Raw genomic sequence first — 288,358 nt, 5'->3', positions numbered from 1 at the left:
GTGGTGTATAAGTGGGCTGGAATAGGAGGTTGGATATGGATTAGGTAGGTGGAAGGAATGAGTGAGATTGGTAGTGGAATGGAATAGAATTGAGAATTATGCTCTTATAAGAGCAGTTTGTTGTGAAAAATACTTTGTCTAGCAGTGGTCGTCAGCGGTGATCGGCGCTGTAGTTGCAGCCGAGCGGCTTCCTGCTTTAGCATTTGTAATGCAAGTTTGCATTCCAAATACTAAACTTCCTATCAGTGGAACGCACATGCGTTCCACTGCTTCCGATGACGGGAATAGTTTGTTTCTCTTGGGGGAAGCTCAAGCTAGCAGGCAGATGGATGTATGAGCGCTGTGTGTAAGGATTGATCCAGGGCGCAGGTAGCGAGCGGCTAATGCGCCCACTTGGGCTTACGCCCTGGGCGACAGCACCACCCGCACCTGCCTAGTTATGTCTCTGTGCCCCATAATGTGTCAATGCAAAATCACACACTACTAAAATGTGAATGAATAACACATTTACCATTCTCTTCTAATGTTGGTTTTAACTCTGGTGACATGACCAGTTAAAATCATTTTTTTTAAAATATAAATAAAAGCTATTATTTTAAACAAATTGTACTTTGTCTCATAGGGATCTGTCTGCAGTGGTAGCTAGGTGCATATTATATTACTAATATTATTATTATTGTATTTTATTCATAAAGCGCCACAAAGGGTCTTCAGCGTCATACAGAGAGCATACAGTAAAATATAGTCAAAACAGTACTATAGACAGCAACAAGAAGTTAAACATGAGACATAATGTAGGGAGGACTCTGCCTCTGAGAGCTTAAATTGGAGATAATTCTAAATATTGGTATGAACAATATGGTTTTTTAAATCAGTAAACAGAAAACCCACTTTGAACATAAACTATCCACAGACAGCGCAGGTCACATCTTACTACCATTTTTACAATAAGTATAAAAGAACCTTAAATGGTTATTATTCAATGATGAATATCAAGAGGGATGGGGCTCAGGTTCTCACAGCAGTCCGCTGGCTTTTGCATTTAATATCAGTAGTGTAAAAACGTAAATAATTTTGTGTGCAAAAAAATAATTTATGCTGTGTGCGGCTGCTGACATTGCACATTACCTAGTTTAAAGTTTACAATGACCATGTACTTTATAGTACATGGTCACTGTATAGGTTATCACATTTACAGTATACACAGTTATACTAGATATGACTGAGTTTTGGGATGAACCATTTTGTGGTACTAACTTCTCTAGCAGTGTTGTTCAGCGGTGATCGGCGCTGTAGCTGCGGCCGAGCGGCTTCCTGCTTTGGCATTTGGAACACAACTTCCTGTCAATGGAACGCATGTGCGTTCCACTGACAGGTAGTGAGGCATTTGGAATGCAAACTTGCGTTCCAAATGCCAAAGCAGGAAGCTGCTCGGCCGCAGCTACAGCGTCCGATGCCAGGAATAGGTTGTTTCTCGGCAGGCAGATGGATGTAAGAGCGTTGTGTGCGGTGATTGAGCCTGGGCACAGAGGCAGGTAGCGGGCGGCTAATGCGCCCCCTTGGGCTTGCGCCCTGGGCGACGGCACCGCCCGCACCTGCCTCGTTACGGCTCTGCGTGAGAGCACGGCCAGCACTTTGTTTGGTCTAAAACCTTACCCTCCCAAGAATGATAATCATTCTCAAGGATGCCTGCTCAAGTCTGAATATTACTGGACTGGCATCGCTGGGTGTACCTCTTTTTAACTATGGGGTCACCGTACTTACGGACGTAATGCTACTCAGACAATAGCCCCTCGCACTTTCTCCAAGCTCCAAGGTTTCCAAATTTTCCTTTACCCCTGAATTGTATAGAAAAATTGGCTGGACTGCTTATACTACTAACTTCTCCTTTATCCCCAATTCCTCAACATCATTACCTGAACCAGCCTCTGTCACCTGCTAATAATTAAAATAATTGACAGTCCTGAGAAGAGAATGAAATGAGTGAACACAAAACAGGAAAAACTAAAACTTCATGCTGGACAACTGTTTTAGCCTTTGGCTCAGGTGCTACTAACTGCATTCGAGGCCTTCCAGACCAGACTCATGAGTGCCCTTGGACCCTTCTCTGAGTGTTGGCCCCTCTGCAGTGGGTGGAATGGGCACCAGTGTGTCTCTGCTACCCGTGATGCTGGTATCCTACACCTGGTACCTGTCTGTCAAATAACCTGAGCCTAAGAAATTTCTGTTCCACAACTTACTCTCCGGATCCAACATCCTGACACAGTTAGTGTGACTTTTCAGGAAACAGTGTTTTGGACATTCTCGGTTGCTGTCTCACTATTTACCTTCCCTCTCAAGGTCTAAACTAGTCTTTCAGTTACAATCTTATCTCAAGAGGGGTCAAGAACATCTCAAAAATCGTCAGGTTAAGAGGCTGCCCAGGAGTGATCTTTTGGTAGCGGGGAAGGACTAGTGGCCGAAGCTATCAGTCACTTCAATCAAGTTCCAACTCTTATTCTATTCAATTCGTTCTACCTAGTACCACTACTTTATGTTCACACTGGTTTATGGCTAATTGAAAGTATGTGATTTGTTACCACTACTCATACATTATACATCTATTATCAATAACATAAATACCCCTATCACCTATTATAACTCTAGGACTATCACATTGAATAACAAAAGCTTTGAGTAAGACACAGTAATACATTAGACACATTTCAATACACCTTTACCCAGACATATTTCATTGGTACACCAGTGTATACTTGAGGATCCTGCATGGTGGTAATTGGATGACGTGGATTTGTTTTACCTGGAGGAGAACCCATCTGCAGGAGGGATATGGGATAGCTCTATTGGTATCATTTTCCTGACATTCTCTTAATCAAGATAGGATGTTGCCGTCCTACTAGCTTGAGACAAAATGTCTGGTGCACCCCAATATACTCTTACCAGCTTGCACATACCTTCTGTACCCAGCTGAGCCAGGCCATGTGCTGCCTCCTCTGGGTCTGGAAGATACACTCTGGGAGCTATTGGTCTACCTTGTCCATCTCTCCAGAGTCCACCAGACTCCTCACCACATCTCTTCACCTTCCAGACAGTTTATTCCTCAGGTAACACAAATCTTCATATATTAACCAATATGTGTATGTGTGCATGTGTGTGTGTTCACATTTTAAAACTAAAACAATACAACGAAAAACAAAACAAAACATAGATTTGTTAGCTGTCACATAAATCCCTGCTGTCTATTTGACAGCTATGTTCGCCCTGGTGTGACAGCCATGTATGGTCGTGTGTGTAAGTGTGGACTTTACTAGCAGTTACTTCAGTTGCTAACTGTGTCACTGTATAAAGTCCTCTATGTAGTGTCCTAATCATGTGCTGGTATTGCTATAAAAAGATTTTTTTCAGTCAACTCAACATCGCCTCCTAGACTAGAAAAATGCTGAAGACCACTGTATATCAATCGATTTTCCCTCTACCAACTCACATGCCATTCTCAGTACCTCACATTCAGCTACTTGACTATGTGAGAAAGACAAAGGGGTCTATTTCTATAACACTTTCTTCAAATATAACAGTATCCAGTACATGTCTGTCTAACAGTAAAAAATATAAAACACGAAAATTCTACATTTTCTAGGGTTTCACATTATGTCGTATCTTGTGGTAAAAATCCTACTCCAATGTTCTACACAGAGATGCTTATCTGTATGCCTATCCTCTAGCAATCTCTTGTCTCCACCCTTTGTGCATCTATATAAAGGCACATTTTTTGTACAGGAGGCACGAACCACAAAAACAAAAAAACAAAACAGATATGCAATCTATAAAACATGAATCGTATTTCCACAACAGAACCTTTCTGCTTAAAATCAGCAGTTTCTATACACATGAAAACAAAACCCCTGACTGTTTCTGTAACTCATGTCAATCTAGTGTGTGTATCTCTGAATTTGTCTTATGTAAAAAATAAAAACATGTCTTAGCCCCATTGATGAGACTGTGTCTGTTTTTTTTTATCTCTACCAGAGCAGAGAGAGAGAGAGAGAGAGAGAGAGAAAGATAGATAGAGAGGTTCTAGCATAGATGTAAAGAATGAGACATAAGAAAGCAATGAATAATAGGAATTCAAAGATTTGAAGACAAACATACATGCAGAAAGGGCTATCTTTACAGCAAAAAATGACAGCTGGATTGGACTCTTTGGGAAAATGGCTGTATTCCTTTAGCTATGATCCCTCCCCCTACTTGACTACGGGGTCTTAACCGTGCAATCCAGTGTCGTCCGTCATTTGTTCATTAAGAACTCGGTATAACATTAACTACATACCTTTTCAACGGACTTTCCTAACTTATGATAGAGAAGTGAAAAATTTACTCTTAGTGACTCATATTTTCTCTGAAATACATAAAACGATATTTTGGAGCAAAGTATATACATACTTCATTTTTGGATAATGGTTCTCAGCCAAACAAATTATCATGAGTCACTGCAGCCTGAAACAAAGAGTGTTTCAATGTTCCATTGTTAATTAGTCTTTCAAGAGTAATAGTTCTATTTCTCTACCTCACCCCTTTAAACATTAAGTCTATATTTCTTCTGTGTACCCTTTTTATCTGTAAGAGGAAAACAAGATAGTTATCTTAAAACAGCAAACAAAACAAACATTTCCATTCTTTACCGTCGGCCAGCGATCAGAAAAGCAAGCATTTGACAACATAAACAAACAAGCAACATCAACAAAGTATACCTTTTAAATCAGTTTTTTTCTCTAACCTTGCACATTAATACTTACCACAGATTATTATTTGCCTTGCCTGGTCCTAATTTCCTAGCTTTTGCTCTAATATTTTCTTTACAATCTTTCCTCAAATGTCCCTTCTTAAAACAGTTAAAACACTTCAAAGATTTCTGTTTCTTTCGTCCCTTATAGTGGTTTTTATAATTCTAAGGTTGTGAATGTAATTTTTCTAACTCCTGGATACTCAACATCCTTAACCTATCACTCTGTGCTTTTTCCTTCTTACATATATTTTTATCATGTTCTACAGCATGCTCTCTAATATCATTTACCGTGAGACCTCTCCAATTAGGAAAAGAGATTTGTATCCAGGTCCTTAGATCCTCCCAGAGGCCGTCCATTAGTACTGCAACAGCTACCTCCCTATGATGTGGATCTACCCTTATATCTGATATCCCTGTGTACTTAGTCATGGCCGCTAGAGCCCTAGAAAAATAATCAGTTGTAATCTCATTACTTTTTTGTTTGATGGTTAATATTTTGCCCCATTCCATTGTCACTGGAAAATATATGGCCAACTTTGTGATTATACGTCCAATATTATCCTGATTATCATCCTAGGTTAAGGGTTTATCCTTCTCCAACCTACAATCCTTAATGAACTTTTGTATATCAGTATCGAGAGGAAGACAAGCTCTAAACAACACTCGCCAATCTTTATTAGTAGGCTCATGTGCATTACCTAAATGTCTAATAAATTTCTGACACTTGGCCAAATCTTTTCTAGGATCAGGGAAATCAGACATAATTGCAAATAGTTCCGTCTTAGTCCATGGAAAATACATTGCTACCTGTTTCATGGGAACTACACCATCTCTGTCCGCTTTCCCATTGGGAACTGCTGTTGTGCGGACAGGATTTAAGCCTACCAAATCACTATGTTCTAAACTAGTTGCTGGAATCGCTGTTGCAGTACAATGAATGTCTCCCCCTTTGATAACCTTTACATTATTCTCACCAATTTCAGCCACTGCCCCTGCCGGTGGAACCATTCCCTTTCCTTGTCCGTGTATGTTACTGGCATGGGCAATGGCTGAAATGACTGTGGGTACATCTTCTTCTGAAACATTACTTAAGACATCATACAACTTACTCATTACATTTTTCACATTTTTGGTATTGGCTGTACTTTCCACCCTGACCACATTTGTCGGGGGCGCGCTAGCGCTCAGCTCTCCACGCTTTGCAACGCACGCTTCTGGAACGCTTATTTCTGGTACGCTTACTTCCGCTGAGCACGCGCTTCCTTGCCATGTGTACCCTTCTTGTTGCCACAATTTTAAACAGTCATCATGTTCAATTCTTATTTTTGTTGATTTAATCAACCACACTTTATCTCTAACATTATTTAACACCTCTGAGCCAAGACTACCTATGTTTGGGAAAGGTTTCACACACTCCCGGGTCATCTTGACCCATTTGTCGCAGTATGCCGTTGCATACGCACCGTATTTATTATACATGCTTTGCCGATCCAACCGGCCATTCATTAGGCAGTACAACATCAACTGTCTCTAGCGTTTGCTTCGCATCCATTGTGAAAACAACCTGTTTCTCAATGCTACACAAACAGGGCCTTTTTACCTGTTCTCATTTCAAACAGAACCAACTAGAGATTTTACCGGCTTCTTTAACTGTTCTCCTTTCAAACAGAGCCTATTTGTGGACGGTTTTAACAGGTACGTCCCCTTAAAAATATCAATGCCTTTTCTAGTCTGAGTACTTTACCACTGTTAGCAACCAATATCAATCAAGAATATCAGTGGTTGCAGCGTATTTCCTCCCACATCTCCCAAGTTGCAATCACGGCTGCACTAAATCAACCATGCGGTCCGATCGCACCGCTTACGGATACTATCAGTAAACTTTGGGATTACTGTTGGGAATGCCGCGAAAACCTGTTATTCTCGCTTTGAGTATGCCATGCATACTCTGTGGTGTCTCTTTATCACCTGCTCTTTGTTAGAACAGAACATCACTCACAAAAAAGGTTTCTTTATATCCTGCTCAGCCCTACAACAGAACCTTTGTTGTCAGGTCACCTTTTTTACCATGCCCCGTCAGACACACCTGAACTAAAGCGCTATCAATTTTCAACAATTCCCCGCTGCCCTCTTAATACTCAATCACGGCCTTACCATGCGGTCAAATCGTACCGCTCAAAGAGAATTTATACCATCTCTGTCCGCCTTCCCATTGAGAACTGCTGTTGTGCGGACAGGATGCAGACTTATTATTTATCAGTAAGCGTCGTGATTAGTATTGAGCGCACGAACAACCCCGCTGCCCTCTCAATACTCAATCACGGCCTTACCATGTGGTCGATTCGCACCGCTCAAATTTATCAGTAAGCGTTGTGATTAGTATTGAGCGCGCAAACAAAAACCTATATTCCGTTACCAGTATACTTTTGCCTTTATGTATCAATAACATTCACATACACACATATAACCTTTGTTTTCTGTACAGAAAATAAATTTCCCAAACAATGGCACTATCTTTTCAGATATTTAACCAAGTGATTACACTATGCATATATAACAGACTATGATCATGGTTGTTTACACACGTGGCAACAATGCCGGAAGTACACATACTCTATGCAATGCAATACCCTTTAAAATGTAAAACGACAATAAAAAGAAACATTTTTTCTTTCTTGTCCCTAGATTCAAATTAGCGTTCCTTCAGTCTATGCAACAATGGACATTCGGTCTCTCAACACAAAGTGAACCACAGGTCTTAAATACATTGTGTTCTTTCCCGTATGTGACGCATCCGTCAATCCACCCTTTGTTGAGGAACCGAATACCGTAAGAGTTGCATACCTGCCGATAACGTAACTCACCTTCGAGCCCCCAAATTATTAAAGTAATTCTATCTTTTCAAATAAGCATTGCATAGGCGATTGTATTGTGTTTCTAACGCACAAAGTGATTTATTTTAGCAGATGTAAATAGTCAACAATTCAATACATTATTATATTATGATACAGTACAGCCAATACCAAAAGATAAATACATACCGCTTGCACTACGCTGCGCTAACCACGGGCCCAGTGGCCAGAATTCACTCTTGAATACTGTGATCAGTGAAGACTGAGAACTGGGTGCGCAGCTATGATCATATATACACATTCAGTGTTACAGAGAACAATGCAAATGACGTGGCTTGCTTCTATAGGTCCAGACATCAGATGGGTCCAGGCTAAACAGGTCATAGGCTGATTCAAGGAATTCAAAGGTGGGGGTCGTCTCTCCAGGGGATGAGCTCCTTTCTTCCCGCCAATGATCCAGTTACATCTTAGTCAATTAGCATTTCATAGCCAGCATCATACAAAGGTTTATTCCCTAACATCAATAACTAGAATATGCAATATGCAATCTCTTCGGCGATGGAACCGGACAGCTGCTGATGAATAGGGTTTTAATATGATACTATACATGCCACCTTTCCTATTATCTGAACCTTGAATATCACTGAAGTGTACATATAATCATACTATTTATAGACTAATAATAAACAAATACTATCTGCTCATAAATTACAGTGTAACGGAACCAATATGAATATGAATTATATAAATAACTAAATGTTGTAATGCAAGTGTGTATGTGCGTATTTTACCATGCGATTCCACCATGCCAAGCTTTACGTGACGTACGGATCTGTGTTACGTGGCGTACGGATCGCAATAGCACAGGAAAACAATATTAACCAATATAATTTCGTTCATCCAATTATACGACTTCGACAGATTGTTATTTTCTGTTGAATTCATGTATGACAATGTATATTGCATGTAACCTTGTAATGTAATCTCAATGTGTGCTTTGCTAGATGACATGGGTTTGAACCTATGCAAGTCTTTTGAAACTAGACAGAACAAGGATATATAAGGATCTTGGAGGAGTTTGAAGCCCAAAGTTGTAAACCATCTTGCCACTTAAGCAGAACAAGCAGAGATGAGAATTCAAGGCCCTGTGAACATTCCCGATCTCAGGACATCTCTAGCTCAAAGCCCTGTGACATTTGGGAGATCAATCTGTCCTTATTGACAGCTAAACTAAAAAGGTGGGGGTGAGAGCTATGTGGAAAAAAGGTTTACGATCTTCTGCCTTAGACAATAGTGTGTGCATTTTCATGAGAGAGTTTATCAAGACTGAAATGTTCTAAATTTCTCAATTGTGTTCCCTCACACACCAGGGGGTAAATGTATCAAGCTGCGAGTTTGCAACTCCAGCGATTTTCTCAGGAGAGTTGAAACTAGCCGATGTATGAAGCTGAGATTTCATGCAAAATCGCCAGAGTTGTGCTTCTGTCAAAATCGCTGTTTGCAAAATCGCCAGAGATCAAACTCCCGACTGTTTGCCACTGCAGCTATACAGCTCTCAAATGTATGAAGCTGCGAGTAAGCAAACTCAGGAGAGTTTGCTTCAAAACACGCCAGATACAACACGCTGCTTGATAGCAGCGTGTTGTACAAACACATCACTGTTATACTGCCCTGGCAGTGTTAAAATGTTAAAGAACAGATAAAAGTTAAAAAAAAAAAAAGCGTGAGGTCCCCCCACTATTAATGCTTAACCCTAGTGCTGCCTGACTAGTGCTGGTCCTGTGAAAATCGGGGAAAAATTTTGCGTGGGGTTCCCCCGATTTTCACTTTACCAGCACTAGGCAAACCAGCCAGGGTTGGCGGCACTATAGCAGTGGGACGCGCAGCAGGGGTCCCCCTGCCATAATGACTAACCAACCCTAGACTGTTCAGCGCTGGGCTGGATTCCCTAGGGAGTGGGGTCTGCTGAAAAAAATGAGCGGGCCCCCCCCCTAGAAAGAACCAGCCCAGTGCTGATAGCACTAGGGCTCTTCCTACCACCCCTGGGCTGTGGGTAGTAGGGTAATACGGCGTAAAGTAGTAAAAAAAAAAAACTGACACCAATTTTGTTTGTGGAACTACAAGTCCCAGCCAGCCAGGTTGCCAAAAATAGTGTGGCCATGCTGGTGCTTGTATAACTACAAGCACCAGCATACCCACGGCAGCCAGGGCATGTTGGCACTTGGAGAACCACAAGTGCCAACATGCCCTGACATCCCTGGCTTGCTGGGCCCTGTAGTTCCACAAAGAAAAAAGTTTACAAAGCCACAACACCCTCTTATAAACCACATACATTTATTAAAAATAATAAAACCCACAATAAAGACACTAACCACCCTCTTTTAAACCACAAGTATTTATTAAAAATAAAAAAAAACAAATACTTACCAATGATGCCTTCTTTCTTGCTCCAATGTCACTTATTATTTGTAAATCCATCTTGCCGGCTTGCCCCAGTCCCAGCCATTTGTACCTCCATAAGGGAATCTTTGCCAACAGGAACTCTTCGCCCAGAAGGGGCACATATTTGTACATCCCGACTCTTTAGTGTTGCTTGAAGATAAAAAATAAAAAAAAACAGGAGCCGCCGCAAACACCTCCTACCTAGTAGGAGGTCCGTTTCGCAATGCTCTTACGCTGTTTGCGTAAGAGCTAACTACTGTATTATGGTATTTTCCCACGCCAGTGGGGAAATCACATAATACTGTATCTAGCGCTTACGCAATTAACGTAGCGCATTGCGCATGCGCTACGCTACTTGCGTAACCTGTAATACAGTAAATACAGGTTACGCAAGTAGTCCCGGTCATCATGGGGACGGCCGGGACTCAGAGACAAGACAGGAAGCGAGTCACGACGGTGCCCGGAGCCGCCGCGGCTCGTAACAGTACCCCTCCCTTGAGGAGGGGTCAAGGAACTCCGACACCCAGGTTTGTCGGGAAACCTTTTGAAGAAATCAGCGAGTAGTTTATCTGAGTGCAGAATCCTTTGTGGTACCCAGAACCGTTCCTCAGGGTCGTACCCTTTCCAATGAATGAGGTAATGAACCTGACCCTGGACTTTTTTTGAATTGAGGATCTTCTCGACAACATATTCTTGATGTCCATCCACCGAGACTGGGTGAGGCCTAGAGGACTGTCGAGGTCTGAATTTCTGAGAAGACCGGGCAGGTTTCGCAAGGAACAGTGGAACGTACTGGGATTTTTAGAGATTCAGGGAGCTTCCGAGAAGAAGTGTGGCATGCGTTGTTGTACGCAAATTCGGCCCATGGGAGAAGGTCAGACCAATTGTCGTGATTTTTGGATATATATAGCCGTAGATATAGCTCCAGGGATTGGTTCACCCTCTCGGTTTGCCCGTTAGACTGTGGATGGTAGGCCGATGATAGACTGAGCCTAATACCTAAGAGGGAGCAAAAAGCCTTCCAGAAGGCTGCAATGAACTGTGACCCTTGATCTGATACTATATCCTCCGGCAACCCATGATATCGAAAAACATGTTTAATAAACAGAGCGGCCAGAGAGCGTGCTGAGGGTAATTTGGTCAACAGGATAAAATGGGCCATTTTACTGAATCGATCTACAGTTACCCTGATGGTGTTGCACCCGGAAGACGGAGGTAAATCAACAATGAAATCCATGGACAAATGGGTCCAAGGTCTGACTGGGGCTGGTAACGGCATTAGTAACCCAGAAGTAGAATTTCGAGAACTCTTATTCTTGAAACACAGATCACAAGATGATACATATTCTCTAACATCCGCAGATAATGATGGCCACCAGACAACACGAGAAATGATTTTGATGGTCTTTGCAACACTGGGATGCCCAGAAGTCCTGTTGTCATGACACTCTAAGAGGACCGATTTTCTGAGATGTACCGGCACAAAGAGTTTGTCCGCTGGAGTTTCAGGAGGTGCCTGTGGTTGAAATTGTTGAAGTGTTTTACCAAGTTCCTGCGTGAAGGCAATCAAAATAGAAGAAGCGGGAACAATGGAACAGGGTTCAGAGACCAGAGCTTGAAAAGAGACAAAAATGCGAGACAGGGCATCAACTCTGGGGTTCTTTGAGCCCGGCCCATAGGTGATGATAAAGCGAAAACGGGAGAAGAAGAGGGACCACCGCGCTTGCCTAGAATTCAATCTTTTAGCCAATTCTATGTAGGACAAGTTCTTGTGGTCAGTATATACTGTGATTACATGTTTTGCACCTTCAAGCCAGTGGTGCCATTCCTCTAATGCCCACTTGACGGCCAGCAGCTCCCGATTGCCAACATCGTAATGTCCTTCGGCAGAAGACAATCTTCAAGATAAGTAGGCACAGGGGTGAAGGCGATGGTCCTCCAAGTCTTTTTGGGATAACACTGCTCCCACACCTACATCAGAGGCATCCACCTCAATGATAAATGGAAGGTCCGGATTTGGATGTCTAAGCACCGGTGCTGATACAAAGGCCTGTTTCAAGGCTTCGAAGGCAGAAATAGCGATTGGAGACCAGTTTTTTGTGTCAGCTCCCTTGCGGGTTAAGGCTGTGATAACAGCAACGAAAGTGGAAAAGGATCTGATAAATTTTCTGTAATAGTTAGCGAACCCTAGGTACCTCTGTATTGCTTTAAGATTTGAGGGTCACAACCAGTCGAGAATGGCCTGCACCTTTACGGGATCCATGGCGAATCCTTCCAGGGAAATGACATAGCCCAAAAATGTGACTGTGGAAACTTCGAACTCGCATTTTTCTAATTTCGCGTAGAGGTGATGATGGCGGAGTTTCCGAAGAACCAGTTGTACATGTTCACGATGTTGTTCAAGGGACCGAGAATATATCAGGATGTCATCCAAGTAGACGACTACAAAGAAGCCCAGGACTTCACGAAGGATGTTATTAATTAGGTCTTGAAAGACGGCTGGAGTGTTACTGAAACCGAAAAGCATGACAAGGTATTCGTAGTGGCCTGTTTGGTTATTGAAGGCTGTTTTCCACTCGTCGCCTTCACGGATACGAATCAAGTTGTATGCTCCTCGAAGGTTAATCTTTGAGTAGATCCAGGCTCCCTTAAGCTGGTCAAAGATGACCGAAATAAGTAGCAAAGGGTATGTGTTCTTTATAGTTATCTTATTCAACCCTCAGAAATCAATACAGGGCCTCAGGCTGCCTTCCTTCTTGGCCACAAAGAAAAAGTCTGCCCCTGCAGGTGACTTGGAAGTCCTAATAAAGCCTTTTCGCAGATTCTCCTTAACGTATGATTCCATGGCTAATGTCTCTGGAATGGACATGGCATACAATCTTCCCTTAGGTAATTTGGAACCTGGGATAAGATCAATCGCACAGTCGTACTCCCGGTGAGGAAGAAGAATATCTGCTTCCTTCTTGGAAAAAACATAGAGAAATTCTCGATACAGAAAGGGTAGCTGCTCTGGGCAAGTTTGAGTCACCCTGAGTGGCAAGGATAGACAAGAGGAGGCGCACAGGGAGCTCCACTTGGTTATCTCACCTGTAGTCCAATCGATACTGGGATTATGGAGGGCCAACCACGGATAACCCAGGATAAGAGGTACCGAAGGACAATGAATTAAGTACGAGATGGTCTCGGAGTGAAGGGCACCCATATTTAGTAGAAGAGGAGGTGAGCGATGATGGATCTCACCTTTGTTCAAGCGATTCCCATGTAGCCCGTGCACAGCGATAGTGGTTTCCAGAGGAAATGCTGAGAAACCCAGGGACCGGGTAAGTGTCAAGTCTAAAAAGTTTCCAGCGGCTCCACTATCCACAAATGCAGGAATAGAAATTTCCTGTCCACCGTACAAGAGTTGAGCAGGTATTAGTAGGGAATTCTTCGGAGAGATTACCTGTAGACCTAAGTGAACTCTCTCCATGTTCACTTGGCCTGGTCTTTTCCCGGTCTGACGGGGCAGGAACGGAGCAAATGGCTCTTCTCTCCGCAGTATAAGCAGAGCCCCAGATTGCGTCTCCGGGTGCGTTCTTCTGAAGACAACCGATATGCTCCCAGTTGCATTGGTTCCACTTGATCAATGGGAGAAGTTGGAGAAGGCATAGGAGAAAAGGCCGAAGGATTTTCCCTCTCATCTTTCCTTTCTCTGTATCGTCTGTCGATCCGAATGGCTAATTGCATGAGTTACTCTAGTGATCCAGCAGTAGGATACTGAACAAGCGCATCTTTAATTTGTTCGCACAAACCCAATCGGAACTGACTACGAATAGCTGGGTCATTCCATTCACAGTCCGAGGACCAACGCCTGAAGTTGCAGCAGTAATCTTCAGCAGAACACCGTCCTTGCGTTAATGACCGCAGTTGTGCTTCTGCAGAAGCCACTTGATCCGGGTCATCGTAGATCAAACCTAGAGCTTGAAAGAATGCGTCCACAGATTGCAGCTGCGGACTGTTAGGATCCAAGCTGAATGCCCAAGATTGAGTATCCCCTTGTAGAAGGGAGATTATAATTCCCACTCTTTGCTGAGGTGATCCGGACAAAAGTGGCCTTAGTTTGAAATAGAGCTTGCAGCTTTCACGTAAATTGCGGAAGAGTCTGCGGTCTCCTGAAAAGCGAGCTGGTAGGTTCATTTTTGGTTCTACCACGGAAGGCTGAGTGGCTTGTGAGGCTCTTGACGCTTGTTCTTGGGCGGCTTGCTGCTGAGACAACTCTTGGACCATTTGGGACAAGGGGGTAAATGTATGAATCTCCGGATTCTTCATCTCCAGCGTGTTCAGCCTCTTCAGCGCTTAAATTTAAAGCGGCGCTGCATTGTAAAGGGAAACTTCCCTTTACAATGCAGCGCCGCTTTAAATTTAAGCGCTGAAGAGGCTGAACACGCCGGAGATGAAGAATCCGGAGATTCATACATTTACCCCAAGGTCTGGATTTGTCCTGCCAGTACTTGAACCGGACTAGGTTCCATAGGGCCGAGTAGATTGTTCACTCACTTCGAGGGTAAATTTTTTTGGGCCGGTTATAATGTTAGGAACCCCAACAGCCAGCAACACAAAACCCGGAGTGTGCTCTGAAGTCTGGTGTTCACTGGAGCCCATAGTAGTGGGGACAGACTGGGCCGCAGACAACAAAGGGTCGTGAGTTGTGTACTGACTGGGGAGAACCCAGCGATAGAGTATAGGAGCACACATCGGAGTGAAGTCCAGGCAAAGGTCAGGGGCCGGCAGCAGACAGAGTATCCAGTAGACAAGTGGAGGTCAGAGGTCACAGGCAAAACAGCAGCGTAAAAGTCCAAGCAATAGGTCAGGGGGCACAGGCGATCAATCGTAGTCAGTAAACAAGGCAAGGGTTGGCAACAATAGTCAGAATAATCAGAGAGCAAAGGAACACAGCAGGCTTAGTATGAGCAAGCAGGAACTATAACCGGCAGGGGCCATTATTATTATAATTATTATTATCCTTTATTTGTTAGGCGCCACAAGAGTTCCGCAGCGCCGTACAATGCACAGACGATAGACAGTACAGGGTAAAACATTACTGAGCAGTAAACAAAAATACCAACAATTCAGGAGCTCCAAGCCGGGCGCGTGCGCATGTGCAAAATAATCATAGCCCAGCTGGCTATGATTATTTTTTGTTTACTGCTCAGTAATGTTTTACCCTGGCCATTGAACAGTGCCCTGCACAGCAGGGAATACTTAGCCCAGCTGGGCTATGATTATTTTGCACATGCGCACGCGCCCGGCTGTCCTAGATGCCGGGACGCTGCGCTGATTACTGCTGGCGTCCGGACCGTTGCCTAGGCAGGAAATGACGTCCCGGTCGTCATGATGACGGCTGGGACTCAGAGACAACACAGGAAGCGAGTCGCAGCGGTGCCCGGAGCCGCCGCGGCTCGTAAGCCTGGTCGTTGGCGACATGGGAGATAGCGAATACTCCTTCTAATCCCCACATGAAATTCACCACCCAACTGCACCACTAGATTCTTAGGAAGGCCCATGACATTGAGGCATTGAGCATTGAACAGGTACTAGACTTATACTCTGAGGGCAAGTTTTTCTCTGAAGTCAGAGAATGGGTTGTGAACAGAAAGCCAGCAAACATATGGCAGGCTGCCCAATAGACAGCTGATTTTGTGATTACAAGGCACCAGGTTGAAAATACAGGACAAGCAACATAGTATACGGGTCCAGATCATTCTACTGTAGCAGTCCAGAGGCTGCCTCCTGACAGGGGCTTCCCGATCTCCAGTAACCACCTTAAACATAGGCTAAAGACTCCTATTGGGGTCCCAATTTCATGAACCGCAGTGCAGACATCTGGGACATTAATTTATGACCTGTGCTTTACCTTAAGCAACTCAGGACATTACACAGTGGTAAATCATAGTTCCTGTGACCTGATTTAGTGCCCTAGGTAGGAAAGACATTAGGTCCAGTTATAGGACAGAATCCACCTTAGGCAGCATTCATTGGGGAGCCGAACTTTCTGACAGGGTAAAAGCACTGGTAGGCCAGGATACCGTACGGCCACACCCCCTTTTAGTAGTAGGCGGAGCTTACCTGGAGGCCCGTTGTCGTCATCTAGGGTGCCCGCAGCCCTCTCCGCTGTCTCCGCTGCTGCAGATGACTGGCTGTCAGTTATATTGTTTGTGCTATCTATCTCTATATATATATATATATATATATATATATATACACACATATATACATATATATACACATACACACACATACAGACACATCATATATGTATATATACGTGTGTGTATATCTATATATACACATGTATATATACGTGTGTGTGTATATATATATATATATATATATATATATATATATATAAACACACACGTATATATACATATATGATGTGTCTGTATGTGTGTATGTGTATGTGTATATGTATATATATATATATATATATATATATATAATGTGTGTGTGAATTGAGAGCACTATTGCATGGCATACGTGAATTGGGAGCACTATTGCATATGGAATATGTGATTTGGGGGGCACTACTGTGGGCATAATATCAATTGGGGACACTATAGCATGGCATATGTGAATTTTGGTTATTACTGTGTGGCATAACATTGGGGCATAAGGTTGTTTGGGGGCACTACTGTGTGGCATAACGTTGTTTGGGGGCACTACTGTGTGGCATAATGTTGTAAGGGGGCACTACTATGTGACATAGGGGGGCTGCCTATCTATACTAAACTATTGGGGGGCTAACTATGCTAAACTATAGTGAGGGGGGCTGCCTATGCTAAACTCTAGTGGGGGGGCTGCACAGAGAACATTAATGTTGGGGTTGGTTGGAGGGAAATAGATCTATTTATCAAATGTGAGCACTATTACTTTAATGTTGAGGCTGGAGAGAGGCCTAATTATTAAATATGGGTGCTTTTGATTTAATGGCGGGGATGGTTCGCGTTTCTAAATGTACCCATTATTTTTTCCAAATAGGGCGCTCAACACTCCAGGATCCAGACAAGCTGCAACTAACGAAACCAGCAGCCACAGGTGGTAAAAGTGACAACAACAGGTAGGGCAGTCTGTCAAATGTTCTGAGTCTAGTGCAGGCTTGACTAACCTGTGGCACTCCAGATGTTGTGAAACTACAAGTCCCAGCATACCCTTCCAGCAATAAGCTGCTATATATTGGCAAATCATGCTGGAGCTTGTAGTTTCACAACACCGGGAGTGCCACAGGTTAGCCAAGCCTGGTCTAGTGAGACAATCCTGATTTTTGGTGACTGTTCTGTCCAATCTAAGGGACAGGTCAACACTGTGTACTCTTTATACACACACTGCATTCTTTACATACTACACTATGGTGCTAGCTGTCCTTCATGGGCTGACCACTCCCCCCTCTAGTGTTTGGTCATGCCTCTATGATGGCTGGCCACACCCCTCTGGTGGGCCCCTAGTGTTGCAGTCCCCCGGTGGGCCCTTCATGCCCCAGTCCGACACTGACCGTATCTGACAGTTGCTGGCATGCGCAGAGTGATTGTGTATTTAATATGCTCAAAATCAGCAGATTCGTGCCTTGACGACTTAGGTCCATCGTCTGCAGAGTAATGGGTTGTAGAATCTGGAGAATGGAACAAACAGGAAAGCGAAATAAACATGCAATAGGCAAAATCCAGTTCACAGACTGTGAATCGGTCCAGACAGCAGACAGGATAATCGAGGTCACAGGCAATAATTCCGTTCAGGCAGAAAACAGGATAGTTAGATATCAGGAAGCAGACAAAATTCAGAACAACATTGAACAGGAACATTAAAATGCTAGCGTGTGAACACTATAATCAACAACTACTCTGACACAGGTAGCTATTTAAGGTGGCAAGAACCAATGAGGGACAGCCACTAGTTAGCCTTCAGATGATATAACAGATCATGTAATAATACGGGTGTGACAGGATAGACCTTCTATGCCACCCTGTCGTGGTGCTGGGGACCGGCATTGCCTGCATTGCCGTGCCTGCCTTGCCACCGTCCCCTTTTTTATCCCAAATATGCCTTCTCTAAATGATATAGAAGGGGCTCTGCTGCAACCACTAGCCTTCTTCAATGGCACCTATAACCTTCTGGGTAACTCTTGCTGCTAGTGCTCCCTCTTGCTGGACACATGGGCTAGTACCCCTGACTTCTTCCTTCAGATCAGGGTTACTGTGGATGGTTCTGCCTGGCCTCTCACAATGACCTCTCACAATGACCAGAGGTGCATGGTAGTGGGCAGAGCTGCAGGGGTTAACACCATTCTACATTGTCGCTAGGGGCATGGGGGGGGGAGTGTACTTTCCCGCTTTCCATGAGCTGCCAGAGAGAGGGGAGCTCAGCCTCCTCTCCTCCTCTGTTGCCAGAGAGTCTACGGTTGGAGATTTATCTTTTAAATCTCCTGCCTAAAACTACTTCCAGGAACCACATCAGGGTCTGGTTCCCCCCCACCCCCGGCCAACAATAGAACCAGGGGGAGGGCAGCTAGATCCCAGTGCAGCAGTCCCAAGCTGCTGCTAACAGAGCTCCCAGAGCTGCTGTATCGGACTCAGCCTGCTGTGTCCCCAGGAAGCACTGCATCTCCTAGATTAATCTGAATCCCGGAGGTTGTTGCAAGCTGGCTGCCAGGGAGAAATCAACTCTGTGGTGGCCCAATTGGCCATCACTGGATCTGGGCTGCTCCTGCAGCCCCCACTGGACCACCAGGGACCTGGACCACTACCAGCACCCCATAGCATCTGTCCCCACAAACGGGAGCCAGAGAGGGGTCTCAACACCGCCGTGGAGCCAAGATCCCCACTGGATCACCATGTAAGCACTCTTTTTATTAAATATACAATTAGTTTAAAACATTTTAACTGCAAAATAGGTGCGAAATGGGTGACCAGGCAGATACAATTATAGCCCAAAAACTCAAATCTAAAGGACACAAAATAGGATCTTGTCAATTAAGAATGCAGCAGATCATTTTCAATATGACCCACTAAAGATTATGATCCGTTTCTGTGAGTACTACTCTAAGCTTTATGACTTACAATCGGGGGTCCCTCTGTTGTAAATAGAGATGTTCGGGCTCGGTTTTCCGAAAAACCGAGCCCACCCGAACTTAGCGGATCCGAGTACTGAGCTGGCTCGTCTCAGTACTTTCGCACACCCTTGGAACTGAAAATGAGGCAAAACATCATTGTTGCGTTGTCGGATCTTGTGAGTTTTGGATTCTATAAGTTTCGCCCTTCATGGAGATCCAGTGTCGTTTCACAGACAGACACAGAAGGGGTAGCAGTGTTCTTGGCAGTCTCCAGTGTAGTTGGCCAGTGTCATAGCTAAAACAGAAAGAGGAGGGGTGACAGTGTTCTTGGCAGTCTCCAGTGACATTGTACTGTGCCATAGCTCACACTGAAACAAGAGGAAAGGCAGTGTTCTTCTTTTAAATCTCCTTAGTGACATTGCTCTGTGTCATTGCTCATACAGAAACAGGAGGGGTGGTAGTGTTCTTATAAGTCTCCAGTGACATTGGGTCTGATTCATTAAGGATCTTAACTTGAGAAACTTCTTATTTAAGTCTCCTGGACAAAACCATGTTACAATGCAAGGGGTGCAAATTAGCATTGTTTTGCACATAAGTTAAATACTGACTGTTTTGTCATGTAGCACACAAATATCAACTTTAAATTTCAGTGTACAAATAAGCTATCAAGTATTTGTGTGCTACATGACAAAACAGTCAGTATTTAACTTATGTGCAAAACAGAATGCCAATTGCTCTGTGCTATCGATATTGATTCATATCAGTCCACAGAAGACCAGGAGCACCAAGCAGCTGCTGGCACCAGTCATCAGAGCCGGATTTAGACCTCATAGGGCCCTAGGCAGGATACTGTTTTTGGGCCCCCTCCCTGAAACAATCCATAACACTATATTTTTGCAGCCTACCATATACCCCTATAGTTACGTAGAAGTGAAAGCATGTGCCGCCGCATGCCTACCATATACCCCTATAGTTACGTAGAAGTGAAAGCATGTGCCGCCGCATGCCTACCATATACCCCTATAGTTAAGTAGATATGAAAGCATGTGCCGCCGCGCCAAAGGAGGTTAGGGCGTGGCTTGCATCTTTGGGGGCGTACCTAACATGTGAAAAGAGCAAGGCCACCCTGCTGCAGAAAAAGGCACCCCTAAATAATTACCAAGCAGTGCCATTTTTTTAAGTAGCTGGGTCAAAACAACTTAATAAATATTGAAGTCAGGGCAGAAATACTTACTTAAGTTGTTTGCAAAAATAATACGCATAAATCCAAGTATGTGCTCTTGTCACTTTTGTCCCTCTATCATCACACTGTGCCCCTTCATTGTCACTTTTGCCCCTTCACAATATCACATGTGCCCTTTCACCATCACACCTGTGCCCATCACCATCACCACCTCTGTGCCAATCACCATCACCACCTCTGTGCCCATCACCACCTCTGTGCCCTTCACATCACCACCTCTGTGCCCTTCACCATCACCACTTCTGTGCCAATCACCATCACCACCTCTGTGCCTCTTCACCATCACCACTTCTGTGCCAATCACCATCACCACCTCTGTGCCTCTTCACCATCACCACCTCTGTGCCCTTCACCATCACCACCTCTGTGCCCATCACCACCTCTGTCCCTCCGTTGTTTTCTTACCTTTCTATTGCCTTTCTTCTCCGGCGCGCTGCTCCTCCTCGGTCAGTCCAAACAGATTTAAAAAAAAAAAAAAAAAGTCACGTGATCGCTCGTCGGGTCCCGGCAGGCTCTTTTCCTCTCTCTATAACTGAGACACTGAGAGGAGAAGAGGCTGCCGGGACCCAATTCGCGGCACCCGACCCCCCTCCCCCGATTTGCGGCACCCGACCCCCCCTCCCCCGACTTGCGGCACCCCCCCTGCACGAGTCGGGGGAGGGGCCGAATTTTTTTTAAATTGCTCCTGTCCCCCCCAGCTGTGCCCCCCGAGAGCCGCTAGGCCCTAGGCAGGTGCCTAGGTTGCCTAGCGGTAAATCCGGCCCTACCAGTCATGATACTAATCCCTCTATGTCATCTCCTATGTTCAAGTGTATAGTGGTTTTATGTCAGGGAAACAAAATATCTAAAAAAAGCTTTTACCTTTTTTTAAAAAAAACAAATACCTCTCTAATAAAGGTAAAAGTTTACTATAGAAAAACATAAAATTGCCAATATGCCATTCTACCCAAAATATTAACAAGCATACCAGTATCAGCTAGCTGCCTTCCCTCATCTAGATACCAGCACCTGCAATCTACACTGTTATCATCTTAACCCTCATCCTCATCATCATCAATGTGTACATCAGCCTCACACAATACTAATTCATCCCCACTGGAATCCAACATTGCAGAAGTCTCTGTACTTTGATGTAATTGCCGGTAATGGTCTTCCTCGTGGAATTTGTAGTTCATTTTACAACAGAGCTATCACGATTTTTGGGCAATTCTTTTAGACCAGACCAAATTGTGTCTGAGATCTATTGTGAGTAGATATCAATATTCAGCAAGTCCTGCTGACTAGAGGAGCATTTGGGTAAGTTGACTTTTTGTAAGAGATCATTCAAAAGTGAATTGTTAGGTGGTGGCTGTATATAGTGCCTGGTAATATTTAAGGAAATCATCAGCTATGTCTCTAGATTTGGTTAGGGGTACATGGGAATCCATTGTTTTGATTGCTACTATATAGTTTCTACATCTAAAATGTTTAGACATATTTGCCAAAAGTCTGCCAGCTCTATTGCTCTATTATATTTGTATTTTGTGTAGAGATGGGCGGGTCTGGTTCTCCGAGAACCGAACCCACCTGAACTTTGGGTATCCGAGTACCGAGCTGAGCAGCTCGGTACTCTCCCGCCCGTTCCGAATCCAAATTGAGGCCGAACGTAATCGTGACGTCGTCGGATCTCGGGGCTCGGTTCTCGCGATACTTCAACTTTATAAATACACGCCTCCACAGCAATCCATCGCCATTTGACAGAGGGAGAGAGCAGGGTGTAGTCATAGGCTAATTAGAGCAGGGACAGGGAATACAATATTGTTCTTGCAATTGCTCTAACCAAAATCGCTAGTGCAGAGAGGAGGATAGAGGTTTATTATTTTTTCTTAATATTTGGCACTCCCCAGCGCTTTTGGGGTGTCCCCCATAATTGTGCATAAATATTTCTGGCTGTCAAAAGTCATATCTGTCAGCAGTATCTACCAAATAATTTTTAGCACTCCTCAGTGCTTTTGTGGTGTCCTCCCTAATTGTGCATTAATATTTCTGGCTGTCAAAAGTCATATCTGTCAGCAGTATCTACTAAATAATTTTTAGCACTCCTCAGTGCTTTTGGGGTGTCCTCCCTAATTGTGCATTAATATTTCTGGCTGTCAAAAGTCATATCTGTCAGCAGTATATACTAAATAATTTTTAGCACTCCTCAGTGCTTTTGGGGTGTCCTCCCTAATTGTGCATTAATATTTCTGGCTGTCAAAAGTCATATCTGTCAGCAGTATCTACTAAATAATTTTTAGCACTCCTCAGTGCTTTTGGGGTGTCCTCCCTAATTGTGCATTAATATTTCTGGCTGTCAAAAGTCATATCTGTCAGCAGTATATACTAAATAATTTTTAGCACTCCTCAGTGCTTTTGGGGTGTCCTCCCTAATTGTGCATTAATATTTCTGGCTGTCAAAAGTCATATCTGTCAGCAGTATCTACTAAATAATTTTTAGCACTCCTCAGTGCTTTTGGGGTGTCCTCCCTAATTGTGCATTGATATTTCTGGCTGTCAAAAGTCATATCTGTCAGCAGTATATACTAAATAATTTTTAGCACTCCTCATTGCTTTTGGGGTGTCCTCCCTAATTGTGCATTAATATTTCTGGCTGTCAAAAGTCATATCTGTCAGCAGTATATACTAAATAATTTTTAGCACTCCTCAGTGCTTTTGGGGTGTCCTCTCTAATTGTGCATTAATATTTCTGGCTGTCAAAAGTCATATCTGTCAGCAGTATATACTAAATAATTTTTAGCACTCCTCAGTGCTTTTGGGGTGTCCTCACTAATTGTGCATTAATATTTCTGGCTGTCAAAAGTCATATCTGTCAGCAGTATATACTAAATAATTTTTAGCACTCCTCAGTGCTTTTGGGGTGTCCTCCCTAATTGTGCATTAATATTTCTGGCTGTCAAAAGTCATATCTGTCATGCAAAGGATGGTGGAGGGCCTATCAGGGATTAAACTGTATTTTTCATAATTTTCACTAATAATGTTTGGGTGTAATATACACCCAAAGACGAGTGCTCAATTGCTAAGAGTCAGGAAGACAAGCGGGCTTGTCTGTAGAATTTGCAGGCAAATTGTGCTGTGTTATATAGGTAACACCGAAAGAGAAGAGCTCCATTGCTCCATTGCTAATTGTAATTGCTGAAATAGAAATAATAGGGCTGACAGTCTTGGTCTAAATCTGCAGTTACATTTTATTGTACCATAGCTCACTACGAAACTGGAGAGGTGGCAGGGTTTAGTGATAATCTTCCTCCAACAATACTAATTCATCCCAATATCATAGAAGTCTGTGTAGTATGATGTAATTGCTGATAATGGCCTTCCAAAGGGAATGACTAGTTGATTTTAGGGCAGAGCTGTCACGATTTTTGGGCAATTCTTGTACAGCACAGTAAATATCAAAATGTTGAGCGGACTCATCTGCATCACCAATGGGTGTCTTGGGAAAGCAATTTCTTTTACAACAAGCAGTTGCCAGAGAAACTGAAGGAGAAGACGTCCCAACAATATGTTGATAAGTCTGGGATCCTTGCAAAGAAAATAAAGTATTTAATCTACAATTAAAATATAGTTAGCACATTTACTTTGTTTTATTGCACAATATAATTTTATGTAGCACCTCTTCAAAATCTATTATTAAGGCAATCACTTGACTCAAGCTAACCGTGTCTGCACTTTCTTCACAGGTAACTACTTCGCTGGACTAAAGTATATTCCCCTCAAATGCTAGTCTTCTTGCAGCTGCTGCATTCTCCTACATGCTGTTGCAGAAACCACAAATTGACCCTCAATGTTTATGGACACAAACAGCATCTCCTGCATGTCATTTTTCAAAAGTTCTGTAACACCAAGTTGATAGTGTGTGCAAAACAGGAAATGTGATGGAATTCAACCCCGCTGTAATGCTGGACCAATATTGGGGTCGTAATCAGAAATGACATATCCTCAGGAGACTCCAAGCAAGATTAGGCATCTTTCAATGACATCCCTTAGTTTTTGGAACAGTTTGTCAGCTGTATGCCTCTTAGTGATGCTGCTGATACACAGAGTAGCCTACTTCTCAAAAATGTGATGTACCTGGGTACATGCTACTGCTGTCCATGCTGGGGAAGGCGAAAGACCAACCCAGTGGGCTTTCACAGTCATATAATCTTTTGTTTTGTAACGCCCCCTGCGGGGAAAAGACAGGGACAGACGCAACAGAAAATAACTCACCTTGTAAACGATGGTCACCTCCAGTCCGCTTCTGATTTCCCAGCTGCGATCCGATCCCAGCAGATCCGCAGCCGCAGTCACCTCCAATCACGTCCCTCTAAGATAGAGGCAGAGATTACGGCCGTGCCTACCAGGTAAGGGCTGTCCGAGACTACGGCAAAGGACAAGGACACGGTCAGTCCAAGCTCCTTGCCGCCTCCTCACTTTGTTCTTGCCAAGACGCGGGGGACTACAGGCACTGAAGGCCAAGACTAATCCGAGGACTAATCCCGCCTCAAGTGCCTCACACACCTGCCGGTGAGGGCCTAACCGAAAGGGGGAATCGAGCGTGATACTCACCGGGACACTCCCACTTCCGATCCGGTTCTCCTGCACCTTCCCGACTCCTGCGGATGACAAGAACACACAGCCTCCCTCTACGCTCTCCGTGAACTAAGATGGCACCCACAAAACTGGACTAACTACAACGGCGACCCGACCCTAACAACGTTCTAATGGTCGGCAACGCAACTAAGTCAAACACTAGGACTAACTAAATGTGGTGCACTAACGGAACTACTAGTTACACGCTACGGGGAACACCAGCCGGTGTTCACAGCCTAAACCGGAGGGCGGTTCCTAACCCCCTCACCCAGGTCGTACCAAGAAGCTGCCTTCTTGCTATGGAGTCACACACAGGCCCTAAGTACGGGTTCTTTAAGCCCGGCTGAGGCTCAGTAAAACAGCACACTAACCCGCGGGCCGACTGCCGCACGGAACAGCCGATCGAACTGAACCGCCCGACTGCCTGTACTCGGGTATCTCACACGTGTCCCTACGTCCGGAACCACAGGTCCACCTGCACGGAACCGGCCTTGAGGACCCTTGATCAGAACCACGGCCGCCCCTGGAACTGCCTCAAGGTGTGCTGTACTGCCACCAACTCACTCAGCCACCCCCTCTGGGTACCAGTGTGACCCCGGGGACCTAAGGGACAGGGAAACTACATGTGTTCTCCCCTGACTATGTGTATGCTGGTACTTACACTTGTCCCCCACAGCACGGGTTAGCACAGGAAAACCACAGGAAACAAGAGCCTACCTTTAATGGGGGCCTGACGTCTTGCCCCTGGACACAGTTAGAAAGCACACCAAAATACTGTAATGTAAACTACACTCGCCACACAGACAGAATAAATAGATACAGTATACAGTACCTTGCCCGCTACTTACCCGAACACAGGACCGCGCCTACTCTCACGAGGCTCCCACGCCTCTACCACACACCACCCGGGGCCTTATGCCCTACATACCATGGGTCTCTGCCCAGCTACACACAGAGCCTTCTGCTCTGACTAATGAGCCTCAGCCCCCTCTCTAACTCAGGGCTCTGAGCCCACTACTAGGGCCTTGTGCCCTACTACCTAGGGGTCCTAGCCCCTGCCTGAGGCCTGTGGCCTTCCTAACTAACCGAGGGCCTTGTGCCCTTAATAGCAGATGGGCTACCAGCCCCTAACCAGGCCCTCTGGCCTTCCTATGGCCTCTAGGCCACTCACTACCTAAGGGCCTTGTGCCCTTGTACCTCTGGGGCTCAGAGTCCCCCTCTCTATCTAACAGGGGCTTGTCCCCTTTTATATCGATATACTAATGGCCTACTGGCCCACTACTTCGTTGGGGCCTAGTGCCCAGGTCCCTGGGCCTTGTGCCCCTACTTTACAGTGCCACGGGCCTTGTGCCCGAATGTGCCCACGGGCCTAGTGCCCGAACTTAACGTTGAGTATACTTACCTGCTCTGCGCAGGATACTCAACTTGACACGCCGTCTTCTTCCTTTCTTCTCCGGGTCTTCCAGACCCTCCAGCCGGCGGCGCCTCTTCTCCGCTTCGGCGCTGGGTCTCCAGTTGCAGCTGGGGCGGGGGCGCTCTCAGCCCTGACAAGGGCTCCCCGCCGGCGATCTCCGCTCCGGCGGCTTGCTTGGAGTCTTCTGGCGGCAGGGTAGCTCACGGCCCTTACAAGGGCCCCCTGCCGCCGCTGCCGCTGGTCTTCTTGCTGGACGTCTTGCAGAGACGTCCTCTCTCTTCTCCGCCGACGGACTTCTGGCAAAATGGCGCCACCCGGCGACTTATATAGTCGCCGGCGTGACGTCATCCGCCGGCGCGAGCGCTGATTGGCTCGCGTCGGCGCCAATCTTTTGAATGGCCGGGCGCGAGCCGCGATTGGCTCGCGCATCCGGCCGCTGATTGGCCAGCGGGGAAAGATGAGCCCTGATTGGCTCATCCTTCCCCCGCGCACAGGACCTGCAAGAAAGAAGTTATACTCACCGCCGCTGGATCGATGGACGGGTAAGTTCTTCTTCTCTTCTTTCCTGTAGCTGGGCACCATCGGGGACCTCTTCAGCCCCTCCAGGGGCACAGCGCTGCCGGATATCTTCGCCCTCTTCACGGGCACCGGCTCTGACATCTTCTGTCCCTCCACATTTCCGCCGCCTTTTTCCATTGTGGTCCCCACAATCAACGTCTTCTCCTCTACGTCCACCTCCAAGGGTCGCTTACCGGCATCCCTGACTTGCGTCCACCGGGTCCTTCGCGGTAAAGCCCTCTCGCGCAGGATCCACACCATCCTGGCAACTTCCTCGCCCGAAGTCGGTATCCAGGGAGTCTCTTCCTCGGCACCTGCCGGAACCTCCCATCCGTCCGATACCTCCTCGGTTGTGCGGGAAGCTTCTTCAGAAGGTGACAACATCCACCACTCTCCAGCTGCGCTCTCTAAAGTACAGTCTTCTTCAGGCAGTACTTCTTCAGCAGCTCTCTCTTCCGGGGTACTGATGGCTTCCATCCTCTCAGGTACCACCGGGCAGACATCTTCACATGTCTCCGGACACAGCGTTGCCCCGTGGAGGGTCTGCTCAGTTCTCCCTTCGTCTTCAGGGACCAACTCTTCCACAGCCACGGACAAGTCGTCTGACGTATCCGACGTCTCCAATACCCCGGCTCCAGCATCCGGCTGACGCGGGTATTCCTGTCGCGAATCTTGCTTGGACGAGACGATCTCCTGCGATCCAACAGTCAGCAGGCTCTGCCGATCCTTCCCTCCAGATTCCGACTTCTCTTGAGACCATGGATGAAAGGCTTCCTCGTCCTTCCACTCGAAGACTTCTACGTCTTCCCATTCATCGGAGACTTCTTCGTCCTCCCATTCATCAAAGAGCTCCTCGGCAACTGGGCACTGGTATGCGAAGTGTCCAGGCAACCCACACTTCCAGCACAGCATTTCTTCCACCGGTTGCCGTTTAGTACCTTTGTTCTTCTTCTTCCTTGTCTCACAACGTTCCAGGATTTGCTTCGTGAACGCTGCCACTTCGTCACGAGAGATGACACAGCTGTATCCCTCGTACAGCGGAATGATCCCCCGATGAGCCATCGTTGATCCTGCCGACTACGCCAAAATGTAACGCCCCCTGCGGGGAAAAGACAGGGACAGACGCAACAGAAAATAACTCACCTTGTAAACGATGGTCACCTCCAGTCCGCTTCTGATTTCCCAGCTGCGATCCGATCCCAGCAGATCCGCAGCCGCAGTCACCTCCAATCACGTCCCTCTAAGATAGAGGCAGAGATTACGGCCGTGCCTACCAGGTAAGGGCTGTCCGAGACTACGGCAAAGGACAAGGACACGGTCAGTCCAAGCTCCTTGCCGCCTCCTCACTTTGTTCTTGCCAAGACGCGGGGGACTACAGGCACTGAAGGCCAAGACTAATCCGAGGACTAATCCCGCCTCAAGTGCCTCACACACCTGCCGGTGAGGGCCTAACCGAAAGGGGGAATCGAGCGTGATACTCACCGGGACACTCCCACTTCCGATCCGGTTCTCCTGCACCTTCCCGACTCCTGCGGATGACAAGAACACACAGCCTCCCTCTACGCTCTCCGTGAACTAAGATGGCACCCACAAAACTGGACTAACTACAACGGCGACCCGACCCTAACAACGTTCTAATGGTCGGCAACGCAACTAAGTCAAACACTAGGACTAACTAAATGTGGTGCACTAACGGAACTACTAGTTACACGCTACGGGGAACACCAGCCGGTGTTCACAGCCTAAACCGGAGGGCGGTTCCTAACCCCCTCACCCAGGTCGTACCAAGAAGCTGCCTTCTTGCTATGGAGTCACACACAGGCCCTAAGTACGGGTTCTTTAAGCCCGGCTGAGGCTCAGTAAAACAGCACACTAACCCGCGGGCCGACTGCCGCACGGAACAGCCGATCGAACTGAACCGCCCGACTGCCTGTACTCGGGTATCTCACACGTGTCCCTACGTCCGGAACCACAGGTCCACCTGCACGGAACCGGCCTTGAGGACCCTTGATCAGAACCACGGCCGCCCCTGGAACTGCCTCAAGGTGTGCTGTACTGCCACCAACTCACTCAGCCACCCCCTCTGGGTACCAGTGTGACCCCGGGGACCTAAGGGACAGGGAAACTACATGTGTTCTCCCCTGACTATGTGTATGCTGGTACTTACACTTGTCCCCCACAGCACGGGTTAGCACAGGAAAACCACAGGAAACAAGAGTCTACCTTTAATGGGGGCCTGACGTCTTGCCCCTGGACACAGTTAGAAAGCACACCAAAATACTGTAATGTAAACTACACTCGCCACACAGACAGAATAAATAGATACAGTATACAGTACCTTGCCCGCTACTTACCCGAACACAGGACCGCGCCTACTCTCACGAGGCTCCCACGCCTCTACCACACACCACCCGGGGCCTTATGCCCTACATACCATGGGTCTCTGCCCAGCTACACACAGAGCCTTCTGCTCTGACTAATGAGCCTCAGCCCCCTCTCTAACTCAGGGCTCTGAGCCCACTACTAGGGCCTTGTGCCCTACTACCTAGGGGTCCTAGCCCCTGCCTGAGGCCTGTGGCCTTCCTAACTAACCGAGGGCCTTGTGCCCTTAATAGCAGATGGGCTACCAGCCCCTAACCAGGCTCTCTGGCCTTCCTATGGCCTCTAGGCCACTCACTACCTAAGGGCCTTGTGCCCTTGTACCTCTGGGGCTCAGAGTCCCCCTCTCTATCTAACAGGGGCTTGTCCCCTTTTATATCGATATACTAATGGCCTACTGGCCCACTACTTCGTTGGGGCCTAGTGCCCAGGTCCCTGGGCCTTGTGCCCCTACTTTACAGTGCCACGGGCCTTGTGCCCGAATGTGCCCACGGGCCTAGTGCCCGAACTTAACGTTGAGTATACTTACCTGCTCTGCGCAGGATACTCAACTTGACACGCCGTCTTCTTCCTTTCTTCTCCGGGTCTTCCAGACCCTCCAGCCGGCGGCGCCTCTTCTCCGCTTCGGTGCTGGGTCTCCAGTTGCAGCTGGGGCGGGGGCGCTCTCAGCCCTGACAAGGGCTCCCCGCCGGCGATCTCCGCTCCGGCGGCTTGCTTGGAGTCTTCTGGCGGCAGGGTAGCTCACGGCCCTTACAAGGGCCCCCTGCCGCCACTGCCGCTGGTCTTCTTGCTGGACGTCTTGCAGAGACGTCCTCTCTCTTCTCCGCCGACGGACTTCTGGCAAAATGGCGCCACCCGGCGACTTATATAGTCGCCGGCGTGACGTCATCCGCCGGTGCGAGCGCTGATTGGCTCGCGTCGGCGCCAATCTTTTGAATGGCCGGGCGCGAGCCGCGATTGGCTCGCGCATCCGGCCGCTGATTGGCCAGCGGGGAAAGATGAGCCCTGATTGGCTCATCCTTCCCCCGCGCACAGGACCTGCAAGAAAGAAGTTATACTCACCGCCGCTGGATCGATGGACGGGTAAGTTCTTCTTCTCTTCTTTCCTGTAGCTGGGCACCATCGGGGACCTCTTCAGCCCCTCCAGGGGCACAGCGCTGCCGGATATCTTCGCCCTCTTCACGGGCACCGGCTCTGACATCTTCTGTCCCTCCACAGTTTGCCCAGTTACGCTTGTACACATATCTGTGGTTAAGTGTACAGTGGGTAGAATACCATTTTGTCACCCAATAATGACATTTTTAGGAACTTTCTGGTACAGGAGAGAATAAGCTTTTCTAGTAAAATGGTATAGTGATGACATTTGCTAACAGGGACATAACACCTCAATTAAATGTCTTAAACCAACTGTATTAATAGTGGACATTGGACACAGATCTAACACTAGCATAGTACCCAGGGCGTCTGTGATCCGCTTTGCGACTGGGTGACAGGTTTAATTCTTGCTTCCTCTTGCAGAGGATTGTTTAACTGCCAATTGTTGGGGGGGAAGATTGCAGGTGCTGGGATGTAGATGAGAGAAGGGAGGTAGATTATGCTGGAATGCTTGTTGTTATTTTTTTTTAACCGAAGTTTCTGATTTTCCCAACAGTTTTCCAATAACTCGCTGAAAAATGACGAAACATGGATGAGGATCCCAGATGGTTAAGGTCCCTACCTCTACTGAGTGTGGCTTTCAAAATGCTACAAATGGATAGACAACTCTTGCCAGGATTCGTGTAAAAATAATTCCACACTTAAGAGGTGGATTTTTGGTCTTATGCCCAGGCATGACAATGGCCTTTTTGTTATCACTGGCAAGAACTGCAGCAATTTTTCTTTTCAAGTATATGAAAATCATATTGTGACATAGGAGGTGTTCAAAATTGAATAAAAAATGACTGGAAATTAGTGTTACTGAGGTTAATAATAATGTAGCTACAAAATAATACCTAAATTATGTTATTTTAGCACCAATAAATGTAATTTTTATAACAAATTGCAAAACAAAACCAAACAAAACCAAAACCAAAACCAAAACACGCAATGGCGGTTTTGCAAAACCAAAACCAAAACACAACGGTAATCCAGATCCAAAACCGAATCCAAAACCAAAACACGGGGGTCAGTGACCATCTCTAATTTTGTGTAATCTATTGTAGATTGGGCCTGAGCTAGCAGAAAGTTTTCTAATGTGAGCTTTGCCTGTTTGTAGATGGCTACTGTTGTGTCATTAGGATTGGAGAGGTCAGCATTGTATTGGGTTTGCTTAGTTTGTGTTAGAGATTGGTAAGTTTTGTTAATTTCTTTTTTATGATTGTCCATGTTTGTTATTATGTTCCCTCGTGTAACCGCCTTGGAGGTCTCCCAAAATAGCACTGGATTGTAAAACTGATCAATGTTACTATCTAAATAATCCATCCAATGGTGTTTAAGATGTTGTTTAAAGTTGTCTGATGTGTATAGATAGGATATAAATTGCCAGGTGAAATTTTGTTGACCCTCCAAGGGGAGGCGGAGTGATACAAAAACCGGGTTATGATCCAATGAGTATAGATCCAATTTCAGTCTTAATGATTTCGGTTATCAGAGAGTCTACTAGTAATATGTAATCAAGCCTAGAGAATGAATTGTGGACCCCTGAGTGGAAAGCAAAAGATTTATCAGCATAGTGCAATAGTCTCCATGGATCTGAGTGCCATGTGTTACTTTTAGGGTGGTAATTTGGGTCCACATTTCGAACCGAGTATTCTGAGGTATAGGGCTTTTATCCATAAACGAATCGTTGACCACGTTAAAATCCCCCCTACTATTAGGTTTCGTGTTTCCCTAGATGCGAGTAATTTGTATATAAAATTTAAAAATTCTTTTTGATTAGCGTTGGTAGGTTAGATGTTTAAAATCGTATATTTATGGTTGCCGATCTGAGCGTCTAGTAATATATATTTACCATTTAGACCTATGACCCTATCGGAAATGGTGTAGGGTACATTCCTCCCGGACAACAAGACCACTCCCCTGGATTTATTTTTATATGGAGCTGATATGGATTTCCTGCAAGAAGATGATATCAGGGCTGTGATGTTTAACATATGATGTGACTTTTTTTCTCTTTATGGGGGCATTTAAGCCACCAACATTTCAAGTTTCACGGCCGGAGAGGGTCGGGGAGAAGTGGTATTGTCAGATTGTGTGTGTGTGTGGGGCGTGGTCAGCCCCCCCCCCCACCCCATCCCGCCCAGGGATTGGTTACTCACATACTGCAGCTTCTCATGATGTGGTCCCATGGTCAGAGAGCACAGATACAACTCGAGCCGGCCTAGTAAATGTTGGTACAGGTTGTTGTCATCTAAGTCACTGGTGCGTTGTTCCAGCTCAGCAAGGCAGGTTGTATTGGCCAAAATATTTGATAAGGCATTTTCAACTGTGTTGTGCAAGGCCTGAAACTGCTTGTCAGTTTTGGGCATAATAATAACAGTGAATTCTATTGCTGAGATAGATGGAGATATATTTTGGGGGGATGCCCGAGAGGGGTTAGTGTTGACAGATTGAGCAGAGTCATGCAATGGAGTCGATTGGGTTTATTAGTTTGTAATTTTGGCTTACCCATTGTAGATAGGGGAGATTTGGGTACACTTGTCTCTTTTCTTTGTGTAAAAATTTGTCCATTAAGTGGACAAGACAATAGAGTAGTGTGCCTAAGTTGTCAAAGTTGATATAAAAAAAGGTTACATTACCTTCTCACTAAAGAAAAAAAACACTTATGTTAGATCTAAAATTCTGATCCAAGTTTGCCTGTGGTGTCAAGTATATCTGGAAGCGCTTCAATCAGCTGGAGAGAATTGACACAGACCAAGTTCTGTATACAAGGAATATTCTCTGATTTATTGATACAAAGATACAAGTTTTTATAGCCTACTGAATAAATGAATTCTACATCATAATCATGCAAAGTCTATGAGAAGCGCTGCTAATTAACTTTCTCACGTATTCTTGAGGTGTTTACTTTCTCCCCCTTCTAAGGACAGATGAGTCTATTATTCTTATCTCAAGGGGAGCTGGAGGTTTTTATCATGTGCCATGTCCAACATCAAGGGCACAGCTACCCACACTACGAACTGAACATGAAGCTACTTATTGTTCTCATATCTTGATACATTCTTCAGGAGTTCTCTATGTCAGCTTAACCTCAAGGCCATGGGCTTACATTTTGTAAAACTGCATATCAGCAGAAAAATGAATAATCTCTTTTAGCAAATAATATTTCTATGCAAGTTACAATAAATGGCTAAAAAAGGCTTTATGAGGCCTTAACAAAAAATCATATTTAACATTTCCCATCTTTTATTCAATTTTCCTTGCATGTTCTTCGTTCAGTCTTTAGTAGTTTCTTGTTGCAAACTGTGCAGTTCTTTGGCTTTGCTAGTCCAAATAATTCATGACGCTCATCATCAAGTCTGGTTTCAGCTGTAATTTCTGTGATCATCAGAGATTTGGGATTTTCAGTGGTTCCCTTTTTGGAGAGACAACAGTCAAGTGTCAGTAACTTCTTAATCAGCCATATATTTAGTTTCATTATCACATATACAAGCAACAGGATTGACAAACCCTTTGCTACTAATGCCAATATTCCCAATATCCATCATGAATCATTACTGACAACTTTACCAATGAGGTTATGCATCTGCACAAAGGCATTTTCATAGTTTACTCTCATATGAGTGCAAATTATTGAGCACTCCTTCCCATATGTTTTTCACAGTGACATAGGCAATTTGTCACTTATCTGTCTGTTTTATACTGGGTTAGGGAGGTCTTGATCCCACTTCAGCCACAACTATTCTGGCAAGACATATCAATACCATAAGACAGTCATTTCTATTTATCAGAACAAGACTCCCCAGATTTGAAGACTTTGCAGTGTGATGCGTGAATCCAGGTGTCTTTTTCCTGTACTTTCACTGCCATGGGAGTCGTCAACAGGACTTGATAAGGACGCTTGTATCTGGGTTCAAGACTTCTTCTGACAAACTTTTTCACAACCAACCAGTCCCCAGGTTGCAGTTTATGGGTACCTGTATCAAAACTAGGGTCTGCAATGGAAGAGAACATTTGACCATGTATTTCAGTCAGTTGTTTCTATAATAAAGCAACATAGTTTAACAAATCACTATCTACATGCTGTAGTTGCTATGGAAAATAACAGCCTGTTCTGTTTGCTATGCCAAACAGTATCTCATTTGGTGTTAAGCTGTGCAGGTAAACATGAGATCCATGGCAGACCTGTTTCAGCCATTATTTTCAATTTCAGAGTACCATTAAGGCTCTCCACACATCCCGAACTTTGGAGTCTGTGAGGGGTGTGAAGGGCAGATATGATTTCCATGTCTTTTAATAGTTTTTGGAATCCTTGCTCCGTAAAGTGTGTCCCTCTGTCCCTTTCAATGACCTCTGGTACCCCACTCGTAATTTTTCTTGGCTACTGCTTTAGCATTTGCTTTCCTATACAGCCATGCCTACAGCCAGTGACTAAAGAAGTCGACACAGACTAGCACATTCTCAAAGCCTGAGCATTTGGGAAGTTGTATAAAGTCTATCTGTATCCTCTTATAGGCAGGGCCGCCATCAGAAATCGTGGGGCCCAGTACAATGAAGCAGGCAGGGCCCCCCTCCATAAACCAGGGCCATCTTTCCGACTGGGCACGATGGGCAGGTGCCTGGGGGCCCAGGGGGAAAGGGGGCCCAAGGCAATGAAAAAATAAATCCTGTAGAAAAAAAAACGAAAAAAAACCTTACCTTTTGTGGTCACGACCCGGCTCCCTCCCTGGTCCTCTCTTCCATGAAGGGGGTCAGACGAAAAAAAGATAAGTTAAGGGGAGCCCTAATATATAGTGTATATAGTGTGTGTGTGTGTGTAAACAGTGAATATATATATATATATATATATATATATATATGTATATATATATATATATATATATATATATATATATGTTAGTATTAGGGGAGAAGGAGGGAAAGAAACACTTCAGACCTTAAGTTCCGCAGTGGAACGCATATGCGTTCCACCAACAGGAAGTGCCAAATGCCGAACTTCCTGTTGGTGGATGCGTTCCACTGCGGAATTTAAGGCTGGCGTCTTCGCTGCTGTCTTCAGTCTGGCTGTCACAGTGACAGCCAGGCTGAAGATAGCAGGCCCCCTGGTGAGCCCGGGCCCGGTACAAGGGTACCCCCTGTACCCCCCTGATGGCGGCCCTGCTTATAGGGATACTGTGTCTGGGGTGTGCTTTTCCATGGAGTTGGGCCAGACTTACCCAGGTTATTTGGTGCATAGATTAGGCATTCTGCCACTGTGCTACTTGGGCGAACCCTGGTGCTATCCATAACCTGTTGAGTACAACCAAAGCATCTTTCCCCAGATGCACTTTCCCGTGTGCTATATTGGCCATAATGGGATAAAGTGCTTTTGGCAGACAAAAACGCTGACCTTTACACCACTCTCCTTGCACTTATAGTGCTCATGTTTTGCCCAAGTCTTTTTCTCATTCTCTATTGCTTGTCTCTGCATAAGTTGGAATGTGGTTCGGTCAAACTTGGAGTCAGGGGGTCACCATGTAAATAGACTCCCCTTGGGGTACTGGGACTATGGCAGCTTTTCGTGCGGCCTGGTCTACCAGTCTATTTCCCTTAGCTTCGGGGATAGTGTCTCTGTGTGTGCCATCACCTTCAATCAGTTTGGAGGACAGCTGGAATGCGGTGAACAGTACCCTGGTATGTTCAGCATGTTGACTGGTTGCTTACTGAACCCATAAGGTCCCTACTTTTCTATATAGGACCATAATCATGCGCAATTACAAACACATAACTTGAATCAGTGTAAATATGTACTCTTTCTGACTGTCCTTCTGCACATATGCATGCAAGAGTCAGGGCCTTTAGTTCAGCTTCTTGTGCTTCTAGTGAATCACTATTTCTGTGTGTGTGGTTACAGCACACCCTGTATAAGGAACAGGATCTATGTAATAGCGTGAACCATCTACAAAAAGAGTGATGTCTGCATCTGGTAATGGTTTATCTTTAATGCCAGATAAAATCAGAGATTCTTGTTTCGTTAGTTCTATACAATCATGTTCAGAAAAAAATTAGTGTTTGCATTTTTTTTTCTTCCTGTTCAAGCTGGGATGGGATTCCTCCAAATCCCTAGGGGAACCCCGATATATACAGGTACTTCTCCCATCTTTTGAAACTTGCTGCAATAAGGCAGCAGGATTCAACATTGTCCACTGCTTAAGTGTAACATTACAGGGAGTTAGCAGTGCTACTTCATAAGGATAGGCTTCACTAAGTAGCATGTGGAATCCAAGGAAAAGGTTCTTGGGTTCGGAGTTCCACAAGGTTCACACTCATTAGATGAGGTGTACAGTACAGCGATTAACACAGGTGAGGTAACTTGAATTTTTCTGGAAGAGAAACACTTAGCTTTAATACACTTGTTAATAAGCCACATCATCAGTTCTATTAGTATATATAATAATAAACTCAAAAAAAGTACAATTAGGGCGCTAGGATAGACCTACAAAGTGGATAACAGCTGCCCCCAAAGACTAGGATACAAGCCTAGGCAAAGACGAAACATCATAAAAATACACAAGGGGGCGCTAGTCTTCTCACTTCCCATCAAATTTATTAAAATACATTAATTTTTTATATATGTAACCCCCTGTCACTGTGTGTAGTGTGGGGTGCAAAGGGTACACAGTGCACCTCCTTCTCAAGCCCTGGCTAGCTGATGGGCATGGGTGTAAATGATCAGGGGGTCCCTGCACATGCAGGTGTTTCTTTGTAGTTAGTGGGACACAGGTAATGTCACTTTGGTGCAGTGTAATAGAAGTCACAATAATTTGGGCGCCAGACCATCTCTATAACAAACTCAACTCTTTATTTACACTCTTCCTCCAGCACGATAATCATAATGGTTGCAGCAATAAAGAAATATATGTACAGCTCCTTACTCTCTCCAGCACAGTTCTTAATGAGCAATACGAATATGGTTGCAAATATATCTCATTACTCCTCCTGCACAGTTCTTAATGTTATCCAGATGTTATGTAACATAAATCATTGGTCTCTCTTACACTCCATACTCACTGCAGATACCCTTTCTGCAGGGGCACATGCATGGATGCTAATAGGCAGGCAGCCTCTCCTCCATGCAGCTCTGACACACTCTGTGTACCTCTCAACTGCAGCTCACCCCTCCTCTGCGGGGATGATGTCTCCTGTGCTCTGACACGTCACTCTGTGTACTCTCAGCCTCAGGATCTGACACTACAGCTACCAGGCCTCTTGTAGCAGCCCTCACTCCAGGGCCTCTTCCATGCAAAGTGTCCCCCTCTCTCTTGGGTTCTCTATAGTGGCATGGAGTTCTCCCCCTCATCCAGTGCACACATTCCTTGCCCTGGCTCAGTCACCACGCTCAGACTTCCAGGCAATGCTGGGGGAGCCTGGGAGCTTCCACCCCAGGTCCCCAGCTACAACTCTCCTCTTGTGTCTCCCTTCTCAGTTCCTATCCCCCCTTAATGACAGCCCCTCCTTCCTCTCACTTAGTCTCACAGGCTGGGCTGGGTTATCACCATGGTAACCAGTTTATGTAACTTTTCAGAAACTTCTATCTTACCCTCTAGGTGACCCCTCCTCTATTCACTGAGGTAAAGGTTTAACTGAAACACCACTAGGGGGGTGTTACATTCTCCCCCGATTAGCTGGGCACCCTAAACTACACCTAATGGGGCTGCCTAGCTAATCTCACTCACACCTAACTCACATATGACCACACACATGTAAACTTTTCTACATCACTATTGCATGAAAAATCACAGTGTAAAGTGAATACATACATAGCAATACAATGGCAGTATCAATATAAAACACATTTCACATTGCATACCCCACAACACCCCCAATGGATGTAAACATGTGAGTCACAGGTGTCCTGTTTTCTTTCAATGTACATTTAAATATGGCTTTATGCCAAAGCAATGTAGCACCTGCCCATGCCTGCCCATGTCTCCCCCCTCCTGGGTCAAAAAGAGACAGGTGGCTCTCGTGGGCCCCTCCCAACAAATACATCTCAGCAATATATGCAGGGGTGGCATTTGACCAGCGGGGTTGTCTTCCCCCCCTTTCTCTCCAACGTGGACGATCTGCCTTTCTTTGCTCCCCCTAATCCTCCGGAAGGGCAATATACAGACGTCACTTGCACAGCCTGCCTCTCTTTGCTTCCCCAAATCCTCAGGAAAGGCAATATACAGACTGCATTGTAATTGCACCTCACATGTTGAACCTTTTCTTCTTTTGCTTCCCACTCAGCTGGGATAAGTGGCACTACAAGTCTCAGCAACAAGCACACTGCTGCTCCATATACTGTCCTGGACAGAACTACTCAGCAAACAACTTGCTTTACCTCCTCATTACCCTTGGTCTCTGTTGGGCACCTAGAGACGGTCAGACATGGTGTCCCAAGGGTGTTTCTCCGGCTGGGCACACTGCTCTCAGTTCCTGTGTCCTGCAAGCACTTTCTCCATCTGTTGTGCTCGAGCCCCACGTTGGGCGCCATTATGTAACCCCCTGTCACTGTGTGTAGTGTGGGGTGCAAAGGGTACACAGTGCACCTCCTTCTCAAGCCCTGGCTAGCTGATGGGCATGGGTGTAAATGATCAGGGGGTCCCTGCACATGCAGGTGTTTCTTTGTAGTTAGTGGGACACAGGTAATGTCACTTTGGTGCAGTGTAATAGAAGTCACAATAATTTGGGCGCCAGACCATCTCTATAACAAACTCAACTCTTTATTTACACTCTTCCTCCAGCACGATAATCATAATGGTTGCAGCAATAAAGAAATATATGTACAGCTCCTTACTCTCTCCAGCACAGTTCTTAATGAGCAATACGAATATGGTTGCAAATATATCTCATTACTCCTCCTGCACAGTTCTTAATGTTATCCAGATGTTATGTAACATAAATCATTGGTCTCTCTTACACTCCATACTCACTGCAGATACCCTTTCTGCAGGGGCACATGCATGGATGCTAATAGGCAGGCAGCCTCTCCTCCATGCAGCTCTGACACACTCTGTGTACCTCTCAACTGCAGCTCACCCCTCCTCTGCGGGGATGATGTCTCCTGTGCTCTGACACGTCACTTTGTGTACTCTCAGCCTCAGGATCTGACACTACAGCTACCAGGCCTCTTGTAGCAGCCCTCACTCCAGGGCCTCTTCCATGCAAAGTGTCCCCCTCTCTCTTGGGTTCTCTATAGTGGCATGGAGTTCTCCCCCTCATCCAGTGCACACATTCCTTGCCCTGGCTCAGTCACCATGCTCAGACTTCCAGGCAATGCTGGGGGAGCCTGGGAGCTTCCACCCCAGGTCCCCAGCTACAACTCTCCTCTTGTGTCTCCCTTCTCAGTTCCTATCCCCCCTTAATGACAGCCCCTCCTTCCTCTCACTTAGTCTCACAGGCTGGGCTGGGTTATCACCATGGTAACCAGTTTATGTAACTTTTCAGAAACTTCTATCTTACCCTCTAGGTGACCCCTCCTCTATTCACTGAGGTAAAGGTTTAACTGAAACACCACTAGGGGGGTGTTACATATAAATGCAGATATCTTGTAAATATATTCATAGACAGTATAAAAAAAGCTCTGCATATGACATAGAAATTCGACAGTACATTCTATAGTCCCAGAATTTATATTGGACTTATAGTATTATAGTCATGTGATATTAACAGTCCACTCCCGGTGAGGCAAAAACAATAAGCATATAAATATATGCAATGTACGGAGATATCAGAAAAAGTTAGTATGACTTCTTGTGTTTGTTTAGTGATTGCTCTTTGCAGTGTGGAATTACATCAACGAGAAGTAGTCAGTCACAATATCCAGCCTCTGGAATAGAGGATGAGTGTCACGTATGTTCCCTCGTTGTAGTATGTTGAACTATTCCATTGTTGCTATCGGGGTGGCAAATAATCACTTCAAGTCAAACCACACTGTTGGAATCGATATAATAAAACTCTCCGTTATATGTGTAGATCTGATTAGAAAGTCCCGTACAGTGCACTGTATTTCATATCTTAATGGCCAAAAGGACTTCGTATAAGTTTTGACAGACACATAAATGGACCTCAGTCTGTATAGGTCACCTTGGAGATCATGAAAGAGTCACCTGGTTTGCCGTGCGGCTGGACAGACCCTCCTGTGTGGAGCCGTCTCTTTCGTAGTGCCGTGTAAATGCAACACATCCAGAACTCCGTATAAGTTGTTCAGATCCCCAGGGATATCGTGGCATAAAATGGATATACAAAGCTTTCAGTAAAAACAGGCTTGACGCGTTTCTCGGCTATAGCCGTTTCATCAGAAGCTCAATGGATCTCAAGTGTCCCGACAGTGTATATATAAACACCCTCCTGCAGGTGTCTAATTAATCAATTGACTTCATTCAGTCCAGAATCACCTTATAACCTGATTAATTTATATCTCCAAGGTTAAAGGACTTCTGCATAATCTTTCATATTATGTAAACTGTAATTAAATCACATGTAGTCTCTGTCTCCTTACTCTCCAGAGAGAGTTACATATATCATAGTCCAATATTATATATATATATATATATATATATATATATATATATATATATATAATAATAGTAATAAGAATTAGCAACAGTCCTTGAAGTACAACATGTATAAGACCTGATACCAATCCTCCTATACCCTTGACCCAATCGGCCAGGTACAGCCATGAAAACTATCATTCTAGACAAGCATCTCCAGTGTGCTCCTGTAAAATTTATATTTCATGCATTATTTTTTTTGTAAGTGTTCATCAATTATTTTCTCCGGATCATCTGTGTCATTAATTAAAAAGGTGCAACCCTGGGCTTCAATTTGATTATTTAGGGTCAGACAGTACCCTCCAGACTAAGCTGTCAGGTAGTACAATATTAACCTATTGTCTTGTGTAAATGTAATAATGTGTTGGGCCACAATACTCAAAAATACATTTCTGTATTGGGTGTAAACCCCTACAGTCATGGGTTTCTCTTTTTTCTTTATTTGGTTGGGTTAAGCTTTCATATTAGAATTTTACAAATTATGTATAATTGTCTCTACATTACTATTGGCATGAGTCTGGTTCTTCCAGACCTGGCTTTCCTTTCTAGACTAGTACACATCTACAGCCTACAGCAAAGGAACATTACGTGCAATCTATATTCCTCCTGCTAATATCAATGAACTCCATTCTCTGGTGTCCCTTGGCCCTTTAAAAACTTTTAAAATACATTTTACTCAGACTCCCCTTGTCTTCACATATATTCGTGAACATGAGAGGCTGTGGGGCCTCTTGTGCTTCCTTTTTGTCTTCTAACTATGGATTTCTCAGGGATGGAAAAAAGGAAAGGGAGGAAGAAAAAACACTGTGCGCTCGGCAAGTGTTAAATGTCACGTATTTCACAATAGAATGAAATGTCCATTGTGCTGTATATCTTCATATTTAGTAAATCTGGCCGGTAACTGGGTGTCCTAGCACAATATCTATACTCTCTTCAAGCACTAAAGCAGCTGCAGCTTATTGCTTTTACGCAGGTGGGTGCTGCTGGTAGCACTGGGTCTAATTGTGCAGAGTAGTATGCAAGTGACCTTAGCTTGCGACCATGTATTTGTGTCAGTACCCCTTATACAGATGCACTGAATTCATGACAAAATAACATGATAGGCTTGTCATAATCTGGCAAAGCCAGTGCTGGCGCTGAAGTTAGTTCAGCTTAAAATTGGTTAAACATTTGGTTCTGTTCAGAGGAGAGTGTAAATGGCTTGCTATCATCCAGAAATGCTAATGCAGGAGTACAGATAATAGCTCTTAAATCTTAAATCTTTTTCATTCATGCATAAACATTGAATTCCTATCAATGCATTACCATACTCACGATACAAAGAATTATTACAGTATATGACGATTACAGCACAGCAAATAAGGGCAATGAATGTCTTTACAACACTGATTGACTCAAAACTGTAATGAGGATACAAATGAAAACCTTTTGCTATCTGCCATAATTTGACATTACATTGCATTACTTTCTTTCAAACCATCTATTATAAAATTTAGTTAAAAAACAAACAAACCAAAAACAAACCCAAACACTATTTCATATTCAACTATGTTAGTCCATTTCTCCTTTTCTCTTTAAAAACATACCATCTGACCTTCTATGGCATACAGAAAAACCACCTAGTTCATGCATTTGCTATGCAAATAGTACATAAACTCTAATATCTCTTTCCAAAACAAGGTAATCATTACTCAGCGTTATTTAAATCTACGTTATTCAAATCCTTCATTCAAACTTCCATTCATTGGAAGTTGGATAAATTCAATCTGGACATATTTTATCAACTTTACATACATTGTAAGATAACAAAATTGAGCGCTTCTTATCTCAACACACTGAAATCTTTGACACAGAATAAGGGAGGGGCACATTTCACTCTTTCAGCTGCGCAGCTTAAAACATACATTTATAATATACAACCTACTTGATTTATTATTTTAGTCATTATATCATTTAGATCAGTTTTTGAACAGATGATTCATCATTCAGCTTCTGATGCATTTAGCATATCCACATATATTGCGACTTTCCAGATCTCTTAACTTTTCTGTGCCACCTCAAACAATCTCTTGGGGTTTGATTTCAATACCCCTTTGTTCTTGCCACATTACCACTTGCAATACCTTTGTTTCTCCATCTACATATATCAATTCCTTCTTTGGCTATCCCCGCTTTCTTGAAAAATTCCCTGCAGACCTTCTACTCCCCCATTTCCTAAAATCTTTGTGCATCATATCTATAAGGGAGCTGCTGTCATCTATCTGTTTACTATCTATATTTCCCATATTGACAGTATTCTGTTGAGTCCAAATCGGGACTCTTATCTAGTTTCTATGGGCTGTCCTTGCAGTGGACGTCCCGTTCTGTGGACTTCTTGTACTGGATGTCCATGCTAAATAGTTTCTTTGACAGTATCTGGGACGAAGGTCGTTGGAAATCTTCTAAACTTTAGGCAGATTACAGAATCTCCGTTCTTTGATATATCTTTGGAGATGATGTCTAAAATGTTCACTCAATGTTCAAAACAGTAACTCTCTAATTCCCTCTATTCCATTACATGATTCTTTGATCAATGTCTTATGTAAATTTTATCCTTTATACATCATACAATAGGCACAAACACATGCACTCAAAATTCACTCATCTTTCAAAAATCTAATCAACAATACAATTACAGTAAACAAATTGGGTTAGTACTGTATTATATTAATCAGATGATACTTGAGACTTACAAATTCGTGTGTCAGGTACCTCAGACAGACATGAGGTGACCCAGACTAGGAAGACCAACGAGTAGAAATCTACTGACCGCGGATGTTGGGGTTCAATGTGCTGGGAAACCTCTGTTGTCTGTCTTGTAGCCTGCTGGACAGCGAATCTCTTTGGCGACTTCCAAGTTGTTAGATCTAAAATTCTGATCCAAGTTTGCCTGTGGTGTCAAGTATATCTGGAAGCGCTTCAATCAGCTGGAGAGAATTGACACAGACCAAGTTCTGTATACAAGGAATATTCTCTGATTTATTGATACAAAGATACAAGTTTTTATAGCCTACTGAATAAATGAATTCTACATCATAATCATGCAAAGTCTATGAGAAGCGCTGCTAATTAACTTTCTCACGTATTCTTGAGGTGTTTACTTTCTCCCCCTTCTAAGGAAAGATGAGTCTATTATTCTTATCTCAAGGGGAGCTGGAGGTTTATCTCCTGTGCCATGACCAACATCAAGGGCACAGCTCACACACTACGAACTGAACATGAAGCTACTTATTGTTCTCATATCTTGATACATTCTTCAGGAGTTCTCTATGTCAGCTTAACCTCAAGGCCATGGGCTTACATCTTGTAAAACTGCATATCAGCAGAAAAGTGAATAATCTCTTTTAGCTATTTCTATGCAAGTTACAATAAATGGCGAAAGAAAGGCTTTATGAGGCCTTAACAAAAAATCATATTTAACACTTACATTGCAGAATTAAACCATGAGCATACATATAATCATCATCATCAACATCATCATCCTCAACATTTATTTATATAGCGCCAGCAAATTCCGTAGCGCTTTACAATTGGGAACAAACACTGATAAGACAATACTGGGTAATACATACAGACAGAGACAATGGGAGTTAGAAACACAAGGGCATGTGCTACATCATATTGCACAATGGACCAGCTAGAACGCAAAGGTAAAAGTATTGAGTGGGCTGTGTGTGTTGCAATGTTGGTCAGAGGGTTGTTGTCTTGCGTTAGCAGTGTAGAGAATGGTAATAGGTTAATCTAGGGAAATTAAGATGGTGGTTGAGAATGTCATAACCTTGTCTAAAGAGGTGGGTTTTCAGTGAACGCTTGAAGGTTTGAAGACTAGAGGAAAGTCTTATTGTGCGTGGGAGGGAATTCCACAAATTGGGTGCAGCCTGGAAAAAAATCCTGTAACCGAGAATGGGAGGATGTGGAGAGTGGAGGAGAGACGTAGATCTAGTGCAGAACGGAGGTGTCGAGTAGGGAGATATTTTGAGATAAGTGAGGAGATGTATGTCGGTGCAATTTTGTTGATGGCCTTTTATGTTAGTAGAAGAATTTTATATTGTATTCGTATATACGGGCAGCCAATGTAGAGACTGACAGAGTGGCTCAGCAGAGGAATAACGGTTAGTAAGGAAAATCAATCTAGCCGCTGCGTGCAAAATAGATTGTAGGGGTTCAAGTGTGACTTTGGGAAGACCAGTAAGGAGGGAATTGCAATAGTCGATGCGGGAGATGATGAGTGCATGAATTAATGTTTTTGCGGTGTCTTGTGTCCGATATGTGCATATTCTGGAAATGTTCTTTAGGTGTATGTAACATGATTTAGATATAGAGTTGATGTGGGGAATAAACGACAGTTGTGAATCAAGGATTACACCTAGGCAACGAGCTTGCGGGGTGGGATTTATGGTCATGTTATCAACAGAAATAGAAATGTCAGGCAGGAAGCTTCTGTTTTTGGGTGGGAATATTATTAATTCAGTTTTTGAAAGATTGAGTTTGAGTTGGCGAGAAGACATCCAAGATGAAATGGCAGAAAGACCATCAGTAACGCGAGACAACACAGATGGTGAAAGATCAGGAGAGGATAGATAAATTTGTGTATCATCCGCATAGAGATGATACTGAAATCCAAAGGAGCTTATTAGTTTTCCAAGAGAAGTGGTGTAGATAGAGAATAGCAGAGGACCTAGGACTGAGCCTTGTGGTACTCCAACTGATAAAGGAAGCGGAGCAGAGGTGGATCCAGAGAAATTAACACTGAAAGAGTGATTAGATAGGTAGGATGAGAACCAAGATAGGACAGTGCCTTCAAGACCTAGGGATTGTAGCGTTTGTATGAGGAGAGAGTGGTCAACAGTGTCAAATGCAGCAGAGAGATACAGGAGAATTAGAAGAGAGTAATGGTTGTTGTTTTTTGCTGTGATCAAATCATTGACAACCTTGGTCAGCGCAGTCTCTGTGGAGTGTTGAGAGCGAAAGCCTGACTGAAGAGGATCCAATAGGTTGTTTGCTGTAAGAAAGTGTGTGAGGCGAGTGTAGGCAATTCTCTCGAGAAGCTTGGAGGGGCATGGGAGCTGGGAGATGGGGCGGTAATTTACGAGAGAGTTAGGGTCAGAATTCTGTTTTTTTTAAATGGGAGTAATCACTGCATGCTTGAATAGTGATGGAAAAATACCAGTAGAAAGAGATAGATTACAGATTTTAGTTAGAGGGGGAATGAGCACAGGAGACAGGGACATACCAATTTGTGAGGGAATGGGATCAAAGGACAGGAGGTAGAGTAGGAAGATGAGAAGAGAGTAGAAACTTCCTCTTCATTTGTGGGATCAAATGAAGAGAGAGTGTCAGAGGGTGCTACAAAGGAATTGAGCCGATTGCTTGTCAAGGGAGATGATACCATTTCAAGCCTGATCTTATCAATTTTGTCCTTGAAATAGGAAGCAAGATCCTGTGCACTGATGTTAGTTGGAGGATTTGGAGCAGGAGGATTCAGAAGAGAGTTAAATGTGTTAAAGAGACGTGTGGGGTTAGAAGCCTGAGCATAGATGAGAGATTGGAAGTATGTTTGTTTTGCAGTGTCCAGAGCATTTCTATAGGAGTGGTAGATATCAGTATATGTGGTGAAATCATTAGAGGCACAAGATTTACGCCAGTGACGTTCTGCTTTACCAGAACGTTTTTGTAGAGTTCGTGTTACTGTTGTGTGCCACGGTTGGCAACGAATTCTACGCGAAGTATGTAGTGTCGCTGGAGCCACTTGATCCAGGGCAGTTGCTAGGGTTTGATGAAAATGGGGTACTGCCCGATCAGGAAATTGGGGAGAGAAGGTGTTGGAGAGAGGTGGAAAACTGTTGAAAATCAATAGAGTTGAAATTCCTGCGGTTGTGAGGAGGCTTGGAAGAGTTTGACACTAGGAAGAGTAAAGAACTGGGGGTGAGTGAGTAGCTAATAAGGTGATGATCTGAGAGGGGGAAAGGAGTGTTAAGGAAATGAGAAACTGAGCATAGTCTAGAGAAAACAAGATCAAGACAGTGGCCATCCTGATGAGTAGCGGATTCAATCCACTGGGAGAGGTCAAGTGAGGAGGTTAGAGAGAGTAGTTTGGAAGCAGCATTTGAAATTGGATTAGAAATAGGGATGTTGAAATCACCCATGATGATGGTGGGGATATCAGTACATAAGAAGTGAGGGAGCCATGCAGAGAAGTGTTCAAGAAATTGTTGGTGTGGACCAGGGGGGCGATAGATGACAGCAACACGCATAGAGAATGGGTTAAAAATCCTAACAGCATGTACTTCAAAAGATGTGAACGTGAGTGATGGGACACTTGGTAGAACTGTGAATGTGCACTGTGGGGAGAGAAGTAGTCCAACCCCACCTCCTTGTCTGCCTCCCGGTCTGGGGGTGTGGGTGAAATGGAGATCACCATGTGAAAGGGCTGCAGGTGAGGCAGTGTCTGATTGCGTGAGCCATGTTTCTGTTATTGCAATAAGGTTGAGGTTGTTTGAGAGGAAGACATCATGAATGGAGGTAAGTTTGTTACACACAGAACGTGCATTCCAAAGGGCACATTTAAAGGACTTTGGAAGAGAAGGGAGACAGGTGATGCGTTTAAGGTTTGCTGGATTTCTGTAGTGTTCAGATATATGCGTGTGGGAGAATTGAGGGGGACCTGGATTAGGTCATATATCACCAGCTAATAGAAGCAGGGAGGAAGAAAGGTAGGAAAGATGATTGTAAGATGTGTGTTTTTTTAGTTTCTGGTGGCAGGGTAATATAATAACCCTGAATTCTCGTAGTTCAATTAAGAATATGGTGAACTAGGAATTTCTAGGTATACAAGGAATGGTGCAATGGAATTTCACATATAAAACAGCATATCAGCTAGGAAATTTTTCAGTGTCAGTTTTGATAGAAAAAACAATATTTCATTATCCTCTCACTAGAGAAAAATTACAGCTACATTGCAGAATTATACCATAGACAAACAAATAGTAATCCCAAGATTCAACAGACAATTAAGAATATAGAAAACTAAAGACACCTAGGTATATAGATAATAATGCAATGAAATATCACAGTGTTACCACAATGCAAATAGTAAATAGAGTAATATCAGCAACCAACACCAGGTGGCAGCAGAGTGCAGAATCGTTCGTCTGCCTAGATGCTGGGGGGAAACATTTTCCTGAAACAATGGAGCTGCAAACTGCAAAAAGAATATATTATAATTGCCTTAATATGTAAGCAGAACACAAAAGCAATAAGTTGCTAATTGCCATTTGCTAATTTGGTAATTTTAAAGTAATAACATTTCAAACCTAGCACCTAGACATGTTAATTGGTTAAATTGGCACAATGCACAGCGGCACATGCGCTTATTGCTCTCCGGGCATGATGCATCTATTCACACAGAGATTGTCACTTGTCCTTGAGGGTTGCCTGGGTGAGGGACTCGCAAATTCGCAAGGGAATAGTTTGTTCATAAGGTAACCAGATTGAACTCTTTGATGTTCAACATTTACTCGAGGAACTGCAGAATTGGTGTGTTATGTAAGTTAATTTCATACATTTTTTATTATTACAATGCTAATGCTTGTATTGACTCAAAAGGTTTTGATTTTATTAATAAAATTTAACATATCACTTTTTTATGTGAACAACTGAACGATTTTAAAGGTAAATAACATAAATTAGGTAATAGGGCCGTAACTAGGGTGGTGCGGACAGTGCCCTAGCGCAGAGCGCAGGCTGCCCTGGGGGCGTAAACAACTGTCGACACAATGTCCATTTGCCGAGCGAGGAGGAGCTGCAGCCAGGAAGACTCACTGTTTTCTGAAGTAAGTGTGATTACTGGAGTAGAATTAGGGTAAGTGTGTGTGAGGGGGGGGGGGCAATTGAGATGCTGGGATAAATTAGTATAGTGGGAGAAATGATTTGGAGTGCTGGAAAAGGTCAAGGGCAAGTGATCCAACAACAAGTGCTTCAAGATCAGGAACTTCAGGTTCAAACCCAGTTGAAAGTGAAACCAGCTAAACCACCACAACTGTAAAAAATTACAATTCTGTTCCAAATTCAATGCTTGATGCTGAAGTTCAACATGGGAATGTAGACATTTGTCAAGAAGGAAATGTGGCAACAGCAGTATCACCGAGTCCGCCAACACCAAAACAAGCAGCAGAGGATCCGATTTACAATCCAGAAATTCTACTGCAGGAACACAGAGAACCAGAAGAGCAAGAATTCATTTCTGCTGAAAGTTTTACCACAATCGACATTGGTATTATCAACAAAAGTGATGCTGCCCAAATGGAGTCATTTCTTAAGATACCTAGTTTTGAAATACCAAATAACATTCCATGAGACACTAGTAAGCATAATTTGCCTTACCATCTACTTAAGAATAACCTTACCAACGAGACTGGTTATGCTGGAGTATAGCAAAATAATCTCTCCACTGTGCGCCTTGCTTCAATTTTAATAAAAGTGCAGCAAACGCTTTGAATATATCTGCTCAATCTGGATGGACCTTGAGTAGTGGTTGGAACAAATTGTACAACTGAATACCATCTCACAAGAGTTCAATGCTGCTCATAGAAAATTATGTGGAGTGGAAGTCAGCCTTCAGAGCAATATTATCTGAAACTTCAATGGACAGTTTACTCTTTGCCGAAATCACTACGGAAATAACCCAGTACCCTGCATGTCGTTTTTTTATATTTCTGAGCGGGAATTAGCATTCTTTTCCAGTTCTCGCAATGGTGACCGTAATAACGGAAACTTCCTAGGTATAATCAAACTTATCAGCATTTATGACCGGAATTTATCGAGGCATGTTAAACTTGTACATGGATTGCAAGAGAGCCAAAAACGCCTGCAAATTCATTACATATCAACGTGCATACAAAACGAATTTATTGAGCTGTGTGGGTCATTCTTACAAGAAACAATTGTTGATGAAGTTAGATTTGCAAAATACTTTGCTATCTTAGTTGATCCCATTCCTGATAGTTCTCACAAAGAACAGACCACTCTGGTGTTTCGTTATGTAAAGATTGTAGAATGCTCAAAATTTTCAATTAAAGAACAGTTTGTGATGTTTGATAATTTCACAAAAAAAATGGAAAAGAAATTACTGATCGAGTATTAGAAAATTTGGTAGGACTAAAGTTGTATTTTTAAGCATGTATTGGCCAAGCCTACGACATTGGATCTAACATGGCTGTGAAATACAATGAGTACAAGCAGTTCTGCTTAAGCAAAACTCATACTGTATTTTCTCCAGCTGTAGAAACTACACACTAAACCTTGTAGATGTTGACTACACTGAATCCTGTAACAAGGTAATTACTTTCTTTAGAACTGTGCAACAAATGTACAATATCTTCAATTCCTCTCCACCAAGGTGGGAATTTTTGAAAGACCATCTCCCTGCTTCACTTCATAATATATCCACAACTAAATGGTCTGCACACATTGATTCTGTTCATCCAGTTGCACATTATTTCATTCTTTGGGAAAGGCTTTATCAAATATTGAAATTCTCAATCTCACTGCACAAACTCGATCAGAAATTCAGTCCATTTGTTCTAAAGTCATCATTGTGAAAGGAAAGGTGTATCCAGGGATACGACCGTTAATTTAAAATGAAGGATAGTAGTGGATATAGGGTAAAAATAGTACTGCAATATTGGTGTCTGGGGGGATTTTCACAATTGAAACAGATTGGCGGTTGCTTACTCTGGATTAATTTCAAATATAAGTGCATGATCGCAGGAGATCCAAAATAGGTTGAACTTGATGGACTGGTGTCTTTTTTCAACCTCATCAACTATGTTATTATGTATGTTACTATGTTATTGTGGATAAAGCTATATACAATGATCGACCAAAATACCCTCCTTATTGAAGCACACAATGTCACAATGGACTTTGAGCTGGACAATGTCAAATGTCTTATCAAAGACATTGAACAGATGCACAATAAATGGGATGAGACTGTCATAGAGTGCAAAATTATAGCAAAAAACATTGATATTCCAACAGAGTTCTCCACCAGTTGACACCTACCTACTCAATCTGATGTTGAAAAGCACTATAGGGTCAACGTTTTCTATATAGTTGCAGACTCCATTCTGTCTGGTCTTTATTGTCGATTTACTTCATTGGAAGTAATTTGTAAATTGTTTAAGTTTCTTTGGGAGTTCAACAAAATGAGTAAGACCTGTGCTCCGCAGCTGAATATTTTCAGGAACAATACAAAAAAAGATTTTGACCAAGATTTCAGTGACAAAATAATTTTCCTGAAGCCAATTTATAGAAAGCAAGCCAAAGGAACTTCTTACAGAAATCCTAGAACTAGGACTTTCCAGGGTGTTTCCCAACATTACAATTACTTTGCGCATTTTTCTCAGTTTGCCAGCATCTGTTGCTTCTGGTGAACGTTCAGTGTGCTGAAGAATGTAAAAACTATCATCGCTCAACTATGGGACAAGAGCGATTGAATGGGATGGACATGCTCAATATTAACTGTGAAAGTTGGATTTTTCCAAATTGATTGCTGCATTTGTGGAAAAAATATGGTAGAAAAGCACTTCTAATTTGAAATCTCCAATAATCCAGTACATCTGTACACGTATACAGTATTTTATTTATTTAATCAGACAAGCTGGGTCGGTACACAGAAAGTCAGCCAGTGCGTGTTGCCAGGGATTCAGCAGATGCAGGGTTAATCAGACAAGCCGGGTCGGTACACAGAAAGTCAGCCAGTGTGTGTTGCTAGGGATTCAGCAGATGCAGGGTTAATCAGATAAGTTGGGTCGGTACACAGAAAGTCAGCCAGTATTCACAGGGAGAAGTGCACAGGGAAAGCACAGGGATCAGGAGCAGCCAGACACTAAGTACACTTGTTGCTCTGACACAGGAGAGTGACTCAATAGTGGGAAAGTTTGAATTCCCCGCCTCTCAGGTCACGTGATCAGACAGACCTAACAATTGATCTCTGCCGCCCTGACCTTTGTCTGTGCTTTGCATTTTGGCCCTTGCAATTTATCTACCTTTCTGACTTCAGCCTGTTTTACTTTAGTCACCAACTGCCTCCTTCTATATCCTGTCCCCCTCACTTAGCGATATCTTGTTTTAATAAGCCCTATTGCCACAAGTAAAGACCTGTGGACAACCAGGTACATTGGAATATATTGTGTTCCTAGAAAATGGCGTAAACCTCATGAAGAAGTTATCAGGGTTTTATTAGCTCTTCTGATGTTGCCATAACAACCGACAAAGTAAATACATGAGCTCAGATGGGAGGAAGACATGAGGGAGACCTTTGAGCAAGAGAACTGGTCTTGAATAAAGGAAGGACGTAGCAAAGATTTAAATTTGTAAACAAATAAAGAAAGTTCCTATAAACTCTTTTCAGTGATTGGCCACATTGCATGCAATATGCATTGGAGGAGTTGATTTAAATAAAGTGTAGTTGAGCTAGGACCAAATATCAACAATAGTAGATCTTATATAAATGTTCTTTAATACAAACACTTATAGAGCTTTTGAATAAAGTATGTCTAATATTAGATCATTCTTCAGAGCTAAGGACCACCATCATCTCCTGATTCCAGTTAATTTGTGTGACTTCTTCAATTAATCTTGGTTGCCAAATAAGTGGTTATTTAATGTTTAGCTTTCTGGTATTGCAATGGACAAGCCATAAGAATTATAATAAGGAGTAAGAACTAAAGGAGAGTGAGGCCATGTAAGGATGAATTTGAAGATATTGAAAGAATTGCCAATGTCACAAGTGTAAATACAAATCTTCAAAGTTTAGGAATGAGTGGAATAGAGCTATGTCAGAATTTAATCAGGTTTTCTTATTACTCAAAGGCAGAATATCCAGTGAGAACAAACCAGGTGAAAAGTCTAGCTTGTTCCATAGAGAGAAGACCCTATGTGGAAAGGAGGAAAGCAAATTGTTCTGTATACTCGGCTCCATGACAAGGGCGACAGTGGACAACCCTGACAGGTTCCAGTTTGGATCGGGAAGGGAGATAATAGAGGGCTAAAATGTCAAAATCAATTATCTGTCTTGTATTATCTGTGGCCTGACAGTCTGGATACCAGATCGTTTGCAAAAACTTTTAAGCCTACATTCAACAATTAAATTAGCCCATGACACTGGTCAACATGATTTTTTTTCACAAGAAAACTGAATAGTGACTCTAGTGCAGTTTTTAATTCAAATTCAATTATGTAAATATAATTTTTCCACCAGTCATAGTGTGTTTGTGGCAGTTAATTTTTGTTTTTCATATTTTGGTGTTCTTTATGATCTATTATACATAGACAGACAGACAGTGGCATACAAACAATATATGGAGGATCTTGTCCATCAACACTGGCCAGATGAGTGGCGATTGTTCATAGACTCATCAAAAGTTAATTTGAAGGTTGTGCTTCTGCATAACGACAATAAATTCCCATCAATACAAATACCTGTAGTGCATTCTGCTGATATGAAAGAGTCGCATGAAAATATAAATTTGCTGTTAGAAAAAATCCAGTATGGAAAATATAACTGGAATATCTATGGTGATTTAAAGGTCACTGCTTTAGTGCTTGGTTTGCAACTTTGGTACACTAAATTCCGCTGTTTCTTGTGTGAATGGGACAGCGGGAATAGAAAGACTCACTACATTAGAAAACAATGGCCTAAATGTCAATCTCTTATTTCTGGGCAGAAAAATGTGTTAAATACCCTTTAAGTGGATCCTGAAATAGTGTATTTATTTGTAAAAGTAATTGATAAAAACTTTACTGAATTTATGCATTTGAAATCTAAATTTCCAAAAGTAAGTGATGCAAAATTGAAAGAAGGAATTTTTACAGGACCACAAATAAGATTAGTAATGGATGATGAAAATTTTCAGGAACTGTTAAATCCACTGGAAAAAACTATTGGGATATATTGAGTGATCTAGTGAATTCATACAAAGCTATGAGATGCAATATGACTTTAAAACTTCACTTCTTGGACTCCAACCTAGACTTCTTCCCAGAAAATCTTGAGGCTGTCAGTGATGAGCTTTTCTATCAGCAGATTTCTACGATGGAAAAGAGCTACCAAGGCTAATGGAGTTCCAGTATGCTGGCCCACTATTGCTGGACCATGAAGAGAGACATCCCAAAGGCAAAATAAAATCATCATCTGTAACCTTTTAGGTCAACCAGAATGAGGTGTATATTTATCATTTAAACTTACGTAAGTACTAATTTTATAAAACTTAAGACGTATGTCACAAAAAAAACCCTTCCTGATGGAAAACATCTGAATGCATACTCAAATTCAGTACGAAAAAATATGTTTAGATTCAGTTTACTTAGTTCTTGTGAGAGAATTTTTTTTATTTTTGTAGACTAGTGTAACTGACCAGGTAACTGGTGGATGAAATCGGATCTTTGCCCAGTTTCTGGATAACTATTATTTTGCTTGGAGAGAGTATCAAAAAGTGCCTGTCTTTTAAAGTGTTAAACATTTCCGTTAGTCTAGATGCCAAAATGTCAGCAACCTTGAAATATTTAGTAGTAAACCCATCCAGAAAAGGGGCTCAAGATGACTTGAGAGCTTTGATGGCCTAAGAAATTTCCTTAGAAGTCATGACAGAACTAAGGAAGACTACATGGGAGTTGTTTAAATCATGGAGCTTGCATGAGTGAGGATATTTCTCCGTTCTGAGCCAGGGCAATATTATTGTAGAGGGAAGCAAAAAAGGAGCAGAATACATCCATGATTTTACATGGGTCAGAAATGAGATTCCCCTTAGGATATTTGATAACATTTATCACAATTCTGGTATGTCTGGCTCTCAATTTATTAGCCTAGAAGGAGTCTGCCTTGACACTCTTGTCATTAGGGGTGTGCACCAGCCACTTTTCGGGTTTTGGGTTCTGATTAGCTTGAGGTTTTGGGTTCTGATTGGGTGGGAGGGCCCAAGGACAATTCCATCTTGCACCTCTTTTTTTGGCATTATGTGCTCTTTGGGGCCTAGTTTTTCAAACTGCCATCCTGTCTGCCACTGCAGTGCCACTCCTAGATGGGCCACGTGTTTGTGCCGCCCACTTGTGTCGCTTAGCTTAGACATCCAGCTACCTCGGTGCAACCTTTTGGACTAAAAACAATATTGTGAGGTGTGAGGTGTTCAGAATAGACTGGAAATTAGTGGAAATGGATGTTATTGAGGTTAATAATAGTGTAGGAGTGAAAAAAAACCAAAAATATTGATTTTAGCACTTTTCATGCTTTTTTAAAAAAAAATCAGAACCTAAAACCCAAAATCAGAACCAAAACCTTTAGTGGGGTGTTTTGGCAAAACCAATCAGAACCCAAAACCTCAAGCTAATCAGAACCCAAAACCCGAAAAGTGGCCGGTGCACACCCCTAATGACAAGAGTGTCAAGGCAGACTGAATAGCTTTTTTTGTGTGCGGGCCCAAACAAACCCATCATTTCAGCCACAGTTTTGTAGGCCCTGTCGCTAAAATGATTGGTTTGTTAAAGTGCGCATGTCCTATTTCAATAACATCAGGGAGAAAATAAAGGAGGTGCTGTTGGCATGTCACGGTCCTCTTCAGAGGACAATCTCCTGACCAGCAGGTCTTTGCACCACTGTAGACTTGTGTCCGCCGGAAACAGAGACACAACATACGCTTTAAACCGAGGATCGAGCACGGTGGCCAGAATGTATTCCTCTGACTTTAAAAGACTGACCACCCTCGGATCCTGCCAAAGCGTACGAAGGGCTTCATCCACAAGAGCTACATGCTTTGTGGAATTGCACTGCTTTAACAGCTCCTCCCTCACTTTCTCCAGCTGCTTCTGCAACAACCTGATCAGGGGAATCACCTGACTCAAGCTGGCAGTGTCGGAACTGACTTCTCGTGTGGCAAGTTCAAACTGCTGGAGAACCTTGCACAACACGGAAATCAGTCTCCAATGTGCTTGACTAAGGCACATCCCCACTCCTTTTCCTATGTCGTAGGTGGCTGTGTAGGCTTGAATGGCCTTTTGCTGCTCCCCCATCCTCTGCAGCATATAGAGGGTGGAGTTCCAGCGCGTCACAACCTCTTGTTTGAAGTGATGGCAGGGCAGGTTTAGGCTTTTTTGATGTTGCTTGAGTCTGCGGTAGGCAGTGGCAGAATGCCGAAAGTGTCCAGCAATTTTGTGGGCCACCGCAAGCATATCCTGCACACCCCTGTCACTCTTCAGGTAATGCTGCACCACCAAATTTATTGTGTGGGCAAAACATGGCATGTGCTGGAAATTGCCCATATGTAATGCCCACACAATGTTACTGGCGTTGTCCGACACCACAAATCCCCAGGAGAATGTAAGTGGGGTAAGCCACTGCGAGATTATTTCCCTCAGTTTCTCTAAGAGGCTGTCAGCGTTGTGCCTCTTATAAAAACCGGTGATACACAACGTTGCCTGCCTTGGAACGAGCAGGTGTTTTGGAGATGCTGCTACTGATGCTGCTGCTGCTGTTGCTGCGGAAGGCGATGCATCTACCCAGTGGGCTGTCACAGTCATATAGTCCTTAGTTTGCCCTGAACCACTTGTCCACATGTCCGTGGTTAAGTGGACAGTGGGTACAACCGCATTTTTCAGGGATTTGGTACCGGGGACACAATACCTCCATCAACCGTCTAAATCCCACTACACTGATGGCGGACACCGGACGCACGTCTAACACCAACATAGCTGTTACGGCCGCAGTTATCTGCTTTGCCGTAGGATGACTACTGTCGTACTTCGTGCTCATGGCAAACGACTGTTGTACGGTCAACTGTTTAGAGAAAGACATAGCGTTCTTACGACATCCCCTCTGGGAAGATGACCAATTACCGGCAGCAACAGCAGCAGCGGCAGTAGTAGGCGTAGCGCTGCAGGATCCCCTGGAAGAATCCCGGATTGAAGAGGACTCAGTCATGCCGGTGACATGGCCTGCAGGACTATCTACAATCGAGATCGAGGAGGAAATTGACGAGGAGGGTGTTGCTGGTGTGGATACAACATGACCAAGGGATTTAGGTGTCCCTGGACTGCTGACGGTCCTAGCCACAGTTCCTGAACTAAACACTGAATTATGAAGGTTCTTCAGGTGACGTATAAGGGAGGATGTCCCTAGGTGGCCAAGATCCTTACCCCTGCTTATTTGAGCTTTACATAAGGTACATATGGCCATACATTTGTTGTCCGGATTGGGATAGAAATAATTCCAGATCGAAGAGGTGGATTTTTTGGTCTTCTGCCCAGGCATGACGATGGGCTTTTTCATCCCATGGACAACAACTGTTTCCCTCCCTGGTGCCTCATTTAAGATAACCACATCAGCATCCTCCTCGTCTAGTTCCTCCTCAGCGCCAGCTACATCAATATCCTCCTCCCGGTGTACAACATTCACACCTTCATTAGCCAAATCTGTAACTGGACTGTGGGTGATCCTTCCAGCATATGCAGAGGGCAAGCTGCAAATGGTGGAAGGAGCCACCTCTTCCCGTACAGTGATGGGAAGGTCAGGATCGCAACCACCAACACCCTTGGACTCGCCTTGGGGATTTGTGTTGATATCTCTTTAGAAAGCAGAGTTGTTTGCTGTGTTGTTGATTACAGCTTAACTCTCTTAAATTTTTTAGAGGGGGGGAGGAGGAGTGCTTAGATCCTTGGATGAAGCTGAACCACTAGTCATGAACACGGGCCAAGGCCTAAGCCGTTCCTTGCCACTCCGTGTCGTAAATGGCATATTGGCAAATTTACATTTCTCCTCAGATGATTTTAATTTCCTTTTTTTGCTAATTTTAGTGAACTTTGGCTTTTTGGATTTTACATGCCCTCTACTAGGAGATTGGGCATCGCCTTGGCAGATGACGTTGATGGCATTTCATCGTCTATGTCATGACTAGTGACAGCAGCTTCAGCATTAGGAGGAAGTGGTTCTTGATCTTTCCCTACTTTATCCTCCAAATTTTTGTACTCCATTTTATGCAGCACAAGAGAGCGTACCACTGAACCACACACTTGGCAAAGGCTTTAAAAAATATATGCGGCACAGGACAGTACCACTGGACTGGAGTTATACAGCAGTACAAATTCCTTTATACTGCAGGAACAGTGAACGTAGTTTAATATTGCAGTAATAATATTTCTGAACTGCAGGAACAGTGAACATAGTTTAATATCGAAGTAATAATATTTCTGGACTGCAGGAACAGTGAACGCAGTTTAATATCGAAGTAATAATATTTCTGGACTGCAGGAACAGTGAACGTAGTTTAATTTTGCTGTAATAATATTTCTGGACTGCAGGAACAGTGAACGTAGTTTAATATTGCAGTAATAATATTTATGGACTGCAGGAACAGTGAACGTAGTTTAATATTGCAGTAATAATATTTATGGACTGCAGGAACAGTGAACGTAGTTTAATATGGCAGTACTAATATTTCTGGACTGCAGGAACAGTGAACGTAGTTAAATATTGCAGTACTATATTTCTGGACTGCAGGAACAGTGAACGTAGTTTAATATTGAAGCAATAATATTTCTGGACTGCAGGAACAGTGAACGTAGTTTAATATTGAAGTAATAATATTTCTGGACTGCAGGAACAGTGAACGTAGTTAAATATTGCAGTACTAATATTTCTGGACTGCAGAAACAGTGAACGTAGTTAGATATTGCAGTAGAAAAATTTTTATACTTTTTTTACTAATTTTTTATAACTTTTTTTTATTATTTTTGTATAATTTTTGTATAATTTTTTTATAATTTTTTTAGAACAATGGACTTAGCAGGACAGAGCACAGGACACAGCACCACTGGACTCAGCAGGACAGAGCACAGGACACAGCACCACTGGACTCAGCAGGACAGAGCACTGGACAAAGCACCACTGGACTCAGCAGGACAGAGCACAGGACAAAGCACCACTGGACTCAGCAGGACAGAGGAGAAGGACACAGCACCACTAAAATCCCAACCTCACGCTACCCTGATCAATGCCTGACTGAAGATGACGGCGGCAAGCGGGGAATTTATAGAATCCGAGTATCGCGAGATCCGACGGCGGGATTTGGAGTCAGAGCCTCGTTTTCACTGTTTCTCCCCGCCGGAAATACCCGAACAGTGCTCGGATCGCCCTCGGATCCACACTGTTCGGGTGGGCTCGGACTGCGATAATCCGAGCCCGCTCATCTCTACTTGTCATAGAATCTTTGTTAAAGCCATTTAAGATTTTTGACATCCTATTAAATTGCCATTTAAGAAAAACTAAGTTTAAATAAAGTTTGTTTGTGGAACACATTTCATATTTAGAGTACACTACCTGAATTTACACCTCTAACTCCATAATCCTTTCTATTTTTATGCTTACGTTCAGCTGCCTCAATACTAATGTATTTTTCACAAGTAGTACCTTTATGAACTTCCTAAATTGTGTTGAGGGGATGTCATCATCAAATTGAGCTCAAAGAAGTCTGAGATGGTTTGTCTGATTTCAGTAAAGTACACTTGATTGAGAAGGGATAGATGTCAAGTCTCCAGATGATTATAGCATATGGAATGGTCAATATAAATATAGGACTGAATATAAGATCTATGCGAGAGTGCTAATAAGCTTTTGGCAAGGTGTTCATGGATGTATTAAATTGACAGCAGTTACACAATGGTTCAATTTGCCCCCATCTCCAACTTGCTCCTGTTATGCCCAATACCAGACATTCCTAAACACAAGTCCATATCAATAGGGCACATTGTCAATGTGGCCAGATGCCTCATAGCAGTGAACTTGAAAAAAGCTGAGTCTCCTATAAAAAACATGCTAATTAATAAAGTTGACATATATACAAACTAAAACATACACCGATCGGCCACAACATTAAAACCAACTGCCTTATACTGTGTAGGTCCCCCTCTTGCTACCAAAACAGCACTGACCTGTCAAGGCATGGACTCCACAAGACCTCTGAAGGTATCCCGTGGTATCTGGCACCAAGATATAGTAGATATATGATATATATAGATATCTATAGATATAGATATCTATATATAGATATATATATAGATATATATATATATAGATATATATATATATAGATATAGATATATATATAGATATAGGCAGTAGATCCTTTATGTCCTGAAAGTTGCGAAGTGGGGCCTCCATGGCTCGGATTTATTTTTTCAGCACAGATGCTAGGTGGGATTGAGATCTGGGGAATTTGGAGGCCGAGTCAACACATTGAACTCTTTTTCATGTTCCTCAAACCATTCATGAACAATTTTTGCAGTGTGACAGGGTGCATTATCCTGCTGAAAAAGGCCACTGCCATCAGGAAATACCATTGCCATGAAGAGGTGTACTTGGTCTGCAACAATGTTTAGGTAGGTGATACGTGCCAAAGTACATTCACATGAATCCCAGGACCCAAGTTTTTCCAGTAGAACAATGGTCAGAGAATCACACTGCCTCAAATTGCCAGGTAAACAACACACACGCACTCGGCCGTCCACATGATGTAAAAGAAAATGTGATTCATCAGACCAGGCCACTTTCTTCCATTGCTCCATGGTCTAGTTCTGTATCTCATGTGCCCATTGTAGGCTCTTTCTGTAGTGAACAGGAGTCACCATGGGCACTCTGACCGGTCTACCCAACCCATATGGAACAAACTGTGATGCACTGTGTGTTCTGCCACCTTTCTATCAAAGCTAGCATAAACTTTTCAGCAATTTGTGCTACAGTAGCCCTTCTGGGGGACTGGACAGACAGGCTAGCCTTAGCTCCCCACGCACATCAATGGGCATGGTGCCCATGATCCTATCACTGATTCACCGATTGTCCTTCCTTATACCACTTTTGGTAGCTAGTAACCACTGCACTGGGGACACCCCACAAGAACTGCCATTTTGGAGATGTTCTGACTCGGTCATCTAACCAACACAATTTGGCCCCTTGTCAAAGTCGCTCAGATCTTTACACTTGCCCAGTTTTCCTGCTTCCGATACATTAACTTCAATAACTGACTGTTCACATGCTGCCTACTATATCTCACCCCTTGATAGGTGCCATCTTACTGTTGTGGCTGATCGGTGTATAACAAGTATAATCCACAACCGCCCTTAGTACTTGAAATGCGTGGACCTCATACTATGACTCACCTACCTGAATACTGACAATGCCTCCTACCTCTCCCCCATCCATATACCCTTATACCTTCCCATACTAACACACTCCTACTCACCCCCCTCACACCCAGACCCCATCTTTGAGCTGTTTGTTAGGACTACTGTTATACCTGAACAGCTTCTCCTTGCCTGCAAAGGGTTAAGCCATCATCTGATCTAGATTGTGATAATCTGTGTCTGGCCTATTTAAGACTGCCTTTTCCAACACACTACTGCCAGTTTGTTTGTTTCTGATCCTGGTCTTTCTGAGTATCACCTGTGATCTAGTCCTGATTATCTGACTCATGTTTATTCCACTGTTGCTTGTGACCCAGATACCGGCTTCTTTTGACTTTGCTCTGGTCTTGTTTTGTATTGTTGTGGATCTCTCAGCTTCTGACCCTGCCTTGCCTGACCTTCCTCCTCCCTGATCCTCTACCTGCATTTAACCTGTCATGATGCTATCCAGCATCTCCATCTTCCCTGTTAAATCTGGTAACCCACTTCATCTGCTAAACCTGGAAATCCTGGTATCCAGTTATCTCCTGTGATTGTGCAGAGCTGCACAATATATACTTCATTCAGCTATTATCTGTGTTATCAATCCCATTGAACTATGTTTAATTATGTTAGCTGTTTAACCATTGACTGCACCTAGTTATACCTGGGAATTTTTAACACTATTACAGCATCCTGTCTGTTTACAAAACTCCTTCCGGTTATAATCAAATACATACTTAGTATATTATGTTAATCCATGAGTATGTTATACAAAGCTTGTATGTATCACATAGATGCCTACTGTCCCGTAATATCTTGACTCACAGCGAGCTACGTCATCCTGACACCACTCCCAAACCCCCACACCCCATTGTGTTAGGCCACAAATTGTGGCTTTCAGCCAGCAGTGAGGCAGGGCTTAATTATGCAATACGCATGAATATGCCCTCGGGACTCAGAAGCAGGATCTCCCCTCCAGTATCATTATCCTCGCAACCTCCCTACCCTCTTTTTTATTTCTACCCACATCTAATTCCTTTTTTATGGGAAAACTAAATAAAAATAAATTTACAGAAAATTTACAAAAAAGAAACAGTACAGGGAAAGGTAGAATAGATGATTGAACTAGGAGTAGTGGTCCCATCCCATAGTCCATCGGTTGTAGATGCAGAACTAGTTTCCAACGTCTACCCCATGACCAAGACACACAGAATTTTAGTGTAAACTGTTTGGAGAGGGAATTGGCATTCATATTGTTGAACCCAGGAGGGTAGATGATATCATGCCAGGAAGAACACCCACAAGGCCTGCCATGAGTTGATTCACTTGGCCCTTGGATGTACTGGAAATTCTTGGGATCTGTGAAGATGGTGATGGGGAATCCTGCATCTTCCAGACTTACCTGGTGAAAGGTGCACTTTTATTTTTTGGGAGAATAGATATATTGTCCAGGAAATTTGGCAATTCTTGTCCCCCATGGCCTATGTGCTCCTTCAGGGGGCCACAAAAGATGAGTATGTCCTCAGGTATATGATGACCGTGGTCTCGAACAGATCCCTGAACATTAAGAAGGCTTGGAAGATGTCAACATGTTCATAATGTTGCCACATTTAAAATATTAACATTGTAATGTAGTGCCAGCGGGTTTTATTTATTTATTTTCAATGAAGTGACGGCCAGTGTTAGTGCTGGAGGCAGCATTGTCGCTTTAAATTTAATGCATTATGTTGACATTGTGATTGTTGACATTACAACCTGTCGACAATCATATTGACTACATTTTAATTGTGGCGACATTCTAATTGTCGACAGTATGGTTTCAACATTCTGAATGTCGTCATATTCATTGTCGTCACATCGTACCAAACCCTGGAATACAGGGCATTACATAAACCATAAAGCATTATTCAGTATTTGTAGTGTCCAATCCTTTGTGTTGAAGGCTGTCTTTCACTCCTCATTCTCTTAGATCGCTAATTATCTCATACTACCCACTTTGTAGAGAAGGCTTAAGATGAGGGGGAATATTGTTCAGACAACAATAGTTGATGGAAGCTCTCTGGGTTTCATCATTCTTTGTGACAAAGAAGAACTAGACTTGCTTCTCCGTCCAAATTATAATGAGATTGTGGATATAGAATAAACGTTACCCCAGGATTACGGGGCTCTTATACTGACTGTGACAGACCCGGGCCTTATATTGAGAATATCGTGCCAACACGTTCTGTCCTCAGTGGGCCAATTGAACAACCATGGCCCACTCTGTTATTAAATGCCGCCCGGTGGCCAGATCTGTTATTGCTGTGGTGTCCAGAGAGGGAGGGGGGAGGCAGCTCACAGGAAGTGTGAATCAGCTGTGGACCCTGTGACATCAAAAAGTAGTGGAAGGGCTGGGAGGAGCCACGTTTGACTTGGCCACTACCAGAGCTAATATCATTGTCATCCCAAAGCCAGGGAAGGATCCAACTCTCTGTTCTAGCTATAGACAAATTTCCCTCCTTAATGTGGACCTTAAAATTTATGCAAAAATTCTGGCTTCCAGACTGAATCCCCTCCTCCCTTCCCTCATCAATCCCGACCAGGTAGGATTTATCCCGGGGCGTCAAGCCCCGGACAACACTAGGAGAACATTTGATTTCATCCATACAATTCACAGGGGTAAGCTCCCCTCCCTCCTTATGTCACTAGACGCTGAGAAAGCGCTCAATCGCATCTTCTGGTCGTTTATGGTTGGGGTGTTGGGAGCGATGGGCTTCTCTGGTAAATTTATGACCGGCATCTTCGCCTTATACTGCTCCCCGTCGGCCACAGTCTCTACAAATGGTCTGACCTCGGCCCCCTTCACTATCGCCAATGGCACACGGCAGGGCTGCCCCCTCTCTCCGCTCATTTTTGCCCTTATCATAGAGACATTAGCAGCTAGAATCCGGGCTAATCAGCAGATATCGGGCATCCCGGTGGGCAATTCTTCCCATAAGATAGCCTTATATGCGAACGATGTCTTGTTAACTATTGTCAACCCAATTTTTTCCGTTCCTCCTCTCGTAGATGAGCTAGATCTCTATGGCCATTTCTCGGGATATAAAGTTAACACTGATAAGACAGAAGTCTTGGACTTCTACGTTTCCTCAGCAGATAAAGTGTCTCTAGAAAGTTCCTTCCCATTTAATTGGCATCTTCAAAAAATCAAGTACCTCAGGGTATATTTGACTAAGCATCTTCACCAGCTTTTTCAGGCCATCTTTCCCCGCATTCTTGCCCAAATTAAATTGGATCTTGTTTCATGGTCACAGCTATATATCTCGTGGATAGGATGAATCAATGCGGTTAAGATGAATATTCTCCCTAGACTCCTATACCTCTTTCAAACCTTCCCCATCCGGGTCCCCCCTTGTTTTCAAGTTTCTCCATTTTCATGTATTCAAATTTATCTGGGCTTGTAAGCGCCCGCGAGTCTGTTTCAAGCTTTTACAGAGAGCCCTGTGGGGAGGGGGACTGGGAATTCCCGACTTCCGACGCTACTACCTCTCCGCTCAGCTCGCTCAATGCGTTCTGTGGTGTAGTTCAACATCCTCCAGGGTTTGGGTTGAGATCGAGGCTGAAAGTCTGGGTATGCTATCTTTATCCACTCTCCTATGGCTCCCACGGGCTCGTCGACCAAAATGTGTCTCGCTTCATCCGATCATTACACATTCCCTGGCGGTCTGGGACTCTTCCTCTCAGAAATTTGGCCTTTCCCCCCATCCCTCTCCCCTAATTCCTTTATTTAGCTCCTCTGACTTCACCCCAGGCCTTACTCCTAAAGTATTCTCCTCCACGGTAGCGCTCCCCTCGTTTACTGACATCCAATCACGAATGGATATTTCCTCTAAACTTTTCTACCAATTTCTCCAGCTTCGTCATTTCCACCACACAACTAAAACTCGCCTCTCTTCTCGTCCCCTTACCACGTTCGAAAATCTCTGTCTTCGCCAGTCCTTTACGAAAGGCCTTATTTCAACACTATACCACGAACTCGCCCCACCTTCCTCAGACCTTAGAGACTCGCATGAATTGGCCTGGGAACGTGACTTTGGTGAAACCCTTTTGAGCGATGAATGGTCGGAGATTTATGAGAATGCTGCTTCCAGTTCAATCTGCATTAAAATAAAGGAGAACGTCTATAAGGTATTGTACCGATGGTACTACGTTCCCTCCCAGATTCATAAAATTCTCCCAGACTCTTCTGATCGCTGTTGGCGCGGGTGCTCCCATGAGGGAAATTTTATCCATATATGGTGGACTTGTCCCAAATTAACACATTTCTGGGCAGAGATTAAACACCTGATTCAATCGATTCTCCAGGTAGCGATACCATTAAAGCCTAAATTTTTTCTCTTGCCCTTGGGAGCTCCCACAGCGACTCGACACGAGAATAAGCTGGCTAGGCATATTCTATCGGCAGCTACCTGCCAAATTGCAGCAGACTGGAGGCAGCAGTCCCCACCACCACTTCAAGCAGTTATTAACAGAGTTTGGCAGGTCCAATGCCTGGAATACATGACCAGCATCATTAATAGGACATCAAGATCGTTCACTAACGTTTGGAGCCCATGGCTCTTGTTTTTTCAGGCCTATTCCCCTTTCACTTGATCTTATATTTACATATGTCCGTCCTCTTCCCCTTTTTTCTTTTTTTTTTTTTGTTTAATTTTATTGTATTTTATAAAAAGTAGTGGAAGGGGTTAAAAAGAGGAGATCTGTTATTGCTGTGATGTCCAGAGAGGGAGGGGGGAGGCAGCTCACAGGAAGTGTGAATCAGCTGTGGACCCTTTGACATCAAAAAGTAGTGGAAGGGGTTACAAAGAGGAGGGTCAGTACCTTATCTAAAATCAGGAGGGGGTCTCTCCCTGTTTGCTAACTATTGTTCTAGCAACTCTGCAACACAGTCCGAATGGCACCATCACCGCAGGGGGGAGACCACTGATGTCATGCACTATTTCCACTCTTGTTACCACCCAAACTCTTCACACCACCAATCACAAGAGGACAATGAGTGGCGTGTTGACCCAGGGAGGTGGCCAGCATCATATGTCTTGTGAGAAGGAACAAAAAGGAGCTGTCTGGGGGAGGGGGTTGTTGTTGGAGAATCGTGAGACAGCGAGGACTTGGACTGTTTGAGAGTAACCGTATTCTCGCAGGGCCTTAAAGGAATACTTGAGGCAGGAGCTTCTTGACAGAGATCGGACAGTGTACCTCTAGGACTGATTCTGTTACCACTCCATCGGGAGACACTCGCAGATTCTGGGGAATTGGTGAGCCTACATCTGTAGGGAGACTAATACACAGGGTCCCACCAAGCTGGTGGAGAGTTGGCCGAGCGGCTGGGATCAGCAAGATACACAGACCCACCTTAAGGATCAGAAACCCTGGCCCACTTGGATCTTAATTGGATTTTAATACCAGGAGTTTGGGCCTGCTAGGACTCTGTGCTTGGAAGTAACCTGCTGGGGACTTTGTTGGGGAGTTTTTACTTGCACTGGTAAATTTTCTGACACTTGATATATTTGGTGGGGGAACAAGTTTCTCCTTGGGGAGCACTGTTGTATTTTACTTAATGTGTGCACTTTATTTAATAAAAGGGGTTATTATTTCTTTCCTGTCTCCTTACCTGTGTGACCTGTGAACCTAGAGGACTGGGTATCTAGAGAGCTTTGGTTATAACCCCGGTGTCCTCACAATTTTGATGACAAGCAGTGGGGTCACACAGTCCCAACGTTTGGGTAGAGCGCAGGGACTCATATCCAGATACGGTCAGGCTCTGTAAGGACACAAGGCAACAGTCTGTCAGCACCAGTGTTAGTAAAAAAAAACCTAGCTGGGAAGTCAGCAGGAATGGCCACAGCAGCAGAGCAGATCAGTTTAAAAGCCTCAGAGAGATTCTATATGAAAGCAAGGAAACAACACTTGCAGGGGTTCTGCAGAACCAAAGGGGTGGACTTTGATGACACAGACGTGCGTGAAGTTCTGGTGGCCAAACTAATGGAATAGGAAAAGGCCCACCCTGAGGAGATGGAAGAGTCAGAGGTAGAGGAGGAGGAGGCCAAAGACCAGCCACTGAGACCCCCCAGTGGGACACAACCCAGACCACCGTCCGGCACTCCAGCAGTGCTGCAAGATTGGCTGACAGCACTGGGGGAAGGGCAACCCTGCATGAAAGGGCAGCCGTACTCCAAGCAATGTTGGGGGAAGCAATTGAGGTACCCCAGATTCAGAAAGAAGAAGGTCGGAGAGAGGCCCGGTTGAGACCTTAGCTGGAATATAGTGGAGTCCCAATTTTTAAAGAGGCAGACACAGACATTGATACCCATCTCCAGGTTTTTGAAAACTTGATGGGAGTCCATGGGATTGAGGAGGAAGAGTGGTCCAAATATCTGGGACCCAGCCTGACTGGGAGAGCACTGGAAGCTTACCAGGCTCTAAGCCCTCAAGAATGTGGGGATTATGGTACAGTGAAAAAGGCGCTGATGTTAAAATTCCAGTTAAATGCAGAGATCTACAGATACAAGTTCAGGATTTTGAATAAAGGAGGGTCACAATCGCACCAGGAATTTGCCAGCCAGTTACAGAGGGCCTGCGAGAAATGGTTGGAAGGTAAAGGGGCACGCTCCGCTAAGCAAATTAAAGAGCTCATTATGCTGGAGCAGCTGATTTTAAAAATGGCCCCAGAGATCCGGGAATGGCTGGCGGACAGAAAACCTGCGACCCTGGAGGAGGCAGCAGGGCTAGCTGATGAATATGTGGTGAGTCGACCCAGGTGGAGAGCCCCTAGTATGCCTAGTCAAGCAGCTGCAGAGAGGGGTAGCCAACCAATTCCAGGAAGTCTAGTGACACCTGGAGCCCCCTTTATTAGAGAGAACTCTGCCCGGAATCCAAGAGATGAACCAGCCCGATCCAGACCCTGGGTCCTGAATCCAAAGAGGTGCTATCGGTGCAACCAGGTGGGGCACTTCCAGAGAGATTGTCCCCGTACCAGAGGTCCGATCCCAGGAGCCAGAGCTGCACCAGTGGCCATTGTACAGTATGCCCCAGGAGATTTTGAAATCGGCATTGAGGCCGAGCCACCCTGTCCTGATGTGCCAGAGGCAAGGGACGGGGTGCATGTGGTGAACCTGATTTTGGGGGAGGGGAGGCAGAGCCCTAGGAATATGCAGGGTCATCTACAGGATGTGTGGGTGGGGGACTGCAAGGTCCAGGGGTTGAGAGACTCAGGAGCATCCCTGACCCTGGTGGAGCCTGATATAATTAAAAGATCCCAAGTTATGGAGGGACAGCAGGTCCGGATTTCCACGGTGGGGGGCCATCTTGCAGATATTCGGGTGGCCCAGGTACATTTGGATTGGGGGGCGGGATTTGGAATGGTGGAGGTGGGCATCCTGGACGGACTACCAGCAAAAGTGATTTTGGGGAATGATTTGGGACAGGGATTGGTCACTCACTTTGTGCAAGCTGTGACCCGCAGCCAGAGCCGAGCGCAATCCACAGCAGCACAAGAAGCCACAACGCCAAGGAGACAACCAAGACTAACCCCGGCAACCAGAACCAAGGAGCCAGAGGCAGCACCGTTGGTGAGTAACCCAAAAATATCTGATGTTGTACCAGAAATTGATTTGGGGGAGGAGGACAGAAGGGAATTTAGGAAGGCCCAACAGACTGACCCATCCCTAGCCAAACTGAGGAGTGCAGCAGACGCTGGGGGAGGGGAAGTGGCAGGCAGTAAAGTAGGGTGGGACAAAGGACTGTTATATAGGGTAGTCACCCCCACCCTAGATCAAGACCCAGGGACAGAAGTGAAGCAGTTGGTAGTACCATGGGCTTACCGGACCCATTTATTAGCGCTGGCCCATGACATTCCACCAGCGGGGCACTTTGGGACCAGAAAAACGTTGTCCCGGGTGTTGCGGACTTTTTTCTGGCCTCAAGTCACCCAGGATGTGAAACGGTACAAAGCCTCCTGTGACACCTGCCAGAGAATAGGGAGAGCCCCTAAGAAAGTCCCACTACAATCCCTGCCTATAATTGAGGAGCCCGAGTGGCTATAGATATCGTAGGTCCATTAGCCACCCCCAGTTACACCAGGAAAAGATTCATCCTCACCCTGGTGACTTTGCCACCAGATACCCAGAGGCAGTAGCCCTGTCGTCCATAGACACAGAGCATGTGGCCCAGGCTCTGGTGGACATTTTCAGCTGGGTAGGATATCCCAGGGAAGTGGTTACTGACGAGGGGACCCAATTCCAAGGGGATCTAGTCCAGACCCTATGGGAAAAGTGTGGCATTAAGCCCCTGCGAACCACCCCGTACCATCCCCAGACCAATAGATTATGTGAGCGTTTCAATGGAATGCTGAAACACCTCCTGAAGGCATATGTACAGTCTGAAGGGAGAGACTGGGACAGGGCCCTGCAGCAGCTCCTGTTTGCATACAGGGAAGTGCCCCAGGAATCCACCAGATACTCTGCTTTCAAACTTTTGTATGGCCGGAGCGTACAAGGCCCCCTAGACCTGGTTAGAGAGAGCTGGGAAGGAACATTCCAAGCCAATGAGCAGCCTATCCTTAAATATGTAGAGAAGATGAGGGAGATGATGAGGAGAGTAGCGCAGCTGGCGCAAGGCCATTTGAAAGGAGCCGAGGCAAGACAGAAAGAGTGGTACGATGCCCATGCTCAGGATAGGAAGCTGAACGCAGGACAGAAGGTGATGGTGCTAGTCCCAATGAGACGGAATAAACTTCAAGCCACCTGGGATGGCCCATACAAAGTGGTGAGGCAGGTAGGGCCGGTGACCTAGGTAGCAGCGCTGGATGATGAGGAAACCTGGCTGAAAACCTTCCACATCAATCGACTAAAATGTTATGTGGAACGGCAGATGGCAGGAATGGTGGTGTGTTGTCCCCTCATGGGTCCCACAGAGGTAGACCCCCGACTGGAGATGATAGGGGAGGTGAGAGAGGAAAAGGGGGTGGAGACAGTGACAGTGGGGACGCAGCTAGAAGAGGGACAGAGGCAGGAAATGAGGGAGGTGCTGGAGAAGGAGCACGCCCAATTTACCTGTAAGCCCGGGCGTACCCACCTAGCCGCCCACCATGTAGACACGGGGGAGGAGAAGCCCATAAGGCAGGTAGCATACCGCATGACCCCCGCAGTACTGGCCCAAGTACGGAAGGAGATAGAGGAAATGCTGGCCTTAGGAGTAATTAAAAAGTCAAATAGTCCATGGGCTGCAGGGGTGGTACTGGTCCCGAAGAAGGATGGGACCACCCACTTATGCGTGGACTACCGTAAGCTAAATGAGGTCACCACCACTGATGCTTATCCCATGGCCCGAATAGATGAGCTACTAGACAGGCTAGGGGCAGCCAAGTTTGTGTCCACTTTAGATCTGAGTAAGGGCTATTGGCAAATTCCCCTCACCCCCGAGGCTCAGGAGCGGTCAGCCTTTATAACCCCACTGGGATTGTTTAAATGTACGACAATGCCCTTTGGGATGAAAAATGCTCCAGCCACATTCCAACGGATAGTTGATGACCTGTTGGGGGAGTGTCAGGAATTTGCCCAGGCTTGCTTAGATGACATTGCCATCTTCAGCCAGACGTGGGAGGATCACTTAGTGCAAGTGTCAGAGGTCCTGAGGAGAATCAGGCAGGCAGGGTTGACCATTCGCCTAGACAAATGCTTCATGGGCATGGCAGAAGTGCAATACTTGGGGCACCGTGTTGGTGGGGGAATCATACGACCTGAACCGGCAAAAGTAGAAGCCATTTTTCAGTGGTCCCGACCCACCAACCAAAAGCAAGTACGAGCGTTCCTCGGGATCGCAGGGTACTATAGAAAATTCGTGCCTCAGTATAGCACTGTTGCCAGGCCCCTGACTGACTTGACAAAGAAAAAAATACTCCAGACATATAGAATGGACCCCAGAGTGCGAGGGAGCCTTTGACGCTCTGAAGGCAGCATTGACCCAGTCCCCAGTGTTACCAGTCCCAGACTTCAAGAAACGATTTCTGGTACAGACAGATGCTTCAGGGTGTGGACTCGATGCTGTGCTCAGCCAAGTGGGGGAGGATGGGCATGAACACCCAGTGGTTTAATTAGCCCGAAAGCTGGTGGATAGAGAGGTAGCCTTTGCCACCATTGAAAAAGAATGCCTGGCCATAGTGTGGGCCCTAAAGAAATTACAACCCTACATTTATGGGCAAGAGTTCACAGTAATTACAGACCACAACCCCATTTACTGGTTACAAAGATCTGCTGGGGAAAATGGGAGCTTATTACGGTGGAGTTTAGCATTACAAGGTTATAACTTTACTATCTCGCACAAAAAGGGGAAAGACCACTCAAATGCGGACGGACTCTCCAGGAGAGAGGAGGAGAACCCTTCATTAAGGAACCCACCGTGCCAAGGAGAACATCTGGAGCCCGACCACCAGACTCCAACTGTCCCCTTGATTTAATAAGGGGGAGGTATGTGACCGACCTGGGCCTTATATTGAGAATATCGTGCCAACGCAGTCTGTCCTCAGTGGGCCAATTGAACAACCATGGCCCACTCTGTTATTAAATGCCGCCCGGTGGCCAGATCTGTTATTGCTGTGGTGTCCAGAGAGGGAGAGGGGAGGCAGCTCACAGGAAGTGTGAATCAGCTGTGGACCCTGTGACATCAAAAAGTAGTGGAAGGGGTTACAAAGAGGAGGGTCAGTACCTTATCTAAAATCAGGAGAGGGTCTCTCCCTGTTTGCGAACTATTGTTCTAGCAACTCTGCAACACAGTCCGATTGGCACCATCACCACAGGGGGGAGACCACTGATGTCATGCACTATTTCCACCGCTGTTACCACCCAAACTCTTCACACCACCAATCACAAGAGGACAATGAGTGGGGGGTTGACCCAGGGAGGTGGCCAGCATCAGATGTCTTGTGAGAAGGAACAAAAAGGAGCTGTCTGGGGGAGGGGGTTGTTGTTGGAGAATCGTGAGACAGCGAGGACTTGGACTGTTTGAGAGTAACCGTATTCTCGCAGGGCCTTAAAGGAATACTTGAGGCAGGAGCTTCTTGACAAAGATTGGACAGTGTACCTCTAGGACTGATTCTATTACCACTCCATCGGGAGACACTCGCAGATTCTGGGGAATTGGTGAGCCTACATCGGTAGGGAGACTAATACCCAGGGTCCCACCAAGCTGGTGGAGAGTTGGCCGAGTGGCTGGGATCAGCAAGATACACAGACCCACCTTAAGGATCAGAAACCCTGGCCCACTTGGATCGTCAGCTGTGGATTTTATTACCAGGAGTTTGGGCCTGCTAGGACTCTGTGCTTGGAGGTAACCTGCTGGTGACTTTGTTGGGGAGTTTTTACTTGCACTGGTGATTTTCTGACACTTGAAATATTTGGTGGGGGAACAAGTTTCTCCTTGGGGAGCACTGTTGTATTTTACTAAGTGTGTGCACTAAGGACCAAGGGAAGGCAAATCTTGGCAGCAAACCACAAATTAATAACACTCTTAGCAGGTTCATTATCGAGAACAATCTTGTGGCTACTGTCAAGTGTTCATATTTAAGGGTAATGGGGAGAAAGAACTGCCTTTCCATATCAGGAGAAAAGATAGCCTCAATGCACACTGACTTGCCTCTTGTTCTAATGACATTTGAATTTCCAACTGGTTCCTGGTGGTGCATCTGGGGACACTGTAATTTTCCTTTTTTACTCCCCACCCTTCATCGGCACTGAGCTGCCCGCAGACTGCACTGGGACGTCAACCTCCCCAGCCCACCGCCATGATCATCTACATAGAAAAAACTCACCGGAGATGAAATGTTTTCTGATATCTACAAAATAAATCAATGCAGTAGATACACCTCCGAAATTATCTGAGATTCTTAAGTTGTTAGGCCTCAATTTTTTTAAAGTGATCCTTAATTAGATCTCAAATGTATCCATTACTTTTATTTTAAAGATGAATTAGGAAATAAATACATCATATCTATTTAGAATCTTAAATGCTGTTTTTCCTGGAGAGAAGTCGTTTCTTTGCTGGCCTTCTTGACACCAGGCCATCCTCCAAAAGTCTTCGTTTCACTGTGTGTACAGATGCACTCACACCTGGCTGCAGCCATTCCAGAGCAAGCTCTGCATTAGTGGTGCCCCGAACCCACAGCTAAATCAACTTTAGGATTTAGTCCTGGTGCTCGCTGGACGTTCTTGGGTACCCTGAAGCCTTGAAGCCATTGAACCTCTCTCCTTGATGTTCTTGATGATCCGATAAATGGTTGATTTAGGTGCAATTTTACGAGCAGCAATATCCTTGTCTGTGAAGCTCTTTTTGTGCAAAACAATGATGACTGTATGTGTTTACTTGCAGATAACCATGGTTAACAGAGGAAGAACAATGATTTCAAGCATCACTGTCCTTTTAAAGCTTCCAGTCTGTTATTCTAACTCAATCAGCATGACAGAGTGTTCTCCAGCCTTGACCTTGTCAACACTCTCACCTGTGTTAACGAGAGAATCACTGACCTGATGTCAGCTGGTCCTTTTGTGGCATGGCTGATATGCAGAGGAAATGTTGTTTTGGGATAAGGTTCATTGTCATGGCAAAGAGGGACTTTGAAATTAATTACAATTCATATGATCACTCTTCATGACATTCTGGAGTATATGCAAATTGCCATCATCAAAAATGAGGCAGCAGACTTTGTGAAAAATAATATTTGTGTCATTCTCAAAACTTTTGGCCATGACTGTATATAAACCCTTAACCTTTTTAGCAGCATACCCCCCTGATGGAGTCATACAATGAAAACCATAGGGGAAGAGTGCTGCTACAGTCTTCTGTGAATGCCATTGATAACAAGGGGCCCGATTCATCAAGGTACGCAAACTCAAACGTATGCGAATAATCTGCTAGTCGTCTCTGCGCATGCGTGAAAACGGGGCTTGAGCTGCGTAAAACACAACATACGCTGCTCAAACAGAACAGATATGGCACTCAAAGGCAATTCAATCGCAAACTCCAACGCAAATATATTTGAGATGACAGCTGACCACTTGAGAAGAAAGGGATGAGAATGGGAGGAGAGTGGGCGCAGACTGGGCGGAAATGAGAGATCACTTGAGTAAAGTAGGCGTTATGCTTTGTAACTTGAGAACAGTAGGCATTCCCTCTGTGTAGTTAAGGGAAACTGACGTCACTCATGCCTCAAATCCTTGACAGAAGTTAAGGAAGGCCAGGGTCATGTTTAAGTCCAAAACAGCTAGCGAAAACAACTAATAAACGTCTTTAGAAGCATACTTTGCATATAAAAACCACAACCAAGTATGCAAAACAAGTATACATATCAATACAGACATTTTAGATTTTATTTTTTTTTAAATTACATTTATTTGTATACATACATATATATATGTATGAAATGTTCCATTAGTGTGTTTGTGTAAAAGAAGCCTCTTTTCCTTACAGACACCTTTCGAATAAATGCTACTGCCAAGTGTAAGATGTTGACTGATATTTTGGCACTTTGGGTTAAAATCGGAACTGCCGGAATACCGGAACGGTGGCATTAATTAGCTTCATATAGCGCCGTCTGCTGCTAACTGGGTCTTCATTAAAGAGGGCTGGCTTTTATAGGACTCTACACTGCAGTTCAGTATGCTAGGCAGATATCTTCTCTACTATCACTCCCGAACCATTCCGGCTGCCGGAATGGAGTGCTGAGTCGCCTTCAGACCCGGAATGGAGTGCACACTACAATTCCCCATTCATTCCGGCAGCTAGAATGGAGTGCACACTCATTCAACATTGATTCCGGCAGCCGGAATGGAGTGCAGCGTGCATGGTACAAAAATTTTTACTTTTTATTCTAGCACTATCATTCAATGTTGCCATAAATATTGTTTTTAAATCTATTTAGAATTACAACAAGCACCATTATAATTACTGTCAATGTGAAATGGCTAATGTGACATTTGTTGATGGTGCTTTTGCATTAAAAAACCACTATTACACGCATGATTTATGCGACTTTAACCAGAGCATAATTTGACCCCAGGAACACTTTTAATATCAACACAAATATGGCAAGGATATTAATTAATCCCTCAGAGACAAGAGCATTGGTGAGGAGTTGAACTCAAGCTTGCAGGGTTGCAAGGTAGAATAGCTAACTGCTACGCCAATGTACAAGTGATGAAAACCACATGTCAAGGAAATGTAATTGAACTAAAAGCGGACCACCTACTTCTATCATAAGTTGTTTTTCTTAAAACTTTGTTAAAAAGGGCAATACTTAGAAATATTACACACATACAGATTTGGTACATGCAGAGTGAAAATGTAGCCATGTATATTAATAAAAAACAAAAGTATTATAATATTGCTAGCACTTCAAATTATTCCTTTTTCTCTAAGGTTATTTTGCCAGTAGAGATTTCCTATGTCTTTGCAATCAAGTCATTTGGACCAACTGCTTTTCTCTGTTGTAGCTGACCACACTGTTCAACATGCCATATTACACACCAAAACACTCTTAGATAAATGACAGAGTGTTATACATACACTGAAACATGGAAATAGACAAAGTTAAGCCACGTACAGGCATCATTCGGGGTTCAAACTCTTCACGTTGTCATTGACAGCTTGTTTCTTTAGCCACTAAGGTATACTTCAGATGGAGACACCGGCACCAAACTGCACAATTAATTGAACACTTGAACACACCTTCTTAGTAGCAGACAGAAAGGATCATGTTTGGTGATTTCCAAATCAATAAAGCAATGTGTAGTATAATGAATATCAGATAATTTTGCTATAAGAACTAAACACAAGCTTGGTTTAATCAGTATAACATGAAAGAGAGTTACTCATAACCACCGTTGCATAGATCCAGCATCAGATCTCGTCAGCTGATACCTGGCCTATACACCTGCATATACTTAGCTCATTACAATCACCTAGAAAATATACCCTCATGCACGTTAAAAGTTTGTTAGAAATCAATAGGTAGTACTTTGTTTTGCTGCTGGTGATTTCCTTAATTTTTTATTCCAGATGTAATGTGCATTTTAATGTGTGTTATTTGACTATTGAATTATAACTTTTTTTTTAGGGGTGTGGTGTTGTGAAGCTTTTCAATCTTATACCTATTATTTAAACTCTTATGTGGTATAGCAAAATTTCCATGGTGCATGTTTTTTCAACAGATCACCAGCCCTCAGGAAAATGTGGAGCCTGGACACCTCACCTTCAACATTGGTTTGCAAGATAAAAAAAAACAATTAAATATGGTTTGTCACACTTGGGATAATATCTGTCAGTCCACACAAACTATTGTATTGGGATGAATGTAAAGCCCTTTTTCTTTTTAAGAAACAAATACAAATGTTGGGACCAGATACTTGGGAGGGAATCAAAAGTGTACCTTTGATTTCTGCAAAATAGAAATGCTGCTGGAAGGCCTGTGTCTGGAGTTATGGAGCTTATCAGTTTGAACAAATGTTGATTGTTTGGTAGAGATTGCTGTGTTTATTGCAAAACTAAAGGCTTTCCTTTGTGTACGAACAGGCCTTAACTGGGACATGCCTGGCTCACCTGAAAAGAATCGTTAATCAAGGTGGATTGCAAATGTCCATTGCATCCAGAAGGAAACTGATATGGACTTGTAGCCTTTTTCACCTTGTAAGTATATAGTTATGGTCCTGTCATTTGTGGACTTGTGTTACAGTTAAGCTAACATATTGTAGATTTGAATGCTTGAAAGTACAGGTGTGTACAAAGAACACAGGCAAAGAATTTGTTACTTTAAATAGGCCCAAGTTTGTTGGCTTTCTATTTGATATTTGAAACATAGAAGACAGGCATTATGGGTTCCTGCATGAGCTGCCTTGCAATGCTTAGAAAGGAGTTGTTATATATATTTTTTTATGTTTCAGTTGCTTACTGTAAATGTGTTATCCCAAATTATGTAGAATGTTTTGGAGATGCTCATTCAATTGTAACTCTCTGCTGCTTTGGACACTGATTAACACCCTATAAATCCTTCACTACATTGTCCATCTAGACACGGGTCTCTTCTGGGTCACTTGCTACCTAGATAACGGCTTCTGTACTATAGGCACCTGTTGCAAAATCTCCCTTCCAATATCACTCTCTATTGAGGTCTGCCAAGAAATAATTAGTGTACAAATGATATGGATTAATATGGAACACCAGCTGTCCCCAACGTTTGGCAGGATGTGCCCATGGGGTATGCAGTGGTGGAATGAAGTCTTTAGTGTCTTGAATAATATGTAAGAGTCAAGTGTTTGTGCTGGTTGAGTGTCACAAAAACAGTACATTTGTGAGGTTCATTTGGTGCTCTGGCTTGTGGACAATAGGCATTTTGCACACTTTGTAACTATATTTTGTGGGGGGACATTCAAGGCACAAATGATGCAAAACACACAGCTCAATCAAGCTTCCCAGGTTACATTACAAAGGACACCTTCATGTGCACCAAGGCATATACTAAGTACCAGGGCCATCTTAATGACATTATGGGCCCCCGGGCATAGCAGTGCATAGGGGCCCATATATATATATATATATATATATATATATATATATATATATATATATATATATATATATATATATATATATATATATATATATATATATATACTTGCTCAGTGACCCTTGAAGGTTTTTTTTTGCAGGTTTTTTCTTTTGCAGGATTATTTATTCTAATTAAGAGCCCTGCATATGGGGCCCCTTGCCCGTGGGGCCCCCAGGCACCTGCCCATTGTGCCCAATGGAAAAGATGGCCCTGCTAAGTACATTCTTTAATGTTGTATGTGAGCTAATCTTGCTGAAGTAATGTTTTGTTTTTACATTCAACAGGCCAAGCTGGTGTGCCTTTTGGAGTTCAGCAGTTTGTGTGAAACTACATGTTGAAGTATTTCTCCAATGCTCCTAGGTTGCTTATGTTTCTTGACTTTGCCCAGATTGTCTACTCTTGATGCAAGTAACTTTGGCACACAGACCACTGTCTTATTAGCTATGTATTGTGCTATAGATTCATGTTTAACAATAAATGTGACCATGCATTTGTGTCATCAAACAGTCCCAATCAAGTATCTGCTGACTACTATACTGCTGTTCTTTGTATTGTCATACCCAAGAATCCATACATAGTCCTTTGGGGCATGTTTAGGGACATGTCTACTTGTCCAATATACTGAGGACATGTTTGGTTTTTGGCCCCTTAACCACATACTGGTCCTCCCCTGAATTCACACTATATGTAGTGGTTTTTTTTTCATTAATATTAGAGATATTTGTGTATTTAGTATAGTCTCTATGGTTGTGGTGCATTTTAGAATGTGATATTGTGCACCTTCAACATGGTCTGTGCACATATAGAGATTTGCACAACACCTTTGTCAAAGTGTTTCTTAAATGTTGATGGCATTGACTGGCACACTTCCTAGGCTAGGACCTGTTGAAGCCAATAGGGCCAAAAACACTTGCAACTCAAACGCAGCTTTGTTTGGAATCGTGGCCACAGACAAATGCTGCACGCAAAGTCCACATATTCAAGGCCAAGGTCTTTGAGTCAGATGCAAGTTAGGCATCCGTTGGAGTTGGTCTCAACATATTTTTGAATGTCCCTTTTGGACAGCACTGTTGGGTGCCCTCATATGCTATTTGTCATATGTTACACTTTGACTATATTGTGTATTGGTGCAGTCATGCAATGTTCCTTTGCAGCAGCACATATACGCATTTTGAAGCCTAGTAAAATGTGTGTGGAAATCTAAGGATTTTAGTTTGCACACACCTGTCATATTGTATATTTTGTGCCCTTCAAATTCAGGGGTACAAGTATTATGGATATGAACTCAAATGTTCATTTTGGATTGGGGTGTAAGAATTAGTTAATTAATTTGCACTAGCAGCCCCATTGCTAATGGGGCTTGCAAAAATCTAACCTTAGCCTTAAAGTGTGTGTGTGTGTGTCCTATTTTGTGTAGAGGAAGACCAATGCCTGCTTTAACATGTGTCTACATGTAAGGTAGCTTAAATACTTTCAAAGTGCAGGGGCGAACGCAGAGTTTAGAAGGGGGGAGTTTCTGCCCCCCCCGGAAAAAAAAAAAAATAGAGCGCAGCAGCTCCATTTCAGCGAGCCTGAATTCTACAGCAGCCGCGGCGCTGTCAAGAAGCATCCGCGGCAGTGCTGTATTATACTACAATACAGCACTGCCGTGGGCGCTTCTTTGACAGCGCCGCGGCTGCTGTACAGTATCGTTGGTTCCTGGAGGGGTTTCTGGAGAACCAGAAACCTGACCCCCCCCCCCCCCCCCCCCCCTGCGTGAGCCACTGAAGTGTGACACATAATAGCACTCTGAGGCCACAATTACATTCTCCTCATGCAGCAGGGTGACCATACTCCAGATTGGCAAGCAGTAAGTACTGAACACTGGCACACAAACATAGTGGTTTACACAAAGATGCGTTTAGAATTTTAGTCAATCAATAAGCAGAGTTTTGTGTAGCTAATAGGCTAGGTATATGCCATGTCTGCATGCCCATCCTGTGACCTACAGGCTCTGTGGTTTTTAAAGGAAAGCACTATCAAGAGGGCAAATGGTTACTGTGCAGAACCATGACACAACTTGATGTCGAGTCCAAAAATTGCATGCACCAAATCAGACAGATATTCCAATCCAAATGACAGGTAGGCAGAGCACTCCCCAAACATTTGTACAATTTTACTTTGAAAAGCCATTACCCTACTACAAATCTATACTCCATTTTAAACACCTTCTGATGACAGCATCAAATCCAAGTTACCGTAAGGGCAAAACTGACACTATATGGTTTAAGATTTACTTCCTATCCCCATGTCTGCCCTAGCCTAGCACACAGTAACACTAGTAATTCTGTGGGTACTCATTCCCATAGCATCTCTGAGCTCAGTTCCACACTGGGGTTGGATTTGTGGCTTACAATTGGTCAGATACACTGTATGTAATTTATTCACGTTAGTATGAGACTTCCTATTGTTCACTTATGCCTAATGCGTAATTTTTTTGTGTATTCTCAATAAAACACATCAATAATATGCATTTCCACTTAGGGCCAATTTTTAAACATGTTTGTCAAATCCCTGGCCCAAAAAACTGTCATGTCCACAGTATGCCAGAGCCTGCTCAGTCCAATTGCAGATTAGAAGAAAAAGGACGAGTGGGAATAAATAACTGATTTAATTGAAAAGCCATGTGTACATTAATGTTTCCTCACTGCAAAGCATAGAGTACTCGTCTCATGCGCGATGGACGCCATATTTTTGGGTGAAGAGGCAACCATTACACACAGGTGTCAGAAAGATCTGCGTGAGACGTAAGCGCGCACATACGTGCTCAGAGAACCAATCAGAGTGCGAAGTACTGAGGAGAGTACAAAATGAGGTTGGCGTTTTCTCCAGGAGAGAGCTCAGAGTCCTGACTGAGGGCATGGTATCCATGCCCTCGGGAAGGTATATAAGCAATGAGGTGAAGTTGAGGGCTTACCTGCGAGTCTGTCGCCATATATGGCTTTGATTTAATCGCAGACATACTGTTGTCCAGCTCCAGCGCCGCTGGAGCAATCTCCGCTGGCGTCAGCCCCAGGTGCTCCAGGAGCTACGGGAGGAGATTGTAAGAAGTGAGTTCTTTATTAGTCACATAAAATGTGTGAAAAAAATATATATTTTTGATATATGTATCCAAATATGTTCACCCAAATCACCTGACATGGCCTACCACTACACTACGTATCAATCTTTCTTCACACTGGAAAAGTCATTCCCCTTCCAATGCAGCCAACTTGCTTTGGCTCCTGTCTTCTAAATGTGGATGCTGAACATTTAATTTCCAGCATGCTTTATTGTGAAACTTCAGAACATTAATGTAGGTTTTGGATTCAAACACTCCAACTCTCGACCCCAGTGCTGTAACTTCCTGACCTAAGCTTAAAATCCATTTGCAAAGGTGAGTGGCAGATGTGGTTTTTATAATTGCCCAAACATTAGAAAGCCAGCTTTGAAAACCAAAAGACCTTAGCTCTTTTTCACAGATTTGTAAGGTCCCAAAAGGTGCAACTGGCTACTTGCACTGTGAGGGTGTCCCAACAAAGGACGATTTCAAAAGTATTCTAATCATCCACTGTGTTTGATATCCCTCCACTAATTCAGTGGCGCTGTACAGAGAGAACTCATTCACATCAGTACCAGCCCCATTGGAGCTTAAATACTTAAATTCCCTAACATATACACACACAGACTACTGGCAATTTCTAAAATATCCAAATTACCTGGCCAATATTATGTTTTGGGAGTGTTGGAGTCAACACATGCAACTATGGAGCAAACATGCCAACTCCACACAGATAAGCCTATGGTCAGGACTTGAACTCCTGATTCCAGTGCTGTCAGAGCAAAGTGCTAACCACTAGGCCAATGAGATTTTCAACATCCCTATACCAAACAAAATCTTTTGTTACAGGTCATGTGAATTGATTTGTATCTATCATGTTTTCAATCTTTGTTTTGTAGTAGTTAATATTTGTCTGTGCTGGCAATGAGATGTATATTTTAAAAGTCTGATCACATGATTATACTATCGTCTATTAAGCTGGTGACTCTGTTAACAATACCCTGTTTATTTGTGGCTTGTTTCCAACAGACCAAGCACGTTGGGAACGGCGGCAACGGCACCAGCCACTGGTGGAGGAGGAGGAAGATGAGGAGGATGACCTGCACCCCCTGCCAGAGTAGCCAGTGCCAACTGCGCAGCAGCCGGAGCAGTCACTGTTAACAGCGCAGCAGCAGCCAGTCCAAGCTGAGGGGACTGGCGACGCCAATGGCAACGGCGAGGCTGACCCAGAGATGGAGGTGGAGGGCCAGAGCGAGGGAGATGAGGAGTGGGCCGACATTTCTGAGGCTGAGCCCCAGTCCTCCACCTCGGGTGTTGCTGAGTCGGAGTTGGAGGCGACGCCTGAACCCGTGGGCCATCCGGGACAGGAGGACAACGGGCAGCTGGTGTTGCCTCAAGTGGAAGAGGCGTTAGGAGAGAGTACGTATTTACAGGAAAGGCTTTTCAGATTGGGCTACCATTGCAATGTAAATAATACCGACTTTCACACATGTTGATTAAAAGGTGACATCAATGTTACTGGTTTCAATCATAATGGGCCTCCAAATGTGAATTTGTGTAAACCAGAAAACCACAGCCAGAGCCATCGAAACACATGGCCACTCAAACACACAAGTCCGTATGGCTTGGCAACTTGTCAGTATATAATGCTATAGATTTTTCCAGGAATTATCAAACAATTCTCTTGCAATAAAGCGAGTTAACGTTTGGTTCAAACACGTGATTAATAAGAAATATTTCCTAGTAATTTAGTACTGTGCCCCCTCTGTCTGTCTGAGTCAATATTTGGATTTTACAATCTTTGCCAAAATCAAGGGTCATGTTAGATTTGCCAAATGTTTTCAGCAGACATTTTACTTTGCAAACACTGAATTTGTGTGAGGTAGCAATAAGTATGATCTTAATTTTTATGCAAATTTTAGAAAAAGTCATGTGAGCTATTGTGTAGGTAGGGCCCCAGTGTAGTGCATTGCCCTGGGGCCTATAATGCTCTTAAGACGACCCTGTCCACGTCTCTGGCCCCTGGGCACCACCGAATTTTGAAAATCTCAAAAAATGGTAAACAAAAGCCTTATCATTGGTCTAGTGTACGGCCAAATGCATTTGTAGCAAGAGGCCTAACAGTTTACAATTAGGTAACAGTACACATCTTTAGTAAGTCCTGTCTGCTTGTAAAATTATTGTGCCATAGACTTATTTGTTTATTTATTTGTTTTTCAGCATCCGTTGAGCAAGTTTGGGAGTTGCCAGCCCTCCCCCAATCGGCCACTGAACTCCAGGTTGACATAGAGAAATACCTGCAAAAAGTTAAAAAAATGCAAAGAAGAATTAAAAAAACAAACAAGAAAAATCTAAAGAAAAATTCGGGCATGGGCCTATTTAAATTTGTAAATATGTTATAGTTTTACATTTGTACATAGTTTCTTTTTTTTAATTATTGCTAAAACAAGGCTAAGTTCCAAAACATAAAAAATGGTTTGTTTTATTAATATATTAGAAATGCACAAATGTGGGTCCAAGGTCAATAAATGCCATAGCTCATTAACTAGTTTCCACAATCATGTGTCACTTTAGTGATAGTCCAAAGTTAAGTTCAAGTATCAGAGCAAAGCCAGTCACAACATTGAAGAGAACATCGAAACTGTACCCAGAAGTGGCGTCAGTGGTGCAAGGCAGAAGTGCAAGCAAAGCAAAGCTCCATGGTACTGGAGTGTGGTGAGTGTTGAGTTTGGATAAAGCTGAGTACATCACATAACCTGTACGCCGTGGATCCAGATGAAAGTCGGTTTGCAGGCAATGTTGCATTTAAATTCAAGAAGCCTGTCCCCTCAAACCCCCCCGCCCCTCTTAGTCCATTCGTAGTAATAAATGTCAGCATGCACATAATAATGTAACATAGTAACATAGTTGATGAGGTTGAAAAAAGACACCAGTCCATCAAGTTCAACCTATTTTGGATCTCCTGCGATCCTGCACTTATATTTGAAATTAATCCAGAGTAGGCAACCGCCCATCTGTTTCAATTTTGAAAATCCCCCCAGACTCAATATTGCAATCCAATTTTTACCCTATATCCACTACTATCCTTTATTTTAAATTAACGGTCGTATCCCTGGATACACCTTTCCGCTAAAAATTTGTCTAACCCTTTCTTAAACATATCTAAAAAAAATGATTTTATTACAATACAGGATAAATATGAGGGCATTTTTTAGAATGTGGTTGAGCGAGTAGAACAAAACAAAATTAAAATATGAAACCATTGTGAAGTTCCTTGGTTTCTTGTTAGCATAATCATTACAGTCCACACATTAGTTATGGGTATGCTTGGTATTTGAACTCATGGCTGCTGTGTTGTGAGTCCAAAATGCTAACCAGTGAGCTACCTGTGAGATGGGTGTTTTGTTAGTAATTTGTGTGGATAATGAAGAGTACTATTAAGTGTCAGTTGCCTGTGTAGCACGCATGCTGTATTGTTGGTGTTCTTTGTGTTTTTTCAAATTTCAGGTTGTACTAGTGGGTAGCTGTCCCACTTTCCATAAAGTCATTCATAAGTTCTAATCCAGACAGAAACCCTTAATCTGTGTGGAGGTTGTATGTACTCTTGTGTGTGTGCGTGTGTATCCTTTATGGAAGAGTATGCTAGGCATTTTCCTGAAAAGGCAGATGAATTTACACAACATACATTTTGATATATTCATTATTCATGTGCTTTTAATGTAGCCATGTCCATGCATTTTGCGTACTATACGGCGACTTGAAATCCTAAACACAAGAAAGATCTTGAGCAATGTGTTTGTTAAAAGTGTGTATTACGCTAATTACTAGCAAACGAAAAACAACCTTCAGAGTGTTCCACATAATTGTCATTTGGCAGTGATTAATGAGTAAAGAGCTATCCCGTAAAAATAAGCCCCAGGCATGGTGTTTGTGTTCTGTGTAAACCAGGGGTGGGCAAACCTGTCCTCAAGGGCCATATCCAGTTCATGTTTTTAGGATTTCTTTAATCATGTACAGCGGAGTTAATCTATTTGGCTGGGTCAGTAATTATCCCACCTGTGTCTACAGACAGAAATCCTAAAAACATGAACTGGATATGGCCCTTGAGGATAGGTTTGCCCACCCCTGGTGTAAACAAACTGTTCGTCCCTCCCACATTGGGCGTGATGTATACATTGCTTAGCATCCCGTCAATCGCTTCAGATCCGTCTCTTGTGCTTGTACCATGTTTAAAGATCCGCAGGTGGGTGTGTTTTATAGCGTTTGCACTGCTTATTTCCATCCCTAAAGTGTAGAGGACCACAAGAGGGTGTGTTTTTGCTGTTTGAGGTGCCTATTTCACTCGCGTAAGTGTTTGCGTCACTCAAAGTATGCAACGCAGATGCTTATGCGTTTGCGTACCTTGATGAATCAGGCACAAGGTTATCTTGCCCCTTTTCTGACAATAAATCTAGTGCCTCTTTCTGCCCAAGTTGATTGTCACAATGAAGAATACATGAATTGGACCATTACCTTACCAGCAGATGAGCTCTCTGGATATTAATTTTAATGTTTGTATTTTATACTATTTGTCAATTGGAGCAGGCTTTGGTGAAAACCCCACCAGTTTTTGAGCAGGCTGTGGTATCCTTAGGCTGTGACCTGGTCGCATTTGTGGAGGGACATCAAGAATGGCACATTTATAAATACCGGTATATATTTCTTGACAGAAGCAGGGCTAAAGGATAAAGAAAAAGTTAGTGAGAGAGAAGTAGTGCAGGTCGATGCATAAAAAACTATAGATAATTGGCTAAGTGGGATGTTTGTCTACACAGGATGTTACTTGAAAGCTTTCCCAGAGATGTCTATGAGTATGGTAAAATACACAAATGTTATCCACTCTGTTTATAGGAAGTTTGGGGAGACCGTCCAGAGGGAAAATGATGAGACCTTTCAGCTGAAATTTCAAGGTCAAGGTAAGTAAGCCTGGTTAAATGCTCAAGGCAGTGTGGTTACGATAAGGAGAGCGCAAAAGCAAATTCAGCTGCAGGAGGCCTAGTTTACAGAAACAAAAAAAAAAACATTCAAGTGTTGGGAATTCTCAATGTGCAAGGGGGCAATGTAGATTCAAGCATGCCTGCACTTTTTGCAGAGGAAACCACTCCACAAAAGAGTGTGCAAGAAAAAAGGAGGCTCTCCGGTCACTTTACCCGGAGCAAGTGCGTCTAGCAAAGACGTGGCTGGCCATGTCATCTAAGTGGTATGAAGCTGTTACTTTGTGTGGGATTTATGCAGTGCCGTAACTATACATTTTGGTGCCCTGGGCAAGACAGGGCACCGGCGCCCCCCATCTAAGGAGGGGGAGGTGGACGGGGGGGTAGGAGGAGAGAAAGAGACAGAGATTTTAACTTACCGGAGTTTGATGCTTCAGCCGTTAAGTTCCGCTGTGGAACGCATGTGCGTTCCACTGACAGGAAGTTCGGCATTTGGAACGCAGGGGTTATAGGTTTTGGAGTATATCTGCATGGAGAATGGTACACACAATCATGGCCAGACGAGTGGGTCACTAGTGGTCTAACCAAGAATCTAGCGACAGTGAAGTTGTTTCCAATAGAGGTGGCGTTAGAGATTTGAGGCCAAATTTTATTGCACAGGCATATCAGATTCTGGTTTTACAACTTGGAGGTGGTGCATGTCATTAACAATCAACATCATCTCCCCAGTCATTAGGCTGCTTAGGTGGTTAGTCGCGAGGTACTTGCATCAGAACATTACATTCAGGGCAAAGCCTGTCCAGAGTGAGCAGAACACCATAGCGGATCGGTCTCACTGCAGAAGCGAGTAGGCTTACTATGCTCCTCCCATCTTTGGCAGACTGTCGACCATTCTAGACGAGCTGGTGGTGAAGTCCTTGGTGAAAAAGACATGGAGAACATATAGCACAGCCTGGGATAGACGGCAGCTGTTTAAGGCCACAAGATCATCAAAGGGTAGGACAACCCTACAGATATTATTGGCATTCCTGAGGGAGCTACACAATGTCCGGGCTTCGAAGTCCAGCGTCAGCAGCATACTAGCTGACAACGCATTTTTCTGTGGGAAGAGTTGGATATAATCAAAGCATTCATAGTGCGTACAATAATAAGGGGTTGGGCCAGTTCTGGTCTCTTGGGTAAGAATGTGGTAGTGTCATATATCTTGGTGCTGTACAAGATTCACAGGTCCAAGATGGACCAGATAGGAAAAGGGAGGTGGGTGCAGATGTGGTGCCTAGCAGACACTGTGGTTTGCCCGGTGGACTCAGTGGAAAGATATTTCAGCTCAAGGTTGGAGGGAGGGAAAGTCTTCTTTGTGCACTGGGACGCATTCCTTTAACAAGGTTCCAGTTAACAGCGGTATTTTAGAAATGTATGCAGGCATTGAGCTGGGACGTAGCTAGATTCAGAACATACTCATTTAGGATAGGCACGACAACATCAGCAGCTAGCGAGGGGCACTCTGTTGATTACATTAAGAGGCTAAGGGGTTGGAGGTCGGATAGTTACAAATTATGTGAGGCAGGCACCGTGGAAAAGTGGATCAGCCACAATGTGCATGAATGAGAAATGTCTCCCCTCATAACAAGCTCACATCCCCCCTCTCCCTAAGCACACCCCACCAATTGGGGTTTTTCTGCCATTTCACATGTGTAGTCTTAACCTCTTCACAGGCAATCAGGGAAGGCGACGAGTATGGATGATCGAGCACTCCTACGTCTATTGGAAGGTTAGGCCATATGGGCAGGGGCTAGGCCTGCTTCAGTGTCAGTAGGCTGGATAAGAGAGGAATGGTAGAGGAGGGCCTCAGAAAGGAGTCAGCAGAAAAGGTAGGCCATCCCGACGTGGTAGTTTTGCACCTCGGGGTTAGGGAGGTTAAAATTTCTAGATTTGGTAAGAAATATCATGGAGGACTTAGTGTGGATGAAAGAATGTTGGGGTGCTTTGGTCTGGTCCAATATGATCTCAAGGTTGTCCTGAAGAGTTGCGAAATAGGAGACGGACATTGACAGAAAATGTGAGAGAGTTAATTCAGTCATTAAACTTATTACTGCTTCTGGTGGCATCAGCATACGGCATAATGATATTAGCACAAAATGCACTAATTTCTATAGGAGTGATGGGGTACACCTGTCATAGGTTTCACTGGATTTATTCAACAACACAATGCAGGAAACAAGGTGATGGGCAGGATGTGTCACAGCAGGGTGGTGGGGGCTTTGGCCTCATGAAGGGATCATGAGGGCCTCGTGTGATGGGGGCAAGTGGTGCGCAAAGTATAGTTATGGGGGGAGCCAGCAGCGGTGCATAATCACCCCGGAAAGGCAGCAGTGTGCCCTGCTCCAGCTTCAACAGTTGGGCCTCCATGGGCGGTGTGCCAAGGAAAAACGACGGCTTCTGCGTGCCAGTTGTGGGATCTGTCACACATCGCACCAGCTAACCTCTCATTCTGACTGCTCTGAACTGAGCATGCGCACGCCTGGGAGTAACCCCATAGATTGTAAGCTTGCAAGCAGGGCCTTCTCACCTCTTTGTCTGTTTTACCCAGTTTGTTTTTTAGTTTATTATGTTTGTCTCCTATTGTAAAGCGCTACGGATATGTTGGCGCTATATAAATAAATGATGATGATGATGATGATGATGAAGCTGAGATTTTTCCAGCAGGTATGAAAAAACAATTTAGATTCTACTTATCATTTATTTAGTACATTCTACAAAATGATAGTTAGAATGTGATTGGTTGCTATAGGCAACATCTCCACGTTTCAAACCCGCCTGAAAACTCTCAGCTTGATACATTTACCCCCTGGTCTTTTGAAAACCCCCTACATTCACCTGATCCTCCATCTAGTCTCGCTCATCGCCCCCTAGAGGACCGCGACCTGCAGTTAGAGAGCTGCTAAGCCAATCTTCCTGTGCGGGTATCCCTGGTGAAAACCGTTCTTTCCGTTAGACTCCACACCTCTCTGTGAGTAGTATCCACCTAAGCACACTCTGAGGCCCATCCTGACTCTGATTTTGTTACAGGGTCCAGGGAGGAAGGGGGGCAGGCGAGCTTCTGGTGTGCCCCATTTTTGAGGAATTGGTGAAAGAATAAAACCTTGCACACTGCTATCCCTGCATTTATTGTTTGCTTGTGAAATAAGACTGTGACCATTATTTACACCAACACCATCCTGTGTTCGGTTAAGGGTTTTTCCAGCTGGTCGGCATATCCTCCCTTAGAGAGATCAGTTGGAAGTAAGCAAGGTATGATATGTCAATTGCTATGCTTATAAGCTCTTTGCAGCCTTTGTAGTTCGGATGACTCTGAGGGAGTAGAATTAATACCAGGAGGGTATGGCTTGAATTAAGTGAAAGCAGAGCAAGTTAGTCTGCTGGTATGAGATCAAGGGCTAGATTTACTAAACTGCGGGTTTGAAAAAGTGGGGATGTTGCCTATAGCAACCAATCAGATTCTAGCTTTCATTTATTTAGTACCTTCTACAAAATGAAAGCTAGAATCTGATTGATTGCTATAGGCAACATCCCCACTTTTTGAAACCCGCAGCTTAGTAAATCTAGCCCCAAAATTCAGTTGAAATGACATATTAATTGTCACAGCCGCAGGACTTACCTCTCCGGGGTCCAGCGATATTCTCTTCGATCACACTCACTGTATAAGTAGCTCTTCCAAGTTGTTATACCCGAGGTCACATCCCTTTCAAAGGCATTTATTTAAAATTAAAAAGGTTATTTATACCTGCTCTGAACACAGCAGCAATATCAGGGCAACAGGTTTCCTCCCTAGTGTTGGGCTGACTATGGATTCTTTTTTATAATTTTTTTTGGCATATCTGAGATTAGCTTGGCTGTAGCTATTCTTTGAATTCTGATTCGGTACTCTTTCTGACTCCCGTGGGCACTAGTCCTCAGCTCGTCTGACCATTCTTTATTCAACATTTGCAGCTCCCGATCATACCATCGTGTTACGCCAAAAAGCAGTTCTGAGGACTGCGACCTGCGTGTTCCCGGCAGTGACGCCCATATCACTTTGCGGTGGTTCTTAGTGAAATCTTGGGGGCTCATTTGATCACCTCACCTCTGATCAGCTAGTGCAAATTTTGGCTAACAATAGGAATTCTGAGAAAGTTTGTGACATTAATATAGTGACACAGTTCAGTTGTGCCAAGGAATCTGAATTTATGTTAGAACTTGGCCATTTTGTGCTGAGTTGTAATATTTGGCTGAATAGTGGGCACCGGCTCCCTCTACTGGAAGTAAATAAAATATTGCCGATTATGAGGGGGGTATATGTTGAGGCACTCTTATTAAGGTTGTACTCACTATTGTCGAGTTCTACACAAATTTTAGTAATTATTGGGTCAGGATAGTAAGTCCAGTGGAGCGGCCAAGTAGATGTGGATATGCCTCTTCCAGAACACTCTTTTTGAATCATTAGGTCTGGGGCCCAAGTTGTGGTGTGCTCAGGCAGTGGTTGCTTATGAGCTAAAAATCTGTGAGATCACTGTGGTGGTGCTTTATTTATACAGCAGGAATCTTTATTGTTTGCATGAGAGTCTGTATTATGGGAGGATCACAGACTCTATGAGAGATAAATATGTATCCAGGCATTGCAGGGAAAATTCGCCTAATACAGTGACAAAACAACTAATAATGATGGGTAGTCCTGTAAAAGCTAAAGTGTAGTTCTTTATTGTTAAATACTTGGGCATATGTGGTACAGCCAGGCACAAGGACTAGGCTTAGGAAAGTAGTAGTTTGTATGTTGGGCAGGCCTGTTCCACTGGGTCCAGGATTGAAACTCAAAGCCATCACTTGCCAAGGCTCATGAGGAGACAAAAAACTACAGGAGTCTAAAGGAATACTGGTGTGCAAATATCCTCCACAGTCTTCACTCAAGTATGGAGAAACATAACAGGGAAAGATTAGAGTAAGCCACATCAATATCCTAAGGTACCTGAAATTGCTATTATCCAAAAGAGGAACAACACTTTTTTACATAATGTTGCATTAACATGTGTTTGTGTTTGTTTCAACATATGCATAGAGCTCAATATATAGGGTCTTTTTCACAACCTATTAGTTGCAATAATAGTTATAATATTAAATATTTATACATTCATATACACACACCTATTTTCAATACAGTGTCCTATGTGCTTGCAATTTATACCTATAACGATCTACTTTTTGGTATTCAGCAACGTTACACTAAAAAGAAGCAGCACAGATTATTTCTACTATTTGATGAAATATGTTCCTTATACAACAAATGACCACCATTCTCCTACATGGCATATGCCCACCATTACTATTATATTTATTATCCTTTGTTTATAAAGGGCCAACATATTACGTTGGAATGTGTATTGAGGGGATCATGATACAAATAAAAAGCATATAGTGACATGACATAGAAGGTAAACATTACTATGGGAGAAATTTATTCCTCCCAACAGTCCTGAAAACTGGAAAACTGCAGCATGGTGACTTAGTGATTAGCACTTCTGCCTCACAGCACTGGGGTCATGAGTCCGATTCCCGACCATGATCTTAACTGTGTGGAGTTTGTATGTTCTCCCTGTGCTTGTGTGGGTTTCCTCCGGTTACCCCGGTTTCCTCCCATAGTCCAAAAACATACTGGTAAGTTAATTGGCTGCTATCAAATTGACCTTAGTGTCTGCCTGTGTGTGTGTATGTTACGGAATTTAGACTGTAAGCTTCAATATGGCAGGGACTGATGTAAGTGAGTACAGCGCTGCGGAATTAGTGGCACTATATAAATGGCTAATGATGATGTTTAAAACTGACTTTATGGCCTGGACAGAATGGGGATGCCTAATTTGACAGAACAAAGCAACACAATACCTTCAGAATTTCACTGCAGTGTATTGATTAGGCGCTCTTCTAGGTAAATTATACCTCACTTCTTATTCTCTTTAAAGATTAAAACAATTCATACATTCATTGCTAAAAAAAACAGAGAACAGCCGGCTTCTTATGGAATAGTTTTTGCTATATCCAAAATAGTGAAGACAAATCACAAGAAAAAAAGGGGACAAAGAAAAAGCGCTGTTCTCTGACTATTTCAAAACACCAACCAATTTGTAATTAAAACATTAATTTAATATAAGTAAACATCAATAACACATAACCATTGCATTTCCACAACATATAAAACACTCATCCACTGCAATTTATCAGATATCATAAATAAAACATAATAGCAAAAATTCCCCTCCTAAAGCGCTTGTAAGTTATTTCTACGATAACTATTTATTCAATCCTGGGGGTGCACTCCCCAGAAAGTCAATTTTACATACTCCCCACAGCGAAGAAAAAAAACAGAAAAAAAGGGTTCCGTTGAAAACCAGCATAGGTATTAAATGTAGTCTGATAATAGCTCAGACAATGTGAAATCAGGTTGAAAAAGCAATGATAAGATCTTTTAGGGCTAGATTTACTAACAGGCGTGTTTGTAAACCCGCCGACTTTCGGCGGGTTTAGTGGCGGTTTAGCCATCGCCGGATTTACTAACGCTAAACCCGCCGTCCAAACGGCCAGAAATGATGTTTTCAAACCCGCCTCTGTATAAGCGCCATGACGGTTTCAACAATGTTTAGCATACAAACAGCTGGATTTACTATTAGGGGGTTTATAAAGCCGCCGGAAAACCGCCATTCAAAAGACCAAAATTAAAGCGCTGCTTGTGAGCGGCGAGATTGTTCAAACAGTGTGCTGTTTCAGGTATTTGGTCAATCAGAACAGAAGGGAAAGGGCCATTTCATGTACAAAGTTTGTTCCTTTGGGATTGTATATGTTAAAAGGCCAGTGTCTTGTAATTGCAGTGTTTTGTTTTTTGTTTTTTCTCTTGTGTTTTCTCACCATGCAATCTATTTACTGATTTCCACATTTGTTGTTTTTTATTTAAATATTGCAACAAATCCCTTAACAGAGTGTAAAAGCAATTCCAAATTTACTAAATAAAGAATAGGTTTCTGGCTGATGACTCCTCTGTTGCATCCTCAGACATCTGCACAGTACAAATTCAATGAGGCACATACCCACTAGTAGAGGTGTGTTATAGCGTACCTTTGTACTTTGGTAAACCAGGTTCAGGTTACTAGAATAATCTGGTGGGGTGGCTATGTATGCACCTGAAAAGGGGTCTGATATTATTCTGGCTGGCTATTTGATACATAATCTAGCATTACATCAACTTACCCCACCGATTATTGCAGTAGACAGTGAAGAAGAAGGGGTCCGTGTCACATCTGGTGATGTGCAGAGCACAGAGGGCGGAAGGCAGATTATAGACCGTCTCATTATAAACTACTTTACATGTAAGTGCATACTAGGAAAAACATTTATTGCTCTAAAATGTGAGTGCAATGGTTTTTTTAATTTAAATTGTTTTCTACATTGGAACCTTTAAAAAGAGGGTAGTGTGTACTCCTCATGTGGTAAATATGAACATCCCTGAAAAGTGACAGTCAGAGGTCAATGTGTAAGTGAATTGAGTGCATAGTTTTTTAAAACATCAGTATACTCTTGTTTAATTAGCAGAAAAGAAACACTGACACCATAGAAATGTAACTGCATTTATTGCAGTAGAACACAATAAATAATAAAGTATAATGCTTACACAAACTTAACAAAACATTAGGCAATAATAATGTTTTAGCGCTAGCGACGCCTTTTCGCTGGCATATTGCTATGTTTGGAGCCACTCTCTCCTCTCCCTCGCCTACCCCTGGTGCGAGCACCTCTCCTTGGAGGTGTACTCTGTACTGATCTGCTAGGCGTACTAGCGGTACTGGTGGTGGCCGAAGAAAAAGGTGCCGGCAAGCGGGCAATAAGTTCCTGCTGTATTTGCCCTGCCAGCCGGGTCACGTTAGCATTCCCCTCACGAACGGTGGAATGTAAGGCCTCCACAGCCCCAGTCATTTGTGCCATCTGCACATTTGATTGTTCCCATGCATTAGCCAGACGGTTGATTGCAGCAGGGATCTGGCTATTGGAGCGGTGTATCCGCCTCAATGGGCCGCAATTTGGGACATGTGGCGAGTTTGGCTTTGCATGAATATTGTTTGCTGCTGCTGGAAAGCGCCAATAGACAGCGCCATTTCTCTGGCTGGGTCCATACTTGGAGGTGCAGGTTGCTGGTGTGCTGGTTGTTCAGCAGGGCCAGGTGAAACATCCTGGAGGCCAGACACAGGGGCATCCACTGTTTCCAGGGTGATTATCGTTTGATCATCTGTCTCAGGGGACATTTGCAGGGACTCCGGGTGAGGTGCCTGGTATGAAGACGGCCCTGTGTATGAAAAATGACGGTAAGTATATAGGATATAATATGTTTGTATATTGCATTCTGAACACTGGATAGGAAAGAATAATCTTTTGCAACTACAGATTGTTTCACAATGTTTGCATTCCTGATTTCTTGTCCTATGCTACCTGCTTCAGGATGCACCAGCACACAATTTTTATCATGGGAGAATCTGACATTTCTCCCTGATTTTGTCTTCCTGCCCTCTCCTGTCTCCTCAAACTCTTCCTCTCCCTTCTCTGCCCCCTCAACCTCCATCTCCTTCTACTCAGCCTCTGCTCCCCTCCTCTCTCTGGACATGTTCACAAATAAATGTGAACCACACAAAACACAGAAAGACTTACAAACACAAAGGACAAACTACACTAACTACAGACACACTCTCAACACACTCACACACAAGTAACACAGACAAAGGACAAGTCAAATACAAAAAATACAAGACAGAAAATAAATGAGAAAATAAATGTACAAAACAGAAAAATACCACAGGACTACTCACACTTCAATCAGATATCGCTCCACCAAACTCCAACTCTCACCAACTGTCACCAAACCACAATCCTCCAAACTCCTCTCACAAAACTCCTCAAAACCCTATCAAAGAAAAAGTGTCAGGCCAGTGGTTTATATAGGGCTTGTGATGTCAAATCTCCTGACTTTGAAAATAGCCAATAGTAACAGGCCATGAGACAGGTGTAATTTTCAAAAAAAACGCCTTCACACGAAAGCGCCGTCATTTAAAGCAAAAGCGCCATGTTCTATTGAAAGCCGCCGGCGGCTTTGAGCATTACATCCCGCCGTGACATCGCCGGCGGTTTCAAATTGAACATGAAATGCGCCCATTAGTAAATCCGGCTGTTTGCAATGCAAACCTGCCGGAAAACCGCGGCGATTCAAACCGCTATGCATCACGCCTGTAAGTAAATCTACCCCTTAGTTCCTTAGCCACTTATACTTCAATAAATTCTAGGCTCTTGATGCCCACAATCCACTGATGTAGTTCAAAGTGCAAATGAGTTTAAAACAAATGCATTTTAATCAGTCCCTGATTAAAAAGGAGTCAGCAGCCCCATTTAAGAAAAATAAAACATGGCCAGCAAAAAAAAAAAAAAAAAGGAGTCAGCAGGACGAGTGATTTTCATTTCACACTAAAGGAGGAATTGGAAGGTTGGTTACCAGCGGTTGGCAATAAGCTGGAATATTGCTTTGCATCCATGAAAGGTCTGTTTTAAAGCTTCTGTCTTTAATATAACTTTTAATTATGTATTTAGATATATTGATGTTGCCATTTGTCTTTATGTGTAATAATCAGATAGGGATTGATTCATATGCCTAGGTGTAATCCTTGACTCACACCTATCCTTTGTTCCCCACATTGACTCTATATCTAAATCCTGCTACATACATCTAAAGAACATTTCCAGAATTCGCACATATCTCACGCAAGCCACTGCAAAAACCTTAATTCATGCACTTATCATCTCCCGCATTGACTATTGCAATTCCCTCCTTACTGGTCTTCCCAAAAACAGACTCAACCCCCTACAATCTATTTTGCACGCTGCGGCAAGACTGATTTTCCTTGCAAATCGTTATTCCTCTGTTCAATCACTCTGTATGTCTCTACACTGGCTGCCTGTTTTGTACCGAATCCAATATAAAATACTCTTACTAACCTACAAGGCCATCAACAAAGCTGCACCAACATACATCTCCTCTCTTGTCTCAAAATATCTCCCAACTCGGCAACTCCGTTCTGCACAAGATCTGCGTCTCTCATCCACCCTCATTACATCCTCCCATTCCCGTTACAGGACTTTTTTCGGGCTGCACCCACTCTATGGAATTCTCTCCCTCGCACAGTAAGACTCTCCTCTGGTCTACAAACTTTCAAGCGTTCTCTGAAAACCTACCTCTTCAGACAAGCTTATAATATTCCTCAGCCACCCTCTTAACCTCGCTACCTTTAGCCTGTTACACAATTTCACACAAGACAACTACCCCCTGACCAACATTGTTGTGTGACGGGATCATTTAGCGTATGAGTCACTTTTACCTTTGCAGTCTGGCTGGGCCAAAATGCAAAATGTAGACTTAACCTCATGTGTCAATCTCCCATAGATTGTAAGCTTGCGAGCAGGGCCTTCTCACCTCTTTGTCTGTTTTACCCAGTTTGTTTATTAGTTTATTATGTTTGTCCCCAATTGTAAAGCTGTTGAAGACGTATAATTGTATGAACGAAAGTATATTGGTTTAATATTGGTTTGCCGTGCGTATTGCGAAGCGTACGCCAGGTAACACGTGGCGTGATGCGATCGCACGGTAAAATACGCACGCACACACTAGCATTACAACATTTAGTTATTTATACAATTCATATTGGTTCCGTTACACTGTAATTTATGAGCAGATAGCATTTGGTTTATTATTAGTTTATATAATATGATTATATGTACATTTTAGTGTTATTAAATGTTTAGGTTATAGGAAAGGTGTCATGCCTGATATCATATTGAAGCCCTAATCATCAGCAGCTGCCCGGTGCAGTCGGCGAAGAGATCGCACATTGCATACTTTAGTTATTGATATTAGGGAATAATCCTTTGTATGATGCTGGCTATGAAAGGAGCAGACCCCTGGAGAGATGACCCCCTCTTTTGGATTCCTTAGATTGAATCAGCCTATGACCTGTTTACCCTGAAGCCACCCTGTGCCTGGACCTATGGAAGCAAGCTACGTCATCTCTATTGTTCACAATGAAACACTGACTGTATATATTAGCTGCATCCCCCACCAGGGTCAGTCTACTCTGACCACAGTTATCTAACAGATACACTGTTTCATTGGGACCCATGGAAGCGCAGCGATTGCAGCGGTATGTATGTATGTAACTTTTGGTATTGGCTGTGCTGTACTGTACTTTATCATAATATAATAATGTATTAAATTGTTGATTATTTACATCTGATAAAATAAACCACCATGTGCTTTGGAAACACATACAATTGATTGGGCAATGCTTATTTTAAAACGATAGAATTACTTTAATAATTGGGGGCTCGTGAGTTTAGGAGTTACGTTATCGGCAGGTATGCAACGCTTACAATATTCGGTTCCTCAACAAAGGGTGGATTGACGGACGCGTCGCATGGCAGGAAAGAACGTAATGTGTTCAAGACCTGTGGTTCACTTTGTGTTAAGAGACCGAATGTCCGTTGTTGCATAGACTGAAGGAACTCTAATTGGAATCTAGGGACAAGAAAGAAAAATGTTTTTTTTTATTGTTGTTTTACGTTTTAAAGTGTATTGCATTGCTGAGCGTATGTGTATTTCCTGCTGTGCGTACGCGAACTTCCGGTAGATTTGCCACGTGGTTAAACAATCGTCTTGATAGTTAGTATATGTGCATAGTATAATTACTTGTGAAAACCTCTGAGACATTATTACTGTTGTTGGGAACTTTCAATTTTCTGCGCAGAAAAGGTGTATAAGTGTGTGATTTTGTAACGTAGATACACTGTTATTATTCCTTGTACTCAGTTGCTGTCTGACGAGGCGGATTGCCCAACTGAAGGACGGTATACAGGGCAGGTAAACCGAATGCAAAAACCAAGTTTTCGCAAAGCGCTACCAATAGATCGCAAGGTTTGCTAATAATTAGTATTGGTAGGCTGTGCGATCTAACCGCATGACAACCATCAGTGCGAATTGGTGAAGCAGCTAGGAGGAATTATGTTGGAAAGGCTGGTTGATTGTATCGACTTTGTTCTCCCAGTTATAATAAACTCAGCAGATTTTTGTGGTTGAGCCAGGGTATCGAGGAGCTGATAGCCCTTGGGGCCCACAGTGATATTTCTGTATTAGGGATCCTCGCCTGGTGCGAGAAAAGCGAGTGAACGCGCTAAAGGAAATACGTTCACCGAGCATTACAGATCTCTAGCGGTGATTGTAGCAACAGAGTTGAAATTGTTGGGTGGAAAGAACAGAGCATTGCGGTGTGTCTGTATTCCACATAAAAGGGTATTGTTGGCCGGAAGGAACAGAGCATTGCGGTGTGTCTGTGTTCCGGGTAGAAGGTATATTGTTCAACATGGGTGCTAAGCATATGCTAGAGATGGCCATTGTACTGCCTAAGGAAGGTCTTATTGAGTCAGCGAGATTTCTCATGTGTGAAAAATATGGTGCATACGCAACTTTGTATTGTGACACGTGGGTCGAAATGACCAAAGATTGTGATAGGCCTTTCCCAACAACAGGGAGTTTTAATGCAGAGGTACTAAATACCGTAAAAGATAAAGTACGGTTGATTAAGTCAACGAAAGTGAGAAATGCACATAATCATTGTTTAAAATCGTGGCAAATGGAAGGTAACACGTGGCAGAGCAGCGAACGCACAGCGGAAGTAAGCGTACCGGAAACAAGCATTCCGGAAGTGTGCGTTGCAAAGCGTGGCGAACTGAGTGCAAACACGCCCCCGACAAATTCGGTCGGGGCGGGAAGTACAGCCAATACCAAAAATGTAAAAACTGTAAGTAGTAACTTGTATGTTGTTTTAAGTAATGTTAAAAGTAATGTTTCAGGACAAAGAAGAGGGACGGTCCCACCAGCAGGGGCAGCGGCTGAAAGTGGTGAGAATAATGAAAAGGTTAACACAGGGGGAGACATCCATTGTACTGCAGCAGCAATTTCAACAACTAGTTCAGAACATAGTCATTTGGTAGACTTATATCCTGTCTGCACTACAACAGTTCCCAATGGGAAAGCGGACAGAGATGGTGACGTTCCCTTAAAACATGTAGCAAAGCATGATACATGCCCTAGGTCTGAAACATTTTAAATTTTGTCTGATTTCCCTGATCCTAGGAAAGATTTGACCAAATGTCAGCAGTTTATTAGATATTATGGTAATATGTATGAGCCAACTAATAACGAATGGCGAGTATTATTGAAGACCTGTCTTCCTCTCAATACTGATATACAAAAGTTCATTAAGGATTGTATGTTGGAGGAGGATGAATCCTTAACCGAGGATGATAATCAGGACAATATAAGACAAATAATCACACGGTTGGCCATATATTTCCCAGTGATAGTGGACTGGAGTAAAATTTTTACTATCCAGCAAAAAGATAGTGAAAATACAACAGACTATTTTTGCAGAGCTCTAATAGAAATGGGCAAATATACTGGGGTACCAGACATAAAAGATAATGTACACTACAGAGAGGTTGCTGTTAAAGTTCTAATGGATGGCCTCAGGGAAAACTTGAAAATAAGGGTGCAAACTTCATTACCAAACTGGAAAGGAATCACTGTAAGTGCTCTCAGGGAGTCAGCTATAGAACATGATAGAAGTATGAATAAAGAGAAAGAGACACTAAGTGATAGGGTAATGATGGTAAGTATCCCAGCATTAGAGGGTCTGCACACCCGACCACCAGCATACAACCCACATAATAAGAAACATAGAAAAATCAGGTGTTTTAAGTGTAACGAAGAAGGCCATTTCACAAGAGATTGTAAAAAGGAAGAGAAACAACATGAGTTGAGGAAGTGTTTTCAATGCAATAAAATAGGACACCTAGCAAAACAGTGTGTAGACATGACAGGGACGTGTTTCTACTGCCGTAAGAAGGGACACATGAGTAGGAACTGTATAGAGAGAAGAACGGATACCTGGGTTGGAAATCACATAGACATCCACAAAAGAGGCATACACTTCTCTCAGAGGTTCCCCTACAATTGATTGCACACTCTGTAACAACTAATACTTTGGGGGAGAGTTATAGCCAACTCTAGAGTACAGGTCAGATCTGCAATTCTACAACTAGACAAGGTAAAGGTTAAAAAAAGTGGTGAGTATTAATGTGCAAAATGTAGAAAGAAATTTATTTAAAAGGTAATCTTTGTTGATTTTGTTTGTTTGTTTTATGTTGTCACATGTTTGCTTTCCTAAATCGCTGGCCGATGGAAAAGAATGGAAATGTTTGTTTTGTTTGCTGTTTTAAGATAACTATCTTGTTTTTCTTCTCACAGATAAAGGGGACAAAAAAGGAGTATAGACTTAGTGATTAGAGGGGTGAGATAGAGAAATAGAAGAATTACTCTTGAAAGACTAATTAACAATAGACAAATGGAACACTCTTTGTTTTAGGCTGCAGTGTCTCATGATAATTTGTTTGGCTGAGAATCATTATCCAACAATGAAGTATATACATACTTTGCTCCAAAATATCGTTTAGGTATCTCAGATGAGTCATCAACAGTTAAATTTTACATTTCTCTATTATAAGTTAGGAAAGTCCATTGAAAAGGTATGTAGTCAATGAGATACCGAGTTCTTAATGAACAAATGACGGACGACACTGGATTGCACGGTTAAGACCCCCTAGTCATTCTTGGGAGGGATCATAGTTAAATGAATACAGCCATTTCCCCATAGAGTCCAATCCAGCTGTCATTTTGTTGTAAAAAAATATCCCTTTCTGCATGTATGTTTGTATTCAAATCTTTATATTCCCATCATTCATTGCTTTCCTATTTCTCATTCTTTACACAAACGCTAGTACCTCTCTCTCTCTCTCTCTCTCTCCCTCTCTCTCCCTCTCCCTCTCTCTCTCTGCTCTGGTAGAGATAAAATCAGACACAGTCTCAACAATGGGGCTAAAACATATTTTTATTTTTTTACATAAGACAAATTCAGAGATACACACACTAGATTGACATGAGTTACAGAAACAGTCAGGGGTTTTGTTTTCATGTGTATAGAAACTGCTGATTTTAAGCAGAAAGGTTCTGTTGTGGAAATACGATTCATGTTTTATAGATTGCATATCTGTTTTGTTTTTTTGTTTTATGATTCGTGCCTCCTGTACAAAAATGTGCCTTTATATGGAGGCACAAAGGGTGGATAGGAGATTGCTGGAGGTTAGGCATACAGATATGCATCTCTGTATAGAACATTGGAGTAGGATTTATACCACAAGATACGACATAATGTGAAACCCTAGAAAATGTAGAATTTTCATGTTCTATATTTTTTTCACTGTTAAACAGGCATGTACTGGATACTGTTATATTTGAAGAAAGTGTTATAGAAATAGACCCCTTTGCCTTTCCCACTTAGTCAAGTAGCTGAATGTGAGGTACTGAGTATGACATGTGAGTTGGCAGAGGGAAAATCGATTGATATATATTGGTCTTCAGCATTTTTCTAGTCTAGGGGGCGATGTTGAGGTGACTGAGAAATTGTTTTATAGCAATACCAGCACATGATTAGGACACTACATAGAGGACTTTATACAGTGACACAGTTACCAACTGAAGTAGCTGCTAGTAAAGTCCACACTTACACACACGACCATACATGGCTGTCACACCAGGGCGAACATAGCTGTCAAATAGACAGCAGGGTTTTATGTGACAGCTAACAAATCTATGTTTTGTTTTGTTTTTCGTTGTATTGTTTTAAGTTTTAAAATGTGAACACACACACACACACACATGCACGCATACACATATTGGTTAATATAGGAAGATTTGTGTTACCTGAGGGATAAACTGTCTGGAAAGTGAAGAGATGTGGTGAGGAGTCTGGTGGACTCTGGAGAGATGGACAAGGTAGACCAATAGAGCCATCCCATATCCCTCCTGCTGATGGGTTTTCCTCCAGGTAAAACAAATACACGTCATCCAATTACCACCATGCAGGATCCTCAAGTATACACTGGTGTACCAATGAAATATGTCTGGGTAAAGGTGTATTGAAATGTGTCTAATGTATTACTGTGTCATACTCAAAACTTTTGTTATTCAATGTGATAGTCCTAGAGTTATAATAGATGATAGGGGTATTCATGTTATTGATAATAGAGGTATAATGTATGAGTAGTGGTAACAAATCACATACTTTCAGTTAGCCATAAACCAGTGTGAACATAAAGTAGTGGTACTCGGTAGAACGAATTGAATAGATTAAGAGTTGGAACTTGATTGAAGTGACTGATAGTTTCGACCACTAGTCCTTTCCCGCTACCAAAAGATCACTCCTGGGCAGACTCCTAACCTGTCAGTTTTTGAAATGTTCTTGACCCCTCGTGAGATGAGATTGTAACTGGGAGGCTAGGTTAGATCTTGAGAGAAGGTAAATAGTGAGACAGCAACAAAGAACGTCCAAAACACTGTTTCCTGAAAAGTCACACTAACTGTCAGGATGTTGGATCGGGAGAGTAAGTTGTGGAGCAGAAATTTCTTAAGCTTAGGTTATTTGACAGACAGGTACCAGGTGTAGGCTACCAGCATCACGGCTTCAAGGGTAGCAGAGACACACTGGTGCCCATTCCACCCACTGCAGAGGGGCCAACACTCAGAGAAGGGTCCAAGGGCACTCATGAGTCTGTACTGGAAGGCCTCGAATGCAGTTAGTAGCACCTGAGCCAAAGGCTAAGACTGTTGTCCAGCATGAAGTTGTAGTTTTTCCTGTTTTGTGTTCTCTCATTTCATTCTCTTCTCAGGGCGGTTAATTCTTTTGATTATTAGCAGGTGACAGAGACTGGTTCAGGTAATGATAAGGAGGTATTAAGGAGGAAGAAGTTAGTAGCGTAATCAGTCCAGCCAATTACTCTATTCAATTCAGGGTAAAGGAAAATTTAGAAACCTTGGAGCTTGGAGAAAGTGCGAGGGGCTATTGTCTGAGTAGCATTATGTCCGTAAGTATGGCGACCCCATAGTTAAAAAGAGGTACACCCAGCGATGCCAGTCCAGTAATATTCGGACTTGAGCAGGCATCCTTGAGAATGATTATCATTCTTGGGAGGGTAAGGTTTTAGACCAAACAAAGTGCTGGGTGTGCTCACACGTGCCTCAGTGATTATATCAAGTAGGATTAGTTCTCTTTCCACTAAATATTCTTGAGGTACCCGAACTATAGGCGGGAGGTCAATAAGGGAAAAAGTAGGACACCTAGGTCCCTTAGTCTGAAGTCTCCCAATGCTTTGCAAGCCGATCACTGTTAAATCTGAGCATTGGGAGACTGGGAAGAACGAACAGACAATAGCCCGCCCACAAGTGTTGAAGTGTTGATGAAAAGAACTGATGACATTATTAGAAGTGTATATTAACGCAAGCTGAAGGAGATTGTATATGACATTATCGATAGACATAGGATGATGCTATTGATGAACATGAAGTGTTTAAATGTATTCTGAACTTAAAGACATGCGTTGGACAGAAGAACCTGTTAAACTTGAAGAACTGTAGTAGAGAATTCTGTATAGCTGATACATGTTCTACTGTACCTCGTACCTTTCCAAATAATGTATTAAGTGTTTTATTGCACCCTTGAAGGGCATACAAAAGGTTATCTCCAAGCTCCAGAAGTGTACGGTTTATAGTAAAAGAAGAAATCGTTTAGAGGATTAAGACTCTCTCTTATGATAACTTGTTTAGATCTACAAACAGCGTGGTCATACACCAAGGGGATTTGTATTACATAACAATGAAACGTGGTACTGAGATCCTACATATAACATCTTTAAGGTGATAGTTTATTATACTATCAAAGGGTGGACTGTTGAAGTCGTATAATTGGATGAACAAAAGTATATTGGTTTAATATTGGTTTGCCGTGCGTATTGCAAAGCGTACGTCACGTAACACGTGGCGTGATGCGATCACACGGAAAAATACGCACGCACACACTAGCATTACAACATTTAGTTATTTATACAGTTCATATTGGTTCCGTTACACTGTAATTTATGAGCAGATAGCATTTGGTTTATTATTAGTTTATATAATATGATTATATGTACATTTTAGTGTTATTAAAGGTTTAGGTTATAGGAAAGGTGTCATGCCTGATATCATATTGAAGCCCTAATCATCAGCAGCTGTCCGGTGCAGTCGGCGAAGAGATCGCATATTGCATACTTTAGTTATTGATATTAGGGAATAATCCTTTGTATGATGCTGGCTATGAAAGGAGCAGACCCCCTGGAGAGATGACCCCCTCCTTTGGATTCCTTAGATTGAATCAGCCTATGAACTGTTTACCCTGAAGCCACCCTATGCCTGGACCTATGGAATCAAGCTACGTCATCTCTATTGTTCACAATGAAACACTGACTGTATATATTAGCTGCATCCCCCACCAGGGTCAGTCTACTCTGACCACAGTTATCTAACAGATACACTGTTTCATTGGGACCCATGGAAGCGCAGCGATTGCAGCGGTATGTATGTATGTAACTTTTGGTATTGGCTGTGCTGTACTGTACTTTATCATAATATAATAATGTATTGAATTGTTGATTATTTACATCTGCTAAAATAAACCACCATGTGCTTTGGAAACATATACAATTGATTGGGCAATGCTTATTTTAAAACGATTGAATTACTTTAATAAAGCGCTACGGATTGTGTTGGCGCTATATAAATGATAATGATGATGATGATGATGATGATGATTAACATACGTAAATGCTGACATGTGCCGTATTTTGCATAAAATCGCACTGTGTAAACCCAGAAACAAACCATATGCCAGAGAACGCAGCAACGTACAATTCATCTTTGAGCGCGAAGGACTCTTACTACAGTCTACGATTTCACGGGGCGAAGGAGTGGGGACTGGGTGTTTGTACGTAGTCAGTATACAGTAAGGGCATGCCAAACTCAAGCGCACGCAGCAGCGTCTGATTCAAGCTTTGGGCATCTCTAAGGTACATGATTTTCAGTCGCATTACTTGCTACATGTCATGTGTAAGTGCCATTTATTAGACAGGAGTATGCATGTTTGCAATCAGGCTCAACTGTAAAATTGCATTTATGTACAGTTGTAATAAATGCATTTTAAGGCGAAAAAAAACTTTTTTATTTTAATGTTTTGTTATTAATGATTATATTATTAACAGGTGACATTAAGTGAATAGCTTTTTTACTGTGTGTTCTTTTGGGACTTGATATTCCACATATGGATTGAATGTATCCCGCAGTATCCTGTCTGTTAGAGCAGAGTGGACTAAGACCCGTATTCATCCGCGGGCATATCTGTTGGATAGGGACGTGCATATGCACGATGAACATGCTTTTTTCAACAACAAAAACCACATATTACATTAATTTTGCGTTTGTTAATGAATCAGGCCAATAATGTACGTTTAAGTAGGGTATTGCTGTAAAATTTGACTTTGCAGTTAATTCATTATAGAAAAATTATATAGTTCTCAACAGTCTTCTGATTAATCTGCACCCTTTAGGCAAAAGTAAAACAGTTGCTTTGTGCATCTACATATGTTAGCCACAGGAACTTGATTCCATATAGCAGAACAGTGTAAGTGACAAGTCATACTGCCAAGTCCATGTAACTAATATATGCAGATGCTCAAATAAACTGTGTGATATTAGCTCAAGTATGCTTGCATGTTTTCTTTTAACCTGCAGGTGCCACTGTTCGACTGTTTAAGAAGATATTCAACTAGTCTATTTAACTGTCTATATCAGGGGATGGCAACCCCAGGCACGTGTGCCAGATGTGGCACTTGGACCACTTTTGTCTGGCACACCGCGCTCCGCAGAGCAGTCTCATACAAGCAGCTCCGTTTCGGCTATCTTCGGCTGCTTTAGTGAAGCAGCAGCCAGGCTGCGTGAAGACGTCTGTGCGCTGACTTCAAAGATAAGTATTATACTAAGGGTTGGTTGGTACAACTATAGGGATATATCTATGTGGACTACTTTGAATTGGGGGCAACTATGTGTAATACTTAGTATTTGGGGGCAACTATGTGGCATACTTAAAATTGGTACAACTATGTGGCATACTTACAATTGGTACAACTATGTGGCATACATTGAATTTGGGGGACAACTATGTGGCATATTAATTCGGGGCAATACTGTGTACCATTATGGGCAGCGTGGTGGCTTAGTGGTTAGCACTTCTGCCTCACAGCACTGAGGTCATGAGTTTGATTCCCAACCATGGCCTTATCTGTTTGGAGTCTGTATGTTCTCCCTGTGTTTGCGTGGGTTTCCTCTGGGTGCTCCCATTTCCTCCCACACTCCAAAAACATACTAATAGGTTAATTGGCTGCTATCAAATTGACCCTAGTCTGTCTGTGCATGTATGATAGGGAATTTAGACTGTAAGCTCCAATGGGGCAGGGACTGATGTGAGTTCTCTGTACAGCACTGCAGACTTAGTGGCGCTATATAAATTGATGATGATGATTGGGGGTACTACTGTGGCATATGTATTGGGAGCAATACTACGTCGCATAATTTGAATTGCAGGCAATACTATGTGGAATAATATGAATTGGGTGCATTTATGTGTAGCATAAAAGAATTGGGAGCATTACTGTGGCATAATATGAACTGGAGGCATTACTTTTGCATAATAGGACCTGGGGGCACTATTGTGTGGCATAACATGAATGTTTATCTGTTAATATGATAAAATAGGAAATAATTAAAAATATATATACACAAACGCACAGTGGTCGAAGAGGAAATTTAGTAGAGACAGTATGGAAAACATAAGTGAATGGAATTTTATTCTCTTGCAAGCAAAGCAGTAGAATAATTGGCGACATGGATTACCACCGTATACAGAACACTTAGACCAATATATGTGTGTATGTGAAATATATTCTCTGGTCTATACAGACAGCAACACACTACCGAAGTGGAGCTTCAGAACAAGGCACAGTATAAATTTCTAACTATTTTATATATTTAATACTCCACAGCAGTGTTGTTCAACTGCTCATTGGATGGCTGAATTAACTACTTATGTCCGCACATTGCACAAATGCAAAATGTCACAGTGCGAGGTTTTGCCCCTCATAATGTGTGCCCCTATAAATGTCCCTGATTTTCAATACTGACCAACTGCACAGTACAATTTCTGTTATTTTTGTTTATACTGGATGCAATTTTCTCTACACATTTTTATTCTCTGGGCTTTACAACAAAAATATTTATTGAACAGGAGCATTAAAAATGCAAATAAATTCCATTATAATTAAAGATGGTCACTGACCCCCGTGTTTTGGTTTTGGATTCAGTTTTGGATCTGGATCTGGACCCCCGTGTTTTGGTTTTGCAAAACCGCCATTGCGTGTTTTGGTTTTGTTTGGTTTTGCTATTTTGTTGAAAAATCAATGTTTTTGGGCCTAAAATAACCCAATTTAGTGCTCCAACTGTTTTAGAGATAAGTAATCTAATTGTAGAGGTAATAAATCATCTAAAAAACTGTTTAATTCTTCGCTGGTAGGCCTTAATTTATTCTACACACAAAACAGATTGTCTTCCTCTCCATCTATGCATATTGGCAATGCAGCCATCATCTTTGATTGTATATTACACCCTACACTTATAGTTAAATATGTAAAGAAATGAAAAAAGGCAGTTTGCTTTCTGTCTCTATAGGCCCCCATCCACTTGTTTAAAAACCCAAAAAATTCAGCTGTTATAGACTGTACAATATTAATTGAAATGGACAAAGCCCGTTTGGTTTCTGGCTCTATAGGCCCCCCTCCACTTGTCGAAAATACAAAAAAATTCAGCCGTTATAGACTGTACAATATTAAGAGAAATAGACAAAGGCAGTTTGGGGTCACTCTGTCTATGACACCCTACCCTTAAGGAGAAATTGGCCAAACAGCAGCCTTTCAAGACGGTACGTGATATGGAAATGCCACAAGTCATTTTCCTCTTTGGGGGTAGATTGCACCCTACACTTACATAGAAAGTTTTAAAAAGATGTTATCGTCATCATCTTCAGCTTCATCCTCACCCTCATCTGTGTGTATGTCATCATCACAGACTATCAGTTCATCGCCGCTTGAATCCGCCATTAGAAAACAGTCAGTGCTTGGATGTCTTGGATGGTGAAGGCCTTCCTCATGGAAGATGTAGTTCATTTTTATAAACATCATTTTCTCCACATTTTTGGGTAGTAACCTTCTACGGCGATCACTGACTAAGTTCCCTGCTGTGCTGAACACTCTTTCAGAGTACACACTGGAGAGTGGGCAGCTTAGGTATTGCAAAGCAAGTTTGTACATGGGTTTCCAAATGGCCTGCTTTTCTTCCCAGTAAGGAAAGGGACTGTCTGACATGTCCATATCAACTACCTCTTGAAAGTAATCCTCTACCATCCTTTGCATGTTTATACTCGTATTGGATGGAGTTATGGGCAAAGTGACACATTTTTTTGAAAAATCCTTCAAACCAGCCCAGATGTTAAATTGTTCTGGTCTGCCCCCTGCGTCTTCCCTGCTTCTTTTTGGGAAATTTAATTTTTTACGAGCAGCAGCAGCTTGAAAAAGTGAAGGAGGACACGTTGTCAAGCCGAGGCCCAGTTCAGCGGCCAACTTGCTGAGGATTAGCTCCTTGCAAAAGTTCACATCTCGCTCATTTACAAGTAAAGACTCAATGTAGGTTTTAAACCTTGGATCAAGCACAGTGGCCAAAACGTACTGATCCGAGTACAAGATCTTAATAACTCGAGGATCATTGTGAAGCGAATTAAGTACTTGATTGACAAGGCCAACATACTTTGCTGAATTGCTTGCTTTCAGCTCCTCCTTCATTTTCTCAAGCTGCTTTTCCAATAGTCTAATTAAAGGAATGACTTGGCTCAAACTAGTCTGCACTCACCTCACACGTCACAACTTCAAATGGTTTCAGCACCTTGCACAGGACTGAAAGGATTCCCCACTGTGCAAAAGTGAAATACATCCCCCCTTCTTTCCCAATGTCATGGCTTGTGCAATATGCTTGGATGGCTTTGCGCTGTTCCTCCATCCTCTGAAGCATGTACAGGGTGGAATTCCACCTAGTTACCACCTCTTGCTTAAGTTGGTAGCAGGGCAAGTTAAACTGCTCTTGAAGCTGCTGTAATCTCCTACATGCTGTGGCTGAATGCCTGAAATGGCCTGAAATTTTACGGGCCATTGAAAGCATCTCCTGCACCTCACGGTTATTTCGTAGGAAGCTCTGCACCACCAAGTTGATGGTGTGAGCAAAACAGGGAATATGTTGGAAATCACCCAGCTGTAATGCTTGCACTATATTGTTGGCGTTATCAGAAATGACATACCCTGGGGAGAGTCCGAGTGGTATAAGCCATGTATCAATCACATCTCTTAGTTTGCGTAACAAATTGTCAGCCGTATACCTGTTAGTGAAGCCGGTGATACAAAGAGTGGCCTGCCTGTGACAAATGTTACGTAGTGGTGTACATGCTGCTGCTGTTCCTGCTGGTGAAGGTGAATGACCAACCCAGTGGGCTGTCACAGTCATATAGTCTTTGGTTTGGCCACTTCTACTTGTCCACATATCTGTGGTTAAGTGGACAGTGGGCAGAATGGCATCTTTCAGCGCAATCTCTACATTTTTACACACTTTTTGGTATAGTTGTGGAATTGCTTTACGGGAGAAATGGTGTCGAGATGGAATTATGTAACGCGGACACAAAACCTCAATTAACTGTGAAAAACCAGCTGCATTTATTGTGGAGACTGGACGCAGATCTAACACTAACATTGCAGCCATGGCGTCTGTGATTCGCTTGGCGACTGGGTGACTGCTGTCATATTTGCTTCCCCTCGCAAATGATTGTTTCACAGTTAATTGCTGAAATGTAGGACTGCTCATTTTCTTGACCTGCCTCTGGGATGACGATTCACCTCCAGCAGCAGCAACAGCAGCACCAGCGGGACTAACGCTTTCTTCAGAGGAATCAATAATAGTGCAGGAGTCATCCAGCCTTAAGTGGGATGCCGGGCTAACTCCGAGCGCTACTGAGGATATTGATGAGGATGGTGTGGTGGGTTTATTTTGTAGCCGTCGGGATGTCGGTGAGCGGATGGTCTTAGCCGATGATGGAGTGCTTGTATTCTTTTGGGAAGAACTTTCAGCTTTTCCCAACACTTTGCCATGAACTCTCGTTAAATGGCATAACATAGACGAGGTTCCAGGATGGTTAAGGTCCCTCCCTCGACTGACTGTGGCTTGACATACACTACAAATGGCTATACAATTGTTGTCTGGATTTGGGTAGAAATAATTTCACACATAAGAAGTGGATTTTTTTGTTTTATGCCTAGGCATGACAATGGCCTTTTTCTTGTCACGTGCCAGAACTGCTGCCACTGGTGCAGGACTTACACAAACAACCTCATCCTCATCAACATCCTCATTAGCGCCCTCGTCGCCTACACAAATCTCCCCCTCATCCTCTTCTAATTCCAAAGTGGCATCCTCAATTTGGGTATCACCGGCTACACTTGGGCTATTAAGACACACATCAGCAGAATGCTCACGATTAGACATCCCACTTTTGGATGGACTCTCCACAGGGATTGTTGTCATTTGTGAATCAGAGAAAACATTCTCCTCTAATGCCTTACTGTTATCTTGCAGCTCGGCTTTGATACATAACAGTAGTTGTGCACCAATTGTAGGCTGGGTAACTTTTTGGGATCTGCCACTAATAGCCAAAGGTGAAGGCCTCATTCTCTCTTTGCCACTGTGTGTGTAGAATGGCATGTTTGCAAAAAAAAATTAATCGGCACTTAACTTTTGCTCAGTAACACTTCAGTAACTGCAATACAGTAAATTTGTTTTGGGTTTTTGCACTGATTTGGAAACAATATGTTGTTTGACATCGCCTTGGCCAGATGACGTACTGTGAACACTAGCATCAGGACTGGTGACAGAACCTGGTTGCTCATTCTGATCATATGTGGACTGCTTTGAATCCATTCTGAGCGCAAAGCACTTGTAGTGGTAAAAATTATTTGGTAGATACTGCTGACAGATATGACATTTGACAGCCAGAAATATTTATGCACAATTATGGGGGACACCCCAAAAGCACTGAGGAGTGCTAAAAATTAGTTGGTAGATACTGCTGACAGATATGACTTTTGACAGCCAGAAATATGTATGCACAATTATGGGGGACACCCCAAAAGCACTGAGGAGTGCTAAAAATTAGTTGGTAGATACTGCTGACAGATATGACTTTTGACAGCCAGAAATATCTATGCACAATTATGGGGGACACCCCAAAAGCACTGTGGAGTGCCAAATATAAAAAAATAAAAATAAACCTCTAGCCTCCTCTCTTCTCTAGCAATTTTTGTTAGAGCAATTGCAAGAAGAATATTGTATTCTCTGTCCCTGCTCTAATCAGCCTGTGACTACACCCTGCTCTCTCCCTCTGTCAAATGGCAATGGATTGCTGTGGAGGCATGTATTTATAATGTTGAAGTATCGCGAGAACCGAGCCCCGAGATCCGACGATGTCACAATGACGTTCGGCCTCGATTTGGATTCGGAGCGGGCGGGAGAGTACCGAGCTACTCAGCTTGGTACTCGGATAGGCAAAGTTCGGGTGGGTTCGGTTCTCGGGGAACCGAACCCGCCCATCTCTAATTATAATCAATTTCAAAAAGTATACCATGATGGGCATTGCAATCCTCAAATATCTACCTACACTCATACATTACATACTAGTGTCCCTGGAAATGATTTTAAAATGTTGCCAATTTATGACCCCACAACAATCTCCTTACCCCCACAACCTCATAGCAAACATTCACCTATGCAGGTGAAGTGAACTCCTCTTTCAGGAATGGTGTACTTATTATTAAGTAACCTTAGCGTTGTGTTTGGCACAGTGCTAAAATTGTACATCCTGTAGAGTACTGCAGTCAATAGGTAATACTGAGCGCTGATTGCCTGGAATCCACTATTGGAAATGCAATTTTAGCCAGTAGTAGCACTAAGGTTATTTCTTGTATTCAGAGCATGCAAATGTACAATAAATACACAGCTCACACTTACTGGGACTTCTCCTGGAACATACAGTATATAACAGAAGGGGGGAGAAAATAGAGGAACTGGGGCAGTACCCTTGGAGTGATTGCTAAAAGCTCTAACTCCCCAAGAAAATATGGAGTGTAGGCTAGTTGTACTACTCTACAACATTAGTGTGTTTTGATGATAGTTGTCCATTACAGCATACATTTTTCTTGTAAGTTTATGTATGTGAACTTCAAAAGACAAAGAGAGAGAAAACACTTGGGCATGACAAAATAAGAATTTATTGTATCGACAAATGTAATATTTACTAATTCCATTTTTATTTAAAGAATGTATCTATATATCCACAAATATTTGTACATACATTCATACAACATATTATTCTTACATTTATTGATAACATCATCATGTACAGAATCAAAATAAATCAATCTCAATGGATTTAAAACAGAAAAGTGTAGGGTCATTCCACATTAGATCACCCCCAAAAAAATGAAATGTCCACCACCCATCTCAGATTGTTTTGAATTTTTTTTTAGTTAAGAGAGTATGTCAAAACAACTATTTCTGCCAATGACAATTAGTTGATTAAATATTTATTTTTCAATTTATTAAATAATTTACACATCGCAGCTTCTTTATCCAGTTTATTTGAAGTATCTCAGGTGTTTATTATGGAATCACCACAAAATTTGGACCCCTGAGGTAACTCTTTCTCCCGAATCCAAACCAAATTACTTTATCTGCCTCATCTTTTGCGTTACGGCAAAAAATGCACATTTTTCAAATGGAATTAAAAATGCTAGTTTCAATTGACATTAGGGATCCCATTTTTTTTAAGTGTTTAAAAAAAGATATACATTACTACCACAAGAAAAATCAGCAGGGTATTGTTTCATAGTGGAGAAAATGAAATATAATGAAGTTGATGTTCGATTACTGTTGTACTGCATACATAATTTACACATTGTTAAAAACCATACCAAAAAAGTGCACTAAACTGAGGCAATGGGATAAAACTCCCATGCAGGAAATGAAAAAAACAGAAACGGATAGGAAGATTCCCTTTAGAGAAACCAAAACTGAAACTTTCCAGAGAAAGAGAGAGGGAGACACAGAAAGAGTCAATCAAGCAGCTGTTCATCGTATTTAAAAGACTACCAAATATGCATATTACTATCTACTCAAAAACCATTGAAGTACATAGCTGGAACCACTTTACAGATGAAGAAAAATAACTTTTGATTCTGAGAACTGAAGTTTCAAATGTAGTTACCAATGATCCTGAAACCTCAGTCTGTTACCATCTTGAAAAGCTTCTGCTGCTAAGATAGGAAGAATTTCAGAAAACATCCTTTCTTGTCTCACAAAAAAGGAGCCAGAAAAAGCTTAAAAGTTATGTCACTGAAGTGGGTCAAACAACATGGTGACTGGCAGCTTGTTGTATATTTTAAGCAAGATGATTGTGACACTTTAAACTGTGTGATATCCCTCTGATTAAAGTGCATATAGCACTGAAACCAGTCAAGGTCCATATGCATGTTTATTGATTTGAATTAAAATATTATTTTTGATTGGAGAGTAAGCTTATCAGTGCTTATAGTCCTGATGTCATCCAGTCATGTATGACAAAATGCGATATTGAACACTTTGGAGCTCCTGAACATTCAACCTTGTCCAGCTGTATTAAGTGGTTTTTCCCCATGTAAAGGTAATGTGCACTGGAGGCACTAACTTATGAAGAGAAGTTTCTCATGCACCTCTGAGGCTTAATCTATCTGCCACTTGCTAAATAACTATCAGCCGTATTTTCACTCATATTGGAGATCACGTGACTCGAATTGCATAATACATCTGCTTGGGACGCATTTAATACTTATTAGCACTGAGGATCTGTTGGAAGTTGGTTCTTCTAATGAACACTACAATATTCTTTGGACTAACGATATGTAATCAGAAGGGGTGATTAGAACGGTCGTCTATGAGCTGCCAGTTACCCAGTCCGCTTTCATGAATCCTATTGGTACCAGTCTGATTTTATTCTTTTATGTGTTGTATATTTGTATTAAAGATGATAATGCGCCAGATCGCTTTCTCATCTTTTTCTGAATCCAATTGATTCTGATGAGACCTGATGATATGTTCCACATGGGGTTATATTGTTTGGCTTGAAAAACTCCATATTCTCTTAAGCACATTACCATGAGGAGTGTGATAACTGTATGATGAACACGGGTGTTTGATTGAAATACCATTCTGCTTTCAACACGGTGTCAAGGGATAGAGAGATTCTTTACTATTGAAGGACTTTTTTTAGACTATTTTTTGCTATAGTGTTTATGTTTTTTACATATTTCACTATGATAGCTTTATGTGTCTATAAGTTTGTTTAGGAGGAACTGACATTCAGACACATGAACAAGTACTCTGTTGCTGCTTATCAATTTCTAAATAGAGAAGATACATTGTCTTGGTATGCATAAAGGGAGCGCCTGATGTATGTAAAACATTTTTTTCTTTACATGTGCGAGTCTGTGCGTTATTAGCAATACCCATGACCATGTAGACATATCTGTGAATGCCTTCATTATGGTAGTTATGAAACACTCAGCGAAACTATTGTCAAAATTGGAGTATGTTCACTACTTTAGTGATGGTGCTAGTGCACAATACAAGAACTGCAAAAACCTTTTGAACTTATGCTTCATAAGTATGACTTCAACATTCAAGCAGAATGGAATTTTTTTGCCACATCTGGTAAGAGTCCGTGTGATGGCATTGGAGGGACAGTTAAACGTCTAGCCACATGTACCAGTCTGCAAGCAGTGGAAACCGATCACATCTTGACACCTTTGGACCTGTATAGCTGGGCAAATGAAAATGTACACGGCGTAAAGTTTTTTTACATGTCAAAAAACGAAATACAAGACTGCAAAACCAAGCTGCATAGCCGTCTAGAAACAGCAAAGACTGTGGCAGGAACACATTCTCATCACAGATTTCAGCCTATTATAATAATGATGAGCTACACATATATCGATTGTCATCAGACGACATAAAGACAGGAGGAGCCAAAAATAGTGTCACTATGACCACAGTCACAAAAAATGTGACCAAAAGTGAACTGCAACCTGGAACATACATAGCGGCAGTGTATGATAACATCTGGTACATTGAGTATATCATTCAGTGTAATGAGGAGGAACAAGATGTGCTGATACACTTCATGAAACGCAACCAAATCAACAAATGTGCTGTCCTGGCCTTCAAGAGATAAGTGTTTTTTTTTTCCTTTTGCCTCTGTGTAACAGAAGTGCCTATTATCCAAGGAAGTACTGGAAGGCAGTATACACTTTCTGCTGACACTTTAAAGAAAATTACAGACCGTTATTACAAGTTCCAAGGAAGGGAAATATAATGAGATTGTTGACTCAACTCCAGTTAAGAACTTAAGTTATGTTAAAGATTTTAAATTTCATGGTTTATTGTAATGGTTTAATTATGTATGCGGTACAACAGTAATCTAACATCAACTTCATTCAGCACTGATTTTTTTTTTTTTTTGTGGCAGTAATTTATACCTTTTTTAAACACCCCACAAAAATGGGATCCCTAATGTCAATTGAAACTAGCGTTTTTAATTCTATTCGAAAAACGTGCGTTTTTGCCGTAACACAAAACATGAGGCAGATAAAGTAATTTTTGGATTCGGGAAGAAGAGTTACCTTAGGGGTCCAAATTTTGTGGGGATTCCTTAATAAACACTTGTAATACTTCAAATAAGCTGGATATGGAAGCCACGATTAGTAAATTATTTAATAAATTGAAAAATCAATATTTAATCAACCAATTGTCAGACAGTCGAGATATTTGGCATAAATAGTTGTTTTGACATCCTCTCTTAACTAAAAAATTTCCGTAGAAATCTGAGATGGGTGATGGACAACCTTGGTTGAACTGACATGGAATGACCCTGTATATAAGTGATGTGTGCCAGTCCCTGGGGCAAAAACCATGCCAAAATGTTGCCAATTGACAAAAACATGGCTTAACCTACAAAGCAACCTTAATATGAACAACCTATAACAAAGTGACAACCATAAAATATGGCTATAAAGTGCTGTAATAATCACTATAAAATGTTCTACAGAAATAAGAGTACTGGACTTATTAAAGAACAAAATGAAATAAAGTACATATGTACTGTAAGAGACAGTTTCTCAAACATATGCTCTAGTACCACCTACAGATCATGTTTTAATGATATTTGTAATAGCCATTGTTTGTTAACCCATGCACTAAGTCAATTAGTTTAATTTGTGTAGGAAGCAGAGGGGGCATTTTGATTACAGACTCAGGCAACAGAAGGGCTTGGCACACTCTTGACAGGCATATGGATATGTCAAACTAATTACTATGGGTTACAACACAATTGTGCTATTTTCCCCATGTTATTAATGTTAATTATTACTTTTAATGATAATTATAGTTTTGTCAATCTGCTTTTCTAAGGAAGAACTCAAAGACTAAAATGGTTGATATATCTTGCACCAAGCTGCATAGTTTTCAGACAATGTCAGGGTATGTGATCTTTTAGATATATTTGTGAATGTTACAAAATAATTAGTTTATATTGGATCAATTTATAGAATAGCTTTAATGGACCATGTTCTCAAATTCAGACCATAGTTGTTTATTCCAAATGTGAACACATACATACAGAACATGTACAGTCATAATTTAGCAGACAATACGCGCTACTAAGATGATACAGACTTTATAAATGCAACAAATGATTGTCCAATCAATGATATCTGGCAATGCCTGACTTCTTTCATGTACACCTCTATTGTGTGGTATGGATTTGGTCTGCTATTCACCTAAATTCCTATGCTTTACTTTTGTTTGAAGGAACAGAATCATGAAAACTAACTAGATATTCTTCATATTTAAAATACAAAATATACCTTTGTTTTTTTTTCTACATAAAATATACATAAGACTATATAAAAATAAATAAATCGACAATTATGGCATGGTGTCTTTTTCAAATCTAAGTTATTTTATTATTCTCTTTATAATTACTAACATGCTATGTCCTTAACAGTCATTATAAGTCACTTAGTAATCCTTCACTTCTGACATATAGAAAGTGCTCAAATTACACAGTGTACTCTAAAAAATGGAAATAAACTCCATCTACACATATCACATATAATTCCTGGATTTGGTGTCTACAGTACTTTTTCATTTTTGCTAACTGCTTGATACAGGTTATATCCTAATCCCACTTTTGGGGGCACTTTGGTTTTGCAGTCTATTTCATGATTCTCTGAACCAGCACCTTCCCAGTGATATCACACATTTCAATAGGAGAATATGGAAAATATGCTGTATAGAATTGTGTTGCACAATTCTATTTACCATACAAAATCTCTTATTTATCATTTTAGTTTGTGTCCATGTGTTTTAGAAACCAAGGTCTACATTTTCTTAAAATTTCACCAACAAATGATAAATTATTAAAATGCATAATGTAACATTCATACATATATGTAAATGTCCATACTTTAACATAATCATTAAACATTGAAAACACAAATGAAAGTGATTTGTTTTTTGAGATGCTCTATACGCAGCTCCTGAAAAGGGTTAATAACACAATAAAGGGGTGCATCTTTGCTGTAATTTGGACAGCTAATGCAGTGGCGCACGCAGGGGGGGTTTCTGAGTCTCTAGAACCCCCCCCCCCCCCGCGCTAAGTGGCCACTGTCCTATACAGCAGCCGCAGCGCTGTCAAAGAAGCGTCCGCGGCGGTGCTGTATTGTATACAGCACCGCCGCGGCTGCTGTATAGGACAGCGCTGGTGAAATAAAGCTGCTGCGCATGCGCCCTCGTTTTTTGGGGTCGGCGGGGAGAAACCCCCCCCCCCCCCGACAATCCTCCGTGCGCCCCTGTAATGAGGCTTCTAGATAATAATAATAATTGTAAATTCAGGGTAACAAAAGTCTGATTCCTATGAGAAGCCATGACATTAAATGGGACAGTTCGTGGATGCAGTCACACGATGACCACATTTGACTGTGTATGTTGTCATTGTCAGATTTCGTCATATGTACATTAATGGAAAAATCTGATGGCGATCTGTCCGTATGCTGGCTGGGCTGATAGGCCAAACTGACTAGCTTTAAACTCCCTTCTCAGAAAATGAAACCTTATGACCACAGAAAAATAATTCCCATACAAAACACATTATTATCTCAAATATTTTCATTGCTGACAATATTCCAAAACGTTGACATATACATTAAAAAGAAAATTGTAGGTTTAGCAAGATTTATCAAGAGTACTTTCTATAGTATTGTTTACTACATTATACTCACACCATAAAATGTTCAAATGTCTGTACTTTAATTCTTAAACTCCTTAAAGAAGAACTTTATCAAACATGCTTTTTCCTAGCAATTAACTCTCTTTCAAACTGGCAGAACTGAAATGTTTCCAAATTTAAAATTCCCACACTTTCTGAGAAACAACAGACAATGTATCAGTGTTAGAAACACATACATTCCAAACACTGGATTCAAAGTTCTTCCTGGAGAACGGACGTCTACTGGCACATGCAAAGGCGAGTTTATCAGGAACCGTAAGAATCCAAGACATGTGTACCTTGTACTTATGCCACAGAGGGGAGGGTGGTTTAAGTTGTAGTCATAAAAATGGATAATCATTCAAGCAAGCTACTTATATAAGAGGGTCCTTATATCTAGGTGTATTTGCCCTCATAAAATGTGTTAGATAGTCATGGTTTTTTTTTTTTAAGTATAGAAAAACAGATGGATAGATCAGGCTTGTGCAGTTGGTTTATACACCAATTGTTTTCTCATTGCTAAAATGTATATATTTATATATGTTTGAAAAGTATTTGCACTTGAAATTGTGCTTAATAATTACATTTCATAGTAAAGTGTATATTTCATAGTGGAAATACATTCAGACGTATTGTAATAGAATGATGTTCCATACCTGTATAATATAACAAGTATATAACATATTATATATAATATATTAAAAAATAATCATACCCACTATGCATCTACTTAAAAATAACCAGTGATATTGAAAATATTGTATGCTATAAATATATGTAGTGACCCTATTATAAAGCTAATTTGAAATAGTAAACATGTAATGGCTAAATGGAAACATTCGTTAGTGTACCAAGAACTTCTTCTACACATAAATTTACAAATAACCCGAATATTAACATAATTCATAGAAAGAAAAAACAAACCTCTATAAATTAGGCGAGTACTCAGATTTTTCAATTTAACATTTCATAGCCACATAAAAAAGAGCAAACATTTGAACGAAGTTTACGTTTTAGGCTCTTAAATTGACTAAATAGCCTGATCCTTAAAGCATGAAATAGAAATTAGGCCCATTGTCTATACTAAATATGTTTGGTGTCACTGTTTATTAAGTTTCATGAAAAGAGAGCAATGAAGAGAAATTACCACTTCATCACATTAGGTCATATTAATGAAGAGCGAATGCTACTCAAATTAGTTTATATTTCTTACTTGCATAAGTGCTGGTAAGCATAGCATATATATATATATATATATATATATATATATATATATATACCTGCAATCAACATAGAACTTTCCAGCTCTGTACTGCTACTGAAAATCAGGCTGAAGTTCTTAAAGTTTTTGAAATCTAGTATCAGAATTCTTGTAATTTGAAGCCAACAAAGTAAAAAATTACGTACTTTACATACGTCCAGTTTGCATGATATCTTGCACTCCAAACAAGGATCTTTTACCTTTTTAGGTTTGCATTATTTACCTGTGCTACAATTTCTAGAAAACACTACATAGAAGGTGAAATTTTACTTTTTCACTACTTGCGTCTCCTTTTAGGAGCCTTCATTACATTCACTTCATGACGATGTCGTTCAGAAGCGTACCAAATGTATTTTGTATTACCTAGATGAATGTCAGTTCTGGTAACTGCATGTGTGAAATATCAACTTTCTATATGAAAAAAGTATGTGCAAAAGTTTGCATGTAAATACCACTAAATTAACTGTATGTGAATGTGTATTCAATGCTTTAAATGGGCAATTCACTAATAATTTTTGATCCTATAATATAGGTTAAATGAATCATGAACAGAACATAGATGGACCTATGTGGTTCTATGGTAAGGAAATAGTGCCACAAAACCTGTACATTATCCATAAAACTTGGAATGAAACATCAGTATATAGGATATTTTATGGAGAAGTAGATTTGTTGTGGCTAAGCACAATTATACAGAATGCAGGTATATATGATTTGCTAAGCTGCAGAAAAGCAGGACAAATCTTATTGGTACAAATAGATGTTTGTCATTTTTGAGCAGACAGTGGCAGAATATTAGAAGCAAAGATGTTCAGTAATAAACCAGTAAAAGCTGAGAAACATATTCAAAAATTATCTAGTAAGAGACCGCTGAATTCTTTATCTTAATCCCTTGTCCCCAATTCCTCACTGCCCACACATCCTCTTAGCACTTGAATTCTACCCTGAAAAAGAGCACAACATGGATGACGAGGATGCTGTCCGCCACGACGTTCAGGTTTAGTAGGCCATGGAACACATAGTGCACAGGCCAGAAGCCGTGGTTTGTGGTGGCGGAGGGCTCTTCTAATTCTTTGCCCATGAACTGTAGCCTGCACCTCTGCCCGCCCTGCAGCCTCCACCAATTTTGTCATGCCCTCTCTCTGCCTTGATACTCTCAGTTCAGCTTGAATGAAGACACAGTGTACCTGTTGCACACGCATCTCCAATGCACAGAGTGCCCGCCGGCGCCCTTCCACAGCCAGTAACCTTCGCCGAGCCGCCACCAGCTCTGACCACGGGGGGCTAGGGGTCACTGGAAGCTGTTCACCCTGAATAGAAGTTCTTCGGGATGAGTGGAGAGGAGGAGGTGATTTAAGGGGAGAATTGGCAGGAGAGATGTTATGTGGGGAATGTTTGCTGAGGGTGTGTTGGGATGCAGTAGATTTTAGAGGAGAAGTGGATGAAGTGATAGGCGATGAACTAAGGGAAACATGAGAGGTATTATGAGCAGAAATTTGAACAGATAATTTCTTGGAGCCAAGCTGAGGGGAAGACAATTTTGAGAGTAATATTTTAGAGCCTGAAAAAACTGTCACATCAGAAGGAGAGGTCTCCTGAATGTTTAAAGCATTTTTAACAAGTGATGTCTTTGGTGAAGGAGAATCCAAGGTGAGAAAATTGGGAGAAGAGGAGGACTGGGAAAGGTAAATGTCACTCTGTGGAGAAGCAAGTATATTGTCAGAAGTGGAAGTGTTAAGAGAGGACTTGTGGTTGGAGTCAGCAGATAATTTTAAAGAATTAGGCTTTAAGGTGAATGTGTGGGGAACTGAAAGGGACTTGCTAATGCTGTTTTCATGAGGAGCTCTCTCTCGCCTTGCAGAGGACTTATGAGAATTAGCTGTGTCTGGGTTAGTAGTCGATTTTAAGGGGATATCATGGGGGGCAGAGACTGACCTTTTTGGGGAAGGACAAGGTGCAGAGGAAAGTCGTCTAAGGAAAAGGTTGGAAGTATTAGATGACTTCCAGAAGGAAGAGACATGAAAAGAGGACACAGGTCTGACTTCTTTTGCCTGAGGAGCTGTTGAAGACCTTGGATTGTTGAATACCCTCTGTAGACTCCACATAGCACTGCCCTGCACTATAGGCATAGTGGTGCACAGATAAATATGTCAAAAAGCAAGGCAGTGCTTAAAAAAAAAATAAAACGCGACTTTTAGCATAAACACTCCACTTCAAGGTTTCAGTGTGCAAGGACTCTCAGTGATGTAATCTTCATCCTCAGAGAACCATACATTGCTGACACTTCTGAGACGACAAGACTACTCGGAGTGTTGGAGAATTAATGCTGAAATTATATCCTGTACGATTCATGACTCAACAATAACGTCTGCCGGTGTGCGGAAGCTGATACTGCGGTCTCCGGTAGCTCGGTAGAGAAACCACTCTCAGGGAAGTCACGCTCACCATTGAAAATTCCTTCCTCTGTGCCAGATGCAGCAGCGCCCGGTGTATGTCATTTACATATCTTCTTTTAAATACACACAAATATGAAACACATCATGCCCATCTTTCTCCTTCTCTTAACATCTGCTGCTCTGCAGATCTGTTAGTGACACGTAACGTCATTACCTAGGGGAGGTGAGGGGGGGCTTTAATCACTAGAGACCGAACTGTAAAATTCATCACTTTTTCTGAAAACACCCTACAGTCTTTATACACTGGTGTAGTGTGGCGGCCATCTTTTAGAAGACCTATGTTATGTCACATATGCACTGCTGAAAACGGTCAGAACATATTCCCTTAAATTCCATATTTCCTGCACTAAATGTGCAGCGTAGGCTGTGGCTATACATGTCTTCACTAACCAAATACAGTGAAAACACTTCAGTCTTGTGGACGTCGCTTCAATGCACCTGTGTGAAATGATGACCTTTGACACTGCGGTAATGAAGGAGACTGAAATGATTGTCACTAATCTTCCAATTAGAACATTAAAATTAATGATGTGCACATCTCTGGCTCCAGATTTATGCCGCAGATATGCGCCCTGGACATTTTTGCTTTGACCTCACTGTGGCGTCTCTATCATGGAGACTGTATGGCTAGAGATGACGTAGTCACACAGGTAGGGGTGTGGCCGAAACACTCACCTGGCTCACAGGTAGAGGCGGTGGTGAGCGGAAACGGAAGCTGGTGGCTGTGAGCAATCGGGAAAATACCGGAACCGACCCCCTGTAGAATCCGCGACCCTTTGTGAAACAAATCAATGTGAGTGTGGATACGGCGCGATGTGGAAAACGGCCCCAAGTGCGAGCAGCAGTAGTTCATCAGAGAGAGGGCATCGGGCAGGAGAAGTGGCGAGGAAAAGGAGGGAGGTGGTGAGGAGCAGCCGAGGTTCGTACTAGGTGACCTAGATCATAGTAACCAGAGTGGTCTACTCAAGAAAGTGTATTCAGTCTGCAGGAATGAAAGCCGAGGAGAATTCGTGCAGAGGAGGAAATTGGTCACCGAGTTTGGAGGGTTGAGTAGTATTGCAGACATATATGAGATTAATACCAGGGGTAGCTTAAAATAATATTATTAGAGGCCGTTGTATAAACAGGGCGATCTATAATAGGATAGGGTTAGATACAGGATGGTCTACAATAATTCTAGAGGCAGAGGATGTTATGTACATGCTAAACGTAATGGGTGACCTAGAACACGATTTGAGGTTGTGGGTGCATCAGGTAAAGAAGTGGTTACCTACAGCAATAATAGGTCAGAGCAAACAGAAAGTGACTTATACTGCAGATTTAGGGCTTGTATGGCTAAACAAAATGGGGGTGTATACACAAGAGCTGATATAAAACAAGATTACAGGATGGGGATATATGAGCAACATGGGGTGCTACAAGAATATGGTGGGAGTATATACAAAATTTGTTATTTTGTGAGATCATGTAGAGCTCACTATATTTCTCTGCCCTTCTCTTAGGACTTGTCCATGAAGCAATGCCCCGACCCCGTCCTGTGTCTGTTCCCCATGATTGGGTATCTCCCCCAACCAATCTACCCTCTTTACATCAGAGCTCCCTACCACAGACCTCAGGCCTCCCAAGTTCCCAGCAGAGGATCCCCCCTGAAGATATCACCTTAATTTCAGGATCTGCTGAAACCCCACCAGATGTGCGCCCTTGCTGTTCCCCACTCTCTCGCGCCTGGGCTGCTTATAAAGATGTGCTGTGCTATGTGGTGTCCTGCAGCCACTGTCCACAGAAAGATCCTGAGGAATACCTTCCCTGTTCTGTAGAGGGCTCAGAAGGTATGCCCATGAATGGTCATCCTGCTAGTAGCCCCTGTGCCCCCCGTGTCGGTGTGAAAGGCAAAAAAACAGGACTAGGTAACAGTTTTAGTTACCCAGACCTTAAACTGATGGGGGTACCTGTGTACAGTAAACCAACTGGTGCCACAGACATAGAAACTGTAAAAGAGACCCCTGCCCCGTTGCCACCTGAAGCACCCCGCAGTTCTGCTGGGGATTACTACTCATTGCGGGAATCGGATCCGGAGTTGTCACGGTTGAGTTGTCATGGCTCCATGTCCAGTGCAGAAATTGATGTACTCATCTGGCACAAACTAACAGAGTTGTTTAGTCTCCATCAGATTGATGAACTGGCAAGATGCACTTCAGAGACTGTCTTCTTGGAGAAGACCAGCAAAATCACAGAATTAATCAGCAGCCTGACACAGGACTACCAACTGGAAGAGCAAGATGCAGAGTGTCGGCTAGTTAGGGGCATCATCCGCATCAGCACTCGTAAGGTCAGAACACGTGGACCCTCCAACCGTAATGGAGAGAAGGGAGGTGGAGGTCAACAGCATAACAGTCGGAATGGTGGCAAGGCTCCAGACAGTGGCAATGAAAGCATGCAGGAATCTGGATTGACCAGCCAGGATGGTGTGGATTTTTTTTCCAGTTCTATTTAAATCACCTTATGATTTGCATTGTCTTGGCTGTATTACTCTTGCCATTTCTCTTTTCAGATCTGGATGTGAAGATTTCACAAGAGACGACGTCAGATCTCATAGCACGAAACATGAGGAGATACAGTGCCCCAGGTATATAGTGCATTTGTGTGTTCAATTTAATAACATGACAATGAACATATTTGTTTTGTCTCCTGCCTGCTGTAAAGTTTTCAAAAATCTCTTTTTCTTAAGTCAACATTAAATAAGCCAGAAGCTGATTTTGATAGTGTTTTGGTGAATTGGGGATATAATGAGCATTCTATAATCAGAACTTTTGAATTAAGTGATGGAAATATATTAAAACTTTCTATGCATGCTGAATTTGAGATGCTTTAGATGACATAAAGCATTCAGTACAATATTTTTAGTAAAGAGGGTGATTGTAGCATTTTCAAATACTCTGTTTTGTCCAGCCAGAGTAATGCCGTGCTCTATGCCTCAATAATAACATGTCTCACTAGGAAGCTGTTGTTCAGCTGCACTAGAACCATGCAAGCACTGAAGAGTTCTAGTGTAATATGTGAACATTAAGGATCCGTGAAATTGTTACATTGTTTATGAATAGTTTTGTGGTAGGACAGGCTTTTTTGCATAATGTTCTGTTAATACAATCTTGGTTTCACTTTTGCTTTGTCGTTCCCCCAAAATGCCATGTAGCAATTTATTTGTAAAATTACATTCATTAAATAGAGCCGGGACAATGATGGTCAACTTATTCTAGGTGTGGTTGGGTTAGAACTGGGAACGCTTAGGGCCAAAATATTGCTCAAAATTTTTTCACAGCCAGATGCACAATGAGGTGAATATTTCACAAAACAGTTTAGAACTTTTGTGCATTTTTAGTTCAGTCTCTTCCATTGAATGTATGACACTAGTTGGGCTTCAGAACAACTTTCTGGCTGGCAAAGTAGAGTTCAAATCATACTTGCCCACTCTCTCCGAGAAACTACCAAATCCCGAGCAAAGCAGGTAATTCTCCCACACCGGATAGGGGCATCCATGACATGATTCATCACAAATTGTGTTATTTTTGGCACTCCCCTGCCAAGATCGCTGCATTGCATTGTGGGGGGACAGGGCTAAAATGACACAATATGCCACGTGATCTGACATTTATGGGACTCCATCCTAAGAGAGAATTGTTTCTTCATTTGTGGTGCTGTGCTTGAACTGGGCATTTAAAAAGTCAGACAGACTTTTAAAATCATTCCTTTTGTTTAAATAATATAAGTACCAATGTAAGTTCTGAGTAAAGCTTACCGCAGAAATTTGAGAAAATTATGGTTCACAAGTTCTAACTGCTTAGATTCCTATGTTTAATACTCTCAGGCTTAGCATACCTGTCTTTAGGGTACTGTTGAGGCAGTTGCTGGTGTCAGATTTTATAACTGACACATAATTGATATTCTTAAAAGCATCAATAAAACATAACATAGAAAGTATTGTTCTGTCTTGAAACAGATTAACAATTTTCCCTCAGATTTTATAGAAATACTGAATGTTTTAAAGCAAGGTGGAAATAACTTTATCCCGCATTAAATTGGATCACAATAGATTTCATCTGGTACTACCAGCTTCACTGGTACCTCTTTATACAGTGTATGCTTATCCTAAGGCCAGATGACCACTAGCATTGTTTACGTTTGTCTTTTTCACACTAGTGAAAATGCATGTAAAAACACATTAGCATTTTTCTGGCAACTGGGCTTGACCTTTGACTTTACTGGCAGTTATCCAGTTAGATAGAACAAGATGTTTGTAAAACTCAAATGCCATTGCAATGCTAGCAAGCAGCAGTAGTGGATATGGTTTTTAGCGTTATCCGATTTACTACCTTTAAAACGGCTAGTAACACGCATGTAACAAACGTTCAAGTGACTGTTAATGGAAAGCGGTATCTGATTGGATGCTACTAAGCACATTACTTCTACCCCCTCATCTGGAGCAATTTCAGTGGCATTCAGCACTGTACACAGGAGGGCAGCCTACAAGCTGCCCTGTGGAATACTAATGGCTACATCACTTGTTTGAGTATTTGAACTTTGTTTTATATCTGTACCATATGTTTTGGACTATAAGTTGTTTAATCCGGAAACCGTTATCCAGCAAGTTCAGAGTGATGGTTGAGGAGCGAACAGTTGCTGCTTTTCCATACACACAGACAACCATTATATTCACTCAGGGGGAGCACTGCCTAACAATTTAAGGAAATAGAAAGTGCCATAAGGTAATTTGTTAATTGCGAGTTATTTTAGGCATAGTGCTTCAAATCTTAACCAGACAACCTCCCAAGTGGTCTAGACAATTATTGTCACACCTTTTATTTATTTTTCTTTTAACATTTGCAATGTTATTCTTGTTTTTAAATATTTTCTTTCCATAGTGTGGTGGTATTTAGGCATCCATATTATGCTTGTACTTAGTGTTTACAGTGAGTTGGTGGTGTGTTTATGTATTACTGCATGCTTTTTTTGATCATAAATCATGCTGTAAACTATTTTCTTTTCCCAAGAAATGGTCGGGCATGTGTGTCATCAATGATGTTCGCTCTATACAGGAACAGGTGACATACAGCTATATGCATGCACACATCTGTCACATGGTGTCTGGGGGTAGGTACCACATTTGTGTCAGTCACCTGGTGAGAAGGGGTTACATTCATGCCAAGAAATGGTTTGCATGTGGACAAAGACCGCACAGCACCACCAAGGAGTTTTGTGGTCTCTAGTCTGTCAGTAAGATTCCAATTTAGCTGCTCCCTGCACACAAAATATGTTAATATTTGTTTACACAAAATGGTGTCTACTGTGGTGCTGGCTTTGTGACCGCAAAGGGCATTCAGTATGTTGGGCATAGTTTAATTTGGTTTCTGATCAGATAGTGGCACACATTCAAACTGAATGCGGTTGATTCTGAAGTTGCTTGGCACTTTGAAATTCTTGTTAAATCACTGGGACATGTGGCTTCCTCTGCACCATGTCTCTACTTACTGTCCTGTTGAGCTGAGACTTAAAATGGGTGATGCTGAATCAATATATTAGAACTTATCTTGGTTTTGAAAAAACATGGCCAGTTTTATTCACGCTTTTGAGTAGCTCAATGTGACTTTTATAGTACTTTGTATTATCTTGATTGTTTTGTTAGATATAGAAAATATAACTAAACATGATTGTCCTTGGTTGTTTCCATCCAACTAAAATATAGTGGAATGCATTTTCCATTAATTTAAATACAAAATACCTTGCCAGCTTACCCCAGAAGTGACAGTAGTTTGGTGTAATTTTTTTGTCTGACCAAAGCCAAGGGTGATATCTTCATAAAGTTTGCCTGAACTGGTTAAGGAAAAACTATAGTAACAAACACTGTTACTGGTTTTTTTGTTGGGAGAAAAAAAAATGTAATTGTGGAAGCTGAGCTGAACAGCCTTCCTTTCACTTTAGAACAGTTGTGTTTTGTTTTTTTTTACCAAGAAAATCATTCAAAAGTTGCTTACGTGATGCTGCCATATTTGTTAGCCTGTCCCATGCTAATGACTCTGGATCAGTAGAAATACCACCCTGTTTGGAGCAAAACCTGTCACTATAGCCTCTTGGAGACACATCATGGTATTCCTAGTCACCAAAAACTGACACTATACATCCGTAAAATAAAATAACCATCATTGTTATTTAATAGAGTACTAAACCGTTTTTGTTCAGTTTCATTTTTACATTGTAAAATGCTAGAAATTCAAATGTCTAAAGCATGGTGAGTCTTATGAATTTGAGAAAGCGTTAACATAGACCACATCTGCCAAAATAACATTCTTATAGTGCTCATAAGATAGTATAGACAATATAAAATCTCATTATAAATAGAATATTAACAGAATGGCCATTTTTTGCAAAACTGCTTGCTTGACTGAGTTTGTTAAATGGCATAGGAAAGGAGGAGGTTTAGCTCATGAGAAAGAGAATTGCTGTAATTCTAGGCGTAACATTATATAACAAGAAGCTAACTCATGTTGCTTAGTGAATTGTAATCATTTACTATAAAGTTAATATTATCCTCTAAACTATTAAGGCACAGCTTATTGTGTACAGGAATAGATGTATGTACACATAGTGCTTTCTCTACTGCTGTAGAATATAAAGACTTATTTAGAGGACAGTGTCAAATATTTGCCCAACTTTACCAATTAAATACATCTTGAAATTATATGACCCTTGTTTACTCCACAAAAAGCCCGGAAGCAATTACTTTTGCATAAGCAACTTTCCGCAATGTCTATAATTTGGTTCTTAATTATTATGCATGGGATACAAGTAAATAGAATATGAAAAATACCGGCCTTGGTATGTGTCATGATGCTTACACAATGGTGGCCTTTATCGAAGCATGCATGGTAACTGGACACAGGTTGAAAGGATGATTCTGGGATGCACTGACTCTCTGCATAAGATTGTGCATTACAATAAATAAAATGAGGTCTTCCAGCATACTTCTATAGCCAGAGGGTGGGGGGTGAGAAGAAGAAACCTCTTATCACTCATTTAAAATGATCACATCTGGTGGTGCCATATCATAGACTAGTGTTAATAGGTGTCATCAGGGGAATAGAATACGAATGGCTATTGTATTATTTAATCAAATCAGGGTTCATTTGATTATGGTGCTATGCACCTATACATGTGCACTTTGGAAGCAATTTTCAGGATTTTATTCATTACCCACATCAACACTGGAACAGAGGGGACTAAACTGCTATATAGAGGCACACAAACCCATGACAGGGATAGGTAACTACAATTGTCACAGATACAAGCACAGTCTTGGATCACACGTAGGGAGATCAAATACATTTATACACTAAACAATGTTGGTTTAATAGGAAAATGTTAACATAGTCAAGAAGTTGCCAGTAAAATGAATTCCTGGAGCAGCAATATTGTGGAACATAACGCAACAAACAAAAAAGAAAGTTAAGTGTAGATTGTCTTGAGGCCCAAAAAAAATCTTTTTAAGTTTAATCTTTAAAACTTGCACTTTAATTTTTTTTTTTTTTTAATAAGAGCTCTCATATTTTAAAGGAGATTTTTTTTTTCTTTTGTCCTCATCACATCATCTTGCTACTATTTCATGTGTTCATTAATATCACTTCTCTGTAGGGTCTCCCTTCCTGAAAGATGACTCCCTGCCGGACACAGAGACAGATTCATCTGGAGCACCACTCCTGAAGGTTTACTGTTGACTCGAGGACTGAACTCTGCTGATCACTGGGTTATGAGAAGTGTGCCAAGGCATTCTTGGTGAATGAGCATAGTCACCACAGCACATGTTTAAAAGGTGGTTTACTGATCAGACACTGACTCTTCAAGTGAAAGACATTAATCTTTCAGCCTTGCCACCATTTGTAATTTTGATGTTTGTGTATAAAATGAGAGGTATATTCTGTTTTTTTTCAGACTGGGGTTGGACAACTGTTTGTAGTATCTTGTTTAAGTGGTGAGAAGTTTTAAAGTGTCACTCACATGGAACTTTTTTAAAGACACTTTTCTAGGACTTCCCTCAATGCTGGGTGTTGCTTTCTACTCCTCCAATGTTACATGAAGACAACATGTCACCATTTGAAACTTGTGAATGATCTACACATGTATATAAATTATATAAATATGTAATTAGGAAACACCGCCTTTGTGTCATTCTGTACTAGTGGCTCAGTAAAATGGAACCAATAGTTGATGTATAAGTATGGACTAGTGACACCACCATTTGTTTCATGGAGTGCAGGAGACGGCTAATACCTAAAATGAAGACACTGTATACAATGAAAATCTCCTGGCACAATAGTAAAATAAATGGCTACTATGACCTAACCATGTTAATAATTTTTGAGGATATTCTATAAAAGAAAATAGAATCTATACCCCAACTATAGGATAGACTCCCTATATACCACTGGCCTGATTCATTAAGGAAAATTAAGTAAAAATTTGAATGTCTCCTGGACAAATGCATGATACAATGCAAGAGGTGCAAACTAGTTTTCTATTTTGCACATAAGTTAAATACTGGCTTTTTTCATGTAGCACAAATATCAACTTTAAATTTCAGTGTACAAATAAGCTATCAAGTATGTGTGCTACAGTAAAAAACAAACTGTATTTAACTTATGTGCAAAATAGAAAACTAATTTGCCCCCCTTGCATTGTAACATGGTTTTGTCCAGGAGACTACTTACTTAATTTTCCTTAGTGAATCAGGCCCCCATATTCTTTAATGTTCTATCAACATTTGTTTGATATTCCCTGGCAAGAGTATAATAATAATAATAATAAAAGGCATGGTTTAGTTCAGCAGTTCACAAAGTGTGCGCCGTGGCTCCCGGGGGTGCAGTGGCCAGGAAGAACAAAAAAAACCAAAACTTACCAATCCGGGGGCACCTGGGACCCAGCATCCTCCTCGCTTCTCACTCAAGGTCGGGCATAACGTCATCACATCTGACATATTCAATAAGAAGTGGCGGGAGAGAGGAGGATGCTGGGTCCTGGGCACAGTCTGATTGGTAGGAAGAAAGAAGGCCAAGCATGGTAAGTAAAGAAAGCGGAGGGGCAAATGAATGACGGAGGGCGCAGTATGATGATTTTTGTACATGGTTTTTGTTTGATCTTATTCCTCTTGATATTAGCTGTAAATTATTTTTTGACAGAAATAGAATTGAAAAAAATATTCTTTTCCCTTGGATTCATGTGTATTATTTTTGCAAATAACTTACTAAGTATTTCTGTCCTGACCTAAATACTTATTGCGTTATTTTGACCCAACTACTTATAAAACGGTACTGCTCGGTAATTATTTTGAAGGGGTGCCTTGAAAAAATTATGGAGACTAAGGGTGCCGCAAAATAAAAGTTTGGGAACCACTGGCTTCGTTACCACAAATACACAGAATCTAACTGAATCAGCTCTCCAGTGTTAAGTAGACAATTATCTCATCTGTAGACAATAGATGTTGCAAGGGCATGCTCTTAATAAAACATTGCAAATAGTTTCTTTAAGGAATTAAACAAATATATTTAAATTTAATATATTGTCAGAATGGATATTAGGCAGTATATTTATTAAGTGGCAGTTTGCTTTTATTTTTTAAAATGGCAAAGCCTATCTGGTTGTTTGCAACCACCAATTGATAAATATACCCCTAGGACTAGTTTCAGATTGATTCACTTCTATAAAATATTCCCCTTTTCATAAACACTTCTAGGTTTGTGTTGTTGTTTACATGGACCATACACTACTGAAACAAGTAAATGAGCAAACTGTGTCCTCTGCAGTTTTTTATATTCTAATAATTAGGCTCCCACCACACAAACAAAAAACAAATATTGATAATGAAATGCATGCAACAGCTTTATTTAGAGCAGAATGTATTGTTTCTTCCATTGTTGGAATGGTCATGCTTCATCCATGTAGGTGTGATAATACATGGTCCTTTCAGATTAAGCATTCACAAAACAAGCTAACATAATCTGTTATTTACCCCACAGTGTACTACAGTCCTTGGGGTTTATTATGGATTTCACTGCTTATGTAGAGCTAGCCAAGGAGAAAGATCAGCTAAATTTAGCTTTAGAAAAGTCCATCTCTGGGTGCTGTTCCATGAACCTAGAATAAAGAAACATGGTTGAATACATTTCATATCAGTCAGCGCCTTTGCTTACTGATGAGATTGCTATTCTGGATATCAATGAGGATCAGTTACAGGAAGACAAAATAACACAACCGCCTATCCTAATGAGGACCTCTCACCCACACACACACAACTGCATATGAAACAGGTAATGGAAACAGACAACACATGTCTACATTTTACAAAGAAGAAAAAAAAAAACAAATACATGAAGTCACCAAGAACCACAAAGGTGATTATTCGAATATGTATTCAAAATGCTATGGAGTAAAAATCAAAATACATGGAAATAACTTAATAAGCTGTGTCCATGATATTAAATATGTATAGCAGTACCAATCAAGATTCTCATAGGTCTTGCATCTCTGTTCAAAAATACAAGCATACACTTAAAGTAATGAATGGTCAGGTCACAGTTCATGCTGCACTTGCCAAGTATCTAAAGGAAGCGATAATGAAATATGTTTGTGAAGAGCTTCAGTGGAATCTGCACTATGCATGTGTTTGCAGGAGCCTGGTTGTCCATAAACTCCTTATTGTATACCACATTTTTTGTACGTGGTTGTGAGGCTGCTGTCTATTCATGAATATGTTTTCATACTTCATTTTGCGATACATTTGGTTAACGTAACAATTTAACAGTGCCAATTCTTTACTTTAAAGTGACTGCTAATGTATATTTGCACACTGATGCAAAATTATATATTAAAAATCATGGGGAAAATGTAATAAGGGCTGGATCCTTTCCATATATGTATTGTGTATTATAGCTACATGGTTTGTTTTATATTCATCTTACAGGGAGGGGCATACTTACAGTTTACTAACCATTAATTGTATTTGTTTTAACAACTGAACACTGCCATTAAGATTGTATACCTAGGCTCTACTGTTAATGTTAGGGTTCTCTACCTTCTCCTCTAGGAGAGGACACAGTGGTTTATGTTCCACCTCAAGAAGGCAATGCCAAGGCCAAAAACAGACAACTCCTCTCCCCTGGAAACCCTCTTTTGCTCCCCTAAGTATTTTTTTTTAGTGCCAGTTATTTAATGACCTTTCCAGTGCTGAATAATGAAGCATGAGAGGGGCACATGATATATCAATCACCTGCCTTCTACCAATGTGGGATTCCTACACTCCCACCTCTGTCATTGTCCACAGTCACAGTTCAAGTGGTACAGTAAGCAGATACATATGATATTTATTTATTTATTTATTTTTTAAGACTAGTTGCAATGATCCAAAGATGATCCTGGTGGGGTATTGGCATGAGACTTCCGCTCCAGAGGGCAGAACCAATAAGCTGCCAAATAGGGATGTTCTACAAGCAACAGGTTAGAAGTGGTGTACCATTAACAGTCCACAACTCTAGCAATAACTGCCTGTCACTCCAACAGCAGAGCACTGCCCCAGTGACTTGTCTGCCACTTCAACTTGCCTCAGCAGCCTGTGAGCAAGAGACACCATAAGTCCATTACTAACCGTGCACCCTCTGAGGAAGTAACCTCTTGGACAAAGTAGGAGCCTAAGTGGGCCTGTTTCTTCACTTGGTCTATGGACCAATTTAAAGCCTTCCAATCATTGCAGAGGATCCACAAACATAGATATTGGAATCAGCCTAGGATTAAGTCTGTAGAGGAGTTGTTGATAAATTCCAGAATTCTCCTGAAAGTACAAACACTCTTTCTACCTCAACCCCATATGGGCAGTGTTTCGTATGAGGCGCTGGTGGATCTTTTCTAAGGCAGGGAGGAAGGCAAGACTAGGCATAACAAGGATATGGATTAAGATAATTCAAGTTCAAAGCCTGAATCCAATTAGTCTCTTCTAATAAAGTCTGTCAACAGTGTCATCGGGATGGTTATGAACAGCAAAAAGGACCAGAGACCAGGCTCCAAATTCCTCATTTACAAAACAAATGCATCAGCTGACCATTTTTGCCATTTTTCTTGCCTCTGATCAGTGTTCGATACTTAGATGCAGAATCCTAAAGGGGACCCTCACAGACAGTAGGGGTCCTTGAAGGATTTACACTAGTCAACTTTCACCATTTTATTGACCTACAAGTGGCAGGAGCAACATCTAAAAGGATTACACAGAGGATAAGTCTGAGCAGAAAAAGATCATCAAGGGCACCATGGGTGTTCTTCTCCAGAAGCTAAACACAATTTTTGGTGCAAGAATGCCTTTCCTCTATCCCCAAGCAAGCTCCTCTCCGACAATGTAGTTTAAAAAGAGGTCTTCTTGACCTCCAAACAGGTGGACACCAAATCCACAGGCGACAGCAATTTTTCCTGACTACTAGCTAAGCCATGGTGGGTTTAGAAACAGTGAGAGCTAGCCTTGAATAATTTTTGCTATGTTTAACCACTGGAAGCTCAATATTGTCAACAGATCATCCCTACCCTCAAATGGTTTTCCTCTAGCCTAGGTTCACAGAGACCACAATGAATTTCTACCTGGTGCTTATTTTGGACCTAAACGCCTTCAAATTGCTTACATGGTGTCCATTGAAAAAAAACTATCTCCGAATCAGTCATTCAGGCTATGATAGAAGGGAAATTCTTGGCATCTCTGGTTATCAAATCCCCATTTGTGAAGGCTATCAGCACTTCCTGTTTTACATTCCAGGAGGTGCACTTTCAATTTCAAACTATCTTGTTTCATCAAGGTCATTGTCACCATGGCGGTGATGGTTGCCAAGAGTACCGTCATCCTGTCTCCTGGTGAAAAGTCAATATAGAAAGCTAGTGATCCAGCATCTCAAGCTAAACACCAAACACGCCTGACAAACACCTCCATACACTGTGGAGGCATTCCCAAAAGTGCACTTCCATTCACCCCTTCCAATTGACTCATGGGGTGGTGGTTTCCCCTTGGAGCAGGGAAACCCGCTCAGTCCCTGTTTGGCAGGTGGTCACAACAGATGCCAGCCATCAACTTTGGAGTGCGGTGTACCTTCATCAGCAGGTCCAAGGTCCAAGGAACAGTCTCCTCCCTACCAAACAACATCTTGGGACTCTGCGCCATTTATTTAGCACTTAATGTAATTTCTCACACCCCTGTCATGACCAAGGCATCTTTAATCCTATCATGGCAGCCTACATCCCTGGGGTAAACACCTTAAAAGAGGTAGATTCTTTTTAGTTGCCATTGCAGAGATGCAGGGAAATTGCCCCATCATCCTGAACATGTGGACATTTTGGGGGTCTACAAAGAGGTCAGATTTGAAGGGATTCAAATATTGACAGCAACCCAAGCTCAGACACTACTCGTATGACATTTAAGTCAATTTCCACTTTGATAAGCCAAGGCTTTGTCGACCTTCTGGGAATGAGGGTTCTACATTCTCCTCTGCCCTTATTTCTTCAGAGAGATCTTGAGTTAGAACTGGCCTTAAGCTCCCTCAAGGTGCTGATTTCTGCCTACCCCGTATTGTTTTTTAATAGTGCCCTGTCTCCTAGAGATAGAGCACAGCCCACTGTCTGCTCACCCTACATCAGCGGAAAAAGGTGTTTAGCAGTACAAGCTACTACACAAACAAAAATATAATTAAACGCTACTAGTTCAGCAAAAGTCCTCATACATGAAGCATCAGTTCTCAAACTAGATCTAGAATGCCTCTTAAAAAAATATATATAGGAATTATGGATGCTCCTACTGAAACAGATTCATCAAAACAACAAATTATTTAACCTCTTCAAGATCTGAAATACTGACCAGGTCCAGTTTCATGGTTTTGCTGGTAATAAGTTTCTCATTTCACCCAAACCAAATATTTTGTTCCAGCAGATAATAGGGTTGCTTTTAGTAACCTTAAAATACATAGCTTTTCATTTTTCCCACAGTTACTTTTACATATTCAAAGCAATACCAGACAATTAGCACAAAATGTGTTTGTCTAGGTCTTAGAGACACCAAATAATTTTAATTTTAATCAAGGCTTAGTGATTAACAGTGACATAAACAGGAATAGTTTATATATTTACTTAAAACAGGAGAGAGCTTTAGGAGTTAAAGTCCCCTATGGGTCTCCTATTTTTTTTATTATTAACAGATCTAATGCAAAGTGCATCATTTACAATTAGCCCTATTACAACACAGATCTAACAATGCTTTGCATGGGACAAATGATTCAGTTACCCCCTGCAAGGGCCCAGGTTATCCAACCTCAAGGAAATCCCTAGTGATGTCACATGATATCAATATGTCCTATGACAATGCATTGTGCAAACAGCATTCTGTTTTGAAAGGTGTAAAGATTGTGGGATCAGGAAGATAAAATATAGTTCCCATGGTCAGGAGATAATGTGGGGTCACAAGAGCACAATTCCTTTATCTCCATTATGAGATTAAAATGTCAATCTGTGGTACAGCACCAGCAAATATGATGCGCCTAAACTTCAATTTAGATGGAAGTGTAGAAAAGAAAAAATATTGCATGTGTAGTGGTTTTGAAGCCATATATCGGTACACACATTTCAACACTTCCATTTCATCCGTATTAGCTTTAAAATACACTTTCAAATAGTACTTACTTTTTCAAGATGTCCTGCTTTTTCTGCTCATCCGACGTTGGGAGACCCATTGATTTTTGTCTTTGGTCATACATCATTTTTTCTACCATACTGCGAGTTTCTCCATCTAAATCAGAGAGCTAAAGATAGTTGTACAGATGGTGAGCAAAAAGCTTTGATAAGAAAAATATTAGCTCCGACAAGGAGGTTATGGCACATTCATGTAAAAAAAATGGGTCAATCAAAAGTAGTTCTGCAAGCTCCTTAACCTTGGTTGGCATACCTTCGAGTTCTCAGGGTTAATTTTCTTGGTATTCATTTCTGGTTCTGTCTGGATAACACGGCTCCACCATTCCATTGTGTTGATCTAAAAAGACACTTTGCTGGTCAGGACACTGTAAAACTATCCTAACGTAATCAAGATTGATGGAAGCATACATAAAAATGAAATTGCTGAGTTGTTGAATAAAGAATGTATATGACTGAAATATGTACTTATGAAATGTTATGCAAAAGTAAATGCATTTCTTCCAGTTCTTAAAAACTATTGAAAATTATAGTGTCATGTTTATTTACTTATCATACATAACCATCTAGTAGTCTTCAAGTCCTATAATTTGATTAATCTAATCATGTGACAGATAACCCATAATATTCAACAAGAAAAGCCAACTTGAAGTATCCACATTTAAAAAAAAGTAAGTACCCCTATGATTCAGTAGCTTGTAGTACCACCTTCTGCAGCAATGCCCTGAACTAGTCGTTATCTGTATGAGTTTATCAGTCTACACAACGGGTTTACACATAGTTGCTTACTAAAAGAGAAAAATGAACAGCACCATAATATCATTTTGAAGATGGAAGTCTTTTTAGTCACTGCAATGATAGCATAGAGCACTCTAAGAAGAATCCAGTCTCAGAAGAAATCCGGTGCAGAGGACACCAGTAAAAATGAATGAATAATATAGTATCTATTGTTCTAATATGGTGATATAAGTACATTAAAATATACTTGTCAATTATAGGTGTTTGAACAGTGTTGTACATATCAGAGCTGGTCTCTCAGTATGTAGGGTATTACTCCATTTTGTGGATGTTGAAAAAGAAAAAATACAATACAATTGTGTACACTGTATACAATTGGTAATAAAAAATTAATCACAAAAGATACTCAGCTATTAAAAGGTGAGAAATAGACTTCAATACGTATACTGTGAAAATCTTCCACATTAAACATCAGAAATATTTGAGCGCAGAGTAACACCCTACATACTGAGTGACAAGCTAGCTCTGTAATTTATTCAACATCACTCTGTGAGCATGTTTTTTTTTTTTTTTTAAATTTAAGTTTTATTGAGTTTTACACACATATACAGGTTATACATGTACAACCAACAAAATGGCATGGTACGTTATTGACACTGAAAAAATGACATCTTGGCACCAGTCCAAAATGCACTCAGAGATCTGTAAAGGAGATATGTCAACCCTTACACATACCTGCTAAATAACCATATAGACATTAACATATAGACAAAGACAAAGGAAAATAAGGGAAGGGAAGGGGGGATCACATTAGAAGGGGGGGGTCTGGCAAAATTCCTCATTTAAGCTTCAGTTTAGTTTAAAGCTCTGTCAACCTAGTAGATTATGTATCTGCCGGGCACACAACGCTCCCAGATGGTCCACATAACCAAACCCACCCTCGGGTGCAAAAATGGGGAGGAACAAGACCACTCAATCAGTCAAATTTGAGATCGGGGACTCTGGAGAGTCCAGAAGTTTTAACCATGGAACCCAAGTAGCATAGTATAATTCAAACGAGTCTTTGGTTGACAGCTGCATCTCATCCATGATCCTATAGTGTTCCAATCTATTAGACCAGTCCCGGATACTCGGAGGAGTGGTTGATCTCCATTTCACCGGGATTACTGCCTTCGCTGCCGAGATAATAAGTTTTAAAAGAGATTTTTTTAAACTTGATAGGGGCATATCAACTTTATTTAACAGCCAGAACACCGGAGTGCTGGGTACGTTTTGACCCAGCAACTTCCGCGTGGTGCTCACCACCCGGGACCAAAACGTTTGCAACACGGGGCAGTCCCACCAGATGTGCAAAAGAGAACCATAACCCTGGTTGCATCTCCAACAAGTATCGGGCACCCCGCGGAAGACTTTCGCCAGTTGCGTCGGGCATCTGTACCACCTGGTAATTACCTTATAGTGGGTTTCTAGGATTGACACATTAGGAGAACACGCGTGAGCTGCCTGAAATATTTTAGACCAGTCTGCCTCTTGTAACTCAACCCCCAAATCTCTCTCCCACTCCTTGGTGAATTTTTGAGGGGATACGAATAGATGTTCTACCAGGAGCTTATATATAATTGAAAGGGGATGTGAGGGACCTGGCGACCTAAAACAAAGAGATTCAAACACCGTCAATCTCCTAGAAGTGTGTTGTTTCGGGAGGCCCTGTGACAGGAGGTGTTTAATCTGTAGGTATCTCCAGATCTCTGCATTAGGCAGCTTCCATTTGGATTGGATCTCTGTGAATGAGAGAACCCCCAAAGCACCCACCAACTGGCCGACACGATGGATGCCTGCTTGGGAGGGAACATTGGGTTATTACATAATGGGGTCAGTGGGGAAATTGAAGAGGAGATACATGGAAGGGCTCTAAGCTTAGACCATTTCGCTAACGTGGGACCTAAAGTAGGATGAGCAATCTTAGGAATACTGGATAGCCAAAGTAATGTGTCAGCCGGGGAATCCAAAGAGAACGACTCAATTTCCACCCAATGTTTTGACCCGACCCTACTAGTCATCTCCATAATTCTAACCAAAATTGCTGCATTGTAATAAAAAGAAAAGTGAGGAAGTTGCAGTCCTCCCAGGTGTCTTCGTCTAAATAATATTTCATGTTTGAATCTAGGGCGTCTCCCACACCACACAAATTCGCGCACCGTTCGTTGGATGCCCTGAAACCATGAGTCCGGCACGTGAATCGGTAAAGTCTGAATGAGATATAAAAGACGTGGAAGGACATTCATTTTGATTATGTTGACCTGGCCTATCCAAGAAAAATTCTTACTCTGCCACTCCCTCAAGTCAGCTCGGATCCTGCCCAAAAGTGGTCTGAAATTGAGATCATAAAGACATGTGAGGTCACTAGGGATTATCACCCCCAGGTATTTTAATTGGGAAGTGTGCCAGATGAAAGGAAAGGCGAGTTTCAGCCCCTCTACCACAGAAGCTGGGGTCTTAATATTCAAAGCCACCGACTTACTATAGTTAATTTTAAAATTAGATAACACGCCAAACTTTTGAAACTCCCTGACCAAATTTGGTAAAGAAACAACTGGATTGGAGATAATGGCTAAAAGGTCGTCTGCAAATAAGGCGAGTTTATGCTCTTTCTTATCAACTTGTATGCCCGAGATATTTGGGTTGGCCCTGATAGCTCTTGCCAACGCCTCCATACACAACACAAAAATAAGTGGCGAGAGCGGACACCCCTGTCTGGTGCTGTTGTTCAACACGACTGGCTCCGACAAGTCTCCATTTATTTTAATCCGAGCCGTAGGTTGTCGGTAAAGTGCCAGAATTCTGTCAAGACCCACCAGCCCCAGACCCAAGTGTTCAAGGATCCCTCTAATAAAAGGCCAACTTACTCGATCAAAAGCCTTCTCGGCATCAGTGGACAAGAGCATTGACGATGTTGTTGAGCGAGAGGCCAGGTGAATCAGGTCTATCACCTTGGTAGTGTTGTCTCGAGCCTCTCGACCTGGGACAAAACCCACTTGATCTGCGTGAACAATTTCTGGGAGTAGCACTTTTAATCTATTTGCAATAAGTTTTGCGTACAGCTTAATGTCCACATTGAGCAAGGAGATAGGCCTATAGCTCGCACATTGGGAGGGGTCCTTTCCCTCTTTAGGGATCACAGTTATATGTGCTTCTAAGCTCTGAGAGGAGAAAAAAGTATCCCTGGAAATCGCGTCGAAGGCCGACACCATCAGGGGTATCAATTTGTCTTTAAAAGACTTGTAGTAAGCAATGGTAAAGCCATCAGGGCCCGTAATTTTACCCCCAGGTGTAGATTTGATAGCCTCCCTTAGCTCCCCCTCGGTGAAGGGTTGGTGAGCATGTTTTTACCGTACATACACTATATGTACAAAAGAATTTGGCCACACTGTCAATTATTGAATTGAGATGCTTCAATCAGACCCGTTGCCAGAGGTGTATAAAATCAAGCACCTAGCCATGCAGTCTCCATTTGCAAACATTTGTAATATGGATAGTTCTGAAGAGCCAAGTGACTTCAAGCGTGGTACTGTGATAGGATGCCACCTTTACAATAAGACTGTTCGTGAAATTTCATCCCTGCTGGATATTCCACGGTCAACTGTAAGTGATATTATTAGAAAGTGAAAGCGTTTAGGAACAACAGCAACTTGAAACGGAAGACCAAGTAAAATCACAGAGCGGGGTCAACGACTGCTAAAGCGCTTGGTGCGTATCAGTTGCCAACGTTGTGCAAATTCCATAGCTGAAGAGTTCCGAACTTCCACTTGCATTAATGCAAGCACAAAAACTGTGCGGTCGGAGCTTAATGGAATGAGTTTCCATTGCCGAACAGCTGTATGCAAGCCTCACATCACCAATACCAATGCAAAGTGTCAGATGGAGTGGTGTAAAGCACACAGACACTGGATTGTGGAGCAGTGGAAATGTGTTCTGTGGAGTGACGAATCACGCTTCTCTAGTTGGCAGTCAGATGGACGAGTCTGGATTTGGCGGATGCCAGGAGAACGTTACCTGCCTGACTGTATTATGCCAACTGTGAAGTTTGGTGGAGAAGGGATAATGGTATAGGGCTGTTTTTTAGTGTTTGGGCTAGGCCCCTTATCTCCAGTGAAGGGCAATTTTAATGCTTCAACATACCAAGTCATTTTGGACAATGCTATGCTTACAACTTTGTGGCAAAAGTTTGGGAAAGGTCCTTTTCTATTCCAACAATACTCTGCCCCAGTGCACAAAGACTTGGTTTGATGAGTTCAGTGTCACAGAACTGGACTGGCCCTCACACAGCCTTGACCTCAACCCCCATCGAACACTTTTGGGATGCACTGGAACAGAGATTATGAGCCAGGCCTTCTTGTCCAACATCAATGCCTGACCTCACAAATGCTCTACAGAATGAATGGCAGAACCACTCCAACATCTTCTGGAAATCCTTTCAAGAAGAGTGGAAGCTGTTATCACTCCAACTCCACATTAAAGTATATGTATTTGAATACAATGTCATTACAGTCCCTGTTGATGTACTGGTCAAGTGTCTGAATACTCTTGTCCATATAGTGTATATCACCATATATCACATTATATTATTCTCCCTTTTCCTGAGGCCCTCTACCCCAGATTTGTTCTGAGACTTTGGATTCCACTCCTCCTTACAACACTGCTTGATTGTAGTGTTTGATGGCATCTGTTTATGCACAGTTCTCTTAAGGTCCCATCACAGCCAGCAGCTCAATGGGACTGAGGTTTAGACAGCCTTCCATTTTCCTTTAGAACACTGTAGTGCAAAGAGGGGCTTGTGATGCATTCAATATTTGAGAGGGCTCTGGGGTTCTGCGGCAGCAAAAGAACCAAAAGTCATTACCGTATTGTTTGCTTGTATGAGACTCTTGTTGAGATATGCTGTGTTTGGTCTTACTCCACGTCTTTATTGGCAAAAACCAAACACCGCCACTTTGATTTAGGCTATCCAAAGGACATTATTCAATAACTTTCTTTTGTTCAAATACAACTTTACAAAAAGTTGTTGACATAGCCTGCAGTTCCCTGGATGTAGCGTCTGGGCTCTTTGTGATTTCTCAAAGCATCATGTAGTTGGGTCTTTAGCTAAACTTGCTGGGGAGCCCACTCCTGGAAGCATGGCAACTGCCTTCAATGTTTTCGATTTGTAAATAATCTCACTGTAGAATGACTGACTTCATACAGTTTGGAAATTGTCTTTCTAATCCTTACCAGACTGATGAGCAGCAAAAATTGCTTCTCTGAAATAATTGCAGAATCGTTTTCTTCTTGGTATTGTGCTAAAACAAGCCTGAATGCTCCAGACCAAACTACCAAATATTTAGCTTTTATATAGAGGTGGTAGGATTTGTTAATAATCACATAATAAACTGAACTTGATTAGCGGTATCTGTCACAAATTATCTTTACTGATATGGAAGCAGTAGGGGTGTACTTGCTTTTCCCACACATGGCTCCTTCAAGCTGGTTTACATTTTGTTGAATAAATAATGACAAAGTAAAATTAGTTTTGGTTATTTGTCACATGAAATTACATTTATTAAAATGTATAAAACTTAGTGATGACTAGATGATTGTTCATTACGGCCTGTTATGTAAAAACACAGATTTGAAAAATATTGTGCTTTATATTTTCACATGACTGCAAGTCGATACCAAACTTTCTCCTCACCTTTTCTAGATGAACAGTTACCACTTTGCCATCCTCTATTAGCCATGAGCAGTCCTCTACTTTAACATCATTATAAAGCTCGCCATCCACCACAGGTTTCTGGCCTTTCAACCCAATACTGAGCCTTCTACACCGTATATCCACTTGCACATCCTTACTCTTCAGGCGGAAAGAAACGGGGAATGGAATAACCAACTGTAGGAAAAAGTAAGCAAATGATCACTTGCACTCAATAATCTATGTAGATTCCAGACTTGTATATGAAATGTAGTAGCTTAACCCAGATAACTAAAGTATACCTTTTGGAGTTGGCCTCTAACGGAAGGGCAACATTTGGCACCAACCTTTGTTTAAAAGAGGAAGGTTTTGCACTTCCCCCTTAACAATGTTAGGAGGAAAGTGCTTCTCTCACTAAGCAGTCAGTGACTGACAGCATGGCTGACTTGCTTTGCACTGTATGGATTGGACAATACTAAAACAGGGGAAGAGCAAGTGATATCACAGCAACACGGTATCAGTTTTTCAACCTGCATCAGATTCCATGAAGACACTGCTCTGAAGATATGGGAGGGATTCAATGGTTAGTAGTGGGGAGGTAATGCTTTATTTCTTAACACTGTTGCAGTGAAATGTCAAGTTACAACTAAATATTTTTGGGATGAACATATATACATCTGCTAAATGTTCTTTTGTAACTATTCGAGGTTTCTAGAAAACTGGCAGCTCTGCTTCAATGCTCAGGAAACTTTCACTTGCTTACAAGTTAAGAGTAGCACTGTGCCAGAGCAACTTCTTCATGGCTTGGAAATAAAGCTGCTGTAGTGTATTCTGTTTGCATGAGGAATCTTTTCTTTGGAGACAATGTGAAATAAACAGTAGGCACCTGGGGCACTGCCTGTACATGAAGAAAAATGGGACTGCACCGTATGCCAGGTTGTGTGTGAAAAATTACCACTTTGCATAGTATTTCCACTTTATGCACACAATGGAATGGTAGTTACAATGGAGAATTTCCATAATCACTAGTACTTATAGGGCTTGTCCACTTTTGGGCAGACTTCATCGCCTTAGAGCATAACTCCGTAACAGAGATAACGGCTCTTGCAATTCCCCCAGGGGTGTGAACTATTGATGTCCTGGCTTCAGATGAAAACACAGGACCCGATGAGGATGGGTGGGGGGCTATATAAAACACTGAATATGTGCATACTATAAGGAATATCTTTCGACCCTGTAGCACGTTCGTGCAGTCAGAAGATGACAGCACACACAGGCCGATAATGGTCATCTTTCAACCACCATCTCCAATAGTGGTCCAAATCGATTTTTTGGATCAAATTACCAGACTTGGAGTGTGTGGCCACAACAACCGATAAGTCCAACCAAATGCGGTCCGAAAAGACCTATACCTGTATCCCAGCATTAGTGCAATCCTGCAATTTCAACATTCATCGCAAACTTTCCTTTTAAAAATAGTATTTTGAGCATGGTTGTTCCAGGTGCAAAGTTTGCACTCAGTAGCTGGATTTGCTCCTAACTGTAAATCTGCCCCATAGTTACAGATGATAGCTAGCCTTCAGAAAAGAAAACACTTCAGAGGAACAAAAATGTATGTGTGTGCACATTAAACATGATTTTCCCTGTATAGAGATTTATAACTTACATCAACTTCTGAGAGGGTCTGTGTCCAGCGGTAGTGGGGAAGGTCAGCTCCATTGCCTGAATTTGGCTTGAGCTTCCCTTTGTCTTTTTCATCTTCTTCCTCATCCTCCTCCTCGTCACCCTGCACAGTGTAATAACAATGTTCATTTTCTATGATGCTTTAGACAGTAAAAAATAAATCAAAGCAATTAATCCTCTCTTTACACCAAATTGTAAGAAAGGACCAGGCTTGGAACAATACAAAAGGTAGAAGGGGTGGGGGTGGAGGGAAAAGCCTGGCAGAGTTAGGGCTGACAATTTTTGCTACATATCTGGCTAGACCAATCTACTATATAAATGCCTAGTGGCGTGTGTGAAAAAAAAAAAAAAAAAAGCTGCAGCGCCACCTGCTGGGCAGAGTTATACACTGACCTATATATTTCTTGAAGGAGAAGTGACAGTTGGGAGTGGTTGGTGGTTGCCGGGGGTGACAGTGGGGAGTTTTTAACACCTTAAGTAGCTTGATGAAGGATGTGGTGATGAAGGATGAGGTGATGGAGAAAAATGATGAGGTGGCGACATGTGGACAAAACCACGTTAAAAAAGGGCACTTGCGTCGGGAAGTAACGCTCTTCCCCTGAGGAGGCCTGGCCTAGCCCCAAATGCATGACAAGAACCTTTTTAACACCTTAAGTAGCTTGATTTGACTAGAATGCATGAGTATCATGCACGGGTTAACTTGTATGTAATATGTAGCACTTAACCTAATGTATCAAAGCTTTATTGTCCTATAAACTGTCAGCTTGCGAGTAGGGACCTTGTACCTCTCTGTCTGTCTGTAATGCCCAGTCTTGTTTTATTACTGTGTTGTCGCCAATTTTAATGCGCTATATAAACAAGTGTTAATAATAATACATCCCGATATATGACACTCCGTCCAAAATGTACATTACTCTCTAGCATTTTACCTATAATGTAATATTCCCCTCACAGCGTCGGCTAAAAACCAGGACAGGGGAGTTCGGTTGAGGCCTGCTGAGGCTAAACCACCCCATCCCCCATTGTAGACATGTGTACAACATTTATTGGCCAAATCTTTACTTACCAGAATCAGCAGAGTCCCGGGTAACAGGGCTAAGTTATTACAAGATTTTTTACAGTAAGTAGTAGCGCAGTTTTAAATAATTGTTATCTCTAAAAAGTCTAACTTTTATACACAGGGGGAATTCAATTCCCCCCGAATGAGTGCGGCGTTAAAACTATTACCGTTATTACGGTAGTTTTAACCCGGCTTTCTGCTCGACAGCGCCCTGAAAAAGTTGCCGTTGAAACTACCGCAATAACGGTAATAATGCGCAGGCCACGTTACTTTTACCCGTAACGCGGCCAATTTAATTCCCCCCACTGAGTCTCACCTGCTAAACACTTCATGTAGTGAGAATTCATCAGTTACTTAATTATCGGCTCACTAGATGAACAGTTCAATCAGGGGAGATTCAGTTCCATGTAAAAGGTAATATGCAATATGTACATTGGACAGGACTGGGTTTCCAGATGACAAGTGAAATAATTATACCACCTGTGGTTCTGTTACAATGTGTCGGTCAGTAATGAGTACAACTGAGCTCCACCAAATAGATATGGAAAACATGCCATGGGTATGCCAGCTTTAACATTTTTTTGTGCATAAAACAAAGAAAAACGAAAAAAAATATGCCTAATTTAAAATACAGTTACAATATAATGTGAGTATTGTCTAAACACAAGTGCTTAAGTAAATCAAGTGCCTTACTTTACCTTTTGAATCTCCTGTTTTTCACCAGTCCCACCAATAGTCATCGCTTGATTTTGCTCTCTAGCTTTATTCTATCAATAGAAAATTATAGTGATGCTGATAAAAAAATGTAACAGTAGATATTGTAATATACTGTCATTAAAAGCTGGGGAGGTGCAGATAATATGGGTGGGGTACGGCATATCGATGCCGAGTACCCCGACAACACTTACCCCGACATGAGGACTCCGTCATCGCTGATCATTGGGAAGGAGCCCTTCGACTACTCTTCAAAGCGACTATAACCAATCACGATCAAGTAAGAAGCCGGCTCCACTTCATGTCGTCATTCACCATGGCAACGGTATTATCGCTGTTGTTAAGGGGGTAATGTAAGTATGTGGTCATGTACAATGTAGAAGGCTTTGTAAACTACATTGTATATGGGCGCATACTAACATTACCCCCTTAACAGTGATAATACCGTCGCCATGGTGAATGACGTCATCTTACTTGATCGCGATTGGTTGACGTCGCTTTGCAGAGTAGTCGTCACGGCTAATCGTCCGGAAGGAGCCTTTCGGAGTCCTCATGTCAGGGTAAATCCTGTCGGGGTAGTCAGCAACAATATGCTGACTACCACCGAGATAATATAGTTATGCAATGTACAGCACAAATAGGATTATTAATCATCATTAATTTGTAGTAATAATATATTTCTTATATACATTTGAATTACTTATTTTGTCATTCGTTTGGGAATATTTGTTAATAAAAATTGTTTCACTTTTGGTTCCAGCCCCTCCTAGCATTTTGGTATAGGCAGTATAATCACAGTTTAGTGCAAGGGGATGTATATGCTAAACCTGGTTTATGTTATTCCTGTGTTCTATAAGCAAACACAGGAAGTTGTGTCTGCCACTCTTCTGCAGTCCTGTCATATTTGTGCTACTCAGGACCCTGATTATGACCACCAATAACTACATCATACCCACTTGGCCACCCCAAGCACTTTAGTATTGTACAAGGATTACAACATATCAATGAGACTGACCAGAGGGCTCTGGAATGTGATACAGGGATTATATCATATAATGGATGCTAAACTCTGCAGGGCGACTTCTCAATAATATACATTACAATCTGAACATTTATATTCTAAAAACAGAAAGTAGGGCTACAGTGCCTTAAAGTAATATTGGGTATGAATTAAATTGAGAGGAAAAATTACCAGGAGTAATAACTAGATCTGTGCAATAAATCATAAGGTTGTTTTAGGACAGGAAATGGTAAATGAACTGAAAGGTTGCAACAGGTCAGAGATTGCAAGCTGGTAAATAAACTAATAGCTTGTGTACTACTTCCAATTTATACTATAAAAGTTCAGATACTCCTAACATCATTACCTGCTCAATTTCCTTTTGAAGTTTATCAGCTTCTTCGTCAGTAAGCTCAGTGATTCTTGGCTCACTAGGCGCCATTGCTTTCTGCTTGGCCACTTGCTCCCGCTTTGCAGCACTGCGCTCCCGCTGTTCAGCCTCTTTCTTTTCCCTGGCTGTGCTGGCTAGTTTATTGTGATGCCTGAAAGCCTCATTGATTAGCTGGAAAGAAAGAAATGAATACACTAATCACCTTTCTAATCATTTGTGAGAAGCGCCTCATGCCCCCTGTATAAACATTTATTTTTTTTTTAAATCCAGTATTTTTATGATATAAACATACTAAACAACAAAAAGAAAAGAAAAACAATCGCATACATATCGGAATTAAATGACGGAATTTACAAGATTACATTAAAGCATAATAATAAATGTGCTATATTCATCCAGGATCATACATCGTAAATGCTTATACATAAGTATGTTACACATGCAGGGTTTATTACATGGACTCAGATACTTATTATAAGAACTGCAGTAGCCATACATTTAAGTAGATAGAGCATCTGTACTAGATGACATAGGATAGAATGGAGACTCTAACCATCTGTACCAGATATTCTCAAATTCCTTCAGAGCCTGTCTGCTAGTATAAACAAATCTCTCGTGCCTTATGGTGGTATTGACCAGTGCCTTCCAATTTTTAACCGTGGGACTCGTCGGGGCCAACCACAGCCTCGCTATACAGACCTTAGCCAACATCAATAACTGTGAAATGTACATTTTTGTCAGTTTATTAACTTTCCCCTTCAATCAGAGCCCAAAGAGACAAGTGGCCGGTGAACTAAGAGACACTTCAATTCCAGTAACCTGAATACATCTCCTGATCCTTCGCCAGAAGATTTGTATACATGAACACTCCCATAGAAGGTGCCAAAAGTTAGCATTGATCGAATTGCATTTCGGACAGTTAGGGGTAGCATCCGGGCGAAATTTTGCCAATCTAATAGGGGTAAAGTAGGCCCTGTGTAAGATAAACACCTGTATTTGTTGAAATTTTAATGATGAAGTATAACCTTTAGTACTGTCTGTAACCATTTCCCACTCCTTGGGGTAAATGTATCAATATGCGGGTTCTTCAACACCCGCGTGTTCAGCCTCTTCCGCGATTAAATTTCAAGTTAACTTCCCTTTACAATGCAGCGCCGCTTGAAATTTAATCGCGGAAGAGGCTGAACACGCGGGTGTTGAAGAACCCGCATATTGATACATTTACCCCCTTGTCTGATAAAGGGCCAATATCTATTTCCCACTGAAAACATTTTTTTAAAACATTTTTGTACCTTTTCAGCTGCTCCACTTTCACCACCCACAAAGAAATCCGTTTTTCGCCTTAGGAAACTGAAGAATGTGTTTATTAGCTGAAAAGGGAATTGACAACAGGTTACAGCTATGAATTTATAATGTAATAATCTGCAAAGGTAATAGCTACAATGTTTAATACAGGGACAAGGAAGGGACATGTCTAAAGAGAGGTGATGGCACCAACACTTACATAGTGTATAATGTATAAAATATCCCCAAAATGGCATAGTGGAATCTTTCTTAGAAGTTGAATCCAAATTCAGGTGTGGATTAGATTTTGGGCTTGGTTAATAGAACAAACAAAATAACCCACAAATAAAGTCATTAGATATGCAGAACATCATGTTTAGAAAAAAATACAAAACGAGGCTTACGAAAAAGGTGCAGATGTGAGACAGAAAGAAAAAAGGACCCTGCTCTCGAGAGCAAAATTTCCTTTATTAAATAAAGGTTGGGAAAACAGAAGCTATTGAGAAAGACATGATGATCCCTCTTTTTAAAGCGATCTCCCCACAATGGTATGCCATTTGAATTGTAAAGCGTAATGGGGTGCCAGGAGTGAAAACATGCACTAAATAATTTATTTAAAGAAATATGTGTTTCTTTACCTGGTAATCACAAGACAGACAATACATAAAAAGGGACTCTTGTTTGAAAGTGGGGACTAATGCCTTTCAAATGTTGGTGCTCTCACAAATTTAGCAAAGAGAGAAATGGGAGCCAGACATTTGGCTTCCTGTCCCCCATGTATTTGCATAAATATTATGGGTTTTTATTATTTGGCAATCATGGTTAATAATGTGCCACTGTTCTAGTTAGAGTTGCTTTGTTTCTTATTTAAAAAGAAAAACAAAAACAAGGGTGTCCCTCTTTATTTTGGAGCTGGGGTAAAATCAGAGCTCTTTTAGAACCCCCATCACCATATTCTTTAACATTATTCATTGCCTACTGATCAGCAGGCATTACATAATGGCACCCTTGTTTGAAAGGGTGGCTTTCCCTTTACAAACAGGGCACCCCTGAGATTTTCAGAACCAGGAATATGGAGACCAAAGCTATGAAAGAGCCTTCCTCTACCCCTGGCCTTTTCAGCACTTATTATCTAAGGGACGCACATGTGACATCACGATGTGTGCACACACACAGTGCAGCAGGTCTTTTGCCACACCACTACAAGTAAACCTACTTATCATGTTTGAACAATAACTAGAATAAATCAAATAAACTAAAACAAACAGCATGGGAAGTTTGCAGATGCTAAGAAAAGAAAATATCAAAATAAGTAATATGTTGTAAGTAGGTACAAAGAACGAAATACAGTACAATATAAATTACCATTTGGTACAAAAGACTAATGAAAGAGAGGCATTACAATTTCATTACTTATTTCAAAAATGAAGATTAATTTAAAGCCTATAATACTATACATGGGTTATGTCCAAGACTCGTTCCAAAATCTTGAATAGTTAGTCTTGCTAGCGTTTTCCATTGTCTAGCTATGAGCAGTCACACAGTTAAAATAACATGCAGGACATATAAAGATTTCGATATCTGTGGATGAACCAGCTACAGGAGATATAATTTACGAGTAAAGAGAAGCTGTCTATCCAGCACAAGTTAAAGTGTATGAGTGATTACTCTCACATAGGTTTGTATTTGGGCACAATTCCATATGTGGTAAAATAGACAAAAGACTGCAATCTAGTTTGAGCTGCTAAATAATAACGAGGCTGAAGTTAGCTTCTTATTCGGCCAGCTTCTTATTCGTTTCTAATTCATGCTCCAGCTTCTTATTCAGAAAAGCTTATTTTTAAAGGATTAAATCAATTTGGATCACTGATTTCACATCAAATTAACACTACAGGGGGGTCCCTTATACAATATGCATTTTCATTTCGCCTCATCCAACAAGGTTATGGGCATGAAATCAGGGGGCAAAGTCACCATATTTTATCATTTTGAATAAGTAGCTGCAGTTTTTCAAGGGTTAAATGCCGTTGGGCCAGCAATTTGACAGTGGGAATCAACACAGGGTGGTCAGTTACATATAAAACATCTGTCTTTTGCCTGGCCCAACGCTGTTTTGGGCATGCAATCAGGTGGCAAAGTGGGCACAGATAGCATTTTTAGCATTTTGAATAAGTAGCTGAAGTTTTTCAAGGGTTAAATGCCGTTGGGCCAGCAATTTGACAGTGGGAATCAACACAGGGTGGTCAGTCACATATAAAACATCTGTCTTTTGCCTGGCCCAATGCTGTTTTGGGCATGCAATCAGGTCTACCCAGAGGATAGGGAAGGCTCATGGACATCGCTGGGCTATGATGCAGGTTTTTTAGTTAATATGGAAGTCAGGCTGGGCTGGTAGATGTGCATATTCGTCACTCTCCAGACCTCACGGGGTTCACCTTTTTTAGAGGTAGAAGTAGGTCAAGAATAGATTTTTTGCTAAAGGGAGCTCTGTCACATCAACTCCAAAGTTGATGGCAGTAGAGTTCTCGGATCACGTTGTCTTTGAACACTTCAGACACCCATCAGAATATCAGAGGCCTGTGGCGTCTGAACTCCAGCCTTCTGGATGATGAGGAGGACAGTTTTTTAGGGGCTTCCTTGAAACCCAAGAAACACTTTTGGACACTCGTTGGGCTAGGCCAGAGTGGTGGGAGGAATTCAAAGGAAGAACTCGGAGGTTCTTTAGGGAACTGGTAGTTCAGAGGAATTGGATAAAAAAAGAACGTCTGCCATGCCTTGAGACGGAAACTCGATTTCCTGATTTCTGAGGGTGGAGATAGTGGGGAAATCTCTGGCTAAAATCCCAGATAAAAGAGTGACAGTATGACCGTTATGCCTCTTTGGTTTTGGTGCAGGGCTGAGAAGTGGGGTAAGTACCTTCTGGCGCTGGATCAATCTAAGGCGTTTGATCATGTCAATCATGAATATCTGTGGGCACTTCTCGAGAGGTATGGTCTGCCAGTGAGGTTGGTTGATTGGCTACGTACCATTTATAGGCAGGCCGAGAGCTTCCCTCTTGTAAATGGTTGGGTGGGTCCTACTTTTGCGGTGTCATCTGGAGTCAGACAAGGTTGTCCCTTGAGCCCTCTCCTCTATGTATTTGTGATTGATCCTTTTATCAGGAGGATTGAGAACGATGCAGTGAGGGGAGTGCAGCTGGCTGTGGATGTTTCCTTGAAGGTAGCGGCCTACGCTGATGATGTCACAGTCGTCTTGTCAGACATGGCCGAGGCACGTGGCATTGAAAATCTAATCTGCGAATATTCTGAGGCTTCGGGCTCAGAGATAAACTAAGAAAAGAGTGAAGTTCTCTGGTTAGGGGAGGTAGGACAGCAGTTTGTCCTTCTGGATGCGCTCCCTCAGGCCAGTCAAGAGGTTAAAATCTTAGGCATTCTATTTGGTTTGGGTGATTATGCCCAGCGAAATTTGGAATTGAAACTGGCAGATGCCGCCTCTAAGATGGATAACTGGAAGAAGTGGAAGCTGCCCTACAGAGAACAGATTGATTTGATCAAGACTTACTTGATCCCAATTTTTTTGTACGTCAATTACATATGTCTGTTGCCAGAATCATTAAGGGTCAAGGTCAGTTCTTTGTTCTTTCAGTTGTTATGGGGGAACAAGTTGAACTTCATTAAGAGGAATGTGACCTACAAACCAAAGGATGAAGGTGGCCTGGGAATGGTAAACACAGTGCTGTTCTTTAGTACTGCCTTCTTGAAGCTTCATCTCAGGAGTCTCTTTTTGGAGTCTCCCCATCGGTGGGTAGCTGGCTTTCGTGTTTTGGTGCACCCCTTTCTCAACGCATGGTTGGATGGGGGTCCTGTAAAAAATCTTCGAGTTAAGCATGGATACCTCCCGGCCTATGTGGTTCAGGGTTTAAAGGTGACAAGGAAATGCCAGATTGAGGTGGGTGAGGCAAAAAACTCCTCTAGAAGGGTGTTGGAGAGGAGGATTTTGCGTACTCACTTTGATGTGCCCCTGTTACTAAAGGATTGCCCAGGTGATATGAGCTCGAAGGGTCTGTTTTTGGTGAATTCCGAACGGATTCCTCCGAAGTTTAGAGATCTCACTTGGCTTGCATTTCACGGGAGGCTCTTTGTTAAGGGGAACCTGAAGCATAGGGGTGTCGATGATCGTGGTTGTCCACGGGAGGAATGTCATGGGGAGGTGGAGACAATGGACCATTTCTTGCTTCAGTGTCCTTTTAATATAGAGGATAGAGGTTTACAAGGGAGTGACCCACGCCTTAGGCCTTCCCTGTCTTTCGGGGCTTAGTTACCCTGAGTGGATGTATGGAGCGCTCAAAAGGTGTGGGGATTTTGATTTAAGCACTCGTTTTTTAGTTAGCGTAGTTCTTAGGTTTTACACATGAAGCGCACAGTGTTTAGTGTCCATTAGGGGCAAAATCCTTCCCTGTAGTGAGGTGGTGGATAGTATTCTGCACGAGGTTTGGATAATAAGGGAAATGGAGAGGGGCCGGATGGATGCTGCGAGCTGGGGTAGATTTTGGCGGGGGCTGAGTCCTCTCTAAGCGGTAGCTAACACCTGGCAGTCTCTCCATTCCTGGCTATCTATCCTGTTTTATCACTATTAGATTTTGTGGAAACCCTTTTTTTAGTAAGGTTTAAAGTTTACATTTAAAGTTTGGTTTCATTACCTGACAGTAAAGGATGTGTGGGTGGTATTATAGATTGGTGGCGGGGTTGCAGAATATTGTGCTAAGGGTTGGCCTGTTTCTGTCGTGAAAAGTTTTTGGATTTGATTTGTGGTTTTTTTGTCTTTTTTTATATTTGTGAAGTGGTGTATTAGTTGTTTTGTGGTAGGATTGTAGTAGAATTGTTGTGTGGAGGTTTGTTCATATTGGTCCTTTTTACCCTTTGGATAATGTATATAGTTTATTTTATCTTGGACAAAGTGATATTGGATTTATTTTTGTTGCAATTTTTAATAAAAACAACAACCCTTGAAAAACTGCAGCTACTTATTCAAAATGCTAAAAATGCTATCTGTGCCCACTTTGCCACCTGATTGCATGCCCAAAACAGCGTTGGGCCAGGCAAAAGACAGATGTTTTATATGTAACTGACCACCCTGTGTTGATTCCCACTGTCAAATTGCTGGCCCAACGGCATTTAACCCTTGAAAAACTGCAGCTACTTATTCAAAATGATAAAATATGGTGACTTTGCCCTGATTTCATGCCCATAACCTTGTTGGGTGAGGCGAAATGATAATGCATTTTGTATAAGGGACCCCCTGTAGTGTTAATTTGATGTGAAATCAGTGATCCAAATTGATTTAATCCTTTAAAAATAAGCTTTTCTGAATAAGAAGCTGGAGCATAAATTAGAACAAATAAGAAGCAGGCCGAAAAAGAAGCTAACTTCAGCCTCGTTAAATAATATGCATGTCCATATTAGATATTTGTTTTACTGGGACTGTGTTATAAAACTGCATTTCCAATGCATGATGGAACTGTGAATATCAAAGTAAAGCATTTGCTGGTACCCACTAAGGATCTTGTGAGAGCCCATCTCTTTCTCCCTAAATAAAAGTCCAAAAGTTGCAATTGCATAGCATTCCCACCTGGGACAACAACCAAGTTAAATTAATTCTCAAAGACCCTCATGGCCACAGATGGTAGTAAAATAATAATGGGAACCACATAGTAGATGATGTACCGCTTCTACATGCCCTGCAGACCACTCCAAGTCATGTGGTAATTCTATGTAAAGAGGAAGACTACATTATCAGTATCTTGGCCACAGTTTTAGTGAACCTACAACTTATGAATCCAGTGCCACGGCTGAGGTCTCACTCTGTGGCTGCAACAAATTGTATAATGCTGTATTTCTACAGCAAGTATACAAATGAAAATAATGGAATGCTAGTTTGGGTACAGAAGTTGTTCTGTAAGGTAGCATAACTAAGACATGGTTGGGTTCCCCACTATATCAGTTGTGTGTAAGCTCTTGAATGAGCTGTAATTGGGCAACTTAAAAAATATATACATTTAGTTTAGGCAGCAAAACCATCAAGTTGGGGGAGTTTGACCATGCAGTGAGCTTTCGTTTTAGATGTCTGTAACTGGAGTTTGATTGTCTATAATGGAGTTAGATTGTCTATAACTGTTAAGTTTGATATAATCAGCAGTACTTAATCCAAGAGTATTTAAATGGGTCTTTCCAGGAATGATAATAGGGAAGTGTAAAACTGTCCTTGACCTTTGTATATGCTCAGAAAAAGTAGATTTGGCCCAATTACTAATCCCGAGAAGCTGCCAAATAAGTTTACTGCTGTCAAGGTTTGAAATGACACCTGGGGATCTGACAAATTTATCAGCAGGTCATCTGCATACATAGATTTTCACCTCAAAGATTTTGAGGCAAATGTCTAAGAGCTTTCAGTGCAATCATTTTAAAATGTTTGTAATGTGTCATATAAAATGAAAGTTTTTTTTGGTACAGCTCAGGTGATTATTTTTTCGGATTTTATTGGAACAATTTATTTGATTTAACAGCTATATAATAACACCAAGAAGGGACACTTTGTGGTGATATCTGAAGGCAGTGGATATGTATTCCTCTAATATACCTGCTGCCTCCGCTCACTGCCTTGTTTGGAGCCTGTTTAATAATACCATAAGTAAAATAGCTTGCAGTACCCAATCTAACCTATATTTAAGAAAAAATGGTCCCGTTTAAATAAAATAATAATAAAAAAAAAAAGCATATTGTCATGTTATTTTGTTTCACTTGTCCTCACAGGTTTCAAAATTACAGTGCGCAGAATTTGGTGCTCTTAGCAGAGTAGTAGCTATATGTTTAGGAAACAATGAAAAGTGAATATTTACAATGGATTTAGAGCTGTTATATAGTGCATCGATGGGCTCGTCTCCAGCTAATCTATACATTGCATGATCAGCTATACGTTTTTTAATAATCCTATTGTGTATTTGTTAATGCAATATGATATAGAAAAAAATGTGAAAGTGTTTTATTTATCACTTGCATAGGAATTAACAATGTCCAGTACATATTTAGCATACAATCAAGTCCATAAATATTGGGACATCGACACAATTCTCATATTTTGGGCTCTATACACCACCACAATTGATTTGAAATTAAACTAACAAGATGTGCTTTAACTGCAGACTTTCAGCTTTAATTTGAGGGTATTTACATCCAAATCAGGTGAACGGTGTAGGAATTACAATGGTTTCTATGTGTGCCTCACACTTTTAAGGGACCAAAAGTAATGGGACAAACTAAACAATCCTACATCAAACTTTCACTTTTTAATACTTTGTTGCAAATCCTTTGCAGTCAGTTACAGCCTGAAGTCTGGAAGGCATAGACATCACCAGACGCTGGGTTTCATCCCTGGTGATGGTCTGCCAGACCTCTACTGCAAATGTCTTCAGTTCCTGCTTGTTCTTGGGGTATTTTCCCTTCCTGTCCTAGGGATCACCAATGGTTTTTCCAAAGTAAACTGTCAACCAGACTGCCCATCACACAGGCCACACATTCTGTCTTCTGCAAGCTCTAACAAGATTATGGACACTTGTTTTGGTTTGTACAGATATTTAATGCCTCTGTTGTTTTACTAGTAGTGCAGCAAATAATCTTATATAGGGAAGTATTTTCAAGATGAATATTTCCCATTTTTGAATAACCAACTTTGTGGGTCCAATTAAAACAAAACCAAATATATAAGTTAAATTTCCCATACCTTGACTGAATTTGAACTGTTCTATTAACTAGTGTACAAGTTGTTACTGTCTGCAAAACGCATGTAATGGCTCTTATGGGCAATAGGTTGCAAAAGATACCCTTGGGAACATTGCCCTCTACAACATCTCTGGGAGGCCAGCACAGCATAGACAGATCTTAAAATAGTGATCAGTAGAGCATTAGAAGAACTACACTGTCAGGCTTCACATCTGGTCAATACAGTGCTTAAAGTGAGTACCAAAATGAGCAACAGGATCAATGTGAGAACACACTACTGTGCAAAAGATGATTCTTCAACCACTGCAAGTGTACACCTTAAAAAAGGTCGTCATGTACTAGACTGTGCACAGCAAACATAAATGTATCTTAAATATAGTCTGTTCTGAGAAGCATCTGAAACTTGTACATATATTAGTAAACATTAACTGTCTTATGCAATAAACTCGTACTTTGTTTCATGAACCTTTTATAGTTAAATTTTTATAAGCTTATAATTTGATACTTATTTGTACAATTACGTTAATGTTCATGAAGCTTAAATATTATTGTTTAGTGTGCTTTTGACGCATTGGGGTCTTATATATTGTATTGGGCCTGTAATATCACTGATCAGTCCTCTAGCACTGTACATTTGTGGACGGGTGTATGGCGCTGGTAAGGATAGTGAGGGGGGCATCAATGAATGATTTTCAGTAGGACCCGTGTAAACAGATGAAGAGTATGTAACCTAGTATAATCCGCTCACCTCCTGCACGCCTCCCTCGTGTTGCTGAGCCATAGCCAGCAACATCGTATCAAAGCGCTCATCGTCGGAAACATTTACCGTGGCCATACTGCTCTGTCCAGCACACGCTACACAGGTTCCGGGTCTACAGAACACTGGACATCCTTCCCGTTGCGCTCGGCCAATCAGCGCAGCTATAGCACTATACTGAGTGAATTGCTATAGCGACCTAACTGAAACTGACGGCGCTGTGGAATTGGAGCTGGAAATACAACCCATTATTACTCTATGGTGTCAGGTTGAACGGGATTGGCTAGTGAGTGCAGGGTGTTCGCCAATCTCGGGATGAGTCAGGACTATTTTTAATTGGCTACGTTAATTTTCAACGACAATAACGGCTAAAGGTGATGTTACGTTGCTGACTTTCATCTGTGTGTTTTACTGAGTATCGGGTTTAGTCGGACACCCCCCCAAAGCTTAACTCCCTGCATCTCTAATCATGTAATTTAGTCAGCATGCACTGCATATGGCGCTTCACCAAAGTAAGATGGCGGACTAAGCACGTGACCAGCCTCCCTGCCCTCCCACTAAAATGGTTGCTACACACACACGGCTGCAAATCAAAATCCCTACCAAGATGGCCGACAATCACGTGACTACATCAAGTGGTTCCGGGAAATGGAGAAGCCATGTACCCCGGTTCTCTTTATTATCAGTGGAATACCGCGCCGCTTTCGTTCAGCTCAGTTGCGGTATTACTTCAGTCAGTTCACGGAGAGCGACGGCTTCGTATGTTTCCATTACCGACACCGACCGGAGCGGAGAGGGTCAGCGGCTGCCAAATGTGGCACGTTTTGTTGTCCGGTTACCGTCAGACGGGAGAGAGCACAGAGCTTCCTGCACATGTATCATGGGAAACCCTGGTTGGACCCAGCAGGGAACCAGGTCCCCGGCAGGTGCCTGATCCACAGGGTCCGAGAAACTCCGGAAAGAGGTATCTGAATACTGTTATGTATGGGCCTAGACCTTATTCTCCATTTATTATAATACATGGACGCTTGTTGGATCGTAGCCAGTTGTTGGTTATTAAAAAGGTTGAGTTTGGCTTAGTAATTTAAAAATATTTGTAGGTGAGGAAAGGAATAAATTCCCACCTTCGCATATTTAGTTTCTGTCCTGTTAATTATGTGGACACTCCTGTAGGGCAAATATTGTTTAGGTGGCAATACTAGTTCAACACTCGCCATTTAATAATGGGTTGTCCTGATAACATTTAATCTAATTAACATTTAATTTCCAGAAACAGCAAATTAGTGCAGTTGGTTTTGTTTCTTTAGAATTAAGAAATACCTCTTAAGCATAAAGATGGCTATTATGTCTTTGAGAGTTTGGGATGAACCAGACGGAGTATGGTTACCTTGTTAAACTTGCGCTAATCATCTCCTTGTGTCTTTTAATAATTCTTTCACAGACCTGCAGGACTTTCCCTATAAGACACGTCGTGAAATGTTGGAAGTCCAATGTCCCTTTACAGATGTGGAAGATGTGGAGAAACAGGTGACCTCAGCGGAGTTGCTCAGAATGTCTGAGCTTAAACCTCCAGCACTTATGCCCCAAGGAAATGTTGGAACGCCTGTGAGTGTCTTCCTGCAGCTAATACGGTCATGCCGTTTACCACCCAGACTTATTACTCGTTTGAGTCTGCAGTTTCCTGGTTCAGGGAGACGCTATGGCAAGGTCCCTTTTGTCTATGCAGGGACAGAGACTTCCAAAACAGAGGAGGGTGTGTATACTGCCACTGGACATGAGATAACCGAAGGGGGCAGCATTGGATCAAATCTGCTCATAGATGATGACACTGTGGAGCAGTCTAACTCTGAGGATGTAAGTAATGAATCGGTGATCAAGGGACCTGTGTATCTGCTTTTATCATGCTTACATTTTAAATAACTTGTTTATTGACATGGTAAGGAATTTGTTCACCGACAGCCCATGAATAGAAGAGGACTTGCAATGTTCGTTAACCAGGGATCTGCATTACACACAGACTTGTTTACATTGATACACAATAATAAATATGGATATAGTTATAGCGCTCCTCCATAAGTCGCTCAGACCGTATATATAAAGACCTCCAATAAATCCAGAGTTAGTAATTTACAAATAAAATATGCTTACATAAAGTGCTCATGGATTTACAGAGAGATGTGTGAGGTAATCTTGTTATACACTTTCCATTTACATATGACGTTACATGTAATGTAGAAAACAAACACAATATAGTGTATTACGTAAAAACCATATATCCTCCACTGTACAGAAAACCACAAAGTCCGATCAAAATAGTGGATATTCCCCAATAGTAAAACGTGTAGGAAAATGATGTATTCATCCACCATGTGCCTAGGATCGGAGGGATCCTTCCAATATTATGCTCACACGAAGGTTTCCTGGTAACTTGCGTGAGATATATACCATCAGACTTATCTTCAGACCTCAATGTAGATTATAGGAGTGTAGAGATGAAACTTCCATCATCTAGTAATATTTAAAAAAAAAAAAAAACACCTCTATGGTACAATGCCATTGTGATATATAAAAATATGTAAACTTAGAACAATAAAAATAAAATCCACATAAGAATAAATGGATATTGAACACCCTCACATGTGGGAGGGCACTCCTTCCGGAAAAAGGACAATATCAGACTCTGAGAGGAGATGTGGATCGCATGGATGTTAAAACTGTCCCTTCTCCAACAAGTACGTCCAAGCCAACTGGAGTCCCACTGAATATGAGCTTCCAACACGTTTCAACTCCTCCCTGGGGTCTTTCTCAAGACTGAAATGACTCATTATTTGCTGTAGTAGGATTACCCCTTGTTAGAAGAAAAGGGGAGGGTGAAATAGGGTAATGATATGTAAAAATTAATTGGTTGTTTTTGGTTTTTTTTCCTTTATCCATCCAGGTCTCTATACCATAATGTACTTATTTGGTAGTCTTTATACTGAGAACTAGCTTATTACAATGTTTTTAGAAAAATGAACAACGCAGATATGCTGCAAAGGTGCTGTACTGTTTACAGCATTGTCTTCTGTGTCAAACCTCTTCTGCAAAGAATTGCTCTTTTGCCACCCAGTCTGCCAATTTTCCTATGCATAATGATTCAATGTTTCAGCAAGAAAATTGAATAACTTATTTTGGTTAATATATTTAACCCAAATTAAAATCTTATTTACTTTTATTTAGGATAATGACACATGTGAGGAATGGGAGCGACATGAGGCTTTACATGAAGACGTCACTGAGCAAGAACGCTGTAAAGAACGTTTGTATGAGGAAGAGATTGAGCTGAAGTGGGAGAAGGGTGGGTCTGGTTTGGTGTTCTACACAGATGCCCAGATATGGAAAGAACAGGAAGGAGGTGAGTGCACTAAACAGGCTAATATAATTTTTTGGACTTGCTGGAAGAAGTGTTCTTGTAACGAGGTGCTGAGGTTAAAAAGGGGTTGGAAGTTGCTAAATCAATTTTTAGCTCCCACTAAATGAAAATCAAGGAACCATTTAGTACAGATGCACAAGAAACAAGTTCACCATGTACTTATTTGCCCCACATAAAAAAATAATGAATTTATTATTTGCATTTAAGAAATCACAAGTTAAGTCTTTGCTGCCTAAATTTGTAAATATGCTTAAGCCATATACAACTTACAAGGTGCTACATTAGCTATTTGCAATACGCTTTATTATTGTACGTTGTGATAATTATTTTTTGGATTTGACTCCGCTTTCCCACTACAACAGCCTTTATTGTTTCTAATACCTGTACCCCATCAGCCATTTGTTCTTTAAATGCTTCTGTGGGATGCCCCCTTTCACACATCTGGATATCTCATTGTTGCACGGTCAGCATCGTGAAATTGCTTACATGCAGCAGCTTTTTGCTCAGAAGCTGCCCTCTAAAAGCATAGAGCGGCCTTCAACAGATAGCCAAGAGCAATATACAGGCACTCCTGCGGAACACTTCCAGTGTCACAGTAGATTGCCACAACCTCATTTACAACACTATTTTTTTCCCAGATTTTGATGAACAGACTGCTGATGATTGGGATGTGGATATGAGTGGTTATTATGAGTCTGGTGCTGGAGATAAAGATGCCAAAGATTTTTTAAAGATGCGACTAGAGACAAGGAGGCGAGATGGACTGGATGCAGCAGAGAAAAAAAATGGCCTTGGTAATTTTGAACGCTATACAAAGGTTAGAACAGAATTCATATCACAGCTCTTCTCTAAGAATTACATGATTTTTGCGTATTAAGTACTGTTACTCTATAGTATAATTTATTAAAAGTCTAGTCTACTATCTGCTGGTAATCTTACTAATAGACATTGTAGTCCTCCTTTTGTAGGCGAAGTTTATAGAGAATAACCGATGTCCGAGGACAATAACTTGCACAGTAAATATAAACACAATCTCAAATTCTCACAAGGTATAGAAACCTTTATATTTCTGATGACTATTAGCCCTCATTTACTTAGGGGCAACCTGTATTTTGGGTCACTCAATGGAAAACCTCATTTGTAAGGCAGCTGAGCTTACTATACGAAGTTGTACATGGTGGGAATGGGGAACTGTATAATGTCGTCGCCATTGTATTATTTTTACAATTTCATTGTGAGGTTTGTAGAGTTCAAGGGTACTATTTATGAAGCATATAGTTGCCAAAATGTTTCCACATGTTTATGGCAATTTTTAGTTTGTGGCTAATTTATGACCTGTCTAATGCAGGTGATATCACAGGTATCTCCTACGTTAATGAAAGAACCGTTGAACACTGCCGCCTCCATAGACCCATAGTGGCGTTGGGGAATGATTCTTATCGGGTAAAAAAAAATGCAGGCAATGATAAACAGGCCCCTAAATAACAAATTTGTATCACTGAATGAACTTGATCATTGTGAAATTTATGATGAGCACTTCTTGGTATAATATGCTATGCTTGTGTGCTGTGTTGTGTATCTTACTCACCTCTTATGGTATAGTAGACACTCCCAGAATTCATAATTTTCTTGCCAGGGAGTTGGACGAAAGCTAATGGAGCGTCAGGGGTGGACTGAGGGAGATGGACTTGGTGCCAGTGGTACAGGAATGCCTGAGGCTTTGGAGAATGAAGGACAAAAACCAAAATGCAGGCGTGGCTTGGGGTAAGTCTAAAGTCACAAAGTTAGATTGAAAATGGACTGAAGTTGCTGCATTTATTTGGATTTGTAATATCTGGTCATGTTCTTTTATAGGTATCATGGGGAAAAGTTGTCAACTTTCTGCCTAGGGCAAAAGAAACCGATGCATTTAATCTCTACAGTATATGATCAGCCACAAGAGGAGGATATGGGGGACACTTTATTGCGACGACAACAGCACCGTGCTATGAAGTATCGGAGCAATCAAATGACTTCCAAGAGAAAAAAGGGATTTTGATGGTCTAAATTAGAGTTTTTAATATACGTGACACTACAGCCTGTTGAAATTTTAAAATATTGCAAATTCTAGCAAATACATATTAACATCCTACAGTACTTTTTGTGGAGAATTTCAAACCTTATGTGTTTCACGGATTTCAGATATGGGACTTTAGCTTTTGCACCAATTTTTTTTTTTTTTATTTATGCTCAGGGTTTTTTTTTTTTTGTATCATCACTCAGTTATTGGTAGAATATTTATTTTGTTTGCTTAAGTTATATTAATTAAGGATGTGCAGTTCATTGCATCATCTGATTAAAACATGCCATATTTAAGTATTGTGCATTTCAAATCATACAAATGATACTGTTTCTCTTGTCTACGAATAACATTTTGTGAGATAGGGAAACTGCTAGTATACCTACAAACAAATATGCTACATTTTACTGACCTCTGTCTCAAGGATCCACCTTTGTTTTGCTAGTGGTTTTCTATTGTTACACATGGTAACGTCCCCTGGAAATAAAATTCTAAGATTTTTTTTTATTATCTTAGTCTACATACACGATATGGACAAAAGTATTCGGATGCTTAACCAAACTGTTTCCAGAAAGTCGGAAGCATAGCATTGTCCAAAATAACTTGGTTTGCTGAAGCATTTAGTTTGCGGTTCACCGTTTTTGTGCTTGCGTTAATGGCAGTAGACGTTTGGAACTCTTTAGTTATGGAATCAGCAGAGTGTTGACGACTTTTGTGCACCATGCACCTTAGCAGTCGTTGACCCTACTCTGATTTTATGTGGTTTTCTGCTTCGTGTCTGAGTTGTTGTTCCTAAATGCTTCCTGTGACAGGGTGGACCGCCTATATCACCCTGTCTGTTGTTGCTGGGAAACAGCTGGACTTACTTTGCCACTGTTCCCTTTTGTTATCCCAAATGCGCCCTCTAACTGCAGTAGGAGGGGCTTACAAATGCCACCACTGGACTCCTTACTGACATCCAGTATTGGGTTTCTTCTGGGTAACTAGCACTGCTAATGTATCCTGTTACTGGTGTACCTGGGCTGGTACTCCTGATCTCTTCCTATGCATCAGGGGTGCTGTGGGTGGATCGCCCCTGGCCTATCACACTGACCAGAGCTGCTGGGTAGCGGGCAGAGCGGTGGTACCGGAAAAGCTGGGTCAAAACTTCAGAAACAGCCAGGAACGGGTTAGATTTTGGGTCTCATCTGTAGGTCACATGAATAGAGACGTTTTCCAAGCAGGTCTTTGAAGCAAGTGATGTTTATTTGCTCGCACTGGTTGAAAGCAGCAGGGGCAGGTCGGATAAATCAAGAAAGGAATTTTCAATACAAGACAGGGCTTTTTATACCGATTTGAACACAGCCTCATGGGCTATTTTTAGAATCAGGATGCAATTAGTTTACCCAAACATGGATTTACATGCAATGCAAAGCTAACAATATTTACACTTCTCTGTTATGTGCTAAAACTTGATGCTTGCATTATCTGAGATCCAGTAATGCCAGGCAGTGGCCCCCTGCTGGGTATACAGACTAAACAGGTTTTTATCACTTCACATAAAGACTTAACATTTCCTTCTATCAGCAAACAGACTTCCTCTAGCAAAGATACAAACTCAAACAATGACACTTGCATACAAAACACAAACCAATGTAACATAAGTGCATTTCAAATTATACATTTGTTCCTGTACTTCTGGTTGAAATACATTTCTACACTAAATTATTTCTACATGATCCAGCCCCAAATAAGTTATTTATCTGTGATCCAGTCACACTTCCACTTTCTAATAATATCACAGCTGACTGTGGAATATCTAGCAGGGATGAAATTGCACAAAGTCTTATTGCAAAGATGGCATCCTATCACAGTACCACGCTTGAAGTCACTGAGCTCTTCAGAACAACCTATTTTGTATCACAAATGTTTGCAAATGGAGACTGCATGGCTAGGTGCTTGATTTTATACACCTCTGGCAACGGGTCTGATTGAATCACCTAAATTCAATAATTAACAGGGGTGCCCATATACTTTTTTTTCCATATAGTGCATATTAAAATATGCTTAACCCTGCACGCTAAAGGTAAACATTAAAGTCGCTCTTACAAACCTATTACATAGATGGTGTCTTGTACCTCTCCAACATTAGTTTTATCTTCTGTAATCTGCGCTTATGTTTTGGTGATTTTTTTTTTTGTTTTTTTTTAAACTTATAGATTGTGTCACACAATAAACAGGCATTCGGCATTAACCCTAGAGGGTAGGAACAAATTACAGTGTGAAACGGGAACCAAAGCATAAAGGTTATGTCCATTTAGGGTGGTTACACAAAATAAATAGGTTGTAGGACATTTCTGTAATAAGCCAAGAGAGAGCCTTAAGGAGATGCAAGGAAGTGTGGCATTGTATACAGTAGTAAAGGCAGATTATAAGCTTGCGAGCAGGGTTCTCTTTCCTCTCTGTATGTATTACCCAGTATTGTTTTATTAATGTTTGTTCCCAATTGTAAAGCGCTACGGAATTTGCTGGCACTATATAAATAAATGATGTTGATGAAGGGTGTTGAGACCGGGCTCCCTGGTGTCCAGAGAGCATACCAAATAGATCATCATGCGTCAATCAACCTGGGCTGAGCTGTTTTCAGGAAAAGGGCCAAAATATTCTGAATTAGTGCAGGTGGTGGGTTGGGGCCTGAGGGGCCATTGTAGGTGAACCAATCACTCCAGATTTGGGAAAATGTATGGGTTTTCTTGTTTAGATATGCTGAAATTTTCTCCATGGATACTAAATACTAGATTTTAGCGAGAAGTTGCTGTCTACGAGGGTTTGTATTTTTCCAATGTTTCGCGACCAGGCATTTTTTGGTGTTTTTAATCTTTCCAGGTTAGGTAGAGACAGGTTTATTTAAAACAACCCCAAACCGTATATAAGACCCTATCTGATCCTTTTGCATCACTACAAGATATTTCTTTGAGATAGATACTAAATGTGGTGTTCCTGGTGGCGTTTACTTCTGCTCACAGAGTGGGAGAATGAAAAGTACTGTTGTGCAAGGAACCCTTGCTGATTATATATGCAACTAATATGTTACCTGGAGACAATCCACTGTTTCTGCCAAAAGTAATATCTACATTCCACATTAATCAGGAGGTCATACTACCATCCACAACCTAGTGATGAATCATTGGGCTTTGCTAAAGCAATTTCCATATATTTATCTAGGATGGAGGGATTAAGAAGCACGGGGCAACTTTTTGTGATTTCTACAGGCCCTTGGAAAAGGTGTGCTTATTTATATAAAATAAAAAAGAATAGGGTGTAAGTTGCCAGAGGTACTGAGAGCCACTCAAAGTGGACAGTGGCAACATCTTTGGCAAGAAAAACTAAAGTTTCAATGACAGAATTTTGCAAAGCCGCTGGATGAACATCTATCCACATATTGGCTAGTCATTATCTGGATGTCTTTTTCTCTATTGCATCTCAGTTTGGGAGACATGCTTTCCACACAGCCATTGAATAAATTCTTGATAATGCAGCAAATGTGGCTAATTTTAAGGAAATCACAAATGTGCTTTTATCTCCTCCAACATCCTTTTGAAGTGTGTAGGAATCTCAGCTAGATCACCATTACAATGCTTTGTAAATCTAAGACAACTTTTCATTCATCGGAATTTACAATGTATGGCATCTCAATGCATTACATATTTAGTATGACTTCTTAACTGTAGCTGTGTAATTTAGCTAAGCATTAACACAACACTTAAATTTTTCCGTAGATGTACAGTATTCTGAGTGAATATATGCCAAATATACAACCATAATTTAACTTTTCAGTCTAAGTAATAGCTCCAATTTAATTTCACACGAGACCCCCACAACCACGAGGCTACACCAAAATGGCACCACCGTGAGGCTTCAACAAAATGGTGGCATTACTGCCTACGTCTCCCAGTAGTCTATGCAGTTGTAGGAGAAGAAGAATGTGAAGTGAACAGAGTTAAGGAAGCTAGTTCAATTTGTTTGTTATCCTGCCTCCAAGCGAGGAAGGAACATACACTCTAGTTGTCTCTACTGTAATAGTGCCGTTCCAAGCAAAGAGAATTTATGTACACTATTTACTATTAATTCTATTTTTGTGTAGTTCACTGTCATGACACAGGTCTTTCCCATTTACACTTTCCACAAAGACTATTGGGAGGCAGAACATTAATAATATAAAAATGTTTGTGTCTTTGTTAGAATACAGGTTAAGGAGAAAGTTTCTACTTTTTATGCGTCAAGAGGTTGTTGGATCTTGGGCTGTATGTGATATAATCTCAATTACTATTAAAAAAAAATTTGTTCTGGAGATTGTCAGGCTCTATTTGACACCTGAAATGTTTCATGGAAGAGATCTCTTTCTTAACCTTCCATTCCGGAAGTGGAATTTTCTCTCTCAACTGCCTCTCTCTTGATCCCTCTGGGGAGTAAATGTGAACTCACACATGCTAATGCTGCCAGATGGTTATTCTTAAATTTGGCCACATACATGGGTATAAAATATTGTATTGGGTATACTTAAAAACCCCAAAAATTATTGATGCATAGGTACAGTAAATTCACATCAAATATCAGTACAATACACATGATACAGAGGCCTCAAAGTCTTTTAATTTTCAATACATGAAATAAAGTAAACCTCAGATTTCAATATTCAGAATTGTAGAAACCCAAGTAATTCAACTGTGTGAGTAAAATATTCATCTAACACATTGTTTCCCAAACCCAGTCCTCAGGGACCCCAAACAGTGCATGTTTTCCATATCTCTTTGCTGGAGCACAGGTGTACTCATTACTGACTGACACATTGTAACAGATCAACAGGTGGTGCTAATTATTTCACCTGGAAAACCTGCAGATAGGACTGGGTTTGAGAAACACTGCTCTAACATAAAACAGATGAAAACAAAACATGTTAAAGTCTAATCAGGTCCCATTTCCATAAGTATTCCAGTCCTCACCATAATATTGGAATGTCTCATGTATGTCCACCCATGGGACATTTTTGGTATGGTCAGCTAACCTTTTAATTTATATTCAAATAGTTAAGCTAAGATCAGTAATCCTGCTACCTGTCTATGTGACATCCATGTTACATCTCTAAATTCCTTAATTACAGTTCATAAGTCTCCCCTGGAAGGCTGCTTATAAATCCCAACAAGAAAAACATGTTGATCATCCTCTCTTTATCAATTAAAGCAACTGCTTTATGCATTGTCAGAAGACTCAAGACATCAGTGTACATGATATATCTTTGATGGGACTATCTACCATTACACAATGAGTTTTGCTAGCTGTCAAGAAAATCAATTTTTACTATATGAGGGATAAGCTTTATTTGCATTTGAGGAAATGATTGTTGGTCTTGTATATGATACTGTGTTGCCCATTGAAGGATGATTGCACCTTTTCACCCTCTCCAATACATCCAGGAGGTCCTCAGTGTAGGATATTCTAAAAAAAATATTTTGCAACACCTGAAAAGTATTTTAGAAAGTATCAAAATCAAAGTTCCATAAATTTACTATATATTTCGGGTATGCCGTACATTAACCTTTTGGCTATTTGTATAATGTCATCAAACTTATTAGGTCTTGATGTGGCTTGTAATATCATGTCAGATTGTTTGACGTAGATAATTTAATTGTAACAAAAATACAGTAGGAGCCAACACGTATTTTATCAGAAGGTTGTGGCATAACATTTTATCTGTGCTTTCATTATTGATCTCCATAAATTGTATACCTTTCGATTGCAGTGAGTATCTAGACTCTGTAGGATAAAAGAAAACATTTCTACATCATTATTATGCCTTTTAAAAAATTGTTTTGCTTTATGTGAGATGGTAATTATTTACAGGTGTTGTGATTTATTGCAGGTAGAGAGGCCAGTGATATAAACTGGTTGTGAAAATGTTAATTTGTTTAGGTATCTTGAGGAGGCAAGCAAGGTTATATCTTGTCATATCTGGAAAATGTAGTCCCCCTAAATCAGAGATGCCCAAGCTCATTCCTCAAAAGCTACCAACAGTTCATGTTTTCAGGATTTCTATAATCATACACAGGTGTGTTTATCTATTTTTCTGGGTCAGTAATCACCCCACCTGTTTTTGCAGACAGAAATCCTGAAAACATGACCTGTTAGTAGTTCATGAGGACTGGGTTTGAGCACCTCTGCCCTAAATGGTAAGATAGCCTACATTTTTGATAGGAAATGTAGTTTTTATTATGCAAATAGGAGATCCTTTACATGTACATGTTTAAGAAAATAAATCCTGCAAATGAAATAATCTTAATTAAAGCAGCTTTCTATGCCAAAGGTAGAGAAACTCATTTGAAAATCTTAACCATAAGGGGACTAATATTGTTAGCATACAGGTCAGACAACAGGTGATATCTTAATTCTAAAATATGTAATTAGTTGTCCAGTTTCACAGATAGCAGGTCTATCAGAGCATCCCTATCCTGTAGCCATTGCTTCAAATTTTAACAATGTTCCAATTTGTTTAAGCAGTTTGAATATATCTGACATTGCTTTCCTCATGTTAGAAGCAAAGAGGAAAAACTTCTTCCAAAATAGTGCAACTCCACTGAGCCAATACTTATTCCTTGGAATGTTTGTAAATCTCAAAAGACATATTGCTTGAGGTTCTATAGATTGCATAAATAGCAAGTGGAAAGCATCCCTGAAAGGTTGACAGTAACATACCTTCCAATAAGTACATGACAATAGGGAAATAAGTGCCACATTAAATAGATGGTAGTATCAGATACATAATATATACAGAGAAAAAACGAAACCACATATATGTAACAGAACATGAGAGAACTTTAAAATTCTTACAAAAATACAAAATTTATAACCCGTTCTTGATTTTCCCCAAAAAAAGTGTAGCCATAAATAACAAAGTACTTAACCTAACAAAAGAGCAAAAGGAAGAAATTTGTAACTGTGCCCATTATACATATTTAGATAAATGAAAGATAATTTCCCTCCCCATCTTTGACTTAATTCCCCATTAGCATGAAGATACAACCTATTTCACTTAGATTCATTGTTACGCTTCTTTAGTTTTCTCAGACTCCGTTAAGTACTGTGGTCTGCATAAAGTGTCCATAATGATGTCATCAAATAGAGACAAAAAAGAAAAAGAGACCATGCTGGGTTACACTATACTTAAGATACGCACAGCACAGCTCCAGAAATAGGGTTAATTGCTAATCCCTACTCATAAACATACAAAAGACACACAAAGAGCAGCGCTGAAATGTGATAGTTAGGTAACCAAAATAAAAAATAGTTTTAAACCATGACAGAATACATATAAATTGGTTAAACCAGAGATAGTATTTAATACCTCAATAAATAACAATACATTCACATCACAAGTATTGCAACCAATAATCAAAAAGCATGAAGATAAAATCACTGGGACCTAAACTGTGTATGTAGAGAATGCCAAGAGCTACTGTGCAACGGACTATAATATGACTGCCCACATAAACCTCATTATACAGCAGTGGCCAAAAGTTTTAAGACTGACACAAATATTATTTTTCACAGAGTCTGCTGCCTCAGTTTTTATGGTGGCAATTTGCATATACTCCAGAATGTCATGAAGAGTGATCAGATGAATTACAATTAATGTCAAAGTCCCACTTTGCCATAACAATGAACTTTATCCCAAAAACAACATTTCCACTGCATTTCAGCCGTGCCACAAAAAGACCAGCTGACATCAGGTCAATGATTCTCTCTTCAGGTGAATGTTGACGAGGACAAGGCTGGAGATCTCTCTGTCATGCTGATTGAGTTAGAATAACAGACTGGAAGCTTTAAAAGGGGGGTGGTGCTTGAAATCATTGTTCTTCCTCTGTTAACCATGGTTACCTGCAAGGAAACACGTGCAGTCATCATTGCTTTGCACAAAAAAGAGGATTTATGTACTTACGTTAAATCCGTTTCTCTGATTCCGTCTGGCGGACACTGCTTACCATGGGGCACCTTGGGTTGTGGAGGGGAGCTTGGGAGTTGGCACCTAACTAGTTAACTTTAGTGCTGCCGACAGACCCCTCCCCTCTACAATCCCCCTGCCTCTTCCTGTACAATCCAGTTAGTTTTAAAAAGCCCCAGGAGGAAAAAAGGGCAGTCAAACAAGAGCACACAGAAGAAAAACAGAAGGGAGGGATCGCAGTGTCCCCTAGACGGAATCAGAGAAACGGATTTAACGTAAGTACATAAATTCTCTTTTCTCTTTCATCCAGTCTGGGGGACACTGCGTACCATGGGGACGTTCTAAAGCAGCCCCTAAAGGGTGGGATTACTCTGAAAATCCCGCTCGTAAAGCACTACGAGTGAATTTTGCATCGGCTGATGCAAAAACATTAATTGATAAAATTTCGTAAAAGTGTGGACAGAGGACCAGGTGGCTGCCCTGCAAAGCTGGTCCGCAGAAGCACCATTCCTTGCTGCCCACGACGCCCCTACTGATCTGGTGGAATGGGCTGTAATTCTCTCCGGCACAGGACGGTTAGCCTTTATATAAGCCTGCCTGATGGTAGACGTAACCCATCTTGCAATGGACTGTTTTGAGGCTGGCCAGCCTCTCTTATTAGCGTCCTAAAAAACAAACAGAGAGTCAGTACGTCTAATCTGGGAAGTTCTTTTAACAATTGCGGAGAGCCCTAACCACATCTAACTTTTCCATGGATTGTAAATCCGCATGGGAAGAAGATGAAAAAACCACTACAATTTCCTGGTTGAGATGAAAGGCCGAAACTACTTTGGAACAAAAGAAGGGAGGGTCCTTAACACCGCTCTGTCCTCGTGGAAAACAAAAAATGGTTCCCGGCAGGACAGGGCTCCTAATTCGGAAACTCTACGAGCAGATGCAATAGCCAAAAGAAAGAGGACCTTCCAGGTCAACCGCTTTAAATCTGCCTTGTTCAATGGCTCAAAGGGAGGCCCCTAGAGCATATCCAGCACCATGTTGAGATCCCATGGAGCTGTAGGAGGGACATAGGGAGGCTGAATATGCAAGACTCCCGGGAAAAAAGTCCTAATATCTGGTAAATCAGCTGATTTCATATGAAAACATATGGAAAGTGCCGATACCTGGACCTTTAGGGAACCTAATCTAAGGCCTGCTTCCAGGCCATCCTGAAGGAAAGCTAACAGACGGGGAAGACGAAAAGAGGACGAGTGGCACGTCCTATTTTCGCACCATCTAATGTAGGCCTTCCAAATCCGATGATAAATGCGAGATGAAGCTGGCTTCCTTGCTCGCATCATAGTCTGTACTACAGTGAAAGAAAAGCCTCTAGCCCTCCAGAGGCTGGCCTCAACAGCCATGCCGTTAAACTGAGCTGAGGTAAATTCTGGTAATGGAATGGACCTTGCAGAAGCAGGTCGTCTCGATACGGAAGGCGGAACCCCGGACCTTCCGCCATAGATATTATGTCTGCGTACCACACTCGGCGCGGCCAAGAGGGAGCTACTAGGATTATTGGTAGAAGGCCCTGCCGTACTCGTCTGAGGATGCTAGGAAACATGGGAATCAGAGGAAACAGGTATCCCATCCTGAACTCCCATGACATCGTCAGGACGTCCACTGCCGCCGCTAGGGGATCCCCTGCCCCTGCGCAAAACCTGTGGACCTTCCTGTTGTGTCTGGAGGCCATGAGGTCTATATCTGGAAGACCCCATCTGTGAACCAGAGACTGGAAGACTACCGGATGGAGTGACCACTCCCCCGGCATCATCAGGTTTCGACTTAGATAGTCCGCCTCCCAGTTTCTATTCCTGGAATGAAAACTGCCGATGTTGCTGGAACATATTGCTCTGCCCAAACCAATATTTGGTCTGCAATCTCCATAGTCGCTGCACTTCTGGTTCCTCCTTGCCTGTTGACATATGCCGCGGCCGTGGCATTGTCGGACTGGATTCTGACCGGGTGGCCCCGAAGAAGGGACTGAGCTCCCCGGAGGGCCAATAGAATGGCCTTCAATTCCAATACGTTTATCGATAGGGTTGATTCCTGAACCGACCAACTTCCTTGGAGTCGGAGGTGTAGGATCACCGCCCCCCAACCTTTCAGGCTGGCGTCTGTCGTGGCTATGATCCACGACCATGGTGCGAAAGATCTGCTCACATTCATGTGATCCTGACACAGCCACCACTGAAGAGATTCTTTCGCCCTCTGAGATAGAGAGATCTTCTGAAGTTTCAGGTGTAGATGTTATCCTGACCATTTCGACAATAGATCCCACTGGAAACATTGAGAATGTGCTCGACCAAAGGGAATGGTCTCGAAGGAGGCCACCATCTTTCCGAGTAGCCTCATGCACAAGTGCATTGAGGGGCTGGGAGAAGATAAAAACCTGGGTGGTTATGGTCTGAATAGAGGTGATCTACTCTTCTGGGAGAAATACTCCCTGATTGCTGGTGTCCATGATGAGTCCCAGGAACACCATACGCTGACACGGAATGAACTGGGATTTCTTTGAATTTTTAAACCATCCGTGGTCCTCGAAAACCGTCTGGGTGAGGGACAGATGATAACGTAGGCAACCTTCTGTGGAAGCCTTGATGAGTAGGTCGTCCAAATAAGGAACGACCTGAACTCCCTGCAGGTGAAGACATGCTGCCATTACTGACATAATCTTCGTGAAGACCCTTGGCGCTCTTGAGAGACCGAAGGAGAGGGCCCGAAACAGGTAGTGGACTGATCCCACCGAGAACCCGAGAAGGGACTGATGGTGGATCCAAATTGGAATGTGGAGGTAAGCGTCCTTTATGTCTATGGACGCCATGAACTGATCTTTCTCTAGGCCGTTTATTACTGACCTGAGGGATTCCATCCGAAATTTGTCCACCCTTAAGTGAACATTGAGGCCCTTTAAGTCTAGGATGGGCCGAAAGGAGCCATCCAGCTTCTTGACTAGAAACAGGTTGGAATAAAAACCCCTTCCTTTCTGACAATCTGGCACTCTGCAGATGACCCTTTGAAGCAAAAGAGAAGCGACACAAACCTGTATCGCCTGTCTTTTTAAAGTATCCTGAGGTAGCGGGGTCTGGAAGCAACGTTGTGGAGCCGGGCCCAATAAGTCTATCCTGTACCCCTCTGAAATAATTCCTCGAATCCAAGGATCTTGGGAAGACGCTGGCCACTGTTCCTGAAACAGGGACAGACGTCCTCCCACAGGCGCCCCCTGCAGAACAGGGTGGTAGTCAAGACGCAGGTTTTTCCTGGGTCCTAGCGGCCTGGCGCTTAGCTGCAAACGAGGACCTCCCCCTGGAAAAGGAGGCTCGGGAATTAGAATTCCTGCTTCTAAAGACTGTCCCCTCTGGAAGGAAGTCCCGCGAAAGGACTGACGGAAGGAGCTGCCCCTCGGGGCGCGGCTTCTGTTAGCATATACTGGCAAGGAAGTGCTTTTGCCCCCCGTTGCCTGAGAAATATGGGTATCTAATTCCGGGCCGAATAAACCTGCTGCAGAAAAAAGGGAATAGTTTCAATGGACCCTTTTGATTCTGCATCACCTTCCCAGGATTTCAGCCAAAGTGTCCTTCTTGCTGAAATGGAGGCTGCTTGAATAGAAGAGGAACCCGCCGCAGAATTCTGGGCCGCGTCATAAAGGTACCCCGAAGCCTCCTATAAATGCGAGGCTAGGGGAAGAATTCGGAGTCCTGAAAGGCCTCTGCCAGCTGGTCTGCCCATGCTTCCATGGCTCTAGCCACCCAGGCTGAAGCAAATGTAGGTCTAAAAGCAGAACCCGCAGCCGCAAATATAGATTTGAGCTGGGTTTCAACCTTGCGTCCATTGGCGTCCGGGAGGGACGCTGAGCCAGGGGCTGGAAGTAAAGTATGCTTTGCCAGGTGAGCAATAGGGATATCCACTTTTGGAATAGTTTTCCCAGCGCACCACTGCTTCCTCCTGTAAGGGATACAGGGAAGAGAACCTTTTAGGGATCTAAATTCTTTTCTCAGGCTGTTTCTATGCACCTTCCGCAATATCTCTAAGTTCTGCAGAGGGGGAAAACGGCTGGCCTTCCTTTTGGCCTTTTTAAAGAGACTTCTGTCTCTGGGAGTAATATCCTCCTGCTCTGGGAAATCCAGCGCCTGTCTAACCGCTAAAACCAAATCATTAACAAATTGGCCTTTAGGATTCTCTCCCTGTTCTGAGGAATGACCTAGATCAGTATCGGAATAAACTTCCCCTTCTTCCTCAGACTCCACCTCAGAGTCTGAAAGGACTAAAAGGGGGTTAGCAGATCTAGGCCTCTTTCTTTTAGCAGGCGGGGTATTAGAGGAGTCAAGCAACTGATTATGCTTGTCCAAACCTCTGATAAAAGCTGTAGACCAAGCCGGTTCTGTGACAAACTGGCTGGGTCAGTTGTAATGACGAAGGTCCCGGCAAACTCAATATACTAAAAGCTGAGGAGGCCGGAAGGCCTGACTGCATATTAGCATTACTAGCCACTGAAGTTGCAACAGAAGATAGCAGCTGATTTGACTGAAACACCATCTGGGCTAAAGAGGTAACCGACTGTGTTAGGGAGGTGACCCAGGCCGGTTCCTCAGGCGGAGGGGCTGTGACCTTCAGGGTTTGCGCAGTAGACGCCCCTGCTTCGCATGCAGCACAGAGCGCCAAAGGGTCCTTCTGCCCACATGGTAATTTTACATGACATTTTAGAACATGTGAAATATTTTGCTATAGGTCCCTTTCCCTTATCTGTCATTTTCTTATAAAGGAAGGTACACCAAGCACACAGACCAAAATATCAATCTAGCTGAATAACAGAGATAAAAGAGAGAGAGAGAGTGAGTAGTAAAGTATGGAAGGAACAGAGTAAATGACAAGTAATCAACTAATATCTTATGAAAAGTTGTACTTGAAAAATTTAAACACCATAAATATTTCTGGCTAGTAGGAGACTATAATATAAACCTGCTAGCCCAGTAATAAACAACAGATATGTGTTTAAATAAGCTGATACTTAGCCGAATGGCCACAAAGGGGAGAAGTCCAGCAGCTCAGTCCTGTGCTCTCCCTCAGCTCTGTTCCTCTTCCCGGGCTTCTGCATTGGCGCCAGAACCTTGGGAAAGACCATCTCTCTCTCTGTAAGGAGGGGGGAACTCTATGTATTAGCTCCCCCCTCTTCCATGTTGCCGATGTTCCTGATCCCTATATGTCCATAGGAAAAACGGCTTTTAGTGTGGCAGAGTAGTGGAGACCTCTATTTGTTCCTCTTCCCAGGACAGAGGTCTCCGCAGCGGTATCTATCCGATGCCCCCCTCCTATGTATGAGGGGGGAATCTTGGAATCGCCCCCTCCTCCTCAGCGCTCTTGACCATCCAAAATGGCCGCTGGCGTTATCGTTATCCGATAACCGGCGCTCTATGCCTGTAATGCCAGCGCCGGTTATCGGGGAGGCTGTAGGAGTGCAGCGGTCTCTGAGACCGCTTGTTACTCCAGTAATCAGGCACCCGAAATATTGCTTCCAGTCCCTGTCAGTGGGAGCCGCTGGCTCTCTGCTGACAGGGGAATGCCTGCGCTGCTCTGCTGTGAGTGTGTTCTCTATAGTAGAACACACTCCAGCGCTGCCACCTGTGTAAAAATAGAACATAAAAGAAAAAAATAAAATTTCTTAAAATTATACTAAGCACTAAAAAACTCTGCCCATACTCCAGGGCACCTAAAAAAAACTGGATTGTACAGGAAGAGGCAGAGGGATTGTAGAGGGGAGGGATCTGTCGGCAGCACTAAAGTTAACTAGTTAAGTGCCAACTCCCAAGCTCCCCTCCACAACCCAAGGTGCCCCATGGTAAGCAGTGTCCCCCAGACTGGATGAAAGAGAAAAGGGCTTCACAGGCAAGGATATTGCTGCTAGTAGTAAGATTGCACCTAAATCAACAATTTATCGGATCATCAAGAACTTCAAGGAAAGGGGTTCAATAGTTGTGAAGAAGGCTTCAGGGCACCCAAGAACGTCCACCAAGTGCTAGGACCGTCTCTTAAAGTTTATTCAGCTGCAGTATAGGAGCACCACCAGTGCAGAGCTTGCTCAGGAATGGCAGCAGGCAGGTGTGAGTGCAACTGCACACACAGTGAGGCAAAGAATTTTGGAGGATTACATGGTGTCAAGAAGGCTAGCAAAGAAGAGATCTCTCTCCAAGAAAAACATCAGGGACAGACTGATATTCTGCAAAAGGTAAAGGGATTGGACTGCTGAGGACTGGAGTAAAGTCATTTTCTCTGATGAATCCCCTTTCAGATTGTTTGGGTCATCTGGAAAAATGCTTGTCCGGAGAAAGAAAGGTGAGTGCTACCATCAGTCCTTTGTCATGCCAACAGTAAAGCATCATGAGACCATTCATGTGTGGGGTTGCTTCTCAGCCAAGGGAGTTGGTTCTCTCCCAATTTTGCCTTAAAACACAGCCATGAATAAAGAAAGGTACCAAAACATCCTCCAAGAGAAACTTCTCCCAACCATATAAGAACAGTTTGTTGACGAACAATGCCTTTTGCAGCATGATGGAGCACCTTGCTATAAAGCAAAAGTGATAACTAAGTGGCTCGGGGATCAAAATATCGAAATTTTGGATCCATGGCCAGGAAACTCCCCAGACCTTAAGATGCGGGTGGACAAACAAAAAACCACAAATTCTGACAAACTCAAAGTATTGATTAGCCAAGAATGGGCGGCCATCAGTCTGTATCTGGCCCAGAAGTTGAGTGACAGCATGCCAGGGTGAATTGCAGGTCTTCAAAAAGAAGGGTCAACACTGCAAATATTGACTCTTTGCATAAACTTAATGTAATTGTCAATAAAAGTCTTTGTCACTTATGAAATGCTTGTAATTTTACTTCATAGCAACATCTGACAAAAAAGGTCTAAAACACTGAAGCAGCAAACTTTGTGAAAACCAATACTTGTGTCAATCTCAAAACTCTTGGCCATGACTGTAGTCCACTCTACTCATTTTAGGTCCAAGCAGTTTTATCTTCATGCTTTTTAATTATTGGTTGCAACATTTTGTGATGTGAATGTATTGTTATTTATTAAGGCATTAAATATTTTATATGGAATTATCTCTGGTTTGACCGCTTTATGCATATTCTGTCATGGTTTAAATCGTTTATTTTATTTTGGTTACCTACTTATTTACCACATTTCAGCGCTGCTCTTTGTGTGTCTTTCATAATGATGTCATGTCTACGTGAAGTCTTTGCTAAATTATATCATGAGTTTCAATCTGCTATTGGTCTATGGTACTCTATTGCATCACAGATGGTTTAATTGTGCCACTTCTTGTGTGGCATGGGATGATGGCATTGATTTTCTGTTCAGGCTTCAGTGAATAATAGGTAGGCTAAATAATTATTGCTCGTTTCTGGTTAGTTAGCAACAGTGACCAATGAGGATATGTTTGTCAACAGGCCAGTGACTAATACTCCTTGATATGGGAAAGGGCTGGTCCTGGATGGGATCACAGCATTTACCGTGGGATCTTCTGGCTCTCCACTAGGAAGAGGGTTTGGGAAGCTAGTATCATATAAACAAGGACATAATAGCCATTACAGACCAAGCTAGAGTCAAAGGGGTAAATGTATCATACCCCGGTTTTCTGAACTCGCGGGAGATCGGCGTCTTCGCAGCTTAAATTTACAACGGCGCTGTCTTGTCCCTTTACAAGGCAGCGCTGCTTTAAATTTAAGCTGCGAAGACGCCGATCTCCCGCAAGTTCAGTAAACCCGGGGTATGATACATTTACCCCCAGGGTGCCTAGAGGATCCTGTAACAGTATTAAATATAAATCAACTCTCTTGGTTTAAAAACGAAGACAAAATTAAAAAACATACCTGTTCTGCTTTTACCCCACCACTCACCTTTGGCCCCACTATGCAGCAAAACATGAGAGACTCTTATGGAATATGGAATATGATGTGCGATTTAAAGCCACCTCGCTCTGGCTACAGATCGGTTTATTAAGGTAGCTACCAAAAATAAAAAGAATGAACATACAGGTAAGGCACTTGTCTATCTGGAAACGATGACATTACTTTATTGTCGTGTTGATTATTGTTTAGGATTTTAATGGAATGGGTGTGACTGTAAGAAAAAACCTTCAGGGTACCCAACTACAAGTAAAACTGCACTTATATGTATTGCTGCACCATAACAAAGCAATGTGGCAACCAGTGGAGGACAAATACACCCAGTGCCGCTTGTTTTCACAGATGACATTGGGCAAAAAGGGTGATGTTCTCACCTAAATTAACTAGCAGTGCACAAACACTGTAATGTAAATAACACCATGTGTTGTGTGGCTATTTGTTTGGTTTTACTCGTACATACCAGACAGACATTGGTACCAGGCAATGCCTAAGTAGCACATATGGTTTACCAAAAGTGTCTATCTGGCTCATAAACAAATTTTCATATTTCATTTTATAAAATCGCTTAGTTACTTATACTGTTTTATTGTTTTGTCAAGTATGAATATGAAGCCACGTTTTATTTAATAACTTAATTTGTGCCTTATTTTTGGCCCCAATGGCAGCTGGCATACCTTAAAATTTTAGATGGTATGTGCGCTTGTGCACAAGTATTCCACTGCTGCTGGGAAGGGATCTGCTTCAAAAATTATGTAACTAATACATGTCAACATTTTAAGTTTGGCTCTAGCTATAGAGCACAGCTAGTATAGCAGAAGGTCCATTGAAAATGTGGCAATAGAGTATTATTATTTCTAGTTATACTACTGTTTGTAACTGATTAAAAAAAGATCAGTATCAACAATCTGGTCATAAAGAAAATAGAAAAGTAGCATATTATAATATACACCTCACAAATATCTGTATATCAGATATATCATTACATGTAGAGCAAGTATACATGGCACCTCCCTGCTGACCCAACTCATGCACAGCAGAGTTTGTTTACATCACACAGGTATAAAGAAAAAACAGTAATACAATCTTCCTCATTGCTGCTTTTAATCATCCCGCTCCAGCAATGGAATTTATGTAATCACATGGTGCCATGGTATGACTAATGTGCCCGTCTCTTCATTGTGATGTCATCATCCTCCGCCGGCTGAACAGGGCACAACATGGAGGCGGCCAGTGGGGGAGATAAGCAGCCGCTACTGGGTTTCGGACAGGCAGTTATCGGTCCCCCCGGTTCCGGGAAGAGCACATATGTCCGGGCCATGCATGCCGTCCTTACCAGCATGGGCCGCCAGGCCTCCATCATCAATCTGGATCCCGCCGGGGAAGAGGAGCCCGGAGCAGCCGTCAGTCTGCGCGAACTGCTGGCTCTCACGGAGGTGATGTCTGAGCTGCACTTAGGACCCAACGGGGCCCTGCTGTACTGCATGGAATATCTGCAGGGAAACCTGGACTGGCTGCGGGACCGGCTGCTCAGCCTACGGGGCTCTTACCTGCTGTTTGACTGCCCGGGCCAAGTAGAGCTTTACACCCACCACCCGGCTCTGCCCCAAATCCTTAGACAGCTGGAGACCTGGGGCCTACGGGTGAGGCGATAACCCCCTCTCTTATAGGGTCTGTTCGCTTCATCAGTGATAATGCATATGTATACCTGCTAATAAAAAGTGACACAAAAGTGTCTGTATTTTCCATTTGTGCAGTGGTGTTTTATACGACCCACTGATCATCATCAGTTATTAATACAGCCCCACTAATTAGACAGCACTGTACAGAGAACTCATTCACATCAGCAGGGCCGCCATCAGAAATCGCAAACGGGCAATTTTTAGCCCAGGGGGGACTAGACTCTGCTCAGCAGCCTGTTAGGAACATTTTAACGGAAAAAATGTAGGTAGCCTTGTGACCCAGCCCAAAATAGCCCACTATGGGACCAGCCCCTGATAGAACACACTGAACAGTGTCCCACTGGCAGATTAGTTCTGAAGCAAATGGAGTAAATCAGACAAAGATTCTCCCCACTCCTATGTAGAGGCATGGTCTGTAGCTTTCTATGGCATGGTATGGTAGTTTACAGTTGTTTTGAAGTAGGGGATAGTAATTTAGGAAGGGTGGTGGATGGGTTTGTGTGTGTGTTGAGGTAATTGTTTCATCAGAGTAGTGAAAGATTGGCTAATTATGAAGTTTAGAATTACAAATTGCATACCTTGTGAATAATTTACTATGTTATACTTCATGATTACCCCTGCCTTTCATTGCTTTCATATTCTCTGTGAAATTTAAAATTTCATGTCCAAATGTTTTTTTTATAGGTGAAATGACAAATTCACTTTTAAAATGCTTTATTCACAATTGTACATGCTCCAAAATGAAAGTGGGCCTGTTAATCATGGTATCTTGCCATTTTTTCTCTTTTATCTTGTGCATGCACTATGTAGTGAGCCAAAAAAAAAAAAACAGGTTGCCTGGAACAACGTTCACACGTGACGTCACATTTTCTTCAGCGCACTAATAAAACATGACATGCTGAATATAGTGCCAATCATATGCTTGGACAGTCTGACTTTTTTGTTACTTTTTAAATTGTTATTAATCTAAGGGGGGAATTCAATTGCAGCACCGCTCACATTGCTGCTAATTACGGTGAAAATCTCAGTTCATTTTTCAGTGCAAGAAAAAATGAGCAGAGATTTTACAGAAATCTCACGGATGTTCCAGAAACACTTTGCGACTAATTGAAGTCCCCCTACATGATAATTTCTCTAAACTAGCAATCATTTGCAGTAATATTGCAGTGTAAGATGGAAGTGACAATTGTTCATTTTATTGTTTTTTTTTTGTCTTTTTAGCTGTGTGCCGTACACCTTGTGGACTCCCATTATTGCACAGACCCGGCCAAGTTCATCTCTGTTCTGTGTACGTCTTTGAGCACCATGCTTCATGTACAGTTGCCACACATCAATATCCTTTCCAAGATGGATCTTATTGAGCAGTATGGTCAGCTAGGTAAGGTTGGTAACCGTCACGGGAGAGTAGTTAGACAGCATTTTTCAGGGCGCCAAAGAGAAAGGATGACAAAGGACACAAAGCAACGGGTAGTATTGTTGGGCTTGTCTATTGCAAGTTGAGTAGGATGGTAATATGAAAAGCAGCAGTACAGAAAAGGATCATTTATTTGGTTTATATGGGAAGTTCATGATTTTTACATGAATCAAAGTTTTCTTCTCTTTGCAGCTTTCAACATTGATTACTACACAGAGGTTATGGACCTTTCCTATCTGGCAAATCATCTGACCTCTGATCCATTTTTCCGGAGGCATCGGCGGCTTCATGAGAAATTAGCTGAGGTCATCCAGGATTATGGGCTGGTGTCATTTATGCCACTCAGTATCAAGGTCAGGAAAGTCTGGTGAGAAGAGGAAAGTTTAGCATGGAGGAAAACACTGCAGTGATTTAATAGGAATACTATTCCCTGCACTGTATTGTGACTCCTAACTTCCCTTTTATTTTATAGTATTGCAGACATTTAAAATCACAAGGCTGCATCCCTGCCCCGCATTATAATAATTATTATATATAATATTATTGTTGTTGATTTATAATGTGCTACAGTGCCCTACAGCTCCAGACAGGTGGGAACAACAAATCATACCTAAAACAGGGACAGAAGAAGATTCACAAAATAAATGCAGACGTGAACAGATAGGGTAGTGAGGGCCCTGCTTGTGTTCACTTACAATCTAGTAAGAAAAGGGCAGAGTTGAGAAGAGGAGTGGTTTGGTTTAGAAGGAAGATTAGGATAGTAGCGAGGACCAGTGGGCGTAGCGTAGGCTATAATGAAGAAGTGGGGTTTTAGAGAATGTTTAAAGATTTGAAGGTTGCAGGAGAGTCTGGCCAGGCATACTTGGGAATTCCATGGGGAATAGTGGCACAGGAGAAATCTTGTGACAGATCTAACGGGTTGTGACGAAGAATATTTCAGATTAAAGTTTTAGAAGTATGAAATTGTGGTGATGGTGAGTTATTTTAGTTGGATTCAGGAGGATATGGGATTTGCAGAATGATGTGAAGTGTTGAGAGTGGAAGATTAGTCTTGCACAGAATTTAGACTGGATTGAAGGTGGACTGATGGGTGAATGAAGGAAATAGCAGTAGTCAAATTGGAAGATGAGAGAATGGATAAGGGTTTTTGTTGCAAGTAAAGGGTGTATTCAAGAATTATTTCAAAGGTGTAAATGAGGACTGCGAGACAGTTTGGATGTAAGCAGTAAAGCATAGAGTGAAGTCATGGGTGACGCCAAGGCAGCAAGTTAAAGATACTGAGGAAATTGTGGTGTTGCTCATGAGTGAGATTTGAGTGGAGGTGGTGTCTTTGGGAGAAGAATTACTGTAGACTACGTGGGGGCTAGGGCTCTGTTGTTTAAAGCCGAAGTTGGTGTGCTGCTTTATTGAAGATGAGAAATGGATTGGCTTGAGAGCATTTAGGTGTAGTATTGTGCTAGTGAATTTTGGTGGGGTGGGGGGGAAACATAGTAAAGTGACGCTGCTGAAAAAATTGGGTTGTGCTTATTAAGCAAAAAGTACCTGTTGGGAAACTAGAAATGGAGCCGAAGCAGCAGAAGATGAGGTCAAGGGAGTGTCCATCAAGGTAAGTGGGATATGAAGTCCACCTGGGGAGACCAAAGGAGAAGTAAGCAGAAGAAGTTTTATTTGGCACAAAAAGTGGGGTTGTCAATGGGCATGTTAAAACCACCCGGTATGAGAGTATGGTGAAAGGATTGGAAATATAAAAGCCAGGCAGCAAAGAGGTCAAGGAATTGGGAGACTGGACCTGGGAAGAAACAGAAATATGAAGGTGAAGGGAGGGAAGAGACAGATGGTGTGGACTTCAAAGGAAGGCTATCGCCGAAGTGCTGCCTGGAGAAATGATGATGCCTACTTCAGTTCTGGGAGTATGAGTGCAATAGAGTCCCTTGTATGAGAGAGCTGCAGCATCACTACTCTCAAGCAGTTAGAATATAATTGACATTTTATATATTCTATTTATTTTTGTATTACGCGTGTGTATTAATAGTTAACTACCTTTTATTAGGAAGGGATGATGTACGTTTTGAAATTGTGCAAGATTGGTAAACCTAATGTGTGTGGCTGTGCAGTGAAGTTTAGGCATAAATCATTTTCTTGTCTTGTACTCCCATGCTCAGGATGAACAAAGTCTGAAGAGAGTTTTGGCAGCTGTGGATAAAGCAAATGGGTTCTGCTTTGGGGTGGACAACAGATCGCCTGGAAATCTTATGTCAGCAGTAGTGGGGGCAGACTTCCATTTCACATCGTATCCTAATCCTGATTTATGTATGGTGTGGATATGTGTGTAACTTTAGTCTTCGTAACATTATAACATCAAATTCTTTCTTTACAAATAAAATATTTAGGTGCTAGTGAAATTATATACACCTACAAGAGAAATTCTATCTGCTGTATAGGAAAGTATTGCTCTCCTCTTCTAATTGTTATCAGTCAATATATAAATGTGATGTCTTTAACCACTGAATATCTAGCTATAGTTTGTCTTTCTAGCAGTGAATTATTATTGGCTTGACTAGTGAGTAAAAAAAGTGAAAGTTAATTTTAAAATGCTTCAAACAACCACACATCACATACATAATTTTATGTACCATATTTTTATATCCCTATGTTGTTGTGTTTTTTGGGGTTTTTTTTTGTCTTGTGTGTATTTTTTGAGCAGCTTTGCTTAATAGCATGCCCAGTAGCTAGAATCTCTGTTGCAAATAACATGCTGATGCGTTTCATTCTTGGAAACACTCATTCTGTTGTGGTTTAATAGGGTGAATATCCCAGAACTCTTCATTAAGTACTTCTGAAGATTTAAACACCTTCCTAAACTTAGAATTGTGTCTTGCTTATTTTACAGGGGCCTTTGAAGTTCTGACCTGACTTTGTACATACAATCAGACAATATGTTTGAAATTTCTGCTTCAAAAAAAAAAAAAAAAAAAGGGGGTGTAGAAATATGGTGCATAAAATTATGTATGTGCATTATGTGTGATTGTTTAAAGCATTTAACATATATCTGCATCAATAATTCACATTAGAAATTTAGCGGTTAAGGCTAAACTTTAATATTTATTTCATTTGTTATTTTAATATGTTGGCAGAGGTTATTCTGAGCACCTAACCATCTTTCTGTCTGCGATATTCTTTCTTCAATAATGTTGAATAAGAAACCTAAGCTGGTCTATGATAAAAGGAATACATGTCCTCATGTTGTCAACACACTACAGCTGTAGATTTAGTACCATAATTAGATCCCAGCAGCCAGTGTGCCAGTTAGCATTCATTGTGTATCAGGTACGAGACTGTTGTTGTAATGTGTTTGTTTCATTATTGGGGTGGAAAACCATATTTAGAATATGCTGTTTAATAGTCCCACACACACACACACACAAAGCAATATGTATCTATCCCTTGTCTGTAATATAGACCTTAACATGTACTGTGATAGAACACTGGCATTTCAAGAAAAATATGTTGAAAAGGAGATTAGAACAGTGGAAGAAGAGGCGTTCGACTTGTAACCACCTGAAATCGGCGCTGACTTTCATAACCAGGAATATACCGCTGTATGGATCCACTTAACCTGCACATTGGATGAAGAGTATCCTCATTCCTGGAGCTCCATTTATTTTATCTTGCATGCTCCAGAAATGTTAATAATTCATAAAACGTCAGAAGGTGTTGGACTTGCTAGTCATTTGATTGTTGCTACTTTATCTCAAGCTTATGAGTAAGTACAGGTAATGCAACTTGTTTAATTGTAAAAAGTATGAGGCATACCCCACATTCATTGTGACAGCACCATTGCGCTGTTATTACTGGTTTATGAGCCTTTGTTGACTGGAGCTGCTCTTAGCCTACCTATGCCACTTTGGCACATTTAAGTGCAGTCAAATTTAAGCTCTTGTTAACGTGTTTTGTTTTTTTTCTTTGCTTTGAGAATGATGTCCCAGCACTTTGCTATTCACATGCTAACAGCTGTTCAGTCAGACATCAGCATCAATGATTTTAGTGCTTGATGTATTTTCAGAGCACTGCTTGGGTTGTGGGCCTCTGAGTATTTTCATAATCAGCATTCCAAAGTACTTTCTGAACAAGACCTATGGGATGAATTTTGCTAAATTATTTTTTGTATGAAAACAAAATAAAAATCTTATTTTATTTATTTTTACTTTCTATATAATATATTCGCAGCTTGACTTCATTTGTTACTGCAGTGTATAATTGAACAGTATTTTGTTAATCCACTGAAAGTAGAAGTGGCATCAAGGGACAGACCTAAATCTTTTGACTGTTTTAATTTAAAGTATTCATTTATTTGATGTAGGGGTTTCTGTACTTTCTTCACCCCATAGTGAGTTGTGTGACTTTTAGGGCTCTTTATAACTTGTATTTATAAAGCAAAATATAAAGTGCACACCTTCACAGCAGCTCCCGAATGGTTCCCATACATGTTTGGCCTCTTATTATGACATAGCAAAAATGACATTTAGACGCAGAGTTTTATTGTTGTCTGGCAACATTATGGAAAACCTACACGTCTGGCTTTGCTGACTGGGTGGTTAATGAAGCTGTAGGGCATCGGCCATTCACAGACTGCCATGCCAAAATAATTTAAAGTGTCATCCAGATAGGCAAAGTCAGAATATACGGTGCAAGCTTTGACCGTCGACTTTGATTTGGGTTGAGCACTCCCCGCCCCCACCACTGCTCAACTCTTATTCATATACAGAATATGCTCCCCAGACTTGGCTGTTCTTGCACACTTGACTCACTCTCATCCATGTTCTTTAACGCCTCCCCTCTAGAGCTGAGAATGCCCAGGATAGATATGCATGTCTCTTAATGCATCATACTACAAATTTGCTTTGATATTAATACAATGATTAATGTATGGCAGTGTTTCTCAACCCTAGTCCTCAAGCACCTCTAACTGCAAGTTTTTCATATATTAAAATTATTGATCTTATCAGGCGCTTCACTAATGTGTGCTGCTGTGTGTGTACTTAGGAATTTCCACAAAAATTCACACAATACATAAATGCTAAAATAGAAATAGTACATACACTTGCGCTCCTGTTTTTGTCTATAATGAAATCATATGGATGATCCCTTATTCATAGAGGGATTCTTTCTCTGTATCTCTTGATCACATCATCATCTTATGGAATACATATATACATGAAAAACATACTGTGATAACATCATATCACTGTACTGAAGGCCTCTGGGGCAGATTTAGCATTTTATGTTTCCTGCTGAGCTTGGATTTTCATAAGGCCTATGAAAGCTTATCTTGAAAAATGAAAAAACATTGTTATAATATATTTTATATTACATAAAAACTAAAAATACCAGTTTGCAATATGATTACCTTTTAGCCATGCTTATTTATTTTGTAATAGTGGTGATGATTTGCATATCAATCACTAACAGCCATAATAGTACAAATTTGGTCAGTGCCAATATGTGTATGGTGCCATAGAATTCAATGTATAGCATTTCTTTACCTGGTTTTCATCTGGGTAGCTTGTGGAGTCCGCTGTGAATAAGCTGTTAATATGCAACATGCACGTGTTCATACCTCTGTCAAACATTGGACTTACCACATTTAATGAGTGTCTCAATGTCACCGCCCCTCTTCAGTACACAACCACATGCATGCAGTGTTCCTGACAATGCCACAGGGATCAATTCTCAACCTGCTACAGTTTAAATGTGCTATATCTGTGAACCGCAAAGTATTACTACGTTGTATGCCTAGAAGGTGTCTGTACTATAAATGAGACCTCACAATGGAAAGCACTTGAAACTCATGTTGATTGAAAACTGCTAATCCTGCAAGTTTATTGTACCCAATTGTGTTTACAGTTTCTCTTACCTGCCTGTGCATTATACTTGGAATGGTTTTATTATTTCAAAACTGCCACACTTACATTTGGGGTTTCACAGGGCAAGAGAACAGAAACGTGATACCAAGTATGTGTACTTTATTCAATGGCTGATGCAGCTATAGGGCCTAGGTACAAAATTCTTAGTGTGGATGTAAGAGGTAGATTAAGCAGAAAAATTTGTGATGGAAAATGTAGCTAGCCCCTCATGCACAAACATCAATTGGTTTCCCCGGTAAATAATGATATGCTTCCCCATTTTTTTTTTTAAATCAGGTAACATTTTATTGCATTTTTTCCTTTAATCAACAAAAAAAACCAAAAAAAAAAAAACCCAACACAGTAGGTTATCCCCCCAACTATACCCCATACAGTGATACAAGTATTGTCAAGTATATGTACACCATGCAGTTAGGAAAAGCAAAAAAACATTGACATTCGCATTTCCAAGTAAAGATATATACATTTTTCCAAGATATAGTGAAATAATGGTACAGCTTTGGCAATACAAGATACAATCGTTGATCTTAATAACATAATAGGCGGCTGGATGTCTGCCCCAAGCTTCAATCAGGAGCGTTCCACTTCTCTCAATCCCTCCGTGACATACGGGGATATCCTCCATCTATACCATATTCTTTCATATTTATCCACCAAATTCCTGCTGGTATACATGAACCTTTCATGCCCGACTGTATCGTTAACAAGGTCAATCCAGCTATTCAATGTCGGACCTTCTGGTGCCATCCAATATGCTTCCCCATTTAGACAATGTTGTGTTTTAGAGAGTGGGTACAGGGGGACCAAATGAAACATTCCCTCGCCACAACATAGAACCAGTGGATGACTGCACCAGCATATTAGAAAATGTTACATGGCAACATGTTTATTTTAGGCCCTGTTAACACTATTCTAACATGATCTAAGTAGATCTCAATCGATTATGAAGTCATTAAAAACTTTGTAGTGGATTCCATTCTTGTATGCACTGGCCTTGTACCACCTAAAGATAATATATTGCATAAAATTAAGTCTTGACCTGTCAACACAGGCTCTCTACTAATCTTTGGAACTACATATTATACCTTACTCTGATTGTTTTGCTCATTATTTGGGAGCACTCCATAGACATCTATTGCTTGGGACAGCATTTTCAGTGGATAATTTCCCTTGAATGACCAAATGGTCACAACTGGAGGCTTACAAAAGCTAAGTAGTATATGTTATACAATGTGTTAGTCAATGTGCTAGTTCTTCGGGGAGTGAATTAAGGTCTACTGCCAGGGTGCTATTTGTGGCATTGTCCTTCACATGGACAAATGGTGTTACGGGTGAATTCAAAAGCATGCACAAAACTTATACTGTAAAATAGGTAGGTGTTCTTGATGTACATCTTGCTTTGCACTGATTACATATATGCCTGTAACATAGTATACTGACACACACACACACACACACTCACTCTGCCACACTGGTAAGGTAAGTAATGGCATGATTGGACAGCACTAAAAGAAAATGGCACATTGTCCAAGTGAACATTTTTTTTTTATTTATTTTTTTTAAATTAAAAACATGTAAATAAAACAAAACTACACTTACAAATGCAAGCAAATAAAAAGATAGTGGTTAACTTTTATCTGTATTGACTTGGTAGCAATGCCTCACCATGTATCCCTGCTTTGCATTTCAAAATTACCCCCTTTGACAGTCAATATGGAACACATGATGCATTATCATGTCAGGAGTCATTCTTATAATGTAACCTAAGCATTACTCAAAATTATACAAACTTAATGCACTAAAATTACATATTATAATGCACATATAAAACATACGGTCTTTTAACATGGTACAAAACTATTCATGGAAATACACATACTAATATGGTAGCATAAAGTACAAAAGGTAAAATATATATATATATATATATATATATTATACACACACATTAACTTTATGAGGCCTCAGTTAAAATATAATGGGTATTGCAAATTATTCAGACACTCGCTCAGAGGAGAAAATAAAAATGGATTCACAATGTCCATTGCATTAAATCTAGCACTTCAGGCACAGCATACAGACAGCACTCTCAGAAGTCTTTTACCACTATATAAGCTCAAAATTTTTCTCAGCAACCATAAACTACATTGACATTTCGGTCCCCATAGCGACCTCTCTTTTCATCTTAAATCACTGCTCTTTTACTTGCCAAGCAAAAATCGAATCTCTTAAAGTAGACGTTAATATCCACTCAGTCTTCTGTCACTTTCAATTCGCTAATCTGGCCACTCGCATCTCCATGATTTTGCCACCTACTTCAAAAGCAAAATCAACTCCATTCATCAAGATATTTATTCATGCCAACCTTCTCTACCCTCAGTTCATTCTCTACTGTAACTGGAAACAAAGTCTCTACACTTATATCACCATACAACCTGCCCCTCCAACCCCATATCCAGCCAACTTCTGTATCATCTCATCCACTACATGCCCATCTCCAGCTCACCATTCTCCATTCAGCATACTCAACACCAATTCTAAAGAAACCAACTTCAGCCCTATTTCTGACCTCAACTTTGCCTCCAAACTACGAGTGACTTCTGTATAATTGCGTCTCTCACTCCATTTTCGACTTTGCAGTCTTTGTGGAATGTTGGGGGCGGAAGCCTGATTGCAATCACAAAAGTTATCAATCTACCCCTTTCACACTCCAAAAACATACTAGTAGGTTAATTGGCTGCTATTAAATTGACCTTAGTCTGTGTGTATGTTAGAGAATTTACACTGTAAGCTTCATTGGGGACAGGGACAGTTCTCTGTACAGTTCCGCGGAATTAGTGGTGCTATATAAATAGCTGATGATGATCACAAAGCAAAGTCTAAGGGTCATTTCATCATCCCCCTAGACCTATCTGTTGCCATCAACACTTTTGACCACAATCTTCTCCTGCACACTCTTCACTCCACTGGCCTTTGTGACCGTTCTTTCCTGATTCACTTTCCATGATCCTTTGGCGACTACCTCCGGTACATTCGCCTCTCCAATCCCACTCTGTTGGTTTCTCACAAGGCTCTGTTCGCAGTCCTCTGCTTTTCTTACTTTATACCACTTGAGGAACTAAATTTGCTCAAAAATCATCCTTTGGTATCAGCTGTACACTGACAAGACAACTCCATCTCTCCTCCTCCTCTGTACTGCCTTGTGTAACTCTCTGCTATGCTAGCTAAAGTTAAACCTGTCTACAACTCAGCTTATCTTCCCTACTCCCAGAGTCACCACCTCCTCTCAAGTCTACCTCACTGTCAACACCGCCACAATTTCCTAGGAGTCTCCAGAGCCCGCTGACTTGGTTTCACACTTGACTCTCTGGTTTATTCCTCACGTCCAGACTCTCTCCTGTCAACACTTTAAAAACATTGCCAGAATACGTCATTTTCTTAACCAACATGCTACCAAAACTCATCCATTCTCTCATCACGACTACTGCAACATCTTGCTATCTGACATTCCCAACACCCTTGTATCCCATCCTAAATGTTGTTGCAAAACTGATCTTCCTCTTTTGCTGCTTCACATCTACTGCAGCACCTAACAAATACCTACGCTGGCCAGAATTCAATTAAAAATACCTTTAAGTATAAACCCCACAACATCAGCCCTTCATAGATCTCAAATGTCATAAAAAAAGAAGGATCAGCTTGAGTATCTTAAAACTGCTGAACTCCTGGGATTTTCACACACACACACACACACACACACACACGCTTACCAAAATTAGAAAGTTGAAGATTACAATCTTCAGTGAAGGCAACATTTTTTCAGAGTCACAATTTGGCATAAAAAAAATAAATAAAAAAAAAACCATGAATCCATCCTGCCATGTGTCAATTGTGCAGGCTGGTGGTGTAATTGTATGGGAATGTTTTCCTGGCACACATTAGACCCATTAATACCAATTCAGCATAATTTCAATGCCACAGCCCGAGTATTGTTGCTGACCACAGGCATCCTTTTATGGCCACAGTCTACCCATCTTCTAATGGCTACTTACAGCAGGCTAATTAGCAAGGGCACAAAAGCACACGTCATCCCAAGCTGGTTCCACGAACATGACAATGAGTTCAGTGTACTCCAATAGAGCACCTTTGGGAACAGGAAAGCAATATGAATGTGCAGCAAACAAACTGCATGATTCTATCATGTCCAAAATCTCTATACACATACATATATACACACACATATACATACATATATAAACACATATCACTACAATGATATCCGTCAAGGGGTGGGATATGTTAGGCGGCAAGTGAAGTGTCAGTTCTTGAAGTTAATTGTTAGAAGCAGGAAGAACTGAGCGACTAAGGATCTGAGCGACTTTGATGAAAGCCAAATTGTGATGGCTAGATGACAGAGCATCTCCAAAATTGCAGGTCTTGTTGGGCATTCCCAGTATGCTGTGGTTAGTATCTACAAAAAGTGGTCCAAGGAAGGTGAATCAGGGACAGGGTCATGGGGGCTTAAGGTGTGTGGAGAGCGAAGGATAGCCCATCTGGTCCAATCCCACAAAAGAGCTACTTTAGTACAAATTGTTGAAAACGTTTATGCTATGATGCCTTTCTATCATAGCCAGCATTCAGTGCTTTGAAGCTTGCTGCATAGCTGCAGACTGCCAATGCTGACCCCCTTTCACCGTCAAAAGTGCCTATAATGGGCACGTGAGCGCCAAAACTGGACCATGGAGCAATGGAAGAAGGTGGCCTGGTCTGAATCACGTTTTCATTTATATCATGTGGACGGCCAGGTGTGTGTACGTCATTTACTGGGGGAAGAGATGGGACCAGGATACCCTATGGGAAGGAGGCAAGACGGCGGAGACCTTTGTAAACATTGTTGCAGACAAAGTACACCCCTTTATGGCAACAGTATTCCCTGGTAACAGTAGCCTCTTTCAGCAGGATAATGCACACTGCAAAAAAATTTCAGAAATGGTTTGAGGAGCATGACGGAGGCCAAGTTAACACCTTGAATTCTAAGTTCCCTAGATCTCAATCCAATGCTGGAAAAACAAGGCCGAGTTATGGAGGCCCTACCTCGCAACGTACAAGACTTAAAGGATCTGCTGCGAACGTCTTGGTGTCAGATACCACAGGACACCTTCAGAGGTCATTTTGGTGTCCATGCCTTAATTTGTCAGGGCTGTTTTGGCGTGAGAGGGACCTACACAATATTAGGCAGATATTTTTAATGTTGTGGCTGATATATATTACACATATACATACACACATATACATACACACAGAGATTAATTTAAATGTGTACCGACTCTTTGATCCAAAATGAGATTTTCTTTGAAAAACTCCTTCAACTGGAGGAGTCAGGAGTCTACCCATTTTTAAATTAATTTCCAAATCAAGACTGTATAATTCGTTGGAACAAAATTAAATCCTTTGAAAAGTACTCCATGCACAATTCAGTTAAATAATACTTAGATAACTTCAAACAACCAAGGGGAAGGCAATTTAGTTTTAACATTCTTTCCTTTGTCTCCCCTCCTCAGGCGGGGCCTCCCACTGTTATAAATCTGCTTATTGCCCTCATAGCAACTTGACAATGGTGTGAATCCTCAGTATATGTTTTTTGCATTCCTGTCTGAGGAGACACTATCATCTACTGTTTGTAAGACAAGTGCCAATCTGGATTTAATTGCCTTCTGTAATGTCTTATTTGTTAAATATAAATACCAGTAAGGCATCAAATTATAAATTCACTCGTCGTTGATTGCAATTACAATAATCAACAGAAGTATTTTTGTCTTTCTATACCTTGTGTTATTTCAAACCACCAAAGCAAAATACATTCCCTTTGTGGTGTAAGATTTGAAATACCAGTTTATTAAAAACAAACCACAAATGCTAGCAAAGGATTATTATAGCATCTCCTACATAGAATCTGGAATTGATGGAAGCCACTTGAAGGAATTAGACAATCGTTCATAGTATTGATAAATACATTTAATTACAATATGGGTTACTGACATTGTGCACATCTTTCTGTCCTTCTAAGCTCACTCCACCAAAATTCTCTTATGTCCAAGGTAGGAAGTTCACATGTAAAGCTGTTCCAATCACCCAATATCCTACAAAATAACCAAGAAGAATCTGTGTCCGTTGTTGGAGAGAATTCCAAGCCCAGAGTAGACGAATGACTGGATTGGAGGCAGTCTTACTCTTCTCAAGACCCCATATCCATGGCTCATTCTTTTGTAGCATATGAGAACAGAACCAAAAGAGCACAGGACAGGAAGAAAATAATAGCCTGGTGAGAACCTGTATGGAAAAGAAACAAAAAAAAACACATCCTTTCTGTTATGTTCTTGGTGGGTTTTAGTAGAACAGTAGCTGGACAATATCAATAGCATCCATGTAAACATATCAGAACTTGCAACAATTTATGTCATTATTTTAGGCCAAGTTAGTGGCAGCATTGACAAGGTTTGGGGAGTAGCTTCCAGCTCCACCCTACCTAGCCCACACTGTCTAGACCAGTGTTGGCTAACCTGTGACACTCCAGGTGTTGTAAAACTACAAGTCCCAGCATGCTTTGCCAATATATAGCAGCTTATTGCTGGAAGGGTATGCTGGGACTTGTAGTTTCACAACAGCTGGAGTGTCACAGGTTAGCCAACACTGGTCTACAGTCTAAAACGCAAGTATACTGCTGATATAATAAGATACAAATAAGACTTGGCATGCTTTATTTAGCTTGATGTGATGGTTAATCTAGGTAGGGTGCATAAACCATGTCTACTTTAATTCACTTCCCTTCACAGCCCCCTCATCTGTCATAAGTGCCTTCCAAAATAAAGTGACTGTACATTATTTTATTAAAGATGTGTGGAGGTTTGCCATACCAAATAAATGCAGTGACAGGCATATGGGTGACCTCGCTGTTCACAATTTACAAAAATGTTACAAAGCTGTAAATGCACAATTAACTTTGTCCATTTTATCGAACAACCCCCTTTCCCCAGTGCGTTGGATTAGAAAGTGAGTCCATCATTTCCTCCAGGGTCTTATGGGGTCATTGTCTCCTCATTTCGCTAACCTCTCTCTACAGTTGCATACCTCTTCAAGTCAATGTGGAGGTATTACCTCTCAATACCCCTTATTTCTTGATTCAGCAAACCCTGATTTTCCCCCTAATCTCCATGTGCATACTTTTTTGGAAACAAAAACTTCGCTTGATAACCCCAATGTACCCCTGTTCGTGTTGTAAAAGTAATGGCTAGGTGAAGAGGTTCTCTGTCTGAAAAACTGTTCCCTACAAATGGTAGGCAGATTTGCACTTTGCTGATTAAACAAATTTGAGTTTATTCCCTTCGTAAATAGACGTTCCACACTGTCCTAGGCTTAAAATTAGCCTAGCGCTGTGATAGTTTCTTCAAAGGCATTTTACAGAAAACCTTAATAGAAGATGCTTTTAATATACTGCATAGGGGCTACATTGTTCCAAACAGTCTCCCATCAGCTATACCCTGCTTGCCCAGAGTTATACAGGCTGTGTGGAAGGAGGCATACTTTATGGACATATCCAGTAGGAGATGCTTTCCCCTTTTGAAAATCTGCTATTGGGAAATAAACTGCTGGGACTGCAAAACTTTGCACACTGACTAGTCCAGTTTATCTGCATGATGGCTAGATTTCATCTTACGGCCATGAGAAACTTTTCTCTCAGCATCTCATCAGTTAATAACAACATACTTCTACTACTATAAATTGATTGTATTTTGTCATCCTTGGAAAGCATTTACTAGCTTTCTGCAAGTGCACCCCCAACACAAACCTGTTTTACCTGCACATGCATACACAGGATTCCAAACCCTGTTAGAGCTGCTAGATGAGCTACGTAGACAAACACTTGATGTCCATAGTATCCATTAGCATGCTTAGTCTGTACTTTCCAGAGACCCAAAGTTCTGCATATATCTAGATTATAAGCAACATATTCCAATATTGCAGAAATGGCCAGAAATATAACAGGTACAGCCAGCAGGAAGTTGGGCAATTGATGAAGCTGTAAGTAGCGAAGAAGTCCGACATCCCAATATTCACTCTGTATTTGGGAATACGCCAGTGGAAAGCGGAATGAGCACCATATGGGAACAGGTCCCCTGCGCACACGGTATCCTTTATCCACAGCCAGTTGTAGAAGCTCTTGTGGAATTTGATCTTCTCCGTGGGACACTAGACAAAACCGGATATAACAATAACTTTGAAAAAGGACAAATGGTAGAATAACCAAAAGAATTCCACAGAGTTTCTTAATAAATTGTCCAGAACGGCCCTTCTTCTGCACAACTGCCTTTAATCCAGAATGCAACAAGAAGCCAATATTAACCAGACCATTGGAACGTGCAGCAGTGGCAAGTGAAAAAAAGGCACAACCTGCAAGGATTCTACACTTTTGCAGCTGCCACAACCCGCTGAAGGTAGCAAGTGCAAACAGACTCTCAGAGTAGGTAGCAGTCATAAAAATGGAAGCTGGATTCATGCAAAAGAGAAGTGCAGCGAGGAATGAGGAACGCCGGGACTGCAGTGTGACACATCCAAGAAGGTACAAGGAGACTGCAGCCAGTGTACAGCAGAAAGTGTTTAGAAGGGCAGAGGAAAGCAGCAAGCGACTGCGTAGTGTCAACACTCCTGATAGTGGCAGAAGCGGTCCATGTGCTAGGCCTGTGATAATAAAGGGGAGTAGGGGGAAAAAAGCCATGTTGTGCTCATACACGTATCCATATTCAGCTATAAAGAGGAAGTGCTCTGCATCCCACCGTCCTAAACCCCCCAAAAACAGCTCTACTGCACGGTCTCCAAGAGTACATGGCAAGAGTCTTGGTGGAGAAAATGCATCAGCAGTATGATCTGGCATCAACAGATTGAACACTACCTAATGGGGAAAAAAAGAGAAACAAATGCACAAGGCATTAAGAGTATGGTCTTGTGTGTCATCAACAGAAATTTCTGATTCATTTCTCTCACCTGCATTAGGAGTGTTATTCCGCGACACCACAGAGAGAAGCGTACTATCTCCTGTAAAAATGAGTCATGGCTTTTCCACATTTCACGATGAGCCCAGTAGCAATTCCAAAGACAGGATCTAGTAGAGAAAAAATAGACCAGGGATGGTTTACATCTCTATGACCAGAACCATATCCCTGTTTTTAGTTCAGTTTTTAAACTCATATTCTACTTAAGAATTTGTTATACGGTTTTATTTGGTAGGGACAGATGGGACAACTAAGGGCTTATTTTGATAACATTGAATTAGAGGGCTTTTTATATTCCATCCATTAGCTAAAGAAAACCAGACCAAAAAAAAAGGTTCCCATATTTATTTTTACCATGGGTAGTTACATTTTGAAAGCAATTCCAGAAAATATCCATGACATGTATTCACCCAAGAAGAGATACCAAGTATGTGTACTTTTAATCAAGGTCTTGGAGAGTTATAGGGAAAAAAAACAGGGATGTTTTATTTTAACTTTTATTTTTCACATTTTTATTATTTAATTAGGAGAAACCTTTAGGAGTCAGACTCAAATAGGTTCCTAATGTTTTTATTACCAATAGATCCAATATAAACTGGAGTAACAGCAGTTATGGAATCTCTGTCCACACGTAACTTATAGTAATGCCTTGAACAGGAAAGCCAATTTAATTAATTGTCTTTAGCTAGGACCCTGGCCTGTCAACATGGAGAAAATCCATGAAGTCACTGGGATTTTTTGTTACAGTGCATTAGCATTAAGTTTAATGCGATAGCACCAAGCAACATGACATCAGAATGTTTGTGCAATTATTGAGCCAATAAATGATAACTCCCATTCCATCTATATCCCTTGTAACAGTCACCAAGATGCCTGCAGCATGGCTGGAACATCTAAGGTTTAAATCTTACACAAAGCTAAACACAAAATATTTGAAGGTGGGGGCAAGCCAGGCTGTCCCAGGCCTGCACAGAAGTGTTACTAAGAGCAATAAACTAAACAATATTACCTCACAGGAGAGTAGGCTGTGTCTTCTAAACTAAAACGCACATAACATGCTGTATAGGAAAATGTGCACATAACACACTTAGAAAGCACTTGTTTGGAAAAAAAACAATGTAAAAAATGTCCGATTTTAGTCCCCAGTGTATGATGTGTAGGATGAAAGCCATCTATATTGCCTAAAAAGTAAAGTGGTATATATCATTTCAAAATGCTCCACGTGAAGGGAAATGGTTTTTAAAACCGAGGAGATATGGTATTTTGATTTCGCCATCAGCCACAAATCCCATAAATATAGGCACATTGAGCCCGATTGAGTGTAAGATGTACAACTGTTTGTATAGCATAGCTTTGCACTTTCTCCACACTGCGCATGCGCAGAAGATGTGACTCTATACACCTGAAAAGGCATGACGGGGAGGAAAGGGGTGTGCTAATGTAAGTATTCTACAGTAAGGGCAGAAAGATTGAAGTATAATATCTTGATTAATATGAAGAGTGGAAACTACATTAGGCATAACTACTTTATCAGAGTGAACGCTCAGAAATTACACCACAAAGAATGTAGTTCTCCTACTCTCCGGGTAGATGAGATTGCTACTAGAAATAATGCTATAAAACGAGAGATCTTTTAACGGTTCAAACAGACTTGACACCAGTGCTTATAAAAACAAGATTAAGATCTCAAGGTGCAACAAGGGAGAAACTCTTCAGTGCTTGAAAGAATCACATCACAAGATCATTTCTTGCTAACTTTCTGTCCAGCAGAATGCAAAGTGCTGATACCTGACCCGTTTAGGTGCAAGGTTTGTAGCAGGCAAGGACATCAAATTGTTTTTTCTGCCTGGCACAGGATTGTCAATAATTCCTGCATTATGGACCTACTCCTTGTGCCTCCTTGGTTTATAAATGCCACTACCGTACAGTTGTTGGAAGAGATCTTGAGGTGCTTGTAATATATAAAAAAAAAAAAAAAAAAAAAAAAAAAAAAAGTGTCCACACTGCTCTCATTTCCATAATGATTGCATGTGGCTTCCTTTCATTCTGAAGCAATGTGCCCTGCACCACTTCTGTATGTAGTCATGGCCAAAAGTTTTGAGAAAGACACGAATATTGGTTTTCACAAAGTTTCCTGCTTCAGTGTTTTTAGACCTTATTGTCAGTTGTTGCTATGGTATACTGAAGTAAAATTACAAGCATTTCATAAGTGACAAAGGCTTTTATTGACAATTACATTAAGTTTATGTAAAGAGTCAATATTTGCAGTGTTGACCTTTTTTTTGGAAGACCTCTGCAATTCACCCTGGCCTGCTGTCAATCAATTTCTGGGCCAGATATTGACTGATGGCCGCCCATTCTAGCCTAATCAGTGCTTAGAGTTTGTCAGAATTTGGGGGTTCTGGTTTGTCCAACCGCCTCTTGAGGATTCACCACAAATTCTCAATGGGATTAAGGTCTGGGGAGTTCTCTGTCCATGGACCCAAAATTTCAATGTTTTGATCTCTGAGCCACTTAGTTATCACTTTTGCCTTATGGCAAGGTGCTCCATCATGCTGGAAAAGGCATTGATCGTCACCAAACTGTTCTTGGATGCTTGGGAGATGTTGCTCTAGGACGATGTTTTGGTACCATTCTTTATTCATGGCTGTGTTCTTAGGCAAAATTGTGATTGCAGCTTTGGTGGCAGACCCACAGTCAAAGGGCTCTTCTAGCTCCCATTGTAGAGGCCACACTCCTGGTTTAAAGTGTAATGAAATCTAAGGATGCCTCACAAAGGAAATCAACCCCTTTCTTTAGAACATCAATATTTCTGCGTAAACAATATTTATTACCTCCATCTTGCACTTTCCTAATGCAGAGTATCAGTCCAAATTGTAAGTGCTCTAGAAAGGGAAGCCATTGCCACTACGTTCTTAATTGCACTCCTATATCATCCATATTCCTGTAGATATGTGATCTAGATCGGAGCCCTTTGGCTTTTGTGGGGCAGGTACTAATTACATAATCAACAGCTGTGGTGCACTGTCTGACCAGCAAGTTGCAGCCCAGGGAGCAACCCCTGTCCACAGCTAACATTCCCCTATGGTGCTATCCCTCTGCATCCAAAGACATTTTCAAGTTAGCCTGCATATTAATAATTTTTTATATATATATATATATATATATATATATATATATATATATATATATATATATATATATATATATATATATATAATTTTATAAAAAAATCCCTCTACAAAAAATAGATTTTAAAAAAAAATCCCTCTACATTCTCAATGCTCTCTCAACTGAAGGCACAGGGAAAGACACCTAAAGAAAAGAAGGAATTGCACTACAAACATTTTAGAGGTGTCTCCTGTTCCTCTTTTGCAGAGCAAGGAGTTAATCCTGTGTAACGGCTGCCATGGAGTCAGAATGGGAGATGTGTTTTTTGTCCTTTAATTGCCAAAACATATATGTATATTTTTTTTTTCTTGTTAGGTTCAGTGGGAGTAAATTATTTTACTCTAATAATTATTGGGGGGGGGGGGGGGGGGTGATAACGTGCTATTTTTGGTCTTTGGTTGGAAGATATACACAGACTATAGATTTCCTATTGTAATAAATAAGGAAGATCAAAAAGTAATAAAAACATTTTTTTTTGTTTTTCTATATACCTTTTACACATCTGGGCCAACATTATCACTATTAATACTATTATACTATATAAAAAGACCTGCTTGAACACATCTTCAGTATTGCTGTATTCCTGTGACCTGAAGATTAGACCCAAAATCTAATCCGTTCTCCGGCTGTCTCTGAGGTTTGGACTCTAGCTTTTCCAGTACTACCGCTCTGCCTGCTACCCATGCAGCCCTGGTCAGTGTGATAGGCCAGGGGGGAATCCATCCACAGCTTCCCTGATCCATAGTACGAAGTTAGGAGTACCAGCCCAGGTACACCAGTAATGCGATACACTCGCAGCATCAGTTACCCATAAGAAACCCGGTTCTGGATGCCGGTATAGGAGTCCAGTGGTAGCAGCATTTGTAAGCCCCCCCTAATGCGGCAAGAGGACGCATTTGAAATAACAAAAGGGAGCGGTGGCAAAGCAAGTCCAGCCGGTTCCCAGCAACAACAGACAGGGTGGCATAGGCAGTCTATCTTGTCACAATATCTTTTCTTTATTTACTTGGGATGATCACCGTTTAAGCATATATACACTGTGGACCGTTTTCTATGGGCCCGATTCATTAGGACACGCATTCCGAGTGCAACCGTGCTCGGAATTTGACGTCCGTATTTAGGCTTTGCGTGCGCCCGAATTCATCAAGCCACAGGATCTCAAGACCCGTGGCCTGCTGAATTGTAGTGCAGGTCTGCTGTAGTACACAGGCACATACATACATATATATGTCAGCGCCAGCTGAGCAAGCAGATCGGATGGCATTACAGCTGTCTGACTCACCTGCTCTTTACTATGTAAAATAGATTTTTTAAAAAATGCTATGCCCCCCTCCTAATGCTATTAAGCCTAGTGCTAGTTTCCTCAAAATCGAGGGGTTTTGACAACCAGCACTAGACCAGCCGAGGTTGTTGCACTACAGCAGTAGGACACGCGGCAGGGGTCCTCCTGCCATAATGTCAAAACCAACCCCAGGCTCTTCAGCAGAGGGCTGGATTCACTATGGACTGGGGTCTACAAAAAATTGTGCGGGTTTCCCCCCTAATGAGACCCAGCCAAATGCTGAAAGCACTAGGGCTCTTCCTACACCCCTGGGGAGGTGGGTGTAGAGTAATGTGGTAGTAAGGAAAGAGTGTGTAAAACACCATTTTGGTTTGTGGAACTACAAGTCCCAGCCAGAGCTGCGATTAACAGGCTTGGACATGCTGGTGGTTGTCAGCTGTCCCAAAAAATAACATTTCAGGTCCTGAAGAGTTGTCCAACCAAAAATAAAGAAATACACACACACACACACATATATATATATATATATATATATATATATATATAGAAAAAACAAGTAGGGCGCCCAATGTGTAATATCAGATAGAAATGGGGACGATGTAATAAACTGCGTACCGTAAGGATTCCAGGATCATGTAGTGTGGTAGGAGTTCCTCTTCAGAGGTAATACCTCCCCCTCGCCCACAGGAGGACGACAATGTGGGAATATAAAAAGCACATATAGTGTGGTATGGTCGTATAATATAACACCAATTGTGATGAATCCTCCACCACGATCAATAGTGGAAGCCCAAAACCAAATGACTTAATATTAGGTATACACCTCCAAATGGAAACAAAAAGTCTGCGTACCAGAAATCCTGTTATGTAAGCGACGTAAGTATGCTCAAAATCAACAGTCCATTATTGTGAAATCGATCAGACAGATGTCATAGGCAGACAAAAAACAGAATTGCCATGTCAGAGTAAAAAAGAACGATTTAATAAAAAGAGTAGTATAAACTCACATGAAGTACAGAAATGATGCCAGTGGAATCAATAGCTCAACACGTTTCGTCCCAACACAGTGGGACTTCCTCAGGAGCAAATGTATAAATAAATAAATAAATAAATATATATATATATATATATATATTATACACACACACACACACACACGTTAACCCGTGCATGATACTCATGCATTCTAGTCAAGTCAAGCTACTTAAGGTGTTAAAAAGGTTCTGGTCATGCATTTGGGGCTAGGCCAGGCCAGGCCTCCTCAGGGGAAGAGCGTTACTTCCCAACGTAAGCGCCCTTTTTTAACATTGTTTTGTCCACGTCACCACCTCATCATTCTTCTCCATCACCTCATTCTTCATTTTCATCGCCACATCTATCCAGATGTCTATCCAGACACCGGGATCTCTCTCAGCGGTCCTGAGTATCACACTCCTCTCGCTCTGTCACCCCCGGCAACCACCAACCACTCCCCACTGTCACCCCTGGCAACCACCAACCACTCCCAACTGTCACTTCTCCTTCAATATATATATATATATATATATATATTTTTTTTTTTAAAAAATCTTTATAAACACTTAACAATTAACAAATTAAACACATCTTCGTATACCAAATTTCGGCCCTTTCTGAATTTTTTTCCCCACACACACTAAGAATTTAGTAGGTCAGTGTATAACTCCGCCCAGCAGGTGGCACTACAGCTTGGTTTTATTTTTTACACACACACAGACAGACTAACACACGCCACTAGACATTTATAATATAATATATATATATATATATATATATATATATAACACACATACATATATACACACATACATATATACACACATACATATATACACACACACACACACACACATATTAGGACTACACATACTGAGCACAACATATCAGTCAGCCTAGAGTGACAAAACTCTGAGGTGAATGAATGACTTGACGTTAAAGAAAGCATGTGTGCTATTATGGTGTGCCATGAGGATGAAATAACCATTATTGAGCTGGTTTTTACGATAACGAGAGGGGACTCGTTAAATGCCTGTGCCCCTAGCTCCCAACCACAAGAGACAACCCGCATTCTCCTCCTGGCTGGCGTTAGTCACAGAACAATGCACCCGGCCTCCTCCCCCGTCCCGCTGCCAGCACTCACCATAACACGCTCCTGCACCGTTACTCTTGACACGATTTAAATCCCCCCGGGGTTGCTGCTATAGATGTCGCTTCTGGGTCGTGCAGGTTGCAGGGGGTGGGGCCAGCTTGAGACCTCATGTGGGCGGAGTCTAATGATAACATATCACTGAGGCTCATCCATGTGTGGAACTACACCTGGTCTGGAAACTGCACTATCAGTAATAATTTCAAAACAGAAAACAAGTATGCTTTCAATTTAATAACATAATTTCAGCATGTATTGATCAGTAGCTGCTGCATTTCCCACTCTAGGCTTATACTCGAGTCAATAAGTTTTCCCAGTTTTTTGTGGTAAAATTAGGTGCCTTGGCTTATATTCGGGTCGACTTATACTCGAGTATATACGATAGATATATATATTACATATACACACATATATACACACATATATACACACATACATACACACATACATACACACATACATACACACATAAATGTGCTTGAAAACAATATTTTTTCTTCAGTCCCAACAACCACAAACCATATCAACAGGATCCAACTTAACAGAAAAATAAACTCTTTATAACGGCCGCACTATGGGAGACCATATGCCACAGAATGAAATATAAACAGACGCAAGGTCTATTTATACTGTATGGGGATTTCCCACACGGTCAGAGGAGAACATCATCTTTCCCACGCTTCACAGAGGAGGACATCAAAAACCTGGCAAATATGCACTAGGTGTAATAGTATTAAGAGGGGGAAACCAAGCTTTTTTTTTTTTTTTTTTTTTTTTAAATTATTTCTGACAAAGAGCCGCCCGAACCACCGACTCAACAGGCGCAGACAGATACGTACCTGCTGCGACTGTGTACAACAGCAGCCCTGTGCCTAAATTCAATAGGCCATGGCCCTTGACATCTGTGCCTAAATACAGGTGTCAAATTCTGAGTGTGGGATGCACTCGGAATGCAGGCCCAAATGAATCAGGCACATAGAAAAAAAAAACAGTCCAGAGTGTACATATCTATGCTTAAAAGGCCTTCATTTCATATAAATGAAAATGATAGAGCTGTTTTGCTAGAATAAATAAAATCAAAGCATGTAAATTTGTAATTACATTTTATTACATTATTTTTTATCAACAGTAATGTATAAAGTATGTGGAATTCATACTTTATTAAAATGTATAATTTCAATTTACAATTTATTAAAGTGTAATAGGAGTTGCTTTTTCTCTATTAAAAATATTGGGGGGGGGGGGGGGGGGGGGGAGTTAGTGCCAACTAATGGCAGAAAACGTAACTGCATGCAATCATGCCGATCATCCTTTTCTATGATCATCCGTTTAGTACATCCCGCTTTTTAGTGCGAAACCTGGAAAACACTTTTTTATTTTATCAATAAATATAGTTTTACGAACAAATCGTTCTAAATAAAAACGTGTTTAGAACTTTAAATGCAACATACAAAAGGCATTATAATCCTGTTTTATGCTACTACTAGTGAAAAAAAGGTGTTTAGTGCAGATCGCATTGCAGCCCGGGCGTTTTCATGACTCTTGCAGGTAACGTGTTTCTCTGCAGGATGTACACACAACCCCCACATATATGTCAAAACACGTTGCTATGAACAACAGAGGGCGCTCCAGTAACAGAAATAAACCGTCTGTCAGACAAATTTCCTCACTTTGCAATACCCAGACGAGAGTAAATTCTCACACAAATGCATCACAGCTCTTTCACTCAAATGTTATACTAATTCCACAATGTCCAAACAAGAGCCTAATCGCTAAAAGTCACCACTCACCTCTGAGCCATGTACTTCCTGAGACGTCACTTCCGCTCGCTAAATATTTGTTTCCGGTAGCCTTCCACCATTTCTACTGAGGGCATTTATGGGCAATGACTATACTATCCAGTAATTCACTATTCTTGTAATTAGACACTATGCTGTTCATACGTTAATTTGCTCCTCCTCCCCGTAAAGAACTAGATCGTTGTTTAGAACTAGGGTTGGATTAGCAACCATTACAAACTAACAATGACGCATTTAATACATCGGAGTAGGCCATCCAAGATTGCCGACAAGTAACCAGCATTTCCTCCAGGTGAATATGCAAATCTCGAGCCGTACTTTATATCTAAATGTAGAACAGAACATGTTCATTGTACCATGAACCCAGGAAGAGTTAAGGAACAGTTTAGCTGCAGCAACTCCATTTATCAATGGCAATTACAAGTTTACATTATTAACCTAAAAAAAACCAAAACAAAAACAAACCAGTATCATGATTTTCAGTTCTTATGAGAAGTGTTCTATCAAGCAGTGCCAGAACTACTATTGGTGCAGTAGGTGCCGTGCACCAGGGCCCATGGAGATAATGCATGGCAGATGCAGTGGGTCAAGGGCCCCGATTTCCTCCTCCTTGCATTGGGGATCACAGCTCACTAGACTAGTTCTGCCTTTGCTATCAATCAATTCTGTGGCGATGTATCAAGGTTAAGCTTTTTCTTTTATTAGAATTTTGAAGTCTCTCACTCTCTCTGATCTATCTTGTCTTATATTCACTTAATAAGCTTGGCCATGTAACCACCACCACTACCCATTTAGTGCCAATACAGATTGTAGATAAGCTATTGTTTGAGGACAGTACAAACGGAAGTTAACCACACAATAACCAACAATTGGCCCATAACATCATTCCTGATCATCAAAGTTGCTCAAATGACAGGCAGGCCTGCCAACAGAAACTGGGGCCCATTACAAATCAAACAGGCTGCTGACCCCCTCCATGTAGTGTGGCGCTATAACACCCAGGCCTCCCCACCCTTAATATCCACTATACACATTAAAAATAACACCTCACCCCTTAACATTACTACCCCTATATATTATAAACCCCCCACCCCAGATGTCACTTACACATTTTTCAAAGTAGATGGAGGCAGAGGAGTGGAGCAGACAGGCCAGGACAGTGGCAGGAGGAGAGAGGATGACTGAAATGGGAGGAGAGAGGTAGAGGATGGTAAATAAAAGGAGAGCTGTAGAACTAGAAATGTAGACTTCTCATTGGTGGCTTGGTCGCAAGAGGTACAAAATAATGCCATCTTTAGGACAGTGCTGGCCCAGATCATGCCACACAGCTCCTTCAAACCTAGGGCGCCACTTAGAATGAGAAAGGGCCTCAGCAGATTGAAAAGTGTGTGTGTGTGTGTGTGTGTGTGTGTGTGTGTGTGTGTGTGTGTGAGTGTGAGTGTGAGTGTGAGAGAGAGAGAGAGAGAGAGAGAGAGAGAGAGAGTGATCTGGGCCCTATACACTGGTACCTTCCGTACTCTCCTAATGGGAGTCCTAATGATAGGATATGATTTTAAATGTGGTAAGAAGTTGAGTACTATTTGCCAGTGTATACAGTTATCTTACAGCTAATGGAACAGACTCATGTACAGGTGTGGTTACAAACAGGATCCACAGGATTCGATTCACAGAAAACGTCGGATTCACACACCCTTATAGCACCTAATTGACATACATACATATCTATATGGCTCTGGGTGGTTTTGTATTCAGATGGGATACAGCAAGATCCTTGTGTAGGATATTTAGTATGGATCCAGCTTTTAACCTCAACCCTAGTGTATCGGTATGCTTGGCCACTCACCAAATGGCAGTATCCTCTCCAATTTTGTGCAGCCAAATTTAACACCAATCAAGGTGAGCAGCAGTATCAGCTGTGAATAACCATCTTAAAAGCATGTATCTATTTACTGTTACACTGTTAAGATAACTGTAAAACATCAAGAATATAATAGATCACTACTATCTGCCTCCTACATCCCCCTCTTTTAAAACATAATACACAATTTTGATGAATACAGGGCTTCGCATTTTAGAAGAACTTTGGCTCAATTTTCTGATAAATATGAACCTGCCAGTGTCAGCTTTAAGCACATTTGTACAAGTTATTTTTACTTATGTTACATGCTGACAATAATGCATTCTGTACACTTGAATGCAATATTTAAATGAAAAATGCAATATATATATTTTTCAGGAAGCTGAGAGCAGAATCTTGGCAGAGCTCAAGACACAAAAATTAGTAAACATTACTACCAAGAGAGCCTTAAGAATATGTCCAAGTTCCCCCTAAACATCAGTTTTTTATTTAATTTCTGTGCGCATCACAACATTTTCAGCAAGCACCATTGGTCTTCAATTATTGCTGCAAGCTAATATAAAAACATCCACCTGGCACTCACTGATAAATCAAACACTGAAATTGTCTTGCTGCAGTGCACTCCAGGAATGTAGATCCACCAGCTTATATCCATTCAACAGCAACAAAACAAACAACGAAACCAGGGCACTTACAGACTTCAGCAAAGGCTACACTTAGCCATATTTATTCACGTTTGACAGCTGGAGACATAGCAGAAATAAAATTAAAGAAAAAAAATGGTCAACAGCTTCACAGTCCCAGCTGTCAAACATTTATAAATATGGCAAAGTGTAGTCTTTTCTGAAGCCTGCGAGTGCCCTGCGTCTTTTTGTTTTATTACTTAATCCTTGCTGCCATATTATAGATGCCAGTAAAGATCTCTGTACCTTACAAAAGGAGAGACCGGTTGACGTTCTGAAAACAGCTGGGAACACATGATCACTGTGATAATGAAAGATCACTGTGATAATGAATCACAATAAAGTCACAAAACCTTTTATTAGCAGCACCCCTCTTCACTTCTATTCTCAGACGAAAGAGTAGCCAGTTGTAACACACAGTAAGAAACAAACATTGAATAAAAATACACTGTTCCCAAGTTAACCACTTAATACGGTGGAAGCTTGGTGCTAGGTCAGTAAAATTAAATCAATTACTACTGGTCCTATAACTGCCTCAAACAATCTAGTCTCCCCAAACTTGGTATGATTTAGGTGGTAAAAAATTTTGGGCAATTTTCTATAGCAGCACTAAGTATATAAAATAACTGACGTATTCAGCTAAAGTTACTTCTGGCGAAGTAAATGCAATCCAATTGAAAAACAGGCTTGACCTCCAGTCACATTTAAACAAATTATACACCATTTTGATTGTTCCAAACCCCTTCATAAATGTATAGTTGATCATGTTGTGTGACTAACATTTTATACAAAAAACAGCTTTTTCCAGTTAGTTTTCACTAAAGGCTCACTACATGCTGCAGACGGAACTGCCAATATAAAAATCTGGACGGGTGGTAAATATTGTAGGGTGAGGACCACATCCAACAGTATATGATGCCCTGGCAGATTAAGGTGTTCACAACAAAACAGCAACATATTTCAGATTTAGCCACACATGCACCTTAAGTCTTCATCTCCTATCGCTTTTCAGTGTGCTACAGACAAATCGTTTTTGCAAATGGAGAATTTTTATTTTTGAGAAGACACCAAGTGGTAGACTGCAAATATATATTGAATGTCTGGGGGGAAAAAAAAAAAAAAAAAAAAAAAAAAAAAAAAAAGGGCCCCATAAACTTCCTATGGTCCGATTTATACAACAACCAGCTGTATTATCATTCAAACTAATACTGCAGGAACAAGTTTATTGGTTTGCAATGTGAATCTGAAGCCAAGCTGTTTCAATATGCTAGTGAGTTAATGAATGAAATTGCTGGTGGTTTCAATGGCTTTAAGCACCTGTGATTTCATTGGATAAAACATTAGGTCTTCTGATCTAAAATAGCAGGTGAAGAAAACAAAATTAGGTATCAAAAGAAAAAAAAAAAAATGTATTCCCCAGATGAGGGGGAGAGGATGATATTAAAATAAAAAATAAACTTGTGAAGTTTAAGGGTATTGGTAGATTACAGTGAAACTTTTCTGTTTCGTTAATGACATCTTACAAAGACCACAGATTTTATGGAAGTACACACATTGTATGCTAGAACTTTTCTCAGTATCTTTGTATGTATTGAGGTTGTCTCAGTACCACACATTTCATATGCTCAATGTAATTCTCTGCAATGTCTTATCTTGTATGTATGTCTGGACCACTTCAATTTCTGGATGCTGAAAGTGTCTGAACTTATGAACACAGCTGCTGTTCTGGATGCTTGAAGTAGTTCATAGTAAGCATTTCTGTAGGTATGTGCAGCTGCAGTGTGCCACGGCTTCTCGCCGCGTATGCAGGATGCAATATTTAAGAACTTAGGCTACAATTTAATTGTCCAGGGAAGATATACTGGATCAGCTAAATCTCTGCAATATGTATGACTGGAACAAAAGAAACATACAATTAAACATTGTCTCCAGGAATCATACCGCAACATAAACCTTTTTGTAGAGTTAATGACCTCCATCAGTTCACTACAGTCTATGCCCAAGACTTAACCTTAGCAGACCAACCAAGCGATTTTTCTTAGTTGCTAGACCATATGCAGCAATGTAGCTAGTCTGAGTTTACACTTCTCATCCACCCATCCACAGCAGCATACAGATTGACAGACCTAGAGCTACTGCAGTAGTAGCACAAAGTCTGTTAATTTAGAAAGGTTTGGACTTCGATATAACAGCATGCTGGGTGCATATAGCACCCCAGGCAATCAGGAAAGCTGGCCAGCTCTTATAGTTAAGATCATACACTATAAACCGTTAAATGATTCTACGTGGCAAAATACTTAATTCCATTTATGGAAGGTGGACTGATCCTAAAAACACAAATGTAACAGTGTATTGCAGTTAAGTGGGGGAACATTTCACAATGCTGAAATCAGTTAGGAAAGCAGGTTTGTAAACACAAGGTGCCAATTTTCGTCCATTTGTAACATTTATAAGAAAGCGCTTCACAACTCTGTTAACAAGATTTAATGTACATTTATTCTTAACACGGGAACATAGAGTATAAAGATTTCATACTGAATAAATGATATATTCATTAAGCAAAAATAAAAATAAAACAAAAAGGAATCGGCTGAAATTTACATTTTTTCAGAGCTACAAATATGCAGAAATCGCTGGAAAAAAATTGTCAAATTGTTTCTGGAATTGAAACTAAAAAAAAAAGAAAAAAAACAAAAAAACTAAACAAACTCACACCTTGATTGGAGATGGAAGAAAAAAACCAAAAGAAAAAAACAAAATAAAGAAAAACAGAAAGTTGATAGAATTGCTGGATATACAAAGGGTGAAAGGGAGGGAAAAGTGATGGGGAGCCTGCTGCTCTGTGGGTCAAACCATCTGTAAGATGTTCCTCCTTTAAGAGGGTAGTTAGAAAGGTGTTGGGGCAAGTAACCGTGACCCCCTTTATTCTGTAGATCCAGGGAGTAGAGCTTGTTAGGGTGGTGAGGGTTATGTGAGGGAAAAGTTGAGGGATACAAGAGGTGTGTCTTTAATGTACATCATCATATATATACAGACATCGCAGCTTGCAACCTACAAGCTAAAAGGTTAAAACCAGTTATAAGAGGCGATCTCCGATTATTACAATCTAAGTTTAAAGAGGTAAGGGTGTTGCTTCACATGAAACTTTGGGGGAAAAGCGACTTCTCTGTGTCTCTCTCTCCTCCGGAAACTAAAAGCGACCTCTGTCGCTCTCCAATTAAAAACCTACATCTGGAGTCTCTGAGGTTGTGGGTTTTTTCCAGCTCCGTTTGGATTCTGCGGGGTTTTTCAGCACAGTTAAAAAGGTAATGTCTTTCTTCAGGATTTTTTATTTTTTTTTTTTTTTTTTTTAGGTTTTCTTCTGTTTAAAGGTTCAGGGCACACAAATTCTAGACTAAAGATTGCAAGGTGAGGAGTAGGGCAAGTTATTTTGGGGTAAAGGAGGGATTCCTTCTCCTTCCTTGATGGTTCAGAAGTCTTTATCTCCTTAGAATATGGAGCCCATCCCTTGGCTGCTGTGGGGCTCTATTAAACAGTAGAATTGGGGGAGGGAAGTGTAGATACAGTGGAACCCCTTCCCCCTTAAAAAAAAAAAAAAAAAAAGAAAAGAAAAAAAATTCACTGAAATACAGTAGCTTTGGTTAACACCAAAAGAGAGGAAGAATGGGTAGGGAAGGTCCACAAGGGTGGACAGGTCTCCTCTCTGGGGCGGACAGTGGATTGAGACGTAGTTTTTGCATAAATAAAAAGGGAGGATGGGAAGAGGGCATGGAATCAACAGTCAGGGAGGATTCCGTTGTATGGTAATGGGAGGAGCAAACTATTCTGGGAGGATGTCCACTGCAGCCGTCATGACTGGCCGATCAAAAAGAGAACATCGCAGATGACCTGTGACACTGAGCAGTTCATTAGTGGAGACACTGAGATGTCCAGCAGACGAGCCTCATACAGCGTGAACTCAGTGTGGTTCTCCTCAACCTTTGCCAAGGCCAGCAGGGCACGTGAGGCCCGTCGCATCATGTCCGTACTGGTGGGCTCGAAGGGAGCGGAGGGTCCATGTAAGTGGGCAGCTTGACTCTGTTGGAATTGAGTGGCTGCCAGACTATCCTCAAGAAAACCTAACAGGTTACCAATGCTGCCTTTCTGAAGGGCAATAGCCCTTGCTGCTAAGCTATCCCCCTGTGCCAAGTTTGCTAGAAGTACCACTGCCATTTCCCTGCACACATGGTTTTTTCTGTCACTTAGGAATCTCACCAATGTCCCATACAGCTTCTCAAGACGACTGAAAGGTGGTGTGGCTAATATTAGGTCCACATTGCTGTCTTGGATGCTTAATTTGCTCAGTGCTTCTAACACCAATCTCTGGGGTGACAGCACTGCATTGGGGCCCAATGTTAGAAATGGGTCCTGAGCCTCTGCTGATGGACACACCGCCCAGTGTAGCAAACCGTCGAGGATGGGCAGACAAATGCTCTCAGGGTAGGGGGAAAGGTCCAGCTGACCAGAGATGTTAGCAAGAGTGACCAGTGTGTTCTCACGCAACATTTCCAAACAGTCCCACCACCACTCAGCCTTGTTGCAGCTAACTCCTTGGTCTCTGTCCTCCTCCTTTTCATAGGTAAGTGGGGCCTGTTTCCGTTCTGGGTGTTTGTGGTGGAGTAGCACAAGTTTACCAAGTAGCAGCAACAACCCTGGGTGTTTTGACATTTCTAAGTCATTGCCAGGCACAAAAGACAAGCTGCGCAAGATGTTTGATATGCACACGCAACGGCGGGAAAGTGCATCTTGCCAATCTTCCAGTGTGCACAATGGGGTTTCGTCTTTGCTGCGTGGTTCATCCTCAAGAATTTTAAGACCATGTCGATGGTGTGGTGGGGGACTACTGCCTAATGGAAATTGAGATTCCTCCTCTGGGATCTCGCCTCGTTCTGGTGGCAAAGAACTGGACCGGGAACACAGGACATCATCTATGGTGGCAGCTGTGTCCTCTACGCCAGGAATTTGCTGCTCCCGTGATCTGCGCTTTGTTTGGGGACGTTTACGACTAGGGGGCTCAGGACGCCTTTCAAAGTGAGTCTGGATGTGCTCTGTTGTGTCACCCCCTCCTATTCGCCAGTGTAAGAGGCCACTTTCAAATTCTTGCCGACGACCCAACTGGTGAGAGCAGTCCAACACAAAGGCATCTTCCCGTAGTACTACTTTTATAGGGAGTTTGTCAAACTTGCTGGTATGTCGTTGGGAATCCTCACTAGCAGTACAGGGAGCAGAGTAGGCTTTCCTTTCCTCCTCACCCTCATCCTCACTTTGTGGATCCCCATCTGTCAATGATTGGTAGTCCTCCCTGTCACTGCACTCTGCATCACCTATGATTGGGCTGTGAGAATGTGTGGAAGGGTTTAGTAGGATCTTTTGCGCTTGTTCTCCAACTTCATACTCGCGGAGGATCCCAAAGATCTCAATCAGGCAACGACGAAAATATTCCACCAACAGCTCCAGTAACCCAGGGAGCTACATGGATACATTCAGAATATATATAGAGAAGAAAAAAGAAAAAAGGGGGAGTATGTTAGACTGAAATGATTAAACTTAACTGTACAGCATTTATTTCCTTTATCTGTTTTTTTATTAAAGTACAAACTCACCTGACTGAGGTTAAATGTCATGATACTGTTATCATCATAGAGAAGAATGTTAATAGTGTCCAGTGCCCAAGTGCTTTCTGCAAGAAGGCCAGATTTAAGAGACATCATCACACGCCAAGCCTCAGGTGTACCTGAAAATAGAGTCAAAATTAGGCAGGCAAATCCCGATATTGATCTTCGAACACATACATAAACCTAAATCCCTTGTTTGCATATACTGAACTCAACTTTCAAGCATATGCTCATTACACAGTCTCCCATAGATAAGAAAACCTTGAAATTTCTATCCTTCCTGCTTCTTTCAGTAATGCACACCACACTCAACGGGCTCTCCATCTTCTGGCAAAAGCTGACAGGTTGTCATATTGTATACAAATTTACTGCACTTGCTATTTCTCATAGCAAGGGGGAGAGCAGGCAGACATAACTTGTAAGACAACCCTGTTAGCATTTTCTGAAATGGGGACAGTCACTTGAGAAAACATATGTACACTGATAGAAGCAAGTTAGCCTGTGCAGAAAACAGATGTCTGGGGGCAGAGAGAGCGTTCCGCTAGATGCTCTTCATCGTTAAATCCTCTTTCACTTGATAATTTTCTTCAGAACCCAGCAACTTATCCTTACCATAGTAAAATTATACCAATTAATATGCCAATTATATTTGTATTCCAGCAACATACCAATTTCTTTTGCAGTCAGTCGCCTCCTTGGTTTCAGTATAGGTTGTGTGGCTTCCACAGAACCTGGAGGGAAAGTTATGTCCCTGCGGATGAGAGGTGGCTGGGGTGGAGTGGGCACAATATGTGATGCAGGCACAGGTGGTCCAGCTTTCTGCATCTTCAGGAAGGACTTGCTGGGTGAGGTGTGGGCATCCAGAGCCCGAGGGGCGGCTGGACTAGCTACCTGAGGCAGATGATTAGGCATGCTTGGGGAGGCTTGGTATCCAGACTGTGGTGGAGCTCGTGTCAGAGGTGGGCCAGGAGCAGGCACATAAGGAGGCTGCTGCCGGTTAACATGAGGTTGCCACTGACCCTCATGGCTAAGACGCTGGTCTGAATGAAGCATATCTTCTCCGCGCGGTGCACCAGAATGATAACTAGGTCCTTGGGTGTTGGCTGAGGGTGGACCAGGTCTGCCCTGGTAATTGTAGGCCATCTCACCTCGACCTTGCCACATGGCTCCAGGTTGGGACCCTTCAGTAGAGCCTCCCATTCCACTTGGTGGCAGAGGTGGTTGAGAGTTGTTTCCAGGGGCAGAAGACACTCGTTCACGTCCAAATTGAAAAGGAAATTGATTCTGCCCAGCAGGTGTTGGCCGGCGCTCTCCTGCACCTTGAGGATAACTGCTTCCATATTGCCCGTAGGGGTCTTGTGTCTGCTGTGAAGGAGCTGGAGAGGGCTGTCCAGGAGGAGGAACCCCTGACACAGGTGTCTGCTGTTGCTGAGGTTGTGGCTGTTGCTGACCTTGCCCACTCTGCGCCCCAGCAAAGGGAGCATTGTACATCTCCCCCTCGTGGCGTTTAGAAGATGGACCATAAGTACCATCCATGGGTCGCTTGTAATTCTGAAAGATAGAGATTTCATAAAATTACCAAATTGTCAGTTTTAAAATGAAAAATATATATCTATCTCTATCTCTATATACATACACACACACAGTAAATTGCTGTATGGGACTGAGGAGTGCAGTGTAATGACAAGAGCAGAAGATAGTAAGTGATGCTCACTGTGTCGGTGAGTGTTATATATGGTAGATGTTAAATAGCAAAGGAAAATACAAACAGGCAGCTGAAGCAAAGTAATACTGTGAAAGCGGTTTTATCACAAATTATAATGTGAACAAAGACTATATTAGAACAAGGTCCAGAAGAGAGTCAATTATTTCTGTATAGCCCACATAAAAAAGGATCCACCTGTCAAATTGATTTCAGACACCTTCTGGATTAGACAGCAATAACCAGAAATCTTTGTCCTTTACATTCTCAAATAGAAATATAAGCTAGAGAGAAGGTTTTGACTGAAACAGGATAGGGTACAACTCCAAAATAGAGAAGGGGATAGGCAATGCAAAAAAGCCACAAACTACACTAGAAACATTTACGAATTGCAGTTACCCAGTAGACACACAAATAGCTTACCTGTTGTTGATACATAGGATTCTGTTGACTTGGGTAGGGGCTACCTGATGATGTGCCTTGCGTGGGGTACTGATTACTATAGGAGTCATGCCTAAAGACGGGTGTGAAGAAAGAATACATTATATTCTGGAGGTCATAACTCAAGAATCAACTATGGTAAAAACTTGACAGTCCCCCCCTCCCTTTTCCAAAGTCCAGCTGTAGCCCTTAAAGCCAACAGGCATGCATTCAATCTGCAGAACAAATGCCAGCAACCTGCCCAGCTAGCAGTTTGACATTACTCCTCACCTCTGTTGTGGATAGCGCCCAGGTGAATACATGCCACTGTCGGTGTTGGAAGGCATCATATTCGGCTGAGTTCCTCCGCTTCCAATATTTCCTTCTGGACCAAGACCTGGCTCTGGCCTTAAATACAACCAGGGAAAGAAGTAAAAACTTAAAATGTGGCTTTTATTAAATGACTGACTACAGACATATTGGAGGGGTTGGGATGGGGGTGAGGACACAAAGAAACAAATATTTATTTTTAATTTATATAAAAACAAAAAGCATTATGAATAGGACACACACCTCACTCTGTCATAACCGCTGTAAGGATAATGGTGACGCTGTGCCATATTTGGCATAGCAGGACCTGCAGCCCGACTATAAGGATCTCCCATTGCCCCACTGGGTCCCTGACCAGGTGACATGAAAGGATCTGCTCCTTAAAGAGGATGGAAATAGAATGAAGTGTCTGATTATTGGCAACACAAATTAGCCTTCACCTGTTCTACTGTAAAAGATTAATGCCTATACATTACCAAACTTCAATACACACCTTTCCTCATGCCCCCATAGGGGTCCTTGTTTGTCTCATAGGGCATCCTACCCATCATGTCTGTCTGGTACCCAGGATTAGGGGTCATGGAGTTTCGTTTCTGATAAGATGGGTCTGAACCGTCATATGCATCCTGGAGACTCACCGAGTTATTCCTTTATCAAGAGTGAAGAGAAAACAAAAATACCAACATATGAGTTAAAGATTAATTTAGAAGCAGAGCTACTGGCATGGAGATATTAAAACATCTAATGTTTCAGGTGCAGCAAGATCATCTTTCTGACCACAAAATGGTAGCTGCAATTAAGACCAAGCTCACCTCATTCCTGCCATGGGGGGCATCTGGCTGTGCGGGGTGGATGCTGGGGTGGGGGGCTTCAGATCTCCTCCTTCTGCCATGGAGCTGCTTGTGGACTGAGGAGTCTGTGGTCCCTGCATGGAACCTGAGCCAGCTAGAGATACGAAGTTAGACGTTACGATCACACACACACACAATGTCCACCAGCCAATCATGTGGCAGCAACTCAATGCATGACAGCATGCAGACATGGCCAAGAGGTTCACTTGTTGTCTAGACCAGTGTTGGCTAACCTGTATCACTCCAGCTGTTGTGAAACTACAAGTCCCAGCATACCCTTCCAGCAATAAGCTGCTATATATTGGCAAATCATGCTGGGACTTGTAGTTTCACAACACCAAGAGTGTCACAGGTTAGCCAACACTGGTCTAGACCAAAACACCAGAAAGAGGGAGAAATGTGACCTAAGCAACTTTAACGTTGGAACGACTGTTTGTGCCAGACATGGTGGTTTGAGTAGCTTCGAAACAGCTGATCTCCTGGGATTCTCACAGATAACATTTTTGGTGTCTGTGCATTATTGTTTTAGTTTAATAAAAGTTTTTACAACGTTACAATGTTGCCACTATATATTTTTTTCTCTGAGTAGTGTGCAATCCATCAAGAGGAGTTGAATATATAAGATCCCCAAGTAGAGATAAATGATTTATCATGATTGTTGGTACACTTTTTACTGGTGTCATTGGAGCATCTGTTTGAGCCATTTCCTGTTGGAAGGTTTTCATCATTGTGAAGCATCATTTTTTAGATAGTTAAGATTTATTGAAAGAGAAGTTTGTGGTTCTGTGTTAATGTGTTGTACAGGTGATGTTTTGGGTGCAAAACTAATTTTCTTTTTTCTCCCCATTTGATTTGTCATTCTATATGGATATATGGAGCTGAGAAATATTGGAGAATCAGCTATAAGGTGTGCATCACTTTGTATGCAGTACGTATATTTGATATACTTCTAAAAGACTACAATTCAGTTAATACACTTGGAGGCACCTTTGACACACGCATTCCCTTACCCGGTGATGGTGGTTGGAGCTTTGCCTGTTTCTTTGCTTCTGCAGAGGCAAAGATATCTGGTGGTGGGTCTTCTCCCCTTTCAATTTTGCACTCAAATGCATACAGACACTGTATATACTGCTTCTTTAGTGAACTAGCTGCGCTGCTTGATGTACCCACATTTAAGTTTGTTGCAAGCTCTCTCCACTTCTTGTTCTTATTTACCTGTAAAGAAAATAGTTAACAGAGGTACTACACTAAACTACTTAAAACATAAGACACAGCCAAAGAAATGGCCAGGGGTCGACAAAGAATGGCTGACCTGGGTAAGTCCCCCAATATCCTTGACAGACATGTAGAGACGATACAAGTCTAGGGGCTTTCTGCCAACTGCTGGAAGGTTGGTCATGCCCATTGCTTTCTCTTCCGTGAATGACAGGTAACGATCCACCCACATTTTCCTTTCTGGTTCACCCCCTAATTCATAAAGTTTTGTTATCTTTTCATTTGTAGTGGTGGATGAGCTTGACTTCTGTGGATAGAAGTAAAAACAAGTTAGATAAAATAAATAAAATGATAGACTACATAGCTGCAAAACAGCCTAGCTAATCAGCCAGGAAAAGAACTCGCATTAAAAAGATCTGAGGGGGGTTGAAAGACACCACTTGCCCATAGATCTATTTTAACCCACTGTGATAGGACTTCCAGCAATTACTGTCAAACATTTAGTATAATTCAAAAAAAAAAGTGAGGGTCTTCGCACATTTGTGGGACCTGCCTAACATTAAAAAAAAAACACTACGAGATTGCTGGTGAAATCTTAGTGACCATCAAACACGTGCTTACAAACTTTAGCTTATTTTTGTTAAATGCTACAGCATGTTAATGTCCTATAACATAAGAGTTAAATATAAAAATAACAGCACACTTTAGATAGATTTTCCACTTCCCACATGGACTAAGCTCTCAACACATGGTGCTCCTACAAACATTAGATGTCACAAAATAAAAAAGGACATGTAGTGAAATAATTTAATTAAAACTAAACATAATGCAAGAAAAATGTATAAAATATGTTCACCAATAGTAAAATATCAAGTAATGGAGGCATTCCTTTGTGACTTTATTGTTGTATGGACTTAAATATTTTGGTCACTACCATCAATGTCAATGTACCTTTGATTTGGTCTCAGTTTTAGGAGTCCCATCAGCTTTGTTGTTCATTTTGGGAGTCGGTGTCAACTTAACATCAGAGAGTCCCATGAGTTCAGGGCTGCCAGCCATGCCTGACAAAATATATTTCCATCAGTACACAGTAAAGTATGTAGACAAAGTTAACATAATTTTAGAGCACTGATGAGCTGCAAGTATTCACCCGAGTTGTTGGCCATGTTGCCTCCCATATAGGGAGGTCCTTGTGTATTCATCATTGCTGCCATGCTGTTCATTCCTTGGCCATATGGAGGTCCTGAACCCATCATACCACCTTGGTTCATATTGGGGTATCCTGGAGACCTGCACACAACCATAAATAAGTTTTCTTTGCAGAAAGTGGACAGTAGATTCATTGCCTTGCAAAGGATGCAAACTGTTCAAGTAATAGGGTAACTTGTACAGAAAATATGGGAGACTTCTTACCCCTGCAGTGAACAGCACCTATCACCTAAGATTTATCACCTGAAGCCTGATAATAGCTCCAGCTTGAAAACACTAAATGTTCTGTCTTTATCTAGCTTGTTCACTTTTATTTAGAAGTCTAAAATACGCCACAAAGACCTCTGTCACTCAGCTCTATAAACATGATTGTAATGGCAATGCTTAACACCTTTTGTCTCCACTTAGGTCACAAAGCTGTATGTATCCAGGACATACTATGAAAACGAGGGAATTCTCAATATATTTCTTACTGGGAAAATACTTAAAACTAACTTTCAGTTCCATAGTGCTAAAAATATTAATTGATTGATACATTCTTGCTGTAAAAACAAGCATAATTTAAACCTTTTACCTGTTCTGTATGGAGTTAGCAGTGCCGTGCATGCCAGCGGCCTCTTGTGCTTTGCGATTCATACCAGCAGGAGGAGGACACATTCCAGTTCCAACTTGTGGTGGCATACTCCCCATGTTTGGGCCATATGGGCGGCTGCCCATTGCAGAGTGGCCCATACGCCCCCCATACTGTGGCATGCCTCCCTGCCCGTGCAGCTGCCCACCTGCGACAAGTGGGGTCATGCCACCCCCAGAATATCCTGCATTAGGCATCGTGTTGTAATTTGGCTGTCTGGGGTACCCGCCTGAGTAGAAGGGACAACAAGTAGACATATCTCTAAAAAACATACTTGCCACATGATTTAATAGTTTAATAATTAATTTCAGGGCTAGTCGCTCTCGGCAGTATTGTTATCATTTGGTTGAACTCCCAAAGAATTGGTTATGCTCACTACAGCCAATATATTTTTATCTGATGTAGATTTATCTAGTCAGGTTAATGTGGTTATTACATAAATGATGTACACACCTTGGGGACCATACTGTCCTCCCTGAGGTCCATAGCTCCCCATTGAGTTCTGCTGATAGGGTCCCATCCCAGCATGCATCTGTCCGCCAGACGACTGGCGTGGTGAAAGTGCTGGGCCAGGCTGTGGTGATCCATACTGAGGTATCTGCGCATTCCTCTGCATGTACCCTTTTGGAACAAAAGGGTAGTAAAGATTGTTAACATATAAGCTCCTGAGGTATTGTCCCATCTTTTCATATATAGATAATGTTATTCATATTTTTTTAAAGATACAACTACACTCACCTCTGTCCTGCCCAAGGCCAGCCTGGTTCATGGTAGGGTGAATCAATCCATCTGACTGCACACTAGGAGGGCGCGGTGGCATCTGTGTTCCTGAAAATATACAATTTTAAAATAAAAATTATATCCTTGAACTCACTAAGCAATTTCATAGTCCTGTACTGTATTCAGCCATAATCTAAATAAAGGAGCTCAGGAGTATGAGCAACTATCAATTATAAAGACAAATATTCTGCAATCATGTAAACCAGTGTGGGTGAGAGAGTCCTCATCATTTTCACAGTGCTATGTTTGCACCTGAATTTCTCTATTGACATATCAATCATGCACTGACCTGGAACAGATGTCGGGGAGAGAGGTCCAGAACGGGATGGGGCCACACTGGCTGGAGATCCTACAGGGGACGGCGAGGGCCCTCTGATTCCAGGCATGTGGGGTGAAGTATGAGGAGAGAAAGGCGACTGGGCGGGGTTACTCTGTTCTCCCTGACTGCTGGAGATCCCAGAAGTGCTGACACCTGGACTCAGTGCACCCTCTGCACCCATTGGGAGGTCATCAATGGAACCAGAGAGATCCTGGGGAGAAAGGGACATAACTTGGCAACCAGAATGCAATTATGGGAACATTTATTTAAGACTCTGGCCTTGACAGTTGAACACATAGCTGAAGGACTCTTGTTAAGCTGTGCAGCCAACTCCTCAATCCAAAACAGGAGATTTTATCTGTATGTTGCTTGATGTGAGATTACACATTCTATTTGGATAAGCCAAACATTGTGTGCGTGTGTGTGTGTGTGTGTGGTTTTTTTAAATACCACTTCTGACACACCTCTCAGGCAGATTAAAGGCCTTCCCAGCAACCCACAGTGGCCATAGAAGTAACAAAACTTTAGAAAGCCACCGTACAAGTAGGTAGAGGAACTAGGAGTTTCAAAACTCATAATGCCGCGAGGATGTGTGGCTTTTATTCACTGTTCCACAAAAGCCAGTATGTAAAGGGAGGCGTCTTAGTAATTTCTAACAGAATTCACATAAATTACTAAGAACCTTAAAACAGAATTTGCAATCCTTCACTGATCACCATAGCCATTGCTAGTGTCCGGTAATCAGTTTCTGGTGTGCACCATGGGCAGCACAGTGGCTTAGTAGTTAGCACTTTTGCCTCTCAGCCTTATGTGTGGAGTTTGTGCTTGGGGTTTCCTCTGGGTGCTCCCATTTCCTCCCACACCCCAAAAACATACTAGTAGGTTAATTGGATGCTATCAAATGGACTCTTGTCTCTGTGTGTTAGGGAATTTAGACTAAGCTCCAATGGGGCAGGGACTGATGTGAGTAACAAATATTCTCTGTACAGCGCTGCAGAATTAGTGGCGCCATATAAAGTGATGATTATAATCTAAATATGCAAACCATTACTACGAAAATATAGCTTGACAATAAGTGCAGCAAGTTGTTACTTTTGTAACAAATGGTTGCATTTCCAAACATTACACTGTAAAGAAGTCCTTAAGTATTGCAATCATTTGAAATGTTCTTGTATTACAATATATTTCTTTATCCATCTATTTAATGCTGGTCACTATGTAGGGAAGATAGAGTAACTGAAGCAAAAATTGCTATTGTTACAAATTTCTTGTAATCCTGTATTGTCAGTACAGTAAATATATAGTGTGTGCATGTTATAAGAGGCAGCACAGTCAGAATGAATCAAAACATTGTCAATATATGCAGTGAATGTACTCTAGCTGCCAGTGGCACATATCACAAAATGGCAACTTCTCAATCCAATATATTACAACATATATGGTTCAAGTCCTGTATTTTCTCTTAGTAGAGATGGTGGTGCTGTCAAAACACTACTTCATCTTGTTAGTTTACTTAAAAGGCGCAATATTTCTCTATTTAAGAGTACAAACCACAAAAAATAGCAGATAGATATTTTATATGCGCAATATTCACTCCCCCTTCTTCAGACACAAGATTTGTTCTTGTGTCTGATGAATGGGAAGAAATCTCCCAAAAGATTTTGCACTTGGTAATGCCCAATTTGAGATAAAATTTAGGTCCGATTAGTATATAAAAATGATCTGCTGTTTGTGAATTATAGACAAAAAAAAAAAAAAAAAAAAAAAAAAAAAGAAGGATGGGAGCATGTCAATTCAGCAATTCATTTGAAAGACAAACTGTACCAAGGCAGCTAACCCACAAATGGATGAGGCATAGCATACATGCACAGGGTACACAACAATGTGTGTAAAATGCTAGCCCTAGAGACCTGTGGGTGCAGAACATTAGCTTGTTAGTCCCTGACATGGTAAAGGAGACATACCTGCAGGTTACAGCTCAACCCTATAGAGCACAGTGCATAGCAGAGAAGATTAAAAAAAATATCTGTACTTCATAACAGCCTCACCTTTTAGGATATGGTACAAAGGAAAAAAAACAACATGGTCTTCACATTTAGGTGCGCCCCACCCAAAGGCTGAGAGTAAGTTCCAAAAGAAATGCTCAGATGAAGAAGCCTCAACACCCTTCTCTTACCTATGAGGCTCATAAATCACTCCAGCTCAACCATGAAGAGGAAGGAAGGAGTCCATTGCCACAGACAGACACCTTTATACCTCCAAGACCAGATGGGTAAGGGAAGTATAAATCCTCTGCCTCCTGTACCCAACTACTGCTGAAATCACAAGCTAAATAAAGGCACAGAAGAAATACCCCTCAGGGCCGAGAGACTGGGCATGGAGGGGAGTGCCCCTGTCCAAACCAGCTTACAGCAAAGCTAAACTGGAAGCACGGTGGCTAAGTGATTAGCACTTCTGCCTCACAGCGCTGGGGTCATAAGTTCAATATCCGACCATGGCCTTATCTGGGAGGAGTTTGTATGTTCTCCCTGTGTTTGCGTGGGTTTCCTCCGGGTGCTCCGGTTTCCTCCCACTCTCCAAAAAACATACTAGTAGGTTAATTGGCTGCTAACAAATTGACGTGTGTGTGTGTGTATGTTAGGGAATTAGACTAAGCTCCAATGGGGCAGGGACTGATGTGAATGAGTTCTCTGTACAGCGCTGCGGAATCAGTGGCGCTATATAAATAAATGGTGATGATGATGATGATGAATCCTGAGGCATGCTTTCTACCTATTTCTTGTTTTGTTCTGACCCCACTGAACACACCTACAGGCAGACAGACATTTTGCACCAACAGATTGGGTAAGGCATGCACAACGTTAAAAAAAAAAAAACAAAAAAAAAAAAACAAAAAAAAAAAACAGAAAATAGATTGCTTTATACTGGAAAGTGCTTAACTCACTGGAAGGCTAGAGGGCCGTGGCTGCATCCCCAAGCTAAGATCATCCTGTCCTTTGCTGGAACCCAAAGAGGGAGTAGATGAGGCCTGGGATGTAAATGAATCCTGAGAGAGCTCCTGGCGAGTTAAATGCATTGGAAAACAGGTAAGTACAGAGAATTGAAAAATCATGGATTTATCAAGCCCATACAGACAAAAACCCTACACCCTCATACCTGTGGTGGTGGGAAGCGTTGCTGAGAGTAGGTACTCCCTTGCTGTGTCCCCGATGCTGAATAGGATGACCCTTGCTGTTGTGAAGTGGGATACTGAGGAGCTTGCTGGGTGTATGGTGACTGGCTCTGTGAACTGGTGGGGGGGCCCTGTTGCTGCTGTGTGTAAGGTGAAGGAGATGGCGACTGCTGCTGTTGGGTGAAGGTGGGTTGCACAGGCTGGCTGGGAGGAGGCTGAGAAGAGGAAGGCTGTTGGGTGTAAGACTGAGGAGCTGGCTGTTGCTGAGAATATTGGGTTTGTGGTGGTGTTGTTTGCTGCTGCGAAGGGTGGAGGCTCTGCTGGTTGTAGTATGGAGACTGGCTCTGCTGAGAGTAGGATCCAGGGCCTTGTTGCGCATATGAAGTGATCTGGAAAAAAAAAGAAAAAAAAAGCTAAACAAGCTAGAAATAAAATTCATTTTCATCTTTTCTATGACACTACAGTACCATCAGAAAATTAACGCAAAGCATTTAAACCCAAACAATCAAAACCATTTGAAACGTTACACAAGACGCGCAAAATCATACATGAGCCATATAAGTTGGATATAAGGGGATGCAGTCTGTCCCTGCTATGCTCGTCTGAGCACGTGCAATGAAGCCTTGTTTCAGCTTTGCTGTGCTTGCACCAAGATAGTGGGTGCACATAGTGCATAATTATGGCCGTTGCATAGAATGCAACTCCTCAAATCCAGGCCCCATAGCTGCACCCCCTACAATAGTAGTAGTTCTGCCACTGCCAAAGATAACTATACAAGTGATTAAAAGTGATGCAAGCAAACATTGCCCATTAACAAGGCAGTCTGTGTCAAGGGATTTACTGTGTAAAGAACTCTTGACATTGTAGGGGGAGGGGAAGAAAAAAAAAAAATCCAAGCAGCCACATTTAAAAATCGCCTACATCATACAATTTTTTTTCAGGTTTAGTCCCACATTTAGGGTAGGAGATACTATATACCTGTTGTCCATACTGCATACTCATTGCCCCTTGAGGTCGACCCTGCATGGTTATTGGGTATCTCTGAGGAGTCTGTGAAGAGTAAGGCTGCACTGGGTACCCAGAATGTCCTTGCTGAGGTCCCGGCTGCTGGCTGTATGGATTACTGGAGCCATATGGTTGGGGTCTCATTTTCCCCATTTGATCCATGGGGCTGGCAGGCTGTCAAGACAAGACCATGATCATTTTCAGATTTGCCATGCATTTGAACTAAAACCACTACAACTTCTAAAACAGTTTAAGTACACCACGTCAAAGTACATGTTAGATAGCGACAAACAAATATAGCTGCATATTATTTTGTCAACACACAATTATGACAGTGTTTCCTGTCATTTGGCAACTTTCCCAAGCAAGTGTTTTGTTTTTTTGTAGTACTCAAGCGTCCAGCTTTAACTCCTTCTCCATGCAATCCCATTTTATTCTCTGCTTTCTAAGAAACTTCAGTGTGGTACTCAAGCCGACTGCTGCAGTTTACTATAGCACTGTTCTATGTTGTGGAGGTTTATGTAGGGTGTCTACATGCATGGCCCGTGTTCCCACAGTAATTAACCTGCTTATTACCTCTGGGACTACTCTGATGAAGACTGGCAGTAACAGCTATTTATAACTGGAAGGGCAAACAGCCGAAGTGTAACAGGTCCCAGCTGTACATCCATCTGAAGTGCAGCCAAGAGCCGGCTGTCTGGTGTTGTGAGCTGGCAGGCAATGAATGACAGGATCTGTGCTCAGGGACACGAGGTAGGAGGGGGGCTCTGTTACTAAAACTCATTTACCCTTACGAACTAGCCACACCCTACCCAAAAAAAGAAAGACAGAGATTTAGATGTACACACACACACACACACACATATTATATATATATACATATATATATATATATACATACACACACACACTCTGGCCTTGACAGTTGAACACATGGCTAATTTGCATTACTGCCATGTATATGAGTGTGGAAGATAAATCGCAAGGAACATGCGAGACCACAAAAATATAAAAGGTTATTTACATACAATAGGGGAAAAAAAAAGTCCATTAACCTAAATTACCATAGAAACTAACCACTTCATCACTGGATGACTTCTCTCATACATGACCAGAAAATTTTCACATGTTGGCAAACTTTTTTTTTTTGTAGTACACAAGTGCAGCTATTCTACCCCTTTTCATGACTTCTTCTTGGGAGCATTAAGAAATATTTATCTTTATTGCATAGATGTTATTTGTGGGGGGGGGGGGGAAGGGTCTAGTAACCAACAACACTTCTTGTAGAAAAGAAACCTAAGTGCTACTCCAAAAAATTATCCGAAAACGTAATAAACATTGTCCACAGTGTAGGGTACAAAATATGAGACATTGTTACAGGGTCTACTTTAGGGTGGAAGAGAAAACAAAAATCAAAACACAAATATTTAGAGACTAACATTTGTGAGGTCTTGGGCTGATTATTCTACCTGAAGTTTTTGTACAAGTGCTTTACACTTGTATATAATCAATATTGTTTTATCATGTACTAGAGGGGCTTGAGGGAAGGAACTTTTTTCTTACTACGGGAGAACCCTTAGAGTGAGGAGGGTATAGTGTAGCCCCAAAGACCTAGCACTGATATTATGTCATGTAGAGCAAAGAGAAACTTAAATGTAAGCTGCGATTAGCTCTACATAATTATCCTTAAACATTGGGGTCAAAATACATGCTTTTGCAAGCATACAGGGCCAGTAAAAGCACAAACTGGTATGGAACCCACTGGTTCAAATTACCTTATATCCACTAGCATTTACAGTTTGAGTGTGTGCGTTGAGGTGCTTCCGGAAGCCGCATTTATTGTGTACATTACAAGTGAATTGCATAGGACTCAATGAATAGTCCTCCAACTTCGCGAGCACAAGCTCCAATTACTGTAGCATGCAGCATCACTAGCATTTCCAATTGGGTAGCCAGCCTAACATGAATGAAGTTGGTGTCCGACAACCTCTCTACACTGAATACAGAAGTGCTCAGACACGTGTTTGAGGGGGCATGATGTGCATAGATTGCCTAGGGTGTTCAGTGAACAGTGTAACCAATCACTGACACCATTACTGCTTGGCCTTTCAGGCTTATATGCTAACCTCGGTACAGCGGAAGCTCAAAGTGGTTAAAAGGTTTTTATGCTGTATATTCCTAAAAAAGTATATGAAAAAAAAAAAAAAGTAGGATAAGTGTTTCATGGGCTCATTTTCACCATTATGTTCTAAAATATTCATACTGCATGTAAAATTTTTGAAGACTAGCTGTTATGGGTTAATGTACACTACCAGTTCAATACATTTTATTGGCGAAAGGCACAACAAATAAAAAAAAAAACGATCTGAAAATACATCACTAACATCTAAAAGCACATTAGGTTCCTGTGTTTTATCCGCATTGCCAGCACATATATGAAGGAGACCTTAATAGTACATTTCCCTTGTTTAATATGCATATAAAAACAAAACTGTTACACGCAATGAATGCATGGAAATTGTAGTTTTCCCTAACACGCATTTGAACATTATACGGCATATTCAATTAGGTCCCGGGATCGCAGTAACGCGTCAGGGAGCGAAGGTAATCCACGGCACAGCAATAACTAATAAAATTTGTGTTATTGTGGTACCATATTACCTTTGTAATGAGCACTCTCCGCTCGTTACAGAGATTTCGGAACCTAATTTAATTTAAATATGCTCAAAAGTCATGTATAAATACTTCCATTAAGTACATAGCCAATGGTATTTTTGAATATATTTTTATATCACAATAGTTGATTTCATCCTAAAGATACAATTAAAACTTTGCCTATTATATTGATAGATACTAGCTTTTTAATTTCCATTTTTTTTTCCAATTCTCCCATAAAAGACATGTCACAGGTATTAGAAATAAGTAGAAACAAGCCAAGCAAGACAGGTGTGTAGCTTAAGGAGCGACAGTTGTTGGATTGTAAAGATTTCTAAAAACCTATGGTAAAAGTGTGCGTGGAGGGGGTTCTCTGCGCTAGATGCGCACCATTACCATGCTAATGGATGCGCAGTTACCACAGTCATTTCAACGCTGATTTTTTTTGCTTGCAGCTCCCTGAGCCATGAGCAGATATCAGTGTTACACAAAGAAAAAAAGTGAGGATGAATGTGATGTATAGCAGTGGTGCTCGGTTTTTCTTTTAGCTGGGCTAAATGTGTCATTGTTTGGGGACAACGAAATAAGTGGGTTCCAGTAGCACAGGATTGGTCAGGCAATATGATACTTCAGGAGCTGTACATCACCCTTCATCACATTGAGAAGTAAAAATAAAGATATATCTCAAAAAAAGATCTTTAATATCAGCACACGTTTTAATACAAGACAAATGTTACGAGCTATAACCACTGTGGAGTTAGGGGCCACAGGTGAAGGGCCAGAGGACCATCTGTTGACCATTACTGCGCTAGAATAAATTGCATAATGAAAAATTAGGTGAGCTCCAAAACAGGTTATTGCACCCCATTTGACCAAACCCAAAGATCAAAATCTCTATTGACCAGAGTGCTTTGATTTCCAAGTATCAATACTGCTGAATACACAGTATGTAGTAGACAGACTACAGACAGATGCAATTAGCTTAAAATGTGTAATAGAGCCAGGAAGGCAAATGTTAGGTTAATGAGCGAGTTGAGCTGCATATGTAAGTTTGAGGAAATAAAAGCGCAATTCCACTTAACTGGAGCCGTGCATGGAAGGAGGAGAGACAGCAAGACACTAGGGTACACAGCAGTTACAGATTTCCACAATATATTTCATGGCATAACACTTTACAGCTGCACAAGAAACAGAAAACACACCAACTATCATAGTCCTAGAGTCAGTGAATAGTTTACAGAAGTGCAAATATGCATGATGGAACAGTGGATATTATTGCTTTCATGCAGTGCTAGGCTATGGATTCTATTTGTGTGATATGTTGCTCCTATATAATAAATATAAAGTTCAAATGAGAAAGGCAATTCGTGATTGAATGTTACAGTATTGCATAGTTACACCTCATTCATAAACAAGATCAACTATCTATACTCTGATGGTCTTGTGTGGAGGTGCCTGCATTTATATTTCTGGTAGTTTTGTTTATTTCAAATAAGGTTGTACTGTTGAGCCTATAATCCCCTGTTGTGCCAGGCCCCAGCTAATTGGAGCAGATCTCTAAGGTTTCCCCTTCAACCCTAGGAAACAAAGGCAGCATTAAAGCAGAAGGGACTAAAATACTACGCACCCTCACTGAAAATTGCCGGTGTTTGATGTAAAGCGTGAAAATCAAGATTAAAAAAATAAATAAAAAAAGTCAGATCTTTTTCACCTTTAATGCACAACCCTAATTACTTTGTGGAAACACCTTTTGATTTTATTGAAGCAGAGATTGAGTAAGTTTCTATCAACTTCTCACGCTGGACTGGCAATTCTATCTTACTCTTCCTTGCAACAAAAAGTTCAAGGTCCATCAAATTGTGAGGGGATCTTCTGTACACAGTTCTCATTAGGTCATTCCACAGGTTTTCAATGAGATTGAGGTCTATGTTCAGACAGCTATTCAAACATTTCGACTTCCCCTTTTTGAAGTCAGCCAGAGGCCAGCTGGTTTTGTGCCGAAATATCTTGATAGCTGCAGCTATTTGTTATGCCCTCTATTCAGAATAGATCCCCTATTCCTGCTGAAGAGCAACAGCCCTAAAGCATAATGCTGCCACAATACCAATAGGTATGGCATTATTTTGGTGAGGAGCTGTGTTGTATTTGCTTCAAACAATGTTTTCCTCTTTTTAATTGTTTTTTTTAGAATAAAGGCCATAATGTTCAACATTGGCTTCAACAAGAAGACATTTTCCTCTCATAGTTTGGGGTGATTGAAACTGTTTGAATTCCCCCAAATTGAGATGGACTCAGATGTCATTTCTCACAATATGTTTAATGTCACTGAAAGGCCTCCTGGTAGCCTCCCTGAGGAATTTTCTCCTTGTCCTGTTAACTTTAGGGATGCCCTGATCTTGGCAATCCTGTTGCACCATATTTTCTCCACTTTTTGATGGGTCTTCAGTGTTCCATGGTACATGTAATGCCTTTGATATTTTATACCCCTCTTCTGATTGGTACCTTTCAACAAAGAGGTTTTAAAAGCTCATGGCGGACCATGTCTATCCCAGTTGGATATAACCAAGTATGGAAATCCTACAGCTGATCTACAGGGCGAGTCAAAAGTCGCAGTACACCCTTTTATTTAAAAAACTCTACAGGAATTGGACCGATAGGCCGATTTCAAGATGGCGCCCATGTTTGGTACATACCGTAAAAGATAGACCACGTCACCCATACCTTACTGGAGTATTCAGGTTTCCCAATTCCTATATACATTTTTTAAATAAAAGGGTGTACTGCGACTTTTGGCTCACCCTGTATATTTGGGGTTAATCACACTCACTTTCATTGTTGGCAGGTGGAAGATAACGAACTTTGAACATGATTTTGAAAGTAATTGTGTAACTATGAACACAGCTAAAGCAGTATGTAAGGGTGTGCACTGTTATGCCAACAGGGTATTGTAGGGTTTTGTATTTTCACCCTACTTAAATGTATTTTTTTGCCCACACTTGAATTTTGTTGGTTGCAAGGTCACATTAAAGATGGGAAACGATCTGACATGCTTTATGTTGATTTCAGCCCTTATATCACAAACACCTGCAATTTCAATAAAGGTTTGTAGACTTATCCACAATACAGTCAAAACAAGTCTCTGCTTCTGCAGAGCAGGGAGTCTAATCATGTAATTACAAGTAGCGAAACTCAACTGAATTTGATAGGATTAAACAAGGAGCAGAAATGTAAAATAAAAACAAATAAAATATGAAGACAGATAGTTATATCTTGTTTTAATTAAAATCTGCACACTCAACAAATCTTTTCACAAAAAAAATGTATATAAACATGGTCATTCTAAACAAAGTAGCATGTTAAACTGTAGAGAAAGAAAACAAAATACATAAATTATACTTGCTAAAGGCTTAAAGTTAACTGAGTAAATAATGAATGGAATTTAATGCTTGCCACAAATGGGTCTAAGTGTTCAAATCACTTACAGTGTAGCCCATATTAAAGAAGTCAGAATATGAACACACATACACTGGCCAACAGTATTTATCTTCCTACTATGTTTAGGAACATACCCAAATGGATTATTAAATTGGTTGAACACACTAGGAGAAGGGGGTTTGGAAGGAGGAAAGTGGCGTTTTTCCATGCTACCGAGCTTTGTGTTACGGCAGAAACAATGATGACAATTTGTTTCATTTAAAATAAAAAAAAGGGAGGCAATCTGGGAGTAACCTAAAAGTAGTTGCCTAAATCAGTCAATGTATCCAGATGCAAATATAACATTAAAATATTTGGGAAAGTGCTAGCAGTATGTTTCTGCATTTGGATTGCCTATGCATACTGTAAGTTGTAATGAGAAGCGCTACCAGCTTGGAGTTAGGAAGTCTCCATGTTTGCACATATCGGGCAGTAGATATGGTTCAGTGTCCCCACTGAGAAGGCAAGGCCTTAAGTATGGTCCCAAACAAAACACAGCATAAAGTTGTGCGACATCTTTGCCAAAATAGCAGCATATCACACTTATTCTAAATTGCATGGCTTCTTGAAGTTGATCCAGGCTGATATCAGTGGTACAGCAAACAGGAAGACACATGCAATCAGTCCTTCTGCATTCTTATGATCAGGACATACACATACCTGAAACAAAAATAAAACTCATGTGAAAAAAATAAGATACATTTTTCTCCAAAGAGCTAGGTGTTAAAGGTTGGAAATGTTGAAAGCAAAAGCCACTTGTTGGGGTGTCCTCCTTACATTACATCGGCTGACCGAGGTGCAAGGCTGTTGGAGGAAGCGTAGCCTGGAGATAGTGATATTTGTGCTGCTGTCAAAATGCTAAAACTGCATGCAGCTTTTGAGCTCTTTGCTATTCATCAGATCCTGTCGTTTGATTTCAGGATGAATTCGATAGGTTACCCATCCTTTATAGAATGATATATATTGACAAAACTTTTCAATTTTCCAGTGAAAGACTTACAAAATGGGAGGACTTAAAAAATTGCTTTGAAATTACCTAAACCCTTTCAAGACAGATGAACAGCAACAATTGATTCCTATATAACTGATGAGTTCTTCTCAATGACAGGGTTTACATAAAACTTCGTAAAAAAAAAAAAAAAAGTGAACTTTTCCCCACTTTTTATTGAATAAAGACCAAAGAAAAGCCAAAACTCAGTCATACACTATTAAATTTGGCAAATGTCCAGATATGTAGAAACAGCTGTTTGTAAAGGTGACTACATGAAACAAGCAATACCTTCGTTCTACTTTGCCCACTATCCAGTTTCAAGCATTTAGGAGCTCTAGACACAGCATTTCACCAAGCTATTCATGAAGGTGACAAGAGCACTGTTCTCTGTGCATTACTGTTTACACCCATGCCTGAATAAAGCTGGGTACACACTACAGGTTTTCCAGCCAATTGGGCCAATATTACATTAGTATGTATACTTAGATGATGATCAGTCCCAATCAGAATGCCCATTCATATGTGCACACTACACGTTTTACCTTTAGATCTGTGCTCTTCATCTGTCACAACCATCAGCTGAAAACATCAGGATTCTGAACACTCCAGAGATCTATGGATACTGCTGGTCGTGATTGCAGAATCGGAACAATATCGTTCAATTGGCGAGCAACATTTTTAGGCCGGTTTGCATTTGCAGGAGACCCAACGAACAGGGGAGAATGATATATCCCAGGTTAGCGGGTTTTTATTTTATTATTTTTTCGTTTTAACAACCTAGTTACGTGTTTATATTTTCCATACGAGTCATCCAATATGTATAGTGGTCCTCACTTAGAAATTTTGTTTTTATCATCACTATGCTATCTTTCAACAATTTCACTTCAAATTTATTTTGTTAATCATATTCAGCCATATATCATGCAAAATGCCAAAAATCCTGCTACATCACTGATAATGTATTTTACTTTATCTATTTATGCTTATCAGTATATCAAATAGGTTTAATTTGTAAGGACATATAATTGTTTATAGATGTATTAAACTTTCACAATTTAACATACAATAGTCATAGTGACTAATTCTCTATAGGTGTGTTCCTTCAAATCAATCCATATGAAACAATACTGGCCAACTTAAGTCGTGTACTGCCAGTCACATGAAAGATAAATACACACACACACACACACACACACACACACACGTCTTTCAACCCTTAACAATTGTTTAGTCATGAAGACGCTTTACATGTTCATGATGTTCTACATTCATTGAAGACTTATTAATGGTGTGGATTTGACAAATGCAAATAATTTGTACAGTGATGAAGATGCAGATTAATAGAGGTCCAAACCTTTTCTGCTATATTATAGAATTTGAATATCGCTCATGTGCATAAAGTAGGCCTCCCAAAACTCCCCTTAGAGGAAACAGATGAGCTGGAGTCACCTATAAATAAAATGCAAGCAGACACTGCTATTTTGGTATAATGAAGTGCCCAATAAACACACCGCAACTAGAGAGCCCATAACAAGGAAGCATCCCCACCAAAATGAATGAGAGTCCTTTATAATAAATTGGGGGGGTTTGGGGAATTCTATAAGAAGTAAACAGAGCCAACAGTTTTTGTATTTTTTGTTTTTATAATATTTGTCATTTACACAACTTTGAAAATTAAATGTAGACAGCAGCAGCAATATGGACAGATGTAACATACATATGCATCACTAGGGGGTTAGGGAAATAAAAGGGTTGCTAGGAGGGCATGGTGTGAGTAAAATATAATATTCCCATGTTTTCTATGATCAGAGACTAGGTTTGAGTAACCAGTCACTCTATATTACCAAGAATGCAGAATAAGTCAGGTAAGGAGAACATAAGTGCGGGGTTGAGGGGTGGAGGGGGTTGGTGTAGCCACCTGTCTTATGTTTTTATAAGTGAACACCCACACGATAAGCCAGCTAATCTTCAAAGAAATAAGATCAGCTCTACATGAAGTTCCTCCACATACATCAACACAGTTTTCCATTGCAGAAAAGTGGTCTCATGACAATCACACCTGTTATACCATGAGCTGCATTTCCTCACAAGAACTCCTGCCCATTGCCCAAGTTCTGCAACCTGCTCTCCGCAGAAAGGACTTTTGTCATAGCAAAGAAAAAGCAGTCTTCAGTCTAAAAAAACAGTACCTCAAGTATAAGAAAATTAGGACACAGATACATTACTAAATACAACGTAAAAATCAGTCTGCTTTTGATCAATTTTTTAAATATCACTCAGCGTACTCCCTCTTAGGATATAAAAGGATGTTGAAAAACAATGCAAGTGTAGACAAAGTACTGTACCATCAATTTTAACATAACACTTATAAATGTTGAAGGCAATGTCAAAATTGAAGTAAAGCAAGACTTGTCTAAAAGCATGTGCATACAGTTCAAAAACATTATCTAACCGAATACACCTATCTGTGACCCTACACATTTAATATGAAATGTTAAACTTAAAATTAACATTTAACACCTGGGCCAGGTAATCTCTGATAATCACAGTTCTATCATTTCCTCAGCTGTATCAGACTTTTTACCTGCCGGATAACTGCAATCTCTGTGGTTTATTACTACATCTGGCATTGATTGTATGATTTATTGAAAAATCATAATAAAAAACTTAAAATAAATATGCATGTCTGGATGTATGAGGCCTTATCGTCTTTGGGACTCTGACGGCTAAAAGGTCAAGTCAGGATACGGGAACATTAGCTAGAATGCAGTTTTAAAAATCAACTGCAAACAAAACCCCTATGGCACTTAAATGGCTTCTTGAAATGCACCAGAACCAACAAAAAACAGAATCCCTTTAAAAGCATATACCAGGCTGTTTATTAAATATCAAAATGAAAAGAAAGTGAACTTTGCTCCACCATCTAGTATAACTTGGGGAAAACCCACAAGCAGCTTCTAACCAGCAGCCTTGATACACTTGCACTGCTCACTGTATTCAATACTGCTCCAGGGTGTCAATCCCTGGCCAAGTAACCATTAACCAGCCAAGGAAAATATAACACATCCTAGACAGAGGAGTCCTGCAGTTATGCTAAGATTGTCAATTTGCAAAGGCTTTTGGAATTCATCCTTCAGATTCAATAAGTAGTTTAAAACTGACAACTTCTCGATTCCTGCTCCCCATGTAATGAAAGAAATAAAGTAGCGGGTTGAATAGCATTCTTCTATTCAGCTCCTCCTTTCAACAGCTACCTTTGAAAGATAAATTTTAATGTGTGTATCTATGGATTACTGATAGATAATCTTGATGTCTATACATAGATTACTTTGGTTAGAGAAGACATAGTAGCTAGCAGAGTAAAACTTGGCAGCAAGTAAATATGAACAGAAAAGAGTTCAAGGTCGAATTATACAAATCAGAAGTTTAGCCTTGTAATGGGAATGTTTCCACAATAATACATCATCTTATTCTGGAAATATTTACATCTGTCTATACTACATTTGAAACTTTTAAATACTAGAGACACTAAGGTGTGAATTCATTTTAAACTGGAACAACCCAACCCCCCTGGCAAAAAACAACTTTGGGCTACAGTTTCAGAGATAGGATGGTGTATGTTAAACGTAAATTTAAAAAAACAATATCAATTAAATAAAATTAGAGTGGTGCTGAAGGCATTACCGGACTAAATATGTAAAAGAGCTCTCCACCTTTATAACAAATATAATGAAGCAGGTCTCAACAAACCTTGGACACCATAGCACCTAACTCCTGCAGAGCTATGACATGTGTAGAACAAGGCATAAGTCATATAAACTTTCTCTGAGCAAGAGGTTGCATGGTCCACACAATGGCACAGAAGCACTGTATTGGCACTTAGGAGAAGCAGTGCTGCAGTAGTTAGTGATGGAATGGTTCATAGATTAGGAGCGTGTGGTCCATATGAACTTGAAGAGGGTGGGGCGCATACAGAAGTAAGAAGAGGACAGAGGTGGGAATCAAGATGTGTCATTAAACTGTTTTTCATACCCCTCCCCTCTGTCTTTAATTTCTTTTTATCAATACACTAAACGACACCTTGAGTTTTTTTCTTATCCCCCCCCCCCCCCGCCCAGCTTTGCTTTTTGTAGAATATAAAACATATCTGCTGTTACTAAAGTCTTGATTTATTATGTCAATTATAATGTGGGCTGAAGGGGTGTAGTAATGTCTGTCTAAGAGGGAATATGTGTATGATCTACTCTTAGTGGATACCATATTAAAAGGTTCTATATTTCATTTTGTTTCTAAATGTTTAGGCTTTTAAACAAATTGCCAAGCCCTGCAAAACAAACTTTTTGCAGAGAAATATTGTGCAGAAACCGGCTATTTGAAAAATGAAGAATGCCCTTTAGATGGGTAAATGGGACACCAAATATACTGAAAGATAGCAAGTATAATCCCAGTATGGTGAAGTGCCTTAGTTTCCTATAATTATGGCTAGCATGGCTGCAAGAGGAAACCTCAGCTACTTTGAAAGATGGGCGATTGTTGGGGTGTGTGAAGCTGGAGTTTCATTGACCAGAACAGCTCAACTTGCCAATGTTTCAAAAGCAATGGTGTCTAATGTTATGTCAGCATGACAATACAAGGACAAAAGGGACAACAGTGGGTGGAAGCATATACAGATAAAGCGCTACGGCATTTGCTGGCGCTATATAAATAAATGATGATAGATATTAAAATCCTGAAGTGTTTTAATAAAGTTAAGGCAATACAAATGGGCATCTGCAGATCAACTGACTGCAAATTTCAACATGAGGCACGATTTGCCAGTTTCATCAAAAACTGCTCAATAAGTACCCCAGACGCACAGCACTAAATGTTCATCACAGACAGCAAATCTGCAAGTTCAGTGGTGCAAGGAGCACAGTCAATGGAATACAGAGCAGTGGAGTAAGGTGATATGGTAAGGTAAATCATCCTTCAACATGTCCTTGACAAGCAGACTAGCGCATGTGTGGCACCTACATAAAGAACCCTACAGCGCTGAGTACTTGCTTCGTACAGTGTAGGGTTCTGGTGGTTCCATAAAGTGTGTGTGTGTGTGTGTGTGTGGTTCCTGGCATGGATTGGGTGCAGTCATGACACTGAGGTCATCCATATGTCACCAGATTGCATCGGTATTATCCACCACCAAACGTCAGTTGAACAAAGAAGGGCAGTGCTACAAAATCAGACATTCATAGAGAATGTCACAAAACAAAGGATGCATGTGGTGGCCCCATACACTATTGAGCTTACATTGGCGTTTCCATTCTTTTGTCCAATATCACTAGTTGGGGGGGGAAACGTACAACATAAGTTAAAACAAACTATATGTATACAGAGTTGTGCAAGAAAAGAATGGCAATGTATGTTTAAAAAACAACAAAAAAATAAAAATAAAACACAAACACACCATGGGCACACTGCAGAGGAGTTTAGACATTAACATTTGCGAGTGGTGTCCATGACAAAACCACGTGTCCTTTATACATAAAAGAAAACACCTTTAATTTTAATGAATGGAAAAGCATGCATGGATGGATGGATGGATGGATGAATGTATGGATGAAAAGCAGCATGCTGCTTTTGAAAAAGCGCAGCAGAGCAAAAGATATTTTCCATGTATAAAAACTATTGTTCTCTGGCTAAAACAGTTTTATTTTCATGCCTTTGCAAAAGCAGACAACTTTAAGATAGAGAAGCATCACCCTGCTAAATCTAATTTGCATAATACTGGAAAAGGGAGAGAATATCACAGTAGCAAAGTTGCCTCGAAGTCCTCTAGGCAACGAAAGTTTTGTATAGGTTGCTGCATAACCTTTTATATGACAATACATAAACACACTAATTTTTTCCCCCCTTATGAATTTTAACCTACATGTGTAAACGTTTATCATGTATTCATGTTACAAAAACACAAACAGCCAGATTTAATCCAACTTGAACAACCCTGTGACACCCAGCAGTGTAGACTGAATATTTTGTTATTGTAGCTAGCAGACGCCAGAGTACTACATGGGGCCATCTACAATTGTGGTTTTAAGGGGGATGCCAACACAGCAATTAAAAGAATACTTTTTACAAAAGGAAGAGGTTCTATGGAATAGGAAAAAATAAAATAAAACCACCTACTTTGAAATACATTCTCCCCTGTCCCAACTTTAAAACAGCTGTTTGATTTGAAATATTTGCATTCTGTGGGCAGGATCAAGCAAATTTTTGCATGATGTAACCTAGTTTCAGATGAGACAGTGTAAACTTCATTGTGAGATTATGTCTACTACAATATTGGGGGGAAGGGGGGGGGGTATAGGGATAGTCATCAGGATGTAGAGACAGAGGATTCTTCACTAAACACAAGGCCTTCCGGGAACTAATTCACACTTCATTTTATTGGCAATAATGTTGTACCACAAAAAAAAAAAAAATTAGAAAGGAAGTAACCTGCGAAAATATAAAGTTTTTACAAACATTTCCAGAAACTAAGCCTCTTGAAAGAATAACTCAAACCAAAGCATATATTTTTTTGTTTTGTTCTTTGCGAATTTTGCAAAATAAACATTTTTACTCATTGACCACAATGCTACAGGAATCCAAATGAGTCTAACAGTCCAAAAATGACATCCACTCTCCTGTTCAAGACAGTTAAGCTGGGTACACGCTCAGGTTATTCAACCAATTATCGTGCCAATCACACCATAAAAGCACTGTTAGGTCCGATATCATATTAGTGTGTTCGCTCCCACAATCATGTTTCATAATTCCAAAGTAAAATTTGGTTTTATAAACTTCCTTAAAAAAAAAAAAAAAAAAAAAAAATCAACATCAACAAATGGTGTCAGGCAAATGTGAAAGTCTGTATCTACTCATAACCAGCAGTGTAGGCAGATCTCTATAGGGTGTGCAGAGTTATGATCTTTTCAGCAGATCTGAAGGTAAATTGTGTAGCTGTGTACATATAAATCTGCATGCTCATCTGGACTGTGCAATTTGTAGAATTGTTACAGAAATCACATCTGCAGTAGTATTCTGTAGTGTGTACCCTGCTTGAATGTTGTGTTTTGTTTTGTTTTTTACACACTGCATCAAGAACAATGTAGTAGCTAAGAAAAAGCCTGCCCCAAAGCAGCTGAGAGGATCCACATCAACTGTATTTGCCCATGAATTTTATCATTCCAAACTCCACAAGCAAAATATTAGTTTTAGGTGGAGATCTCCTTAAAATATGATTTATATGAGAGGGTAGAATGCCAATACGAATACTAGAATCTCAGGAAAATTACTACATGTAAATTCTCAATGTGTAATCCAGCTTCAAAGATAAGACAGCATCTTAGAATTTTATTTTTTTTAAAAAAAAAAATTCATCTACAGCATAATATGGGCATTTATGCATGTCCCTAATGTTCAATGACCAGTGAGTGCAGACATTTAAAGGACAATTCAAAAAAAGCAAAGTAGAAGGGCATCTTAAAAGTAGGAATCACCAATAAGCATGCAAAGGTTCCCAGATCTTGACAGTGCTTGACCTGTGTTATTTACAATCTATTTACATTTGCATGCAGCCAAACAAATTAAAGCTATTGTTCACTGTTCCAAGTCATAAAAGACTTGGAAAGAGGCACAATGTGTATTTCAATAGCTTTTAAGAGAGGAAGTCTGTTCTGCATAGGAAGTGGGACCCCCAATACTACAATTTTAAATCATGTATCCTGACTTCTGACAAGATCCTAAAACTTTTTACTACACATTTATGAATAACATTCATTATTTTAGGTTCGTAGGCCCTTTAAATTAGAAATTGCACTTCCGAAAAAGAAGATTATTCTGTGAAAAACACAAAAGTTTACATTTCAAACATTTAATGTGGCAAATATCTATTGATACAACAGAAAAATTACAGTTTGTAAAATATAACAAATTACAAAACGTTTAATTTCTGCCATGATCAAACCATATATAGCACTGTTGTGATTTTTTTTTTTTTACTGTGCCGATACCACTTACTGATCCAATTTTTCTTTTGGATCATTTGCATAGTGATAAAAATGTTATGCCAGTGACATCTACAAGTAAAAAAAACTGTTCTGAACTTCAAAGTAGCTATGTATGTAGCGAATGGTACGACAAGATACCAAAATGTTCTTTTTTTAGGATTCTTTCCACCAAGAGCACATAAGCATATATTGTGTGACTAGATGTCTCATTGCTTTGCCTACATATAAATAAAAAAGCCCACACAAAGGATCTCCAAGAGCAACAGCTCCACCTAGATGGTCAAACCATGAAAAATGGACAAACTTCTACAAAGCAGGTTTATTGTTGTAACAGGGACTGCACCCCCTTATTTTAACACTAAACAGTGACAGATCAGTCAATAGAAAAACTATACAATATTCTGATACCAAAAACTTTATTGGGTGCATTTAAAATGGAGTCTGGATAAGGTCTGAAAATGTAGATTACTTGAAGGGGAGGTAATGATTGTGATGGTGCCTTTACAAGGTTGCCCAGTAAAAATGTCAAACCACAAAGCCATTACCAGCTGAGAAATTTTTGTAGGTGAAGACCAGCACTCTAAACTTCATGATACTTGACAATGAAGACTGAAAAATTCTTAAATGTTTGGTTAATCAGTAGGAATAAATGTAGTGCATACCACAATATATAAGCATACGTGAAGCACTGATTGCTTTTATAAAGGGTCATGGTACCCAGGTAACCAAAATATCCTCTTTACTTTACAGTAGGGAGACCATTATTCCTTTTAATATAAGAGTTTAAATTAGAAACAAACCAGGTGAGGTTATCCCTCATACCCAGGTTCATTTTACCATCACAAACCATTAAATATTCCATCATGTAGCATTTCACAATAAGTCATCTGACATCACAACTCTCCAAATAGAACATTTTATATTCATGACATTTATATATTTTAGACGGATTTTTAATGCTGACAGATTTACCATAAAGTGTTCTGAAGAAACCAGCTAGATATTACTAGGACAGGTCTATTTGTGGTATATCCAGGTGATCTTATAACTGTACTCTTGTGTTTGTTAAGTATTCCACTATATTCTCCTTTTTCTATTGTGCGCAGAATGACCTTACAAGATTTTACTTTGAATTTGGCTTCAAGTTGTAAGAAAATTTTGTTGATTTATTAGGGAATCAGATTAACACACACATGCCACATCTAAATACAATCATGCCTCAAAAGAATTAATTTTATATCAGTTTCATGCTAACACTACATTACTAGTACCACAAAAATGTCATCACAGAGGTGGAAAAAGAATCATGTAAATACAGACACTGCCCCAGAGCTTGTTTTCATAATTATGAGCATTCATCAAGTTGTGTAGTTTAGAATATATGGTATTAGAATGCCTCATTTAAACTCACTTTAAAACACTTTATTTTGGTCAACTGTGCCCAGGGAAAAGGGGTATGAATACTTTGATCAACAATATCTATTTAATTGAAGACAGGAAAGTCAAAATGTGGAAGCATCAAATTTAAAGTTAGTTGTTTCCCTTCCTGCTTACTAGCTAGTTCATTTTTTTTTTCTTTTAAATGATTGCTCGCAGTGTTATGTCAGATGTTCTTAGATTTCTCTCAAACATATAAAATTGTAGGCTTCCTCTGTAATGCCAGTCATTTGCCTATTAACTGTAAAATCCTAAATATGACACTGAATTCTGAAGGTATTTCATCAGCCCAAGAACACAATTGTCCAGTGTTTTGATCTGACCACTGGATTGCACTACTACCTACATGAACATAATAAATAAGTGTGCAAGGTCCTCTAATATTTACAATGCAGTTTGCACCATTATGTTCCATTTGGCATTCTCTCGCTTGTTAAAACTTTACCACCACCTACAGAACAGGCTTTACCAATATGCCATGACCCTAGAAAAAAAAATGGGACTATGGAAAATACCATATTAAAAGATGTCATCTAGTGACAGCCGTTAAAACATTCAGCAAAAGCAAACATTTATACCCTTACCCCACTTGTCTCTGCTACATATCTTTTTAGATGTCCTTAGTTATGAAGTGTTGCTTATTACTCAGGTGTGTATGAAAATTACCAACTTTATAAATCCATGATTAATATTCAAATGACAGTGTGCACCTTTAGATGTCTAGTTACATAGTATTTGCTAAAATTATCTATTGGGCTGGTATTGCTGCCTTAGGGGCGAAAAGCTTAAGGGTGGGTACATACTATAGACTTATGTGGTGACATCTTGCGATATTCAGCTGTGGTCATCGCACAGTGTGACCATATATTTTACAGAGATCATTAACCTCTATGGAGAATGTGCTGTCAGTACATACTGTCAGTCTAATATGGCCCAATAGCAGAAATTTTACAAGCTGTGTATTTCAATAACATGCAAGATTTTCCAGTAAAGCTATAGTAAAAAAAATATCAAAACATATTCAGACCATTGTGGGGATCCTACATGTTCCCTAAATTAATCATTTTTTAAAAACTAAATACAAATATTCTTGAATAAATCAATTACTAATAACCATACAATTTGCCATTTACATGTTTGTAAAACCATTAGGTTACGGGATTGATACTACATTTCAGAAAACAAACTTAGTGTAGTAGTTAAACAGATTTTAAATGTACTACTTTCAGCTGATCTATAACCAGAACTCTCAGACCATTACAATTTTGTGGGGGGAGTGGTGTGGGCGAACCAGGAGTGAATTCAGTGGGTTCTTGCACAAATGTATCATAAAATTAGCCAGACAAGAAGAGTTTACACTGGATAGATCAGAGTACTTACATTTTCAAAAATTAAGAGAACTGAAGATAAGCTTAAGAGTATTATGAAGTGTAGGAAATACATATTTTTACACACACACAAAGGGAGATCTGTATACTGTAACCATGTAAAGGGGGAACACCAAAACATACACTGGGTTTATATGAAATCACTATTCAGTGGGAGACATGGATAACAATGACATGATAAAATTACCCATACACCGATATTTTACTATAAACCACCAATAAAACATCAATTAGCCTCTGTAGCGGCCACAACATACAAAAAAAAAAAGTCTAGTCATTACAAAGACTTAAAAGTTAAAAGCTATATAGATCATTTTCCTGGATATGTATCTATGTATATATGTATCTTACATGATCTCAAGATTTAAAAGTACAAAACCAACGCCTTTCCCATATAGAAGTAACCTTCAAGCTTGTGACATTCACTTGTCAACACCACACTTTGTCCTATATAATGACCACTGTAGTTACAAACCAAAGAGCTTACTTTCACCCACATAACGGAGGCTCAGAAGGCTCCAAATGCAGCATCGATACCATCCATCCTCTCATTGTCTAGAACCTCTATTCTCCAGTACATGACCCTCACACAATACTGGCTCTCACTTCCCCACTAATAACCTTCCTCTTTCAGAAAAGCTCAATTACTTTTCAACTCACACTGTAATCCCTACATCTTCAATGTACCCCTTCCATTATGGCTGCAACGTCTATATTATCCCATGATCTAAGAAAAATATTGATGACACCCCATTCATACAATGCTCACTCCTCCCACAGTGTTATCTATATTTTGCCTCAGGACAAACATCCTAAGCCCAACATACTAATAGGGTAGTTATGCCCTGCTTACCGTCGCGATGTCCCTGTGCCACACACAGGATCTGTAGCCCTCGCATGTCCATTCCAATCCTAAAGAATGAAAGATTACCTGCACCATCTATGCCACATAACGTATCAAGGGGTGATTGCATTACCTGCGATGTTCTGGGCATACCCTGCCCACTGCTCCCAGGGCTCCCGGGCGGGTGAACTCCTCTCTGACTTGCGGCCCAGCCGGCTGCATAGCCTTCGGGTCCTTTGTGCTGCTCCGAGTAGTCTCCCCCCGGGTAGGCCGGGAACCCCCGCCCAGGACTAGGCGCTGTCAGTAGCTGGTTCAGTGTCGGTGTGGCAGCTGCTGGCTGTGCGGGTCCGAATCTAGGCGGAGGAGGAGGATAGGCCGGAGCCGGAGGTTTGCCTGTGGAAGCAGTCGGGCGAGGCGGGGGGTATCCTGGCTGGTAGGCCCGATTCGGGTAGGCCGGATAAGAGTTGTAGGCCTCGCTGGGAGGCTGATAGTCCAGGCCAGGGCCAGACTGGAAGACTCCCCGGTTGTAGGAGGAGAACCCGAATCCCCCGGGCGGGTGCGAGGAGGCGGCGGAGGCCGCAGGCGCATCACCTGGTTCCTGAAGCGAAGAGGTTGGTGCCGCTCGGGTCCCGTTCGCTGCCTCAGGCGGGTCAGAGTCTGCAGAGGCCTGAGCCGGGACCTCAGGCTGGGGTTCGACCGAGGAGGGAGGGGGATCCCCGGGACTCTTCTTTAATTCGGGACCGGCGGCGGGCGGGGTTCCCCCAAGGCTGGGGCCGGAGGCCGGTGCCACCTGAGCGGCCATGGAGCGCTGTGAGGAGCGTGGGGACGGAGGTGGCCTCCCCCCCCGGGTGTCGGGCTGGGTTCGGGCAGGAGGGGAGGGGGAGCCGCTTAGTCGGACACGAGGCGGTGGAGAGGAGGAGGAGAGGCCATTTTACCGAGAGAGGAGGAGGAGAGACAGGCCGCAAAGCGCGGAGCTGGGAGTCCCGGACTGGGGGAGGCTGAGGCCGCAAGACCCGGCTACTGGAGCACGAGGAGGGAACCGGGCTGGCAGCTTCCTGCACAAGGATCACACAGAGAAAAAGTTGGATTGGACCCACGGACGGGAAGCAAAGTCCTGCTACTGGATCACTCTTAGTGACGGGAGAGGTTGCAAGTCCCGGAACTGGAACACCGTCACAAACTGGAACTGGACCTCTGGCCGGGCACCAGGTAAAATAAAGCCAGGGGACTGGAGTACAACCCGGATTTGGATGACTGTCACACAAGCATATCAAAGGCAAAACCCGTGAAGTGGATTACAGACAGGAGCTGGAGGATACCTTCATGTTCTGGCCACAAAAAAGAGCACGGCCCTGAAGCATTCACATAGGAATGGAGACTACAAGACCCGGAGATGGGTCGTTGTCTCATAGGGGGTTTGGCAAAAAGGGAGAAAATGGGAGCTGGGCTACAGACTGGAGCGCTTTCAAATGGGCTGGAATAGACAGTTGAGTAAAACACGGCGCTGGATTCCAGACGACATGACACCGCTTTCATTGGCTTTGCAAAGCCCGGAATCTGGAGTCAGTACAGGTGCTGGGATACAATGAAAAAGGAGCAAGGGCCGGCGCTGGATCACGGAGAATGAACCCTTCTTCTCCTATAGGCTTATAAACAAGGTAAGATAAAGCCGGGCAGTAAGACCTGGACATGGAGGTAAGACCCGGAGTTATCCAATTGTCTCCACTAAACTGACAGGCAAGGCGATGGCGGGCAGTAAGACCCGGGGTGGAGCCCGGGAACACAGAGGAAGGTGATTCACGTGATGTCGTAGGGCGTCTAAAAAACGTGTCTACGTCACGAGGTGTGTGCTTGGGACTGATATTCATTGTGTTGTCAAGATGCGTGTGGGTCATACGGGGCTGTGTGGCTACATGCCGGCGGGTGTATTAATGTCACGTTGTGTACAGTCCTGCGAATAATGGCCATATCTCTGCTCGCATCCTCTAATGACATTAACTCTACATATATGCAGAAACTATGCAACTGGTGTGTGGCAGTAGCCGCCACACCAGCCATTCTTGAACAGTACGTCAAGCTATAGGGGCACTGCACAACTCCTGTCACTCCAGGAGCAGGCACAAAGGGCTCGGAGTGCCGGGCTGGGGGGAGGGGTGCTGTGCTCTCCGGATCCTCATTCTTAATCACACTGACTGCTCTGTCTGGACCACAATGCACCGCGCTGATCCGGCAGCTTTAAAACCCGGAGAGGAGTTGAGAGAGGAGTGCAGGGGCGGTTATATGGGTCTCTAGACAAAGGAGGGAGGAGGCAACTGCAACCAGCAGCAGCAGAGTGCGGGGAGCCACACTAGTGGACATGAGTCTGCTTACATGTGTTTATACCGTGGTTTATGTACACAGTGCGAAATGTGTTCTGTTTTTTTTTTGCTTACACACAACACACGTATATATGCCACAAAGACGTGTCCAGCTGTGTTACCAATTATTTAAATATGTTTTTCCTTATAATTTTACAAATAAATAATAATGGCTAACAATTTTATTGATCGTTGTTAAATACAGAAACTTCCCAAGTTAAAGAATGAAAGCATTAAATTGCAGGTGGTTGATCTGAAAGTGGTAGAAATAAGGGGTTCACCAATTACCAGGTTTGTTTTTTTGTGTGTGTGTTTTGTTTTGTTTTTTTAAAAGTGGACTTCCTATTTCCATCATAGTTGTGTAATATTTTAAGAGGGTAATTCTTAGTTTCTCATGTTAATCAGACCCAAATGTGTGTTTTGTGGTGTCCTGGTATGTCATTTATTTTTACTGATCACTGCATTTGCTTTGTATGGACTCAAAATTTGTTTACTTTTATTTTTTGGCAGACTGAATTTACTTATGTTTGGTGAGCTTACAGTAATATATATATTTACATAATAACAGAAACTTACAGTGGTGCACATTTATAACAGCCCATTAGAATGTGTGGGGAGGTTTTTTAAGTTAAATTCCAGACACACCAGTGAGCTTAATGGGCAGATATACCTAATGTTCAAGGCTGTTCTTCTTAGATCTTTATATGTTGGAGACTGAATTGGCTCTCCGGGATTCTAAGAATGGCTGGTGTGTGTGTGCAGTTGTGTTAAAGGATGAGTCCACCTCTTTTTAGGAGAGCTGAATGTGCAAAATAGACCTGAAGAGACCATCTACAGATAAGTAAAAATTTCAAAACTGTTCTGTGAAATATTTGCCTCTTTTTATATTGAGACCTAAAATTTAGCACATTTTGCTGGCAGCCATTAAGTGTTCCCAGTCCTAGTACAACCACACATCACAAAGCACAATTAATTGAACATTGTTGTCCTAACATTTCTGTGAAATACAAATACAGTTCATTAATGCCAGCCATGGAATGGTGAAGCAGAAGCGGCCTGTTCTGTTGTAACACCGTTGTTTCTGCATATCCATGGCCCTCACTATCATGTCACAAATCCAAATTCATTGGGTTTGACCTGACTCGTGTGAATAGCCCCCAGCCATTTTAAAGTCAAGAAACGGGCAGCGCTGAGAATCGCCTACTGCAGTTAACCTAGATCCTAGTATCATGCATGTGTTGCACAGATTATGAATCTGTTGGTGTTGATGTAGGAGGGCAGCTCTTTTATTTCTGTTGCTGTATATATGGCTCCACAATCCTTGTTCTGCTCCTGTTCTCTCTTCTTGTTCCGAGATGTCATCTTTCACGCTGCACATACTGTCACTATATCGGAAGCTCTTTTTTTATTGAGACCACTCTTATTGTGATAGCTGGTGAGATCCTCCTAACGCAGTCACGCAACAAATCTGGATTTTACTTAATTAGTCCTCATGTCAACCGAGGGATGGGGCTAGCAGTGTATTAGCTAAGAGGACACCAATGTTACTGACAACAAGGACCTCTTAAATAGTAATCTTATTTAAAAAATGAAATTATTAAATAGGGTTTATATTCAGCTTATTGATCTCCTTTTTCTTAATCATGAGCTGACGTCATCCACAGGCTTTTTTATTTAGAGAAACACAGGTTTCTAATTATTTCTGCAATACTATATGACCATTTTACTCTTTATTTTTGATTATGTTTAAATATGGTGCCTATATCCCCTTTATTTTATATTCTCTAAGCTGTAACACCATCCCATTCTACATTCCACCCCTTGCCCTCCGTACACACACACACACTCCTGGCATTGGATTAAAAATCTTGGCGTGTTTCTCCTCCTCCCAGCATGCAATGTAATTGTGACTGATACTGCTCACTGCAGTTCTTGCAAGAGAAAGTAGCATTTATGAGAGACTGAGCAAAGAGGCAGCCTCCACTTCCAGCATGCACCAGCAATGGGTAGAATAAGTAGTGCCTGGTACTTATTCAAAGTGTCGACTCTACAGAGATTGTCAAGAGAAAAAGGTTAATCTACAAGGCAGCATTAATATCCAAGGAAGCAGTTAAATGATTGGAGCAGCACGGTGGCTAAGTGGTTAGCACTTCTGCCTCACACCACTGAGGTCATGAATTCAATTCCCAACCACGGCCTTATCTGTGTGGAGTTTGAATGTTCTCCCTGTGTTTGTGTGAGTTTCCTCCCACACTCCAAAAACATACTAGTAGGTAAATTGGCTGCTATAAAAAATTGACCCTAGTCTCTCTGTCTGTGTGTGTATGTTAGGGAATTTATACTGTAAGCTCCAATGGGGCAGGGACTGATGTGAGTGAGTTCTCTGTACAGCGCTGCGGAATCAGTGGCGCTATATAAATAAATGGTGATGATGATGAATGATGGGTCATTTTTTTCTTAAAGGAAAGCTCCCCTGGTTCTCAAGTCCTGCAGTAAATCGAGCCACAGCTGCACAAAATAAAACTTTACTTGTTTTGCTATATGGAATGAGACACTTAGGGCCTGACTCATGTTTCGATGTACATCCATGTGCTTAGCATATCTTTCGTGAAATATTTCTGCGCATGCTGGACATAGACCTTGCTCCAAAGAGTGCAATTGCATGTCTGAATGCAAATGACACCACCGCCTATGACTTGAGAGGCAAAACAGGAGAGGTAACGGGTACTAACGATGCAGCCAATTCAAGTACTGGATTTCTCGTATGTGCGATTCTCTTCAGCCATATCGTTTGCACCCAGTACTAGGCTGATGTAAATGCCGATTGATAGTGATGACCATCACAGCATAGACTTTGATTTAAAAAGCATATCTGTTCTCCCCAGAAAATTTTGCCAGCCGGGTGGCATTAAGAAGTAGCCAGGTGGGGATAGTTGTAATACTGTTAGGAACCCCTCGAGCCGGCACAACACAACCCGGAATCTACTCTGCCAATTAGGTGTTCACTGGAGCCCCTGATGGGGACAGACTGGGCTGCAGACTGACAGAGGGTCGTGAAGTGTGTACCGGCTGGGAAGAACCCAGGCAAGTAGAGTGAAGTCCAAGCAGAGGTCACGGGCCGGCAACAGATAGCAATTCCAATAAACATGCCGAGGTCAAGGGTCACGAGCAGACAGGAAGGTCGGTAAACAAGCCAAAGGTCAAGGTCACGAGATACACAGGCAGGGTCCAAATCCAGGCAAAGGGTCATACACGGGTAATCAGCAGAATATTCAATGGACAGGAACAAGGCACAGAGCAGGTCAGCAGACTGGCAACAGAAGCTATAACCGGCAGTGAGTCTGCAGACCTCACTGCCTTAAATACAGACATAGACCAATCAGGGCTTGCCCCTGGGAGATACACACCTGCAGACTAATTGCCTGCTATACCAACAGGCCAATCAGGGCTTATCCCTGAGGAATACAGTTGCAGGCTAATGCCTGTTAATTCAACATCGGCTGCAGCTAATTACTGGCCTCACGCGTGCGCGTCTGGCTTCCTATACTGCCGGGGCGCCGCGCTGCAGAGGCGTCCGACCGTTGCCTTGGCAGTTGGGCGGAAGTGACGTCCCGGTCATCATGGTGACGGCCGGGAAGCATAGGAAGCGAGCAGCAGCGGCTGTGAGTACCGCCGCGGCTCGTGACAAATACTTGGTAAAAATATTGGGATATGTTGGGGGTTATTGCCAACACATGTCAAGACTGGTCAGACTGGTGCTCAGTGATCTAACACACTGCTGGCTGTACTGCTCACATAGTGCCTGTTTATATAGGAGAAACAATGCTTTGTTCTATCACAATAGGACTTTGTTGGACTCCAAGAGCTGGGTGGCAAGTAAAACAGCCGGGTGGAGCCAGGAAATAGGTGCTAGGAAGAACACTGCAAATGTATGCGTGCCACTAGCTAGCATAGAGCAGAGCCGTAACTAAAGCTGGGTACACACTACACAGTTTTCATCCAATAATCGGCTAAATCAGTCGACATACGACCGCTCGTTCAAAAGTCGGGTCAGTGTGTGCAGTGACACGATGGCCGAAAGTCTGCCCAAATGGACGATTGTCGCCTCATTTGGTTGGTCGTACCGTTTAATATTTTTGTTCCAATCTCGTTTCCGTTGTGTAGTGTGTATAAACTTCCGACCGATCCACAACAGTGAGTACGAAATTACAGTCATTGCTCACGACAACATGGCTGTAAAAAGTCGCTAAAGGGACGTCCGCTCTTCCCTTTATCGTCCTAAACAAGGCTAGTGTGTATGCAGTCCATGGTCTGAGCGATCGGACCATCGATCGCATGTAAAATCGCTCGGCATAAAAAGTTGGTTGAAATTTCTGTAGTGTGTACCCAGCTTTAGAATTCTAGCTCCTGGGGCGAGAAAGACAAATGCTGCCCCCCTAGCCCTCAATTTTAACCAAATGAACCTAAAATATTCCTAAATTGGGGCCCGCTTCAGCGTTGCGCGCTGGGCGGTCGCCCCTGTTGCTCAGCCCTAGTTACGGCCCTGGCATAGAGCATCTGTATACAAGTAAGGTAGACTATAAAAATGCATTGTATGTTTAGTACACATTGAAAGCATCTTTATATAATGTAAAAAAATATATTTGAAATGTAATTTTTATTTAAATGATTATGCTGGTAACAGTTGTTAATTTATTTCATGATAAAAACATTTTTTTATGCGTTTTGACCTTTTATTGTACATGCGCATATGCGTATACTTCAGTCTGTTCAGTGTACTTACGTACAGCAAGTACTGTGTAGCCAGAACGTACTTGCATCCAGATTCAAATGGAAACGTATCTTGAGATATGCTTAGATTTTAATATGGTCTGAACTATGCAGAGGTTCCGTGCTATTTTTCAAACGCAACTTCCATGCAAGTAGCGGGCAGACTTCAGTCGGACCATTAGAGAAAAGATTTCTAGTCTTCTCTAAGCAAATTGCATCATCGTGCTCTTGTCCCTGCACACTTCTCCCACCATTATGGAGAATTGCATACTTTCTTTTGAGTCTGGTAGGATCCAGAGTCAGTATGTATGTCTTATACCCTGGTTTCTTAATACTTTGATTCCACAATGCACCAGGTACAGGTTTAATGTTAAGAATAGCAATGTAATCAGGTATAATACCTCTATATGATGCAGTAACTATATATATATATATATATATATATATATATATATATATATATATATATATATATATATATATATATATATGACTGAATCACTGATAAATAACTTATTTGTGGCTGGATCATGTGGAAATAATTTATTGTAGAAATGTATTTCAATCAGAGGTGCAGGCACCAATGTATAATTTGAAATGCACTTACCGTGTTACATTGGGATGTGTTTTGTATGGAAGTGTCTTTGGGTTAGTAAAGTTGCTAGAGGAAATCTCCAATTAGTCATAGGTGGGGAGGGAGTCTGATAGCAGGACATGCTAACAAAGTTTTTTGATGAAGTGTCAAATGCCTGCTCTGTCCAAAGGCCAGCAGGGGGTCCTTACTGTGTGGCCTGTTGTCCAGAGTGTTCAAACCTTTCTGAACATTGTAAACAGCATGTGATGCAGGACATAACAGCAAGTTATAGGATATTATAGATAAGTGTAAATATTGTTAGCTTTGAATTGCATGTAAATCCATGTTTGGATAAACAAATTGCATTCTAATTCTAAAAATAACTCAGACCTCAAGGGGGTTGGCTTATTCAGTGAGGCTGTGCTCAAATGTGTATAAAAACAGCACTGTTTTGTATTAAAAGTTGTTCTTCTGATTTCATCTGACCTTAGTACTGCTACCTCCAATCAGTGTGACTGCAAATAAACATCACCTGCTTCAAAGACCTGCTTGAAAATATCTTCCATGCTGAAAATCCTGTGACCTTCAGATTAGACTCAAAATCTAATCCGTTCCCGGCTGTTTCTGAGGTTTAGACCCAGCTTTTCCGGTACCACCGCTCTGCCTTCTACCCTGCAGCTCTGATCAGTGTGATAGGCCAGGGGGGATCCATCCACAGCAACCCTGATCCATAGTAAGAGGTCAGGAGTACCAGCCCAGGTACAACAGTAACAGGGTACACTTGCAGCGTCAGTTACCCAGAAGAAACATGGTACTGGATGCCGGTAAGGAGTCCAGTGGTGGCAGTATTTGTAAGTCCCTCCTACTGCGGCAAGAGTGCGCATTTGGGATAACGAAAGGGAACAATGGCAAAGTAAGCCCAGTCGGTTCCCAGAAGCAACAGACAGGGTGGCATAATTTTAAAAGTATTCATACACCCATTGGCTTATTTCACATTTTATTTTCTGAGATCATGGAATCTAAATGGATTTAGTAGTGAATTTTTACTAACGGTCATGATAAAATACTATATAATGTCAAATTAAAAGAAACCTCCAACACTTTTAATTAATTACAAATAGAAAACAGTCAATAATTGTTTACTTAAGTATTCATCACCTTGTTTTAACACTTGATAGAAGCACATTTAGCTGCAATTACAGCAGAGTCTATTTATGTAGTCTATACCTGATTTACACATCTGGACACCATCAGTTAACCATTCTTATTTGCAATGTTACCCAGCTTCAAGCAAGTTGTATTACAGAGCTGAATAATACATACTGAATATTTGAAGTGTTTATAATTAGGTAAATATGTCCATCATATTCACTTTCACCTTTTAGCAATAGTCTGCTGTGTTCGGAAGAAGGTACTTCTAAGCAGAAAGAGAGTGATAGACTTCTAGATTCATACACAGGGCAGGTCCAGTGATGTCACAGCAGCTGTCCTTCACAATTTATCATAGTGGAGTGTCCTTCCTCTTTGCTGGTTCTAGGGGAGGCTTTTGCTTTCCCTATCAGCAAATTCATTGTTATTCAGCTACCTTATGTATCATGTACCTCATACCTCTTAGATTGTAAGCTCATTTGGACAGGGCCATCTTTACCTTCTGTTTAATGTCATTGTATGTAATATATCTATGTTGTGTCATGATCCCCTCAATGTACCGTGATGCATAATATGTCAGCACTTTATAAATAGAAAGTACATTTCTTAACAAAGATGCATGTGAATCTCAGGCTGAATAATGTATTTTATCTTCATAGTTAATGTCTGAAAATTAACATGTTGGCATTTAGTGGTCCTTTAATATATATGTTTAATATTGTATATGTGTTATATACATAGCTTGGAGACACAAACCTTCTAAAAATCTATTTTGCCTTTTGTGTTTATGTGAATGTGCGTAAGTGCCCCTAGATTTCTAGCAAAGCATATTTTTGCAGAGCTAGATGGTGAAGTTTGCACAGGCCGATGGGAAGAGGAGAGAAGTGATGGTGTTCATTGCAAACAACTGAGTGCATATATTTCCACCTCTACACATGCCTAGGTGCAATTTTTTTTTTTTACTTTCTTTTATAGAGTGTATTTTATTAAGTTTTATATAATAGACAAAAACTTTACAAAAAATACATGCACAAATATTAAAAAGGTCTCTATAAAGAAAGATAAATAATGTCTGTAATTTGGTTATCCAAAATTACCATAGGTGCATAATAAAGATGATGAGAATATGAAATATAAGTTAATTAAAAACATAATGTAGAAGCTGGGTCATATAAGACTGTCTTATACACCTATTGCAAAAATTGATTTAGCCCATCTAAACTAGACACTTATATATTTTGAACATTTATTTCTGCTGGAGTAAATAAAACACTCGTGATCAACCATCTAATTCACTAAGGTTGCCCATTCTCGGAAATTAGTTCCCAGTCAAGCCAGGTTCTAGCAATGCGAGCTTTGGCCAAGGTAATACAAATAATTACATATTGCTTTTATAATTTATTGAACAATGTTAATGCAAAGACAGTTACTCTAGAGGTCTTTATGAATCTAGAAATACCAGTACTATGTATACAATACATCACCCCAACATTTTTGAACCACAGTAAATGTCAAAATGTGGCTTCTCTTGTAGAACATTTGGAACAGGTCATATCAGCCTGAAAACAAAATTATCTTAGCCTAATTGGTAATAAAAACTCTATAGTAGACTTTTTATGTAATTCTTCGTACAGAGTTGCCCCACTGTATCAATTCCATAGCTTATCCAAAAATCTTTTCCCTCCATAATTAAAAGCCCCTGGAATAATTTTGGGACAAGGTAATATCACTGGTTCGACAGGTTACCTCAATCAGTGTGCCTAAGAATCCACTCTCGGTGCTTCTATGCCAACCTATCAAAGGCATCACTAAGGCATCAGATAAGCTTGTCCGACACATATATAATGCAGCTAAGTTACAAATAGCTAGTGAATGGAAGAAGGCCTCACAACCTTCTAGAGAGGGTGTTATGAAAAGAACTTGGCACACGGCATCCATGGAATATGTGACTAGTCTCCTCCATGACACAGTTCCCACTTTCCACAAAGTGTGGGATCCTTGGTATAGCTTTAACAACAGTTCTATGCCAGGCCTATCATAAGCCTTAGATGCTTTCCCCTCCTCTTTTTTTTTTAATCTCTATGACTCTTATTTCTTCTATTCTCTTTGTGTTGCCTCTGTTCACCTTTCCCCCTCTTTTTTATTATCATACCGATGTGTCGAGTTCTCAGATAAGGATACATACCCAACTTGGACTGTCCCTCCCCATTCCCTCCTTCCCCCTGTACCCCCAATAAAAATAAAAAATTCTGACAGTTTGTTCTATTCGCTGGATATGTACAATGGTACAAGATGCACCTTTGGAATTGGGAAAACTTTCTTCTTCAATATTCACCTTGTAGATCTTTAACTCCCTCCTGGAATGTACTTGGTTGTGAAAAATATATTCATATGTTTTCTGTTGTTCTTCTGCGTTTTTTATTTTTCTTATCTGAGCTTTTACATTTTGTAATCTTGGTACTTGAGTACTATGTATGACATGTACTATTGTGCTTTATACACATCTGCTGTTATAAATAAAAAGTTTTATAAAAAAAAAAAAAAAAGCACCTGGAATTTCCCACTACACTAAAGAGGAGCATCTGGATCTACACCTTCCTGATGCAATATTGAATTATATGTATTGCGTACACGGACTACCTGAATTATGATTGGAGGGCACTTACCTCAGTTACCTCAGTAACGTCTTCATTGGTGTATGTTTAGTATCTAATTAATTGATTGTGTAAACTTATCATGCAGTTTCTCTAACCATGAATGAATATAAGCGATCTGCAGGCTTTTCTTTTCCTGTGTGATATATGGTAATTGTAGATCTTCATAATACCTAGGGTGAATGAGTGATATACGGGTACAGCAAGCCTTAAATACTATATTATCTTTTATGACGATGGGCCTGATTCATTAAGGAAAGTAATGCAAAATAAATGGAGTAAGTTTTCTCCATGTTACAATGCAAGGGGGTGCAAATTTGTTTTTTATTTTGCACATAAGTTAAATACTGGCTGTTTTGTCATGTAGTACACTAATACTTGATTCAGGCCCAATATATAGTAATATCATCTAGGCTATGGCATTGAAGGACATCTTATCCTTTAAAGATTGTGAATTTAAACAGTAAATATTATGACCTATATTAAGGTCTTTTAAGGGACAAGCATGTATTGAAGCACCAGTGCCAGTATTTTGTGGAACCCTTTTTTTTTCTAAGGGATTTACACCACATCCCATCTATAAATGTGTCATTGAGTTGGTAACTTTACCATAAATCAGACAGATCAATAGATTAGCGAATTTAAAGATGCACTATGCAATTAGAAATGACTGAAATGTAATTGGAAAGAATAAACACTTACTGTTTACTAATTCTCTGCGGGCCAGATATATTTTAGGAAGGTTTAATATTTTTCATTTTAAAATGAACATGGTTTTGAGAAGATTAATAAAAGTGTTATTGTATCAGTTTATTTAGTTTTCCTGGAGAGGCCACGTGATTAGACACATCAGTGGATCCCTGCAATCACACCTATTAGTAAATTACTTACCTAACCCCAGGAGTGCCCCAGTATTTAAGTAGTTCTTTTTTCTTCTCTGTGGATCTATGTGACAGATGTACTACTTTGTACTTAATTTGTAGTTTATATATGGTGTACTGTAGATGCAGGGTACTGGAAGGATTTGACACCCTAAGATCTAGAGCAAGGGTTCCTTATCCAGATTCTACAGTGGATCATGACCAGATTTAGGGATAAGCAGTGGTTGAAGTGGGGTTGTATATGATGGTATGCAATACCGCAACTTACATTCCCATTACATTTTTCATACCGTCAGTTCTAAATGTCCACTTCCACCACTGGGAATAAGTATAATAAGTATTTCAGACATGGAGGGTGGAAGTCAGCCTTCAGTAAATAGTCTTGGGAGGCCATCCAAACCTGAAGTTTTACCACTAGGGAAAGAGGCAGTTACCAAATCAATTTCCTCCAGTGTTGGAGGAGTATCTATAAACTCTGTATTGCCATGAGACAGGGTTGGTAATGATAAATTGTCTAAATATGCAGAGAGGTCATAGAGTATACAGATTTTGATTGATAGAAATCTTTATAGCAACTATGTAAAACAGTGATATCTGGAGTCAGGATATGTCTTGCACCTTGATCGTCAACCATTTCAAGAATTGACAACATGTAATTGTGTTCATGTTCATGTTATAGGTAATCCAAAATGGGTTTAGTCTTCAAAACTTCACCCTGTGGCAAAGAAAGATTAAAACCTAAAGGCAGGGAGAATAATCTGAGATACCTCTTAATCTAAATTCCACCTCAGCAACCAACGGGGACAGCTTTCGAGATGTCTAGCAGAGGAATTAATGATAGGAAGAAAAAACAAGAAAATTGTTCAGCAATAGGATTTTCTAACACACCAAACAACTACTAAACCCACTTTGTGAACCATCAGTGCAAATGCTGAGCCACCATAAGATAAGGAATTGGGAAGAGATATGATTTAAGTGACTTTGCTTATTGGTGCCAGAGAGAGGTGGTTTGAATATCTCAGAAACTGCTAATCTCTTGGGATTTACACACACACACACACACACACACACACACACACACTCTCTCACTCTCTAGAGTCTACAGAAAAAGGTGTGCGCAAATAAAACATCCAGCAAGCAGCAGTTCTGTGATCGGAAACACCTGGTTAATGAGACATCAGAGGAGAATGGCCAGATTGATTCAAGCTGACTGAATGGGGACAGTAACTGAAATAACCATCCCTTCCAACAGTAGTATGCAGAAGAGCATGTCTGAGCGCATAGCACGTTGAAACTTGAAGTGGATGGGCTACAGTAACAGAAGACCAGACTGAATCCCACTCCTGTCGGCTAAACAGAAAACTGAAGCTACAGTGGACACAGGCTCACCAAAACTAGATAGTTGAATATTGGAAAAAATAATCTCTGTGCCCATTAATACCAAATGAGTATCGATAAAATGCCACAGCCTACCTGAATATTGTTGCTGACCATGTGCATCCCTTAATGACACAGTCTACCCATCTTCTAATGGTTAATTTTAGCAGGATAATGCACCATAACGCAAAGCACATATCTCAAGCTGGTTCCACAAACATGATAATGAGTTCAGTGTAATCCAATGGCTTCATCAGATCTCAGTCTAGTAGAGAAATTTTAGGATGTGGTGGAACAGAAGATTTGCACCATGGATGTGCAGCCAACAAATCAGCAGCAACTGTGTGATGCTATCATGTCCACATGGACCAGGATGTTATGATGGCAAAGGGGGATCTTGCCCAGTGCTAGAAAGGTGTTCCAGTAAAGTGGACACTGAGTGTATATGGAAATGGAATATAGATCACTAATATCAATAGGGGAAACATCTCAATTTGAGTACATGAAATGTAGCAGCCTATGGTATCAATATGTACTTTATCCAGCTTAAAATTCAAACACTTATTAAGACAGATACTCCCTTTAAATTTATAGTAAATGAAGCATGATAAGCCCACCCAACCCACTGTTTAGAAAGTGTTAAGGATTTGCTTCTGATCAATTGAGTCTAGTAAACAAGCTATATCAGGTTTAAACTGTTTCAATTATTTAAGAACCAAGCCTCTTTTAATTTAATCATTGAGCTCCCTGTCATTCCAGAAATATATGTGTCTCCTAGCTTCTTATTTGGCCTAGAAGCCACAAATAACTTTGACCTACTACCAATGGAAATATTTAAAATACATCACAATCCACACATCCAGATGCCCAGTTCCATGTGAGTCCCTCTCAATACAAAATATACAAATTAAAATAACAGCAATAATACATGAGACCTTTATAGTTGAATTAAGTAGACTAACCACGAATCCTAACTTAAACAACTAATTCTACCCCCACACTGTATACTCAACCCCAACTAATGTATACCTATTCTCCCATATAACCTAGCATTAACCAATAAAATAACGAGCCTATAAAAGAGGGACCAATTTACATTAAATAACCATCAACCCACAACTACAATAAATTACATTCCTATATGAACAATCTTCCCTACCCAGTCATTTCTATAAGTATTCTACCAAACTATGCAAAAAAGCTATCAGACATGCTCGGTTACCACATTCCTGTGACCAAGGGATTGGAGATGGGGACTCATGCACATGAAGATATGCATGGCTTCCTCTGAAATATCTTTTCTGCATTTTTAGTTAGACCTCCCGAAGTCAGCAGAAAATTAATTGACACTCTAATTATTCCCCTAACTGAACTCATAATCCTAGAGTTTGACATACTTTTTCCAACAAATAAATTTAATGTTGGATCATTTTGATCAATAAATGAATGAAAAAGTATATCCTTTTGTATGTTATCTAAATTATTGGGTTACTTTGATGAAGATCTGAACAAATTTAGGGTCACATTTATGAAGAAATTCAGAAAATTCAACAGGGTTCACAAACTTTGTATTCATATTTAAAAAGATATTTAACCCTGGTGTCAAAAGAAAGCTGTATCTATAGTGGATTTCTATTTATCCACAAATATATATATATGTGACAAAGAGGGTTATTTGCCACACATCTCCAGTATAGGGACAGTTGATGTCCCAGGAAGTCTGCAGTCACAGGCTGCAGACAGGGTTAAGTTCTTACAGACAAAGACTCCTAGGAGGCATATTCAATTAGCTTTGCGGTTCGTGATTCCACACGGCTCCACAAGTCCCGTTACCGTGGACTTCCGTGCGCACCTCATAGGGTTGCAAAGGGAAGTCAGGGATGTTGCTGTACCGTATTGTCACTTTACACTCGTAGCAGCGGACCGCAAAGGTAATTAAATATGCCTCCTAGGTTGAACACACTCAGGTGCAGGATAGGGTCTAATTTAGGCAATTAGACCAAGAAAAGAGGAGTATGTATGTATGTATGTGTGTGTGTGTGTATATATATATATATAAACATCTACTATATAAAAGCCTAGTGGCGTGTGTCTGTGTGTGAAAAAAAAACAACAAGCTGCAGCGCCACCTGCTGGGCGAAGTTATACACTGACCTACTAAATTCTTAGTGTGTGTGGGGGAAAAAACTCAGAAAGGGCTGAAATTTGCTGCAGCGCCACCTGCTGGGCGGAGTTATACACTGACCTAAATTCTTAGTGTGTGTGGAAAAAAAAACTCAGAAAGGGCTGAAATTTGGTATACTAAGATGTTTTTAATTTGTTAATTTAATTTGTTAATTGTTAAAAGTGTTTATAAAGATTTTAAAAATATATATATATATTTCTTGAAGGAGAAGTGACAGTTGGGAGTGGATGGTGGTTGCCGGGGGTGACAGTGGGGAGTGGTTGGTGGTTGCCAGAGGTGACAGAGCGAGAGGAGTGTGATACTCAGGACCGCTGAGAGAGATCCCTGTGTCTGGATAGACATCTGGATAGATGTGGCGATAAAGATGAAGGATGAGGTGATGGAGAAAAATGATGAGGTGGTGACATGTGGACAAAACCACGTTAAAAAAGGGCGCTTGCGTCGGGAAGTAACGCTCTTCCCCTAAGGAGGCCTGGCCTAGCCCCAAATGCATGACAAGAACCTTTTTAACACCTTAAGTAGCTTGATTTGACTAGAATGCATGAGTATCATGCACGGGTTAACTTGTGTGTATATATATATATATATATATATATATTATAAAAGTAATTATATTGTTTTCAAATAAGCATTGTCTAAGCGATTGTGTTGTGTTTCCAAAGCACAAAGTAATTTATTTTAGCAGATGCAATATGTTACAGTTCAATACATAATTATAATACAGTACAGCCAATACCAAAAAGATACATATATGTGCTCGCTAAGCTGCGCTCCCACTGATACCAGCGTACAGTGCTTCCCTCCAGAATACTGTGGTCAGAGAAGACTGATTTGGTACCAGTTAGAGCTGTATTATATACACTCAGTGTTACAGTGCAAACAATGCAGATGGTGTGGCTTGCTTCTATTGGTCCAGGTATCAGGAAGGTCCAGTGTGCTGCAGGTCATAGGCCAGTTCAAATCAAAATATCCTAAGGTGGGGGTCATCTCTCCAGGGGTTGTGCTCTGACTTTCCCACCAAGACTCCAGTTTCAACTAGTCTATTAGCATTTTACAGTTGGTATCACTCTGATCATTTATTCACTAACATCAATAACTAGAGTATGCAATGTGCGATCTCTTCGGCGAATGAACCGGACTACTGCTGATGAATAGGGGATTAAAATGATACTAAATATGACACATTTCCTGCAACCTGAACCTTAAATAACACTAGTGTGTACATATAATCATAATATATAAACTAATAATAAACTAAATACTATCTGCTCATAAATCACTGTGGAATGGAACCAATATGAATATGAAATATATAAATAACTAAATGTTAGAGTGCGAGAGTGTGCCTGCGTATTTAACCGTGTGATCGCGCGGTCAAACAACATTAACCAATATACTTTCGTTCATCCAATTATACGACTTCGACAATATACACATATATATATATATGTATATATATATATATATATATATATATATATATATATATACACACATATATATATATATATATATATATATATATATATATATATATATATATATATATATATACATATATATGCCTGGGGATAAGAGCTGCAGAGTCTATGTAAGAGAAAGGCTAATATCTGCCTTGTCAGCTTTTTTCTTACGTGGAAAGTACTGATACGGTCAGTCCAGCCAATGAAAACCAGGTACCTGGGAAAAAAAGTCTGTGGTTCAGACGAAACACGTCGCTCTATCCATGCTGCTTTTACTACCTGGATTGTATCACTTCTATGAGGAAGTTGTTAACAGGTGGAACTATCTTTTTTTGATACTTGTATCTTGTCTGGACTCGTAGGAGGTGCGCACCGAAGATACTTTCTATACTGCTCCATTCCGTGAGCTGCAGTGACGGCGAGAAGGTAAAACCTTTTATTACTCTTTGACCCATTGACAGGATATGCTGGGAGCAAGATCAGATGCTTTAATCCCCTGGAGGCATGCTCATTCTAACTCGATTTTAGCCGCTCAGTCGGTAAGAAGAATTACATAAACGGTTGATTACCTTTGAGTGCCCCAGCTACAGCGATATCAGCTTGCATATGGTCTCTGTTTTTGCCAGCCGTACTGACGCCCAAAGGGAGTTACTCTCTTTCCTCATTTAAAGTGGATAATTGCTTGACTTTCTAAATACACTCATAGTAGTGGATATAATCGATCTAAAAGTCATTTATATACAAATTTGTCTACTTTTTGATTTTCAATCCGGATAGATATGTCTATACATACTATTTTTTTCTTTTTTTTTTTTCTTAACTGTTTATTTTGAAAAATAGCCAACATATACAGATAACAATCAACAATTAATACATTAATTGGTAAAAGACAAAAACAGAGAGCGGTACCTGTCATGGGCATATGTCAAAGAAGCTAAAAATACTCGGTCGGGAATATATAACATAGCCAGATGTTGTCAATAAACAGACAGGTGAGTATACAATTGTTATCCAGAACACTCAAGAAACTATAACATTTTATAACAATATAATGTGGGGATGGGATGGGGGGGGGGGGGCACTGGTCGGCACCGAAACTGAAAGAAAAAGAGGACACACTTCCCAATTATACGCACAGTTCCTTGTCCCTATCTTTCCCTTTTTAAGAGGAGAAACAAATAACTAGAGAAGGGGCCCTACGCGTTTCAATGGAGATTACTACTTAGATTCTCTGGGAAGGGAAGCAGCATCAAGAGCCAAGAGTCAGGCCACTTATGAACGTAGGGAGTCTTTTTAGGAGAAAGGAATTGGTTCAAGAGGTATGGGGTTATAAGTAAAGCCAAGGAGCCCAAACCTGGTGAAATTTATCATCCGTATCATGTAGGTGGTATGTAATCTGTTCCATCCGGGCAATGAACCAAATATAAGATCGCAGGGCCGCCAGAGTGGGGGGTTCAGCTTGTTTCCAAGACTTAGCTACTAGGCATCGCGCAGCAGCCAGGACATGAGAGGCCAATTTCGCAGACTGTCTATCATCATCAGTGGGTAACAGAGAAGAAAAGACCATGGGTCTTTCCGGACAGGGCATGGAAGAAGGGAGGAGAGGAGGGTCCTAACTCGATCCCAAAAGGAGGATATTTTAGGACAGGACCACCAAATATGTAAAAAGGAGCCCGTCTGGCCACAACCCCGCCAACATAATGGAGAGCTAGAGGGAAACATTTTAGTGAGTTTATCAGGCGTATAGTACCATCTATAGTATACTTTATATGCTTTTCCTTCACCAAAGTGGAAATAGAGCTGGTGGCAACTTGGTCCCTTTATACATACTCTTTTTGATGTCGACATCATTTGAATTGGCCACTTTTTTCAGCTTATGGAGATCTAAGTGCATATATGCAATTCATGTGTTTTTTATATATTTTTTTATGTTTTAAGATTTTTAATATTATTTGCATGAAAGTGTATTTCTGCTCTACATGGTACTTATTGTCTATGTGTTTACTTATGCCTAGCTAGATAGTCTATATGCATGTATTCAAATCTCATACATGCAGTGCTTTTTTTGTAAAAAAAAAAAGGTGGTGGAACTCACATCTTGTTAATATTTTATGATTTATTTTTTTATATTCATGTCTTAACATACCTTTAATGTATTATATGTATTGTATGCCCCCCTTCAGTTTTCATCCTGTGTTAGTGCCAGTGCCCCTAATAATTTTTTTGTGCCCCTTGAGTTTTCATCCTGTGCCAGTGTCAGCGTTCAATGGGAAAAAAAGCACTGCATACATGCATTACTATCTCTCTACATACCCTTCGCTAACCCACTCTGTTTCAAGGCATATTCACATATGTTTGTGTTTTAATATCATATTAAACATTTGTACTCAGTATTTCTGCGCAACTCCATGTTTTTCTTTTTGATATATATATATATATATATATACACACATATTGTGAGAAAGTACACCATTCACAGGACTCGGACACTGGTATGCTGAACCATTTAGCTGTTTATTAGCAGTTGTCAGGATGGTAAAACAGCTCCAATGCTGGTACCAGGCCCGGCACTCCCATTAGGCAACCTTCGGCAGTTGCATAGGGCGCCGCTTACTAGATTTTGTAATCTAGTCAGCGCCTTGGGAGAGAAGTGGAGCGGCGGCAGGGTGCCGCTACTGTTTTTCAGTGTCCGCCGCCGTCCTCTTCATTACGATCAGATGCGCCCGGGCCGCTCGGCGCATCTCACACATGATCACTGATGTCAGTGATCATGTGATGTGACAGTCTCACTGTCCGGCGGCGCCTCATAATAGTCTCACACTGTCTGTCAGTGACAGACAATGTGAATAAAGCTCTTTCCCGACACTCCCCTCCCCTTCCAGCATGCACCGCTCCACCACCCCTACCTCCTGTGTGAAGAAGCCGAGGAGCAGCCATTGAAAAGAGAGAAGAAAAAAGAGAAGAGGTTGGAAGAGCCCCTCTGCATCTGCTGACCATACTTCAGGAGAAAAAAGAGTGAGTAAATCCAATCTAATTATTTAATTATTTTATTTTTTTAAAAAAGAGGGTGCCCAAAGTCAAATCTAGCAAGTAGGGAGGTTAAATTGTTTTTAAAAAAAAATGGGGGGGGGGGGGGGGGGGGGGTGACTGGGTGGTAATATGACTTTTTTTGACACCTTATGCTCTATATTTGACTTGCAAATTATACCGCATAGTTTGCAAGTCAAATATAAGAGCCAATAAAATTGTCATTTTTTTCCACCATAGTTTGAAAAGAAAATATATAGCATGAGCTGGCAAATAATAGTAATTTTTCTCCCGCAAAGTTTGCCAATCAAATATAGAGCATGAGGTGGAAAATAGTCATTTTTATACCGGTTGCAAAATTATGCTCTATATTTTATTTTCAAACTATGGTGGAGAAAATGACTATTTTATTGGCACCTCATGCTCTATATTTGACTTGCAAACTATGGGGTAGAATTTCTACATTATAGTTTGCAAGTGAGGCAGAGGGAGGTGCAGTGGTGTGATGCAGAGGGGGGTGCAGTCAGGGCCGGACTGGCAATCTGGCCCTTCTGGCAAATGCCAGAAGGGCCGATGGCAGTGTGGGCCAGTCCGGCTCCCCCAATTAAATTAAATAAAATATTTTTTTTCTTGTGTGTAGCCGTCATGACGTGTGAAATGTGTGCATGGGGGGGAGAGGAACTGAAAATGTCTACAGGGGGTGGAGAGGGGCTGAAAATGTCTGCAGGGGGGGAGAGGGGCTACAAATGTCTGCATGGGGGAGGGACTGAAAATGTGTGCAGGGGTGCAGAGGGGGGCTGAAAATGTGTGCAGGGGTGAGGGGGTGGAGAGGAACCGAAAATATGTGCAGGGGGAGGATCCAAAAATGTGTGCAGGGGGGGAGGGACCGAAAATGTGTGTATGGGGGGGAGAGGAACTGAAAATGTCTACAGTGGGTGGAGAGGGGCTGAAAATGTCTGCAGTGGGGGAGAGGGGCTACAAATGTCTGCATGGGGGAGGGACTGAAAATGTGTGCAGGGGGGCAGAGGGGGGCTGAAAATGTGTGCAGGGGTGGGGGGATGGAGAGGAACCGAAAATATGTGCAGGGGGGGGGGGAGGATCTAAAAATGTGTGCAGGGGGGGGGGAACCGAAAATGTCTACAGGGGGTGGAGAGGGGCTGAAAATGTCTGCAGGGGGGAAGAGGGCCTGAAAATGTCTGCAGGGGGGGAGAGGGGCTGAAAATGTCTGCATGGGGGAGGGACTGAAAATGTGTGCAGGGGTGCAGAGGGGGGCTGAAAATGTGTGCAGGGGTGGGGGGGTGGAGAGGAACCGAAAATATGTGCAGGGGGGGGGAGGATCTAAAAATGTGTGCAGGGGGGGGAGGAACCGAAAATGTCTACAGGGGGTGGAGAGGGGCTGAAAATGTCTGCAGGGGGGAAGAGGGCCTGAAAATGTCTGCAGGGGGGGAGAGGGGCTGAAAATGTCTGCATGGGGGGAGGACTGAAAATGTGTGCAGGGGTGCAGAGGGGGGCTGAAAATGTGTGCAGGGGTGGGGGGGTGGAGAGGAACCGAAAATATGTGCAGGGGGAGGGGGAGGATCCAAAAATGTGTGCAGGGGGGGGGAGGGACCGAAAATGTGTGCATGGGGGGGAGAGGAACTGAAAATGTCTACAGTGGGTGGAGAGGGGCTGAAAATGTCTGCATGGGGGAGGGACTGAAAATGTGTGCAGGGGGGGCAGAGAGGGGCTGAAAATGTGTGCAGGGGTGGGGGGGTGGAGAGGAACCGAAAATATGTGCAGGGAGGGGGGAGGATCCAAAAATGTGTGCAGGGGGGGAGGAACCGAAAATGTCTGCGGGGGTGGGAGAAGGGCTGAAAATGTCTGCAGGGGGGAAGAGGGGCTGAAAATGTCTGCAGGGGGGGAGAGGGGCTACAAATGTCTGCATGGGGGAGGGACTGAAAATGTGTGCAGGGGGGGAGGGACCGAAAATGTGTGCATGGGGGGGAGAGGAACTGAAAATGTCTACAGTGGGTGGAGAGGGGCTACAAATGTCTGCATGGGGGAGGGACTGAACATGTGTGCAGGGGGGGCAGAGGGGGGCTGAAAATGTGTGCAGGGGTGGGGGGGTGGAGAGGAACCGAAAATATGTGCAGGGAGGGGGGAGGATCCAAAAATGTGTGCAGGGGGGGAGGAACCGAAAATGTCTGCGGGGGTGGGAGAAGGGCTGAAAATGTCTGCATGGGGGAAGAGGGGCTGAAAATGTCTGCAGGGGGGGAGAGGGGCTACAAATGTCTGCATGGGGGAGGGACTGAAAATGTGTGCAGGGGTGCAGAGGGGGGCTGAAAATGTGTGCAGGGGTGGGGGGGTGGAGAGGAACCGAAAATATGTGCAGGGGGAGGGGGAGGATCCAAAAATGTGTGCAGGGGGGGGAGGGACCGAAAATGTGTGCATGGTGGGGAGAGGAACTGAAAATATCTGCAGGGGGGGAGAGGGGCTGAGAATGTCTGCAGGGGGGGGAGAGGGGCTAAAAAAGTCTGCAGGGGGGGAGAGGAGCTGAAAATGTCTACCAGGAGGAGAGAGGGACTAAAAATGTCTGCAAGGGGGGAGAGGGGATGAAAATGTCTGTAGGGAGCAGTGGTGGATCCAGGGGGGGGCGATCGCCCCCCCTAGCATGGGCCTGCTGCCGGCGGCTGCACACTGTGCAGGTCCGTTCAGCAGTGACAGTGTGCTGCCCGGCTGCTCTGATTGTGTTTTAAACACAATCAGAGCAGCGGGGCAGCACACTGTCACTGCCGAGCGGACCTGCACATACTGTGCAGCCGCCGGCAGCCTTAGAAATTAGAAAGGGGGCGGGGCCTAAATCGCCCCCCTAAAATCGCCCGGGGCATAGCAAAAGTCTGGATCCGCCCCTGGTAGGGAGGAGAGGGGCTGAAAATGTCTGCGGGGGGAGGGGCTGAAAATGTCTGCGGGGGGGTGAGGGGCTGAAAATGTCTGCAGGGGGGCGGAGAGGGGCTGAAAATGTCTGCGGGGGGGAGGGGCTGAAAATATCTACAACGGGTGGAAAGGGGCTGCAAATGTCTGCAGGGGGTGGGGAGAGGGGCTGAAAATGTCTGCAGGGGGGGAAGAGAGGGGCTGAAAATGCCTACAGGTTTAATGAAATGTCTTTGGTGGTATTTAAATAATAAAGCAGCTTTGGGGGGCATGATATCTTTTTTGTGTGGCAGTTACATGGCTGCTCTCTGGTCTCAACTATCACTAGAATATTAAATACCAGTGAGATGGGGCTGGTAGAGGTTAATATTTTATTGACCACAAATGTTCAGATATTACTTATATATACCTGTACAATGGGGTAGTGTTATCTGGCCATAATGGAGGTTTTTTTTTTAATTAAAGAGCCTAATCATTCTGGGTTTGTTAACATTTTGCAATATAATAATTTTTTTGCATTTTCAATACAGGACTCCAAATTTCCTGAAGCCAGCGAGAAGACAACAAAGCAGCAAGAGAGAAGAGCAAGAACAGGTAAGAGACAATGGCGCAATCAATCTAAATTTGAATGCTGGAGAATATTTATATTTAGGAGTACTCCTATACATTGGGGCGGGGGAGACGCTCTTGGTGTATTTGCCTACGGTGACCGGAACCCTTAATCAGGCCTGCACCAGCAACGCCACTTCAGCGTGCAACAATATCGTGCATGGAGCTCATAACAGATGGGCCTGTGTGTTTTAAATGCCAGGGCTGATTTTTAGTCCCAGTCCGGCCCTACATATGCAGGAACATATGTGTGATGAAGGGACATGTTAGGGCCGTTCATTGTCTTTAACAAGTGCATAATTCATAGGCTTATTGTGTCAAGTTTTATGTTCCGAAATCTAACACCTGGATACCTCCCCTCTAAAAATCCTGTGTCTGCAGTGGAGTCTGGACAGCGTTCTGCATCAAACATCACTGCATCTGGACTGCTGGAGGAGGTAAAGCACAAAGTCTAGTATGTAAGGGTCTGTGAGGCGGGTATTTGGTGTGTTCGCCGGGGGGTTCAAATTTTGCCTAATGCGCCGAGAATCCTAGCAACAGCCCTGGCTTGTACAGCAATCATATCCAATAACAGTACACGAAAATTCCCACCACCTACATCTGGCTAGACGTTACTTCCCTGTCTGCTCGCCTGCCACTTACTGGCATCGGTGGTCTCACCCACACATACAGACAGTGGGCCTGAGTCATTAAGGCAAGCAAAGGAGTAAATGTTCTCTGGGACAAACCATGTTACAATGTAAGGGGTGCAAATCAGTTTATTATTTTGTACATAAGTTAAATACTGGCTGTTTTTTCATCTAGCACACAAATACTTGCTAGCTTTATTATTACATTGAAATATAAAGTTGATCTAGGACATGCCCTACCCAAACTATAAATCTGCCTCACATTTTAAATTTACCTCCCCCTCCAATACAACATTGGTTTTGCCCAGGTGCAAATGTTACTCCTTTTTTATGCTTTACTCACCTTAAAGACTCAGGCCCAGTGTCTTTATCCTCCACCCCAAGCACTACAACAAATCACAGCAAACCAATCACACCCATGTGGAACACCTGTGTGTGTGCACTAAGGGAGGAACCTAGGGAAAACGTAACCCTGTCTGCAGCCTGCTTCTGCAGACTAACTGTGTTCCTACCTGTTCCCTTACAGGGAACTGTGGCAAATATCCCTATTTGCCACAATATAGTGTAGGAATAGCTGATAAAAGGGTCCCTGGGGATTGAACGTTGAGAGAATGGCAGGCTCCATTCATAAAGGCCATTTTGGGTTTTTCAACTAGCTAGCAAGTTGCTACTAATCAGGAGTTGCACTTGATGAGGTGCTGTTAAAAGGCTGCTAGATAGTTCATTCAGCTCTCAAAACCTGGGGAGGAGGTCAGATGGCTCCTGAGAGATATTGCATTTTGTGATCTGTATGTTCTGTTGTTTTTGTATGTGTGTGGGACACTAGATTCCTCGCTTTAGAGAGGAAGTTCCTGTGTATAACTTAGAAGCCAGACAGGCTGGGCCTTTCTTTCTGTTTGTTTGTTTATTTGTATGTATACAAAAGTGGAAGCTGCTCAAATCAATTTATAGGCCATAACAGGTGCTTGAAAGGGTGGGGTTATCCTGCAAGGAAACTACACACAACATTTTTTCCCCCAGCACACTGCAATAGCCAGCAACAGATCTGCCATTTCTACTGTAGATAAAAATGCAAAAGTCTTTGTTGCACACATTTGCAAATGTATGTTTAAGCCATCCGCCATATTTGTATGTATGCCTGATGAATAAAACTAGTTGCCGCTAGTTAAACTAAAATAATTGACTAGTTTGATATCCTTGGCTGATCTGCTAGAAGTACAGCCAACTACCCCAGGAGACTGTGACCCCAATATGATCTTATGACAATATGTATATATAATGACTTGGGCATCCATCTGGAGATGCACACACGGACAACGTCTTCATGAAAACAATGCTTTTATTGTTATATCACAATAACACAGCATACATGTCAGGATGACACCAGGAAAACTATCACTGCCTAGACATAAACCTACTAAATAGACACCAGCCACTGTTTGACATCAGTCGCAAAGTATGGCAACACAAATCAGTTTTTATATTTGAAACTCATCCCAAAGCATTAGCTTGCTGGACAGGCGAATCTCGCACATTGCCTTTAGAAGGAAGTCTCAGGTGCTCTGTAATTCCTCTTCGCTACAGACACACCCTCTCAGCTCTGCTGTTAGCTGTGGAAAAGACTGTCAAAGCATGTAAGTTAATTCACACTTTATACTTTGTCACTCATGTTTTACACCTCTGTAACTTAACGTAGGTGCACTGCTATACCTGTGTGTAACCCACTAAGTTAAAGAGATATAGATGGAGGACATATGTGCGACAAAATAAAAGTAAAGAGTCTGATTTAACTTATTTTGAAGTGGCTTAAAGGCATCTTTTTCCACAGCTAGCAGCCAGCTGACAGGGTATGTCTGCAATTAAACAAAGCACCTTGAAATATCACCCTTTTAAGTAGAAGGTGGGAGTGTCATTGGTCCATCGAGTTAAGGCTGTGGGAAGAGTGTAAACTGTTTAAACATTTATTTTTCGTTTATGCAATTTGATCAATGCCAGACAGTACCAGGTGTCTAAGGAACTAGTCCTTATAACTTTAGCATTAGGGTCGCAAGAAAAGTGTGTGCAACTTTATGTTTGTTAGGGTTTCCAGTATGAAAACCACAAACAATAGTTGTAAATGCCAACTGAATGTCTTTATTATTGAACAAGGATCACACAGGTATAACTAGGTGCAGTCAATGTATAAACAGCTATCATACATCCATAGAAATAACAGGACCAGGGTACCAGGTTACATAATTAGCAGAGGTACAGGAGTACTGGATACCAGGCACAACTGATTACCAGGAGTGACAGATCAAGCAGGATGCCAGGATAAATCAGGAGGCACAAGGCACAGGTTAGACAGGAGCCACTGGATGATCCACTGGAGGATCAGGCAAGAGCAGGGTCAGGCAAGCCAGGGGTCATAAGTCGGAAAGGCCACAAAATACCAGGGAGTAAGCAGGAGCAAGGTCTAAAGTAGCTGGGGACTGGATCACTAGAAATGGTGCAGGACGATGGAACAAAGTAAGAGTCAAAATCCAGGGAGAAGTCAGGATCAGAAACAACAGTTTCACAGAAATACCAGCAGCAGAGACAAATGAACTGGCACTGGACTGCTGGAAAAGGCAGTGTTAAGAAGGCCAGAAAGAGGTGATCATGATCCTGATCTGATGATGAGGGTTTAAACCCTTGCAGACAGGGAGAAACTGTTCATAGATTCAGAGATAAAGACAGAGGGCCTGAGTTATTAAGGAGAGCAAAGCAAAAAAAAAAAAAAGGAGTAGGTTTGCTGCTGGACAAACCATGTTGCAATGCAATTTTTTTTTTGTACATAAGGAAAATACTGGCTGCTTTTTCATGTAGCACACAAATACTTGCAAGCTTTATTTTTACACTGAAATTTAAAGTTGATCTAGGGTATGCCATACTACACCTATAAAATGTCCCCACATTTAAAATTTAACTCCCCCCCAATGCAACATGGTTTTGCCAAGGTGCAAATTTACTCCTTTATTATGCTTTGCTCTCCTTAATGACTCAGGCCCAGAGTCCTAACAATGTTATGAATTACAATACCATAAAAAGTAAAAGGAAGAAGATGTTCGTGTGTGCATTACTGAAGTGTGCCCGAGTCACAATATATATATATCAGAGGCGCACTTAGGGGGAGTTGCTTGTTACCTGAAAACCCCCTTCTATATATATATATATCTATGTCAGGTTAAATAAGTATTGAACATATCAACATTCTTCTTAGTAAATATATATTTGATGTGGCCATTGTAATGAAATCAAATGTCAGCAACAACCCTTGCAATCCACACATGCAAAGAAGTCAAACCATAGCTGTCCATAATTTAAGTTTTGTGTAATAATGTGAAATGACACAGGGAAAAAGTATTGAACACACAAAGAAAGGGAGGTGCAAAAAGGCATTGAAAGCCAGCTGAAATCGATCAATATTTAGAAAGCAATCCTGCCAGCTGGTTCAGCCATAACGGATTGCCTATAAAAAGGTGTCTCATTACGAAGGTGTCACACAAGAAACATCTCATGATGGTTGTGACAAATGTAGTATATCTAATGACTGATTGTTATTTTCTGTTGAATTTATGTATAGCACTGTGAATATTTTATGTACCCTTTCAAAGTGTATTTTGTTAACTGACCAGAGTCTGACCTAGGCAAGTGTCAATGGTCTTGCGAAAGTAGCCAGGCCCAGAGACAGATCCAAAATCTATCAGTAGTTTGTGTATGCAGAGGAGTTAGACTTAGCCAGGCCGAACGAGGAGAGGTAAGAACTCAGGTCTTGTGAAGTGCCAGTTCTCAGGATATCCATAATTTACTTCGAAAGCCCTGTGTCATTTTGGGCATCCATCTAACTTAGGTGAAAATAAAATTTCTAATGTGGGGGGTGAAGACCCAACAAGAAATGGTTTAAAAATCCCATGTATTAGTAGTACAGTGTTCATTTTCATGAGGGAGTCTATCAAGACTGAAATGTCCCTCAATTGTGTTCCCTCACACATCAGGACTTGCCTAGTAAGTAGTATCTCTGATTTTATTTACTATTTTATTTTCTGAAACTCATTTGTGCAACATATTGTATGTCTTGTTATTATTTTTTTAAAATAAGCCTTGGAAATATTTTCCTATTTAAACATATTTTAATCTGGCGTATTCTCCGTGATTCTTTGTGAACTTATGAAGCCCAGGGAGGCTCATGCTACATGTGTATGTGATTTAAGTTTGAAACATTAATAAGTGGTGTTGGTGAACATAAGGACGCCAGAGTAAATTCTTTGTGGTGGCAGAAAAGGTGTATTCATTGTTAAGTAACTAATGTAAACACCAGTCATGACCAGCTATTCAAATTGCTGTATCTGAGACAGGCTGGGGTCTTCGTGACAAACTGGTTGGCAGCTTGGTGGAATTGATAATATTTTTCTTTTTATCACAAGAACTTAAGTGAATTAGGGGAGTGTGATTCTAGAGAGAGTCAGCATTCTAATTGACCAGAGATTTTGCTCAAGGCTTATAAAATGTTAAAAGACATACTGTGCAAATAGTTTCTGTTTCCCTCCCTTCTTGTTTTTCTTTTCTATTTTCTATTTGGTGGATCTGTGAGGTCCAGGATGGCACCCGACTATAAGCATTTGAAAAAGGATGATCTTTTGACTTTGTGTGTCGACAGAGGAATTGTCGACCCCAGCAAGAGCAAAGAGCAAATGATTCAAGCGCTTGTGGAGGCTGATCAGAAGCAAAGTGCCAGAGGAGGCCATGGAGAAAGTCCCTCTGCTTCAGGAGAGCAGTCAGCACTGGACATTACTACAAATACCTCTGTTTAATCAAGTGGGGTGTCTACCCTGGAAAATTACCTTCATACTGCTCTTAATCAACTGAAGGATGCTGATCTTGCCACATCACTGCGACTGATCTAGCAACTTCAAGAGGTTGCAGAATGCCGAGCAGACAGGGAGGCTGCTGAACGCCGTGCTGCTGTAGACAGGGAGGCTGCCGCTGCAGAGCGTCGAGCAGAGTGCGAACACCAGCTGGAACTAGCCAGGCTCAACAACCAGTCGGCGGACCGAGGTCCGGGTAGGAAAAAACCCAGGCATGACCAATTTCCCATGTTGGAAAAGGATGATGACCTTGATGCGTTCCTGAGGGGATTTGAAAGGACTTGCTGACACTTTAAACTGGACCCCAGTGAGTGGGCCAGCTACTTAACCCCTGGACTCAGAGGGAAGGCTTTGGAAGCGTTGCAGAGCTTCCCTGGTAACAGAATGGCGATTATGTTGCAATAAAGAAAGCCTTGGTACTTTGTTTCAACATAACTCCTGAGGCTTACAGGCGGAAGTTACGAGACTCAAGGCGCAGTCTCTCTGATACCTATGCCGGACTGCAACAATGGATTGAGGGATTGCAAGTATTGGACTATGATAAGCTAAAGGATCTTATCCTCCAAGAACAGTTCCTCACACTGTGCCCAGCTGAGGTGAGGGAATCGGTTGTGGATCGTGACCCACAGAAAGTGGCACATTAGTGTCAATTGCCCCAGAATGAAGAAAACAACTCCTTCTCCTGTGGGGGGCCGGCAGGAAGCTAGTGCCAGCTGTCCTGTGTGCAGGAGGACCCCAAGAACGCCCCAGAGACAATCTGCAAGCAGTTAAGGTAGAACACTAAGACACACTTGGGTTGGTACTCTGGCGCAGACCTGACTCTTCTACATACAGAGCCCAGAGAACATTATTCTCGGGAAGACTATTGCTGTGCAAGGAGTGGGGGGCCTACATTATGCAGTACCCATAGCAAGGGTGTACCTAGATTGGGAATCTGGCAGAGGAATACGAGACGTTGGGGTACTAGATAATCTGCCTGCCACGGTATGTTGGGGACTGATTTGGGAAGGATGCTGTTAGCAGTCGCGGCGGCCGCGGGCACCGCCGCGACTCTCACCTGGTTCCTGTAGGCGCCCCGGTCGTCACTATGGCGACCGACACGTCACTTCCTGCCTTCACCCGACCGTTGCCCTGGCAACGGTCGGATAGTAACTACAGTGGCGCTGCATCCCGGCAGCCGGGGACAGGCGGGCGCATGCGCAGAAGCGCCCACAAGCCTGTGGGCTGATTAATGTTGTTGGTTTGAGCCTGCCCATGTGATATCAGAGCTAAGCTCTGATTGGCTGCTACTGGTATTTAAGGCAGTGAGGTCTGCAGCCTCACTGCCGGTTATAGCGTTCTGTCCTCAGTTCTGCTGCCTGCTTGTTCTCTCTGTTGGTTATTGCTACCTTGGATTGACTACCCGTGTTTTGACCTTTGCTTGTTCCTGGACCTTTGACCCTTCGCTTCTGACCCTGACCTTTTTGCCTGGATTCCGGATTTTGCTTCTTTGCCTGTGTGTCTGACCCTTCGCTTGTCCCTGGATTTTGTACCTGTGCTAGTGACCTTTGACCTTGGATTCCCTCTTCACTTCAGCCAGCCAATCACTCCTCTCCTGGGTGCTCCTTTAAGTCAGTATACGTTACTCGACCCTCGGTCGGCCCGCAGCCAAGTCTGTCCCCACCACTAGGGGCTCCAGCGAACACCGGGCCTTCAGAGTAGTCCCCGAGTTTCACTGTACTGGCTTGGGAGTTCCTAACAGATGCTTGCTGCTTATATAAATGAAAGTGATGTCATTTCTGATGCACTCGTGCAAACCAACCTTAATCTTTCCCAGGTGAACTTTGCTGACCAGTATAAAAAATATGTAATGAAATTTCATGTGCTGTTGAGAATACTCATGCAGATTTGCAGGTACCTGTGATGCAGAGGGAGGCATTATGTGCCAATGAGTTTGATGATAATGTTCTTGTTGGAGAGACTAACACTTTATATCCCCTAGTTTGTAAATTTGATCAGGGCAAAATATGTTAGATTGTGCCTAAATGTGATACCATGTCTGCTAATGTTGTAGGTAAGCAGGTCAATTTACATCTACCCAATTCTGAAGGTGTCCCAATGTGTGAAAATGTATCAAATGTATTAGCAGTACTGACCTGGAGAGCAGCACAGAGGAGCTGTGCATTAACCCCAGAAAGTGTGGAGGGAAGTTCACTAGAAACTAAACCCCCTCCACCCCCCTCCCTCACTGTAGGAGCTGCAGATTCAGCCAGTGATTTGAATGAGCCACCCCATGCTGTGTTCCACATTGAAAAGCTTGGAAGTGATACCTTCAAGGCAGAACAAAACACTGATCCTAGTTTATCAGCAGTGAAGGGGAGGGTCAGCCAAACCTGTCTTGAAGGTGAAGTAGACAGAATTTCTTATACGTCCAATTGGGGGACACTGCTGTACATAAGGGTATAGTAGGTTGTACCAGGAGGCCAGGCACTTAAACACTTAAATCTGTGAGTGACACTCCATCTACCCCTCCCACAGGAAGGATATGTTTTCCAGGGCTCCTGCTGTGGATTTGGTGTTTTTTTTAAATTTTATTTTATTTTATTTCTTCTTTTAACAGGAGGGGGCGGGAACTGGGCTCAGGGATGCCTCCCAAGGGCTGTATAGCCTGTGGACTTCCTCCACCATAGGGCCCTGAGCCGGGGTGAGTAGCCTTGATGGCTTTCTCACCCCCAGCATTGCCGGCAGGTCACTTTTAAAATTCCCGGCACAAGACAGCTGTCATACGCTAATTAGCACTGATAGCTGCGACTGCAGCTCACAGACAGGTGCGGTCGCCCCCCCTTCCTCCTCCTTGGCAGCAAGCATTGCCTGAGTAAAAGGGGAATCTAGCATCCACAGCAAGATCTCCAGTGACACGGAAAGTACAGCTGTGGCTGCTGCGCACACTGTAGGTCCATTTCAATGGAGCTTGACTCCGTTAACAGCAGGCAGCCATTTTTCAGGCACTAGCAGGAAAAGGAGATTTGGAACTCCTCCCCCACTTCCGGGCGACTTCTGCAGTGGAATTTCAGCACCACTTTCTCAGTGTGAAAGGACCCTGCTGTGTTCCTTCATCAGAACAGGTTTTATTAACACTGTGTAGAGCGCTCTGTTTAGCAAGAGTTTTCCTTGTCTTTTAGAGTGTGTGGAGTGTGACTTTTTATTATAAAATTCACAATTATATTCATCTATCAAAGAAGTGATTGTATGGTTGCAGACTAGTGGGGGTATTCAGATATATTGTTACAGAAATACATCTTGGCCCCTTTTTACTGCTAGTATATATATTTAGCTCACAGAGTTTTTTATATATATTTTTTTTTATTCTGCATATTATATTCTCATAACTAGTATATTCTCTGTGAAAGAGTATATATTTTATAGTTGTGGTTGAGACAGGATTGGTGTAATATATCACTATAATATGTGTATGTATGCATTATAATTGTACCAAATGTAACGTAACGTTATCTTGTGGACAGTCTATCCAGGATGCCTTGTGTGTAGTTTGTGAGATGGAGATCCGGGACTGCAGCCAGATCCAGTCTGTGTCCAGGCCCACACATGAACCTGCTTAGCTACGTTTTTTGATTTCAGCATTGGCACAGTTCACAAGTGTAATCTCCCATAGTGAGACAGCCTGTCCCGGAGACCCAGTGTACAACCTGCAAGACGGAAAGCACCAGTGCCAGACTCGGTCTGCGTCCATGGTCTGGAAAAAACCTGCATGGCTGCGTCCTTGGACATCATCAATTGCAGATCTCATGTGGGTAATGTCTCACTTTGAGGTAGGTGAATCCTCCATTCTACTTACGCATCACACCTGTCAGATTCACTAAGGGTCCTACACGTCTTGGGTGTGTCTCATGTGGAATTCATCTTAGCACAATCCCTTGCAGAATCAGCCCAGGGATTGGTTAGGACCTCTTCCTCACTGAAACACATGCTGCATGCATCACACAGAACATCACACAAATATCAGGTCACACAGGATACTAGAATACTAGACTCCATTTCTGACCTTTCATCTGAGGAAGAGGGCGAAATTACCAGGGAATCTGGGTAGAAGGAAGGTGGTGTGCAAAAATCATCCATCCTCTAGGGTGTCGATGATTTGGTGTTAGGGTTTCACAACCTTCAGACTTTACAAATCCAGAGGCATCACGTGCAACTGGTTCCTCACTTTAAAAGGCAGATGACACAGCTCATTTATTTTCCTCAATCCCCACAATGGCATTGACAAAAATGGAATTTCTTGCTCTGTTCTGCTTATGGAGCGACTGTCAGTATTTTTAGGCTGGGCATGTTCACAGCCTGGGTAATTAAGGCTATTCAAGCCTGGGCATAACAGTTAGACAAAGGTCTATGTGATGGTTGCCCCATAGCTGAGTTGTTGGTCTTTACAGATCAGGCATCCTGGGATACTATATATGTTACATGCTAATTATAGTAGCCTGGTGCTCCTTGTGGCTTCGCTTTTGGTCTGGGGGTGCAGTTTCCAGGTGCACCCAGGAGGCAGTGCCCTTTGATGGTATTCCCTAATGTGAGAACGGTGGAACTAGCTCAGACTAGAAGCGACAGGAGCCAAACACCACCTTTTTACCATCTACTCAGGCCAAACCAATACATCCCAGGTTTTTTGCCCCTTCAGCAGATCTAGAGGATCTACTGTAGTGGGTCAGTCTGCTTTCTCACGGAGTGTTTTTTGTAGAGGCTGGGAGCCTTCAAGACAAGGAGACCTTATGGCGACTGAATCGGTTTCAGCATGACTTCCCCCCCATTCACAGGATTGTGGGGGAAGCACACGTCTTATGTTTCAGGACAAGTGGCTACAATCATCCCCCGACTCACTGGTGCAGGGGGATTGTCTCTTGTGGCTAGGTAATAGTCCTGCTCCATTCATGCAGACCAAGGGGTAAATGTATCAAGCTGCGAGTTTGCAACTCCAGCGATTTTCTCAGGAGAGTTTAAACTAGCCGATGTATGAAGCTGAGTTTTCATACAAAATCGCCAGAGTTCTGCTTCTGTCAAAATCTGCAAAATCGCCAGAGATCAAACTCACCACTGTTTGCCACTGCAGCTATACAAGTCTACAATGTATGAAGCTGCGAGTTAGCAAACTCAGGAGAGTTTGCTTCTAAACACGCCAGATACAACACGCTGCTGATAGCAGCGTGTTGTATTAACACATCACTGTTACACTGCCCTGGCAGTGTTAAAAAGTTAAAGAACAGATAAAAGTTTTAAAAAAAAAAAAAGCGTGAGGTCCCCCCGCTATTTATGCTTAACCCTAGTGCTGCCTGACTAGTGCTGGTCCCGTGAAAATCGGGGAAAAATTTTGCGTGGGGTCCCCCGATTTTCACTTTACCAGCACTAGGCAAACCAGCCAGGGTTGGCGGCACTATAGCAGGGGGACGCGCGGCAGGGGTCCCCCTGCCATAATGTCTAACCAACCCTAGACTGTTCAGCGCTGGGCTGGATTCCCTAGGGAGAGGGGTCCGCTGAAAAAAATGAGCGGGCCCCCCCCCCTAGAAAGAACCAGCCCAGTGCTGATAGCACTAGGGCTCTTCCTACTACCCCTGGGCTGTGGGTAGTAGGGTAATACGGCGCTAAATGGTTAAAAAAAAAACAACTTACACCAATTTTGTTTGTGGAACCTACTACCCACAGCCCAGGGATAGTAGGAAGAGCCCTAGTGCTATCAGCATTGGGCTGGTTCTTTCTAGGTGTGGGGCCCGCTCATTTTTTTCAGCGGACCCCACTCCCTAGGGAATCCAGCCCAGCGCTGAACAGTCTAGGGTTGGTTAGTCATTATGGCAGGGGGACCCCTGCCGCGCGTCCCCCTGCTATAGTGCTGCCAACCCTGGCTGGTTTGCCTAGTGCTGGTAAAGTGAAAATCGGGGGGACCCCACGCAAAATTTTTCCCCGATTTTCATGGGACCAGCACTAGTCAGGCAGCACTAGGGTTAAGCATAAATAGCGGGGGGACCTCACGCTTTTTTTTTTAAAAACTTTTATCTGTTCTTTAACATTTTAACAGCTGCCGGAGCTCTGGCAGCTGTATGACAGGTCAGTGTAACAGTGATGTGTTTACAACTCACTGTTACAACACAGGAGAGTTTGCCAAACACAGGAGAGTTAGCTAAACTCGGGAGTGTTTACATCGCTCAAAATCGCCAGAGATGACCAGCGATTTTGAACATGAGTGTCAAAATCGCAGCTTGATACATTTCCAGTTTTTTTTTAAAAAATCGCGATTTGCCGCGATTTAAACATGCTGGCAAACTCGCACTTTGATACATTTACCCCCAAGTCTCAATCTAAAGACCCTTAACCAGCAGGTACGAGTCCTGGGTTTTCAAAATTAAGTCTCTCTGGTCGGTCAGGCGACCATGGAACTGGGAGGATTCAGGGTTGCTCTGGACATACAAGATGCCTATCTTTATGTCCCCATATGGCAGGGTCATCAGTACCTACTGCGCTTTGCAGTAAGGAACGACCATATCTCTTTGGTCTGGAAACCGCCCCGGGGTTTTAACCGAAGTGATGGCAGTAATAACGGCCCTGCTCCGCTTCCAGGGTATCAGCGTAATTCTGTATCTGGACGATCTTTTTCTGAAGGTTTCGTCCTCCCAGACCCTCTCCCAGCACATTCAGATAACCATATCCTTCTTGGAGGCGTAGGGTTGGATAATCAAGCTGCCAAATTCTTCTCTTATCTCAGCGCAGAAAATGTGCTTTCTATGTCTGGATTTAGACACCAGGTGGCCGAGAGTGTTCCTCCTGAAGAACAAGATTAATTTGGTCCAATCCACGACCAGAGATCTCTTGAGCAGACAACAAGTGTCTTTGTTACAATGTATGAAGCTTCTGGCCTTCATGGTAGCTGTCTTCGAGGCAGTACCCTATACTCAGTTTCACTCGCGAGCGCTCCAGTGGGAGAACATGCGCAAATAGACAGGATCCCACCTGCACCTGGACAGGCAGATGATCAGAATATCATCTCAGGTCTGCCTGTGACTTATATGGTGGCTCTTCAGGTCACATGTCTCCAAGAACAGATCTTTCCAGATGTGGGCGTGGACAATGTCACCATGGACGCCAATTTGTGAGGATGGGGAGGATTCATATTGACTCTCAGATCCAGGGCCTGCGGGTCCTGCTGGAGTCATCTTTTCCCATCAATGTGCTGGAGTTGCAAGCAATTTACAATGTGCTACTCCAAGCTCTGCTGTTCCTGCTGGGAAATCCGGTCAGAGTTCAGTTGGACAGTGCAACGACAGTTATTACACAAAACTTAAAGTATGGACATCTATGGTTTGATTTCTTTGCATGTGTGGATTGCAAGGGTTGTTGCTGACATTTGGTGTAAATTTCATTACAATGGCCACATTAAACATATATTTACTATATGAGAAAAATGTTAATGTGTTTAATACTTATTTCACCCGCTGTATATATGTATATACATTGTTACAAAGATACAGGAATAGTGTTTTCGGGAAAGTATGATAGTCCCAGGTTTCTGACCTACATGTTTTAAAAAACCCAGGGAGATTGTTTTGTGTTTGAAGGAGCTTCCCAAAATAGTGTATTCAGCTTTAGGAAAAAGCTGGTAAGATGGAGAGAGAAGGGTGAGCTCCATTTACAAGGCCCAGTCCGAGTCTTCTGTTCTTCCAGTCTGCCAGCAGACTGATTAATGGTTGAACCTGTATGGTGCGTTTAAAAAATATGTTAGTGTGATCAGTCTGAGTCTCTGCTCTGCCTAGGGAATGGGAATGCCCTTGACGCTGGGATGCAGGCTTAAATGTTTTGATCAAAATATGAACTAATACCTCATGTTTTCATTTTGCTAGATACACACAGATATGCAGTGTAAAGGATAAGCGCTGACAACTGTCTTTTTGTTTTGTATACATATATGGGCATTTATATTGCCACACAACTGGTACCATATACAATAGATGAGTCGCAAGACTCATCTACCTCTCACGCCGCTCCTCCTCTGCCTCCCCTCTCTGCCTTGCCCTTCACTGGCTCCCCTTCCCCTACAGAATTCTTTTCAAACTCCTCACCACCACTTACAAGGCTCTCTCCCACTCTACTGCCCCTTATATCTCTAACCTCCTCTCCATTCACACTCCCACCCGCTCCCTGCGCTCGGCCAATGACCGCCGCCTCTCCTCCACTCTGATCACCTCTTCCCATTCCAGAATCCAGGACTTTTCCCGTGCAGCCCCCCTTCACTGGAATGACCTCCCTCGCTCCATCCGCCTCTCTCCTACTCTGTGCTCCTTCAAACGTGCACTCAAAACTCACCTCTTTCTCAAAGCCTACCAACCATCCACTTAACCCCCATCTCCTCCACTCATTCTCCCCTCTCTCCCATTCCCTCAACTGGCTCCTCTTGTGCCTGGTCTGTTTAACCCTCCCTTAGGATGTAAGCTCGCTTGAGCAGGGCCCTCTTCCCTCCTGTCTCCTTACCCGTTCTTCTGCTCCGTGTCTATTGCATCTGCCTGCCTGGAGTTTCTGAAGTATTGGTACTTTTGTTTATTGTTCTGTACTGTTATACCCTGTATAGTCTACTGTTTGTACTATGTGCGGCGCTGCGGAAACCTTGTGGCGCCTAACAAATAAATGATAATAAATGATAATAATAATAATATGGGATATATCGAATGTGGGCTTATTGCCAAGCAGCTGGTACCATATATAATATGGGATATACCGAGCGCGGGCTTGTTTTTTCTTTGGTTTTGTTTCAAAATATTGCCTTATTGTCATAACAACTGTCCATCAAGCCTATTTAAGCCACATTTGATCAAAATATGAACTAATAACTCATATTTTCATTTTGCTAGACACACACAGATATGCTGTGTAATGGATAAGTACTGACAACTGTCTTTTTGTTTTGTACTTCACAAATCTATGCTTCATGGAACAGTGGCAAAAAATAAAACCATTCTTGAAGAAAACTCACATGAAATATCATCTCAAGCCTTCCATAAAGCTGTCACGGAGGAGGTAGCAACACCTGCAAGTATTGGCACAACTACACAAGGAGGCACGGAGTCTAACACGCCGCCGGTATTCACCAGGGACCCCCGCAAGGAAGTTTGGACTTCGCGGCGAACGACGTGCAGGTCGCGGCCCTCCCAGGTAGCTACTTGCGAGATGGTAGGCTATTCGTGGTCGTACAGGCAGAGTCAGGATCCAGGCGGGCAGATAAGGTACCAAATCAGAAGGCAAAAGAGGAGTCAGCAGGCCGAGGTCAAACCGGAGTATACGGTGCAGGACAGAAGGGAGATCCAAGAGCGAGGTCAGAAGAAGCCGGGTCGGTAACAGGAGTCAAAGAGTAATGGAGGTATATATGGAGGTATATATACAATACAGGAACGCTGGAGGCTAGATAACTAGTTGCTCTGGCACCCTAATGGTGTCAGAGCCAGATATATATAGGAAGTGGCTGCTCCTCATTGGTGGACAGGAAGCTCCAGAGCGCGTCCCATTGCTACGGCGACAGGCGCGCATGGGCACCACATCGCCGGGAGAAGCGTCCCCGTTGCTTAGCAATGGGGCGCCCGGCCGGAAGTAGACGCTCGTCCCTGCGTGATGAGGAGGCGCAGGGACGGCGTCTAATAAAAGCTTATTTGCTCGTAAACGAGAGAGGACCTCCCTTACATGACCACGATGACTGGTCAAGTCAGAAGAGAATATTAAGATGTCGTCTAGGTAAGCTACTACAGAAACATAGAGGAGGTCTTGAAAAATTTCGTTAATGAAGGACTGAAAAACAGCAGGAGCGTTGCACAATCCGAAAGGCATCACAAGATACTCAAAGTGACCCTCCTTGGTGCAGAAGGCGGTCTTCCACTCGTCTCCAGAGCGTATACGAATGAGGTTATACGCGCCCCGCAGATCCAGTTTAGTGAATATTTTTGATCCTGCGATCCTATCAAACAGTTCAGAGATGAGTGGCAACGGGTATCTGTTTTTAACGGTGATGGCATTCAGTCGCCGATAATCAAAAAAAGGCCGTAAGGAGCCATCTTTCTTCTTAACAAAGAAAAATCCCGCGCCCGCCGTGGAAGAGGACTTCCTAATGAATCCACGCTGTAGATTCTCAGATATATAAGTAGACATAGCAGAGTTCTCGGGAAGAGATAAGGGGTAGATTCTGCCATTAGGGAAAGGTTTGTCTGGTAATAATTCAAAAGAGCAATCCCAGGGACGGTGAGGAGGTAAAGCCTCAGCAGCGGCCTTGCAGAAAACATCTTGGTAGGAGAGGTATGCAGATGGTAGTTCAATTTGAGGAGATGTCAGGCAACAAGGGAGAGAGGAGTGGCCAGGTCTCAGGCCAGCGAGGCAGGACTTGAAACATTGTGGGCCCCAAGAGGTAACCATTGCACGATTTCAATCAAATTGGGGTGAGTGAAGCTTGAGCTAAGGTAATCCAAGAATAACTGTATTAACAGAACGAGGGAGAACCAGGAACTCGATGACTTCAGAATATAGTACCCCTACCATCAACCGGATAGGGGAGGAGATATGGGAAACTGACCCATTGGAGATCCGATTCCCATCCACCGCGGTGAGAAATAACGGCTGAGGCAATTTTTGTACACTTAATTGGAGTTGCGATGCCGGAGTGGCAGAGATGAAATTCCCGGCAGAGCCGGAGTCCACAAAGGCTAAGGTCTCGAAGGGGCTGACAGGTGTGTCCAAGGAGATGGGCATGAGGCAATCAGTGCCATAAACGGTGTAGGGAGTAGTAACTTCAACTCCTAAGTTGGCCTCCCTGCCACCGACGAGGAGGAGGCGTTTCCCGGTCTTTTGGTGCAAGACGATAGGGTATGCCCAGGGTCCCCGCAATATAGGCAAAGATTCTGCTTGAAGCGTCGCTGACGTTCCTCTGTGGTAAGCCTGGACCGACCAATCTGCATTGGCTCCTCCTGAGGTACCGGGTTCTGGAACAGGGGAGCAAGGCGAGTGGAGGTCCGTCTGGTGGCTGAACGTTCCTGGGTACGCGCTCGGAAACGTAGATCTATGCGATTGCATAGGGAGATCAGAGAATCTTAATCTGTAGGAAGTTCCCGTGAGGTTAACTCGTCTTTGACTCGGTCTGTCAACCCTTGCCAAAATGTCGCTACCAAGGCTTCATTGTTCCAAGCAAGCTCAGAGGACAAGATGCGGAACTGAATAGCGTACTGACCGACTGTCAGAGATCCCTGGCGGAGAGCTAAGAGACTGGAGGCAGCAGAAGATATATACGACCGGGCTCATCAAAAACCTTCCGAAAGGCCTCGATGAAGGTAGAGGCGTTGGATAGCATTGGGTCATTCCGTTCCCACAGAGGAGAGGCCCAGGCTAGGGCTTGTCCGGACAACAAGGATATAATGAAGGCCACTTTTATGCGTTCCGAGGGAAAGGATGCTGGATTACACTCAAAGTGGATAAGACACTGATTCAGAAATCCTCTACATCTTTTGGGCTCTCCGTCAAACTTATCCGGCGGAGAAAGCTTCAACGCAGCGGTGGACGCCACAGTAGGAGTGGATGAGGTTGCTGCAGTTGCCGAAGTCGCCACGGGAATAATTTGAGCAGATGTCACAGAGGCCTGGAGGGACTCGAGGCGTGCAGCGACTCCTTGAATACATTGGAGCAGCTGCGCCTGTTCAGACTCCTGTTTCTCAACTCTGTGAGCCAAGTGGAGTAGGAGGTCCCGAGCAGAGTTTGTTAGACGTCTCCGTTGACATGGCCAGAGCAAGCTGTCACGGAGGAGGTAGCAACACCTGCAAGTATTGGCACAACTACACAAGGAGGTGCGGAGTCTAACACACCGCCGGTATTCACCAGGGACCCACGCAAGGAAGTTTGGACTTCGCAGCGAACGACGTGCAGGTCGCGGCCCTCCCAGGTAGCTACTTGCGAGATGGTAGGCTATTCGTGGTCGTACAGGCAGAGTCAGGATCCAGGCGGGCAGATAAGGTACCGAATCAGAAGGCAAAAGAGGAGTATATAGATTGCGGCTGAAGAGTATAATAGAGTACACTCAATTGGTATAAATCTATATCTAGGAGTTCCTATAGTCGGTCCCTGCTGCTAGGTATCAACAGGGATCCGTGATTAGGGCTGATGAATAAGGAACTAATGGATAGGATAAGTCTATGGTTCAAATAAACTATATGGTACGAGTTAAACCATTTAATCCCTTAAGTAGGGTCTATAAACCAAAGTTCCTATATGTCACTTCGATAGGTATAGCTTGGTAATAAACAAAAGCTGAAGATTTATAAATGCCTATCTATTGTAATATTGTGAACGGCTAGTTTCTGAATTGCTCCTGGTAGGGACAAACTAAGATCTAAATGCTTCAAAGGACCTAATCCTTATCTCCTAAATAGAGGTATACTAACTCTCAGCCTACATAAATTATTAATAAAATAGAGCAGCGAGCTCAGCTTATATAGTTTATTTGAACCATAGACTTATCCTATCCATTAGTTCCTTATTCATCAGCCCTAATCACGGATAATAAATTTATCAATAATAAAGTTTATTTGTTTTTATAATACCATTATATTACAACCATTTGTACAAAAGAGTGCCCACAAATTACTATTCCTTTCTTTCTTTCTTTCTCTCTTTCTTCTATATTATCAATGGCCTTTTTCTTGTCACGTGCCAGAACTGCTGTAGGACTTACACAAACAACCTCATCCTCATCAACATCCTCATTAGCGCCCTCGTCGCCTACACAAATCTCCGCCTCATCCTCTTCTAATTCCAAAGTGGCATCCTCAATTGGTGTATCACCGGCTACACTGGGGCTGTTCAGGCACACATCAGCAGAACTGCTGAAAGGGCCCTTCTTTATGGGTACACTAATAGAATGCTCACGATTACACATACCACTAGTATATGGACTCTCCACAGGGATTGGTGTAATTTCTGATTCTGAGCCTATATTTTCCTCTAATGCCTTATTGTTTTCTTGCAGCTCGGCTTTCACATGTAACAGTAGTTGTGCACCACTTTCCAAATTACTTGGTCTTGCTTGGTCACGAGTGACCGTACAAGAAGAAGGCTCAGTAACATTTTTTGATCTGGCTATAATAGAGAAAGACGAAGGCCTCATTCTTTCTTTGCCACTGCGTGTGTAGAATGACATGTTTGCAATTTTTTGTTTTATCGGCAGTTAACTTTTCCTTAGTTACAGTTCTTTTTCGCTTCAACATGCTAAAAAAAATTGTGGGGCTTGTTTTTTTCCCTGATTTAAAAAGACTATGTACTTTTACATAGGCTTTACCAGATGACGTACAGGGAAGACTACCATCAGGACTTGTGCCAGCACCTGCTTGCTGATCCTGCTCATATGTGGACTGCTGTGAATCCATTTTAATGAGACCAAAGCACTTATAGTGCAAAATATTAAATAGATAGTGCTGCTAGATAATACTTTCAACACCAGAAAAATTGTTGTTTCACACTGGGGAATATGGACACCCCAAAGCACTTGTAGTGCAAAATATTAAATAATTAGTGCTGCTAGATTATACTTTCAACACCAGAAAAATTGCTGTTTGACACTGGGGAATATGGGACACCCCAAAGCACTTGTAGTGCAAAATATTAAATAGATAGTGCTGCTAGGTAATACTTTCAACACCAGAAATATTGTTTGTTTACACTGGGGAATATGGGACACCACAAAGCACTTGTAGTGCAAAATCCAAACTTTAGACTGCTGGTATATTTTTATTTTGTGTCCATTGCTCTCGATTGGTCTTTTACTAGTGAGGTGCATGCCATTTATATCCTTATCTTTCATTGACAAAAGAGTAAAATTATGACTTTTACTTAATCCCAGTATAGCACCATAAGATCTATTTGGGATTGCTTCTTTCTATCCCCATCCAGCGACCTACCATCCTAACGTGACTCTCCTAACACTTATGGCTTTGACTCCTAGCTGGCACACCTGAGGATTTGTCTGTACCCGGACTGGGTTGTGTCTCTGGAATTGAACTGCTGGCTACGTGCATAAAGCTGGGTGGCCTGATTAGGTTCCTTCGCATGAGAGAGAAAGAACTGGTGCAGGTGGTATTTTCTGAGAGTTCAGGAGATTGCTAAATATGAATGGCACTAGAGACTGGCA

General features: G+C 41.8%; 6 protein-coding genes across 13 annotated transcripts; 3 read left to right on the top strand and 3 right to left on the bottom strand.

Annotated features, from left to right (window-relative positions):
* Nucleotides 1–122,604: 122,604 nt before the first annotated feature.
* Nucleotides 122,605–130,516, top strand: KDF1 (keratinocyte differentiation factor 1). 4 transcript variants are annotated; one of them, XM_075195790.1, is made up of 5 exons: nt 122,605–123,234; nt 123,818–124,780; nt 124,867–124,941; nt 127,364–127,414; nt 129,999–130,064. In XM_075195790.1, the coding sequence occupies exons 1-4, from the start codon at nt 123,129–123,131 to the stop codon at nt 127,390–127,392; spliced, it is 1,173 nt and encodes a 390-aa protein (XP_075051891.1). In that variant the 5' UTR covers nt 122,605–123,128; the 3' UTR covers nt 127,393–127,414; nt 129,999–130,064. The 4 variants fall into 4 exon arrangements, with proteins under 4 accessions (XP_075051891.1, XP_075051887.1, XP_075051892.1 ...); XM_075195786.1 differs by lacking the exon at nt 127,364–127,414 and having other exon boundaries at nt 122,610–123,234; nt 129,999–130,516; XM_075195791.1 differs by lacking the exon at nt 127,364–127,414 and having other exon boundaries at nt 122,615–123,108; nt 129,999–130,516.
* A 1,698-nt stretch (nt 130,517–132,214) lies between these two features.
* NUDC (nuclear distribution C, dynein complex regulator) lies at nt 132,215–158,393 on the bottom strand. The gene is made up of 9 exons (XM_075195792.1): nt 158,182–158,393; nt 149,667–149,744; nt 148,351–148,545; nt 146,968–147,036; nt 145,193–145,312; nt 143,530–143,724; nt 137,320–137,403; nt 137,058–137,176; nt 132,215–132,494 (listed from the first exon to the last, which is right to left on the bottom strand). Exons 1-9 carry the CDS (start codon nt 158,266–158,268, stop codon nt 132,443–132,445), a joined length of 999 nt encoding a protein of 332 aa, XP_075051893.1. The 5' UTR covers nt 158,269–158,393; the 3' UTR covers nt 132,215–132,442.
* A 59-nt stretch (nt 158,394–158,452) lies between these two features.
* Nucleotides 158,453–164,167, top strand: GPATCH3 (G-patch domain containing 3). Its single transcript, XM_075195785.1, is given in 7 exon segments — nt 158,453–158,833; nt 158,836–159,154; nt 159,632–160,044; nt 161,410–161,584; nt 162,241–162,419; nt 163,239–163,366; nt 163,457–164,167. Coding segments are annotated over 7 exon segments (1,479 nt in total). The 5' UTR covers nt 158,453–158,752; the 3' UTR covers nt 163,641–164,167.
* Nucleotides 164,168–180,750: 16,583 nt separating this feature from the next.
* GPN2 (GPN-loop GTPase 2) lies at nt 180,751–186,871 on the top strand. 3 transcript variants are annotated; one of them, XM_075195783.1, is made up of 5 exons: nt 180,751–181,220; nt 182,481–182,637; nt 182,866–182,978; nt 184,836–184,963; nt 186,155–186,871. In XM_075195783.1, the coding sequence occupies exons 1-5, from the start codon at nt 180,798–180,800 to the stop codon at nt 186,225–186,227; spliced, it is 894 nt and encodes a 297-aa protein (XP_075051884.1). In that variant the 5' UTR covers nt 180,751–180,797; the 3' UTR covers nt 186,228–186,871. The 3 variants fall into 3 exon arrangements, with proteins under 3 accessions (XP_075051884.1, XP_075051885.1, XP_075051883.1); XM_075195782.1 differs by having other exon boundaries at nt 180,752–181,220; nt 182,866–183,026; XM_075195784.1 differs by lacking the exon at nt 186,155–186,871 and having other exon boundaries at nt 182,866–183,040; nt 184,836–184,957.
* A 7,719-nt stretch (nt 186,872–194,590) lies between these two features.
* Nucleotides 194,591–206,122, bottom strand: PIGV (phosphatidylinositol glycan anchor biosynthesis class V). Of its 2 annotated transcripts, XM_075195780.1 has the most exons (4): nt 206,052–206,121; nt 197,637–197,754; nt 196,453–197,544; nt 194,591–194,927 (listed from the first exon to the last, which is right to left on the bottom strand). In XM_075195780.1, exons 1-4 carry the CDS (start codon nt 206,060–206,062, stop codon nt 194,685–194,687), a joined length of 1,464 nt encoding a protein of 487 aa, XP_075051881.1. In that variant the 5' UTR covers nt 206,063–206,121; the 3' UTR covers nt 194,591–194,684. The 2 variants fall into 2 exon arrangements, with proteins under 2 accessions (XP_075051881.1, XP_075051882.1); XM_075195781.1 differs by lacking the exon at nt 196,453–197,544 and having other exon boundaries at nt 206,052–206,122.
* A 4,957-nt stretch (nt 206,123–211,079) lies between these two features.
* On the bottom strand, nt 211,080–246,588 carry ARID1A (AT-rich interaction domain 1A). Of its 2 annotated transcripts, none has more exons than XM_075195779.1 (20): nt 244,839–246,588; nt 225,863–226,063; nt 224,869–225,273; nt 224,657–224,770; nt 221,683–221,923; nt 221,352–221,441; nt 221,067–221,234; nt 220,557–220,842; nt 219,924–220,063; nt 219,725–219,834; nt 218,871–219,080; nt 218,569–218,773; nt 217,520–217,652; nt 217,201–217,355; nt 216,951–217,080; nt 216,669–216,785; nt 216,381–216,471; nt 214,924–215,806; nt 214,244–214,374; nt 211,080–214,109 (listed from the first exon to the last, which is right to left on the bottom strand). In XM_075195779.1, exons 1-20 carry the CDS (start codon nt 245,505–245,507, stop codon nt 212,451–212,453), a joined length of 6,138 nt encoding a protein of 2,045 aa, XP_075051880.1. In that variant the 5' UTR covers nt 245,508–246,588; the 3' UTR covers nt 211,080–212,450. The 2 variants fall into 2 exon arrangements, with proteins under 2 accessions (XP_075051880.1, XP_075051879.1); XM_075195778.1 differs by having other exon boundaries at nt 216,951–217,086; nt 244,839–246,586.
* Between the last annotated feature and the right edge of the window lie 41,770 nt (nt 246,589–288,358).

This window comes from Mixophyes fleayi, chromosome 2, assembly GCF_038048845.1.
Source record: "Mixophyes fleayi isolate aMixFle1 chromosome 2, aMixFle1.hap1, whole genome shotgun sequence".
Classification (NCBI taxonomy): domain Eukaryota; kingdom Metazoa; phylum Chordata; class Amphibia; order Anura; family Limnodynastidae; genus Mixophyes; species Mixophyes fleayi.
This window is presented reverse-complemented; position numbering and strand designations above follow the sequence as displayed.

Coding starts and splice junctions, on each gene's coding strand:
- NUDC (XM_075195792.1), bottom strand. CDS start 158,268: ATGGCCACGGTAAATGTTTCCGACGATGAGCGCTTTGATACGATGTTG. Junction 149,745..158,181: donor ACGAGGGAGGCGTGCAGGAG/GTGAGCGGATTA, acceptor TTCCCTTTTCAG/CTAATAAACACATTCTTCAG. Junction 148,546..149,666: donor AAAGTGGAGCAGCTGAAAAG/GTACAAAAATGT, acceptor CTTTCTTTCCAG/CTAATCAATGAGGCTTTCAG.
- ARID1A (XM_075195778.1), bottom strand. CDS start 245,507: ATGGCCGCTCAGGTGGCACCGGCCTCCGGCCCCAGCCTTGGGGGAACC. Junction 221,924..224,656: donor CACGGCCCTCTAGCCTTCCA/GTGAGTTAAGCA, acceptor CTTTCTCCCCAG/GATCTCTCTGGTTCCATTGA. Junction 221,442..221,682: donor CTCCCCGACATCTGTTCCAG/GTCAGTGCATGA, acceptor GTATATTTTCAG/GAACACAGATGCCACCGCGC.
- PIGV (XM_075195780.1), bottom strand. Junction 197,545..197,636: donor GAATAACACTCCTAATGCAG/GTGAGAGAAATG, acceptor TTTCCCCATTAG/GTAGTGTTCAATCTGTTGAT. Junction 194,928..196,452: donor TCCTGTGTATGCATGTGCAG/GTAAAACAGGTT, acceptor TTTTCCATACAG/GTTCTCACCAGGCTATTATT.
- KDF1 (XM_075195786.1), top strand. CDS start 123,129: ATGTGGAAAACGGCCCCAAGTGCGAGCAGCAGTAGTTCATCAGAGAGA. Junction 124,781..124,866: donor TGGATTGACCAGCCAGGATG/GTGTGGATTTTT, acceptor TTCTCTTTTCAG/ATCTGGATGTGAAGATTTCA. Junction 124,942..129,998: donor GAGGAGATACAGTGCCCCAG/GTATATAGTGCA, acceptor ACTTCTCTGTAG/GGTCTCCCTTCCTGAAAGAT.
- GPN2 (XM_075195782.1), top strand. CDS start 180,798: ATGGAGGCGGCCAGTGGGGGAGATAAGCAGCCGCTACTGGGTTTCGGA. Junction 182,638..182,865: donor TGAGCAGTATGGTCAGCTAG/GTAAGGTTGGTA, acceptor TTCTCTTTGCAG/CTTTCAACATTGATTACTAC. Junction 184,964..186,154: donor GCAGACTTCCATTTCACATC/GTATCCTAATCC, acceptor GTACTGTGATAG/AACACTGGCATTTCAAGAAA.